Source organism: Dermacentor albipictus, chromosome 2 (assembly GCF_038994185.2).
Source record: "Dermacentor albipictus isolate Rhodes 1998 colony chromosome 2, USDA_Dalb.pri_finalv2, whole genome shotgun sequence".
NCBI lineage: Eukaryota > Metazoa > Arthropoda > Arachnida > Ixodida > Ixodidae > Dermacentor > Dermacentor albipictus.
The window spans coordinates 64,162,360-64,380,522 of record NC_091822.1 but is presented as its reverse complement, the minus strand read 5'-3'; the positions used below and the strand labels follow the sequence as shown (position 1 = coordinate 64,380,522).

General features: G+C 46.0%; 3 protein-coding genes and 2 long non-coding RNA genes across 5 annotated transcripts; 3 read left to right on the top strand and 2 right to left on the bottom strand.

Annotated features, from left to right (window-relative positions):
* Positions 1-476: 476 nt before the first annotated feature.
* Positions 477-3,920, bottom strand: LOC135903281 (uncharacterized). The gene is made up of 2 exons (XR_010564778.2): positions 3,015-3,920; positions 477-2,472 (listed from the first exon to the last, which is right to left on the bottom strand). It is a non-coding gene; the product is annotated as an uncharacterized lncRNA (long non-coding RNA).
* Positions 3,921-22,875: 18,955 nt separating this feature from the next.
* On the top strand, positions 22,876-77,089 carry Lis-1 (LisH and WD40 domain-containing Lis-1). Its single transcript, XM_065433658.1, has 12 exons — positions 22,876-23,031; positions 24,030-24,177; positions 37,468-37,546; positions 38,725-38,799; positions 40,475-40,681; positions 44,830-44,926; positions 47,897-47,968; positions 49,038-49,140; positions 54,294-54,390; positions 56,120-56,380; positions 67,664-67,820; positions 73,315-77,089. The coding sequence occupies exons 2-12, from the start codon at positions 24,140-24,142 to the stop codon at positions 73,386-73,388; spliced, it is 1,260 nt and encodes a 419-aa protein (XP_065289730.1). The 5' UTR covers positions 22,876-23,031; positions 24,030-24,139; the 3' UTR covers positions 73,389-77,089.
* Positions 77,090-79,833: 2,744 nt separating this feature from the next.
* LOC135903240 (RNA N(6)-adenosine-methyltransferase mettl16) lies at positions 79,834-123,206 on the bottom strand. The gene is made up of 10 exons (XM_070533651.1): positions 122,717-123,206; positions 119,390-119,530; positions 115,624-115,802; positions 114,446-114,525; positions 111,975-112,041; positions 109,371-109,460; positions 102,102-102,236; positions 94,471-94,684; positions 84,802-85,439; positions 79,834-80,365 (listed from the first exon to the last, which is right to left on the bottom strand). Exons 1-10 carry the CDS (start codon positions 123,039-123,041, stop codon positions 80,171-80,173), a joined length of 2,064 nt encoding a protein of 687 aa, XP_070389752.1. The 5' UTR covers positions 123,042-123,206; the 3' UTR covers positions 79,834-80,170.
* Positions 123,207-123,492: 286 nt separating this feature from the next.
* LOC139055953 (uncharacterized) lies at positions 123,493-133,180 on the top strand. The gene is made up of 3 exons (XR_011512035.1): positions 123,493-124,733; positions 124,865-125,160; positions 133,071-133,180. It is a non-coding gene; the product is annotated as an uncharacterized lncRNA (long non-coding RNA).
* Positions 133,181-146,099: 12,919 nt separating this feature from the next.
* Positions 146,100-158,871, top strand: LOC135908963 (corrinoid adenosyltransferase MMAB-like). Its single transcript, XM_065440819.2, has 8 exons — positions 146,100-146,311; positions 146,403-146,452; positions 146,939-147,084; positions 150,060-150,132; positions 151,088-151,185; positions 154,572-154,636; positions 156,473-156,532; positions 158,718-158,871. Exons 1-8 carry the CDS (start codon positions 146,244-146,246, stop codon positions 158,791-158,793), a joined length of 636 nt encoding a protein of 211 aa, XP_065296891.1. The 5' UTR covers positions 146,100-146,243; the 3' UTR covers positions 158,794-158,871.
* Positions 158,872-218,163: the final 59,292 nt, after the last annotated feature.

The following is a 218,163-nucleotide window of genomic DNA, read 5'->3' as shown; positions in this document are numbered from 1 at the left end:
GGAACTCGAAGTAATCGCAGGAAACACCCAATGGGCATTCGAACTCCTCTGGACGTCTACTGGACTACCACTTCTGGATATCTTGGTCATCCATAGGACGTCCGCAGATCGCCTAAGGGCGTACGGCGGACATCCACAGGACTAGCAGGCGCATACTAATTGGCAGTCCGAGGGGTGTCCCGTGGATGTCTAGAACGGATATACGGATGTTCCTCGGACGCAAGAATTTGTTTAGGTTTTCATTGCTAAACGTCCGTCAGACATCCGTACGACGAACTGTGGACCATTAAGGGATGTCTGCAGGATGTTCATTTTTATTTAAATGGGCTGAATAGCACAGTTAGCGTAAACATTGGCTTTGTGTAGAATCTGTGCTGCAAAGATGATGCAGTATACTGACATGCACCAATGAAAATACAACTTGCACCCATGGAACAAAGATTCCAAAGCAAGCTAAGTTTACATAAAATGGACAATCACTTTCACAGAAATTTTTATTCATTTCCATTACAAAAACTCGATTTAATACATGGAGAGCCGGTATAGTGATGCAAGTGTTACAAGTACTCAAACACAGAACTGGTCACGAGACAATTGATATACTGCAAACCTGTAACATTCAGAGAAAGAGTATGTGACAGTCCTGCATTATAATAAAAGCCAACAACTTATTAGCACAAACTAAGACAAAGTCTGCAGGTGACAGCTTTTACAGCAGTACATTAAAATTTCCAGCCCCCAAGGGCTACAAGAGTGAGATGTGATCACATAATATAAGAGTGTTTACTAAGCACCACTATCGGTAGTATATCTTTAGAAACATCAAGGTGGGCAGGGCCAGGTGTAGCACTCAGGGTACTTCAAAAGCATGGTACACTTCTTTCACTATAGTACGATTATTCTTCACCTTGACATCAGGGAGCATGAGAAAAAAGCTCAGAATGCCACATGGTATACGAGAAAGCAACAGAGCGCAGGCATTCACTGTTTCATTAGCGTGAATGAGTCTTGAGGTGAGGCTCCTATCCCCGAAAAAAAAGTTGGCGATCAGTACGCTATCGCGTTTCACTACATTCAGTAATGAGTCTACAAGGAACATAAAGGTACTAGCAATCCTCACACCTAAAATATCACACAGCTGAGACATAAATTATCTGGACTGCGCCTTTTTTTTCATATTCTAGCAATACCTTGGAAACGGCAAATGATCCCTCCTTGGTTTACACATGCATATGAACAAAACTATGCAAACAGTAGCTGAAATGTGACAAACTTGCAATGCACTACAAATAAAATACTGTTTCTTCTCGAAAAAGTAAGTCACAGTAAAACAAAATGCAAATAAGAACTGAAACAGTGATTCTCGCTATGTACTAGATAAAAACTCTGGGCTGACAGCAAGAAAACAAATACAACGCTACGCATAAAAGTAAAACGACTAGAAGAGAGCAGACTTTTTGCCGCCAGCAAAGACCAGCATAAATGATAAATACTTCACAGTGAAATAACTATCAAGGAAATTATTGTTTGTAACCAATAAACATAAATCTGGAAGTGACACAGAATGGTTAAATGTGAAATATGTGTAGCATTGACTTGCTACATGCTAGTAGCCCTGCCACGTAGAAGAGAGCAGACTTTTTGCCGCCAGCAAAGACCAGCATAAATGATAAATACTTCACAGTGAAATAACTATCAAGGAAATTATTGTTTGTAACAAATAAACATAAATATGGAAGTGACACAGAATGGTTAAATGTGAAATATGTGTAGCATTGACTTGCTATATACATGCTAGTAGCCCTGCCACCTCTTCCTGAGGAAAAGAAGTAAATAGCAATGAACGGAACGGTTGATATATACTGAAACTGGAGTCATCATGCAGTACTGCTCAATATAGTGCAGCCTTTCCGACTCACGGCCACATCGTAACACAAAAGAGGCATAATAAAATGTAATCAAACTGTTTCGTAGCCTCACCTTGCAACACACTAGAACTTAGCCATCACTTGAATTGAGATAGTAGTAAGCTTACACTTTAGCGTGGTTCCTACAATACCACGTAACATGACAATGGACAACAGGAAGTACACACAAGTGGTACTGTGCATTTATGCATGTTGTGCTGTATGCAAAAGTGTGAACATTTACCAGCTAGTTCAGCTTTCTTTAGTGGTAACACAAACTGCAACGGAAATAGCCGCATAAGACTGACAAAAATACTGCAATGGAATCGATTACAAAATAATAGAAATATAGTGAGAGGACTACAAGAAAGGAGACATGTCAACAGCAAATCTATTAAGATCGATACACACAAAAAAGGCCGTTCAGAAGCATGCAGCCATGACTTGCGAGAAAGAAAGACTGCAGTGGACTGGCTGCCCTTCACTCATTGAAGTACTCAGTGAAGACAAAATGCCCACTGATGCCTTGATGCCTTCTATTTCACACCCTTTTGTCACTCAGAATCTGAAAAGTGACATAAATATCAGCATTGTAAATCAGTCATTCAATGGAGAAGAAAACTGTGAAAACAATAAATTTAAGCACAAAATTGTGCACAAATAATGTTACAATATCAAATGATCAACTGCAGTCTATGAAGGCACTACTCCAGCCAATACACCAGAAAAGGAATTTTAAAGTCACAAGTATTCTAGCCCGCAGCAGTGGTTCAGTGGTATTGGCGCTCGGCTGCTCGGTCGAAGAACACTCCTGCCCGGTGCACGCAGAATGGAGAAGTTGAAGGGATTTTTTCGTCTCCCGTGCCGCTTTCTCTTCAGCAAATCTCTTGCGAGCTTTCTGCATACTTTACGCGCACTACACCGTATTAATAGTGAGTAGCAGCTCCCAGCAACATATGCGACCGCAAGCAATCGCGTACAGCAGCACCTCCTTGCATATATGCGACTAAAAGAAAGGCGCTCACGCGAACTACTGCGCATATGTGGCCTGTAGACCACACCGACAACACATGGTACAGTATAAAGTCCAGGCACGCTTCATCTTACCTTTACTGCGGGGCCAACCCGGCCAGGAGCTCAGGAGAAAGAAACAACAGTCTTGACCACCTTGCGCAGCCGTAGTGACAACTGAAAATGGCGCCTCCGCACTCACAATAAACGCGCGAAACGCTCGCCTTCGCGCCTTTTTCGCCGGCCAAGTTTCATCCTAGAGGCCAGCACTCGCATGGTGCTCGCTTCTCTCCCGGCGGAATGATTTCACCTCCCACAGGTGTACGTTTTCGCTGCTTCCCGTCAAGGTCGCGCCCGCGCTTAGCTCGCGCTGCGCGCGAAACGTCTCTTGTTTCCGACGGCGCCTCTTCGAATGACTGGAAATTATTGTGTTGTTAACTGTCACAACATCAATGTAAACACGAAAGGGTTAATGCCACCAGTGAAATTCTGCCGATGCACACTTCCAAAAATATTGCCGGAAAGAACCCGCGCGATAAAAAGAAATAGCCTCCCGCAAAAAAAAAAAAATGCAGGGTATGCGAAGCTTCAGAAAAGATTGCATTGGTAGTATTGGGTATGCTTGCGGCGCGTTTTCTGCATCTTTAGAGAAGATCGAAATATTTATGAAGTTTCCAAATGTGTGGCTGCTGTTAATTATTATTATTTGAAAAGCGTCGTGAATGGACGTCAACTATACAATGGCGCCGTTGATCTCTGGTCACATCGATGCCTGGCGAGCGTGATGGCTCACAAAGGATATGCGTGATAACGCGTGAGCACTGTAAGCACAGAAATCGTTCTGTGGCTCTGCAAGTAATAATAATGAGGCGGTCACATGTGCATGCACGTACCTTTTACGATCACGCTGTTCGTTATAATTAGAACCAGTCCACTAACCTGCCTCCGTGGGTACCTGTATGCTCTCCACCAGAAGAAGGAAATCCCATGGGCGGGTAGAATTAGATCGAATGTGGTTTATTTGATGCCGCATGTTTGAAGACTCGTTGATATTTCGCCGACAAACGTTGATGCCTCTATTGAACAAAGTTAGCTGTGGCTATAGCTTGAACGAACTCGAGGTCGGTTCTACGTTGGTATTTGCAAGCGCAGAAATGCTCAGCAAGGGAGCAGTTCGTCACTCAAATCCGAACAAAGTCATGCTCAGGATATTGGCGAAATGTCCAGCACGAATGACCTAAGGATGTCCGCAGGAGGATAAGAAGTGGATGTTAAAGTTAGTCCGATAATGATATCCACTGGATGTCCCCAGGACGACTGCTGTAGGACTTGGACGTCGGGATCTTATCCGGACGTCCGAGGGAGTTTCAATGCCCATTGGGCAGCTCCATATCTAACAGCTCGTCCTCGCCCCGGTTGTTCTGAATGGCCGGTGAACTCAATTCGCTGGCCATGAGGAACGCTGAAAGAAGCTGCAGGGTACTGGGGTCGAGCCTCGTTTGACAACCCTCGGGATCCTGGGCCCTGGAGAACATACGTCAAACAAACCAAACAACACAGCGCTGCACCACGCGTAAGCGCAGGCTCTTCACCCCTGACTCGCCAGGCTATTACTGAGTCAAAATCAACCCTGATCTTTTAGTTCCCCAATTTTGACAAAGCAGTTCCAACCACCCTTCCAAACAGCTATCCATTTCTCCTCGAATGCCGACAAGACCAGAGTATTATTGTTGTTGCAAAACAAAAGGGTCGTTGACGATGCAAACAACAAATGCAAACCGCCGAACATAACTTAAGTGGCCTAACTACACGAACAGCATGTTTCCAATCTATCGCAGTGGCGTACTTATCACACGTATTGGTGCCACTGAACAATCTGGTCAACCTCACAAGCACGTAATCACAAGCGCACTAGCCTTGTGGTCACTAAACAGAACGCGTACTTGCGTTGTAGGCAAACTTTTCATTTACGCTTACTCACGTTTCTTCCCTGAAAGTTCTACAGGACACGTGACGTAAACGAACAATTAAACTTGCGGGACTTACACACTCCGCAGAACTCTTAAAATAATGCGTCTTTTAATAATTCGTTCCACGCGTACTTAACAGAGAAGTCAGAATACGGCTGCCCTCCACACACACTAGCAACCCAGTCAAAGTCTGCTTCCTTCCGTCCACACAGGACACGCGCTAATGGAACTAAGAACGCTTCTCCGTGCAAATCATGCACTCACTGAAAATCTACGCGCTTAACCTTAGAAAATTCAACACTTAAAAAGAAAGAGGGTTAAATAACACACACGCGCGTTACGATAGGCCTCTCAACAATAACCTTGACCCTCAGGTTACTCACACACAAAAAAAAGCCTATCTACTTATTAATGAGCATCTCGCGAGACTAAATGTTTACCTAAAACGCATCTTTCAAATCTCGAGCTTCTCGAACGAAAACATAAACAAAGCTCAAACCTTACACCTTGAAAGAAATCCTAGTCTCAAATCGCGAAAACTTTCCGATGCTCAAAAATAAAAAACAACACACTTCATTTCTACGGAAGCGCTCTTCGCCTCCCTTTCCAAACGCTTATGTCTGACTCATACTCTGAGCCGTCCTCGCGGTGGTCGCGGCTTGAAAGCTACTCTGGCTGCCGAGAGACAACAAAAGGGCTGACTAACTATCAGCTCCCCCAAGACGTTACGGTCTCCTGCCAATTTGCGTCCTCGCGCCCCGCTTTCAACACGAACTCGATTGACCGCGTCGCTACTCCCCACCTGGTCTCGTCCTGCCACCTTGCGTTTCTTCAAACTGCACGCTGAGCTATGAAAAGAACTACGGAACGACGAGGAGTTTAACTGCCTCGTGCCCTTTGTCCGCGTCCGTGCAGAACATTCTTCGCGGTCCCCCTTTGACCTGTGGCTCGAACGTTTTCGATGCGTCAACATCGTCCGAGACGACCGCATCTTTTTCCTCGCGCCCTGCCCTTTTGGGTTTCTCGCCATCTTTGGCAGCGCTACATTAATTACCGTATTTCGGTCTTTACCGCGCTTCTTTTTTCGGCGCTTTCTCTTTGCAATTGCTTTCATGTCGCCTTCTCGTGCCTCGTGCTGGCCGGTACACATTTCGTCGGCCCGGATCGGTCTCTTACCCGCACAGTCTGAGTGATTCTCACTTAAATTAACACTCTCTCTGCCTCGACTGGCGGACAGCTCAACCGACTCTGGCACAATGCAGCAGGCTTTACTCGAGTTAGACAACTCGCACTCTTGCGAACTGCCCTCTACTACATTGCCCAGCTCACGCTGTGCATCGGCACACAGCCCGTCGGTATCGAACGCTGTCTCACGCGCACAGTCCGAATGATTATTAACTGAACCATCCCTCTCTAGGCTATCTAGACTGGCGGAGAGCCGCACCGATCCCTGAACAATGCAGTTGTTTTCTCGTGAGCTACGGAGCTCGCCACCCCGAGAACTATTCTCAACTGCATCGTCCAGCTCGCACTTCATTTCTGCACGCACATCTGGCTCTACATGGGTGCTCGCTTCTGTCTGGTCAGCAGTACCCTTTTCTTCGCTAGCAACCTCGCTAACATTACCAGCGACGCACACGCTCGGTAACTGTGCCAATTTGTTCGCAGCTGGCCTAGCTGTCTCTACAGTCATCTGTTGGCACAGCACCTCGTCGCTCTCCTTGCGGCCTTTAACGGCCTCTGTTGCCACTAAGGCATCGTTAGCAGCTAGCCCTTTCCCTTCACTTATGACTCTGCAGCTAATCTCACAGGCACTACTCTTTTCGTCGGCTTCTGGTGAAAATCTGCTAGATGCTTCCTCATTCTTTCGCTCTGTACTACCTACAGAATTATCAGACAGCCGTTGTCTCTGTGCCAATAACTGATCACAATGCTGTATCTCTTTGATCAGTGCTGCCTTCTCTCTCTCATACTTTTGCTCACGCTCAAGCTTACGTTCCTGATACTCCCGTTCGCGTTCATTCTCACGTACGTGACGCTCACACCTAAGAGTAAGTTCTTGAAGCTCCTGCTTCCGTTCATTCTCGCGTTTTTCACGCCTACTCTTACTCTTAAGTTCACGACGCTCCCGCAAACGTACACGACGCACACGCTCCCGTGGCTCCTGTATCACCTCCCAAGCAAGCTTAATGCTTTCATCATCATTGCCACTATCTTGAATCGCCTTTATGATAGCTGGCGTTTCCATCCGTTCGTCCGCCTCAACTCCCAAATCGTCGCACACCAACAACAAGTCTAACCTCGTCAACCTTCTAAGATCCATGGCAGCTGCCCCGACAGGTGGTTAGAACTGTTTTCCTTAATTAATTTGTGCAAACACACAATGCAACAAACTCCCGATTCCCAGAACTATCAAAATTGAACACACAACCTTTGAGTCTGGCGAATCATAAGGAAAAAAACCACGCGCTCACTTACGGTTGCAGCACCCTGCCATCCGGCTCATTTGTCCGCTGTTCCCGGTTCCTCCGGACTCCCTGGGTCGAAGGCTCGCTCCTTCTTCGCTACTCCCAGTTTCTTCGGACCTCTTTAGACGAAGGCTCACTCTTCTTCGCTCTTCCCGGTTCCTTACGATCTCTCTGGACGAAGGTTGATCTGTAGCGCTGCCACCAGCTGATGCATTCGGAGGCGATCCTACCGCTGCCAACCAGATGTAGGGGTTGGAGGACGGAGTTCGGGATGAAAACCCAAAACTTGGGAGGGATTTATTCTACATTATGTACAGGGAGGTGAGCGTCAATCAACATTTGTACAGACGTACTGTCATTACGGGCCGGCAGCAACTCGGACGCTGCGGCCCGCGGCAAGAAGTTCGAGAGAGGTGAATCAGGGAATGCCCCAGAATGCTCAGGTCTCTCTGGAAGGCTTCTTATAAACCCTTCGAGCACTGTAAGTCACGTCATGTTTGACCAATGGGAGAGTCCGCTCCGATGACGCCACTTTCAGCCAATGGTAGGCGCCCGTGTCGCGGTGTCACACCTGGCGGCTCTCTGTGGTCTTGCCTCGCAGACTGGCAATGCACTTCTAACGATGAGAAGGGGATGGCTGCTCATGCTCCATTGTCGGAGGCCCACCTGCTAATCCCGGCGGCGCACGAACTTGTTGGCACGTGAACTTGTTGCCTTAATCTTGTTTGCTCGGCCGCTCCTCTGGAATGTGCTTTCCTGCTTCGGCATTCCTCAATTAGCTGTGCTGCGATTCGAAGTGGTTTGGGGAACTCGAAGTAATAGCAGGAAACAGCTCCATATCTAACACTATGCATGTTTTCGGCGTTGATTTCCTTCCTGTAACCTTCTTTACTGCTCCCTTGTGGGCCCCTGTCAAACTGCCATTTGTTCGTGCAGCTTTTACCTGCAGCCTCCTCCATCTTTTTTTATGGGAAATACTTATTATTATTATTATTATTATTATTATTATTATTATTATTATTATTATTATTATTATTATTATTATTATTATTATTATTAACTGGAAACTGTAAAACAGAGCGTTCCCCCACGATCGGCTGCAGTCCGGCGGAGCGTGTGAACCTGTCATAATCGCTTGTTCTTCTTGTTAGGTAAGAACAGTTGCCTTTGATTCTCGGTTGTTTTCACCTTTCTCCGCCGGACTGACTCGTTGAGCTCGTGAAAGTACCTCGTTTTCTTTTATCATGGTATTTGAAGAGTGCATTGCTTGCCACAGTGCGTTACCCGATGATGGTCGTTTTATGTCGTGCGCTGAATGTAAACATGGCTACCATTTGGGTCAACCTTGTTCAGGCATAGCACCTAGTACTTTTGCGAACAAGAGCCAAACTAAGCGAGAAACGGAGGTCTGCAAAACCTGTCGGGCTGGCAGGCAGCGAGACGCTTCAGCATCGCAGATGGATTGTAGCCAGACAGGGAACAGCAGTTCTGTAGAGCCATCCTTGGCTTCTGAGCTCAGGGAAATAAAAGACAGTATTGCTTCTGTGTTAACTGTTCATGCAAAAGTGGATTCCCTGCTTCTGCTGAAAACTGAGTTTACTAAGCTTTCCATGACTGTTAATAACCTAGAGGAATCGGTCTCATTTGTGTCTAAACAGTATGGCTCAGTACTGAAGGAGATGAAAGCTAACAAAGAACGCGGAAAGGACCAGGAAGAGGAAATTTTTCGCTTGAATGAAACGGTCAAGGCCCAAGCGATACAGCTTGATCTTCTGCAGGATGTACAGAATGAGAACGAACAATACAATAGAAAGAATAACTTGGAAATTGAAGGCCTTCCACTGGAACAAAATGAAAACCTCAGGCATGTTTTATCAGAGGTAGCCATTAAGCTAGAGCTAACGAACTTTTCAAGCGCTGATATAGAAGCGGTGCACCGCTTGCCTAATAAACGTAAAACAATCCCGACAGTCCTGATACGATTCACTTCGATAGCAGCGAGAGAAGCTTGGTTTGATTCACGAGGAAAGCTGCGGCGATTACACCAGAACGGTTCTCTACCCAAATTGTTTTTCAACGATAACCTGACAAAGGCAAATCGCAGTCTGTTTTGGCGTGCAAGAACCGTATCTAGGGAGAACGGGTACAAGTTCGCCTGGGTAAAAGGTGGTAAGATTTTTGTAAAGAAGGACGAAGGTGCACCTTTGATCCGAGTAATCAGGCCAGCTGATATTGCTAGGATTGTTTAAGCAGCATGCCGTCTAGTTTCTGTGCGGTTCGTGATTTTAGAAGTTTCAAAAGTACGTTTGGCTTGAGGTCACAACATAATTTTGCTTTCGTCAGTGTAAACATAAGAAGCCTACGAAAGTACTGGAATGAATTTAAAGAGATAGCGGAAGCGGCTAGCAATTACGTTGACGCTATTGTTCTCACTGAGATAAATATACCACAAGTCGGGGCTGATATGTTTACGCTGTCTGGTTATCGTTCACATTTCGTGACCCGGCCACGAGGGCGTGGAGGTGGTTTAGCGATTTTTGTTCGTGACATGTATGTGACGTCTGGAATAGATATTACGTTCGTTCATGCGGAATGCCTGGCCATAAAAATAAATCTTTCAAATACAGATCTAGTCCTACTTTCGATATATCGTCCACCTTGTAACAGTGTGAGGCGATTCTTGGGAGAGCTCGATGAAATACTGGGCAAATGGGGTTCAGCTGTGCAGTTATGCTTAGCTGGTGATTTGAACATAAATACGCTATGCGTCACGTCAACCACTATTTCCGATTACTTATCCATTTTGTCTTCTTATGGTTTGGAATCCATCATAAATCATCCGACTAGAGAAGAGTGCTTAAATAACCGAGTCGTAGCGTCCTGCATAGACCACATTGTGGTGCGCGCATCTGACTATTCTGTGGCTGCTTGCGTCATAAATCAGAGATTAGCTGACCACTACTTTGTGGCATGTCGCCTTTCGAAGCCTTCTCTATCTACAGAACATCAATCGGTTGGGAACACAAAAAGAAATAACATAAAAATCCAAATCACTAATGCAAAAATGTTGGACCAACACATCACTAATTTTGCCTGGTCTTTGCTAATTGATGGCAGTGCACCCGATAAGGTATACGAAAAGTTCTCCACTCAATTTAAACACTTTGAGCGCCTAAGCACATACACTGTCATGAAAAAATGCAGAAATAATGTTAGCTGGCTTAATGCCGATATTATGCGTGCCATATCTTTTAGGGATCGGCTCTGGAAGCGCTGCAAACGCTCTCCTAAAGATGAGTGATTAAAAGCTGAATATAAAATTACAAGAAACAGGGTAGTCGGGCTCTTGCGAACAGCAAAGAGAATGTATTTTTTAAATAAATTCAACCAGTCGCGCAAAAGTCCCGCGAAAACGTGGTCTATAATAAATAATCTTAGGAGAGGAAGTGACGTGCCTTCTAATCCCATTGACACATTTCTAGATGACAAAATAGTGGTAGTTAACGCATTCAACCGCTTTTTTTTTTCGCGTGCTTCTGAAAACGCTTTATCCCAACAGGAAAATAATTGCACGTTGAAGGAATCCGTATCGGCATCCGCTTTCTTGCCTAGCTTATCAACACCTGACCTGAAAAGGATTCTTTTTAGTTTCCGGCAAAATAAACCACCAGGAATAGATGGCATATCTGTAGGCACTCTGCGAAGAAACTTCGATGTGCTTGCTAACATCTTGCTTTTTTTAATCAATGGCTTTTTAGAAACTGCAGTAATTCCCGAGACTCTGAAAACGGCTATAGTTAAGCCACTATATAAAGGAGGCAGGAAAGATAACATTGAAAACTATCGGCCAATCTCAATTTTGCCGGTACTTTCCCAAATACTAGAAAAATTCCTTTACGAATGCATGATGTCTTTGTTAATGAAGTTTTCGATTTTATCGCCCAGACAGTTTGGTTTTGTTGTGAATCGAGGTACCACAGTCCTACTGGAAGAATTCTCAGATGAAGTATATTCTGCATTAGAAAACAACTTATTCACCTTTGCGCTATTTCTAGACATAGCGAAAGCTTTTGACACAGTTAATCATAACATTTTACTAGAGAAATTAACTTTAATGGGATTCAGAGGACCATTCCACAGGGTACTGCGAAACTACATGTGTGGTAGGTCACAGATAGTTATGGGTGACAAGGAAACCCTCAGTAGCAAGCAATGGCTTACAGCCGGTGTTCCCCAGGGCTCAAGTTTATCACCTCTTTTATTTAACATATTCGTAAACGATCTTCCTCTAGTAATTTCTAAAGACACTATCTATCAATATGCTGACGATACGGTTATATTAACAAAGCCTATAAATTATGAAAAGGCTGTGGGCGCCCTGCAACATACAATACACAGTGTAATGCACTGGTTTGCGAAAAATTGTATTAATGTAAATATCAGGAAGACACAGTTAATATGTTTTAGAAATCCCTTAAAGACCACAGCAATAAACATTCCAGTATTCTTGCATGACCAGCACTGCATTTCATGTACATGTACCCCTGTTCAGTATGTAGACTCTGTGAAATATCTCGGTTTATTTATTGATAGCAGCATGTCGTGGCAGCATCATCTGGCATATCTGTGTGGCAAACTTAGGAGTGTCGCTTGGTTGCTTTTTAATATAAAAGGTTTCACGCCATTATTGGTAAAGAAAACCATAGTGCATGCACTCGCATACAGCATCTTGCGATACGGAATCACCGTTTTCGCTTTCTGCGCATTGAGATGGCAGACGAGAATTGACAGTTTACTAAAAAATATATTGAAAAGTGTTGCCTATGGCTGCGGCCAGATGTCAGGTGACAATTCATTTTCCTAGTGTTCCTGTATATGCTCCCGCAGGGAGCATATACAGGAACACTACATTTTCCGCGTTAGGTTTTCCTTCATTTCAGTCATTATTTAAGCAAACTGTTGTTCTTCGTCATTTCTGGAACGACCAATTTAGAGAAAAATATGTAGCTCCTCGACTTTTGAGGGACAACATTCGTTTCAATGTTCCTCGTTCGTCAACTCGGTATGGCGAGGCACGGAGATGCGTCTATGTGCCCAAAATCTTTAATGATCTACCTGACAAATTTTTCTCGGTTCAGTCTAAAAAGGTTTTAAATAAGCTGTCATCTTCCATTTAAGTTTTCTTTTATGTATTGGCATGTGTTTATTTGAAGTAATTTGGTTGTATTAACCTGTGTATCTTTATGAGCTTACAAAAATGTTCATTACGTTGCCATAACTTGTTTTTAATTTTTGTTTTTTGTTCTATGTAAGCATAAAAAAAATGTTCACTATGTTGGACTACCATGTATCAAATTTTCTGTTTTTCATCTATATAAGCGTGAAAATATGTTCACGCTACATTGTATTAACATGTATTTAATTTTCATTTTGTTTGCAAAATGTTTTGTCGACACTAAGGTTACGCATGTATGTACATACACTGACCTCATCGCTGTTGTCGGCACTGCCGGGCCTAGTCACACAAGCCATTTAGGCTTCGACAGGCCCGCTTACTATGTATTTTTTTCTTGTGGTGCATAAATAATAATAATTATTATTATTATTATTATTATAGATGAGGAGGGCAAGCACAGCATTGAAAGCGACCACTGCCGTCTCCGTATGGACTTCACCCGCATACAGCGATCGACACGGAGGGACAGACAAAAGTCCATCTGGGAAAGGTACCTTGCCACACCGAGCAATCACGACGGTGGCTGCGGAATTTGAGGCAAACGAACAACGGCGCAAGGCCACGACATACTTGGGTTTTGTGCCGACACTGGAACAAATAGTATACATGGACACATATGGTGCGCAGCACCGAATTGCGCCATCTTAGGAAATTGCGGGGGGGGGGGGACAAAGAAGTAGCGGAAGTATGGCAAGCGAGGAGACAGGCAAACAGAACATCGGCGTACGGTCAGAACAGCAAACTCGGAGGCCTGCGCAGCCACGTGGAAATGATACCTGGAGCTCAAGCATAGAGTGCAATCATTAGTGCAGACGAAACGTACAGAGGCGAACATGCAACAGCTCCAAAACTTACGAGCAGAAGGGGGATCTGCGACACAGAACTTCTGGCGCTACGTGCGTTCACTGGACATACCTAGGCGATCATGTGTTTCCCGCAGTTAAAGGATGGTGCAACAGGCCACGTCGTGACTGACGTCAAAGAGACGTTGACTAAGCACCTAGAGGCGCTCTACGGACTGTCGGACCAAATGACTAAAGTACACGTCGATTCCCCCGCATCAGGGCCACCTACCTACCAGAACAACCTGTGCGGACCAAAATGGGAGTTTTCTTGCATCCGGTCGCTTTCTTGCATCCCACCTCAGTCCGGATCCGGCCCCGACCAGTTTCCTGCGCAACTGCTGAAGAATCTTTACCCAGACTCGAGAGAACAACTGGCTAGCTTCTTGACAGAGATTATTGAAGGAGCGGAGATACCTGAGTACTGGCGACAGGGTAGTGTATCCTTGATACCCAAACGTGGAGGAAGCAAGGGTAACCTAAACGACTACACAGCCATAACGGTCACTGTTTAACCGCGCCTTCGCGCAAGGGGAATGGATTGGCGGATGAGCAGCGAATGAGCGTCTTCTCACGGAGATGCAAAATGGCTTCCGTCGAGACAGGCGCATAGAGGACATCTTTGTCGTTGCTCAGTGCACAGAGGTAGCACGAAAGGAAGACCACTCTCTAATCTGATGTGGGCTGGACATCGAAAAAGCGTATGATGGTGCACCCCACTCTGCCCTATTCGCACGATTAGCGGCCTTGGGCTTGCCAGTGGCTCTGCTGTCAACCGTGCAGCGAGTGTACCTGGGAAACACGGTCACGTAAGAAATTCGGCCCCATGGAAAAGAAATGCGTCAAAGTATGCAGAGGTCTGCGTCAGGGATGTCCTTTGTCGCCAGTCCTATATCTGTTGTACTTGTCAGGAGTAGAGAAAGCACTATTACACTCAGCTCGGGGCTTCGGCCTGAAGTACAGCACAAAGGGAATTGATGAAAACAGACGTGTATTCCAGGCTTGGCCTATGCAAATGACCTCATATTAATGGCGGAGGATCCACACTATTTGCAAGCACTTCTAGATATATGTGCTAACGAAATGTCGAAGTTCGGTATGTGCTTCAATTTGCGCAAAACCACAATTATCCAGGCTGCGGGCGATATGGAGCGTGGTGTGACGCCCTGCGATTGGGCGGAGAGGTAGTGCGCATGGGCCCATCCCTCAAATACCTAGGCGTACACTATTGCTCGGATAGCGAAAAGTATAGAGTAGACGAGGAGAAGACGGCTAAAACCGGCCTTCGATCGATCACAGAACGTACTACGACGCAGATGCCTGTGGAGCTAATGGTCCTGTGGAAAATTGTCCATGTCCCTGCATTAACCTTCGCGAATGCAGTTGTATGCATGCCAGCGAAATATTGGGATAATTTAGAATGCCGACAATGGGAAGTAGGCCGCATTAATGCTGTGGGTTGACATGGAGCTGTCGCCAAAGAAGCAGTACCGAGTGACTTAGGGCGGTCAAGCTTCGAAGCACGAGAAGCGGCCAGCAAGCTGTCATACCGTAATCACCTGCATCAAAACCGGGGACAGATGGGCAAGGCGCGTGTTTGAATACCTAGCTGTCAGCAACATGCCTCCGCACTAAGTGAGTCAGGCGCGTGCACTTCCTAGAGAGGAAGTACGGCCTCCTCGATCCGGAGCCCAATTCAGGCGGATTCGTCCCCGGGCACATGCAGAGGAGGTGCGCGGCTTAGTGCATGAGGCAGAAAACGACATGTAGCGACAGGCGCTCAACGAAAAGGGCACCCCGGTGATCTACCGCAACAACAAGAACTCAATCGGGCCGGTCCACCTCTACAACAGCGCCGGAAGTTCGCTGCTTTTCGAGGCGAGAGCGGGAGCTCTGCGCACACTGGTGCGACAAAAAGCGTTCGACGAAGGGGTGTGTGTAACGTGTTGTGCCGAGCGTCTGGGAACGCACAAGAAACGACTGAACACATAGTGCTACAATGTGATCACGTCCGCACGAACCTTCCTGGGACTTCCTTGCGGGAAGTACTCAGCTTCGATGGGGCCTTAGGACAGGTACAGTCAACAACAATCGCAGGGACGAAGCGACGCCTCGAACACTGGAAAGCGGAGGCAACGAGACGACAAGAAACAAGACACCATTCAGCAGACGCCACAGGAGTACGTCGGATTCTTTACTGTGACATGCTGTGGCAGACTGACAGTGGTCCATCTCTCAGGAAGGAACTGCTGCCGCGTAAGCGGCCGATTTCAAGGTGCCGTTTGATTGTTTGAAACTTTTATAAGGGATGGCCTGTGGCCTAAGATAGGGGTAAGGGATCAGGTGAAAGGAAGGATGCCTGCCTCCTTCGCAAAGGACAGCAAAGCGTTAATTCTTCTGGTGGCATCTGCTCGCGGTGCGACCCAGTCTTCGTACGATGCCACCTCTAGAGGTCGGGTGTGCTTGTCCCTGAGAGTGGCTGTGGCAGGACAGGGCCAGATCAGACGTTGGAGATCGACGTTGGTCGCAGGCCAGTTGGGGCATTCCACTTATGTTCCTCTCCACTTGCTCAGAACATCCGGTGTCAGGCACGTACCCAGGATTTTTTTTTGGGGGGGGGGGCCCACCACCACCTCCATCATCATCATCATCATCATCATCATCATCATCATCATCATCATCATCCTGTTTTATGTCAACTGCAAGACGGAGGCCTCTCCCTGCGATCTCCAATTACCCCTGTCCTGCGCCAACCGATTCCAACTAGCGCCCGCGAATTTCCTAATTTCATCGCTCCACCTAGTGTTTTGTCGTCCTCGATTGCGTTTCCCTTCTCTTGGTACCCATTCTGTAACCCTAATGGTCCAACGGTTATCTAACCGGCGCATTACATGACCTGCCCAGCTACATTTTTTCCTCTTGATGTCAATTAAAATATCGTCTATACCCGTTCGCTCTCTGATCCAAACCGCTCTCTTTCTCTCTTAACGTTATGCCTAGCAATCTTCGTTCGATCGCTCTTTGCGCTGTCCTTAACTTGCCCTCAAGTCTCTGCCCCATATTTCAGCACTGGCAAAATGAACTGATTGCACACCTTACTTTTCAATAATAATGGTAAGCTTCCAGTCAGCAGCTGGCAATGTCTGCCGTATGCGATCCGAACTATTTTTATTCTTCTGTGAATTGCCTTCTCATGATCAGGGTTCCCTGTGATTAATTGACGTAGGTAAACGTACTCCTTCACAGTCTCTAGTGGCCGACTGGCGATCCTGATCTCTTGTTCCTTTGTCCGGCTATTTATCATTATCTTCATCTTCTGCATATTAATATTCAACCCCACGCTTACACTCTCTCTGTTAAGATCTCCAATCACTTGTTGTAACTCGTCTGCATTGTTGTTGAATAGAACAATGTCATCGGCAAACCGAAGGTTGCTGAGATATTTGCCGTCGATCTTTTCTCCTAAGCCTTCCCAGTTTAATAGCTTGAATTCTTCTAAGCACGGAGTGAATAGCTTTGTAGAAATTGTGTCTCCCTGTCTGACCCCTTTCTCTATAGGTATCTCCCTGCTTTTCTTGCGTAGAATTATGGTAGCTGTAGAACCTCTGTAGATATTCTTACGCGAAGGACGAGTCAGTAAGACGAGAAACTATTTACAGATTATATTTTCAATAACGGTTGCAGCGCTGACCGGTTAGATTCACAGCGCGAGCCCAGTTCGTTCTTCCTCCTCTTTTCTGGAGTGATGGCGCCTACGCGCCTCGTTCAAACAAACAAATACCACACCTATGTACCAATATTTTCCAAGCTTTTTACGTAAGCGTTCTGTACTCCTTGATTACGTAGTGCCTCTACGATTGCTGGTATCTCTACTGAGTCAAATGTCTTTTCATAATCTATATAAGCCACATAGAGAGGCTTATTGTAATCTGTAGATTTCGCGATAACCTGATTGATGACATGGATGTGATCTATTGCAGAGTATCTCTTCCTGAAGCCAGCCTGTTCCCTTGGTTGACTAAAGTCCAGTGTTTGGAGATTATTTTGGTAAAGATTTTATATAATACTGGGAGTAAGCTAATGGTCCCATAATTGTTCAATTCTTTAACGCCTCCTTTTTTGTGGATTAGTATAATATCTGCAGTCTTCCAGTTTTCTGGGACCCTTGCAGTCGATAGACACTTCGTATAAAGAGCCGCCAGTTTTCCAAGCATTATGTCTCCTCCATCTTTGATTAAATCGACTGTTATTCCACCTTCTCCTCCCACTCTTCATCGTTTCATGTCTTGCAGGGCCCTTCTGACCTCATCGCTAGTTATAGGAGAGTTTCTGTATCCTGTTCATTACTGTTTCTAAGTGAGGTATCGTGACTCCTCTGGGTACTGTATACAGGTCAGCTTAGAATTTTTCCGCTGCTTTTACTATATCTTCGAGATTGCTAATGATATTATCCTTCTTATCTTTTAGTGCATACATCATGGTTTGTCCTACGCCAAGTTTCTTTTTCACTGATTTCAGGCTGCGTTCTTTTTTTACGGCTTCTTCAGTCTTTCTCATGTTATAGTTTCGAATATCAGTTATTTTCGCCTTGTTGATCAGTTTTGACAGTTCCGCGAATTGCGTAACGCTGTGTGGCCGCCATTCCCATACAACCGCGTAGAGCGCAGGACTCTGCGATTCTAGACGTACTGCGCTCACCGCGAAAGGTTAGAAAAACACCCACATAAGCACAGCAGAGAAGTGGCTACGTGAGGCGATTCGACCGATAACTGTAGAAGCGTCATTCAAAACAAGTAACTGTTCTCCACTTCCGGCGGCGTTTTCTCTACTTCCTTTTTAAATAAAAAGATGTTGATCAATAAATATTCTCATAAACAACGGTTAACTCTTTTATTATTCGCTTTTGCTTGCAGTTTGGTTGTTGCCTTGGCTCTCTACCTTAGTAGATCGCTTAATTTCTCAACTCCTTGCAATGTTTGCTTCCAGTTGCCAATTCTGCACGAAAATAGCTATACAATTAAGAAAAAACAAACGAGGTAACGGGCGACAGTCATCTTGCTTATGGGTTTCAGGGTTATTGCAGGGTTTCATGATGGACGCTCTTTCACATTATTTTATTTCCCACGTTATCTAACCCATATCACGTGTATATGGTTCCGGGCATCTGCCAGCGCCGCGGCGAGCCGTAACTCAAGGAAATAATGAAGCAAAGGGATGAGTTACACGCAATTGGCGTTTTCTCCCGCCGCAACTAGTTCCATGAGAGTACAGACCAGCTGAGTAACAGCCGCATCCCTCTCCTGGTCCCAGGATCAGCCTAAACAAAGAAGGTTGAACCAACAAATGCAATAGCTATGCGCGTGACGGTTGAATAGATGGTGACAACTGAACGCATCTCGAGTTAATCGCGCGGGTTCGGAATCTATGAGAAAACTGCCCTTCACAATACAAGAGATGCCGATAACTACCGCCATCTAAAAGGAGTGAAAAAGGCAGCATAATGCTGACCGATGAACAGCTGCCAAGTCTCAACATTGATCTGGCGGCGCTTTAGGAATGTGTTAGGAGTGGTGGCGTGGGTGGGGAGGGGGGGGGGGGTATGCCACTTGATTTCGGGGGGGGCCCGGGCCCCCCCGGGCCCCCCCTTGGGTACGTGCCTGTCCGGTGTAATAGATGCCTTAGCTCTTGCTTTGTGGATGAGAACCTGGGCTGTTCTGGGAAGGCGAGTGGGAATTGGAGGAAGTATGCTAGGAATGGACTCCCGTAGTAGAGCCTTTCTCTCGTGTTTCAGCTGGGCAATCTGGTGATTTGGTACAATGACGGATCACGGGGAGCTATAGGTGTGGTCCAGCAGGGACAGGCTCACTTCACGGCTGCGATAGCGGTCTTCTGTATTTTTCTCGCCTGCAGCTTCATGGGCCGCCCTGTTCCCCGCTCCCCTCATGTTGTGACCGGTGTCCAGTGTACGAAAATGCGTGCATGTCTATTGTCCTGCAGGTGGCGGCAGGCTTGCTTTATGCGGTGCGTCATGGTAGTCGTGCAGGATCGAGAGTTCAGTTGCTTGAGAGCCTCTTGACTGTCGGTGTCAAGAGGCAGAGTTGAAGAGGCAGAGCCTCGCAGAGTTGAATGGCTTCTTCGATGGCCAGTAGTTCAAGATCGGTGGCTGTCCAGTAAGCATAGCTGCTTTGGCTCACGGGATGCCCGTTTTCTCTGTAAAAAGCGGTAGCGACATACATTTTTCCTGAATGTTCATCCTATTGTGAGACAGCATTAGTATATATCTTTGTTCCTTCATGCTTTTGTTGCGCGTCTAGTACACTTTGTTGTCGATGTGCCCTGCCTTCACCTTTGGTGTTCGTAGGTAGAGGTCTGGGTTCCGTAACCCTTATTTCATCCCAGGGTGGAAGGAGGTGATCCAGCTCTTGCAGGTGCAGGTTGGTGCCATAGATGCCGTTTCGTCTGCTTAGCAGCTCCTTCCTGCTGCTGCCGGCAGGTGGCGACACACGTCGAAACCTATACGAAAAACGCCTGAGGAAATTGTACGATAACAGGTGGGCAGCTAAGGTATTTAAATACCTATACAGAAAGAGCGTTGACTCACAATGGCGGAAAAGAACTAGGAAGCTAACCAGTAAGTATGCCAGACACGAGGACGAAGAAAGACAGAGCATTAAACGACAGGTTAAAAACGCAGATAAAAAGGGATAAATTCAATGGAAAAGAAGATTAGTGGGGAACTATATCGATACTGGAAGCAGCAGATCAGGAAAGAAGCGTTTTATGATACCTCAAGAGGCATGCAGTGCCCGACTCTTTGAAGCTAGGTCAGGATGTCTTAGAACGCGGAGCTATAAAAAGAAATTTAACGAAGAAACATGTACTGCTGTGTGTGGTAAATATGTAGAAACAATGTAACACCTCATACTAAAATGTGATGTTATCAATCCCGATGTCGATGCAGTCACAGTCACGCTTCCTGAGGCCCTAGGGTTCAGAGCACACCGTGGTTCAGAGATAACAATAGTCATGTAAATAAATATGCGGGGGAAATTAGCAAAAGGCGATTGGAGGATTGGTGGCTCAAAAGCAGAGAGGTGACAAAAGGTTAAAAGGGTAGGAAGACGTATTTAAAGAAAATCGCGAGTTTTAATAACACACAACACAGGTAAAAAAAAAATAAAAAGCTGAGCATGGTGGCAACTGCGATCCCCGCGTTTCAAAGGGGACGCTCCTACCTTCCATCCATCCATCCATCCATCCAGAAAAAAAATATATATATCAGTGAAGGAGAAGAGAAATGCAGCCATAATGAAGCACAGAGCGCTATGGGGATACAATAGGTACGAGGTGCTCCGGGGTATGTGGGAAGGTGTAATGGTTCCAGTACTTACTTTTGGAAATGCAGTTTGCTTGAAATCAGGGGCAGAATCAGGACTCGATAGCAACCAAAGGTCAGTTGGACGCCTCGCATTGAGCGCTCACGAGAAGACTACAAATGGAGCTGTGCAGGGTGATATGGGCTGGACTAGTTTTGTAGTGAGGAAGCTCGCAGTGACATTGATTATGAAGGACGACTGAGGAATATGGAAGAAAGTAAATGGGCTGGGAGCAGTGGCGTAGCAACAGGGGGGGGGGGGGGGGGGGGGGCATGGGCCCCGGGTGCACGGGGCCAGTAGGGGGGAGGGGGGGGGGTGTCATATACGTCTGAAGACATTCGAAAATTGTCGATATCCTCGCCTTCCTCGACTACACCAGGGAGGGGGGGTGTGACAGAAGAGCTAATAATAATAATATTTGGTGTTTTACGTGCCAAAACCACTTTCTGATTATGAGGCACGCCGTAGTGGAGGACTCCGGAAATTTTGACCACCTGGGGTTCTTTAACGTGCACCTAAATCTAAGCACACGGGTGTTTTCGCATTTCGCCCCCATCGAAATGCGGCCGCCGTGGCCGGGATTCGATCCCGCGACCTCGTGCTCAGCAGCCCAACACCATAGCCACTGAGCAACCACGGCGGGTACAGAAGAGCTAAGGGCCCCGGGTGCCGGACGACCTATAGCTACGCCACTGGCTGGCAGAGTGTTGAGGTATCTGTACAGGAAAAACATTGATTCACAGTGGAGGAAAAGAACTAGGAAGCTTACCAGCAAGTATGCGGCCTGTAGGGTAGGCAACACAGCAACAAAGAACCTCAAGCGAAACGTCAGAGAGGCTGAAATAATGTCATGGGTGGCGGCAATGGAAGAGAAACCTGCCATGAGTAACTATACTTAAGAAAAAAAAACGAAATCAAGAACGAAACCATTTATGATAACTCAAAGAGAAGTTCATTACTTTTCCAAGCGAGATCAGGATGCCTTAACACGCACGTACAAAGCGAGATATAAGAAGGCAGAAGAAGCATGTGCTTGCTGCGGTAAAGCTAGGGAAACAATGGAGCATGTTTTATTAGAATGTGACAACTTCTGCCCAGCGGTCGATTTAGGCACCACTGGCCTCCTTGAAGCCCTGGGGTTCAGCGAGAGCCGTGGAAAAGTAAAAGTTTCCGCAATAGAGATTATATATAGTAAGAGGCGAAATTGGAATATTGGTGGAAGAAAAGTAGGGAAACGACAAAAAGCGGAGACGTACAAAAGCAAAGTTCGCAATAGGGGATCAGAAAATTTGGTTGTGGAAGTTCATAGCGTTTTTTTTCTTTTTTTTCTTGTTTAACCTAGGTAGGACATTACGCAGTATATATAGTAAGAGCTTGGTGGCGCACCCCACCGCCCTGTTCCAAAGGGGATGCTCATCTATCCATCCAGGGCCGACTTTTCAGACGCCATTTTTCCCATAGGGGAGAACAGTTTCTCATTTTTGTCTTTAAAAAAGCGACTAATCGTGCCAAGTATTATAATAAATGGAGTCGACGACAGAATGCGATCGTTCTGCAAAATTGGAGTACGAACAGTGCAGCGATGAGCGCAAAATCTTTTTTTGAACACGCGCAGCCAAAAATTCAGGACCATTTGCTGCGCGAGCGCGAACGGCAAAGTCGACGGTCGCAACGACCCATCGAGATAATTTTATCCAGCCGCAACAGAACGCTGGGATGTCTTCAGTAAAGGATTGCAGAGAGCCGCGTGGGCGTTTGAAATAGCTGTCGTGGACTTGCGCAAGACAGCTGAGCATGGCGTACTAAATAGAGCAAGTTTTGAAATAAGGAGCGCAGGCGCTGCTGTTCTATTTGCCGTCTTCCAGACGCAGACACATATAGGGCACAGAGAAAAAAAGAAGTGAAATTGCTTTTATTATTACCTTCAGTTCAACCGCCAATGTACATACGTATGCATCCTGCGCGCCCTACAGACGCTCGCTCGATCGGCTAAGCGGCGCGTCAGTTTTCGATTGATTTTCGAGTTTCGCTCCCCATCTCGACAGACGGGAACAGGCGAGAGTTCGCGCGCTTCTACTGCTGGCGCCGCTGGCTGGCGCCGCTGGCGCTGCTGCTGGCTGCGGAGCATGGGATTGTGGGAAGTGTGGTGGTGACAAACGAATGTGTCCGTCTTTGAAACTCGGGTGTTTTTGGGAATGAATGAATTACTAGGCACAGCCAGGTGAGTGAAATCCAGAGACGTTTGACCGCTGTTAGCGCTTTCTCGAGCCTCGTCGCTAGAACGCAGCGCGCCCGCGGAGCCGTTGTCTTCGTGACCGACCGGGCCCGTCCGCTTGATAGGGCTGCCTGCCTGCCGTCTCTGCCCCTAGGCCTAAAGACACAAGCGGGCACCCGAGCAACGGGCTCGCTGCTGACGAGCATCTCGGGGCCGTCTCGCGTCAGTTTCTGTGCGCGAAAGCGCGGCGTTGCCGCCCGAGACGGGCCGCTCAAGTTTAGGCGATGTCTGCTCGCCACGCCGCGCCTGTCAGCGAGTCGGAGGTTTCGTTGTCGGCGGGGAGTGCACGGATGCTCGCGAGAAAGGAGAGTTGCCGTGTAGCCAGCCTACGCAAACAGGGATTGTTTTCTTGCTGATTCTGGCCCGCGTGCGAACAATCGGTTTTTCTCGGCCAGTGAACGTCTCGCTGTGCTCGTTTTCTCAACACCGCCGCCGCTGACAGCGTACTACAGTGCGCGCGTGGTTGTCGACCGCGCAAAAGTTACGGAAGCAGCAGCTAGTAGTTGCGAGCGGGTGGGGTGGGGGAAAAGAAATTGAGGAGATCTACTGCTACGGGACGAAGCAGCGGCAACCTTCTCGGCCGGCGTTGGTTCGCTCTTGACGTCACCGGGATTCGTTAGAGCAGCTGTTGGCGATGGCGAGCCAGAAGCGAGCAATAACACTTGCGTAACTGAACGGCCGGTGGTCCCCGAGTCTGGGTCATCTTGTCGGGAAAATACACGCTGCGCTGTCGCGTTTGGGAGGTGGGGGTGCCGGCCCGATGCCGTGTAGTAAAGTACGGCGTGCTTCTACGCCTAATTGGCGACGGGCTCGGGGAGAGGCCGTGTGTGTGTGTGCGCGCGCGCGGTAAGCGTGCGCCAGACGTCGAGTCGAAGTTTCGCTTAGATCGGTGCGACGGCCGCCGGCTGACTGTGTGTCGTCCTCCCCTCCTTCTGGTGTCCAAGGTGGAGGCAACAGCCTTGAGCCGGACCGCCGACTCATCGACCCCCGTCAGGTTGAACGGAGAGGAAACCGAACCGCCCCGGATTACGCGGAATACACAACCTCCCGGACTATGAAAATGGTGTTGTCTCAAAGGCAGAGGGAAGAGCTGTGAGTATGCCTCTTGTGTTCGCTATAATAGCCCGTTCCCTGTTGTGCTGTTCGTGATGTCAGTAATGTTTGTTTTGCTGCTGCGGCCCCGGCGCTGCCCATCTGGCTGGCCTCCACCTAGAGCCCCTGTGGCGATCCGCTCGAGCGAAGAGACTTTAGCGCTCCCACAGGAGCGCGATGACTCTTGTGTGTGCTGCGGTCTCGCATGACTTGACGGCTCTCCGAGTTGGTGTGTGTGTGTGTGTGTTGATCACGCGGCTTTTTCTTATTTTCCTTTCCGCGCTGGGGGCAGGCGACCTTTCCAGTTACCGATGCATGCTTTCGCCGCGTTCGCCATTTGTTTTGCTTTACAACTCGACGTCTGCTGCATCGTACAGCCACAAGTGTTCTTGCACGCGAATGCACACCTCTCCGAGTATTGTAATCCCAAGCGACAAACCCGCCGGAGAGAGAGAAAAAAGTGCTATACCTTCGCTCTGAACCGGTTACCGAAGGATAAGGAAGGATTAACGGGCGGAATGGATTGTTTTTTCGGCGTTGTGGTGGAGACAACACTGCGGGACCGAATACTCCCTCCCCCTTCGAGACTGGACGGAGGCGCCTCGTTAAAAAAAAATTGTAGTCGCTCACGCGTGAACGACGTGCTTGTAAGGCATGCGGTAAACCTGCCCATGTGTGAGAGAGAGAGAAATACTTGCGGTTCCTACCGGGTGCACAGCCAACACCGACTGCCGTGTCAGTAGCCCTCCCTCAAGGTTATTTTTCCGTGCTTTCCGAGCGAGGGTCGATCCTCCGAGCGCCCATTATTGCTTCAGGAAAACGTGGAGAAAGCCTTACCCAGTTACCACAAGGCCGTTTTGACCGGGCGAAGCCGTCTGCTGTTGGACATCCGTGATATGATGAAAAAAAAGTAAAATTTCTGCAGTTGCATACGGCCTGACCTTTCATGTTGTTCAATGCAGTCCATGCTTCATGTGAAAGGAGTGCGCGCATGAATTTCCGAACTTGTCGAAACTCTGCCAGACGCTTCTCGTATATAAAAGGATGACACTTGGCTACACGGACATTGGGGAACATTTGCAAGAAATGTAAATTTGATACGAAAGTTTGTTTCTAGTGCATACTGAGAGGTGTTGCCCACATTATTGTGATACCATGACACAGAGCAAAGCCTGCTGATGTTGTGTTGCAGTAAGGCCAGGTATGGTGACACTGTTTACGAAAGAAAAAGCAAACGAGTGCTGTGTGTGTTTGTTCAGACTGCGCTCACACGTGGCAGCTGCAGTGATCGCAGGAATGGAGTGAGGCAGTGCGTCAACATGACATGAGATGTCTACCTCCTGCATACTGAAGCTGGTTCATAATACAAGTATCAGAGTAAATTATTTGGGGTACTTCGACGCTTGCCAATATTTTTGCTAGGGCTTAGATGGTTTGTGTGCATCTGCTAACTCTCCAATTTGTTGTAAAGTTTACGAAGTCGGGCTCAATTCACAGTTTTGTGAACGTTGTGACATGTTGTACAAAAAAATATTCTTTTCGCAAAAATATTTAAAAGGTGTTCAATCATAGGGCAAGCAAGATTGGAGACAGAAAAATGCACACAGGAAGGAAATTGCAATGCTATTTGCGCTGCCATTTTGTGCCAATGCAAGGTGCTGAGGAGACGGCTACTTGCTTTGAGCGAGTCTATTCAGACAACTTTTTGAAGCAGGCCAAATTAGCAAAAGCAATGTCGCTAAAAAAGTGACTAGGATAAAAACATTATTGCTTCTAAGTCAGGGCTGTGCCTAGCTTGTTGCTCCTTATGTTCTACGTGTAGATGTAAATAATCGTCAATTAAATTTGCGTGTATCCCACAAAAAGTGCACGCTCGGGGCTTGCAAACAAAAATGCATACTGCTAATTGTTCTTTTGGAAAGGAGTTGCACATGTGTAATGATATATACAAGGAGACTGCATTGATGTTTTTATTACCTGACCGTACAGGAAAAGTTAAAATTTGATGTTCCTAAACAACTTTTACGTATGACAGGGAAGCACTCTAGTCCACCTTAAGTGCTTCTTTATGAATTGCCATAATGCATGTTCATGCTTTAATGTGTGAGCCTGGCAAGTTTTTTTTTTACTGTGTGCTTGCATGCATGCCAACAATCTCATATAGGAGAGAGTCGTGCTGTAGTTAGTAGTGTTAAGAAAGAGGCATGTGCTCATAATTAGATACACGCAGTTCTTATGTTAGATCAATGCATAAGAACGAGTACCAGACAATAGTGACGGAAAATATTAACAAGGGCAGCTGGCCAATGAGAAACACTTGTGTTTGAAAAGCAGTGAATTCAGCTCCCGATCAGCTGGGCATGTTGACAAGTGCATTTTGCATCAAAGCGGGAGGCTCTTCAATATCCTTAAGGAATCATGAACTCAGTCTGTCACAGCAGTTCTTCATGACTTTTTAATCTGTTGGATAAATTCTTGTCTTGAAGTTCCTGATGTGACCGCCCCTTTCGTCAGTATGTCATTGTTGTTCAAAGCCATTCCTGAAAACTTAATGGACAAATAAAGGTGAAAGGATTATGAATTGTTTGCATTTTGTTTCATCTTGGGGGAAGCAGGAGGGGATTGTGAGCAGGAAGATAGCTGTGGACATTTCTGTCGGATGTTATGTTGTACAGAACTGGAGTAACCATGCATTGCACAGGGCAAATGAAATGATTGAACGAAGCGTTGAAACATTCAGCACAGCGAAATTGGCGCTTTGTCTGTTTGTTTCGCCTGTCCTGTGCTCTGTGCTGTTACTCCATATAGCTTTAACATGTGCCGACTAGCCCAACTTGGCAGTCTTTTGTTGTTCAGAGATATCATGCATTCTTTTTACTGTCTGGATTTGCAAAACCGGCAGGTCAGACGTCAACTTTCAGGGGCATTGACTGCCTTCGTAGCTCTGGAAGGCTTTAGGGACGTCAAATTTTGGTTTATTGATGGGTGAAGCATTGTTGCAAGAACTCTATTCCCATTTATTTGATGTTAATATGCCGGTTACTAGCAGAGAAAAGTCTCCCTTTTTTAATCTTGCACCCCGAGCCGTAACGCTATTACGTCAGTGTGACATCAAGGCTTTTAAAGGTCTCTGCATGTGGGCCGTTCTTGGGGAGAATGAAATGCTGAAAACTTTTTCACAATGCAAACTAATCCTTGTTCATCTGTAAGCTATTAACAACTCTCAAGCAAATGCCGTGAAAACGCGCGATGACGCGGTGAGATGGTGTAGAAGCTTCCAAAATGGCATTGCCACTTGCATTTTGCTTTCATTTCTTTTTTGGCTTACCAAGCTGTTGCACACGGTAAGGCTGACCATTTCAATGTTCCAGAAGTATAAGCTAACAATCAGACTTAACATTCTTTCGTGTCCCTTCAAGACATTTAAAATGCCTAGAGAGGAGCGTAGGCCACAGGCACGTACCCAAGGGGGGGCCCGGGGGGGCCCGGGCCCCCCCCGAAATCAAGTGGCATACCCCCCCCCCCCTCCCCACCCACGCCACCACTCCTAACACATTCCTAAAGCGCCGCCAGATCAATGTTGAGACTTGGCAGCTGTTCATCGGTCAGCATTATGCTGCCTTTTTCACTCCTTTTAGATGGTGGTAGTTATCGGCATTTCTTGTATTGTGAAGGGCAGTTTTCTCATCGATTCCGAACCCGCGCGATTAACTCGAGATGCGTTCAGTTGTCACCATCTATTCAACCGTCACGCGCATAGCTGTTGCATTTGTTGGTTCAACCTTCTTTGTTTAGGCTGATCCTGGGACCAGGAGAGGGATGCGGCTGTTACTCAGCTGGTCTGTACTCTCATGGAACTAGTTGCGGCGGGAGAAAACGCCAATTGCGTGTAACTCATCCCTTTGCTTCATTATTTCCTTGAGTTACGGCTCGCCGCGGCTCTGGCAGATGCCCGGAACCATATACACGTGATATGGGTTAGATAACGTGGGAAATAAAATAATGTGAAAGAGCGTCCATCATGAAACCCTGCAATAACCCTTAAACCCATAAGCAAGATGACTGTCGCCCGTTACCTCGTTTGTTTTTTCTTAATTGTATAGCTATTTTCGTGCAGAATTGGCAACTGGAAGCAAACATTGCAAGGAGTTGAGAAATTAAGCGATCTACTAAGGTAGAGAGCCAAGGCAACAACCAAACTGCAAGCAAAAGCGAATAATTAAAAAAGTTAACCGTTGTTTATGAGAATATTTATTGATCTACATCTTTTTATTTAAAAAGGAAGTAGAGAAAACGCCGCCGGAAGTGGAGAACAGTTACTTGTTTTGAATGACGCTTCTACAGTTATCGGTCGAATCGCCTCACGTAGCCACTTCTCTGCTGTGCTTATGTGGGTGTTTTTCTAACCTTTCGCGGTGAGCGCAGTACGTCTAGAATCGCAGAGTCCTGCGCTCTACGCGGTTGTATGGGACTGGCGGCCACACAGCATTACGCAATTCGCGGAACTGTCAAAATTGATCAACAAGGCGAAAATAACTGATATTCGAAACTATAACATGAGAAAGACTGAAGAAGCCGTAAAAAAAGAACGCAGCCTGAAATCAGTGAAAAAGAAACCTGGCGTAGGACAAACCATGATGTATGCACTAAAAGATAAGAAGGATAATATCATTAGCAATCTCGAAGATATAGTAAAAGCAGCGGAAAAATTCTAAGCTGACCTGTATACAGTACCCAGAGGAGTCACGATACCTCACTTAGAAACAGTAATGAACAGGATACAGAAACTCTCCTATAACTAGCGATGAGGTCAGAAGGGCCCTGCAAGACATGAAACGATGAAGAGTGGGAGGAGAAGGTGGAATAACAGTCGATTTAATCAAAGATGGAGGAGACATAATGCTTGGAAAACTGGCGGCTCTTTATACGAAGTGTCTATCGACTGCAAGGGTCCCAGAAAACTGGAAGAATGCAGATATTATACTAATCCACAAAAAAGGAGGCGTTAAAGAATTGAACAATTATGGGACCATTAGCTTACTCCCAGTATTATATAAAATCTTTACCAAAATAATCTCCAAACACTGGACTTTAGTCAACCAAGGGAACAGGCTGGCTTCAGGAAGAGATACTCTGCAATAGATCACATCCATGTCATCAATCAGGTTATCGCGAAATCTACAGAGTACAATAAGCCTCTCTATGTGGCTTATATAGATTATGAAAAGACATTTGACTCAGTAGAGATACCAGCAATCGTAGAGGCACTACGTAATCAAGGAGTACAGAACGCTTACGTAAAAAGCTTGGAAAATATTGGTACATAGGTGTGGTATTTGTTTGTTTGAACGAGGCGCGTAGGCGCCATCACTCCAGAAAAGAGGAGGAAGAACGAACTGGGCTCGCGCTGTGAATCTAACCGGTCAGCGCTGCAACCATTATTGCAAATATAATCTGTAAATAGTTTCTCGTCTTACTGACTCGTCCTTCGCGTAAGAATATCTACAGAGGTTCTACAGCTACCATAATTCTACGCAAGAAAAGCAGGGAGATACCTATAGAGAAAGGGGTCAGACAGGGAGACACAATTTCTACAAAGCTATTCACTCCGTGCTTAGAAGAATTCAAGCTATTAAACTGGGAAGGCTTAGGAGAAAAGATCGACGGCAAATATCTCAGCAACCTTCGATTTGCCGATGACATTGTTCTATTCAACAACAATGCAGACGAGTTACAACAAGTGATTGGAGATCTTAACAGAGAGAGTGTAAGCGTGGGGTTGAATATTAATATGCAGAAGATGAAGATAATGATAAATAGCCGGACAAAGGAACAAGAGATCAGGATCGCCAGTCGGCCACTAGAGACTGTGAAGGAGTACGTTTACCTACGTCAATTAATCACAGGGAACCCTGATCATGAGAAGGCAATTCACAGAAGAATAAAAATAGTTCGGATCGCATACGGCAGACATTGCCAGCTGCTGACTGGAAGCTTACCATTATTATTGAAAAGTAAGGTGTGCAATCAGTTCATTTTGCCAGTGCTGAAATATGGGGCAGAGACTTGAGGGCAAGTTAAGGACAGCGCAAAGAGCGATCGAACGAAGATTGCTAGGCATAACGTTAAGAGAGAAAGAGAGCGGTTTGGATCAGAGAGCGAATGGGTATAGACGATATTTTAATTGACATCAAGAGGAAAAAATGTAGCTGGGCAGGTCATGTAATGCGCCGGTTAGATAACCGTTGGACCATTAGGGTTACAGAATGGGTACCAAGAGAAGGGAAACGCAATCGAGGACGACAAAACACTAGGTGGAGCGATGAAATTAGGAAATTCGCGGGCGCTAGTTGGAATCGGTTGGCGCAGGACAGGGGTAATTGGAGATCGCAGGGCCTTCGTCTTGCAGTTGACATAAAACAGGATGATGATGATGATGATGATGATGGAGGTGGTGGTGGGCCCCCCCCGAAAAAAAATCCTGGGTACGTGCCTGGTAGGCCATCCTTTGTAGTTTCCATTCCTACTATGGTTAGCATAGGTTTTGCTTTCTGTACTGTCCGTATACTTACCTGTTGACTTGCAGGACAGGCTAGGTAATACATTTACTTTGAACCACTCGTATAAACTTGCTAGCTTGCTTCTTCATGCTTCCTGCAGGAAGGTGGTTCCATTTGTTTTTCTGTGTGCCTTGCTGTGTCCGTGCCTTAGAAACTGCAACCCATACCAGTATGCACTTCGAACTCACCTAAGAAACAGCACCCTTTAAGCTGTTTGGACAGGCCAACCTAGGTGCAGGCCAGTCTCTCATCTTGCAGAAGGTGATGGGAGCGGAGAGCGCAATTTACTTCTAATGGCCACAGGCCAGTCTCTGCTTAAAGTGCGTGGCTTCCAACAGAAGCATTTGATGCTTGCTCATTTTTCTCCCGCTGCCATTGTGTCTTGACACAATTTGGGCTCAGTGCAGTGTCGCTCGGGATCTCCTTTAATCTTTCCTGAGCATCTTTCTTGTGTGTGTGGGTATTTGCCACAGCTCTTCTCAGAGTGTGTGGAAAATTGTTCACAACCTCCCCCCCCTCTCCTTCTTGCTGGAGGACAATGGGAAGGCCATGGGAGGTGCTTAGGGCCAAACACCTCGGGTGTCCCCCCCTCCCTGGCTCCACCCCTAGTCTCCTCTCACACTTATCTTTCTCGTTCAGAAAGAAAGAAGGGAACGCTTCACAATAGGATGGGGGGAAGGGGGGACTGCTAGACACCTTTTTCTTTTTCTCCTTCTGGTTGTGGAGCTATCTGTTGAGGACTCCCTGGGCTGGCTACCTATAGACTAGTTCATGAATCGTTTTCGTGAACCTCTTGCTGGGTATCCCTGCAGTGTTAATCTGTTCAAAAGTAGCCCGTAATTTCATGCACATGTTATGAATGTGCATGGAACATGTGCACATGTTATGAACATATGTAATCATGAATGGGCAAAGCAAAGTTCAGTGCCACCTACCGGCTTGAACTTGTGCTGTGCGAGATAACCTGAAATGTGCATAGATAGGGCTGCATACCATGTATGACAAGTTTATCATGTACGTTTATCTAGTTCTGACAGCTAAATACAAAGCATACATCTCTGTTGTATGAATGACGATATCTTGCAATCTGTGCATTTAAAGCTGCTTTTATTATGTTTCCTTTTATAAACTGGCAAAATCTGAGACTCCCTGTGTTATGCAGCGCTAACATATTTCTTTTTTCATGAGTCTACCTTGGGTCTTTGTGAATTTACTGCCACATGCTGGACATGTTCTGTTTAGCTTTTTGTGATGCCTGGGCCAGGATGATGTAATATTGTATTCCAGTGTCACTCTTTTTTATGTTATGTCGGTGGCCAGCAAAGCACTCTGCCCGCATTACCGAAATCAGCTCATTGTAAATGGTAGATTACAGTGGCATAGGATCAAGCATAAGGAATTCTACGTTATACCAGCCATGTTCATTTTATGCTGAAGTTCATCACTTTTATTTCTGCATCAATAAACAAACAAGCATTCAAACTGACTAGTGCATATTTGTTAACTTTACTATTGAGATCCTTGCTTCTGAGCATAATTCATATTTCAACGAACTTGAATGAAAACTTTTCTGGTTAATTTGATGATGCTAGCGACGGAGAGCTTGAAGCCTTCAGAAATAGTTCTTCGGACATCTGCAGAATTCACTATATACAGCACAAAGCATTTCTTCTAATAAGGACAGTTACACTATAATTAAAAAAAAGTGGAATTATACTCAACATTTTGCTTCCAAAGGCACTCTTAATACAAAGCAGCTCATAAGATTTAAAGCTTTTGGCTGAACATTGGTCATTCTTAAAAAGAAGGCTGTATTTGCCATCGTTTTAGACCCACTTAGACTCAGCTAGTTTAGGTTTCAAACTGTAAGCAGCATAAGAAACATGCATAATTGAGATGACTAGAGTGTTCGCATTGTCCTTTCCAACCCTTTCAACCTTGCCCTATACTTTCCGTGTGGGGTAAGCTGATGTGATGTGGAATTACTGGATTAGAAGTTATTGGGAGTATTAGTTTTCTTCAATAAGGCTGCCTTTGGTAACCTTGCTGCCATGGAATATTTGCAGACTGTCATTATGTTGGTGGAATTGGAGTACCATGTTGCTAGTCTAGTTTGAGTACAGCATGAAAACAGACTTGCAGCGAAATTGGGATTTGTAGTGCTGTTCAAATATTTGAAGGAACCTTGTTGTAAAGTGTGTGCTGAATGGCCATAAATAGTTGATGCTTGTGTCAGATGATGTGTCTGGTGATGTGGCTTTGAAAAGTAGCTGCTGCTATTACAGTTTCTGGCATAGCCAGCTGGGGCTTTGCAAACAGTTCATTGCCTTGTTGCATGAGTCATCCCATATCCTGCATTCATGTGCACTTGTGACTGAGCTTTGGCTCTTGGGCAGCACTGATGTTAGCACGTAAGTGTGCTGTGGATGTTTCAAAGGAAATGCTTGCTTCTCATGGGCCATTAATAAAAGAAAAGTCAGACTTCCACCCGTTCGTAGCAATTGCTACAAAGGAAACAACTCTCGTGGGCCAGTACTTGCAAGCAGCAGTGCAGTTCTGGCTAGTCTGTAGCTTTCAATAGGCGCTTGAAGCTTTACAGCTCAGTGTTTATTTATTATATTTTCTCACTTCTCACAATATATAATTGCAGGCTGTCAACCCTCAGGCAAAACCTGGAATTTGTTGGTTCTGAAAAAATTCCACAGAAAAAAAATTGTTCACTGCCGTTCTGCCGTGCTGTTCACTGCAATCCACAATAGTGGCATATTTGACCCCCCCCCCCCCCAAATGCTAAATTATTGCAAAACACATGATTCATTCAAATGTGATCGTGTGTTCCACACCATTTACAGCTTACTATTATAATGATTGTTAAGTATTAAGGGCTGGCATGGTAACTTGGCAAGCCATGTGCCATAGCAGGCAGATCTGTGCATCCTAACCCACATATTGCGATGAGTTGTGGTCATGGCGGGTTCAGGCCAGTGGGCAGAGGGTTGAGTATTTAACTGAAGGTGTTTAGTCCCACTTTGGTTGTGTACAACAGGCAGAACACGAAAGTCGCAGTGGTGGAACGTTCCACACAGCTGGGGCGAAAACTGGAAAATTGGGAAAGAACACAATGAGATACTGTGATGCTTCAGCTCCCCTTCCATGGTTTTGTGCTCCCAGTCAGGGGGCGGTGAGTCACTCATAAAGGCCAGAGTGCTGCAGGGGGGTCTCCACGGCTGAGTTGAGGTGCAACAAATTGCATGCTCGTCAGCCGAAAAACAAGGTCGCATCGGGGAAGCACTTCACCCTAAGCTGTGAAGAGGGAACCTCCCCGTCCTAATAAATGGGGAGGAGGCCACTCTGGTCATTTTGGAATGCGCGTGCATAGCCATATCGTTTAAACATGATGGTTTGATTGTTGGACCAGACTTGATGTTTGGTTATAACAAGCAGACTTGCAATGTGACTATACAACTGGATTGCACTATATTTGTATATGTGTAGGTTATGGTGCTGTGAAAACTTCATCGCAGTTAATGCTCAAAGTGCTGAGTACCATTTTTGGCAATTGGGTGGTACTGCTACCAGAGCGAGCTATGGTATTGTGACACTCCCCAGCCATATTTTGGGAGGCCGTCCACCTAGCTGCAGCCTTAGTTGGCTATAGTGGGCAAAACAGTTTTCTCTTGTCAATACTGACTTACCTACATTCCAATAGCTTGGCAGACTGTGTAAATTAACCAGCTTGCTGTGTGTTACTGCAGTTTTGTCTGTGAAAAACTATTCATAATTGTATTGCGCTTAGTGTTACATTGACGGAACTAATGGGCAAACATAAGGAACAAAACTTGGACGTGCGGACATGTGTTCCGTACGGATGTATGTTCTTTGTGGTCATCCATTAGCTCCCTCAGTGTAACACTAAGTCCAATACAATCATGAAGGACCACCAAGTAGCCCCGCCCCATTCGTTGCTTTACTAACTGAGAAACTATTGTTTCTTAACCTAGATAAGAAACGGATATTTCATCATTGGATGTTATATTCTGGCAAGCAATATTAATATGGTTCAATTTTGGGAAGTGAATTCTCAAATGTTAATTGTTACATTATGCGCTTGTTAGTGTCACATAGTGTTGCAAAAACTGCATATTTGCTGCAAAGAAGGTCAATGAATTAATGTGCTTTGGTAACCATTACACCAAGGTCTGTGGTTTTAACAGAATAGTTGCATGTGAAATTTAAGACACACTCATGCTACACTTCTTCTCGAGACATGTTGAGGTGAACTTCACTGGTCATTTTGGAGGAGCCATTCTCATCCTTGAAGATGTGCTCAGATTGACTTAGGACTCCACAAATGTGAAGCTGCCTGAGCAAAGCATGATGCTTTGTGCCAGACCACAGCAGTAGTGGTTGAGTGCAGTTGCTATCTTAATTTTCATTGAGTTTGTTTCTGTGGTCACCAGGGCCTACTTTCGCAAACATTTTCTTCCGTAATAGGTTGTCTTTACTGGCCAGCATATTGGTGCCTGTCATACGTGACAAGGATTGGTGGAATGATGAGACATAGGCACCACTTGTGGATGCGAGAAAAAAAGTTTGACAACTGGCCTTGATCATCGGGTCTTAAAGTGTTGCCACAGTTGTCATGTTCTTACTTTAAAGGAGTGCTGCGACAATTTTACTTATCTTTTATTGCGTTAAATGAAAATCCAAATGCTCTGTATCCTACAAATAAAAAGAAAAGCAGGCATCAAGGTGCACGTTAAATACCCTCTGGTGGTCTAAATTACTCTGGAGTCTTCCATTGTGGTGTGGCACATAATCATATCATGGTTTTGGCACGTAAAACCTCAGAGTTTATTTTTTTATGGCGACCGTCTGAGTAACCCTAAATAATGGAATATTCGTTCATATGCACCACTTGTTTTGATGCTCGGGAGGCAAATGTGTCCTGATGTGACACGCTGGCTCATTCGTATTTCAATTTCTGCGGCTACCACACGCGAATGCAGCCAGTAGAAACACATGCATTGCTTGTTCATGTTTTTATGAGCATTGCCACTGTACCTAGCACTAGTGCTACATGATGTCGGCAAGTATTGTGTAGTGATGCTACAATGTTGGTGCCAAAGCCAGAATTTCAAGGTGAACATTAGCATCAAATTAAAACATTTTATAAGTGTTTGCCAACCTTCATACTTGCAAGTGTGGTCCTTTTATGTGCAAGAAGTGCATGATAGTTTCAGCTACGTTGACAATGTGTGTTAGTGCTCATGTAAGCCATGTTTCACCCCTCATCATCATCGTCAGCCTGGTTAGGCCCACTGCAGGGCAAAGGCCTCTCCCACACTTCTCTTCCAACTACTGTGGTCATGTGCTAATTGTGGCCATGTTGTCCCTGCAAACTTCTTAATCTCATCCGCCCAGCTAACTTTCTGCCACCCCCTGCTACGCTTCCCTTCCCTTGGAATCCAGTCCGTAACCCTTAATGACCATCTGTTATCTTCCCTCCTCATTACATGTCCTGCCCATGCCCATTTCTTTTGCTTGATTTCAACTAAGATGTCATTAACTCGCATTTGTTCCCTCACCCAATCTGCTCTTTTCTTATCCCTTAATGTTACACTCATCATTAAGGTATAAGAAAAGAGCAGATTGGGTAAGGGAGCAAGCGCGAGTTAATTTCACCCCTAGTTTTACATAAAGTGCTGAAGCCAGATGAAGTATGATGGCAGAGTGTATCCGGCCAATGTTTGTGCCAGTGGCATTGCAAGGGGAACAATCTGCTACTGGACAAGCTCATGTGAAACGACTATGAATGTTTAAATGATTTAATAAGAATATTTAATAAGCAGGGCATTGAATAACAGATTGAAATACCATTTTCTGCTTCTGAAAGTAATTCTGAATGTAAAAATAAAAGGGGAAGAGATAGCAGGACACAAAATAATTTAGGAGAACCGACCATACAATTTTGTTCCACCTCACATTTGCTTATGCTTCCTTGTTGGTGACAGCCTGAGAATACAGTGTCAAATGCACCATTGTCCAACTCTGAGGAGGACAAGTGTAGATCCACCTGCCAACTATGTACTATGTTTGCCTTTCATGCTGTCACATCACAAACTTCTCTCAGTCAGTACCCTCATAGTCAGAGATATTGCAGAGAGTGGGGCTATCCCTTTGTAGATATCTTTTATGTTCATAGCCCACATTACTAGCCATCATCACTATTTTAGTACTTACACATTTTAAGCACCTTACACTGATTTACTGTCTCATCGACTGCTTCATACTATTTCTTTGCACTCTTTGTTCATTCCTGGCCCTTTAGCCACAACCCCACCCAGTATCATCATCATCATCATCATCTTCAAGCGCTTGAGATTTTCTGGAATATCATGTACTATCGGAATAAAATGAAATGCTTAACATGGCGTGCGTAATGTGTAGGCGAAGCATAAACTGAACATACACAGTTTGCACTGTTGCCTAGTCATCACCATAGGCAGGTGTGCACATCCATTTGTGCATCAGGAATGGTTTTGGAGCACGGAGGCACTGCAGGCAGATGCAGTGCAGTTGTGTGGGAAGAGCTTGCTCTGCAATCTTGGTTTGTCGCCATGTATAGTACTGATTGCTGATGCTAGTTTGGAACTGCTGTGCCAAAAGTCTGTGTAAAACTGTTAGTACTGGTCGTCGTCTCTGAAACTGTTTCTTTCGTTGTGTGCAGCAACAAGGCGATTGCCGATTACATGGCATCGAACGGTTTCATGGAATCTCTTGAAGCATTCAAGAAGGAGACGGACATGGTGAGTCTCCTCTGTGGCACTGTCTCTTGCATTGCGAGGACCAGTGAGTCCCCAGGTGTCAGTCGTAATGCTGACTAAAACTAAATTTAACGAGGCCGGAGAAGAAATGCAGTGCTCTTTCCCAGTGGCTCACTTTTGTTTCCTGAACGTCAAGGGACCCTGCAAAACTTCTTGTGTATAGTAAACAAGCCTGTTCAGTGTGTTGACAGTGCTGTCAGCAACATTTAGTTAACAAATGCAGCCACCTCAAGTTGGGAGCATAGCTGCAGTGGGTACATACATTGTGCAACAGTAACGCAACCAACATGTCACAAGGAGTGGCTGCTTCTTTATAAAACATTCAGGCATTCCACTGTTAAGCACCTAGGTTGCTCCATGTTGCGGTGTGGAAAAATTAAGACATAAGAAAATATAATACCAGAAAGAATTTATATACAAAGCATCAGTTTTTTGTGTCCAATAGGCCAACTAACTTGCGTTTGTTGTAGGCCTGTCAACAGAAACAAGCATGCTCAGGGATCAGCTGATTATTATTCCTGCGCAATCTCATCTGAGGCTGCCAGCTCTCCAGTGTGCATGCTAATTGTGATGCGCTGATGGACATGATGGCTATTGATCTCTTCGAATTGTTATGTCAAAGCCATCTTTAAAAAGTACAGAGCACCATCTTTAGAAAGCAGCAGCTATTAGGAGTCTAAGTGCGGACACATTGTTACATTTTAACTGCATAGCAAGTAGTAGTTCTAGAATAACTTTTGGGGATACTGGGTCAAATTGTGTGGTCATATTTTATTTTTGTAAAAAAACTAGCTGCTACATTCTCCTGATGCAAAACATTTTGGAAAACAATGGTTAGAGGCTGTATGACATAGAGTGCTGTACCCCATACACCTTTCTCATAAACAAAACACTTCTTAAATTGAACACATTTCACTTTTTTCCTTAAGGCTCAGTGTAATGGCTCAAATCACTTGCTTTGTATATGAGGCCCGCCAGAGGGCTACCCCTTCCAGAAGGCTCCATCACTTATAGTTAGTTCCATGTGGAAAGTACAGAGTATTGTAATGTTTTTATCGAAGTTGGCCACGGGATGGATGTGTGCTGTCCCATTGCTGATGCTGTTTCCTCAGTCTTGACTGTTTCTTAATCCATCTTTTTTGCCCACCCTTGCTGTGCAGCCTGGTGACATAGACAAGAAGTATGCTGGCATTCTTGAGAAGAAATGGACATCAGTAATCAGGCTGCAAAAGAAGGTGGGCATTGTCCTTAACTCATTAGCGCTAATGTTCTTCAGTTAGTCGCTGCTGGACTACCTCAGATAGTTTGGTTAGGTTAACTTGAAGGTGGAGCACGTTTTGGTCTACTGTTGATTTTGGTGAAAGGGCATTTTGGTTCAGGGAAATGACTGCTAATGAAAACTGTGTCAGCCCATTAGCACCCAGTGGACCTTTGAAAGTACAGTAGCATGTTTATTTGTAAATAATTTAAGAAGCAATACATATTGTTTTTCTTGCTGCACCGTTTTTCTTAGAGTGGTATTGCCAAGATGACTACTTAATAGCTTTTTGTTAGCCGTAAGATGTCTTTGATCTATTCATTGCCAAACTTGAAGGGCCGAGCGTAGCGGGTACTTCTGTGCATGCAACTTATTTTTATGAGGCTTGCAATATGCTTCTCGTGGCTGATTTTTATGTGCAAGTTTTAAAAAAAGTACTGTAAACAATGAATGCATGACATTTCTTGACATGACATTACATGACATTACGTTACTAATGTGTCTTTATAGTGTTGCAAGTAAATGATTGCAGGTGTTCTTTATAAAGTACGCTGAGCATATTTGGATAGTAGAAGGGCATGCTCGTTCTCAAAGCACGTGCTATAGTTTTTTACCTGTATTTCGGCGAAATAGTCGTTCCTGGCTACAACGACATTTGCTGGTACAAAGAGAAAATAAGGATCGCAACAACATTGTTATTATTTTGCCCAGTTCCTGCTGCCATCAGAGATGACGGTGCTTTTGTTCCTACAGTCAATAAAGCAGCAAAAAAACATTGCAGGAAATTTAGGTAAATCAAAAACAGTAGAAATCTTTTGTTAAATTCTTCATAAAGAAGGATAGTTTCCTTGTGCGCGAATTTATTACAAATTGCAAAGTGGAAGGCAGCAGGAAAGGATGAAGACAGTGTGTATTCCTTTGCCAGATGAGGTGAGCTAGGCTATAAAAGTAAGGTAACTGCAAATTGGAAAACGGAGGTGGGAGCCATCTCATGATAGGTTAAAAAATGCTAACAAAAAGGTCACTAAGCAAAACATGCAACATGATGTTAATGCAAAATTGACCTTCACTGCAGAGGGGACCACCATTGAACCAAGCACTTAATATTTGTCTTGTATGCCTACATCCATAATGAATTGCCACGTCTTCATCTGTATCAATAAAATATGAGTACTGCAAGCATATCGCAACGCAACCCTCCTCGCCTCATGATTTGCCTCGTTGCCTGCTGTAGTCATATCAGACGCACTTGAATATTAAAAACCTCTCCCTAAGAACGATGAAATGTCAGCGAAGTGCTGCTTTTGTAGCTTCGCTTCACTTAGTTTTAATCAGGTGCATTGAATCTGTGTAACTTCTTTATTTTCTTCATTTGTAAGCTTCTTGAGAAGCACTTCAGGATTCCTGCAACAGTCACCAGCAGGCACCGGTGGTTATTGGGTTATTGACACAAATGAGGGATCAAGCCCACAACAGCTTCCACTGCGTAAGAGTGGGGTTTTACGAGCTTCAGGTTCCTTATTTATGCAGGTGTCGATGCACGCGATAATAAAGAAGCTTCCTTTTTTCCCCCCGCATTTCTCTTGCAGAAAAAGAGCTACTGCAATATTTCATTTTTTTCCTCTGCTGAGTGTCGTCACTGTGGTGTGCAGGTAATGGACCTGGAGAGTCGGCTTGTGGAGGCCGAGAAGGAGTACATATCTGGTGCTCCCACCCGTGAGAAGCGGTCCCCCACAGAGTGGATTCCCCGTCCCCCCGAGCGGCATGCACTCACAGGCCACCGGTCACCAGTCACCCGAGTGGCCTTCCACCCAGTGTACAGTGTTGTCGTCTCTGCCTCCGAAGACGCCTCCATCAAGGTCATTGTCCCTCCTCCCCTGCTTGTTCCCTTCTGCTTTCGGATGGGCGCTGCCTCTCTGTACTTTTTGTACATGTACTGGCAAACAAATTCCCACGACAATGATAGAAAATACAAAAGGGGCTAAGCTTCCGCACATCTGTTAATGCGCAGCAGCAGCGTTTTGCAGTGCTTATGGTTTTTTGGGACAGACACAATCTATATAGCATCCTTGTATGGCTGTTTTGCCTAATGTGGAAGAGAAGAGCAGAAAGTTATATAAAAAGACTCTCGGTCATATATTTTGTGTTATTTTGCTGTTGTAGATGAGATGCTTGTCTTTTCTACCCAGCTTAAGCTAACACGGACGAGAATGTGGGAGGTTAATTTTTCATTTTCTTTAATTTCTCTTACTTGTGAGCACTCTGCCTCCCCTCCCCCCTCCGTAGCTTTACCTTCAATGCCACGGAAAGCTGTCCGTGTGTGTAGCCAGCCATTACTGCCATGGGGACTTTTTCCACTGCTCTCATTTTCAACCGAAAGATTACGCATCACATAGCATGAACGGAAAACATAGGCACAAGTCATGTACTTCGACGTAAAGATTAAGTGTCATACTTCTATTTTGAAAAATGGGACATAATTACTAAGCAGAAGGGCGTGGCAGCACGTTTGAAGCACAAAGATGCATGAATAAAACCTAGTTTGATGTAACCTTATGTACACGCAAGTTTGGGCAGCGTGACTTCAAGGGTCGGCACACTACAGAACACGTGTGAACAAGGAAACTAGCCACACAAGGCATGTGTCTGGTTCCACCGTTTGTGCCTGTCCTGTTCTATGCTTCTTGAAGTGAATGCAATGCAGGAAACCTGTACTGGGCCAACCATTCTGGTGGCCATGCTTCTCACGGTGCTTTAGTTGCTTTCAAGCTCAGAGCGCAATGAATTCTCCTAAATGGTAAGCCCTCTGAATAAATGTAAAAAGGTAGTGACATTTCTCCTTGCCCGGCCTCTCTCCGTCTCCTAGTCTCCTCGTAGCCCGCACTTTCCCTCGTTCCTCACCCTCGCGATTTGCTCTTTCAATCCGTGGTGCGCTTAGTACCCACTGAACTCTGTGCCACGTTGGTGTCCTTTTACGCTATTAACACACTTTCCGCTAGCAGTTTGGTTATGTATTCGGCATTTATTGTGTGGAGAGTCCTTGATGCAGTATCCTAGGCTTTGCTAGGCGGGCCAGAGGAACAAGAACTATTCTCTTTTCTGTGGTAGGACTGCAGATGTGTTGAAGCAGGCGAAGGGAAAGCTGTAGTGTTTTTGGTCTAAACAATAATTTGAACCCGTCACATACACGGCTACTGTGGAAAGCAATTGCCAGCTATAGCTTGGCTGTCTGCTTCAGCAGGCCCTGTGTTAAGCAGTGTTTGTGGAATCCTGTGAATTGTTTTGGGCCTAGTTGGTGGTTTTAATCCTTACGTACATTTTGTCGTAATCTTGCCTCAAGCAAGAGGTGAAGGTCTTGATAGCAGGATTTGCTTGTAACCTATTTAAATTACGTTGTCCTTTATTGTGTGGTGCTAAATGTAGCGATACTAGGTAAGTAAAAATATGTTTGATTGTAAGCGTACTTCGGTATTCTCAATTAAACGGCTTGACAAAATGCAATTTATTGTGGTAGTGCACTTTTTGTAACAGGTTTGCAAGTGGTAGAACAAATATAAAGCTTATCACTACTTTGCTTGGCTACTTGGTTCGCAACCAGCAAATCTCTGAAACAATATAGAAACGACCGGACAGAAAAGAATGTGATTCGCAACTATGTTTGTTTAGAGAAGACAGTTGCAGTGTTTAAGGTGGGTGCCAGTTTCCCCAGGCACGCTTGCACCGAAACCAGATCCGATAACAATGCAAGCTAAATTACCCGATATACATGCATATCCTAGAATACGTACACTCGAACTGATATGCATTGCTGCTCAGGCTCACAGACGTATCACTGAAGTTCTTTCCTGTCCGGCCGTTTCTTCATAAGCTCAATGCTGTTCTATCAGGAGCTTGCACTGGAAATAAAAACATGCACCTTTAGCATGCAGCTGCGTTACTGTTGTGTCCACAAACATTCTAGAATGTCATTTGTTAGAGAAGTTGGGGAACAAATTTTGTACAAGATTGAAAAAAAAAAACAAACAGAAAAGAAATACGACTCCTTACATTTGGAGTGCGTTGCAATGAAACTAAAGCAGATTGGACTTTCTCGACGGGTACACAAGCCTAGGTCCATCCGTGCTGTGCAGCTTTCGTAGCTCACCCATATTTCACAGAATTCTCATCGGGTAACAGTCTTTTTTAATGCACTCTACAAAAAGTGATTTCGGTTCTTCAGAGTACCAATCACACAAAACAAAAGAAACACCCTATGCACGAATTTGCCGACCGCAGCACATGCACACAGCCATTCACGCTAGTCAAACAACTGCCCAAGGTCCTCCAAATCGCATTATGCAAAATTAAATGTAAGGCAACCTCATTCTTGCATTTTTGTATTCTTCAGACTTTGAAGCAGGGCACCACGCAAAAGAAACTTCGGCGGTAGTGCCAGTGTCAGTTGCGTGAAAGATGCCACACGCGTTGCTGTCTGCAGCAGAGTACGAGCAAGGGCCATGGTGCCGACACAACTCGAATCAAGAAAACAAAAGGCATGGCCGGCAGGGTGCGGGTGCTCGTGTGCTTGTATCCATGGGAACTGTGCGAGCGCAACCACGTGACTCCGCTCCATTGGCAAGAAGGCACGCACCTCCTCGCCCACCGTCGCTCGCCTGCTGGGGCAGCACGATAAAAGCATGAATAAAACCTCCAGTTTTATTCGAGGGGGAGTGGGGGGCTTAGTAAATGGCTACAATGAAGTAGTGGGAAGAGGCGGCATCAATGAGCCTTTTTCCAGGAAAATCAATGAAATCTCATCTTGTACCCTATGCAGATATGTGATTTCCTTAATCTGTTTTTTAAAAGGAACTAGGTACTCATGACAAATAGCTGTTATGATTAGTAACACCACCGAGAGCTGGTGTCACATTTGTTCAGGCACTGGTGCTATCCTTGGTCATTTTAGAATGGCAATCAGTCATTGTAGCCTGCCTATATTTTTGCCTTTATTGTCCTGCCCTCACAGGCACACCACAGCTTTTAAGCGCACTCTTAATTTGCGCTTTCAAGAATAATATGTAAAAAAATTATCCTCTATTTTATCTGGAAGTGCATAATTGCAAGCACAAAATGCTTCATATTACGCCATCAGTGCCTTTTTTCCCTTCGAAACAAGTTATCGATACTAAACTACTTTTGTCATGTTCTGTTTCTTGTGATGTGTGGTCCTAAGCATAGCTCAAACTTGGAGCAGCTGGCCTGTTGAAGGAAATTCTTTACTACCAATCATACCTGCCAACTCTCCCGAATATTTGGCAGTGTTTACCAAGTTGGGATCATTCTGCGATTTCAGTAATGTTATGATTTATACGAAAAATAAGCTGCGTTCGTGAAGATGTTGTAAAGCTGCTCAAAGGGGAGTGGTACAAGATTGCTTAAGTGCATGTGAAAATAAATTGTGATAGTGCGTGGTCTGCCTTCTTAATAGCCGCGCAAAATGCCAAACGAGTATACCAGAGTGGCACTTGCTTCGAGCAAGTTTATTTGCGTAAGTTCCTGAAGCAGGCAAAAACAGGTCTAAAAACAATGTTGTCTGTTTCAGCTGTTCCAAGCTTGGGGCTGCTTGCGTGCTGCATCTCGAGGTAAACGATTGTTTATAATGTGTGTACGTATCCGACAATGGGAGTGCCGAGATCAAGCTTTAGCAACGTGGCTGTTATCCTCACCTCTCCGACGTGGGATTTTACATCGGCAGAATTTTTATGAGTTGTAGGTTGGCAGGTGTGCTTGAACTACAGTATGCTATAAGCACACTGGTTGTATAAAGAGCACTGTCATATATTTTTTATTTTCTGGCTTTGACTATGGTTTGAAGGCAGGCTGCTATTGGTTTAGGAAGGATGCAAGCCGAGGCTTGTCAAGCATTTCTAAAGGTTTTCTAGAAATGTGCAGTCACACTGTTCTTTGAAAATTAAGACAAGCTGATAAAATGTGATTTGCCCTTTCCTCTCTCACCTGGATGCTCTAGGTTTGGGACTACGAGACGGGCGACTTCGAACGAACGCTAAAGGGTCACACGGACTCCGTGCAAGACATAGGGTTCGACCACACCGGGAAGTTTCTAGGTAGGCCTGGGAATTGCCTTCACTCTTTCCCTACGATGGAGAAAATAGGTGTTTCTTGTAGGTTCCACCATATATTTTTTTTTTCTGGAGGAACTACTGCACTCAATGTTTTGTGTAATACATAAACAAAAGCAGAATGAATGCACTTTTCATGCATAACATTTTTTTATTTACGAGATTTGTGTCATGAAGTAGACACAAATTGCCAGAATCAAGATAGTGGGATAAAATTGAACAAAGTTTGTAAAGACATGCTTGTATCTACTAAGAAAGAAATGCAACAAAAATGATGAGATATACAAAATGTGTTGCCATCTAATAGGCGCTGTCTCCCCCCAGAATTAATTTTTCATTGAACAGGTATTCCACTACAAAAATTTAACTGCAAGCACTGCAGTTGGGCTTACCGGGCCGTGGCCGCCGATGTTCCAGGCTGGTTTGCATCGTCGCTCTTGGAGTGAGGCAGCATCCTCACTCGTTGCTGCGTGATCCATTGATAAAATCGGCCGCAGATGCAGTGATCACGAGAACTGCGATTTTCGAAGTGCGTGCGCTGCTCTCGAAGGTGGCCATTTTTGCTTTCTACTTTGATGATTGCGAAACTTCGGAGTCCATTCAAAAATTACCGCATGGGGGAAAGAAAAGCAAACTGCTTAGAAATAAACATATAGTTCTTCACATCTCATGGTGCAGCATGCCTGTGAGCGGCGTGGAAGGTCTCAAAAGCGGCCTTTCAAACCTTTGATAGCATGCTAACGATGCCCAATGGGCAGGGTAGAGAAAGAGAGTGCATAGGTTGACACTTGCTGCCTTGCATATGACAGCCATGAGGCATTGAACTTGCGTGCCCCACTAGGAAAGTGTAGCACGGAAGGATGATGAGCTACGGAGATTTGAGTTGCTTCTGTCTTTTGTCTGTCGACACATTATTTTGCGTAATCCCGAGGCTGCGCCAACCTGGTTCGTGCGGTGGCTTCGCGGGGAGGCAAACAGTACCTGCCTGCAAACTGTAGAGCGTCAACATTTGGTTAATGACCCTTGCTTTTCTGACTGTGCATGCAACTCTGTTGCTGGGTTCCTAGCACATTTTGTGGCAGGTCTCGATTAAAGTGCGCAGCGCCACATTGCTTTCGCTTGTTGTAGTTGGACAAATTTGCTTGAACCCTGTCTGTACTTGCAGGAGATTATGAAAATTGGGCCAAATTTCCCAGAGATTTCCCAGAAGTATGGCTTCATGGTGCCTACGTTCATCATTGGCTCTGATGGTACAAATTCTGTTGTTGACTGTACACGAGCGCAGGTAGTAAAGAAAGGGTTAATACAGGGATGTCATTAGCAAGTTATAACTGCTTTCATGTAATGTAGGCAACATTCAAACGAAGAAAATAGACATTAGTGCTGTTTGTCCTTTTTGCCTGTGTGGTGCCTGTGGTGTAGAAAAGTGGTTGTCGCATAGAAAGAAAAACCTGGATAGAACTCTGCTTGAAGCTGATGATGTACGCTTTGCCTCAGTAATTGAATCTGAGGAGATGAGATGGCAAGTTGGTTCATTATGCTTGAGAAAAGCTAAATTGTGCTGCTAATTTGTGATTATGCCCTAGTTTGCTATTGAAATATTTATTACATACGCTGAAAATTATTTTGGTGCAATTTAACGTGTTTCTTACACTTTGTTTGAGAAATCTGAACCAAAATGGGAAAGTTGGTGAGTTGGTATGTATTTGTGGTAAAGGATATAGCGCGAAAAATGCATGGACAAAAGAAGAGCAGACATTGCAAGTGCCCTTCACCATTGCAGGGAGTGAGCTCTGCAGAGGGGCCGCATTCCAGAATTAGAAGCATGGGTTGAAGAGGGGGGCTTACCAGCTGTTTCTCATTTCCTGGCATGTGTTCGCCTGTCATTCCACTGTTTACACAGCTGGGAAAGGGGGTCTTTGGGCTGCCTTAGTCTTATCTGCCTTCCTTACTGTGCTGGGTAGATATGGTTGCGCCTTATGTTGACATGCATTTCAGTTGAGGTGCAACTGTTTGATCAGTACACATTATCTAAGGAAAGCATGTGGATGTTGTTGGTGTTTGCCATGTGCAGTAAAAAAAATTGAAAATGGCATTTGGAGTGTGCGTAAAAGGGGGGGGGGGGGCTGTGTACATGTATGTTTTTCCTTTAAGTGTGTGTATGTGACAAGTGTTGTGCTGTCTGCATCCTCATCTATGAGTGGTTTCCTGGCATCCAACGTTTTTGCTGCTTTGTATAAGAAAATGTTTTTTTTTTTACTACGATAGCTGATAGGTATTTCTGATCCTTTATGAAGAAAGGATTGCAAGTTGAGTGAATTGGACGGTATTCATAGTGATCAGCATGCTTGAAAAGAGATACCAGATCACTTTGCATATAAAAAGCCAACCTTTGTCTTAGCAGTAGTAGTCTAAAAGGCTTATGTGCGGACTATGCTGCATGTAAGCAGAAAGGGGATTAGCAGTTATCTTACTATCTATAGTACAGTCTAATCGACCGCCATGATTGCTTAATGGCTATGGTGTTGGGCTGCTAAGCACGAGGTCGCGGGATCGAATCTCGGCCACGGCGGCCACTTTTTGATGGGGGCGAAATATGAAAACGCTCGCGTACTTAGATTTAGGTGCACGTTAGATAACTGCAGGTGGTCTAAATTTTTGTAGTCACCCACTACGGCTTGCCTCATAATCAGGTCATGGTTTAGGTTTGTAAAACGCAATAATTTAATATTTTAGTACAGCCCAATTGCAGTAGGTTTCCTAGAATGTTTGTTCACTACAGTACAACAGGGCAAGCATAGCTGATGAAGAAGAATGAGCGTGTCACTTAACTATTTTCAGTTGACTTATGACTTTGAATTACTGAGAGATCACTTTGACAAATGCCTACGTTTACTTTGCGAGTTACTGATGTGCCATCGCAATGTTCCATCCTTCCCTTTGTGTTTTTTGCAGTGTCCTGTTCTGCAGACATGACCATAAAATTGTGGGATTTCCAGACGTATGAATGTATTCGCACCATGAGTGGTGAGTCTTTTTTTCTCTCATCGACATGAGTGTTAGGTGAAGGGCTACTTTGCACCCACAAAACGTCAAAGCTTTGCCTCTCTCAGCAGTTCGTTTTGCTACTTTTCCACCTTTGGGTCTGAGTAGTAGCTTTCATACTGAAAGGTTTTTTTTTTTTAATAAATTGTATTTTCTCTTCATTGATAGAAGCAACCCTGCTTCTAAAACTGGAGTCATTTCAATGCTCTTGCCTTGAAATATCATTATTAATAGACACGGCACTGTCCAAGCTAAAATTTAAAAAATTTCAGCTCATGCGTGGAAAAATTGTTAGCTTGCAGGGGAACTAAAGTCATTTAACAAATTTTATCAGCATGGTGTCTGTGCACCCAAGTGGTTCAGTGTTTTCTTTGTATTGCTGCCCTGTCAGTATGCTTTAGCATAGCAGCACAAAGTATAGTTCATTGCCTTGTTGCACCTATGCTGGCCTTGTCTTGATGGCCTTGGACAGGAATGCGTCCCAATGACCGACTGCACATCCCTCCATTAAATCTTGCTATTCTAAGTGTGCAGACATGATTGCATTACGGTTTCTTAGATAGCAAGAAGGAAATTCTTCTCTCCATGTCTAAATTTTTTTCAGAAAGCAGGAATGCTCATGTACCTTACTTTGGGTCCCTGTCAGAGTACCAAGTGGTGATAGCTAATATATATGGCCCCTGGTAGGGGGAGGGATATGACCCCTCCTCTCCCCCCACATACGCACACACTACAGCATCCCTATGCAGACTGTGCAGTTTCAGGACATTAAGCTCCATAATTTTTGTTTGTTTCTTTGTTGGAAGTAATTTAAAGCTCTGTCATTGTGGTATATTTGTGAGTGCTTTGTATTTGGGCTAAGGATGATAGTTCTGGTTGTTTCCTGTGTATTCCAAGCCACCAGTCTTTCAGTCACTGTGTGACGTGACTTCTGTGCATTGAAACCTTCTGTGCCGAACCAACTGTTAGTGGCAAGTGTTTGACACTGCCTGGTAGCTGTTTGTTGCGTTCCCCCCTCCACACCTCTTCCCCACTTCCCACTGTGGCCCAGGACACGACCACAACGTGTCGTCGGTGTCCTTCCTGCCGAGTGGTGACCACGTGGTGTCCTGCTCGAGGGACAAGACCATCAAGATGTGGGAGTTATCCACCGGGTGAGTGGCTGTTGTGTTGCTTGCTCCTGTATGGGCGGAGGCAATGTCTGGCATGACCCCGGTGTGAATTGTTTATCCGGACACATCACCGACTGCTGCTGTAGTGCAAAATCTACAGCTATAGACAAGTGCAGGTACAACGAAGTTGATAGTACTTGTACAGAAATTTTGCTGTTGTGGAAGTTCGTATATGGGAAATTTAGAAATGTGGTTTAGTGGCAAGAAAGGAAGCCTAAATTTCAACTTTAATTTCAGTTTGTGATGGGATGTAGCTTTTGCACTGTCGGGCATGCCAATTGGACTTCTCAGCGTGCACACTGATAAAACTCCGGGTTGTATAAAAGGGGCTCGTTACACATGGTGCTGCCAAAAATGAGCGTTTACTCTGTGGCAGCTTCTTCACTCTCCAATGAAGCCAAGTTATCATGTGCACTCCGGATGATTTAGTCATTGTTCACTTCTTTGTGAACAACTTGGGAGTTAGCCTTGAAGATCACGGAGGTGTTAGCACAGCAATCGCATGTCGACAGCAAATTCTGCTTGACTCAGCTAGAGAAATGCTAAAAGCACGGGACAAGGCTGTTTCCTTGAGCTTAGCGTGTAAAACAATGTCTTTCAGTCAAGCGTTAGTTGAAAAATGCACATTAGCTTTGCTGTCGTGCCCAACATGCAAAAGTATGTTCTGTCACCATCTCGTGATGACAGCGGCGATGACACTGTCTGTGATGGTGTTGGCTTGTGTTTTATTCAACCGTTGGCATTTGTCAGTGTCGGCACTTTCAGGAGTAGCTCTCAGATGTTCTTTTTTTCGATTCTGGCGTTGCCAGTACCAGGTTAGCTGCATGAAAAACTTAGTTGAAGCGAGTGTGCACCCGTCACAGACATTATTCGGGATTCTAATTCGTTGTAGCGTCAGTACAACGCATGAAACACGCCTTCTATGTCCATTTCTTTCTGCCTGTGCGACAGCAACTTGGATAACCATTCGACAAGTTGATGTGGCCGCTCTCATCAACTTGTTGTGATGGTAATCCTGGTGTACTCGAGGGGCACTGAAAAGATAAACTAAATCAGTGTAGTGTGATAAAGTGTTCAGTAAAAATGTATATTTTCAATATTTTCGCAGGAGTAAGTTGATTATTAGAAACGAAAATGAAGGTCAAAATTGTTTTTTAATTTCATGCCCTGCCGGAGTGCTGCTGGTACGTCAGGGTGATGTCATTGATGACAGGGCATTTTCTTGAATTGAGGCCATTGTGGCAGAGTGAAATTTCTTTAATTTTCCTATGTTCAATCTGTGGCTCTAATGGAAGACATGAGGTACGTTCGATTCGCTTGCATCGCCTGAACCAGTTCACGAGGCGCTGCGCATTGCTATTCATTTCAGCGGTGCAGCACTGGCGCCCTCTGAACGACACCGTTCGTTTCAAAAGGCGCAGGAAAAGCACAGTGCTGGTTCACGATTTTGCTGCACCCTCTAGACTGTCGGTGCCAACTTGGCGCAGACGTACCAGTGCGAAACAGCAGACGACGCAGCACACATGGGCAAGCGTCGTTGAAACCCCATGTGTGTGCGTCTTCTGTGTCTATGCAGGCACGGGTCAGTTTATGCCTCAGGAGCCGATGGTACGAGCAGTTCAGGGGTTCTCAAGTTTACGCACTCCGTGCACATTAGTCGGAAAAAACAAGGTGCCTGCACCTTGTCATTCGTTTTGAGCATTGCACTGTGCCTGCACTGAAAAAATCAAGTTGCACAATTTCTCAATTTCTCATGAACTGCCGTGAACTGGTTCACAGTGGTGCAGGTGAATCGAAGGGACCTATTTACTGATAACAAAAAAGATTGACTAGTCCGGAGCAGATGCTGTCAAAACTAATGTCATGGCGAGCTAGTCTGGAAACGACAAAACAGTGTTGCCATCTGTCGTTCATTTTAATGTTTCTCTCTGGTCTACTGTGCCTCCTCTCATAGGAAGAGTGTCATTTATTGCTGCTTTACTAAAGTAATTTACTAATGCAGCTTATTTCATTTTTATCTTTATTGTCCTTTTAATGTTTGTGACACTGACAGGGGAATGGAGAAGGCTTTGCTGTGCCAGAAATTTTGTTGAACCAGTGTTCATTGTGCAGGGATTGGACTGAATGGTTCAGCTCTGAATGTGAGATGACGAAAATGCTGAACATTAATAGTTTTTTTTTTATATTAGGCGGGAGCATGAACTACTACTCTATAACTTGCCCTAAAAACATGTATTGCAGTTCTGTAGTCTTTATCTTTTTGAATGTCTAAATTGAACCGATGTGATGTATTAGTTTTACTTGTGCGAAATTATTACGTTGCACTAACAACAACAGCTGCGACAACGGCGACAACAACAATGCAAACGGCCGAAGATACACCGACACCCCACCCAACCACAACGAGCCCGCCCACCTTGTCGCGAGGCAGCTTACCCGCCGCGATGCGGTCACTCAGAAGGCAGCAGCTGCCGTTCTGCGGGACTCCAGCGGAGGAGTGACGGCGGCGGCCACCCGTCCAGTGCCTCCGCTGTTGTTGCCAACACAATCCAAATTGCGGCAGACGGAGCTGGGGATCCTGACATCGCCGACCGCGATGTTGAGGAGTGTCTGGCGAAGTACTGAGAGGTGCTTGGTCACTACAGGACGGAACGAAGGAAATATCCACAACCCTACGGGCGGCAGGACAGGTCCCAGGCAGTCGACCTGACACAGTTGCAGACGGGCACTTTCACCGACCCCTACCACCTGCACCGCCTGTGGCCTGTGCTGCACCCGTCGGCTGGCTGCCCGTGGTGCGAGCACGAACGGGCTCACATGGCCCATGTGCTTTGGGAATGCCAACACCATGAGGAAGAAGGAAGGACTAGGAGGAAGGGGGAAGACAACAGCAGGACACTCTGAAGCGGGGCACCTCACTGAGAGATGGCAAGCCGCCCTCCTCATCAAGGCACCTGAAGGCCAGGAGTGGGCCGTCCAGCGGGCCAGGGCCGTTGTCGAGGATTTCTGAAGATTTTCCTCGGGCGACGGACCCCTGGTAGCCTAGCCCACAGCACCAACAGCAATAACCGTTGGAGAAATAAAGTTTATTCCTATCCTATCCTATTACGTTGCTTATGCAAGTTCTGCGTAAGTCCTACTCGGAAATGAGTAGAGTCGATCCCACTTATAATCATACCGGTTTAACGATATATCGGTTATTCCAATGAAAAGCTGCTGCACTGTCAACTTTTGTATGTTTTCTATGAAGAAATAACCCACTTACTGAAATGTCCCCGTGCCACATTATCGGTTATAACGATGAAATCTGGCTGCTGGGTGTCTGTGCCGAAAGCTAATAAAATGCGAAATCTTTGAAAAGAGAAAAGAAAGTGAAATGCGAGCCACTGCATGATCGCCCGCCACCCAAACTGCTGCCGCGCGCTTCTCTCCATGGGAGATGCATGCCAACCTCTTGTGCATCTCTGCCGTCGCCCTTCCACCCCTATGAGCATGAATGGGCTGCGCCCCTTGCTCTGAGCCGCACCATCCTCCGAAACACAAATGGACCGCCCCAGCTGCGCTGACAACGCTGCACCTTTGTGCATGCTGCTGGCGCTTGCTTCCAGATTGTTCGCTGGGCCCTCATTCTGCGCAGTTATGCTAACGGATTAAATTGCTCGCGTTCGTCTTTGTTGGTTGCGTCAAAGTTGTTCCTGGTCACGTAGCTTTAGTTCGACTCGCCGCTCAAACGGAACATGGCTGATCTGCCCACTTATTTTCGGCAATTCACGACATTGCCGGTGAGAAGGTGCATTGTATTTGGAAACGGAAGTGTTTCTAAGTGGTGAGGCGATCGTCCCGAATGTGCTTGCATCGGATAGCGACAGTGATGGCCATGACGGCAGTGCTGATGCCGTAGGGCAGGCTGCCTCAACATTGTCCCCGCGGTAGGTCCTTTAGATGATTCAGCCCCTCGTCGGCTTGTTTTCGCGAGGGACCTTCCCGTTCACTACCTGGAGCACCTGGATGCATTGTAGAAGGGTATCGGCAAGCTTTGCGTAAAGCAAGCAAGGCTGACAGACATGCGGTTTTCTCGTGCAAGCCAGTGGGAAGCACGTGGCGAGATGCTTGTGGTGATCTCGTCCCAGTGTTTCTTCTGAATTTCTTAAGCTGAGATGCTGCTGCGGCAACCTTCCCGCATTTTTTAAAAGGCGCCTTTTGGGGCCACCAATGCGATGCCTCGGCAGAGCCCAAATGTCACTTGCTGCCCGTGACCCCTGTTTGCAGTTGTTTCAGCAGTGCCATTCTTGAGCGCCAACAGCTGTGGCTTGTTAACACGTGATTGCAGCGTGATTGAAGTTTTCTCGAACCAACTATGCCATCCCCCAGTTTGATTTCCATTTTTCATGCAACCCGGTTATAACAATATTGCTTATAAGAATGAAATTTTCGTGGCACTTGAATGGGTTCGACTGTAGTATAATTTGAGAGTGGTGTATAATGCATCAATTTTGTGCAGTTTTTATGTTCCGGTAGATATAGTTTACATAATTGCAATATTCTCCACTATTGCCAAGGCGTATGGAATTAGAAGCTTGGTGCTTCTTTGTTTTGAAATTTTATATTTAAAAAATTGTTTGCCTAAAGAAAAACTGCTCATAACAATCGGTAGCTTGTAGCTTTCTTTTCTAAGTTCAGTAAACCTTGCCAAAAGTTTTCAGTGGGTGATGGGCCAAGAGAATGTTTTTTTCCCATGCATATTTAGGTTGGAACACCTGAAGTAAACCTTCCTCACGAACTTCAGGAAATGTACATCTCAACTAGGACACGGACAGAGAACACATACGACAGGACGGCGCCAACTTGCACTTGAGTTTATTCAGAAAAAGAATTCGTTTTTTTACGGACAGCCAAACCACATGACCATTGTGAACGTGCTACAAAAAACAAGTTGGCACCCATCCTGTCATACGTGTTCTCTGCCTGGATCTGCTTTCTGCTGTAGATTTTCCTAAGTATGACGCAACAATTATAGTTGCAAACCAAGATTCTACCTCTTGGAACATTTTGCAGTACAATCATAGTTGTAAACTGTCGATGCTTGTGCGCTGTCGTCTGCTAACCGATCTGTTTGCCTTGTCACGTGTGCGCAGCTATTGTGTCAAGACGTTCACGGGCCATCGAGAATGGGTCCGCATGGTTCGTGTCAACTCCGATGGCTCCCTTCTGGCCAGCTGCTCCAATGACCAGGTCTGTTGGGCATTTGCCAGCCTTCCTGTTGATGCTCTTCAGTGTACTGGTTTACTAGCTTACAGGTTTACAGATTGGATTAGGGGCTTTACCAATGTGGGATTTCTACCTTGCAGCCACCATTTTTTTTTTTTTTGCGAAGGTGATGAATTCTGGTCATATTGTGTGACAGCAGCGCTAAAAAAACTTCTGTTCAGTGAATAGTGGCTGCTAACTTCAGATGTGGTTGTTGAACTTTTTATCTGATGGCTGTGGCCAGTGATTGAAAATGGGGTTTAACTATCAAAGAGCAGTTTCATGAAAGTGTGCAATGTTTTTTGAGAGGTGGCAGGGAGCTGCTTGTCGGTAGTGGTGCTCTTGCAACTTTGCAGCTTCCCGAAAGAGTGGAGAGTGCCATAATTTTCTTAAAGTGTAGCTGCAGTGTGGTAAAGCATCAGAATAGTGGCATGCCGGGCTTGTTCGTATGAACACATTCTTTAGCAAGCAGCCCGTATGACGGGACACAGAAAAGCACATGACATAGGTGCTGACTACCAACAACTATGCTTATTGTGCGAGCAGAGAACATATAGGCAGAGAAGTAATAGTAAAAACATAAATGGCAGGAAAACACTAAAAGAATGACTTGCGATTGCAGGTGGGCAGAGATTTGCAGATACATGATTCCCTTGTCTCATAGCTGGATGGATGGTGAACTGATGTGTGAAGGACCACGTCGGGTGATGATGGCAAATGCTTCGATAATTTCATGTTTACGCTGGTCAGCGTGCGTTTGGATGACGGTGACTTTTCTAAAATAGGGGATACATTTACACGACTTGCAAAGCAGAGCAAGATTGCTGCTGTAATTCTGTTTTATGTTGTTGGCATGCTCTTGAAGGCGATCATTGAGGCAACATCCTATTTGTCCTGTGAAGCATTTGCCATCAGCCGACTTGGTTCTGCTTTATTTGGCTGCATTTACCTGATTATAACTCACACCTAGATCTAATGTGTAACCTGTTTTATGGGTTCAAAGTAGAATACAATGTTTGCCCATATATAATGCGCGCTCAATTTAACGAGAAAAATGCTGCATGCCTTTATATTCAGAAAAACAAAACCTGCAGAACTTAGCTTCACGGAATGGAAATTTACTTGCACCTAATGCACATTGTCCTCACTCTCAGGCTGCTTTGCAGCCAGTCCACTACATTTGATATTCCAGGTTTTTTGAACGACCCTGCGGGAATCATGAATGGGATCGTGGCGCAGTTCATCCTGCAATGCATGCAACTACCTAGAATGCGAAAAGCGCTTGACGTGCTCCTTTTGTTGCTGGCTTAGCATGTAAAATAACTTGTCCCTTGAATGAGCTGTTGTAATCAGTTATGCGTTTCCTTTGTTAGCCTGCATGATTTGATATGTTGCGATGTTGCGATAATTGTGGCGACAATGCGGAATCCGACGGTAGGCTGCTGCAACTTGTATATGTTTAGATTTCATGTGCGATTGACATGGGCAGGCAAATCGTGGATCCAGCTTCTTGGAGGCGGGGGTGGGGTGATGTAGTGCAAGTTAGAGCTGGGTAAATATGGTAACACGTCGACTTTACCTGGTAGCTGTGGAATGGTTCATGTGCCTGCAATGCAGGGAAGCAATCACGATGCCTGCAATGCCACCCTGTTTCTTACTCTCACCGTGGTGAACTCTTGTCGCGATCCGTCAACCTTTTGTTGTTTTGGTGCAGACGGTTCGTGTGTGGGTGGTGGGCACGAAGGAGTGCAAACTGGAGCTTCGGGAGCACGACCACGTGGTGGAGTGCATCGCGTGGGCGCCCGAGAGCGCCCACCCGCACCTGAGTGGCAACGGCAGTGGAGACAGCAACCGGCGGCCGGCTGGCAGCGGGGCGGGCAGGGCCCAGGGCACGGGACCCTTCCTGGCCTCGGGCTCACGGGACAAGACCATCAAGCTGTGGGACGTCAGCACGGGTCTGGCCGTCTTCACCCTGGTGGGTGTGGGGGGCTCTCGCCTTTGCACTGCACTCGTGTTCTCTCGATTTCCAGTACGGTTGAACTTTGACTTCACATTCATCAATAACGCATTACGGGGTGTAACGATCAAAGTTAATCCAGAGTTTGTCTTGCCATGCTTCATTTCAGTGCTTTAGTGTTATAATAACACAAACTACAAGAACCAATGCAATGTTGGTTGGAGTCGAGCAAGTATTGCTTGCATGCAGCTCAAAATGCGTATTCTGGTAGAAAAAAAGAAAGGACGAAAGAAAGAAAATCTTGCATGTAGTTTAGAACTTGTTGTTAGTTGAGTTGGTGTATATTAGCAAACATTTATTTAACTGCGTGAACAGCGACACAGAGAGAGCAGACAAGGTCTGCGCCTGTCCTTGTCTACTCTCTCTCTGATTGTTTGTTGGCGCAGTCAAGAAAATGTCACAGTTGAACCCACTTTGTTGACCTCGGATATAACAATCCTATTGGTTATAGTGACCATATTTCAATGCATTTGTAATTTTCTGACCCTGCCTTCTGTAACTGCAGCAGCTGGAACAGTGCATCGCGCGCCAGCATGGCTGACCAGCAGTATGCTGTTCAGGTTCACTGAAGCGAGTGTGTTGCGTTTGCGCTTTCGACAAGCAAAGAAACGCTCTCTTGCTTCGAACTTGTCCGCTAGCGCTGCAGCAACAACCGATTGTCGTGCTGCTGTGGGTCACCTTTAAAGCGCAGGGTAAAATTTTAGCGATCTTAGTGTCTCCGGCATAACGTATCCTACTTCACCGGTCGCTGCCTGGCATGCTAGAAGCGCCGGAGGCATCGACTGATCAGACCGATCAGACTACTACTGCCATCTGCAGTAAAAGATAAGGAGCTGAGGCTAGGCACGGCTGGGCTTGAGGGGCTCGGTGCCAGGTGCGCATAAACTCGCGGCCAGACAGGCCGGACTGCCGCCGTGATAAAACTTTGCTCATTTCGATCTGGAGGCATTACATTCCTGCATGGTTTGTCCCCGCATCTACATCATGGCTGCCGCGTCACGCTCTCCTTCATGACAAATGCAACATGCGGTTCCTGCTCGTTTCTGGCGCTGTGTCGGACAGGATTTCCTTCGTCTACTTCGACGCGTTCGATGTAGATATGCACGAAATATTTTGAAAATGATGCACTACCGGAATTGATCGCTCGAGAATATCGCCCTTGCAAACAACTTACCGTATTTACTCGCATAATACTCGCACTTTTTTTGTCAGAAAAATTGACGCAAATTCAGGGGTGCGATCATTACGCGGGTTAAATTTCCCGCGAAAAAAAAAAAATTTTTTTTTTCGTCCCGCGTTTGCTGCGAGATGCGAGATTGCGGGTGCGGGACACCAAAACAAAAATGGCGGCTGGCGGAGCAAGCTGAACGCGCCGAACGCAATGTTTTTTTCTTCTCGTGAGTACATTACGTGCATTGAAACAGTTTCTTCAGTATCAGTGATGAATAATATCGTTAATATTGGCAAGTTTGCGGCAATAACGTAGCCATGTCCACTTTGAGTGGACAGAAACAGATGGGCGCGCTTAGCTGCCAGTGACATATAAACACATGACGGGCATGCTGCGGAAACTGCGGCATCTGTCTTCACTACTATCCTAATACGGCACGTTTCCGCTAAGGGTGGGCGAATATCTTAGCTGTGTTACAAGCGTCGGCGTATGAATAGGGTACACTTTTAAGGGGGGACGCGGGTCTTGAAATCGCGAAAAATGGTCAAAAATGGCAATTTTCAAAAATTGCGTTTTTGAAGTCTTTAATGTCCCAACTATGCCTCTACAAAATATTATGGCTCAATTCCTACTCGAAGTATAAAAAAAACGGCAATTTAGAAACGTCGGTGAGCCGAAATTGAACGCCAAGCGCGAAGGTTTGCCTCATTTTCAAGCTGCCGTAGCTCCGCGCGACGCGAACCGATCGGCGCCATCTTGGTCTCGTTTGAAAGCTGGTTTCCCGCTCTCCATTCTGGCGCCCCTCGGCACGCTGTAGACCCTCGTGCAGCGGAGCGATCGGCACCCCAGACACCCGTTCTCAAGCGCGAAATCGTCGCGAGACAGCCGCTGATTGGGTGAAACGGGCGCCTCCCCGAGGCGCAGCCCTCTGATTGGCCGTGACGCCTGCCGCGGCCCCGTGGCCGCGTTGTTCCGACTCCGTCGCGTCGTCTGCTTTCGCAGGCGCGCACATCATTTTTCCTATTCCTCTTTGTTTCCTAGTATTTTTCGTTCTGCCATTTTCTTTATCGTTCTTGTAGATATTTTGGCTATTGAGTCGCTTCTTTAAACCACGAATTTCTTGCTTTTGCGTGCCTGGTGTCTTTGTTCCGCGTGTCACGATGGCGCGAGACGCGCGCTTGAAAACAAGCACTATGGCAAGCACGCGAAAAGCAGTCAGCAAAAAGAGGCGCGCATGAAATAGTAGTGCTACATCGTCGAGAACTACAGCTTCGGTGATGCCGCAAGCTGCTGTGCCCTTGGTGGATGCGGCTGGACTGAGCTCGCCAACAACAGCTTCGCCGGTGGACGCGGCTGGGCAGTGCCGATCGGTGTCAACTTCGGTGTTACCGCAAGTCTCTGCAGTGCCGGTGGATGCGCCTGGACTAAGCCCGTCGAAAATGCTAACTTTTGAGACGCTGCAAGTCGCTTCGGATTCCGTGTCGTCGGAAGCGGCCGAGCCGGCTGACCTAAGCCTAACGTCGACTTCGGCGTTTCCGCACGCCGCTACAGTGCCGACGGACGCGGCTGAACCGAGCTCGCGTGCTCAACGCTTCGACACGATGTTTTGCGCGGAGTGCGCGGGGCGTGAAAAGTATGCAGACTACATTAAAACTTCATTGGCGAAGAAGTCCGCGACTTCCCGCAAGTTCGAGCTAATGAACGTCGGCGCAGCAAGTGAAGACGACTTTCTGAGCTTTTTTTTTTTTGTCAAGTGCCAATGCAACACAGAGGTTTTCACAATCTTTACATGAACAGATTTCTGTGAGTTTGATGTTATTGTGTTCAGTAATGACTGGGCTGCATGCTAAAGCATTAAAGTTTTCCATGTGATCGGTAAACAAAAGTGGCAGAGTAAGCAAAACTTTGAATGCAATTTTCTCAGCTTTGCTTTTTTGATCAAATGCCTTTGCCTTACAGAACTTTTCATAATGTTTGCATCAACTGATTTTATTGAATTAGGTATCATTTTTTTCAGTAAAACCTCAACTACATCCTAAAGCTTTCCATTTTTTCATTAAACCCAATAGACTAGCAATTAGGTCAGATGTAAGCTAATTACTCCCACATTGTTTTTTTCTTCATACTTTGTTATTCATTCATGACCTATATGATCACTTTTTAAAAATTTCTTTAGCTTTAGGATGTACAGTGAGCCCTTGGAAATGACAGCTATTCTTTGAAACTAGTTTTATTAATTAAGAAATTATCATAATGGCCCGTAAGAAAAGACCTATGTGATATAAATTATTTTGCAATATCTTCATTTGTAGATGAGATATATAAAATCTGAATATATATTTGGGATCAGCATTCAAAGATATATCTGCATGCCAATTTTCAGGAAGATATGTTAAGAAATAAAAAAAAGTTTTCAAGACCCTCATCCCCCCTTAACGTATCAGATTAAACGTGGCTAATATCATTGCCGCGCGCGATTTGTTGTGTGCTCACGAGTGCAAAAGCAGATGAAAAGAATCGAAATGCGCCTTTATTGTTTTTGTTGACATCAGCCATTATAAAGCCAACCCGTAATAAAGGCAAGTTTGGTTGTACCTCATTTTGTCACAGAAGTGCGGAAAGTGATGAAAGTAATGAAATGAGGCATCCACTTAAGAATGTTTAGTGCGTGCAGGCCGCTTGGCTTGTCTTAGAGTCGTTCGCGTAGCATTCGACAGGTGGTAAGCGTGATCATTATTCGCTAGACTTAGCACACGACATATCGCTGCGGCAAGTTCGGGGTGCGATCATTACGCGGGAAATAATAAAAAATCGAATTTTGACGACAAAATTTAGGGGTGCGATCATTACGCGAGTGCGATCATTATGCGAGGAAATACGGTACCTTTGAATGTTACCTTTGGTTTTAGTGTGCCATTGCGGCATATAGTCAACTTGAGAAAGCGTTTGCCAAGCAGATCTTGATGGGTAAGTGACTGTGCTGTTGAAGTGCAGCTTCGTCTACTGCAGTTTACACGCTTTTGCGCATAGGCTGGTATGCGTTGCACTTGCCTGCCGTGTTGCAGTGCATGCTTGCGCTCGGAAAGCTGGGACAGGAAAGATGTGTTCGGCCTTCCTGTAGCGTAATCGTGTGTAGTGCACAGCCATTGCTCGTGTTCGAATATGTATTCGAGCAGCCGACTGCCATGCAATGCATCGGCATTCTTGCAACAGCTCAAATCGCAAGTGCACCGGGAGAATGCGTGCCGAGGGAAATGCCCATCAACTCGCAAATGATGAGCGAGCAATGCTCCTGGTTGCCTAGGCGCAAAACTGTGCAACTGAGAGATCGACAGTTGTGTGAGATTATTCAATATTCACCGTATCCACGTCGCTGCTGCTTTGCCGCCAGGAGCACGCGTCGTCTGCATAGGCGCTATTTAATAACTGCTGGTAACAGAATTAGGCAGTTAACAGCCCTGTGGCTTTGCCAAGATAACTGTGAGAGTATATGCTAGGTGTTTATAGTCAATTGAGCCCAAGTGAAATTTTGCTGCAGTTGGCCTTAAACAAAATTTTCTAGAACGACAGTCTGCAAATAATCTACTTACATAACACTGTGTCCAAAAACTGCTCAAATGCATCCATTGTGCCCTTAAATTGCATAACTACTGCTGCAGTGTACTTGCGTGGCTGCCGCCATTCTTAAAAAAACAAAAAGCAGTGAAGCTATTAGTGGAACAGTTGCGCCTCACAACAGGCGACAGCAATGGTAATGGCGGTGGTTTGCCCATCACAACAGGTGACTGCCTGTTGGACAGTGGTGTCCAGACCATGAATGATCAAGATCAAAGAACAAAGAATGTACTTTGCATCATTGTCGACGCAAAGGAGACAAAGACAGCCCTCCACATTAAGCTGGAGGAAGCTCTATTAACGAGGTGGGGGGACGTGGCTTTCAAATCAACTTCCTTCCTTCTTGGATTTTGATCAAAATTGACAGATGTAGGGCTAATATTTCTGTTGGGTTACCAGAAATTTCAACATTGGTTCTCCACAACTTCTTTATTTACAAATTTTTTTTCTTCTTTTGGGCTTGTCCCAAGCCTGAGCGACTTACGAAATGTGATAGAAGACTCATTTGAAGGACTGTGTGTTCCAAAATGAATGGTTGAGGGTAGAACCATTCTAATATTTTATTTACAATATCCTGTTTTTTTCTTAGTTCTGATTTTTCATGAGGCGACTGTACAACAGGCATCTAGACTGTGAGCAACCAGTTGAATCATTAATCCAGAAAAAGTCACACACTGGAAAAGCAAGAATGCCATGCCCTGAACTGCACTTCAAATACTATAATAATAAAAAAACAGAATTGAAATAGACTTGCAGTCATGAAGAAATCAGCGGGATAAGCTGAGCAGGCAGCAAGAGAAAAATTATTGAGGAAATGGCTTTCAAGTTGTACTTTAGATTTCAAGTTATCGAAAGGTACCAGGGCTGTAATCATTGATGTCCTATAATAGGCCTGTCATAGGCATAGGCTATCATAGGATCTCCTATAACGGGATGTCCTATCATTGGAGTGCTTTGCCTTTCGCCTGAAGGACCTTGCTTTCCTTTACAGTTAAACCTGGATATAACGAAGTTGACAAAAGCTCGCAATTTTTCGTTACATGCAGGTTTTCGTTACATGCAGGTTTCGCGTGAAGGCTCGTACGAATGATGCAGAAACGAAACCAAATAGCTCAATATATCCGCGAAGGTGAACTCACCCTTCAAGCATTTATTTTACACCAAAAAACTGCGTAATTTGCGCTTGCTTCTTCGGCACAAGTGACGGCACAACACGCCGCTCCAAAGAAGCTAAATCGTGTAGAGCTCCTTCATCGTCGAGCGAGCCGACGAAACGGCGCATAACGTCCATTGCGTTCATCACCTCCTTTGCAGAAGGCACGTCACACGGATCTGCCTCACAGGCACCATCATCACCGCCATCGGGATTTTGCACGCTTTCAGCTACTGCTGCATCAGACATTTCTTCTGTAGCCACGGCGGCGTTGTCGGCAAACAAAAAGTCAGTCAGTTCAACGTCGTCGGGTACACCACCGTTAGTGCATAGCTCGTTCCACGCTTCGGCCACATCGGACGGAGTAGAAAGGTCTTCCTCCTCCTCCTCGTCGGCACCAGCCCGTGCGTTTTTGGCTATTCCGGCCTTTAAAAAGCAATTCGCGATAACTTCTGCCCTGACCTCTTGCCAGGAGGCAGCAAGCATCTCGACTGCTTGATAAATGTCGATCTTCATCTCCCGTTCCAGACGGATGTCGAGAAGTATCTTCTGGATTAGTCGGCGCCGGTAACAGCATTTAAAACTGTTAATGACCCCTTTGTCCAGGGGCTGTATTAGAGACGTGCAGTTGGCCGGGAAGTAATGCAGTTCGATGTTCGACAGCTGCAGGCCCTCGACGTGGTGCGCTGAGCAATTGTCCAGCAGTAGGCAAACTTGACGGCCTTGCCGCTTGACGTCCTGGTTAAATTCCTTCAACCACTCAGAAAATATTGGCCGAGTCATCCAAGCTTTGGAATTCGCCACATACTTCACGGGCATATGCTTCGTCCCCTTAAAACACCTGGGACGGGCACTTTTGCCGACAACTAGCGGGACTCGCTTGTCTGTGCCGTCGAAGTTGGCACACAGCAGAATTGTTATGCGGAGCTTGCTCTGCTTTCCACTGCGGCAGTCATCGCCTTTTAACGCTAGCGTGCGGCCCGGAAGCATCTGATAAAATAGAGTCGTCTCGTCGGCATTGTAGACATCAGCCGCCTCGAAGCGACTCAGAGGATTCCAGGCAGCTCGTCAGCCACCCACGAAGCAGCAGCATTGCTGTCTGCGGAGGCAGATTCGCCGCTGATTACTCTTCCGACGACACCATGCCGGCTCTTAAATCCCTGCAGCCACCCGTTGCTTGCCTTGAAATCATCATGGCCCAAGATACACGCAAAATCCTTTGCCTTCTGTTGCAAGATCGCACCACTTATGGGTACATTTCTGGCTCTCGTGTCCAAAAACCATGTGAACACTGCCTTGTCCACATCAGTGTATGTGGACAGCTTCAGTCTTTTTTTCTTCGAGCTTGTTCCCGACTCCACTGCATTTCTGATGCTGTGTTCCGCACTCAAAATCGTTGATAATGTGCTCGCTGGAATGCTGAAACGGGCGGCAACGTCCTTCTTCTTCTCGCCCGCGGAGACAGCATTTAAAATTGCGAGTTTGTCTTCAAAAGACAGAACTTTTCGTTTTCTGGCAGCAGAACTCATCACGACCAACCGACGACGTAGTTAGAAGCGGAGACGCACGACTACACGCCGACAGGCAGGCCTAGCACCTCCAAAACAAGTCGGACAAACCAGTACCAGGGCACAGTTGACACACGCACACGTGCAGAACGCAGGACAACACTCAAAATGGCGAATGCAACGCATCCATAGAGAAAGAAAAAAAAGTGACGCATGCCGTTCGTCATGGAGTGTCGTTCGTCATCGTCCCGCGCCCTGGCAATGAAAGAACCGGCTATCAGCGTTGCTTTTCAAGTGAATTCTTACACATAAGTGCGTCTAAGCCGTTGAAACAAATAAAAATCACTAAATAAGAATGCTTGTCCTCAAATCTATACGAAACAAAATAAATCTGAAAGAGAAATCAGCTGCCGATACCAATGCCACCTGGCGTCACGCTAGACAAGCAAAGCCTGAAAAGACTGCTACGTTAGGCACGGAGCGGCGCTAGTTGCCGCCATCATCATCATCGCTAACTTTGCTCGGTCGCGGCAATCCCTGGCGTTCGCGTAGCTGCTGGCTCCTTACAATATTAATATTCAATAATCTAGAGCATTTCTTCGGCCGAATTTTCCTTAAAAGTGCAAAAAGTAATGACTGATCAGCTTTGGGAGTTCGTTACATCAAGGCTAACCGCCGCAACGCGTTCGTTACATCAAGGTCGAAAATACATGGGCTTCAATGGAGGCAGCGTTGGGGAATTCAAAAACTTCGTTAAATCCAGGAATTCGTTACATATAGGTTCGTTACATCCAGGTTTAACTGTATTTCCCCAAGGCATGCTTCTGCTCTTCCCTGTGAAGAGCAGGTTGGCCAGGTTGCTGACCGAACGTGGCACAATATCCCACAAAAGCACAGTGGGCCCCAGAACTGTACAGTGGAACCGCGTTGATACGCTCCTCACTGTTGCGTTTTCCTGTCTGCTGCGTCGTTTTTTTGTTGTCCCGACCTAAATCCTATTGACTCCCATGTATTTGTTTCCATTTGATACAGCGCCATTCTGCAGTGTCCCCGCATCTTCCGTTGCATTTGAAGGTGGCTGCCACGTAAATGTAACTGTGCAGGGAGAAATTGGCTCTCGCATGTTGCAGTGAGCAACCGATTCGTTGCAGCAAGTGACCGAAGTTTGCAATAAACGACCAGAGTTGCAAAAGCCAGGCACTGCACAAACATTGGGATAATGCATGCACAGAGCAGTCGGTGAAGCGTTCGAAAAAGTGTGCATCGATGAAAACCTACCGGCAACAAGTACAGGGCTACGTTTACTTTGGGGCCTCCGAGGGTCTTACTTGCAGGTCACAGTTCCCGGTCATCTTTAGTCAGCTTCGGTGCAATGGAACTAACTGCGTTATGCATTGACGCGTGCGAAAAATACTGCGGAAGGGCCACTGTCGCGGAACACCGTACGTGTCCCTTAAGTACAAACGTGTGCACGTGCCGTTCCTGGTCACAATATGAGTACCGAGACATCTAATAACCGCACTGGTAGTAACTGCACTGTGGTGATTTGCGTCCTTCCTCACGGTTACGTTTTCCCGGCTGGTACGTTTTCTGCCCACAGTCCCTTTAAGAACATATAAACGACGTCTTACTGTATTTGCATGTTGCCTTGTTGATGGCTGTCTCTAGTGGAGCAGGGAAGCTTACCTCTTAGCATCCCTCACATAGTGTCTCTTTCGCATAAACGGCACGTTTTTGTGTTTTTGTGGCAATGACCAGATGGCTAAACGAAGGCTTTCAGCAGCACTTTGAATTTTGTTTTCCTAGAGAATGCATACCAAAGTTCACGGGGCATCGACTGCTCATTGTTGTATTTGATATATTGTTAAACCCAGTATTGTTGCAAATGAGCTTGACAGTGTTCACAAAGTTCGCAAGCTTCTCTCAATACATTGCACATTACAAAGCATGGTTTATCAAAAACAAAAATGTCGCATAATGAACAAAATAAGCAGCTTGTTTTCATACTGAGGACTACCGTATTTACTCGCATAATGATCGCACACGCGTGATGATCGTACCCCTGGATTTCGTCTTCAAAATTACATTTCTTAAATTTCCGGTGTGGTGATCGCACCCCGAACTTGCCGCAGCGATATGTCGTGTGCCAAGTCTAGCTAATCATGATCGCGCATGCGATCATGATTAGCTAGACGAATGCTAGTGTCGAATGCTACGCTTAGACTAGACGATTAGTGTCGAATGCTACGCAAACGACTCTAGACAAACCAGGCGGTCTGCATGCACCAAACATTCTTAAGCAGATGCCCCATTCCATTCCTTTCGTCACTTTCCCCACGTCCATGGCACAAAAGAAAGCTACAACCAAACTTGCCTTTTTTATGCGTAGGCTTTATAATGGTTTTGGCCAATGACAACAAAAACGGCGCCTTTCGTTTCTTCTCGTCTGCACTTGTGAGCACGCAACAAATCGCGAGCGGCAATGATAGTAGCCACGTTTACACTGATATGTTAGAAGTGTACCCTATTCATACGCCGATGCTTGTAACACAGCTAAGGTATTCGCCCACCCTTAGTGGAAACGTGCTGTATTAGGATAGTAGTGAAGACAAATGCCACAGTTTCCGCAGCATACCGGCCACGTGTTTCTATGTCACTAGCAGCTAAGCGAGCCCTCTGTTTCTGTCCCCTCAAAGTTACGTTACGGCTATGGCTACATTATTGCCGCAAACTTGCCGATATTAATGATATTATTCATTACTGATACGGAAGAAACTGTTTCAATGCACGGAATGTACTCATGAGAAGAAAAAAAAATCGCGTTCGGCACTCTCGGCTTGCTCCACCGGCTGCCATCTTTGTTTTGGTGTACCGCACTACACACAATGGCAGCCGCTTATTTGTTGACCTGTTGTAATCCCGCAGCAGACTTGAAATGAAAAAAAAAAAAAAACTTTTTTTTTTAAAGTTTAACCCGCGTAATAATCGCACCCCTGAATTTGCATAAATATTTTTGACAAAAAAGTGCGATCATTATGCGAGTAAATACGGTATTAGGAGCATACGTGGCCATCCATTATCAGAATCATGTTTAGAAAGACGATATGAAGGGCCAGTTGGCACTCGAGTACTATGCATTCAGGACTGAATTGAAAATGGCTGTCTGCGGCTATGGCAAGAGTAAAAAAAATAAAAGAAAGTAACATGAGCCATTCTACTTTGTGAAGGTGGATGACCAGCTGTGCTGTTTAGCACACGACACAGAGGTGACAGAGAATTTTGAACAAAGGTGCAAACACATTTATTGTCCTTATCCGTGTTCATTGTGACGATAGGTACGCCGACACATTCTCGTATCACTTCTGTTATTAAATGTGTAAGCATTTCTATGGCTGCCAAACCAGAAATTTGTCCGTCACGTAAGACAATGAATGGCTTGTACTCCCGTAAATAATTTTTAATGCGGCCTCCCCATTACGACGACAGAAGAGAGAAATTCTATGTTGGAATGATGAGCGCCAGCGAGGCAGCTGTGGAAGAAGACTATGCTTGAGCCATTTCTGATGATGATAGTTTTTGTTCATGCAGATTTGTTGATGGACATGAAAAATGCACGGAACCCTATCCACAAATAGCTTCGCTGACATGATTGACGGTATCACTGCAATGTTAGGTAACATTGCAAAAAAATTTTGGGGGGGTTTAATTATGAGAAAGCACTCAACTGTGAGGGGGTGAACGCATTGCAAAGAAGGTCAGGACCAGCACGTTCATGCATGTCCTTTAAATTGCAGGTGGGCCACGACAACTGGGTGCGTGGTGTCAAGTTCCACCCTGGTGGCAAGTACCTGCTGAGCTGCTCGGATGACAAGACGTTGCGCGTCTGGGAGCTGGCGCACCAGCGTTGCTGCAAGACCCTCGAGGCACACTCGCACTTCTGCACCTCGCTCGGTGAGCAGCATTTCTTGCTTCCGCGTGAAGCATTGCCACGAAATTCCAGCCCGTATTTCGACCATCTCCCTGTTTTGAGATGTGAACCGCAATTTGCGGCGACGATGTCCACTCGTTCCTGTGCCACTCTTATCTGCTGTTCGTGGCCAGCAGATGCCAATTATAACGCGTGCGGAGTGTTGCAGCATCGTTGTGACCACTGACGAAGCGTGAAAAACGTTGAAAAAGGAATAGCACAGAAGGCATCGTTGGGAAATTGCGTCCGCAGAATGTTTAGGCCAAGGGCAAGCATATGTGCATGCAGCAAAACGCAATGACAAACTTGGGCCATTAAACACCATTAAACACCATGTCCATTAAACACCATGTGTCCATTAAACTTTTGTCCATTAAACACCATGTGTTTAGAACCTAGATATAATGAAGTGCGTTTGTGTACGATTTCAATATAAAGAAATTTCACTGCCAGTGAAAAGGAATCCCGAGGCAATAAATGAAAACTTCCGCAGACATAGATGGTCAAATGATTGAATTACAAGCGGTTGCTTGCAAACGCACCTCTTCACTCAGTCAAGAGTGAGACCACCGAAGGGGAGCCGTATCATGTTCTATGTAAAGTCCCGGTGCGATAGGATCGTATCCCACCCCGTACACTTTGTGGTTTAGGTGTGAATGAAAGTGTACGAGGGTGAAACAAGAAAGATGGTGGCTTCACAACTGCCACTTTCCCGCGCAAGCGAAGGGAAAGAAGGGGAGGGGAGCGAGCTCATGGTAATGCAATCAAGCGCGCGTCTCGGTTGTGGTGCGCCTGGCTGTAAGCGCGGCTGAGCGCCCAGCAGCCGCACATCCTGCTTTAGAGGTAATCTACCGCATGTGCAAAAAGTGGGTGTGCCAAGACGATGTGGCACCGTGTAAGCCGTCTTACCATGCATTTAGTATTGGAGATTACGTAATCTTGTTTCGGTGACTCATTGGAGCGAGAGGCGGATGAAGCATTCGCTCCCTGCTGCCGGCACTTTTTCTGATAGCATCGTCGCAGCGCAGGCGGCGCTGTCAGCTGAGGGGGCAAAGTGCACATGAAAGCGTGGCCGGCTTCACTTAATTCGTTGCGCCGAGAAGATATCGACGTACGTGGAATGAAACCGTATCATTCGTCGCGGAGTCCCAAATTTATCAAAATGAAATGTTTCTCATTCATACTTGCTTTTTTTGATTGCCCGATAATTCAATAATTCGGATTATTGATAATTCAATGTTGCAACTGAACGGAAGTTCAATTTGATGGACCAGCAAGCTCAAGAAGAAATTTTCGAAGCCCTGCAAACGAAGAGGCAAGGGTGCAAGAAAATGGCTGACAGCAATGATGCCAAATGTTACAGCGCTCATGCGTTCTAATATGTACTGCTTGCAAAACTTCGCAGCTTGTTTCCTCAAATGTGTGTTTTTTGTCGGTCACCTCGCTCGTGGAAAGCACAGCATAGCAATGGCAGGACCGATTTTGATCATGTTTGTTTTGCTGTGATCCATAAACTGTGCTGTACATCCAGACAGTCTTAAAATGCTTATTTCTTTCTAATATTTTATTATTTCATAATAACTGCAAGGCTCTGTACAGTGAAACAGTCACATTCATCTCATGTGGAACAAAAAAATTATTAGGGGGGACAGAAATACTGACTTTTTCTTTATGTAGATTAGACATTTGGGCAAACATACGAAGTATTCCCGGCTCCCCACCATGTTTCGTTATTGTGCCAGGCTTTCGACATGCAAGGAACTTATAAATTCTTCTAACTTTTCATAAAACAAAGAATAATGAAGATATCTTCATGAAATTTTATATTTCTCTTTATTGCAATGTGCAGTGTATGCCAAATTGCAGCCCTTTCTATCAAGAAACAAAAAAGTTAGTTCTGATCCCCTTATTCCCCTTTAAAGGGACCCTGAAACAATTTTTAGCAAAATGAAGTGCATGTTAAAGTTGAGTACTTCAGAAATACTTTGCCGCAAGAAGCACTTCAATGCGTTTGCCAGAAGTGGAGCTTAAATTAGAGAGTTTTTGCGGGTGTTAGCGTTGGGGCACGCAGGAGCGAAAAGCTTTATAATAGGACTTTGCGCATTCCTTTCTCTATGGCTTTGCGTTTGCGGATAGCTTCTTGCACTGACAGCGCCACTACGGCTTAAAAAAAAAGTTATTAGAAATAATAAAATAAAATACATCCTTTTATTATAGGACTAGTAATTTTGACTTGCGTGTATTCGCGTTTAATTACAATTTAGGGGTTATTCTGTAAACAGCAAACAATTAGTTGCGCTTAGTTTTGAGCAACAAAACCACTTTACGTGCCTTCACCAGCCAAGCTTAGCCGTGTTAGGCCTACGAGCCATAAATTCCACAATCGAATTCGAAATCAGTGGCGTCTAATCAATCAATCTTCATAACACACGTTAGTTGGGAGAAAGCGATAACAGCAGTCACATCTCCTAGTTTGTGAACTTCACACGTTACCACGAATCGAACCCAGTTTGGTGCTAGGTTAGAGCTGTCGCTTCCATGAGTGCCGCCATGTTTGCTGACGCAAAGCTTTTGGGGCCGCTATTTGGGCTCTCGCTAAATCGCTGAAATAGCATTCCCAACGCAAAACCCAAACACAGTTTGCGTCTCACGCATGTGCAGTGGCTTTGACGCTATTTCTTTGGGGCCCCAAAACGTTTGGGGCCCCTATTCTAAAACTCTCTATGGGCCATCAAAGATTGCCTGTGATCCCTTACACAGTGCTCCTGGTCCTCTTTCAGTGCCTTGCACTGTGACCTTTACGGTAGAGTGGTGTGGTGCCCACAAAGCCCTGCCTACTGAATGTCACCGTGGCATGCCATCCAAATTTGATTTTGGATGTTCGCGTAGACACCACTGTTTCCAATTGTGGTGCTTACGATGTGCCAAATGCCATAGAGTTAATGTAACAAACTCGAGAGGAAAAGCTCGCTGTAGGGCCATGTGTTGAAATTGGTAAATGCAAGGGTGCCTACATGTTGCTACTCTGTAGGTGCAGAGGCGCAGATGATGAGGGGCGATTCAGATGATATGCGCAATAAGTGCAATTCCGAGCCTCCCTCAGTGTGTTGGCAGCATCTAGTTGAGGTGCTGCCTGTAAATGTGTTCTTTCAGGCACCACAAATTCTACATCAAAGCTTTATACTTAGCATTTGCATGTTACTAGAAAATATACGAAAAAAACTTTATGCATTGTTCATGTGTTCATGCTACGTGCATCATATTTTGATTGTTTTAATATAGTGGAACCCGTTTACATCGAATTATCCTGTATATCGAACAATTTCTGAACATGGAACGGTTACAATGAGTATATATAGTAAAAATTAGGCTTACACTGAACAAAAATAGCAGAGACTCCCGATATATCGAACATCAAGCGGCACAAAAGTGCCCCCAGAGGTTTGCTTTCCCTCGTGGCGGTGGGGAAATCCGACAGCTCCATCTATCAGCTCTGCCTCGTGACCGCATTGCGTCATGCAAATCGTCGACACCCCCTTGTAGTAAAAATGGCCCGCCCGCACTGCTTGCTCAGACAGCCAATCGGAGGCTCCTGTGCCCTCGTCGTACAAGATAGCAGAAGTGCGAGTGGCCTTGCTGCTTTTCTGGTTCATTGTGTTTGCGCCTTGTGGGCCTTTTCCCGCAGTGCTGCAGTGCTACCGTGATGGCTAGCGCAAAGTGACAAAATTTGCTTTTCGCCGTGAAGCTTGAAATCGTGAATCGATTCGAATGCGGTGAAAAGTCGGATGTCGCCGCAGCGTGTGAGATTCCGGAAGCACTCTTGTCACGATCTTGAAGGAAGAATAAGGGGAAGATCAGGGCTAAAGTGGACAAACTCGCGACTCGATGCCCGTGGCACCCGACGCGCACATCGAGGCAGCTGTGTTCAAGTGGTTCATCCGAAATTGCTTCGGACGTGTCAACTTCCACGGGCCCGGTGGTGACTGAAAATTCTGATGAGTACGACGAAGCTGTTGCCGGTGTCGCCGAAGTTTGGAGCATGCTGTCAGAATTTCTGGAAGCAATTGACGGATCAATGGTCGATGAGTTTGTGAGTGCGGATGATAGTGTCGCCACCAAGGGAGAGCCCGAAAATGAAAACTACACTGCTGACATCGTACCGAGCACAAGTGATAGCGGGCACAATGAGGAAAGCAGCGACGATTCTTTGCCAGCATCATCCGAAGTGATTAGTGCACTCGCATTAGTCTGGCACGTCTGCGCGAATGTGGAAAGTTGCGGCCTCAGCCGCTTCGACTCTTTAGACAATGTGGAAAAGTGCGTGCATCGCAGGCAGCGAAATCGTCCAAGCAGAATAAAATACAGGACTATTTCATGTGCAATAAGCTAGTTTCATCAATAAGGTAATTTTTTAAATGGTATGTGGTTTTATGACATCCAATTTTTTAGCAGGCCTATAAAGTCAGCAATTAGCATCGTTTTTAAATTTGACCAGTTATGGAAGTAAGTACAGTCATCAATGGATTTTTCGTACATGAAAGGGGCCGCGAAATTTTTTTGAATTGTTGGGCATTTGAAGAAAGCAATTTGAACGAGAAGAAAATTGATTTTGCTGAATTTGAGGTTTGGCAACAGAAGACAGTTTCATGCCGTGTCGACGATACCGTCACATCTGCGGTACAAAGCGAAGCTCGCCACACTTTCGCATCCACTCCATCCCCATGGCTGACAGTGTCTGCCACAGTGGGACGACTGCATCGTGTAAAGTGCTGGCAGCTGGAAGCGCAAGCTTCCTCTGCCTCTCGCTTCAGTGCTCTCTGAAACTCGTGACTACGCTATGTCCAGTACTAAATGCGTGGGAAGACTGCGCACGTGACGCCAGGCCATCTCACTACGACCACTCTTTGCACATGTGGCAGATTACCTCTAAAACGGTGCGCAGATTGTGTATGTGCACAGCTGCGCTAACAGCCGTGCGCAGACACGGCCTCGCCAGAAAAGGAAATGCTTGCCAACTTGCCCCCAACCTGCCCCCATCACGCCCCTTCTCCAGAGGTGCTTTAAGTATCCCCATGCGGAGGAAAAAGAAACTAGGACAATGAGACTGAATTAATAGTTTCTGAATAGCCCAATAGATGCTTGCTGGCCATCTAAGAGAGCTCAGAAAATGGGAAAGTACACAGTTCGCAACCATCTGTAGCATGCTATCGATAAGAATTCGTGCATACAAGAAAGTGTAAACTTCAGGGCAGACTGCCTCGTTTCATCAGCTCCCTGTCATCTCTAGCTTTATTATTGTAATAGCGCGTCAATTTGACAATCGTTAACTATACATTCACCTACAGGCTGCAGACTGATTGTGCGGTTCGTTACCTCGTAGTCTCAATTGAAATGTTTCCGATGTAGCGCATTGAGGGAAAGTTTCTCACAGGCGACCGTGCCGACTGTCTGTGATGGCCCCTGTATGTCTGTGTGCAGATTTCCACCGCACGGCGCCGTACGTGGTGACCGGCAGCGTTGAACAGACGGTCAAGGTGTGGGAATGCCGCTAATGCCACACGCCGCCGTGAGCGTTGCGTGGCACACTGCGTGCCGAGGAGCCTCGACTGACCGCAGCAGCAGTCCCTCCTGCAGACGAGCCTTGGCAGTGACTCAGCTCATTCCTCCCGAGTCTCTTCCACTGCCCCACTGCACACCAACATTTTTTTTTTCTCCCCATGCTGGCAACAACAGCCTTGCTGCCACCGCCACCACCACCACAACCCCGCCCTCTTTTACCCTTCCTCCTCTGGCTTGTTGCACGCCAGCTGTTGACAACAACCACTCGAGATTGCTGCTGCTTCTTCTTCTGCTGCTGCTGTTGCAACACCGCATTGTTTATACATGCCACTGCCCGACGCACTAAGTGGCTCGTGAGCGCAGGATTTTCGCCTACGTTTCAAGTGGACGCCATGTTTGGTGTTGAGGGCACCGCCTGTCCAGAATTTTTTTTTTTACTTCATTGTCAGCCAGGGTGCACCTGTGCCATCTTCTGTTTTGTATTTTTAGTTTCAGGTAGCTTGGGCGCTGTTCGCCGGAGGCAGACAGTTCCATGTGCATTACGGATGTTACAGGAGTGTCTTTGGCAACTTGAAGGGTGGTTAGTGGGGATGGGGGTAGAAGGTAGCAACGCTACGGTGACACTGCACTGTGCAGTCTGCAGGGTTTCAAAATGTTGCCATGCTCTGCCAGCCTTGTCAGGACTTCCTGGAGAAACGAGTTTGTGGCGGTGAGAGAGAGACTGTTCGTTTAATGTTCGGTTGTGCGATTGCTGGCGACTGTGAGCAGCGAGATGACGCTCGTGGCTGTTGACTTGGCTTTCTTCTGTTGCGTATGCATGCTCGAACTTCTAGAACACCTGAAGTTCTGTGCGTCTTGTGTGAAAAATGTCTTGCAGCTGCCATGAAAGAGTGTTTCAGTGCATGTATCACAGGTGCATCTACGCCCCAGAATCTTGCGATGCCTGCAGCGATGTGTGCAATGCCGTGAGCCAGGAAACGGGTATGTGGTGTTAGCTGGGGAGGCCCGTTGAAGAGCTCGGTCGGAAAAAAGATGAACAGTCCCGGATGGAGAAGAAAGCAGTGAATCGAGGCTGTTGCACTCGTTGCAAATGAGAGAGAGAGAGTGAATAAAAAACAGAAAAAAAAGAGGTTGAGGGACATGATCCAGTGAAAAAGCGGCCTGTCCAATCCAATCTTATATACATGTTTTTTTTTAAAACTTGTCTGGAATTGGACACTACCGATGTGTTGCCCAGTGTTATTTTTGACATCCAATTTCATTTCTATGTTTTTTGCTAGGTGAACTTCTTGCGGAACGGGTTTTCTTCTGCTGCATGCAGAGGGTAGGCACTGTTTCTGGTTTCTGTTGTTTTTGTCTCTATACTGTGCCGTTCTTGGTAATGCCTCTAGGTTCTGTAATGACCATGATTGAACCCACAGTTCAATGCGCTGCTGTCTGTCCAGCTCAAATGCGTGCCTCACTCTTTTCTATAAATTGAGGGGGCGCTCCTTTTTGGCCGTCTTTTAACCCGAAGCTCGTGAGGAATTGTAAATATTAATCCCTGTTCCTTTTGTTTTCTTGTAGCCCCGGCAGAGAGGATAAAATAAAACATAAGCGCATTTGTTTATTTATGTGCATGCTTCTTGTGTCTTGCTTTCATCCTCCCTGCTGGTTGTCCTTGGGAGAGTTGTTTGTGCAAGCACTTCTACGAATACACATTTTTAATTATTTTACTTGGCTGCAGAGACTTTAGAAAGGTAGCAGGTCTAGCTGGTGACAACTGCAGCATGAAGTTGAGATAAAGTCGGTCGGTTTCTTCTTTTAAGTCTTTTATCTTTCTCCTGGTGCCATCTTCACAGTGTGTTCGATCGTAACAGAAGTGTGAGGGATGCTTACCATTATGTTTTCCTCCGATACTGTGTTGTAGTATAGTGAAGTTATAAAAGCAGTGATCTGCTTGCAATTGCCCTTTGTTGCTGTTTTCCGTTCTTGGAGGTGTGCTGTCTTTTGTTCTGATACATGTAAAGTTAAAAAAAAAAGAAAGCTTCATAAGCTACTTTTGGCAGCCACTGGTCATCTCATGTGCCTGCTTGGGCAGGAAAAAGGGGGGAATTTTCGGTAGGCAGCAGCATTGTGAAAATGTGGGTTTCGGTTTACTGACGCTGGTTTGACAGCACAAGTGAATCCTTGCTTGGAGGTGCTCTTTAGAGGTGAACTCTGCATGCACTGTTACGCACGCGGCTTCAACATTCACTGCTCACTCTGCTGGGCAGATCTGTGTATTATTCTGGCATTGTTTATAGAAGTGTGGGCAACATTAACTGGCGGTGGCGTCTAGGGCTTTTGTGGTGTAGTGACCGCTCCCATGAGCTGATAAGTCTCCCACAAAGTGGCAGGACTGGCTTAATATTGCTTCTAGTGGGTACAGAACAGTGCTTTTAAAACAAGATGAGGGGATGTCCTAAGCACTTTAACACTCTGGCACTTGTGCGGTAAACGCTGCTGCTCATAGGGAAGTGTGACGCTTAAGAAAATTTTCCCAGCTGTAGGGAGCGCAAAAGTCATTGAGAATTGGTTCCCCAGTGACGTTTTGGCGAGAAATTGCCGCAAAATGCATAAGCTTATCGTAAACTCGCGTTTGCACTAGACGCTGATGTTGAGTGACGCGCAAATTTGCCTAGTGGCACAGTCTTTTTGGGACCCTATATATTTAGAGCCAGTCATCTTCAGACATGAGGGCTTTTGAATTTTCGTTGAGACCACATTGCTGCACATGGAAGACTGGTTAAATTGGCCGCAGCATGGGCGAATGTTCAACCCTTCACATTAGTGACCTAGTAGGAGTGTGCGTGTGTGTGCGTGCTGCTGAGTCCTATGTGTATACAATGTACGCCTACAGATATATATTTATAGGGATGCTCGTGAGCGAAGGCAGGTGGGTTTTGTATAACTGTTTGTAAAGCCTCAGCAGTTTGTTTGCCAAAGCACTTGGGGGGGGGGGGGGGTTGATGCTGATGCCCTCTGAAGTCTGGTCATGTTACAATTTACAACATTACGGCCCCTGCCTTGTTCGAACATCCTTAGCTTTGCCATCAATCAAGTGCACCAAGATGTGCTAAGCTGAATATGTTACGCTGCAGCTCCTGTCAAAATTTTTCTTTGAATTTTTCTAATTGGTGTCGCTGCACTGAGCAGACTGGCAAGTGCTTATGCCAGCTATGCTTGGCATCCGAAAATGAAAACTCTCATTCTTTTTCAGGCAATTACAGACGGTTATACAATGCCCAGTATACATAGAAAGTGCTGCTTGCTATTGTTGGCTTGTTTGGGAGCCACTGGACACCTTTATATATATATTTTTTAAATCCTTTCTCGTGGTGCCTTTATTTTGCCAATCAGGTTTTTTTTATTGCTTGACTCTTTCTTGTACAGTACTTATTATATGTGTACATGTGGCAATGTTAGCAATTGTTTTTTTTTTTCCCTCTTTCTGGTTTCCTCATGTTGCCACCTCTGTTGTGTGAGATTTGTGATGCCCTCTTCATATTATGTGCAATTCGCCTCCTCTTCAACAAAGTGTGGCGGCAGGTGTCGTTCATTAGTTTCTCTGTTGCCCTGCCTGCCTTCCCCGTCTCCTACCATTGAATGCCGCTGCTGTACCGCTGGATGTAGGAAAGCCGAATAAAAAAAAAAATGTATTAAGATGCACCAATGCTGCCACTTTCTATTCTCCGAGTAGCCCCTTGGCCAGGTGTCTGGCTCTTCAGGGGTGTGCCAATCCGAAGGGATAGTACACAGCTTTTCTAAAACCAAAACAAACAGTGCAACGGGCCCCTCGCCAAGTTTGGCCATTTTAAGCAGATAGGCGTAGTGCATACAATGCACACTGACGATCACGTATCGCATCGCTGCGTGCTGGAACATCGGCTGAAATTTCAAACCAAACTCTGCGTGCCCTTCTCAAGGGAGCTGTGCTGCCAGCCAGAGAGACGAGATCAGACGCAAAAGTGTTTTTATAAAAATTGCATTGCTGGAACGTCACTCGCCGTGTCTTCGAGAATTATTCCATGCTACAGCAGTTGTTTGATCTCTTGTTTCACTGGACTATATAAAGCTGCAAGAAGCAAGACCAAGCCGAACGTCTACGAGTCTTTGTTTCACTCCGTGCCATAGCAAGAGGGACGTACTTTGTATTCTCTGGTTGTTGAAAGTGTCGTATCTAACAGGTTTCAACATGCGATCATGCCTTTTTTATCCACTTGTCTGCCTCGGTGCTCCTATGGCACTGACCTATGATATCGTGACTGGAAGTGTACCGTGCAGCAAAAATGCAAGGAAAATAGAAAGGAAGGTGGGGCCCGTGATGTATGCAACATGCGAACCTCTGGCTCTGGTATGGGAGAACGCAGCGAAGGAATTCCACTTGCAGAGGCTATACGGGGCAAAGCGGGGAGAGAGTACGTTGGTGATGAAGCTCGCCTCCTGAAATTAACGGTTTAATGAAATTTCTCGCATCTAAGACAGAAAGGTAAATTTTAGCAACCCTAGGATGCAAAATCTTAATTTAGGACCTTGAATGTTCTACAAAAATTCACAAAAACTTTCAAACTTAAAGAAAATGCAAGGTTAATGAATTTGCAACTACACTGCAAAAGAAAAAAAAAAATACCATTGCAATTCTGTAAACTGCATCTGTTGGAGCATCTCAAGCGGACAAATTTAATATACAAATGCAGTTCATCTGAAATCTCGCAATTTTTGTCTGCTTTATATGTGTCGTGTACATTTTCCAGAATTGTGATATTGTTTCTTATTGCCAATTGCACAGTTGCAAACTTGATAGTTTGTTCTTAAAATTTATGCAATTAAAGAAAACTTAAGGAATTCATGGCCTAATAAAAAATCTGCCTCCTATAGTCCTTACATTTCAACTTTTCTTTCAAAACTAACGCTCCTCATCAAAATCGGTGCTTGGTTGGCAAGAAAACTGTTTTCTCTGTTCCCATATAGTGTTTTAGATAGGAGCTTTCACGCTAAAGATTCCTCTTTAAGGAAATGGACTGAACTGAACGAGAACCACCCAAGAAACGGGTGTCTCATATTGCAATGCAGATATGCCCGATTTACTCTGTAGAAAGTCTCAATTCTTTCTAAGCAAGTTTTATACTATTCAGCCATTCTTTACGCATAATTAAGGCCATAATTCTGGACCAGCGGTCAAAACGATGAAGCCTTTGGTTCAATCTAATATCAAATCTTTACAAGTTTGCAGCAACAGCTGTACCCTGCACGACTTTATTTATGTGCGCACTTCTCGCAAAGCTTGCTTGCCAAGGTAGTAAATGAGCGCAAGCAACACCTAAGCCCAAATGAACAGGCCAAATTTTGACCGACAGAATGCAGACATCAAGACAAATGTGTTGCGAATTTGCATGAAGGATCTTGTCACTAAACCATGTAAATTGCATGAAACTACGGGCAACCAAGGAAAATTGCATTGGTCCTTATTGCTCTGTGTAGTTAAATGCTGGCATCATTGCAAAACAGTGCCAATTCGGAGAATTGATTCACAGCTAAAACTATGAGCCACACATTTATGCATGTGAAACCTGCCATTGGCAACCAACCAGAACAACTTGTTGCAGGCTGCTCTCCAGCTAGAAGCACTTCCTTTTCACAGGTGCCACAATAGTGACTAATCTTTATTTAAAACCCAGAAAAAGAGGGAGGAGGGGGTGAGAGGTAAACGGAGTACAGTGACTAAATGTCTACAGTTGCACACCCAGCTTCATTAAAATGACTCTGCACCTCTGAAAGTGTATTTTGTCGTGTAATGATAGTGGAAATCTTGCATGTACCAATGTGAGCAAAGCTAGCAAAAAAAAAAAAACACTTTTGGAAAGGTCATGCACCCCAACCACGTGTTCTCAAACAAGCCTTGATTCCACTGAGCCGAGCGCAGTGCTTTGCATCGTCTGAAAAAGACGTTGCACTTAAATGCTCCTTGGCCTACGATGAAGAGTTGCTAGAGAAACACACCTTCAGTACTGTACGTGAACGCCTAGCTGCAAAAAATTTCGCTGAAAATTGTCGAAGCATGGCGACCACTTCAGCCAAGACGCGACGTTGCCATTCCCTTTCTCGAGCCGAGGCGGAGTGTTGGATGGAGGAATGACATTCACTGCACTGGTTGAACATGCATGCTTTGTGCCACTGGATGTTGGGCTGCATGTGCAAGCCGTAACAGTAGCAATTTCTTTCTCGCACACCATTCACTGTTGCTTGCAGTTGCACTTTGCTGCTGTATTTCAACAGCTCTCCTTGCAGTGTATGCGAGAACTTGTTACTAAAGGAAAGCAGCCTCTGGCCATGACCAGCAATGAATAGAGTTCCAAGTTTAAAAGACCAAATAATGTTGCGAGACAAAAAAAGAAATAAATAAAAATAAATGCTTCATAGGGTGTAGAAGATTTTAAAGCACAACTGGACAAAAGAACGCTTTGAAAGGTGCAAATTCCTTTTGTTTATTATTATTTCCGCGGAATGTGCATGCATCCACAGGAGACATCTGTGCCAAACCATGCACACTCTTGCAGTGGTTCTTCACGCTAACACATTCACACAATGCAGATGAAATGACAAACATAATGAGACCCACAATGTGCATTGTCACACGTGCAATTCTGCTTCTCGGCTCTTTTGGAAAGTGGCTCGGAAAGCAGGACGACTTAAAAGAAGGCAACAAATAAGAGCATGCATCGAGGGTTGGGGAGTACACAATGAGTGTGGAGGGTTAGACGCCCCACAAGGAGTTCTTGATGTACTGCAGCAGTTGGTGCGCCACATCCGACTGGCCGCTTCGGATGGTCATGTGGATGACGATGTCGGTGTAGACGCGCCGTACCCGCACGTCGGTGCTCAGTAGCAGGGGCGAACTGTCTGGTTCGGGATCGGTGCCTCCAAAGCCTTCCTCAGCTGCCATGTCGTCCTGTGAGTGATGGCTGTACCGTTAGTTGTGAAAGCCAATCCTGGTATAATAAACAATTTTTTTTTCTTTCTAGACCACACTGACTAGCTTATTCCAAAGACACTGCAGTCTAAACTGCAATGCTGGGATAAAAATAATAAGCAGCGTAGAAAGGGTTACATTAAGAGGAGACTAAAAAGAAACACTAAATTAATTTAAGACTGATAAAGCATTCTTTTGAAATGCTCGTTTTTTTTTTTCAATTTTGTGATAATAGGGTGACTGCTAGAAAAGAAAATGAAGGCCAAATTACCAATGTTTGAATTTCGAGCCGAAACTCCAGGACTGGATAAGTCAGCGCGATGCCATGAATTGCAAAAATTTTTTTTTTTTTCATTTAGCTCATTGTGGCCCAGCAAGCGTTCTTGAAACTTGCTAAGTTCAGTCACTGGCTTCTTTAGAATACAGTGTAGTCCACCTTTACTGATAAACAATTGACTGGGTGCGGGAAGTTCAAGGCAGTGTTGCCACCCGCCTTGTTCTTTACTGCCATACCACTTATCCTCTCATGGTAGAAGCAGCTTTTTCGGTATTGTAGAAGCACAGTTTACTAATGTGGTTCAAATTATTTTCCTCTTTAGTGTCCCTCTAAATGCACTGTAACACTAACTTTGTAGTGGCCATCCATCCCAAACTGCAACAAATGCCTTTTAAGTGTCAGGTAATCTTTGCAACTCCACCGCAATTCAACATGGCCAGCTAGACTTCCCGCTGTTTTGGGACTCGTCTCCCTGTTTTAGAGGCTTCTGAGGTCCTCTCGTTGGTACTTCTTTTCAAAGCTTTCCCGAAACAGAGTACTGTATTTACTCCATTCTAACGCACCCTTGATTGTAACATGCATCCCAATTTCATACTTCAGAAAATTCAATACTTTTGTTTGTTCCCTCACTGGATTTTCATGGTAAGAGAGATAAACATGAATTTGTTCTCACATGGAAAAAGAAAATCTAGAACTCTGAAGACGTACGAGGAAGCTTCCGGAATGCCCAGTATGGCAAAGCACTACCTTTTGAGATTGTAAGGTGTTATTTGAGTTTGGGCAGCGAGATTTGGACACCACCTGTTGCATTTTTGGCTTTGTAGTCGACTTTAACGCACTGATTATATCTATGCATTTTTCTGGCAAAAAAAGAAAGCCATTAGAATGGAGTGAATATGGTGATGTTTCCTGCTTTCCTTTTTTTCCCTCACAAGCGTCCCTTTCTTTTGAGAATGAAATAGTCCGCGTTATATCGCCGAGCTGCAAAGACCTGTGTTTTTATCCTCCATCATATTCAACTTGAGGCACACTGAACATGGGGATGCATAACGTGTGTACAATAATGGGTACCATGGACCGTTAGAGACAGTTTTACTGAAGGATTAGCGCAGTGGATACTTAGTGTCTGCTGCTCTTAACAGGATAAACTGGGTGTCAAGGCATGTTTCTTATGAGACCATGTAAGGTCAACAACGACTGATATGATTTGTAGCATGGCTATAACAATGATGAGTTCACAAACTAAATATGCACAGAACAGGACTGCGCAGGGGTTAAGAAATCAAAATGTACAGACTCAGAAGTTGTGACTTGCAAGTTTGTTCATGCATGCTTTAAATCCTTTCTCCATGTAGGTTCTGTTTGTGTGCATAACTTTCTACGCACCATGAACCATAACAACAGTGTGCATTGTGAAGAGCTCGTGCTTGCTTCTACCAGACAAGCAGCGATTTGTATTCCAGCTGTACCAGATACATACGAAGCCAAAGGACTTGCAAGCAGCAAAATTGTGTTCTCATTGTTGGGCTCAATTTCTTGGGTTTAGGGATTTTCTTGGACATGGCTCTGGAGTACTGGGAGCCACCATAATATCTTGAAGTTTAAAGAAATTTCTCAAAGCAGGAACATGGACATCACAATCTGCTCCTTTCCACCTGTGTGGCAATGTCATTCAACAAAGCAGAACTCTGACACTTATGACACAAGTGTCATTCTGCTCAGCACTGAGTCAGAGAAATGAGCATAGATCAATGATACCTGATTATCTGTGTGCAACAGGGGATTCAACAGCGTTTTAGGTTGATCAGAGAAAGCATTAGTGATGCAAAATGTTAACGGTACAATCACTAGCTTAGTCATTATAGAGCTGTTGATAGTACAAAAATATCGGTAGTACCACTGATAGTGCACTATCAATAATTTAATATGATGTGAAGTACTGCATTTGAGTACTGCACTATCAAATTTGCAACATTTCCCTGTTCCCGTTTGAGTGCTGATGGTCAGTTATCATGAAATTTCAAGTAACATCCCTAGCCAGGAATCGCAAAATTATTGATAGTACTATCGACAGTGCTGCTATAAGCTTATTTCACAACATTCGTAGTTTCATAACAAAATACTGTAATCCTGTCGACAGCTTTAAAAAAAAAAAAAACTATAAATAATCAATTTACTGCTAATTTTGCCCCACTACTGGCAACAATGTACAGCATTCACGGAAGAAGGAAAGAGACTATGAAGGAGCACCATGTGACAGTTCTGAAGCCTAGTCATTAAAAAAAATAGAGAGAGAGAGAAAAGGCTGATGGAAAATAGGCTCTCACCATGTGAAAGTCAAGCGGTAATTTCTAGCTGCCGAATGCACGGATAGTACAGGGAAGAACAGAGTGGGTGGTGAGAACAAACTGTGATGAAGGCATCATTAAAGGCTACTACAAACCAAACAAGGCCTCGAAGAGCCTGCCAACCATGTAGAGAATATTTCCCACGAGTCAATGCAGTACATAGGCCCCGGAAGTGGAGTGTCGCAGGAGGTTGCTAGCCGCCCGACGTCATGGTCACTCTCAGTCTATTTTCTTCCTTTATGACAGCATTTCTAAGAATTCATTATCAGCATCAGCTAATCATAAGTCTGTTCCAAGATGAAGACTAGAGATCTCCAATTAGCCCTTGCCTTGCGTATGGTAACTCGATCCTCTGTCTGCAAATCTTGTGCTCTCACCACACCCTGCAGTTCCCTGCAGTCTTCGACTGTAGATCCATTCTCTCGGAAGCCTGTTCTGTTGCTCAAATAGAACACTGGTTATATGTTCTATGCACTGCATGACCTGCCCAACCCTGGTTCTCTCTCTTAACCCTTTTAAGTACTGTGAACGAGTTTGACTTGGCTATATATATATTTTTAAATTGGTGCCAAGGGCAACTCTGTCTATTCCTCATGTTTGGGCACTCTTTCCGAGTGCCGGTAATGGGCCGGTCTAGTTCTCTCTTAGGTCGATAGGGGGCCTACAGACTTAGTCCGGTAGAGATGAAAAAAAAAATGGTGGCTGCCAGTCACGTGTTGCTGTACCTGCTGCAAAAGCGTGGTTTTCATTTGGTCGAGTCATCAAGCTACGAAGATTATTTGCTTATGCATGAAAGCATTGACACTGTAGGCAGTGTGTTTTTGTGCCATAGACACATTTAGTGACTCTGACGTCGCCGACTACGATTACAGTTTTGATATCGTGTGGCAGTGAACAAAACTAGATGGATGGAACGCTTTGCAAAGTGCCTCCTTGTTTAAAATGTTTGTATTTTAAGACACAGGTTGTGAATTTGCTGCTTTCCTGTCAAATATATCTGGAATTTTCAAAAAATTTGCTACCCAGATATGCATTAAAACATTATTCTGAACACATTTTCGGATTTTTTTTGCTGACACTTTTGATTGCACTTATCTCAAGAAAAATATCATCCGACTGTATTTTATTTCTTAATCCAAACTCATCATGTCATAATATTTTTCCTTTCACCGATCTTCGCATGATACCTAGCTTCCTTTTAAATTTCTTTGTTAGAATATTCTAGAAGCTTTAGGTACATGGTTTAGTTCAGGTCTAACACAGTAATTGTAGCATATAGACCCTTTTATTCAGGCATACAACTGAGTTTCTGCTTGCTGGGAGTGCTTGGCAAATGCATTTATAGTTCCATTTTTACTTCTCTAATATCCTTCTTGTGATTAGTCCACCTGACTACATGGACTAGATAAACACACTCCAGCATCACTGCAAAAAAGCCGACTACCAATCAAAACTCTCAATTACATGACGTGCTATTGAATACTGATTTAGCTTTGTGCACAGTAACTTTCAGACCTATCCTTAAAATTCATATGTATGTAGATTACATTAACGGATATAAGTTTATAATGAATACTGGACATAGCGAAGGTAATTTTTGCGTGGAATTTGGTTTCGTTATAATGAGGTTTGAATGTACCGCGTGTATTGTAAGTTAACTACAGGAGGAGGAAGAGTTTGTTGTTGCTGTAGGCAGATATAAGCTGGAACTGCGGGCAACCGCTCTGTCCCAATACTGCAATTGGGCAAAGTATGAGAAACATGAAATCTATAGGTACTAAAGCACTCACTGCATTTTCCTCAAAAGACTTGTCACTGTCATCCTGGCGTGAAACCTTGCTCGGTGGCTCGTCCACGGCACTCTCGTCTGCCTGCTTCCTCTTCGCACCCTGTTCATGGCCGTCGCCGTCAGTGGCACTGTCGGCTTCCATGGCCTCATCCGCAGTCGATTGACTGGCTGACTGCTCAGACGACTGCGTGGGGTCTACGTCCGGCTGTGGTGGCACATGGTTTGAGGACGTGACAGCTGATGAAGGGTTCTCAACTCCTGATGAAACGGCGGACGACTCCTCCCGAGACGATTCTGGTGCTGCCTCCTGCTCCTCAGCCGGGCCACTGGAGCACTCGCCCAACTCGGCTTGCGAAGGCCCATTTGAGGAGACTTCCTGGGACGGGGCAGCCGGTTCGGCCTGCTGTTGATCTGCCTGCCCAGCCGGCTCTGCTGCCAACTCCTCTTTCTCGGCCGGTTCACTGGAAGATTCAGCTGGCTCCTGTTCTGAGACCTCCATTTCAGAGGACTCCTCCGAAGAACCAACAGGCTGAGCAGTGGTCTCGTCCACCGCTGACCCCTCCTCCATGGAATCGGAAGTTCCTGCACTTGTTTCGGCTTCAGATGTGTCATTTTTTGCAGCTGCCTCTGAAGATTGCTCTAAAATGAAGAAAAGGAAAAAAAAAGATGTACACAGAGGAGAACTAGAAGATAAGAAAGGGGTGGGAGGGAATTCTAGTTATATCGAAACTACGCTGAAGTTTTCGTTTTTTAACCCCACAAAAGCCAAACACTATTTCATATCAAATAAAATTTCTGGCTATGAAGAGCATATTAGTACAAAGAAAAGAGCGAAATAACAATGTAATGACAATTAATTACACTTAGTTAACTAAATTAAATGGTAATTATTTATTTAGTAATTGATTTGCTGAACTACACACAACTGAATGCTCCCGCCACCTTATCAAAAATGTTAGCATGGGCTCCACATTGGGCTTCCAGCGCCTAAGTCGGAGTTTTTAGCCATCAAATTCAGCCTACCAAAAATGATACGTTGGGCCTTTGTGGCTTGAGATACATCCAAATAAAGTGTGAAAGCTTAAGCTTCGGAGTGGTGGTTATAGTTAGCTGCAAGAGGAGCGGGTTAAACAGCAGTAAGAAAGTATCGAATGTGTCACGTGAACCTAATGCTCCTTAACCACCCAGGTTGTGAAACTACGTGGGAGATGTGACTGCCATAACTAAAATACATTCTCCTTTCCTTCAGGATACTCATTTTTATTTTTCCATGCACAAAAGTCGAGTGGAATGGCTTAACAATAGCATGGCAACATTAGCAGTTTTTTCTTCACATATAGATTTCAGTACAAATTTTATCACCTTATTTTGACTATTTTTTGCATGCATTATGCTATTAAAATGATTATCTTTGTTTGTTTTTATCCTTTAAAGTTTTGTTAGCATTTTTTTTTTCAGCGCTGTTATGTGATTCTTACGTCTTTTTTTCTTGCAAGCACAAGCCCCATTTATATGTCACATGTAGATAATGTACTTGCCATTGTCGAATACCTTGCTGTGTAACACCCTGCTAAAGTAACCGTTGGTGATCGCAGTATAAACAAAGACATAAATAAATAAACAAAATGCTTCAATCTCTGATATGCTGATTAACCTTGCATGAGGTTGTATTTTAGCATGATCAAAACAATAAGAAAGAAATTAACCCCACAAAAAGGCTACATGCAAAGCGCTGTCTCTACTACAAACATTCACTCATCAGTGTCACCTGGATGACTGCCAACAGAACTAATGAACTAAATGCCGTAATGATAAACCATACTGAGTATCTGTGAGCAAACAAACAAATAAAGCAAATAAATAAACAGAAGAAAACAATAAGTGCACTTTTTAGCATAATTTAGAAGCACACAGCCAGTGACACACAGAAGCGAGGGTTTGACTTTGATTGCTCGGTAAAAAACACATCTGTTTGCACCTTTTGAATTAACCAAGGTTGCACTCATCTTAAAACAGAGTTTTGCAGCTGGTCGGGTTGAGAAACTTAGAATGAAAGCCATATTTATCTGCGCCTTTCGGAAAGCAGTGGCTAAGCCAGCTGTTCTGACCATTCCTGGTGAGCTTCCTCTAGAGTTGCAATTGGCTGAGACAAGTCCATAGCTAGACATTTCTGTACACACTCTAGCACATACATGTATGGCTTTGCTCATGCATCTCGTGTAGTACACTGAAATTCCAAGATTGGGCACACATTTAACACGTACAGGGTGTCTGGCGGGTGCTTCTCTGAAATCTTGTTGCGGAAAGTCGGGGACCTGACCTATGCTTTGCTGCTGCATAGTACTTAACGTGAGTCTTGAAGGAAAAGTCATTTGTAACAAAAACACCAATCTTGAAGGATAAATTATTTGTAACATCAATGTCAAGGTAGTATTTGGGCTCATTTGTGGCAGACAGAAGTCCACTCTGCATAAATTAATTTGAATCAAAGGCAATTTTTTCCACATCATTCGATTTAACAGGCACTGCTAGAGGCACGCTGTCCAGGAATACGATAAGGTCGATATGACAGCAATTATAGAATCACACACGGTGCTGGGGGGACCCATTTCAGTGGTATTGTTTTGCTTCCAGATTGACCCTTTTCGCGGAGCAGTTTTCTTCTAGAGAAATGAGATGGCGGTTTCGGCGACACACCGCAAGTCGCCTCAGCAACAACGCATGAATATGAAACCATTACTGCTTCCACCTTGCTTCTGTGTGATCAGCTGTTGGAAATATAACTGAATTTTTGCTAACACACTGGGCTCCAATCATGCTGGATCGAATAATGTGGATTGAACACGTGTGCAGTAGTTGGCTGCAAAAATGGTGACTGGCATATTAAAGAATGAAATGAACCTGTGTGGCCAAGTTCATGGACCGTTTCTGCAACTGTCCGTACGTGTTACTGGCACATCAAGATGTACGGCTTTCCTCGAGGATGCAGATATTTGCTCATCTACCAGTGTTGTATTGCTAACCTTCAAAGAAAGTGCTTCAGCTCCGGAATGTTGGCAAAAGTGAGTCGCTCGTTAAACTATGACAAAGGGAGTAGCACCACTTCCTGTCATAGTACGTTTCGCGCACAGTATCAACACACATCTAACCCAAGTGGCCCGGAATCATGCGCCCACTCTACCGTCAACATGTCGTTAAGTGAATGGGCGCACACTTGCATATATGCGCACCATACATGCACAATAAAGGATGGTCTACACCGAGAGCACATGAATGGTCGAAGCCGAATGTTTCGTGACGGTCCACAAGAGTAAGCGAGTTACTAGCGATAATACATCTTGGCTACAAGGTATTACAATGTACAAAATGGCTACATTTCAAGCCTGACGTGCAGCAAGAACAAATATATCGGAACTGCGCACACCGGCGAGTGATTAGGCAGAAATAATCAAATAGCGATCGCGCCAAGGAAATACAGTAATACCTCGGTAACTTGACCTCTCATATCTCGAAAAATTGGCCAAGTCGAAATTCTCCGCAGCACCGAACCATTTCCTATACATCCAATGTATTTCTTGCCCTTTATCTCGAAGTATTTTTTGGCCAAACTGCGGATATCTCGAAATCTTGACTGAGAGTGGAATGAAAATTCTGCCGCCGGACCATTTCGCACAATGCTGCCGCGCCTACCACAAAGCCGATGCTTTCCCTGAACATGAAGTTGGAGCCTAGCGGCATATCAACATTGTCAAGCAACTCTGTGGCATGTCATGTGACAGTTGTGGGGATGCGCGACCCTCGCGCCTCCCCTGATGTTTTTCCCGCATAGCGCGTCTCCTGTGGCGGTCCGAGTGGTACAGGCGCAGTCCGAGAGATGGCGCTAGTGTTGCGCGGCTGCGAGGTTACCCTCGGCGGGAGAGACAAGGCGCGCTCTCTTTGGTTCGAGACAGCAAGCGTGCCGCACGTGCAGCAACCCTCTTTCCCGGCTAGTCGGCGCGCCGCGGGGACGTCTCCCGCGAGCGCGCGGCGACCCAGGCTTATGCGAGACCGCCTCGCGTGGCCGCCTTTGAACGCGCCACGATTCGCGTGACTGTACACGCGAACGACCAGGCGTTGGGATCCAGCATGGAGCGAACATATTCGCTCGCGAGGACGCGGTGAGTCGGACTTCTAGATTTATCGCGCGCCCATCGGCATGTTTTGTGGATAGCAACTCGGCTAGCAGGCATTGATGTATGAAAGGTGCAATAAATGCCCTTGTGATTGTTTGCACTCTGTGTTGTCGTTCCTTTGTCCCAAGAGTACGGTGTGAGGGAAATATCCCACATCAGACCCCACACAGTGCACGTGATTTTTTCTTAGAGGTGTGATTTCTGTTTAATCTGCGCAATGCATGCGGCACGGATTTTTCGTTGGCTATGAGGAGCGGCAACTAAGCGTGAGTGTGGCAAGCGTGGCACCAGTGCAAGTCGGTAACAGTGCAAGTCGGTAACGCTAGAAAGGAAGGTAGCCCTAATTAAGGAAGTGTACAAAGGAGGCTGAACAAAATCGAGCATCGCTAGGAATTCGCTAGGACAGTGCTCAAAAACAAGCAGAAGATGCTCGATGGATACCAACAGAGCTCCTCTAGCCAATGGAAGCATCAAGAAGCTAGAGGGCGCCCTGGTAGGCCTGAATGCGACTGCAAAGCAGACCACCATTACGAATTTTTTTTTTTTGCTAAATAAAATGGCAGTGCCGCAACACCCGGCTGGTTAATGTCTCATGTATGTTATTTCTTTCTTCTTTGAACTTTTATGAAAAGCAAGATTAGAAGCTGCTGTTGATTTTTCATGGCAATCTGTGCAACTCTGCTTATCACAAAAATCTGCGTATCTCGGAATTTTTCCCGGTTTTTACTATTTCGAATTACCAAGGTATTATTGCATACCGACTCAGAAATGTGACAGGCCGCTGCTTCAAAATATTTGCCAAATAACGAATGAAGAGCAAAACACTAATCCTGATTCAATTCATGAGTGGAAAGTTTGGATAGCTTGGAATCCATATTTAGCCTAGCTTTTAAACCAAGCATCATATACGTTGCTCCCGTTGTTTGGGCACAGCTTAATCAGCTTCCAAAGCGCTTTTGCATGTTCTCTGAAGCTGTGGCCAAAGCTTCGTGTCGTCCACAAAGTCACCGTCTACGATATCTCCCAAGAAAGAGGATTGCTAAGCCGCACTGGTGTCATATATAACCATTGTCAACGCAGAGGCAATGGAGGCATCTGAGGCAAGCAATGGATGTGTCACCACGTGATCAAACAAGGCAGCGCCTACGGGATCACCGCGAAAAGGGTCAATATGCAACAATGTGACATAGTGCATCTGTGCGCAGCGTATGAAATGCACTTGAAGCAGCAAGCAAGCAGTTTGGGTCTGGTCGAGCCTGGGTTCTGCGTCACTTCTGGAAAGCAGTAATGATGTCGCTTTTTCCATTACGGAAAGCACAAAATTTTGCAAGTCGTTTCTGACGCATCTATTTGCATTTCGTGTACAAAATTTAGCACTTAGTCTTCTCTGTAGCTGCACTAGAGCTACATACTAATATATTTTTATGCAATGTGAAATTTCACTGCTGCTGGCATTAAACATTGATATTCCACTTGCTGCACCACGATAACATAGCACTGAAGTCTTTCTGCAGACAGCCGTGCTTATGATGACAGTTAGTTTGCTGATATACACAACAGCATTCCTTTATTTATCTGCTGGCCAGTGCGATACTGTCCCCACATTTACCACAGATATAGTTGCCGAAATGAGAACTTGCTTGTCTCATTCTGACCCATAAAAGATAACTGCTAACTGATTTCTGGGTTTGTGGCAGTATGCAGTCATTCAGCCACTTGAGAAAATATGAACGTTGATGTCATGAAAACTGCCCAGGGCAACGCAAGTCTTCAAGCAACGATGACGACGCGCAGAATAAGGGTGCCTCGTCTGTGTGTGGGCCAGGCACCCAATGGGGATGCATGAAGTAAATCATCAAGCAGCAGCTTGCAAGGTGCGAGAATTACATCAGGCAAATTTTGAAAAAAAAGAAGAAGACAGAGGAAAGGAACAGCCTGCATAAATACCTAAAAATAACTGCTGCTCCTATGCCTGTGTTCACAATCTGCTATCATTCCGATCCTCTCTTCATGCAAGTAAATTTTTTTTGTGTGTCCACGACCCCTTCCTTCACACATCTGTCAAAGTTTTGGAACAATGTGTTGTCTTGTGACTTTCATAGTTCAAACCCACTTTTAACAAAACCGGTTTTAACAATATATTGGATATAACAATGAGCAGCCGCAGCACTGTGAGCTTCTGTGTGTTCTATGGTAAAATAAACTGCTTACTACAGTGTTCCCGTGCGGTGTTATTGGTGCAGGATTGCGGTGTTATTAATACGTAAATCTTGTTACTGGGTGTCTGTGTTGAAAGGGAAATTAATGCCAAAACCTGTAAAAGAAAGTTTTAAAAAATGCGAGCCACCACCTTTGCAGCATCACCAGCCTTGTGCGCGTCTCCCCTCCAGACGTTCGAAACGCGAGACGGAAAGGTGCAAGGGAGAGAGGCACGCAGGTGGTTGCAGTGACTTGCGCTTTTTTTTACCAACATTTTGAATTCTTTTTTTTTTCAATGCAGGCACCCAGTAGCCAGATTTATGGGAACATTGTAGTAAGTGGTTTATCATAGAACAAACACAAACGTTCACATTGCCGCTGCGTTTATTACTGGGTCTGACTGCATAAAAATTGGTCCGACATTAAAATATTTGATGTTAGTCCCCTCTGCTTAGTGTTTCTTTTTTCAACCCGGTTATAACAATTATCGGTTAAAGCAGTGGAATTTTCTTGGCACTTGAATATCATTTTAAGTGGGTCTGGCTCTACTTAACCCACAAACCCAAACACCATTCCACATTAAAGGGACAATAAAGTGAAAAATGATTTCTTCTGCATCATTAAATTAGAGTTCTACAACACCAAAAACACCACTCTTACAACGATAAGACGTTTGGTAAGCCAGAAAAAGCGCAAGAATGAAATATGGGTGGCGACGCCTACTTAAGTTCCCGCACCTGGGGGTTGTGACGTTATGGATTTTGATAACACCTTCTAGGCCCTACTAATTATACATAGTGGTACAGATTGACTACATTGTGTTCTAAAGGAACCAAATATTAAACATGGCAAGTTTTGGAAGCCTTTATTCAGCCAACGTGGCCCAAGTGCGAAAACATACTTTGGTATCCCTGACGTCACGCTGGGGTTTCGGAGCGAAATCCAAATACTGATGCTTGAACCTTCATTTTCTCATCTAATAATCAAACTATTCTTTTGAAATGACTGCCTGCAGGGTTCTCAAACAATGCTTCATTAGTCTAAACTGCTTTATTGTTTCACTTTAGTGTCCCTTTAAGGAAAATTAAAACAACTTGATCACTTTTATTTCTGGCCATGGACAGTACATTTGCACAAAAAATATGTTACCTGAGTAAAAAATTAATCATTATAATATTAGTAATTGGTTTGCTCTGCTATTGACAACTGAAAGTTCACTGTAGCGTGTCAGAAATGCTATTAGGGGTTTGTACTACAGTTTTCTGAGCTTAAATCGGCATTCTGAGGTGTAAAACTCAGTGCGTGAAAAAATGACACATTGGGCTAGGTGAGGTTACTGAAGTTATGGGAAACTGGCTGGGCTTAAGAGAGAACAGCTACGGCGTTTTTGGCGACACATAAATTTTTTTTTCTATGCAGGACACTCCTTTGAATGTTACACAGATGAAGGGGTAGAACCTTGTTTATTCAGACTCCAAGGGGACCAAGAAGTTATTTAAACAAAATCAAGTTTGAACTAGACAGCCACTTTGTATATTCTGCTGAATAACATGTGTGGTGTGGAGCGCAATCCAGTAGCTGATCGATAATTTGCACTCGGCAGGGACAACCTAAAGGTACAAATAGGTGGAAGTCCGAAATATCAAACTTTCCAGGAAATAAGTGTAATCCTCCAGTGGCCAGAAAAGCTGGTCAAAGCATTGCTGCACACACATATGCTTGCACGCAAACTAGTCAGTCCATATTTCGAGTACCATTGTCATGGTGTCACTACAGATAGACAGAAGTACAGTCAATGTATACACCGAATATTCGTCGCGTGAAACTTGAACAGAGGTTGACCGCACTCTGATAGCCATATGACCGTGTGTTTCGTTGCAATAGTCACTGTCCAGCACTCTGCTCACTTAATCACTGCCCCCTTCAATTGAGAGCGGAGTTGGCACCCTTCAAAGTTTCTTGATGAGGGACTGACAAAAATTTGTAATAGTATAACCTTGTTAATCTGGAAAATTGGATTTTTCCTTTGGTCCGACAGGCTTATGCGTTATTTAATGGAATGGAACTCTCCTTAATTCTATTTGGCATCGCACCGGTTAATTCGGATGACTCTTGGAGCTATAGTTTCTTTTTGACTCGGCGGAATGGATGGGCACGCAATGTCACTAATGTGGCGGAAGCTGTCGAGGATGAAAAGCACTGGCTACATTGCGATGGACGATCTGTTAGCTCACCAGCTCACTGGTGAAAAAGAATTGGAATGTGTGCATGATAGTGAAGAGTGTGTCTCGGATGAAAACATGCACTGTGGTCACGTTGCAAAGGAAACCGAAAGTCGCGAGGCCTTCGTCGCTGTGAGAATTGCTGCTTTCACACTGCTTTCGCACAAAATAGAAACAGCACTTGGCAATTCATTCAGTATATAAAGGCATGTTGATCTAGCAAGCACGCATTTATTGTTGTCTTGATGCCCTCAATAATTCGACATCCGGTTAATTCAGACATTATTTTTTTTGGTGCCCTGGAATCTGAATTAATGACGTTTTACTGTAGCTGTCAAATTAGTCATACGAGGAAAGCTCTGCAATGCGACTTGTATAAAGGAACAAATATAGGTGCACCGAACTTGCACAACAAATCATGCTTAGCAGCTTAACTTGGCTTGTATAGTGGCATGGTTGGAGTTTGCTACCACAGGATCCACTAGGTGATTATGCTTCCCTACTTTCGGTTGCGGGGAGGCACTGGTGATGTATAACAAACACATCACTTTTTCTGCTCGACTCGACCAGCTCTGTGGCCACTGGGCTAACCTTGGTACCACGAAAAGGCAGTGCACGCAGTGTGAGCCTAACTTACTGCAAATCAGCCAATTATAAACACTCAACTTCTGCTGTATGTGTCATCGCGGTGGCTAGCAGCGTATCGGAATTTGGCCTTTGGCATGGTTTTGTCTGAAAGGCAGTCCACGGGAGTGAGAAATAATGTTTGAAATAAACATTGTGGAGTTCCTGGAGTGTGAATTTGCGTGAGTTTTTCTCTATAAAACTACTACATGCGACTCTGCCAGGTCCAGCACAGCAGTTCGAGCAACCCGTCAATCTGAATGAACAGATTTCGAATTACCCATATTTCACTGCATGTTCGTGGGACAGAGATTTGTTTTATCTTAGCGACACACAAATGACGAAGTTCACAGCACACTGGTTCGACTAACAGTGGGTGCTCGCACCCCACAGCTCGATTCTCTCAAGAACCCTCGGCTAACTGGAAAGAGTTCTGATATCATCACAACCGACCTTGCTGCTGTGTGTCCTGCGTCTGCTGGTCACCCGAAGGCTCCTCTTCTTTCGGATTTTTGGCTTCTTCGGCCTTCTTGGCCTCCTCCTCCCGCAAGCGACGTTTGCGCTCGATCTCCCGGCGCCTGCGTCGCAGGTGTGTCCACGTGTTCTCCTTGGCCTTGACCCAAAGGTGGCACATGTTCTGACCCTCGTTGATGATCTCGTAGGGAACCTGCACGGATGCACATCTATCACAAATCGCCCCCTGAACACAAGCTGCCTGGTCTCGTGTATTTTGTGTCCAAGTCTTTCATTTGGAGAGATGTGACATGAAAACATTTGGAAAGACATGACGTTTGGAAAGGCCACCCTAAACATTAACACCAAGGATTTCTAATTGGATTGGTAGTTTTTTGTGCGATCGCTATAGGTCTGTCTTTGTGAATAATACTTTATCCCCATTATTAAAGATGAAACCAGGCATTCTGTGAGGCACTGTGCTGGGGCCAATCTTATTTCTAATTTATGTTAACAATATCAGTAACCACTTGTTATCGCCAATCAGACTATTCGCAGACGACTACGTTGTACATTGGTAGATTACTAAAAATGAGGATGTGGGTATGCTGCAATCTGACGTCAATCAAATAGTCCGCTGGTACCAACAACTGGAGATGGAAATAAATGCCTAAATGCATAAACGAAGTATATAAAGTTTACAAGCACTGCTAAACCCAAGTAGCATTCTCAAATAATTAACAATATGGTAGTCGATAACATATCTACACTAAAGACTTAGGTGTCCATCCCTCTTCTAACCTCTCATGGAATGTGCATGTTGGTGCAGTAACCAATAACACCAGTAACAAAAGCACTAGGATTTATTAGGTGCAACTTGCACTTTGCTAACCAGTCTACTAAACTTCTTGCACACATAACCTTAATTAGCTCGAAAATAGGATATGCCATGCTTATGTGGAACCCTACCCATGTATACCAAATTAACAAACTTTAGGCCACCCAAAATAAACCAGCCCGCTTCATCATGGGAAAGTATTCATGCTTCCATATGTGCTTCAACATGATTCCACATTTTTACATTTGCAATTCAAACCAGCCCATCTCATTTTTCCATGCTTGCATCGCACATATAAAATACAGCTCATGTTTGTGCATACTAACTTGCTTCGTAACTCATCACTGTTTCTTGCAATTTATCATTGGAACAAGCTATCAAGTGTTGCTGTAACTGTGCGTGATCAAGACTCATTTATTAATACATTGCAGTACAGTCGAACCCACTTATAACAATATTCAAGTGCGGCGAAAATTCCATTGTTATAATGGATAATTTTTATAACTGGGTTGCATGAAAACATCAAAATAGGGGGATGGCAAAGCTGATATGAGAAAACTATAATGGTGGAGAGGCCCAGTGCCCCTCCGCACCACCTTCCTCCATCCGGCTGCTGATTGTGTTCACTCTGCTGATTGTGTTTAACTATTCCTAGGCACTCCGATCGCGAGTAACAAGCAGCGGCTGTCGGCGTTAAATGGCACTGCTATAGCAAATGCAAAGAGGGGTCACGGCTGCGATGGACAGTATGGCATGCAGTAAGGAGCGCATTAACCACCTCGCAAAGGAAGACATGTCTTCTGTCACTGAGAAATTCTCGGGGCACAACATGGCGAAGTAGGAAGTGTTGCAAGAGGACGGATGCAACATCACAGGCTGTGGCGGTTGGTAGGGCAGCCGTTTCTGCACAATGCGTAAGATGATCTACAGCAACAACAATGCACCGATTCCCAACAGGTGTGTAGGGTAGAGGGCCGTGGAGGTCGATGCCGACATGTTCGAATGGTCGAGAGGGGCACAAGATTGGCTGCAAGGGACAACAAAGACACATAGGGCGAGTAGGAGACTTGCAGTGTTGGCATTCTGAAGATGAGCGGATATGCTTCTGCAGAAAACTGTACACCCCATGTCAACAAAAGTGCAAGCGGAACCTGGTGTACATTCTGAAGAGGCCAGCGTGGGCAAATAGTGTGTCTGCATGAAAAGCGGAGCACACACCTGCGCGGAGGTGGCGAGGGATGACAAACAACCACTTGTAACCGTTGGAAGCGTAGTTGCGGCGATAGAGCAGACCATCCTGTGCCATAAAGTGAGACGCCTGACAGCACAGAGCAGGGGAAGAGTGAGTCACCAGGGGGTCAGATAGGCAATCCAAAACAGCCACAATCCACGCATCTTTGCGCTGCTCTGCAGCCATATCGATGAGCACTGGTGAGGAAAACACCGAGTCGATGGCAGAAAGGCAAGTCATGTCACTTGACGTGGGGGAGAGAGAGAGAGCGTCTGCATTGGTGTGTTTGCGGCCAGACTGATAGACAACGCGCATGTCAAGTCTTGTAACCGGAGGGCCCAGCGGGCGGGGAGGCCTGATGGGTCTTTCAACGTTCACAGCCAACATAGGGCGTGATGGTCAGTAACAACATCGAAGGGACGGCTGTGCAGGTACGGTCAAAATTTTACAAGGGCCCAAATGATAGCTACGCACTCCTTTTCAGTTATGGAGTAATTAGATTCGGCCTTGGTTAGTGTCCTGCTCGTGTAGGCTACCACGTATTTGCCGTATCCACTTTTGCGCTGAGCGAAGACAGCACCAAGTCCTACACCGCTGCCGTCCGTGTGAACTTCTGTGGGAGTTATGGGGTCGAAATGGCGTAGTACGGGTGGCGATATGCGCAGAAGGCGCAATGTTGTAAATGGTTCGTCACAATCTGGGGACCAGGTAGAAAGGCCAGTGTCGCTTTGCAGAAGTAGGGTTAACGGAGCAATGATAGGAGCAAAATTCCTGCTAAAACGACGAAAGTATGAGCAGAGCCCGATGAAGCTTCGAAGTTCCTTCAGGGTCGTTGTTTTTGGAAAATCAGTGACAGCGTGAAGTTTAGAATATTGGGTAAAATGCTGTCTACGGAAACCATGTGTCCGAGTATTGTTAGTTGCTTGGCTCCAAAGCGACCTTTCGTCACCCACAGAGCACTGTGCTATTGAAGACCAAGTCAGCGATATGCTTCAGCACAAAGTTGTTCAACTTTCTAACAGCCTCTGGGCGTCCCCTGTAGTCTTCGTGAATGAAAAGGATGGGTCATCTGGTTTTGCGTGGACTATCGCTGTGTTAACTAGATAACATGCAGAGACGTGTATCCTTTGCCGCGCATTGACGACGCCCTTGATTCTTTGCAAGACGCGGAGTACTTTTCCTCACTCGACTTATGGGCCGACTATTGGCAAGTGCCCATGGCACCAGCCGATCGCCCAAAAGCAGCTTTTGTAACACCACACGGCCTGTATGAATTTAACGCTATGCCGTTTAGTCTTTGCAATGCTCCTGCTACTTTTGAACGGATTATGGCCAATTCGTGGTCTAAAATAGAAGACGTGCTTATGTTACCTTGATGACATGGTCACCTTTTCTCCTGCCTTCGCCTTTCATCTGTGCCATCTCGTGCAAGTCTTGCTGCGTGACCCAAAGTTGCCTGTTGACAATCGAATGTAGAGGAGTACTTGTGAAGCAGGTTGAGAAGCTGGGAACATTGTGCGGGGCTCAGGTTGCTATTAATAGAACTTTCGAAGACATCCGGCAGAGACAGGGGGACATGCAGGGCAACAAGTCAATGTATTGATCTCGGTGCAGGTGCCATCAAGAGGGGCATCGAAGATGGTTGTAGAGTCGATGTGCTCAAGACGTCCAAGGCACTCACCGTGACGCAAAGTGAGGGGTGAGGCATAATCGCTGGAGACAAGCATATGAGTGAAGTTCCCGTTGACAGTGAGGACAGCGAAGGGAAGAGAACATCGTCGATGAAACAAAAATAAGTGATGGCATAAAAAGAGCAGTGGTATCTGTAACACCACTGGAGCAGGTATTTGCAATCACAGATGAGTGCAGAGGTATCGTAGTGTCATCAGTAACGAGCAGCTTGGCGCTGGAATCATTAACATCATCAAGTTTGGCGTCAGGAAGCGGCTAAAATTTGACTTCGGCACTAGGACAGTCAATGACGGCCTTCTGATCGGAAACTAAGTCCCATCCCAAGATGATGTCGTATGAGCATGAAGACAGAATAACAAATTTGACTGTGTACGTGAGTCCTTGAATGATGATGCGGGTAGTGCCTCCAGCAACAGGGGCAATGTGCTGTGCGCTTGCTGTACGGAGCAACAGGGCAGACAAGGGTGTCAGTACTTTTCTGAGGGAGTGACAAAGTTTTTTGGTAATTACAGAAATGGCGGCTCCTGTATCAACTAATGCAAGTGCAGCAGTTCCAGCTACAGATACTTTAATAATGTTCGTCGGAGTGGGATGATAAAAATCAGTTGCGAGTGTGCTTCTGTCTGTCTTTTATTCTGTTTTCTGCGTCTTATTTTTTGTGCCTAAAACCATTTCTAAAAGCCATGTACCGACTAGCCCGGCAGCAGACGGTACTAAACTATTCTTACATGAAAATAGGAACAATTATGTCTTCATTGGTGGCAGGTATCGAAATGGTACCAGTGCTGTATCATGCTCGTCTTGCACTGTAGGTGTGTGCAGGGAGTAAACTGCAGTGACTACACACTGCAGAAGGTGCGAGCACTGCAGGTCAATGTCAACACCAACCTCCTCGGTCAACAGAGCGGTCACCCAAAGTTTTGCAAGGGAAGGCGCTTTCAGCAGTAACCGCAGGTAGTTCTGCATTTGTCAGAGAGCCAAGTATTGTACACAATTCGTCCAGGAAGATGTCAGGAATAGCAGGAAGAGCCGAGGTTTTAAAAAGGAAGCGCAGCGAAGAAAATTGAGCACGCTTTACAACACATCATAATGTCTGCCAGAAAGCCGCCATCTCGTAGTGGTACCATATTACACCTCCCACACAGAAAGTCTGGCTCTGATTCCTGATGGATGTACCATATTTGCACAATTTCAACGCACACCTTTTTTGAACAAAAGGTGCATTCAAATTTGCATGTGCGTTACAATCGTAACTAATTCTACTCAACATCAAAAACAAAACTGAAAAAGAAAGCTCAATTCAAGGTAGCAGGTAGCCACAGCTGCCATCGAACGGGTTGTGTGATGAAAGCGACCACAACACGCCAAGCTACGCTCGGAGACATTGAAAGGTGGGCTCAAGGCGTGTGGAATGCCCTGCCGAAGATAATGGTTGCATGAGCCTTCAAGAGGTGTGGCATTTCTAATGCATTAAATGGAACTGAAGATTGTTTTCTGTGGTCGGTAGACAGCAAAAAGGAGGTGTCGTCGAACTACCATAGTGACTAGCCACTAAGCTTCAGTTGTGTTTGTGTCTGTGTGACTTTGTATGTTCCATAAAATCGTTTCAACGTGGTACTCATCGCTTCAGCTTTCGTTACTTGATGTGTGCGGTAGAATCGGCACCAAGTTACTTTTTAAAATATTTGGGTGGTAATATAACTGCGCGTTATAATCTGTGGTGTGGTAGAATTGTGCAAATACAGTAGTTTTTTTTCTATGTACAGTTAAAAATTGATATAGTGAAGTAGGTAAAACCGGCAATTTGCTTAGCTATATCGCAATTTTGTTGGATTGAAATTCAATCTTTTATGTGAATAAGTACATTCGCCAATTAATTTTTCTCAGACGGAAAGAGGCCGCAGAATTTTCTGAATTATTGGGCAATCAAAAAAGCAAATTTGAATGAGAAAACAATTAATTTTTGGGAGTTGGCGATGGATGACACAGTTTCATGCCACATTGACGATAACTTCACATCGGCGGTACGAATTGAGTGAAGCCAGCCACGCTCTCGCGTGTACTCCACCCCAACAGCTGATAGTGTTATCCCAGCGCGGGCGATGCAATCATGTCTATAATGCTTCGTCTGCCTCTCGCTCCAACGGGTCACCGAAACTAGATATTATGCTTTGCTCATGCGGGAAGGTAGCTAGGATCTTATTGCACTTGAACTCTACACGGAACATGATTCGGTCTCAGTTCAGAGACTGCACACGATTTGTGAGGTGCGCTTGCAAGCAGAAGCTTGTAAATCAATCATTTGACCATCTGTGACTGCGGATGCTTCCATTTATTGTCTTGGAATTCCTTTGCGGCGGAAGCGAAATTTCATTATATTGAAATCGCATACAAACACACTTTGTTATACTAAGGTTCTAAATACATGGACAAGAGGTTATGAAAAGTTAAATGCTTTGTTATGTGAAGAATTTCGTTATAATGAGGTATGTTATAATGAGGCTATTACTTTTTAGATTCTAGAGTAGCGAAAACGTTATAAATAGCCCATTTCACCACATTCACAAGCTAGCAGCAGCACTTTCTTTTTCCGCTGACGGCTACAAAGATATCTTACGAGCATAATATAGAAACAATCACAAACATACGTATTAGATATTTTCATGTTATCAGACGATAATACAACTGAAATAATACCAGAAACAGCTACCTTGTAGTTTGTACACTGCATATACACACGCAGCGATGCAGCAGATGCCCATGGTGGCATGTGTCTCTTTTTTGCTTCATATAGCAATAAAAAAAAAGGTGAACATTCTGCGTAGTATGTACCGCTGCATCTGCATCCATGCTGTTTGTCTTTCAATTTTGCTCAACATAGCCTAAGCATAACAATAAAAAGTCTGCAAGAAAGAGACAGGAAAGCACACGCGGTTCAAATCAATCAGAAGTAGACATTTGCGTCACTGTTTGAATGAGAGAGGACATAGCGATGTCTACACAGTGTAAAAGTTAGGGGGAATGCCGCAGCTTGAGGAGAGGGTAATGTTTAACCGCTCGTACCTGTGCTACTATAGCGTGCTGACATGAAAATCTTGTGAGAAAGCATTCCTTAACAGATACCCTCTGTTTTAAGGTTCACAACAAAAACCGTTTCAGGGATGCTTTTAAAACACTCACAACATTCAAGAGCAATAAAGAGATGTAATGTTTGCCTGGATTAATTGTTCTGAACAAAAAAAGAAAAACTATTGCAGACTAATGTTTCCTTGGGAAGACCAAACACATTTCTACTTGACTGCAATAGAGCAACTGGTGTCTGTGGTAAGCCAATGCTAAGCTGCTGCAACATTTCATAAAATTTCATAAAAAGAAAGTGGCTTGCCTCAAATGGGCACGGTAATGAGTTTACTGTAGCCTTACTTTAATGAATTTTGAGGCATTTTAAACACAAAACATTGCCTTTGATGCCTCTCTTTGCCAATATTTTCTCCAATAAGCCTCATTCCATCGGGAGGGATGGTCCACTTTACTGCTTCAAGGTTTTCAACGCATTAGGTTCCATAAATATGTCAGTGAATAGAAAGCACCTAGCTAAACAGAAAATTCAGGTTTCATTAAACTGTGGCTTGACACTAATGCTATTATAATATTGTAAGGTTAGGACATGCCAAGTCGAACTTCGATATAACAAAGTAAATCTGAGATGTTTATCATCGCCATTAGCATGTAATGAAAAAGTATATGCTTATAACGAACATCGCATATAATGAAGGTAGACGTGACTTTGTCACAATGAGGTTCAACTGTACCACAGCACCATTTCTGGAGAGCAGCAGGCACAGGTGAGCATTGTGACGAGGCAATTACCTCAATGGAGTTGAGGGCACTGAGCAGCTCCCGCCAGACGTAGTGGACCCGCAGGGTGACCGGTACCTGTGAATGCGGCAGTACCAGCTCAATCTTGGTCTGCTGCTTCTGTTGTCGCACCTTGGAGTACGGAAGCTGCACAGACGCACACAATAGTGGAGGTCTGCTCTTCCCTCTGATTTGATGATTTATTGCCTTTTGTTGTTTCAAAGCAACTCAGCGGGCTATGAGAGGCGCCGCAGCAGAGAGCTATTACACAAGTGTTTTAAAGGGGCTCTGAAACACTTTTTGGAACTAATTATACAATGATGTCACTGTTAAATTATGTCGCCTTGTGAGTCTCCTGCTGTAATATTTTTCGAATGCTTCAAGCACAGGCGAAGTCAGACATAGTTCCTCCACCGATGGGCAACTTTCTCTCTCATTTCATTTCCCCCAGCACGCTGGAAACTACACAGGGCACACGGCAAGTGGGCGCAAGGGAGCAATGCCCTGCTGGCCCTGCCCAAACACTCAACGTCCCAGCGGCGAGACGGCTCATGATGGCACCCCGTGGCAGATGTTTTTCATCTCAGAGGCCATACGCAACAGACGCACCAATGCGAAAGTGTCGTGTGTAGACCTGCAACGCAAAGATATGAGATGGCTTTTTGTCATTTTGAGATTGCAAACATGCACATTTTTCATTTACTGAACTCAAATGAGCAATAATTGAATTACTGAACATTTGTTGCTTTCACAAAATTGGCCAAAAGATGTTGCGGGTCCAGCTCCTTGCAGTCACGCTGCATGATGACATTGCAGAAGCGAGAGCAAGTGATATTTCACTGCTTTTTATACGAGATTTTAAATTCTCTGCCGCATGCAGTATGACAATATTTGTTTCACATGTTCACAGAGTCTCGGTAACAGATAGGCAATGTTTCTTTACTATGTTCAAAAAAGTGTTTCAGGGCCCTTTTAATGCGATTAGCATTCTTCGGGAACTCTTTCTCTGTCTTGTAACTTCCATAATCATAATCATCAACAATAATCATCATGATCATCAAAATATATAAAACATATCCCATGATCAATTACACACTGATCATAATGTCACGTGGTAGTGACGGTGAAGAAAGAAGCAGTACGGTGGAATACAAAACTAGCTTTTATTGGGCGAACCTGTGGCCACAAAACAGGCTACACTTATAGCACAACGAAAGCGGCGAACACGCTCGGCGATCGTCGAAAATCTGATCAGCGGGTCAAGCGCGTCGGCTTTTATAGAGCAGTCGTCGAATGTTCCAGACTAATCGTTGGGACCCGCATGCCTTCTACAATGTTCTACACCATTCGCGTCAAGCGATGAAATCAGATAACACAAGGTTCGGCGACAACAGACAGCGGATAGAAGCATCGACAACTTTCCAGAAACTTCGGATAAATGCAGGCGCGTCCCGCGCTGTGCGATAACATTTGCTAGGCGGCAAAACGTGTCGCTCGATAAAGATAAGTACACGCGTCATTACCCCCCTCTTAAAAGCATCGACCCGATGCTGCAAACAAACAAAAGTAATAAACAAAAGCACTCGCAGCAAAGAAAAGAACAAAAATGACGAAGTTCGTCAGCGTCCATAAAACAGTTTAAAGCGCACCACGTGGACCACTTCAGATCGTGCGCGGCGCCACTGTGAATGCGAAATGCCGTCTGGCACGACCTCATAGTCCAGAGCGCCAATACGTCGGATGACCTTGTAGGGTCCGAAATAGCGTCGGAGTAGTTTCTCACTGAGTCCTCGTCGGCGTATCGGGGTCCATACCCAAACACGGTCGCCAGGCTGGTACTCGACGAAGCGTCGTCGGAGGTTGTAGTGTCGGCTGTCGGTCCTCTGCTGGCTCTTGATCTGCAGGCGGGCGAGCTGTCGGGCTTCTTCGGCGCGCTGGAGATAGCTAGCGACGTCAACGTTCTCTTCGTCAGTTACGTGCGGCAGCATGGCGTCAAGCGTCGTCGTCGGGTTCCTGCCATAAACCAGCTTAAACGGCGTGATCTGTGTTGTTTCTTGCACCGCCGTGTTGTACGCGAAGGTGACATACGGCAGGACCGCGTCCCACGTCTTGTGTTCGACGTCGACGTACATCGCTAGCATGTCGGCGAGGGTCTTGTTCAGCCGCTCCGTAAGACCATTCGTCTGCGGGTGGTAAGCCGTTGTCCTCCTGTGCCTTGTCTGACTGTATTTCAGAATGGCTTGGGTGAGCTCCGCTGTAAAGGCCGTTCCTCGGTCGGTGATGAGGGCTTCTGGGGCGCCATGTCACAGCAGGATGTTTTCGACAAAGAATTTCGCGACTTCGGCTGCGCTACATTTCGGCAGTGCTTTTGTTTCAGCGAAGCGGGTGAGGTAGTCCGTCGCCACGACGATCCACTTATTTCCGGTTATTGACGTCGGAAAGGGTCCCAGCAAGTCCATCCCTATCTGCTGGAATGGTCGGCGAGGAGGCTCGATTGGCTGTAGTAATCCGGCTGGCCTTGTCGGCGGTGTCTTGCGTCGCTGACAGTCTCGGCATGTTCTGACATAACGGGTGACGTCGGCGGTCAGGCGCGGCCAATAATACTTTTCTTGTATCCTCGATAGTGTCCGGGAAAATCCGAGGTGTCCAGCGATCGGATCGTCATGTAGGGCGTGCAATACTTCTGGACGAAGTCCTGACGGGACAAGAAGGTAATTGGCGCGGACTGGTGAGAAGTTCTTCTTCACGAGTAGACTGTCTTGAAGCGTGAAGGAAGATAATCCGCGCTTAAATGCCCTGGGGACAACGTCGGTGTGCCCTTCCAAATAATCGACGAGGCCTTTAAGTTCCGGGTCCGCTCGTTGTTGTTCGGCGAAGTCTTCCGCGCTTATACCAAGGAAGGCGTCGTCATCCTCGTCATCTTGCGGCGGCGGGTCAATGGGGGCGCGTGATAGGCAATCGGCGTCTGAGTGTTTTCGTCCGGACTTGTATGTTACAGTGATGTCGTATTCTTGTAGTGTGAGGCTCCACCGTGCTAGCCGTCCTGAGGGATCCTTTAAGTTCGCTAGCCAACACAAGGCGTGATGGTCGCTGACGACTTTGAATGGCCTGCCATATAGGTAAGGGCGAAATTTCGCTGTAGCCCAAACGATGGCGAGGCATTCCTTTTCGGTTGTAGAATAATTGCCTTCCGCTTTTGACAACGACCGGCTAGCGTAAGCTATCACGTGTTCATGTCCATCTTTTCTCTGGACCAGGACGGCGCCGAGGCCTAGGCTACTGGCGTCAGTGTGGATTTCGGTATCGGCGTTCTCGTCGAAGTGCGCAAGTACGGGCGGCGACTGCATGCGTCGTTTGAGTTCTTGAAATGCCTCGGCCTGCGGCGTTTCCCACTTGAACTCGACGTCACATTTAGTTAGCTGCGTCAGCGGCTCAGCGATGCCTGAAAAGTTCTTGACAAATCGCCTGTAGTAGGCGCACATGCCAAGAAATCTACGCACTGCCTTCTTGTCGATGGGCTGTGGGAACTTTGCTATGGCAGCTGTCTTCTGCGGGTCGGGGCGGACTCCAGATTTGCTGATGACGTGGCCTAAAAATAGAAGCTCCTCGTAAGCGAAGCGGCACTTTTCCGGCTTCAGAGTAAGTCCTGATGTCCTGATGGCCTCTAGTACTGTTGCCAGCCGCCTAAGGTGAACGTCGAAATTTTCGGCGAAGACGACGACATCATCCAAGTATACGAGACAGGTCTGCCACTTCAATCCTGCTAAAACCGTGTCCATCACGCGCTGGAATGTTGCAGGCGCCGAGCACAGTCCGAATGGCATAACCTTGAACTCGTAGAGGCCGTCTGGGGTGATGAAGGTGGTCTTTTCGCGATCTCTTTCGTCGACTTCTATTTGCCAATAGCCAGACTTGAGATCCATGGACGAGAAGTATTTAGCGTTGCAGAGCCGATCCAATGCGTCGTCTATCCGTGGGAGGGGGTATACGTCCTTCTTCGTGATCTTGTTCAGCCGCCGATAATCGACGCAGAAACGTAGGGTTCCGTCCTTTTTCTTTACCAGAACAACAGGGGATGCCCACGGGCTTTTCGATGGCTGGATGATGTCGTCGCGCAGCATTTCGTCGACTTGTTCTCTTATAGCTTCACGTTCTCGCGCCGAAACTCGGTAAGGGCTCTGACGGAGTGGTCGAGCGCATTCCTCGGTGATTATGCGATGCTTGGCGACTGGTGTTTGTCGAATCCTCGATGGCGTCGAAAAGCAGCCTTTGTATCGTCGGAGCAGACTTCTGAGCTGCTGTTGTTTAATCATAGGGAGATTTGGATTAATGTCGTAGTCTGGTTCGGGAACCATGGTCGTCGGGGTAGATGCGGCGGTATCCGAGAGGACAAACGCATTACTTGTTTCCAGAATTTCCTCGATGTACGCGATCGTCGTGCCCTTGTTGATGTGCTTGAACTCCTGGCTGAAGTTTGTCAGCAACACTTCAGTTTTCCCTCCATGCAGTCGAGCGATCCCTCTTGCGACGCAAATTTCACGGTCTAGCAGTAGACGTTGGTCGCCTTCGATGACGCCTTCTACGTCAGCGGGTGTTTCGGTGCTGACCGAAATAACAATGCTGCAGCGAGGCAGGATGCTCACTTGATCTTCAAGCACACTCAAGGCGTGGTGACTACGAGGGCTCTCCGGCGGCATTGCTTTATCTTCCGACAGCGTTACTGACTTCGACTTGAGGTTGATGATTGCGCCGTGTTGGTCCAGGAAGTCCATACCGAGAATGACGTCTCGTGAACATTGTTGGAGGATAACGAAGGTGGCAGGGTAAGTCCGGTCATGAATTGTTATTCTTGCCGTGCAGATTCCAGTCGGCGTGATGAGGTGTCCTCCAGCGGTGCGAATCTGAGGGCCTTCCCATGCGGTCTTCACTTTCTTCAACTGGGCGGCAATGTGTCCACTCATTACGGAGTAATCGGCCCCTGTGTCGACTAAGGCAGTGACTGCGTGGCCGTCGAGAAGCATGTCGAGGTCGGTTGTTCTTTGTCTGGCATTGCAGTTAGGTCTTGGCGTTGGATCACGGCTGCGTCGTGTTGAAATGAAGTTGGAACGTCGCGTCGTCAAGTCGTCTTTCGTCGGTGTAGTTTTGGCTTCCAGACTTCGTCGGGATGGCGGCGTGTCGTCATTAGGTCGTCGAGATGGTTTCTTCGTCGTCTTCGTCGGCGGCGGAGGATCTTCGTCAGTTCGACGAACAGCAACCGCACCTCCATCGGTTGCTGCTTTTAGTTTTCCGGGTATGGGCTCGCTGACCGGCCCCGGGCTGGGCCAGTGTATGGTCGGCGCTGCGGCGACAGGTAGCGGCCTGGTGATGGCGAACGGGACGGCCGTCGAGGGCTCCACTGAGTAGCGGCGAGGTAATCGGCGATGTCACGTGGGCGCTCGCCAAGCTGTGGACGCGGCGCGTTGACGGCGAAACCTCGCAGTCCCATCTTCCGGTATGGACATCGTCGGTAGACGTGACCTGCTTCTCCGCAGTGGTAGCAGAGCGGGCGGTGGTCAGGAGCACGCCAGATGTCCGTCTTCCTCGCGTAGGTGCGCTGGGCGACGGGTGGTCGTGCTGGCGGCGGCGGCGGCGGCGGACGACGAAACTGTGGCGTGACAGGGCCCTGGCGCGGTCGCGGAGGGGGTCCTTGACGGCGTGCGACGGCGGCGTAGGTCATCGCTTGCGGCTCACGCTGCGGCGATTCAGGGGCTACTCCAAGTTGTTGTTGGAGCTCCTCACGCACGGCGTCGGCAATCGAAGCCACTTGAGGCTGTGATGATGGGAACAGCTTTTGTAGCTCCTCCCGCACGACAGCTCGGATAGTCTCGCGTAAGTCGGTGGCGGCGAGTGACTGAACTCCGGCGTAGTGGGTAGAGCTTGTACGGCGGTTGAATTGCCGGTTCCGCATTTCGAGTGTCTTCTCGATGCTGGTGGCCTCGCGAAGGAACTCTTCTACGGTCTTCGGTGGGCTTCGTATCATTGCGCCGAAAAGTTCTTCCTTCACACCACGCATGAGAAGGCGGACTTTCTTCTCCTCAGGCATATCCGGGTCGGCATGGCGGAACAGACGTTTCATTTGTTCCGTGAAGATGGCGATGTTCTCGTTAGGTAGCTGCACTCGGGCGTCCAGCATGGCTTCGGCCCTTTCCTTGCGCACGATGCTCGTAAAGGTGCGCAGGAAGCTGGTACGGAAGAGGTCCCATGTCGTCAAGGTCGACTACCGGTTCTCAAACCACGTTCTGGCGGCATCTTCTAAGGCAAAGTATACATGCCGCAGCTTGTCGTCGGAGTCCCAGTTGTTAAAAGTCGCGGTTTGTTCGTAGGTCTCCAACCAGGATTCTGGGTCTTCAGTCGCTGCTCCATGGAAGGTCGGTGGGTCCCGAGGTTGTTGTAGGATAACGGGGGACGCTGGGGCAGCCATTGGGGTTGTTTTGACCACGATCTTCTTTGTAGACTCGGGTAAAAGTCCGTGCTCTGGGGGCAGTCCTTGCAGTCTGCGGCTAGCACGCTGGTCTTCCGCGATGTTAGTTTTGTCCTCGGGCTTTGGGCTTGGATCGCGGCTTTGCGGGGGCGTTCGGTACATGAACGCACCAGCACCTCCACCAGATGTCACGTGGTAGTGACGGTGAAGAAAGAAGCAGTACGGTGGAATACAAAACTAGCTTTTATTGGGCGAACCTGTGCCCACCAAACAGGCTACACTTATAGCACAACGAAAGCGGCGAACACGCTCGGCGATCGTCGCAAATCTGATCAGCGGGTCAAGCGCGTCGGCTTTTATAGAACAGTCGTCGAATGTTCCAGACTAATCGTTGGGACCCGCATGCCTTCTACAATGTTCTACACCATTCGCGTCAAGCGATGAAATCAGATAACACAAGGTTCGGCGACAACAGACAGCGGATAGAAGCATCGACAACTTTCCAGAAACTTCGGATAAATGCAGGCGCATCCCGCGCTGTGCGATAACATTTGCTAGGCGGCAAAACGTGTCGTTCGATAAAGATAAGTACACGCGTCAATAAGATAGATTGGCAATAGCATTAACATCGCCAATCATTTCCAAAAGAGGGATGCGGCACTAAACAAAGTTGCGACAACAAAGGTATGCTATAAAAACAAAGGCATGCTTTATGCTGTTGCACCTCTGCTGTGTTAAATAGCCCTAGTAAACGGGCCCATGTGGAAGTGACGTGGAGCATAAATTTACATAACAGAATGGAGGACAGTGAGTCCGCATACCTTTTGCAGGTTGACGTTGAGAAAGGTCCATGCAACGGCATAGCGAGTTGTCTTTCCTTGGTGAAACTCTGCAACTCGACACGACTTGACCTGCGTAGAGAAAGCGACGAAATGGCAAATGATTGGCACACTTCAGAAACTTTGGCAGCCCTGAACTCACTTAGAGCAATAGCAGAAGGCTCTTACAGTGGGTGCTGCCTTCATCTCAAGGACTACTACATTTAGTTGCGTGCAAAATTGCCTTCATATGCAACAGCACCTGCCTTTTGACCCCCAGCGACAGCGGTGATCCCCAGCGACAATGGTGGGCAGTTTTTATTATTATTTTTTCATATGTTGAGACGATGCATGTTCGACTCCTTCACTGTGCTCTAAGCGCCACCAAACAGACACTGCCATCATTGGAGTCGCCACTCGGATCTCACTTGTGGTCAGGCGCATGTGCTGGCCACTTGAATTCGAATTATCTGGTGAAGGCCAATTTCAGGATGGAAAAAGAGAAAACTTGGGCCCGCAGAAATGTGAGGGTGCCTGTGGGAACCCTGGTTGGGATTGAATTGACTGAAAAACTGAATTAACCGGCAACAAATTATCAGAAGTCTACTCCAGTTATATTCATAAATGTGATATCTTTGTATCCCTCTGTGTGGTCAATGTGAAATTAAGCCTTGTACTTTGTACAATAATTTAACGTTATAATAATGCATTGTAAGGGCAATGTAGGTTTCCTGTATAAGCAAGTAAATAAATTAATGAATTAATAACTGATTAACAAGCAATTGCATTATAACTGGTCGGTTCCATAGTTTCTGTACTTCCCATCAACTTACAGCTTTGGCTATTACACTAGAACCTCGTTGATACGTTTCCATTACGTACGTTTTCCCAGCACCAACTTTCGCAATTGAGAACAAAAAAAAATTAACCAATAGAGTCATGGTAATTTTTTACTGGTTCATATGTTCCAGGAAAACACAATTTTCTGGCACCAACGTTCAGTACACCACCATACTGCGATCATATGATACGTCTTCCAGCTGCTAGATCCCTTGTGAACAAGAAAATGCGCGAGGCACGCATGGTTGAGAACAGTAGCTGCCCACCGCGGCAGCTTCACTGCAACACTCACCCACCCATCTCGCATGAAAACACTGGTGCGCACTCAGTTTCTCATTTCAGTACCAGCAGATCTTCTCCGGCGTCATCGCATGTGGCATTCACAGCTATCACAGCCAATCCTATTGCGATAAGCATCTTCGCCTATATGTTTCACAGCGTGTGGTACTGCCAGAAGCGTAGCGCACGTTTTTAATAGGAGGCAACCAAAACGCACCACCATTCCCTTCTGCAGACTGCGATTGTGTATGATTTCCGGCCATTAGATCCCATGTGAACCAGAAAAGGCACGAGGCACGCACGACTGAGAACAGTATCAAGTTGGCAGTCTCGCATAAAAACAACGGCGCGCACAGTTTCCTATTCTGGTACCAGCAAGTCTTTGCCAGGGTCGTCGCATGCCGCATTCTCAGCTATCGTCGCTAAACCCATTGAAATAAGCATCTTCGCCTGTTTTATAGCGCCTGGTGCGTAGTGCCATTGGTAGTGTACTGCATGCTTTTAGTACGTGATAATCCAAACGCACCGCCGTTCCCTGCTACAAGAGGCACGACATGGGCATCACGTTTCGCTTCGGCGGCATCCGGCATCGGCCACCAGCTTGATTTCGCTTTGCTTCCACAACACGCAATAGGAACACAACAAAACGCGTCTCAGGCCACAACGATCTGCGCGACACTTCGTACTTTGTTGATGTCAACAATAGTTGAGTTTGTAAAATATTTTAGTTAGTTCGGATCGTACATTTTTCCAGTTAGTAAGTTTTTTCTCGCAGTTTTTCCCAGAACATATGAACGAGGTTCTACTGTATTATATGACTAGGAGACAGTCGTTAACTTGTTTCTTTTTTTATACCAATTTCTTTGTATCGATGGAATTGCTTCCATCCGTAGGCTTTGTCCAAGTAAATTTGTGCAGTGAAGCGAAAGTTATGAGCAGCGTTGGCCAATCAGGAATGTGAACCAGGTGCATGCTCGAGTAAGAGAAGGGCTCGCCCACGGTAAGCCACTAACTCTGCCGTGATTCTGCCAATCAGGCCGTGCTGCACACGAGTAACATTAGCGGAGGACAATGACGAGGCTCTTTTCCTGGTCTGCAATCCCAGTTCGCTGATGCAACTTATAGGTTTGGCCGCAGTACCCATAGTACACTCAATGAATGCACTATGGACTGATGGCCTTAGAGAGGTGTAGACGTGTACAATTTCATTTTTTTAAAACTGCACAGTGTTCCATGTGCATGCCTACATATCCTTGCTTGACAAGGTTGTTACTTCTAGCACCACAAAACATCACATCGTCACCAAAGTTGTTACTTCACATGCCGCCTGCGTTTCCTTACTTTGTCTGAGTCAAGCCACCACAAGAAACACCTACATTCTGACCAACGTCCCCTGCTTGCACGGTTCGTGCATTTGTTTGACTGATGTAACTCTTCTGCCCTATGCTGCTTTCCCACCAGTCTTCAGTGCCCTGCTGGAAAGCTCACCTTGTTTTGAAGGGCACTGAGGACCTCCTTGACGCTTCCATTCTTGCCCAGCATACAGGTGTACAGGCTGCACAAAGGGTTCAGAACAATTAAGTTCTTCAATTGATTGAAGGCAGAGGTGGGAATGCCCAAAATCATTTTGTAGCAGTTTTTGGTGCAGATGAAATTTAATCCTGGAGCAGAGAAATTCTTATTTTGCAGCAGTCTGTAGCACATACATTATTGGAGTAGTTTGAAGCATGCAAACTTAGTTTAAAGCATTATTATAATTAAGTGGGGGTAACAGTCGCAAAGCCTTGCATTCTGCAGCATTAAAGTGTTCATGAGCTGCCTAAAGATGTTCTTCATACCATTTTTGTATTAAGTACCGGAGAAGTGATTGGGGGCGTTCTCCAACAGAAGTTATGAAGAAGCTAGGTTTAGTGAACACCAACGTGGCTTATTCAAAGACTATTCTTATCCTAAGTAATGTGACAGGACTAACTAGCTCAAATCAAGATTCTGCACATGACTGACTTCACTTCACCACTCACTAGACTCGTGAGAAGCACCTAGACATCTGGAGCTGACATTGAGCAATTGGCCATAAGCCCCCCTCAATAAGCTAAAGGGAGTGACATTCCTCTCCTATTGGCCTCTCACTTTCCGAGCCCCTTCGTCTTCTTGCCTTCTTGCCACTCACCCTCACAGTTTTCACTTTTTGATCAGGGCGATCATGCTGTGCAGCAATGTGATTGTGGGGCTGTGCCGCTAGTGCTTGCTAGTAAAAAAAAAAATAATATTAAAAGAGGTGCAGTGAGCAATGGGCTGACGCTCGTGGGCGTTTCAGTGGAAACAGCGCCAGCACAGCAGTGAGATGTGGATAAGCTCCAAACCTCCTCGCCTGACCTTGGTTGCTGGCTTCGGTGGCAAGACAAAACAATGTTTCCATGTTTTAGCTTTATTTGAAGGACTGATTGGGTGTGGCTGTTCACGCCTATTGGCTGCGAGAATACGAAAGATTACTTTTACATGCGCTCCGAGACCAATGACACAACAACCAGCACTGCACCAGTGATCTTTTGCTCAATCATGTGCTGCGCAAAACGAGACAAACGCAACACCTTGTGCGCGACATCGTCAGCGGAAGTTGGCTGCGCAGCAAGAAAAGGGAGGGGCAAAAAAAGGAAGGCGAGGCCCGTGACGTATGTGTCACGCGATCCTCGAGCTCCGGTATGGGAGAATGCAGGGAAGGAATTTCGCTTGCAGAGGCTAGATCGAGCAAATGGAGAGTGTCTATGTTGGCAGTGAGGCACACCTCCTGAAATCATGGGCTGCGGCACTGAAATATTTCTATCTCGACTATTAATGAACCAATTCAAAAAACGTTTGCAGCAGAATGCTCCCTAAAGGGCACGTAACGACTTCCAGCATATAGCTGAAATTTCCTATGTGGCTTGGTGAGGGGCCCTTTAAAGGGGCCCTGAACCACTTTTTATCAAAGTGGAGAAAGGCATCTGAAGTGAAAATAGCCTATTTCAGAAATACTTTGTTGCCAAAAGGACTTTCAATGTGTTCAGCAGAAGCGGAGTTATTGAAAACCAAACACAGGCTCCGCTGTGCTCGCGTCAATTTTTCAATGCCTTGCACTGGGAAGCCTACGGCAGAGTGGGGCATGCCCACGACACTCAGCCTTCTAAATGTCACCGTGGCACGCAGGTCAAATTTCATGTTGGGTGTTAACGTAGATGCCAGAAATTCCAATTTCGGTGCCTACAACGTGCTACACGTAAGCCAAACGCAGTTGTCCTCAGCGAGCCGTAATGCGCTCAGCCAGTGGACTCGTGGTGGGTGCTCTGCGGCGGCTGTGGTACCTATGTGACAAAGCAAACTGCAGCTACCAACAGCAGTCGTGAATGGAAATCCACTTTATTACGAAATAAAGCACCCAGAAGAGAATGAGGAGCAGGTTTCCGTTGAAAAGAGAGCAACTGAGAGAAAGGTGACTTTGCGCTCCACTTGCGAGCTCCACACACCGTGTACGAAAGCAAAATTTGGTCGAGACATTCACAGCAGCATCTGCTACCCGCAGACAATGTTATTTCACCAAGCCAGAGGGGGTGGTTCGGGGGCCCTTAAAGGCTTTTCGAGAAGGTACTATGTGAACAACGAATCTAAGGCCCAGTGCTGTTTGGAAGGGTAGGACATAAGATTTAACATGCTGCATCACCTTAGCGCAGTGTTGGCAAAACATGTCCATTTGTTGTTCATGACAAACTATCTCACCACGTTATGCAAGGCATTCCATTGCAAGTGGGGTTATTGGAGTTTGCTGGGAGAGACATTATCCTGGCAGTGGACATGAAACAGGCTGAGGACGGTGGTGATGAAGGCTCGATCAGCTGCACTGACAAGTGCAGTGAAGATCACAAAAGAGTATTTCACATTTACACCACAATTACTGACAGAAAAGCCGATGTTTATGTTCTCACCCAATTTTGTCACGCAGCACCAGGCTGTCGCGCAGCAGCACGTCCTTGAAGAAGCCCACCTCTCCAGAGCTCGCCCACACCTGCAAAGAAGGGAGCATGCCTAAGAGTTGCTTAAAGCACGAGAGATGTGAGACCTATGCAAGAGCAGCACGTGTGCTCAATATTTCAGTGCTGGTAGTATCTACATTCACAAAATTGCTATAACCATAATATAGTGTTTCTACCGAGTCTTCGTTGAGTCGATATATGGTCTGTTGGAATGCAAATGAGTGCCACAAATAATTTTTGCAAGGAAAAGGCACGGCTTTGACAAGGTTTTATTGTGCTAAGCAGCTATGAGCTAGGTACAGCGGTATCCCTGTGGCATCACAGTTCCTTGTAAGACATGGATTTCTGTAACATCACGATATAAGCTTCAAAAACAAAAATGAAGCTTAGGATGAATCTTCTAACATGCAGGGGCACAAAGTGATGACAGTGTCCAAGTAAAAGCTACACAACGAAACCTATACAGTGAGCTTGCCTGTGTCATCACTGAGCCTTTCTTTCACCCACATCTCATTGCGTAGTCTTTATTTGAAGCTGATATGCATGCACTGGCCTGATACCGTGTTCCATGGCAGGCACTAGTTAACAGTAGAGTTCAAGTGAAAACCAACCTTGAGCATTCCTTGTGCAAACATGCGTTTGGTTGAACTACTTGGCTTGCTAGGTCATTTGAAGGAATGCATTGCAGTGGACTGTACTGCTGCGACGAGGCACGACAGATGGTGAGCTCACTGACGCCGAAATTACCTACATACACGCGTGATGTACGTATATGCAGAAGCTACAAACACAAATATAGGGAGCAAAAAAGTGAGGATGCGGTCTCTGTGGATATGTTGATTTGACTCCTCACTTGTTCGCGCATTCGCAATGCACTGTTGTGTTCAGTTAAACGTGTGCTTCGATCTGACAATAAACCAGTTAGTAGTTTGCGCTTTTTTGTGTCGGTTTTCCTTCCAAGTCGGCGTTCCTCTCGTCTCAGTTAGCGCACTGCCGCACACACAGTGCAAGAACACTTACTATCACCAGTTAACTCAATCACCTGCCCTCGTAACAGACTGCCTGCCCAGCCTCTTCCAACTGCCTGATCTGATCGCACAGCCAATTACTTCTCCGAGCGCCAGGATTACCTTCTCGGCCTCGACCCCCCCCATGTCCGAAGGCGGGGAGGCACGCCCCTGCTCTTTTGCCTTCGTCTTGGCATCCGCCTCCTCGGCCGAGGCGAAGAAGGGTGGGTTGCAGACGCACACGTCGAACTTGCGGGACTCCGACTTCTCCACGGCCTCGACGAGCGAGCCCACCTCCAGCACTGCATCCGCACAAACAGGCATTGCAGCAATGTACTTACATTACGAAGGTGTGTGAGGACGCAAAACAAAGCAAAATAACATCGGGACACTAGTTTTATCTCAGCTTTTCTTTTCTCACATTCTAACACACTATAAGAACAATTAACTAAATGTCCCAGCAACCCGTAGTGATAAGCAACATACATGCTTTCAATCAATCAAACATAAAATAAAGCACGCTGCATTAGTAATTTACATACTGCGGCTGACCTGCCAGCCTCGAAATTTAAATAATATACTACAATCGTGGTCCAAAAAATGCTAACTTTTGTTTGAAATCACTAAAAACTTTTGTTACTTGGAATGTTGTTGATTAACATAACAGTGTTTCTTATGTAGTGACAATGGGAACAGGCACTCTGCTTTACAGTAGCAGCTAGAATGATCTGCATCACAAACAGTAATGCATTCATGAGGTTTAGTCATAAAATATTAAAATAAAGGCAACATAAATTTTCAGTTGGTGCTATACTTAGGATCTGTGGGGTGGATGGCGGTAATGCAGGTAGGTTAGAAAAATCAAGCTCGGAAAAATTATTCACCAACTATATTTGTGTTCTTCAACAATTGAACTTTGCCTCAAACAGGGCATAAAAGAAAGATATCAGCAATTTTTCCATACTTACGACAACAGTAAACAAATTCTAAAGCTGACATTTTACGATAAAATCCTAAACCCCATTATGATCACTTCCTGCACAGTTAGTGCCTTGACCTATTTCTCTTTAGTTAAGAGGCATAGGTTAAGGCTATGCCATAATGTCAAAGTGGGTTCATTCACAATGTTTAATGCCTCAAAACAATGCAGGAACTTTGACCTTCTGAGCGTCAAGTGGCAGTTTCAATATGTATCGTGAAGGCGGGCGCTCATAATTTATGTCTGCAGTAATTGAGTTCGGTGGCTTACATATTCATTGGAGAATAGTCTTTCTTTCATTTTATTTTTTCCCCGCACCTACATTGGGAGCTGGTGTAAAGAACGCAGGATGAATTTCACAGTGAACCTTTTAAGGGGAGCTTCATAACGGCTTAATGCAGAGAAGGCCTGTGTATGATGGCATGGTCAATATCGAATGCAAACGCTACGGAATGTGTGCTGAGCCCTGAATTTACTTTGAAATGTGATGATCAATGATCTTAAAGTAATAGTTACCTTGCATATATTTCATTAGAATAGAAACTTGTATGTAGGTTTTGTTTTAACCTCAGTAACGTGTAATTTTTGTTTCTCACACTGAATTAAACCAGCTCAATGTTGGAGGTCAGCTAGGAGTTAGCTGATGTCGTGGGGCCGCAATGCCACCTGCATGGGGGCTATCACTAAGAACGGCCAGCCATGACTGCGCCCAAATGCAGCAGCTGTGTTTGAGCGAAGCTGCGACCCAGCGAAAAGACCCCTTGTACTTCCGAAGGGTGTGAGAACTCGCATACACAGCTTCGCTGTCTTAAGGTATCAGTTGCTCACATTGGCATGCGCCTGTGAAGACTTTTTTTACTTGTCATCCTTGTACCTTTCTTTTTTTTTAATGTTGAAAGTGCCAAACACACTGAGAAAGGGAAAGTTGGCTTGCTTGTGGTTTCTCTTTCTCTCTTTTTTTTGTTCATACTAACCATCCGAAATGTTGACATGTGCCACGCCTCCAGCCAATGCTATTATCACCATGAGATTATCATTTGATCAAAAGAAGTGACCGTACTGGTCTCAGTTGGGAACTGCCTTGGCTCCTGGTGCCGAAACTTGGGAACAATGAACCAAGAGGTGAGACAACAGAGCGGACATTTTCATTGTGTCAAGCGCATTTGATTTCCTCATGGACCACGAGCTAGGAGATGCAGTTTACCGAGACTAAGGAGCTTCGCCGACCTAAAGCACACTGCACCGATGGGAACGCTCTCGCAGACTGGAACCACCTACTTGGTGGAGCTTGATTTAACGCAGCCTTTCGCAACGAGCTGCTGACCGCCTTCTGCCACCAGTGAGCGACTTGGCGCCATTTACTGAAGACTTCAAGGACACCAGGTCGAGACATGGAGGCCTTCGTCGAAAGATGAAGCCTTCTCCGGAAACACATTACAGCACTTATAACAGAAATAAAGCGGCATATGCCTCAGGAAGCTGTCACTCGGTAACCTCACTGCATGCCAAAGGAGCTTGCTGCTCAAATCCAACATCTGAACGAAAATGGCCAGAGAAGTAGAGGACACAATTGAATTAGAAAGGTTTCAAGAAGGAATAGAGAGAATATTGCAATATGAGGAAACTGTTATCAATACGAAAGTGCAGCTGGATCTTGCAAAGTCAAAGTGAGCATGACTGAGTGAAGGAGAGAAATTAGGCAAGCACAAGAAACAGAAACTCAAAGTGAACAGTATTCTTTGAACAATCCTTACAAGGAGAATGTCGCATGCAAGAGAAAGCGCCTGATCGAAAACTTTTGCAAAAGATGCACAAGAGAGTAGTACCTACTCCAACTCCAGTCAGCACATGTTTCTGACCGACGAGGCAAACAACAAAGTTAACGCAGGCAATGCCATGCTTGTACATGTTGAAAACATGCCCCGTCACAAGAGGCAACTCACAAGAGTAACTGAAGTCTGCCGACAAGACGATGGACACGTTTGCTACTGCACAATCAAGCAACAAGGCTACCTTGTGATAACAGGGTCACCATTCAGACTTTTCCCACTCGAAATACAAGCGCAACTTCGCTTCTTGACCAGGTATGAGCTGTGTTTCGTGCATTCTTCCTTGAGAAAAGACGATGACGACGCTTTGTGCCACAAAGCGGGTGTGCACGTTTGACTCGATTTAGCAGCCATCACTGATTTCTGGACTCAGGCGGCCGCCAATAAACATCGCTTTGACTTTTGAGTCCTTGTCGGCTCTTCTGTTAGCCACATATTTAATACCTCTACCCTCTGCAGTGGCTCGGTGGCTGTGGCATACTGTTGCTCGGCACGAGGTTGTGGCTTTGATTCCCAGCAATGACAGCTACGTTTTGACAAGGGCGATACACAAAAAACTATAGTACATAGACTTTGGTGTAGATTAAAAGCCATGAGCAGTGAAAATTATTCCCGAGTACCCCAACACAGTGTCTCTCATAGCGTTAATGTTGCTTTGCAATTTTCCTTCAGTTCTATAGACCGCCCGATCAACCGACCGACTGTGAATCAGCTTTTGTTCTGCCAACTATCTGTCACTGCAACTCGTGGGGGTCTTCGTGGGGTCACCAACCTACTCGGAGTTGTAGCCATTTGTGGCTTCTCCTTCATTTCATCTGAAAGTAAAATAAAGAACTGGATTGCATCAACCGCCACACCCTTGCACCTTTATACACTCTTTCCTTTTTCTATGTCTTCACATGATCATTGGCTCAAACCGGATTTACTGGCTTGGGCGCCTTTTCTTTCTAATGCTATGACGTGCCGTGCCTGAACGAAACAATGGCAAACAAACACCGTCGGCTTACTCCCTGTATCGCAACTGCTGTTTACGGTAAAGTGTCAGGGCGTACAAAAGGAAGGAACGTCGGCTGGCACCCACCTTTGACGTGCTCCTCCAGGTTGTTGCGGCTCACATTTTCGGTGGCAGGAGTGGCGGCCGCAGGATCGGTCTCAGTGCCCACGAAGTCCCAGCCACACTGCCTGTGGCCCAGCAGTGCCAGGACGCACGATGCTCCCGTCCCTGTCCGCAAGGTGCACGGGTCAGGCAACGTTAGTGCACCGACCTTCGCTACATGGAGCCACAGATGGCTTGAACAATGGTGTGTGGCCTCACTACATCGTCTCTTGTTCGTCTAGAATGCGAAAGTGCTTCTCCGCTAATACACAATTAACTAGACCCCAAATAAGGTTGCCAAATCCATGATGCCATGGCAAGCTAGTGCCTGAATTTCAGGGCGTCGCAATCATCTGTCTTTCGTTATTGCTTATTTTCTGGTTTACCAGGCCTCTTCTCATGGTATGACTGGTCATTTTTGTATTGCAGAAGGGTAATTCGCTAAAGTCAAAATTAATATTCCCGTTTAATGTCACTTTAAGATGGCAAACTATAAAGGGGGTAAACAGTAATAATAATGATAATAATAACAACAATAGTAATAATAATAATATTACTAATAATAATAAAAGGGAAGAATAGAAGTGGGAAAACATTTTATCCTGACTTTGTATTGCATGGTTCCCTCACAGCAGTCAAATCAGTTTGGGAAATGCTCAGTTGTTGAGTACGTCCAAGGCTGAGCCTTGGCATTAATCAAGAATTCTTGTAGAAATAAGGGACAGTTTGTGCTAATTAGCAAGCAACTTTGGCTGCAACGTTTTCTCTAGATGTCATGTTGCGGCCCATGTTTTCCCATGACCAGGCCTGCCTGATACCGCAGAGACTTAGCAAGGGCTGGTTTGAGCTTGGGACATAGGGCAGTAGAGCTAGGCCCTATGCCTCCTCCTTCAAAGCAAACTGAAGCTCAGTGTTTTCTTTTTTCATCTGTTCAATACATTGGCTTGACTGACAAGCTCCAGCTTATTTACATCAGCATCACCTTTGTCTCACTGTAAATACCAATGATCATACATATTCTCTCTTTTTTTTTCCTTTCCCACCTTCCTCCTTCTAAGGCCTTTCTGTACCCGATACCATTATTTATGCAGAGTAGCATGTGGGCACCAACATATAAGCAACCAGAATTATCTGCATTTCATTAAACAGCTTTTCTCCCTCTCTGTGGACAAAATCAGTACACACCTGTGACCTAGACATCTATAAGCTGACACACTCCTCACACTCTGCTGAGGTTCAAAACACAGGCATCAGAACTGCCAAAGAGCCTGACAAAAGCTTGCTACAAATTCAGCAGCTTTAAAGCTTTTATCAACAGCCAGACCTTTATATACCTGGAGCTCAAACAACTCATCCATCAACACACATACATACTATAAATGGACTTGCTATCGTGGGCAGTGTCTACCGTGTAACACATCTTTTTATCCAAGAAAAAGCATCCACTGCCACCTTGCGTCACTGTCACAGTAGTGATTAACAGCTTCGACAAGTGCACCTCAGTGTCATTTTGGTGCCACTACACATGTAGTACAGTAGCTAGCTGGGCGAGTCAGTACATCGGCATTATTGCCATGAGTCGGCGTTCGTGTTTTGTTTCTCTTCTTTGTCCTTGTTTTTAGTATGCGCTGCAAGTAATAACTACAAGTGTACCACACTGTAATGTTCTATGACAATGAGGGTATTTTAAGCTGTCTAAAAGCATCTTACACACTGTGCACCTCTAATAACTGCGTTATAAGAAAAGTCTGCACCTTTTAGAGTGTATCTTGCCCCCAAACAATGATAGTCATCTACCAATATCTAACGCTGTGCACCTGCTACTTCAAGGCTATGAACGGAATCTGCGTTATCAGCGTGACATAGCATTACTGACAGGAAAGTAGTGAGCGCAGAGTTTTCAAGAAACTAAATGCAAGCGAGACAAATGACAATTATTGTTTGGAAACAAGATGCACCCCAAAGAGTTTAAACTTCTCCTTTAAAGTTACCAAAGGTTTAATCTGACCAAGGCTACCTGACTGATTGTGCCAATAGATAGCATCTTCTCGCTGCAGGCAGGCAGCACAGCAGATGTTGAATCAAACCCCTTCTTTTGTGTACAGCTCTAGCTTGTCAAGGCAGCGGTACTACTGCATTTGCTCTGATTTAACACCACATATTTTCAAATCAAGAGGAACACGTGCTCGGCGGAGCGCTGCTGGCCAGTCATTATCGCCTGTTAATTAGCAGTGGCACTGAAGGAGGCGTACATTGCCAACCATTGCAAAACAATTTGATTTTTAGCTCCTTCCTTATATGTTGCATACTGATGGAGAGATAGAAACTCAAGACTTTGAAAGTTGGAAGTAAATTGCTTAGAACTTGCAGCACCAAGTTCCCTGTGATGCTTGGCAACCCTGACGTCTTTATCAAACGTCCCGGAAAAGCCAGGCGGATGCCAGAATCTCCCACAATGAAATTCTTCCACCTCGTGGGTCTCTGTAGCACTACTTTGGCTGAAGCCCAGTGAATGTCTTTCTGGGAGGACCTGAATTCACTGCTAATGCGCTTTGCTTCGCCACTTTGTAACCTGTAGCATTAAAAGTACCACAGTTCGCACAGGACAACAGCTATTGCTCCTAGTTACGCTGTGTGCCTACCCTAGCACACCACTGTGTGGAAAACCGACTTAAGTGCAAGATACCGATCGCTCGTTCATGACATAACACCCAGCGACAATTTATTAAGTATTTCTTTTTCTTTAATGTATATCACTTCCGACAACTGCCTTCGGCTTGTCCGGCGGCAGAGAAAAATGAGTATTTTTTTTTTAGTAAGATGTCACACGCACTGCACTGTTCGCGTACAACGAAGCGAAAGGCGAGATATTTGATGTGCAGCAAGAACGCGGGGAAAGCTCGTGCTGTCAGTCGCTCCGTGCTGACTCGACATAGCAGCAAGAACGCTGTGCCGCTGGCACAGCGTTCGAAACCGGAACTGCGACAACAATCGCCCGTTCCTCTACGGTCAGAAGTGCGACACTGCGTCACGGATGCACAACTCCAGACGATCGCGTTGCGTAGATGTCGAGAGGCGCCCCACCCCGCTGCGTACGCTAGCATCATTTTAGAGTGGACAGAGTAAGTGAAACTGGCTTCAAGATGCGAAATCAGTATAAAAAAAGAACCCCAACTTTAGGATCGAAAGACGAGAGGGCAGTGTTTAATTGATGAAAGCGGATTTTTCCCGCACTGACGCATTCACGTCGCAGTGGAGGGGTAGGTGTCAACAGGTGGCCGCACCTGGGAGAGTCGCGTCAACCCTGCTCACCGACATCGAGAGCCACGACGTTATCGTTCCTGTTCAGGACTTTCTCCACCAGGTCCTGGACCCAGAGCAGGTAGTTAAGGCGCTGCGGCACGGCCGGCACCAGTCGACCCGGCGGCAACCGCACGTCCAGGTCGAAGAAGTGCTTCAGCAGCGTTTTGGAGAGGGCGCGCTGAGAATCTGCATCCTTGAAGTCGAGCTTGGCTTTGCCCAGGGTGTTGTAGGTGACGTGCTGCGAGAAATCGAAGTACTTCTCGGCCAGAACAGTAAAGTCCGGCGGCGTACGGAACACGCTCCGTTCGTGCATCAGCAGCACGTCTCTCTTCATGGCGCGGTAAGTACGCGAAGCAGCGAACCGCGATGCAGTGTGCGAGGTTTAGGTGCGTTATGCGGTCGCCTAGATCAGCTTTACAAAGCGTAGAAAGCCTTCTCTGGCGGTAAACGCGCTGCCGCTTTCTAAAAGCGCAAACACGTCGAATGTTCCGCCATGTCTGAAGTCTAGCAGACGAGGCGTACGCAATGGCGCTGGCCGGCGTCCGAATGATCTGGAGCACTACAAAAGCGCACAAAACCTTTTTTTCACAGCAAATTATGTATTAAAAATATAATTTAATTGCTTTTACGTGCATATTGGTGCCACATATTATGCGACTTTATTAATTTGTAAACATAACGATTTCAAAATGAAAGTGTCTGCGTTCACCCGGTGAACGTAGCGCAAGCGTTAGGTTCACCCAAACGTCACGTCCGGGACGCCACATCCGGTCTTTGTTTTTTCACGTTCGTGATGTCACATTCGGCCTTTTTGGCGGCATAATATGGCATATGGCAGGCTCGGAGTGCACGAAGCGGTGGATCGCTTATTTTTCGGGCTTTTGCTTCTCGTAAGTATACTTCGTCTTTGCGTTTGATGTGCATCTACTACGCGTAGCTAATCTTTCGACTGCATGATGCCATATATAGGTGTTCTGTGATGATACTTTATAGCCAGGTTCCTCACGAGCTTTTGTGATGCATTGCAGGGACCGCCACACCGGCCAGCCAGTGCTACAGTGTCCTAATGCAGAGAACGTATATTACACGTAACTGCGCTCCTTCAGAGTTATTTAGAGTCTTTGTCAGAAGCATGTAACAGTAACATTACTTGGTTACGGTGCTGCTACATGGCAGAATATTTGAATGGCAGATGTCCCGAGTGCGGCATGTAAGTACGTACGTACGCGCGCTTGTTTAGCCTAAATAAGAGTTTCTATTGTTCCCCAATGGAAATGCACATTCCTGATGCATGGTTCAGATCTGCCGGCTAAGGGCGGTAGTGAATAAAGTCACCAAATTGCGGCCTCGTTGCGGTCTCGCATTGCGGCCTCATTGCACGGTCGGGAAAAATTGCTTTAGAACCAAAATTTCGCTGCGCTGTCAGTAGCCATTCACTGATAAGCTTTCTCCGCAGCGTAATGCTCAGTGCAGATGTGATGGGGGTTGTGTGTGCGGTCGGTATGTGACCGATATTCCTGAACGCAGTGTCATTCAGCGATGTGCACAGCTGTGGCTGATTGTAGAATGTGGGCTGTGACAGGAGTGATGGGGACCATGCTCCTGCCTCGGCCAAGGTTGCAGCGATTTCAGAGCTGCAGGGATCGCCCAGGCAGAACCTAATCTCGGCCCTATGCTGCAGCTCCAGCTTCTTGAGACGGGCACGTGGTAGTGCCACGAGTGGGAGGACGTACCGCAGGCGTGAGGTGGCTACTGCATGGTACAGCCGCAGAGCCCACCTAGTGGTGCAGCTCTGTCCTCGGGCAACAAGCTGGGAGACTGCCTTGTGGACCCGGAGGACCTGGACATGCAGGGTCTTGACAGCAGGCAGCCAGGTCAGCCGGTGATGAACGTGTAGCCCCGGGTACGTCACTGCCGGGCTTCAAGGTCGCCTTCCAGTTGCAGCTGTGCAGCGGGCGGTTGCTCTTGGGTGGAGCAGCATGGCCTCCGTCTTCCTTGCCGAGATGGCAAGGCCAATGCAGCTCAGGTAAGCAGCGGCGGTGTCGAGGGCTCTTTGCAGAGCCGAGCGCGCACTGCTGTGGCTGTGTGGTGGATTTCGTACACATAGGGCGATGTGGTCCGCGTTGATGGAGGTATTCACGTGGTTGTGGGGGTCAGTCTGCAGGACAGCAGGCAGTTGGGCCAGGTTGAACAGGAAAGGGCTCACCACTGATCCTTGTGGGACGCCCTCTACCAAATAGGTCCAGGGCCTGCTGAACGACTGGATAGGGCAGGCCGTCAAAGGCCCCCTTCATGCCGATAAGCACCAGGAGCACAGCGTCACCGCAGGCCTTGGCCTCTTCCAGCGTGGAGACCACGTCCACGATGGAGTCCGCACTGCATCAGCTCCGCCGGAAGCCTATCTGCTCATCGGCCAGAAAGCAATGGCCTCCATCAGCTTGCAAGCAGCAGAGGTGAGTGAGACTGGCCGATAGGAGCTCACGTTTTTCAGCCGGCCTTCAGGATGGGGGCCACGTAGGCTGTGCGCCATGACTCCGGCACCTGCCCTGACTGCCAGATGTTTAAGCAGTCAAGCAGGTGCAGCTGCTCGCTGGCAGCCAGGTTGTGAAGCATTTGGGTTCCTGGTGCACTGGGCTCCTGGTGCACTGCGATGCTTGGAGCTCGTGCAGCGTCAGCGGGTCCTGGTAGATAGTCATAACCTGGCTCGATGGCCACCCTGGGTGGTGAGAGAGAAGGGAAGACGGAAAGGCAGGGAGGTTAACCAGGCTGAGTCCAGTTTGCTACCCTACACGTGGGAGGGGAATGGGGAGTGAAAGAGGAAGAGAGAGAACTTAAGTGTAGGATGTCTATAGTTGGGCACTCAAGTCTGTTGCCCTCAGGCAGCGAAAAAGCGCTCGGACTGCTTTCTGGGCCAATGAACTGTGAGGCCAGGCTCCCAAGACTGGATGACAGGCCATTTACAGAAGCGAAGACCCTGTGTGGTGGTTGTGCAGGCAGGTAGGCAGGCTGACGGAAGGCTGCCCTACCTTCAGGATGGCTGCACTGCGTGGTACAGCCAGCGCAAACTGGTTGGCGAGGAGCTCCGCAAGGGCCTCTTCGCTGATGCTCAGCGTGATGGCCACGGCGAGGACAGGTTGTAGGCTTCCTCTCCTGCTGGTGAGGGATTTGAGCAGTCTCCAAGCCAGGGGTCCCCTGGACCTGCCCTCGATGGCAGAGCAGAGGCTCCTCCTGCGCCGGGCTTGGCGTCTGCAGCGGGCATCTGCACGTCTGTACTCGGTCCAATGCTCTGCCTTGCCCGTCCGGATTGCTCCACGCTCCATACGGCGCCTGGAGGCACGAATGTTGAGCAGGTGGAGGTCCGGAGCGGGGGTATCTGGTTGGGTAGAGCACTGAACGGTGGCAGCCTGAGCACAATCCACGATGGCGCTCAGGAAGTCACGGCCATCGTCCAACTTGCTGCAGTGCTTCCGGAACAGGGACCAGTCTGTGACGTAAGTTCTTGACCTAGGCCTTCTCCCAGACCTGGGGCTGATCACAATAGGGAAGTGGTCAGACCCCCATTTGTCCGAAGTTGTGGCCCAGGAGTAGGAGCACTGCTCAGTGTTGAGGGAGAGGTCAATGGCCGTGCGAGCTCTGCGGTAGACGTAGGTGGGCTCCCTGGTGTTCCAAGGTCAGCAGGCCAGCTCAGCTGATGGCATCTGTGAGGCCTTTGCCTCAGCGGGTGCAGCTGCGGCTTCCCCAATCCGTATGGTGTGCGTTGAAGTCACTGCACAGGACTGCATGCCCACCAAGGCGAACAGCCAGCTGGATGAGGCTGGAGGGATCCCACGGCTTTCCTGGACGGATGCAGATGCTCGCCACAGCCGTGTCCTGGCTGCCAAGGCGTACCACAACGGCGCATGACTCCAAGGGGCCACCGGCGATGTCAGCAACAGGTAGAACAGCACGCGCCAGGGTGCTGCGGACATAGATTGCCGTGCGTGGCTTTCCTGGCTTATGGACTCCATCTAGGCAGGGTGCCGCAGTGCAACTGCGTGTGGCACAGGTGGTGGCACCCGAGTAGTCGGGAAGCCGTAGGTTCTCGGCCACGGCATATGTCTCCAGCAGTGCGAGTACCGTATAGTGCGGAATATAGGTTGAGGTTTTTTCCCAAAAATATTACTAAAAGTTCACCCCTTGACTTACATACCGGCTCTTGGCACAGCATGAATAGTCGTCTGGCAGCATGTAGGAGCGCAGACCTTTCGGCATCCACATTGTTATCGCCCCCTTGGTGACCGACGCGGCCCAACTCGCGGGCGCTGCGCGGTTCTTTATTCTGACGAAGTTCTTTATTTTATGGCGCAGTGCACCCGGAGCTCAAAGACAGGGTGGCGGATTTTGTCCGCGAGCATCGTGCCAGATCTTTGCCAGTCACAGCAGAACTCATCTGCATCAAAGCTATTGAGATCGCCCGAGAATCCGGACTGCCCAAGGAACAATTCAAGGGCTCCATTTATTGGGTTCGTCGCTTCATGCAACGCAAGGGATTCGCACTTCGACAGCGCAATTCAATCTGGCAGAAGCAGCCAGAGGCATACGAGGACAAGTTGGTCGAATTCCAGCGCTATGTTATCTGTCTCCGGCAGCAGCATGGCTACATGTTGGTACAGATCGGCAACGCTGATGAAATGCCGGTGTGGTTCGACATGCCGTCGCTCACCACAGTGTGCGAACGCGGCACAAAAGAAGTCGAGCTTCTTTCTACGGGGAACGAGCATTCACGGTGATGCTCGCGTGTACGTGTACTCGCGTGTAAGAGGAAGACGCTGCCGAAAGAGGCTTTCCCACGGGATGTCGTTCACGTGAATGAAAAGGGCTATATGGATGAGGCCCTCATGCTCAATTGGATTAAGACCGTCTGGAATCGGCAACCAGGGGCACTCTTGCGGTGTCCGAGCATGCTCGTCTTGGATGCCTTTCACGGGCACTTGACCGCAGGATTGAAGCTGGCACTCCGCGACGGGAGGACGGAACTCGCCGTCATTCCGGGAGGCATGACGTCAACACTTCAGCCACTGGACGTCGTGCTCAACAAGCCTGTTAAAGACCGTGTCCGTGAACAATATAATCAGTGGATGGCCGGCGACAACCTGATGACCCCAACCGGCCAGCTGCGCAGGCCGCCTCTCGTCACTGTGGCCACATGGGTGTCGCAGGTTGTGCTTGCTGCCCGACGATACGGTGGTGTGGGCATTCAAGAAGTGTTGCATAAGCAAGAAGTGTTGCAAAATTTTTTGCATAAGCCAGGAACGCACACAGGAGTCCAAAGAACTTTGTCACCAGGAGAAAAAGTTACAGCACAGTGGGTCGAGTCGTAACGAAACTTGCGAGCGTCCTGGGAGACGTCGGTGTTAAGCGGGGCGAGGCGTCTGCACTCTGCGAGGCGAGACACAAACTGTTCCAAGAAAGGAACTGATGGGGGTACAGGAGTCGAAAGGAATGATACATCAAGAATGAAACTTGGTGAACAGCCATAGATGAAGAAAAAATGTTAAAATCCAGTGGTACGTTGCGTAGCCATGTTATAGGCGAATGTCATGAACGACAGGATTGCATCCCCGTTTGTGTGGCCAGGGTAGATGTACAGTCGCATGCAATATGACTTGCAACACTCTTGTTCGTTGTTGAAGGGGCTCCACGGCTGCGCAGCAGCTCTGACATTCGAAATAGCAGTTTAATAGACACCACTAATTGAAGCTGTGTTTCGGTCTGGAACTTACCATGTGTCTGCACAGCCGTACAGCCTTGGAACCCCTTCGACCACGGGCACCGGTGTTGCAATTCATATTGCACGTGACTGTACATCGCAATCATCAAGCTGTTGGTCTGCGGATGGTAACTGGAAGTCGTATTGCGAATTGTGTTAGAGGCGCACAGAACTTCGGTAAGGATAGAAGAGAGGAAGACTGCTGCGGTCACTGAGGAGAACGTGCGGAGCGCTGCGGTGTAAGATAATGTTGTGTAGAAAGAAATCGGCGACTTCAGCAGCAGTCCAGGATGGTAGAGATGCTGTCTCCGCATAGCGTGTTGGATGGTCTATGGCCGTTGCAATCCAACGATTTCCGTGTGAGGTCATGGGAAGAGGACCGTACAAGTCTATTCCAACTACTTCAAAAGGCGAAGCGGGACAAGGCAGAGGTTGTAAAGAGCCAGAAGGAGCTGTTGGGTTTGCTTTGACAATGAACGCAGGGTGCAACATACTTCGCAACGGCTGAAGATGGGCCAGGCCAGGAGCAGCAACTTCATATTCTGTTGTAAGTCTTGTGGTAGCCTAGAGGACCAGTCGTCGCATGATCGTGAAAGGCTTCAAGCACCTCACATTGCAGAGAACATGGTATGACCGGGACCCATTTGTTGCCATCGATGTGATAAATGTTGCGATGTAAAACCCCATTGTGCAGCTTGAATTGATTAACCCTTTCGCTGTCGGACCTTTCTGGCCGTGACGCACCCCCAGTGTCGGCTTGGTTTCAGGGAACGAGCATAACAGGGAATGAACATAGCAATTTATTTTTGATTATGATTGGTATACAAATAACATAGTCAATGCAATATGCACATTTCAGTATTCTGCAGCTGTTGGTGAACATCATCATCATCAGCCTGACTATAAAATCCGTTCAACATCCGAATCTGACGATGCGGAACCCTCTTCCTCGCATGCGACTCTGTCCGAGTCCGAATCCGAGCTCGGCTCGTATTCTGAATCGGAATTGAGCCACCGCTCCAATGAGCAGACGAAGGTCCCGCGCGCTGAGCCATCCGAAAGTAACCGCGCGCAGGGAGGATGCGCTTTCAGTCGCCCGCACAACGGAGAGCAATGGGACGTTGCGTGATCAAGAAGACAGAGGGAGATGGAAAAAGGCTAACAAAGTTCAGGAGGCTTTACGTTTACTGCTGCAAGCCGGAAGCGAAGGTGCGGCGAGAGAGCGAAAGCATCAACGAGTCACTCTTTTCGGAGAGGCAACGGCACGTGCGCCTGAACTTGACGCGCCGTAGCAGGCACACCAACAGAAGAAAAATAAAAACCTTCAAACCAGTGAAAATGGCAGAACAACCCTTGAACCCATAACCACACGTGCGCGACGCATGATACAGCGAACACCGGAGCCACCGCGTCACTCAGCAAAGAGAAAGTGGGGAGTGGCAGTTGCGCCGTACTCTTCAATACATGGAGTAACACAGGTCGGGGCGAATGTACGAACTTGTAGAAAGAGTCAACAGATAGCGTGGCCAATCCAGGAGCGCCAGCTTTGCGCTGTGGCGCGAAATTTTGAACGCACGATAGAGAACGTACCGGTACGTCAGTGACACTGTGGGGGTGGAAGCGCGATGACGTACCGGTACGTCCGTGACAGCGAAAGGGTTAAGTTGTCGACGAAGTCAGGCGTTTGGAGGTGACGAAGAATCTTCCATGCGTTGGAGAATAGTTCAGCAGTATGGGTCGATGCGTTAGTGGGACACAAGGACAGATGGGCTGTTGTGTCTTAGCCATTCGAGGGCTACAATGGGTAAAGCCGATGAAGAGGACTCAGGACGTACACAATCGCGGAGAGGTTATGGTGAATCGTCATGATTCGGCAGAGGGTAGCAAGAGAGAGCATTGGTGTCTTGATGCTTCTTTGCAGCCCTGTAGGTGACATTGAAATCGTACTCCTGTAGGTGAAGCACACAGCAACTCAGGTGACCTGATAAATTCTTTAGCGATGAAAGCCAGCACAGTGTGTTATGGTCGGTAACAACTGTGAAATGGCGGCCATGAAGACATGGGTGAAATTTTTGCACGGCCCAACAGCAAAGCACTCCTGCTTGGTTACGGTGTAGTAATTTTCTGCACTGGTTAGTGCACGACTAGCCTAAGCAATTACTCGTTCGTGGAATGTGTTGTCGCATTGTAGTAGAATGGCACCGAGACTGACTGCTAGCGTCGGTGTGAAAGATGGTGGGCGCGGTTGGATCAAAGTGGCGCAGTACTGGGTCTGACGTCAGGGCATGTTGCAAAAGCAGGAAAGCATGTTCACATTCGTCGGACGAAACAAAGGGTGCATTACTGGGGAGGAGTTGATGGAGCGGGGACGTAAGTGTAGCGAAGTTGCATATGAAGTGCCGGAAGAAGCAAGTCCAAGAAAACTGTGCATGTCTTTTTGACGCAGTGGACACAAAATTCGAGGATGGCAGTAAGCTTCTCGGGGTCTGGATGAATACCTTCTTTGCAGACTATGTGCCCCAGAACTTTGATGGCCTTGCTGGCCAAACTGCATTTGTGTGTGTGTGTGTGTGTGTGTGTGTGCGCACGCGCACACACGCGTGTGCGTGTGTTGAGCTGCAAACCAGCATTTGCAAGACAGGCAAGGACTTTATCAAGATGTTGCAAATGTTGTGAGAACATGGTTGAAAACACAATGTCGTCGAGATAGCACAGACAGGTTTTCCATTTCAAGCCACACAAGACTTATCGATCATGCGTTCGAATGTGGCAGGCACATTGCAGAGTCCAAAAGGCATCGCACTGAACTCGTAGAGCCCATCAGGGGTAGCAAATGTCGTTTTTGCTTTGTCGGATTTGGACATCGGTATTTGCCAGTAGCCTGGTCTAAAGTCAAGGCTAGAAAAATACTCAGCACCGTGGAGTGAATCTAGTGCATCATCCATCCGTGACACGGGGTGAACATCTTTGTGCACGATTTTGTTCAGCGCACGGTAACAGACGCAAGAACACACTGAGCTGTCTTCGTGACAATTGCAACGACATGAGTGTCAACAGCTCAAGTGACAGTTGATCCACGAGGCAACAGTTGGGGTTCGATTTGGTTTATTGCAGTAAGCAATGCAGACCCCTCAGAGAAGCGAATAAGGCCAGGGGTAATCAGAATTGCTCGAGATAGGGTATGGTCATAGGGTACAATGAATACGCCGCCATCCACAATGTTACAGGAGTTGACACCTATAATCTTTTCTCTAGGTGGCCAAAGAACGTAATCGGAAGAGGTGACGAGACGAATGCATTCTTCGTGGTTAGGAAGAGAATTGCCAGTGGCATCATCCAGTTGTGTGAGGCGCTGACGACAAGAGATAGAAGCAAACGCCAAAGATAAGAAGTCCCACCCCAAGATGAGTTCATGGGTCACTCACGAAATACCGCAAAAACAATGTGGTGAAGAATTTAGTCTATGGACACACGAACAGGACACGGTGCGATTGGACGAATAATAACCTTGGCCGCTGCACAAAGAGAAAGGCCGGAGTAAGGCAATTCTTGTGTTTTATAGAGTCCCAAACAGTCACATGGCAATAATCGCCAAGCGTCTTGTAACATGGAGCCACCTCAGAATTGCGCCAAACAAAGATGATGGATGCAGCCAGTCTTGCCAGATAACTACATTTTGACTATTCTGTATTGTTTGCATTTTTTGTGTAAAAGGAATTGTCGCAGAGAGTTTTATCTTCAGTGGCCTTCAGTTGACGTCATCTGCTACAACTAGCACATAAGTTAACTCCATAGCACCACTAGGATGGAGACATTGTGTCGTGGGGTGCTTCCTTAAAAGTGGACAAGAAGATTCTAAAGGAAAAGTGTGAGATGGTCACAGTAATAACCAAGGCATTTGGCATGGGAATGACCCAGCTATGAAAGTATTATCAGATGTGGACAAGCATATAATACTAAATGGCGCCTTGCACGAGTCCCAAGTGTCAAATGTAATGAGTATTGTGCATTGAAAGGGCCAAAAATGTTTTGTACATGCAAGGGAACACTATGGGCATTTGATAACAGTTGCTTAGATGTACTACATTAACAGGAACCAAACGAACTCCCTTAGACATAAGCATGCAGCAAATTCAAGGACTAGATGAAGCTTCAAAGAAGTAACTGCATTTCATGTAGGATAGGTGTGAATGACCTTTGTGCACGAGATCAGTGACAAAAACACTAAATGAATGCAGTACAGTGTCTGTATCATATCTTGTGCAGACCAAACTAGCCTGGAGTTTCAGCGTTCCTTGTCAGTTCATTTAAATAGGCACTACATTGTTCAAAGTGCAATATTGTTCTACAAAACATAATATGCAAGATGTAGCATGCTAACCCTCGTGGCTCAACAACTACTGAACCGAAACCTCAATGAGCAGTGAAGCTTCCTTGTAATTTTCATCGTAACCATACTTTCGCTCTTGAAAGTGAACCTCTTTAGTGAATTTGCTTGTGTATTAATTTTTCTTTAGGCAAGTATTTTTTATACATGTTAATGTCTCAATCCTGCTTTTTCTTTCCGGAGCTAAAACAAAATGCCTCTTATTTCACTTTGATCTTTTGACCTAGGAAGCCATCATCTGGTGCTGTGTACAGCAAGCACATGCTTCGGGCAAGGAGGGAGCCAGCACCATATCTACATCAGCAAGAACCTCGGTGCTCAAAATAAACATTTTCTGTGCAAATACCTGTCTTTTTATACTTCCAGCATGAATTAATAAGTTTCTTTTGCCTTCACATGCAGGAAGGTTTATAGGAATAAATAGTGACTGTTGAATGCCCAGGAAAAGCCTTGAAGCCATTCTACTTGTACAGTGATAAAGTACATGTGTACTTGACCTTGATAGTACAGAAACGAAAGGCAAAGTAACAGGCAAAATGCTCGGGGCAGCAGTCGTATAAATGGTAGATGAACACAGCTAATTGTGCTGTCCAGTTTCATTCAGTTTGACCAAATGTTGCAAGAATTGCCTTCAATATGAATCATTCAGTTTAGCCAGCTAAAGTTGAACTCGTACAAACTTTGGAATGTCTGCTGGGAATTTTAGCATAAATGGTATGTGTGCATCCTTCAGCAGCACCACAAGCCCAGTAAGGTTTTTGCGTTACTGTCCCCCCTCCCTTGGGGTTATTGCAGTGTCTACTTCAAGTGCTTGAGGGTATAATGGAAAATGACTCCATTCTCCAATGAGAAGGCTATATAAATATGCAGGACAAGAGCTTGTAGGCCTGGTTATAAGCATGAATTAGATTTGTATAGACCAAAGGCAATATGAATACAATATGTTAAATTGCATCCATATTTGGGAACTGCCCACATCGAAGGAAAGAAAGTGCAATACTTGCAGCCTACCAACATAAACATCAGTCTAGGGAAGGATTCTGTAAGGATCCACTAAGTGGACTGTTTCAGCACACACTGATTAGGTAGAGCTATAAGCTGGTAGAGCAAGTGGCAATCATCACCATGGGCTCTCGTGCTCTATTCATTCAGCGTGTACTGGAATGGACAGTCCACTTAGTCAACACTTACAGACTAGCCCCCTAGGGCTGTGGAAGCACGCAGTATATTAAGCTTAAGTCTGGAGTGCTACCTTCTGCTTATGTGGCAAGTCCTGTTTACCTGTTCCTTTCAACTGAGAGCTGAGCACTGCCTAGGTTAAGTCAGAAAAAGCAACCAGCGTCCATAGAATTCAAACTATTACTATTTGCCCTATATAAGGGGACAGTGAAGCCTAAAATGACACTTGACTTGGGCCATATTTTTCGCGATATGCCCGAGAATATTGGGATTTCCCATCAATTTTACCCTTCCTACATCACATAGTGAACAACCTGAAAACTTAACATTGTTGCGCAGAGCGATGAAGGGTCAGGATTTGAGCGAGAAAACAACACATGACACCTGAGCGCAAACTATGAACTGGTTTATTTTTCTGCAAGTGAAGCGTACATAAAGCCTACACGCATGCACAGGAGTCCTCTTCCCGGTCTACCTACACCCTCTATTGTCAGTGATTATGCTAATCTCTTTATTGCTGAGTGAAATAGACGGCGGGCTGACACATGAGCCCTGTGGGTCCACCTTGAGGTTGTATGCTTCCACGACTTGTCTTTTCCTTTGGTTCCTACTTTTCAGCAGAATCATTGCCTTGTGATAATTACCAGTTGATAGTTTGTGCTCAGGTGTCTATTGTTTTCTCGCTCAAGTCCTGTCCCTTTGTCACTCCGCACAACAGTGTTAAGTATGTTGAACCAACTAGCACACTGCACAATTTTCCTGATCTTGAAAACAATTGTAAACTAAAGTCCGTGAGAAACAAAGTGTTCTGTCATGACATACAGATTTATGCATGATCACTTGGCTATATAAAAATACAATTTTAGCCAATGTTAACGAAGAGCTTCACTTCTGGAGTTCACTTAAATAATGTCTGTGATGCATTGTGACAGTACGAGGTCCTGGAGATCCTACTGTGGAGATATGTCAACATTGAGCCTATTCCTGTTTAATCTATGGATAGATGCCTTCACGAAGAGTTGGAGAAAGTGCACAATACAATGTTTTATATCACATGTAATAATTATGCTGTGATAAAGTGTACACGCTGAGCTTAATGTTTTAGAAAAGCTCAAGAAAAGGCTCCAGAATAGGTATGATGGATAGGCAACCTTTTATTTGGCTCTCTTCATAGTGAAATCTAGACGCATCACCTCAGCCACACTTAGTAAAATCTGTGGGCTCGTACTGCCCATGCCTTTACTGCACAAGTTGCCTTGGTGCTCCCAGTCTTGACAGGTAACACTTAAGCACACTCTCATGCACGTGTTTGTTCCAAAGCCACAGTTGCTAACTAAAGTAACTCCCACATGCGATTCTGTAACTCTAGACCTAACTGCAAAAACGCATGCAGTACTACGAGTTTGGCATGGAGTCCACATGACATGTGCACAACTTCAAATTTCGTATAGGCAACAGATAACTGGTAACCTGTTAGAGTAACAAAATGGATGCCAAGGAAAATTCACCCAAAGCCTTAGGCGGGAAAATGAGGTGTTGTGATGAGGTAAATAGCAATCACATTTGACCGACTGACTAAAAGCCGGCAGGCGTATTGCATTTGACATGATTGAAATGAGCTGCAGCACGGCATGGTAACTGTGGCAGCCTTTACAATGCCGCGCTCTCTGAATTACACTTATGTGCATCCATATGCTGCAGCGACCAACTGTTTTTATTCAAGAAAGCCAGGTTTGTGGTTCAGCACACATCATACGCTGGCAAACTCACTGATGAGTCAACTCCCTGAGATCATCCCATGAGTCTGAGTGAGCCCAGCTGAGCAGTATTTTGGCGAGTTTGAGCCCGAGTGTGCTCGGCTGAGTAGTATATTCTTATGAGTTCAAGTGAGCAGCTAATTATAATTTTGGCGAGTCTAAATAATGAGTTCCTATTATTTTGCCAACATATATATGGTCCGTGTACTTTCGAAATTCAGCTACGACACCTGCGCATAGGTTGGAAATTAAGCTTCTCGCCAAGTGACTACTGCATAAATGATCATAGAGCTAGAGAAGAACGATACGCCTTAATGATGCAGCGTGCCGCGCGGGATCCATGTGTGCAGCGTGCCAGTGGATGGGTGCGTGTTTGAGAAATTAGGGGGTTTCGACCCATCCACAGATAATTTACATAATACCTTTCTCCATAGTGTATTATTGCGATAGCAATTTTTGGACACCCTAAGCGAATTTTCGCCATCGCCCTGATGTTTGGTTTAAAGTCCAAGTGTGACAAAAATTATAGTGCTCCGTTGCATCCCACATGCTGGGGTTAATTGCGAATGAAAGGGTGCGATTGTGAGCCGAGAAGGATGGCAGCTTTATGCGCGCTGTCCACGTCCCGTGATCAAGTGCGCGCTAGGGTCAGAGAGCGCGCGACGTCTCTTGCCCGGCCGTGCCCATGCATATGGCTGTCCGTGCGCAGCAGAGTGCATATACACGGCCCGCGCGTGCCACATTTTTTAAAAGTAATTTGCGGCCGGTGTAAAGGCGGCAAGCCGACGTGGCTGCTGGTTTCACGAGTGTTGGAAGTAGCGATATCTAAGTTTCGGGCGAAACTTAGAGAACAGTGACTTCCTTAGAGGGGCCAAAATTTTGGGGCGCATGAGCGGCACGTACAGTAGAATGCAGTGTTCCATTGTAAAAAAAAAATTGATGTAACAAAATAGAGTGCTGAGTGTTACGTCTTTGTTACATCAAGGTTCAACAAAAATTAAGCGCTGGAAATCAGCGCTGGACGCACATGCAACTCCTTACTCCACACTGAAAACATTTGAGAAAACATTTTTTTTTAAATACTTTGTACATTTGTATAAATCCCTACCTGCGGATATTCCTCTGGTTTAGCCTAATTATGTGCTGCCTACTTAACTTACTGACGCAGCATACGTATCATTGCGAAATTTATAATTTTTTGCTTTTAGAAAAAGCATAGAGTTATTGAATTTTGCGAACAGAAAAGAAAATGCAACTTCCAATATAGCGCGCTTCCTAGGCTAAGGCTATTAAATAGCTACAATGTTCAAGGAACGTGCTGTTTCCATGAGTGGTTTACTCATGCAGTAAGATGTACTGCTCCTACACCTTGTAATAAAAAGCATATGCATCGACACATAGCAGCTGATATTCTTGCTTATTTTCTCATCACAGAGGTAGATGGGGCACATGAACCAATATGCTCACACAAATCAACGTGACCAACTACTGCGGAGACATGGCAACGAATTCTTTGTTTACCTTGTACACCACAAGTGCGAGGTTTGCGCATTAATTTGACTTCATGAAACCCTATTTATACTACAGGCTTTACGGCAATGCTTGCATGCAGTGCGGTGAAGTGCTCGACGAAGCTGCACATATTATATGATTTATTTGATATTAACTCGAGATGCAAACGTTTGTGCAGGCAGGCAAGCAATGTTTCCATTCACGCAGCGCACCAAAATAGCGAGGTATATGCATTGATTTGGTTTCATGACATCGTACTTTTGCCACTAGCTTTACGGCAGTGCTTGTGTATAGTGCTACGAAGCACGACGGAACTGCACGTTATTATACGGTGTGCTTGAAATCCACTCGAGATGCAAACGTTTGTGCAGGCAGGAAACGAATGATTTAATTCACGTAGCACAACACGAGAGCGCGCTCTATGCAGTCCTTTGATTTAATAAAACTCTATTTCTGCCACAGGCTTTACAGCAATGCTTGTGTAGAGGGCTGTGAAGCTCGACGCAGCTGTAACAACATCCCACAGTACACCCGATTTTTACCGAGTTTGTTTTAAAGGGCCCCTCACAGGCTACATAACAAATTTTGGTTATACACTGAAAGTCGTTACGTGCCCTCTAAGAAGTGTTCTACCGCAAGCATTTTTCAAATTGGTTCATTAACAGCAGATAGAGAATGATTGAAGTGCCGCGAACGCATGATTTCAGGAGGCGAGCGTCGCCGCCTATATAAACACTCTCTCGACATTCCCCGTTTCGCCTGTGTAAGCAAATTTCCTTCACTGCGTTCTCCCATACCGGAGCCGAGGGGTCGCGGCGGGTATACCCTGCCGTATTCTTTTTTTTCACCGTCACCGGCACACTTCCGGTGACGGTGTCGCGCGAGGTGTTGCGCTTGTCTCGTTTCCTGTAGCGGACGATAATGCGCGCTCTACACGAGAACACGTGATTAGCGGTATAAGTTAGTGCCCCAGCACTGAGGCAAACGCGAGAGGATAAAAGAGCATTCATGATCGCAATGTTACACAGTAGACAATGACGTATAGTTTCGTTCTCTGCGCGCGTGCAAACGTCGGGAAAAGGAGACGAAACGGAAATTCATCTCTCTTGCTACAGTGCGAAGTAAAACAAAAGCACCCAGACATTCGGGTTGTATTTTTCATTATTTCTCTAAACTTTAATTAGTTCACTGCAGCAACAGATTCAACAAATAACTGATGCTGCCTTGAATCTAAGTCACGTGTCACTCTCAGTGCCATCACAGCACAGCCTGTGCTCCTATGCAGCAGCAAAGTTACGGGCATTCATCTGCTTGCTGCTGCGATAACATTATGACACTTTAACTCAGAGGTACGATTTTTGTTGTGTGAGATTATAGATAGCCAGTAGACTACTTGTCTGATGTTAAATGCTATGACCCACTGGCAATCCACGATGCACTCAACGAAAACGTTTTTATGCTGTGTGTGGCGTGACTCGCCAGTGACCCACACGCAAGAATTCTCGCTCTTGTGTTGCCATCTGAGGTTTGAAATTGCAACTAATATATATTTTATGCGAAGCATATTACGAGGGCTCAACCCAGCTCCTCAGGCGCGGCGGTGACCATGAAATCACGTGACACCGTGACGTCACGACAGAGGAGAAGTGGCTTTGGCTCAACTCTTGCAAGACGGGCTGGGTGGGAATCGAACCAGGGTCTCCGGAGTGTGGGACGGAGACGCTACCACTGAGCCACGAGTACAACGCTTCAAAGCGGTACAAAAGCGCCTCTAGTGAATGCGGTGTTGCCTTAGAAACGCGCTGTTTCTAAGGCGTGCGTCTCTTGCTCAGGCGCACATTTCGTTGCCGCGCCGAACGCTGCTTTGCTCGACGCTCACCGCGTCCAATGCGGGGCGCGTAGTCGCTGCCCTGTAGCCCATTGTCTTACACCCCTTGGCGGGTCGACGGGAACGCTGTCGCGTTCCACTCTTGAAGGCGAAGAAGTAATGCATGAGTTGTTTCTTCGTCTAGCCGAACCAAATATAGCCAAGCAACAGCAGTTCACCAGGCTAAACAGTGGTTCAACAACTAAAATAAAGGCTAGTATGCTTCGCATCCTGGGCTTAACCTTACCTAAGCCACAGCCATTTTTTATTGCATTGGACATGGGGTGGCATGTTTGTTTCGGAGAGTGGAGTGGCGGCGCATTTCTCAGTTGGGTTTCTTGCAAACTTTCGCAGCAGTCTTTGAAATACGTGCCTTTGGAATAAGTACCTGCATTTTTCTTGCTACTCCCAAACTTTTCAGCGTGTCCAATAGATAGATCCTCATGCCCCTTACGGATGAAAAAAAAAATGTACAATGCAGAGGAAACAAATAAACTTAGTTTTGGGCCAGAAGAATGCACCAGCAACTTCGCGATCACCAGCGGATGAGTCAAGTGCTTCAGTGTCAGATGTTCAGCAGTGGACAGTGAAATCAGTGACAAAGATAGTGTTTACGAACCATCACAGACCTCAGCCAGCATGTCGAATGGAGAGTCAGACCTGACTGATGATTCTGAGGTGAATGATTCAGGATACAATGCTCTCATTTCTCTCAGCCCATCTCTAGAGAAATGGACACCGGCAACAACCACTTCGCCTAGTGTGACACCACACCTACTCTAGGCCGCCCACTATCATTCAGTTGCCATCTAGCCGTTATGCCCCATCTTTATGTTCACTGTTTATTACGGATGACATTTGGCAAATGATGGTCAATGAAACAAACAGGTTCACACAAGTGTTGAAGTCAACTACTCCTAAATCTAAATCACGCTTGAAAAATTGGACGGAAACCAATGCCAAAGAAATTAAAGCATTTATTCGAATACTGATTTGTATTGGTCTCCTCCGTCTTCCTACTCCCAAATCTAAATCAAAGTTGAAAAATTGGATGGAAACCAATCTCCAACAAACAAAAGCATTTGTTGGAATATCAATTTGTATTAATCTCGTCCATCTTCCTATCCGAGTCACTACTGGGCAAAAAGTAACCTGTATGGTGTTGAACTCATTCGTCAAAATATGAGCCGTGACTGCCTTTTCCCTACTTTTGAGGTTCCGGCATTTTGCGGACGATTAACTGGTTGCAGAGTTGCAGGATCATGTCTTTAAGATCCATCCTCTGGTAGAGAAATTGAACCAAAATTTTTGCTACTGTGCTTGAGCCAGGAAAGGAGGTTGTGATAGATGAAACAATAGTGCCATGGCGTGGCAGACTTTCGTTCTTACAGAGTCAGGCTGTTCAAGGCATGTACCAAAGACGGTTACAGGCTAAAGGTTGATGTATATGCCGGAAAGTGTGACTGAACAATTGGCATCGGACATGCCAAAGATGTATGCTTGAAACTCCTGCAAAATTACAAGGAAGTTGTGTGCCCGCTGTCCGTAGACAACTTCTACATGAGCTTGCTGCTCACTTTTCGCCTTCTAAAGGAAGACACTTTCATTCGTGGCACAGTTCGATCAGTGAGGAAAGGGCTGCCAAAAGATCTCACTGAAGTAAAGGTTGCAAATGGCAGTGTTACCGAACTTCAGTCCAAAAATGGAGTGAAGGCACTGAAGTGGATGGACAAGAGGCCTGTTCTGATACTCACATCTGTCGCCAAATATGAAGCAACTTTGGTGGACAGTGGGAAGAAAACAAGGGACGGTGCACCAATCATGAAACATCAGGCCGGTCTCGATTACAATGCAGCAAAAAAGGGCGTCGACTATAGTGACCAAATGACGTTATACCACAACTTCCTTAGAAAAGGACTCAAGTAGTACAGAAAGGTAGCTGTTGAGTTGCTTGTTGGATGTGTCATCATAAATGCGTGGAACATTCGTGGCATGCTTGAAGGAAACTCTATGCCAATTATAAAATTTCAAGATGAACTGGCTCATTCACTGTTCGGCCCTCGTCAAGACAACATCGAAGAAACTTGTGGGAGAAGTGTCCACATGCTAAGAAAAACTGGCACATCGGCACACGACACTCAGTGGCTCTGCACTGGCTGCTATGCGGCCAACAGTACCAGCAGTAGCCCAAACACTATGGTGAGAGTGAGAAAAGTGACCACTTTCTGTGAATAACGCCCCGGCAAGCCATTCATCTGTTTTTTGTGCTTTAATTCTAAGCACAAGTAACCTGAGAAGCAAGCTAGCTTCAACTGTAAACTGTGTAGGATGAAAACTTCAAGACATGGCTAATGTTCATACTAAATTTTAGCCTTTCTCTAACTAATAAATATTTCTAACACAGGAACTGACTTATTGTCTTTTTTAATGGCAAGCACTTTGTAGTTCAACATAGGTTTCTAGCATCTTGAATCCATTGAGGGGCTACAGAATGTATTAAAGAAAGCTAAAAATGCATAATGTTGTGCTGGATGTGATCAAGACACATGTACAAGAAACTATAGTCATTAGTTCGATGAGGACAGTAATGTGCATTAGCAAGTTAGAACTTTGTTACCAACTTGCCCACATTCACATCTTAACAGATTTAACAATGTTTCCACTACGTGGAGAACCTTGATCTACAGTGCTTTTATCATACTGAAGAAGGTTGGTGTTCCTATTATAACACGTGTACTTAAGAAGCTCAATCTCTCAGGATTTCATGTTGCTTTACTTGACATAAGCTTACGAGGCTTACAGATTACGTGCTCGTATCTCAACGTAAACACTTACCTCCTTTTCAATGATTTTCATTTCTGTAAAAGCACAGTAAATTTCGTCAGACGAGAAGTGCAAATGCGTTTTTTAATCTTTCATACTTGGTGCTTGCTATTATACAACTTACTTATATTACAACTTGCTTGTTTAGAAAACTCATAAAAAACACTCCCCTCACCTCTTTTTTTCTTCTTTTACTTTCCATTGACTCTGACTTTCATTATGCTAATAAACTTCAGAAGAGCTTGCTCTCAGGCTAGTTTGTACACACTGCTAAGAATGAAAAAATGGAGAGACAACGGGACAAGAAAGAAAGGCCTACAGAATGCTGATTTGCGCGCGGCAATCTATATCAAGGACGGGGTGCTGGACCAGGGGAGCTAAGAAGCCGCCACAACAAACTATGGGAGCTAGGTGAATGGCTTCGATGTCCACACAGAAACATAAATATAGGAATGTTATAGAATGCTGTGTCATTCAACAACCCCGTGAATGTTGAAAAGTGGGACAGTGATTAGCTGAAAAGAGTTTCAGAGAGCTCCAGGGAGTGGGGAGGATGATACGGTAAGGGGGCTACTAGGGTGGTGACGCGCATTAAGGGCATCAAGAATGAAGTGAAAAATTATGGAACACAGGGGGATTGTCTCATCACTGCTCGATCGCTCAACGCCAGATAGCCGTGGCCAGTTGCCTTAGCCGAGATTCACCTACCCCGTCATAGCATATGCTGTGCTTGCTGCTCTGCAGTCTTTAGAATAGGCAGGTGTCAGGGAAGCATGCCCATAATGCCTGCAATTAAGTAATAGGCGACTTGCAAAATAGTGCCCGCTCTCTTTTATACACAGCCATGGCTGAACCACTCACTAGCAAATCTGGTAAGAAAATAACGCTGACTTTCACTGTTACTTGGGCTGCAACAAGTCTGGGCTGCAAACAAGAAGACACAAGACAGAGCGCTGTCATGTTTTTAGCACGGTTCGCTTTCCTAAGTAATGTACCAACAAGGTCATAATATACATTATACAAATACATCAATTTGTAAACAAAATGTTATTTTTAATATAGTCATTTTTAAAAACAGCACAAGGATGATAGCATAATTTTAGGCGTAGTCTTAGCAATGAAAAACTTTTGTCAGAAGTTAAGCAAAGTTTTGGCAACGTAAAAATGTGCATCCTCATTGCTAAAGTATTCCTGTCCGGGGAGTGCTAGGAGTTTGTCTTGGTGTGATGTAAAACCCTCCACACATTTATATAGTGCTAGAGAGAGAGGTGATGGGGGAGTGGTAGTGGCCAGTGGAGAATCCTTCCCTGAAATGAATTTCTGGCTACGTCACTGAATGTCTGCAATGCCTTGTAATAGCAATAGGTCTTGGAGGGAAACACTATAGATGATACCAGTGAACCTATTGAGCCTATTCTTGTTTAGTGAGGTGATGGATGTTTTCCCAAAGAATTATAGAAACTGTACAATGGAATGTTTTGTACCACCTGTAATAACCATGCTGTAAGAAAACAGAAAGGCTGAGCTTAAATTTTGTAGGAAATCTCTTAAGAGGCTCGAGGATAGGTAAAGATGACTAACTCCTGTATTCTCCACTCAACCCTCCACGTGGATTCAAATGCACAGTAGCCCCACTCCTTGACACAGGCGGTTGCTTAGTTTTAATTAAACTTCATGTCAATTACTGTGAAACACAGCGTCGTCTTCAGTCAAGGGGTGGCACTGCGCTCATCTCAGTGGAATGAAGCTTCCAGTCATAGATGGTTTCAGAATACAGGGTAAGTGACCTCACATTTTACTCTCTTCGTCGTGAAATCTAGACACCAAAGCCTCGGTTTGAACAAGTAATGCTTTAAGCGCTCTCTCATGCATATGTTTGCTTTAAGGCAGAGTCAGCTTACTATTTCCTGCTTCTGCCACATGCAAATGACACAAAAATATCTCAATAAAATGATTGTGATTTAAGTGGTACACACTCTCTGCAATGTGATTATATGTTTGTAATAAAAGAAGCACTACTCATGTGCTGGTCAGCATCTGCAGCAATATGTTCACCGAGATAGCTTTTTTGTCTCAATATATTCGATATTGTTGCAAATTTAAGAGGTTTTGCAGCTAACATGTAGCTGTTAACTTGTGTCTCGAGAACATACAGCTTTAGGTGAGAGGAGCGCTATATTGCATGATACAAAGGAACATTTTCAGACTGCTTGTTTTATTTTTGTGCGAAAAACAATTGAGAAGGTTTTAATTGCAAAGTAATACAGTAGGTGTTGGCAACGCGAACAAGCCATGCAAAGTGTATGCATCAGAAATGAACTATCCAGATGAGGACCCCCCACCCCACTGATATATGTCAATGCTATAATATCAAATGCTGCGACATTTAACACATATGGTGACTAAAAAGAAAGGATAACTAAAGCAAGAGCAGCATTAATAAAACAACATCAACTGCAAAATTTATACAATCTTTCTCAAAACTTTTATCTTCGCATAAACTGTGGCCTCACACACTGTGGGCACTTTTGCTAACAACCTTCACATTTCACTAGTGCTAATTCTAGCTTCCCTCTAGCTTCCAGCTCAACTGCAATGTTTTGAACGTCAGGGCATGTGCAAGTGAAAATTAGTTTGTGATGGCCATGTGGATCTGTTTCTCTGCCTGAATAATAGGGAGAGGAGGGCAATATAATTGCCTTGAGAACTATTAAGCAGAAGCAGCAGGAGCAGTGGCCGGGATAAAACATTTCAGGAGTTCAATGTAGTAAGGATACAGGAGTAATATGATTAACTTCGCAAGAATATGAGGCCATTATAACACTAAGGGAAACAGACTGGCCCATCACAATGAATTTTCAAATATTGTAACTGATCTAGAACACCTTGCACAGCTGCTGTAATTAGGAAAAAAAAAAGTAGGATTGTCTTAAAAAGACAGCTTTCTTGTTTGTTTACTCTGCTATGCCACTGTACACATTATTACTATTACTTTTTTTTCTTTTGGAACAGGAAGTCACCATATGCCTGGAGGTTTTAGATCACCTTCTTGGTGTGCTCCCGATATATTAACAGTTCGAAAACATTAACATTGTTGCTTGGTTTATTGCCCAAGTAGACCGGCACGTAACGACTGACTAAGGAACCAGGCGTGTGAATATGCACACCCTGTATCCAATCAACCCCTATATCAATCAATTTTGTACAATTAGACCTCCATATATTGAACTTTAATGTAACAAACCGTTTTACTTTGCAGAACTTATTTGGTGTGCATATAGAAATCTTCAATTTATTGAATTCTGTTTATCTGCAATTTCAATTTACTGAAATTATAAATTCTTCTAAAATTTAAATGAGGATATGTGTTGCATTTGAACTGTAAATTCTATGGACGTACAAGTGCTTTTCGGGAGTAAAGCTTCACGATTTTCTTCCCAAGTTTATTCGACTTAAGGACAAAATTCTGCAGCAGTTATAAAACGACCACAGGTGACAAGCAGCTGAATGCGAGGTATCTGGTACAGACCAACGGGGGAAAACTTACAAATCAGAATAGCACACATTCAGGCGAGTATGTAAACAGGCGAACTAAGCAGGGAACAAAAACAACACAGCACTGCTTTCATAGGTCCCGAATGATCAGAGTTTCGTCAGAGTTGGTGCAAGCACGCATCCGCAGATAAAACGGGCTCCCACCGTGCATTGACCAATACTTCGAGAGCTGACGCCTACACAATAACCAGGGTAAGTTACAGCACTTGTTTCTGCTCTGATCGTAAAGTGTTCGAATGATGTCGCGACAACGCAAGTACTTGCAATAGGGGCGACGAACTTCCACAACTCCAGAACATCACAAAAGACCGTTTGTACATGTACTAACCAGCCAAACAAACTAACCACGGCAGCGAAGACCACTTAAATCGAACATACAGCGCAGAAACACCTCGTAAAGGTTTCACCATAGAGAAAGGTTACACCTTGTTTGACAGACGCTCACAAGAAATTCAAGAAATGTCCAAAGCGCACTACCGCCGCCTTTTAAAAATCCAACGGGAGCCAAGCCAAATCAGTAATAAGTTGGCTATTTGGGTGAACGCAACGTACCCGTTGCGTTCACCGGGTACGCCCAACGCCGGCCTTTCAAAATCAAAAGTCGAAGTCGTTACCAAATCAATCCAAGCCTACGCGCTCTTTTAGTCTGCTACTGTAAATCAACAAGTTGTTTCGTTCATCTAGGAATTAAACTTTTTTTGGGAGAAATGTCCACTTTGCGCTGCATCGCTCGATCTCTCGTAGCCTCAAGGGTTATCGGTACGCGTCTCATAAGGTGACATCTCAAACTTTTTAGTTTTGCGTTAGAACAAAGCGCTAATACGGCGTCGGTGATGTGCTGATAATATTTGTGTTTCTCCGTGCAGTTCTAGCGACTCCCGCTATACGAAGATTTACACTCGCACTGGTGACAAAGGTAAGTGTGCGGACCTGAAATCGTACCCCAACGCACTGCAACTCGCCTGTCACGCTCAATGTCATGCACAGCATGTGTGCAGTTGACGCTTTCATAAAGCGGTTAATTAATTAGTGCGGTACACATTTTCGTCCTAAGCAACGTGTAATCTCAATGTTTGTGCATGTCTGAGCTATGTCGTTCTATCGTTAAACAGATATATTGTAGCAATATATGCACAGTAGTATTCCCGATGACATGCCGGCTCTATCAACTGGATGAATTTTTCGTATATTCCGAAGCAGCGCATATATGTTGCACATATATTTCCTGGGCAGAGCATATATTGCCCTTTAAGACGTCGTGCTTGTCTGTGTTATGTGACTACCTGTCGAACACTGCTCCATTTGTAACTGTCACAGCTGAAGCTTGCGAATTGGAGTAGTTGAAATGCCTGGCGTTTGCAAACGTTGCATGCTTACACTGGTGGACTCTGTGCCGTGCCAGGCACGTCGGCGACGTACACGGGTCAGCGGCGACGCAAGGACGACGCCGTCTTCGAGGCCTTGGGCGCCACGGACGAGCTGAACTCGCACATCGGCTACGTCCGCTCGCTCCTGCACCACCCGGAGGTTAGCGAGCAGCTGAAATTGGTGAGGTGCTTGACCACTTCAACGGCCTCCTCACTTTCTGCGCCAGAGCGGTGCCGCAGTGACCCTTCGAGCTTTAGGTCCCCAGCTAGCTATAAACTGCGCCTTGCGAAGTTTTTACACAAAACGTCACAGGGACGCATAACTGTGCAGTGTAAAACAAGCTTCATTAACCGTGTTGCGAACACCACACCACCTTGTTGACAAGTCCCAGAATGGCCTACTGCAACAGTCACTTAAAAAAATGTTCAAAGGGAAATCAGCAATGGGATAATTTATTACAAAATGATATAGTTACCGCACGTCAACACACATTTTCAGTTCCATGATAGCGCTTAAGCGCAGGATTGCACGCACAACCTTTTTTCACCACCTGCAGCATACCGTCGTCTTCTTCCTAATGTTTCTTCCGCCGGCGTCCCTCTTTAGGTCGAAGTGCAGAGGTGTCCACCAAAAGTTCAAAGTGCTGCCTGTAACTAGGAAACTGCTGTATGAGCTCAGTTCACGAAAAGCCTTGCTTATAGCTCCGAAATGTGCCCAACAAAACAGGCTCATCAAAGGCTTTAAAAAAAAAAAAAATCTATGTTCATCGGAAAGAAACTGAGATCGCCCGATACTATATTATATATACTCTGTCAATGAAACGTTAAGCAGAGTTGCAAAGTGGATGGTCAGTAATTTGGTTGCTCACCACTGTTTATGAGCTATATATATTACATGTTGTGCACTCTGTCGAAGGTTTAGCACCAGTTTAAAAGTGTGTGCGCCCAAATTTTACTCTGAACATTCAACAGAGTTCACCACCTGTCATGCTGGATAAGCAGTGAAACAAAATGCTAAGACTGGAACTTGTTCACCATTGCATGGAGGTTCTTGATAATGTAGCAGGTGGTGTCACTGATCACCAAGTTGGAAGTGGTTAATAAGACAAATGCCAAATGTTGTGCACTTGGGATTTTTTTCACTAGTTAGAAATGTGTACCCACACCTTCATTGTACTGTATACACATTATCATCATCATTATTATTAATCATGTAAACTTATACAGGATTTCCCATGCAACTTGTGCCAAGGGTTACAAAGATTTACAACATAGCTGGGCAGAACTGAAGTAATGCTGTTTCTCTTTGATTGGAGGTAGTCAGACAATTTTTTTTTATCTTGCCTAATTACATAATGAGATAATGTTATTCGACCAACTTCTGAAGTATTGTATTCACAGCAAATGTTTAGAAAGTCGTAAAGAATAAAAAAAGAAAAAGCCACTCCAGCTGTCTGCTGTTTAATATGTTCGCATGAAAGACGTTTCTATGCTAAAAAAAAAAGCCCTAGACTAGGTGCTAGTGCACTGTGATGGTGGTGTTGTCGTGCGTGCAACACGTAAGTGAGGCCCTATTTTATCCAGACACTCTAACCATGCCAGAAATGACAGGACGCACACATTGATGACACTACCCATGATTTTGTGAACTCCGCTTGCACTTTTTGTTGCGCGGGTCTCTAGACATGTTGGTGGGTTGATAAAAAAAGAGTGCTTGATCACTTTTACTTAGTTGCCACCCACCACTTATTGACATCATGGATCTTCACGCGGTTCTTACACAGAACAAATGCGATGCCAGTGGCAGGCCCGAATAACGTGGTCGGGCATCATCGATGTGTGCAGCCTGATGCTTCTGGCACGGAAGTGCGCCTGGCTTGAATAGGGCCTTGCACATGCACTGTACGTTTTAGAGGGCCACTGTCATGGCATGTGAGCAGCTGTTGTGTGCACGAAAAAAAAAAAGAAAAAGCTTTTCTGTAACATGTATCAAGCAGCAGACAGACGGCCTACGGCCTCCTCCTGCACACTTTGGCTCTGAATATACTACTTGAGAATTTGGTTAATTAATATTCTCCAGTTATGTAATTAAGCAAAATGCAATAAATAGTTGGAAGTCGCTTAAGGTTCGCCTTTAAGAGTGCAACACGATAAATTTCAAAGATCCCTGGCTGCTTGTCACGCTTTCCGGCAACTGCAGCTCTCTTGCAGATGCTAGGAGGTGAGCACGATGGTGTTGTTGAAAGAAACCGAGCAGGCCGTGTTGCTTGAGAAAGGGGTTTGTGTTTGAATTTCCGGTAACAGAATTGTGTTTTCTGGAATATTCAAATTAAACTCTAATGCTACCATGTCTGTGGGTTGTGTTTAGGTTGTACTTTATGATTTTTCTGAAATATGTTACTTTAAGGAATTCAATTAGTTCAGTAACGCCACTGCGCCACGCGGAGGGCCTGCATGGTTGGGGTTCAAAATGATTTTTTGCCAAGAGACGTCCGACGCCGACATCTGATTTTTTTTGTGACACGGCGTCCTTAATGCTACTGTGTTGATAGCTTGACTTGCTCTAAGCATAGGGAAAGAGCATTACCTTGGTTCTGTCCAGGAGCGTGGTGATGGTATATTTTTAAACCTTGGTACAAGTTACACGCTACACCCTGTATAAACACCGTACAAAGAGGAAGATTCAAGAGGGCTATGAAAGGGACTAATTTTTAATCAAAAAACCAGAATTAATTTTATTGAAGGGGGCTAATTAGTGGCTCTGCATACTTGCTTATGCACTGGTACATTAATAAAAGCACAGACACGAAGCACTAGCCAACATTAGTGTTTCATGTCTTTGCATTTAGTAACGTGCTTTTGCATTAGCAAGTGTAAAGAGAAAGAGAAGCGGGATGTACCTATACTTCATCAGTTAATGTGCTGTGCACGTATATCAGTTGCTGATGCACAGCAGGTGACAGAAGCCTGCAGTCAGTACACTCTGGGAATTCAAACTATTTCCTCATCATCTGAATTGTCTGTACAATTAAAATGAAGCAGGCAGGAGTAGAAACAGGGTATCTTTGTGTTGCTGTGCCTGCCATAATGTCTTCTGTCTGCAGTTTCAGCTTTGGCAATGGAATAGCAATTCATAGTGCTCAATAATCACTGCAGGTTCAGTGCTTACTTCAAGACCTCCAGGCTTCTATCGCAACGCCGAAGTCATCAGCGTCGGAGGGACAGAAAGGTCAGTTTGTGTGTGTTGCCGGAGAATCGCGTTTAAGTTGAACATGCGCAAGAAGATTACAGTGTGCTGCAGCTTTTGGGTGTAGCTTGAACCAGAGACATTAGTCTACAAAGGCTATTTAGGCTACTTTATAATTTACTAGTGTGGTCATACCAATGCAGTTTTATAGAAAAGTTGGTGTTCGATTGCAAAAATCAGACGCAGAAATGGAAGTGTTAAAGATTTTCCTAAATTTTTCAAAGCCGGAGCTCTTATAGGGCAGCACTACTGTCTTCAGCACCACTGATGTCCTGGTACTGGCAGCGCAGCGCACATTAACGGCTTACTGACACATTAGTGTTTCTGGCTGAGTTCTCCTGTAATGTATGTCATAGAAGCGCACTGTTGTCTCACCGGTGTCTTTCAGTATGTAAAGGGCCTATTCACGAATGAACGGAGAGCAGTGACATTTGCTTGAAGGCGTGCCTGCTTGTGGCCAGAGAGCCACATTTCGTCATGGCTGCGACTCCATGGACAGTTTCGTTTTTCTAGATTTAAGTGTCAACTTATGGCACGCACATGGCAAACTTGCTTCAATTTTCCAGTTGCAATGAGGCAGCAATATTTAATAGCTACAGAGTTCACTAGGCAATTAGGCTCATTCTTCAACATCCGCTGGCATTGACACTGTGAGTATGAAGGAAGAATGGCGTTATTTAAAAAGAAGAAAAAGCCTCTTTCTGATAATGTATTAGTCAAAGACTTCATTGAAACATCCTGCGATAATAATAAAAAAAGTGTTTCAGGCAGAGGAATTCTTAATTTTTTTTTGCAACAATATTGCAGTAAGGTTAAGAAGGAAGGCTATAAGTAATGAGACAGTCCATTGAGAAAGTGTAAGTGCAAAAACTGGGAAGCACAACATTTTCCATTTGATTGGCCTGTTTTTACATGTTTTATGTTGCTCACATTACAGTCAAGACTGAGTTTCCGGCTGAGCACATTAAGGAGCTGGAGCAGTGGATTGATTCACATTCTGAGAACTTGCCACCACTCAAGAACTTCATCCTTCCCGTGAGATCGCTCTCTTCGCTCTCCCGATTCATGTCTGGCGTGACCCGCCGTGGTTGCTCAGTGGCTATGGTGTTAGGCTGCTGAGCACAAGGTCGCGGGATCGAATCCCGGCCACGGCGGTCGCATTTCGATGGGGGCGAAATGCGAAAACACCCATGTACTTAAATTTAGGTGCACGTTAAGAACCCCAGGTGGTCAAAATTTCCGGAGTCCTCCACTACGGCGTGCCTCATAATCAGAAAGTGGTTTTGGCACATAAAACCCCATAATTTAATTTTTTTTTTAATGTCTGGCGTGCTTTATGCATGAAATATGGTAGCCTGTTGTCAAGAAGCTCTGCAATGAATACCATAATGATGTGCAAAGGCTGATGGCAATCTTCTACTTCACATAAGTGATAAATGTCTTGCTGTATATCATGATCAGCAACACTAATCAGCATTATCTATTTCCCATTGGCTCTGCAGTAAATTAATGAGACCTTAGCAACGTTCAGTTACTTGGGTTTTGCAAAAAGAAACCATGGCTCTCCGCTGAATCTCTGACCACTGCTAAATCTGTCACCATTTTTAATGCCACTAATGACAAGACAGAGTTAACATCGTTGATGTAATGCTCAAACCACTCATTTAGCCAAATGGCAGTGTATTTAGGTACTCTTTGATTTTCTGTGAGCCACTGCTAATTAGAATTGTTTATTCCTATCATCAAATCCCATTGGTCAGTGATGATTGCTTTTGCACGTGTTTCACACTGTGTTTGCATGTTTTTGTGTGTGCCTTGTCCTTTAGATTTATGCTTTCTCTGCACGGACTTTGAGTCTGCTGTATTAATTATATAAGATATGTATATATTGTGTATTTTTATATATATATTTGAAAAATTTGCCATGATCTCCTGCGCGAATTGTTGGAAAAGGGCAACCGTTTTTGACAGAAATGGCAGGGGCATGACCAAGGCAGTTGATTAATAGGAATGGCCAGTAAAAGTCATTTGAAGTTCCTGCTTCACAACAGGAGTTTAAGTGGAAGGACAGAATACAGCCTTGAAGTGCAGTAAGAGTGACAGGATGCACGGTGAACATCAGTTTGCCGCCATTTTCTTTCTTTGCTTCACTGTTCTCGGGTGTGGCTAATACTCTTGCCGAAGTGCATCGTGCAAGAAAAAAAAAAGACCGTTAAAACTTTCTAGTTTAAACAACACTGCGGTGTCTTGGTAGTATCCAAATAGTGTGCAGCTCCTCGCTTCCTGGTATATTTTACGAGCACAAAATTTTACAAAATATAGCCGAAACCGCCCATAAGTCTGCCCATACTCATATGGACAGACTTATGGCGGTTCTGACTATTTCTTGTTTACAGCAAACATTTCGTGTGAGGTGGCCAAATGTCTCCGTAGAAAAGACTCAACCTTTGTTTTGCGAGACGCAGTGCAGATTTTGAGAAAAATAATTGTAAATCACTGAGGGTGAAGAGCATTTTTGCAACTTGCAGATTTTACAAGTTTAAACACCTATCATTGTAAAACTAAAACATTATACATGGCGAAAATTTTTAAATTAAGTTTAAACTATTAGAACTACTGGAACAAGAAAACTGAGGTTTCAGTTGCCCTCAGTATTTTTCTTTTTTTTTTAAACAGTGGCAAACTTTGCTTTTTGAGCATGCAGCTTCCACTGACCCTGAGATGAGTGGCTTTGTGGGGCCATTTTAGCTAAGGTGACGAAGCTCAAACATTTTCGGATGAATGTTCATATACATGCTTTCAAATTACAGCAAAGAAAAGTGCAGCTACGTTATGCATTTATTTCGTAATAAAATTCCCAAAACACCAAAATTGCAAAAGTAATGGAACTTGGCCAATTTGAAGGGCATTTAAAGAAAAAAAAAACCGATTTTCATTACAATTTTACAATATGCCCTAACAGGTCTGATAAGTCTGCTCCTGCAAAAACATGTCACATTATTTCATTTTAATCAGGAAAATTGAGCCTATTTTTGGAACTCTGTATCATCATACCTGTGATCTGTGTAGTTCTAATATTAAAATAGAAATTACATTCATATTGCATTCCGAGTTCGTTGTTCTAATGCTAGTAAAATAAAAGTGGCTCAGGTTGTGTCTTTCTTGCTTCTTCTGAGCCACGAAACGAGTTAAGCTTGGGACTTCAGGGCTCTTCTATCTGTATTTTCTTTCTACAATACCGTTAACGTAGCATGCACATGAGAGCGCGTGCGGCTAGCTGTTTAAGGCTGGCCTGGGGAAACTACTTCTGGCACTACTCTCTAATTACACCTGCTATCTAAAATGGTTCCTGTATATATGACCAATTCACCAGCCTAGTGGGAAAGCACGATTACGCCACTGCAGTGGAAGACTCAGCAGGGTGTGTTCAGATGTGGACAGTCGCGAAAGGGGCCCCGAATATTTTTTTATTTTAACTAACATTTTTATATTTGGCAGAAAACCCTTCGAAACAATGGAATCGAGACTAGTTTTTCCATATACGTTCTTGTTTCGCACAGAAAAAAATCTTAACTGAGACAAAATGCAAAAATCTTGTTGCTGAGCTGCAAAATATTGCAACTTAAAAAGTGCGGGCTATAGAGAATGCAGTTTTCTACATATTAAATGTTTTACTCGAAATCTAAACAATCTCCTTATATGTAAAGTAGATACATTTCACAGAAAGTGTCGCAGATAAACAACAAGCGTGCTGCAAAATGCAAGGAGCGAGACTTCTTTGGCTGCACCACTTTGATCGTTTCTACAGCATTGCCTTCTAAGCGTGAAACAAAGTATATGTTCTCATAGGTGTGGACACCTGAAGATTTTGATGAGCTCTCACGTTTTGCATGGCCTTTGAAATGCTTTCAAAACCACAAATCTCAGCTCCTTGGCGAGCCTCCGCACTTACTCAAAGCTGTCCTCTACATTGTATAGTAGATGCGCACTGCGAATCAGACCGGCAAGTGAGCACCATTAGGATGCTACTAAATGTCTTTAATGTACAGTGCGGGCAACTCTTAAAGGGAACACATAGTTGTAGTGCATATGTGAATTTTTTAACCTGGCAATATACATTGGACCAGTTTTGAATTGAATAATGTGATTGATGGTGCTGACGCTTTTCTACACAACTGGTGCAGTATATCAACAAAGCTTCAGCTGGCGCTTGCACTTACAGCTCCAACAAAGTTACAGATGCATGTTAATGTTTTCTTTAACAGCGTACCAGACTCTACACACACACAAATGCACAAGCAACTTTGTGTTTAGTGACAACCTAGACTAATGATGGCTGGATGAGTTGTGCTTGCATGAGCAGAGGGATACATAGATTGATGCACTGACTAGCCTGCCTTTGTTATTTATTCTCTTTTAAGTCTGGAAGTCCAGCTGGTGCTGCCCTCCACATAGCCCGCTCTGTCTGCCGGCGGGCTGAACGAAGGTACCATACCGTCTTTTGCTTCTTAACCAAGCATGTGTGATCATAGGGCACAGGTGTAAAAATATTTTAGTTTTGTCACCTGTAGTCACCTTTCTCTTCGTTGCAAGCAGTGATCTTAGGTCTTTGTCGCTTCCTTTTGCATTGCGCTGGCAGAGGTTGGCTAAATTACATCGTTATGATGAGGATTTATTTTAGATGGCATTTAGGCTTTTTATAAACTTATGTCAGTGCTTTATCTACATGTACATTCAAACCTTGATATATGGAACATGAATATAACAAATATTGATGTAAATATAAAATGTCAGTAACTAATGTATTGGAATCTGCACCATACATTTTGGAAAAACAAAGTGTGAAATAGACGTACTAACCAGAAGAATGTATCTACGTAACATGTACATAAGAACATCTACGTAATGCGGAGCGTTGCGTGAATCATTGCAGCACGAGACACACTGAGCTGGTGGAGGGTCCAAGCGGCTTGAGATATACGTTGTTGTTTTTGTGGCTTGGCAAGCTTAGGCTCACGGTCTTCAAATTGGGCCCAAGTCAGAAGCGTCTTTGAGCGGGGCATTTTGGTGGGAAATTTTGATGTGCCTACTTGGCGCAAATCATTACAGTATGAAATGCAGATGCATATCAAGTATGGAGTCCAAGTAACCTGAGATGGATGTTGTCGTTTTCCTATTGCATGATATTTTAAGACGAGGAAGGGAAACTGAAATGAACTGAAGCTTGTGGGCGATGTTGGAATACATACGATGCCACCAGAGTGAAACATGATGCTCACATTGCGTTGCCTGCAGCAAGGAAAGGTGACATGGTTTGGTTATTGCCTATTAAATACGTGCAGTGCTCTTTCAGTGGCACTATATACTCTCCACGGTCTGTGAAACAGATAGGCCAAGATGCTTATCACAATAGGGTAGGTGGCAATAGCTGTGAATGCGGTGTGCAATGACCCAACAGAAGAGTTGCTGGTGCTGGAATAGGGAACTGAATGCAGGCCAGCATTTTCACGTGAGATGGGCAGGTGATTATTGCGGGGAAGCTGCTGTAGCGGGCGGCTATACTGTTCTCGATCGCGCGCGCTTTCCACCTTTCCTTGTTTACACTGGATCTGAGAGCCGTAAAACACATCAACTAATCGCTGTGTGGCGATGTACTGAAAATTGGTGTCGAGAGATTGTGTTCCCTGGGCACGTATGAACCGGTAAAAAGCACACCTTAGTTTGGGCACCACGGCTTAGGAAAGGTTACGTTAATTATTAGTGGTGTAGTTGTTGTGGCCACCTACGTCTTGTGAAGAAATCGGCGAAAAAAATCTAGCAGGGTGGCATTTATTGAGTGCCTGACACTCGAGCTGTGTCATTTGGCGCAGTATTGCTTTCTAAGGACTATTGTTATTGACTAGCTTGGGGTGACAGATTTAGCGCACTGAAAATGTGTTGGAGCACGCATGAGCTAGTCACAGTTCAGTTCATGGTTCACAAGGTCAAGTTCAATTCAGACCCACCATCATGGCTCAGTGGCTGTGGCATTCTGCAGCTGAGCACGAGGTCGAGGGTTCGATTCTCGTCACTGTGGCTGAATTATAACGTGCGCTTGTTCGCTTAGATATTTAAGTGAATATTTAGAAACCCCATGTCGTCAAAATTAAATTGGAACCCCCCCCTGCTGTGGCTTCCACTCATAACCCACTGCCCTGCTTTGGGGTTAGCTATAGCTATTAAGCTATTGCACCTCCAATAGCTTAATTTTATTTTGGACAGCTTAACATTAATGTGAAAGCTATCATGCATTCATCATGACTGGATGTCTCTTTTTTTCCAGGGTGACTACACTTTTCTTGGAAAATGAGGTGGATGAAGTTGTGATGAAATATATAAACAGGTGAGTGGCACGGCATGCTAGTTTTTTTTTTATTAATTCGAAATGAAATTACATTTAAGGAGTGAAGTAGCACATAATACACCTCATTGTATGATACGAAGCTAGAAACTGGGATAGGATAGAAAAAGGCACTAAGCTTTTATGTTGTTTTCTAAGTGGTTTATCTGTAATGTAGAACAATGCTTAAATAGCAATGCTTGACTTATTGCATCCTATGGTGTTGTGTTAAACAATAACACAAAGAGATTATATAACCCCAAAAATTATGAAACAATGCTCTTAATGCAGTTAGTGTTTCAGATAAAATATGTGTTGTTGACAATAATCTACTGCTAATGAAAATAATTTTCTGTTTGGATGAATGCATGATAGAAGGGTCACTCATGCAAATTTCTCTTAGATGATTCAGCTTTGTGGCTTGCATTTTTTCTGTTGTAATTTTATTTGATGTTTTGCTATTGTGACAATATTCAAAAATGGCCCATATATAGATGCAAAGTGAAATTGATTGAAATCGCATACTCGCGTGTGCCCACACATTACTGAAGCACATAGAAATGTGCTAAACAGATTTTAATAACTGTCCGACAGCAGTAATGTAGAGCAATGTACATGAAAAGCTGCTAATTTGTAAACGTTCTGGGACGTGGCAGTACATTGTGATTCCAGATAATTTGCATTTACACAGTGCTAGTTTTTGTAATATGTGAAGTTTTGTGACCACAGATTATTTGAAAACAAAAAGCTTGCCTGGCTTAAAAAGTGGCATACTGAGCTTTCCAAGAAAGATTTGTTCATAGTATACAAGAAACAGGGCTCCACAGCTGTGTGTAGTGGTGAGAGCAATCCAGTTTTTCTGTTGACAAGATGCTATGACAGAGACTTTGTACAGCTTGTGCCCCTTTAACTGTACTTCAGTTGACTCATGTTAATTGAAAGTCATAATCACTACAGATGCTTTGTTTGAACTGTCAGAAAGTCTGAATTATCTACAGTCAAATAAAATGTGGTCTGGGACAGATTTCTAGATTATTGCATGAATACCTACACACCTTGTTATGTTTGTACAGATATACAAACAGAGCGACTATTCAACCCCGATAGTTGTGTGCTACCTGAATGCCCAATGCAGGCACATCTGACTACCCATGGTGTTCAGTCTTCTTTAATTAGCCATTTTATAACCACATTTCTCTGTTCTGGAAAACTAAAAGAGCTTGAACCAACTGTGTACCTTTTTAATTTGCTTGTATCAAATGGCTCTAACATGCTGTGGTAATATAATGGGCCAACCAAAAACCTGAGATTTGTCTGATTTCTACAAAATTCAAATTCGGCCTTGAATTATTGCAAGCCTGCTGAGTACTCTATTGTGACTGACACTGCCTCAAAGGAGCCCCGGAACACCTTCTTGTCAAAACTGTGAGCACACTGGAGTGAGTACAGTGTCTTCCAGCAAATGTATTCTATGAGATGCTTTTGAAGAGTACCTGATAATAGAGATACTGAAAAAGACTGGAATGCTTACCTCCCCCTTTCTTTCTCAACACAATCTTTCTTCTCAGCTGAGACGGTGCCAATAGCAAGGCCCTGTTCTTTATGTTTTATTCTTTAAACGGTGCACTTGTAGTAACCCTTTAATGTTGGCACCTGACAAAGGTGCTGGATAGTGACAAAGGAACGATGACAGGATGGGCAAGGCACGTAAACTGTGCTGCTACACCATTTGCTAGATGACTGGGGAGAGGTGCATATGTGTACGAGCATTTCCTTGGGAGTAATTGACAAGCATGAGCAATCGCTCAATAGCTGGTGTCTGTGTGCTCCCATGCAGGTCTCTGATGTCATAGGCATGGCGTAAAAGAGGGGGGCCTGGAAAGCCACAGGAGAGAGGGAGCAATCCTTTATGTGAGATTCTGGGCTCCCTGCTGCAAATAATAGTTGGCTTACATGATCATGGCAGCATTGTCTACAGATCACATGCATTTTTTTTAACCCTGTTCAAAAACGGTTGCAGTGCCTCTGTAACTTTGCCTTTTTCAAACAAAATTTACTGCCTCGTAGCAGTGCTTGTCACCCCCCCCCTCCCCCCCGGTCTATTGTTTTGTGCCATCTTGTGCCATAAAACTGCTGGGCGTCAATCCACAAGCATTTTACATTTACTTTGTCTCTAAATGACTTGCAGGTTGAGTGACTACCTGTTCGTTGCGGCGAGGATTTGCTCGCATCATGAAAATGCAGAGGAGACAATCTACAAGTGACACCATACCAAGGATGCTAGCTGCTGGCTTTCATGTTATAGGGCTTTCCATCAATAAAAGGTTGCATCGATTACTGTATGATGCATTGATCTACTTTTGTTTTGTGTGCTTAGTCTGTGCACTGTTCTTTGAGTACTGTAGGGTACAAATGAAATAACATTTTCAACCATACATTTTTTGCCTTAATTGAAGGTTCTAGACCTCTAAACGCTAGAAACAATAATGACAAGCCTCAGAGTGGTGCGAGCGATTCAGTATAATAGCTTTTCTACAGCCAGTTTTGGTCTCAATTCCCAGGACAGTGCTGTATTGTGTTGTCATGATGCAGTATTTGGTCATGTGGGAGCAAGACATTTTGATGTTTTGACACTCTCTCTGGCTCGCTCAGTGGCCTCTTATGCTTCTACTCGTTCTGAAGGCTGATGCAAGAGCATAGCGGACGACCGGGCGAGTGTAGAAATGTCCTGCTTTGACGTGATCGTATACTGTGTCATGATGTCATGACATAATAGAAGCGAAACTGAAACACTCTGTATGAAAGTTATTATTTATTTATTTATTTATTTATTTATTTCACATACTGTCAATCCCTCACGGGATTATAACAGGAAGGGGAAGTACATATGCTAGCATTTGCGAATAAAGAATATAAATACATTATATAATCACGAGCGTGTTATTGCAAAGGTTTTGGCTTCGCTAAACAAAAGAATTAAGTACTTCATCACAAATGCGATATTTGGATACAATATACTATAGATTATATTAGAATGAAGTTAAATTATTGAGTCCAAGCTTTTGCAAATATTCGATCGAATATTATACCATTCGATATTCGCTTGGACTGAAATTTCAGTATTCGAAGTGTTCGAAAGGAACCGCTTACAGCACCCCAGAAAGGAGGGAAAAAAAAAGGTTTTTTCCACATGTATAACTCGTAGAAATAACTTCACATAATGCTCAAACCTTTACAAAAATCACTGCCCCTTCCAGTCAGTGAAGATGGTTGAACAGCGCGGCTGTGTTATGTGTTAGTTACACTATGCAAGTCAAACTTCGCAAGCAGTATATTGTAAATCTTTTGTTTCACCATTCTTTCACCTCATTTTCGCTTTTGCGGTAGGCAGAATCTTTCTCAAAAGTACGCACTACTCCTCGTCTTCCCATAGTTGTAGCTGGGATGGAATGTGTGGAACCACTAATCCAAATCTCCGTAAATTAGGCGCAATGCCCACCACTGGAGGTGCTGGCGCTGCAATTGTTTTGACGATTGGTTGGATTGGTTTGACGAGTGATGTGGCTGCCGGCATTTCTTGTGCCAGCAAGAAGTGCCAGTAGCCATGCACTCCCAGTATCGCGTTTCTGTCGCTGGGCACTGTTCGTTGGCGGCCAACCACCAGCATGACATTTGTTTCTTTCGCGGCAGGGTGGTATCAATCGTCGATAAATTCGATGCCGATCTGGCTCGATTGCCGACGATGCATCATGTGACAACCGTATGAGATTCGCGTATAAGATAGCGTTCTCTCAGGGGGAAAGGGGACACACTAACCCCTTTCCCCCTGTTGAGCTCTTCCTCTCCCGCTAGGTCACGTGGCCCCGTTTTAGCGAAGTCCAGCAACGACGGCACAGGGTCCGCATAAACAGCTTCGCTGTAAACAGTCTACATTCCCGGATACGCGAATCGTCCACGCCATAGCTTCGGCCAGCGGCTGTTTCTCACCTCATCGGCGACACTTGTGGCGGAGAACTCTGCCTCAAAGGTAGTTTCTCAGCATCGCGACACGCGCTGCCGTGAAGCCACACGTACGTTTAGTCGAAATTTGCATATAACTTTGCTATAACTCGCTTTCCGATGTTGCGGTTCAATTTTTTGCATTTTAGACACAACAGTAACGTTGATGACCAACGCCTTTCAAAGCAGCGCTGGTTAGGCCTAACAGACAATGCAGGCGCGGCGTCAAAACTGTCGCGGGAAATTTGCCACCCTTCGGGGATCGGGACCGACATATGATGCGTGTTGGCTAGACTATGGACCGCAAAAGTTGCGAACGGGCCTGCCCAGTTCGTTTGTGCGATTGCGGAATAGAATCTGTTAAGCTCGCGTCTCGGCGAAAAGCGTCGAGCTGCGCGACACGTGCAGCTCGTCGGCGTCGTGCGCCGTCAAGATCGCATTTCGCAGCATCGCGACGACGCCGTACCCTCCTCCGCTTTCCTCCTCGCGCTCTCTTCGCTATCGCAGTCTTTCATCCCCCGCTGCGCTGCGCGTTCGCTCTTTCATCCTTCGCTGTGCTCGTTCACATCACATGCACATCAAATATTTGGACATCCCGCGAGGAAAATACTGACTGATGCCTCGCACTAGAACTGAAATATTTAAGACGTAAGGTATACTCTAAATGAATGAAACTCCTAATTTCTATTTTCGTTAAATAATTTGATTATTTTTAGTGCTCTAATAGATTATGCTTAAATGGTAGCGTAAGTTCTTTCTCAACTTGATATTGGGAATTCGATTCTATACGAGAGCGCCACAAAGTACAATTAGTCTTTCTCCGTAAGTATTTTGGTGCTAAGGTAAGTTAAACTTATTAGCTGTTGCAGCTTTTGTTCTCCTTTTTAGTGTTATACAGACAGTATTCAAAATCGAGCAATTAAACTCCTGTAATGGTGAATTGTACGAGGTACTTGTAGTGTACAGACATATTTTATGGGTAAAATGTGGGAAGACATCGCCATCGATGGGTCCGTGTATTTCAATTGCGTATTAATTCTAACAGCTCGTTTCTCTAATCGTCCTGTTGGTTGCAAATGTGTCAGATACGTGCTGCCCCACGAATCAATACAACGATCACCGACATTCTTCAAAAGAATTTAGCGGCACTGTCTTAAAGGTTCATCATATGTGATTGACAATGGGATCTGTCAGTACCAAAGATAACTCTCACTGACGCATTTTCAGCCTCTTCTAATTAAAGAGACACCAAAGAAACAAGGTTTCACCACAGGTATTAGTAAAAAACCCTTTACAGCACAAAAATTCATCGACGTTTACGACACCCCCTGATGCGAAATTTGACCGCAGCTCTATACGTGTTTTCATTACGCGTGTCAATGTTTTTTTGCCATGGCTATATAGGCACACATTTTGTATTATGAAAATAACGCTGTGAGTATAGCCTGACTGGCGCGGACAATCTGTCTCGCGCGGCACATTGCAAACGGAGCGAAGCGTGGCGCGACTGCCTCGCGATCGCGAGAGGCAGCGCGTGGGTGACGCGTGGCCTCGATTCACAGCATGCAGCCGCTGACAGGCCTCCGCTCATGCAGCGCTTTGTTTTCATATAGGGTATCGCCGCAGGCCTTACCGATGGCGTCACCGGTGAACAGACGATGGCACGCTACTCCGGCGCCATGTCGTAGCGGTCGTCGCCGTATTGCGCGGCACTACGCTTCTCACGCTTTCGCCATACTCTCCTCCTCCGCTTTCCGCCTCATGGTTCCGTTGCACCTTCGCCCTCTGCTTGAAAGAGAGTGAAGAAGCACGCGAATACGCACAAAGTGCCTCGAGTGGCCAGTCGCGTGGCATTATTGCGCGCATTTACGGGCTTCTTTCAAGCTCGAAAAAACCATTTTAACGTGATAGCGTTAAGGGCCCCCGTGTCGCAGAAACTGCGGCGTCGGACGTCGTTTCGGCAAAAACATTTTAGGACCACCCATACCCAGGCTCTGCATGTGGCGCAAGGGAGTTTGTGAACTAATTGAATTTTTCAAGCTAAAATACGTAGAAGAATCGTAAAGTATGACTTACACAGAACGTACAGACATGATAGCGTCGGATTGTAAGTTGGCTATACGAGAAAAAATAATTCTGTTACACCAAAACTCAACCCTCTTTTCCAGCGTTTCTACCATCCGTAGGCCGGCCACGGCGTCCGCCATTTGCGCGCGCCGTCGCGCCAGTATCTTGAGGGCCACGGAGCGGTGAGCCCGGTTCCTTGCAATACTTCCAGCTGGCGCTCGCCTCCACCGCATCGGAGCCCGCGCAACAATCCGCGTTTCTACCAGAAAACCCGCCTTTGTGCATAGCGTTGGCGGCCAGCGTTTCCCGGTAGACATTACGGTTACACACGCTCCAGTTGCCGGGAAGCGTGAGAAGCAGTCAGGGATCTTTGAATGCTATCGCGCTCCACTCTTGAGCTTAAAGGGACACTAACGGTTAATACTAAGTCAACATGGACTGTTGAAATACCTTCGCAGAAACCTCGAAACGCTTGTTTCATGCGAAGAAGAGATTTACTTTAAGAGAAAATGCGTTCTGAAGCGTCCGCGTACCTCAAGCGCAGTTCAAATCGCCCGCCCTCCGATCGAGGAGTGGTGACGTCATGGTCTCATAGTGACGTTGCGCCGTCGGTGTGTAAAACGGCGCCCGCAGACGGCGCTACGGCTTTTCTGCGCAAAACGCAAACGTGCGGCCACAAACAGAGCCAAGACAGAGCCGACAGCAACGCGAAAGCGGAAGTATGGTGGCTAGCGGAAGGGAAAGCGCGCGACGATAAGCTGGTTCTTTATTTTATGACGCCAACTTTAATGTTCGTTGCAATGAACGATCCTGACAACGACACATTCGCTCGCGATGCTGGGCTCGACTTCCGCGATTTAAGCACTGATGAACGTGACCTGCTGCTGAGGGCTCGCGCTGTCGGCGTGGTTGCGTACTACTACGACGGCAACTGTATGTCATGGCTGTACATATTCGCACATTTGTAGCTTTTCCTTCGTGAAAACCAATACCGCACTCCTGCAGTTGTTCTTGCGCTTCGGAGAATGAAGGCAAGACCGACGGAACAGCGCTGCGGGAAATCATTGCTTTGAAAGACACTCTACGCGACTTCAGTAAGTCGGCGTTGAACGCGTAATCCTCTGGATTAAAGTGCAGCGCGCACACTATGCGATTTTTCGGCTCTTTGCCAACGCGCTGTGGCAGAGGTACGGTACTTAACCACTTCGAACGGAGAGGTTCACTCGTTGGCACACAGCGATAAGTAACGTTGGATTCGCCGCTGCAACTGCCCTTGGCCAAGTTCCGCGGACCGTTCGCGTAACCCCCATCACATGGACGTGGCGTTCTCGCTGCTTGTTCCAAATGCAAGTTTCGTGAGCCAGCAAAACCAGCGCAGCACGACGCGATAACAAAACTGAAACTCCAAAGCGCGCGGCGCAGAGTCGAGCGCGCAAAGTAGAGCGAAAACGAAATCTTTCGACCACCCTGGAGGGCGTCAAAATGTCATTTTCTTTAAAAGAATCCAACAGAAGTAGACAAGTAGCATTTTCTTCCGTCTTATAACCTAATGAAATGATCTTTTTAGTACGAGTAGTTGAGTACTAGGGACACAAATTATGATGAGGAGTGCCTTCGTTCGTCATCGGGCTAGTACGTATCGGAATGTCGCTGGGAGCTCTCAAATCGTGTCATGCATTTACCTCAATTTCTCGGTTACTAAAGCTCTGTTCTCGATTATATTGACGCCTTCGATGTTCTAGAGCATTGCTTTATCACGTTAACTTGACTTCATAGTAACCTTTAGTGTCCCTTTAAGCGTCCTCCAAATTTTATGTAGCGAGTATTGATCAACAGAGAGCTGTATCGGGAGTTCTTGATGTCGCTGTACAATATTTCTCATGGACACTTTCATGTAATCATAATATTCGAGAAGTTGGTTAATGAATTAAGACAAATTATCTAATTACGCGGAATGAAAAAAAAATAATTTGAGCATCCTCAAGCGACGGCAAACAACATTACGTTGGTTCTGTCCAGTTACGTGGCATTCGCATATTTTAAAACTCTATACGCGAGGGCGGCGGACATGGCATGCGCACCCGAAAAATCGGAATTCATTCGGGTGTGTGCGAAATACTCAAGAAAGAAGGACTGGGTGCCGCTCACTCTGACTCTCGACGGGGCGCCAATTCGTGAAGTGGAGACACTCAGAATATTGGGGATGTGGATACAGCAGAACGCTGGAACATCCCACACCCTTCAAAAACTGAAGGCGGTCACAGGAAACGTGGCCAGAATGATACGGAGAGTGGCAAGAAGCAGAGACGGCCTAAGTGAGGGAGAGATCATCAGCCTGGTTCACGCATTTGTAATTAGCCGCATCACATACGCCCTTCTGTATCAGGCCTTGACAAATCAAGAGAATATACAGGCAAACACAATAATAAGAAAAGCCTTCAACGCCGCCCTTGGTCTTCCCGAATGCGCTAGCACAGAGAGATTCGAGGGAGTGGGCCTGCACAATACTGTAGCGAAGTGACGCAGCCGTCAGATATCAGACGCACCAGCTCACCAGGGAGACAAGATGAATGGGGATGAGCTCTGGCAGGGGCAAGTCCAAATCCGCAGGTACGACGACGAGAGTAGCATTTGAACAACTAGTTTTATTCACTTGGCATCGGCCGTAAGTTTAAACTGTGCAAAAATCTACAAACAGAACGATGTCGTACCCGTCGTCGTCGGCCTGCCTGACCGGCCTGGTCTCCCGTGGTGAAGTTGCGCCGTCCGCTGCTGTCTACTTGCTCACTCTTCAAAAACTACTCGAACTATTCCTTAAATAAGTTTACACAGCATCCAAGATACACTTTTCTCCACCAATGGGGTATTTCGTTACTCCGACCAATCAGGCAAGCCGACATCATCCAATAAGCGTCAGAGTTCAAGGGGCCAAGAAATGGTCGCGTCAACACTCTGTAACCAAAAGCACTTTGACCATAACTAATCGGCTTTTGACAGCCGAGCGTGGGAAGAGGGCGCGTCAGGTGCACGTGTGACGTCACGCGCGGCGGCCGGGCGGCAGTACATGCCCGCGGCGCCGTGGCGGTTATTTGTGTACAAAGGTTTGCCCCGCGTCAAGGAGCCCACAAAATTCGCGGAAAGAACGCAAAGAGGCCCGCGCTATACTCTTTTCGCGGCAATACTTTTGACAAGTACGCAGTCGCGACGTTATATGCCCAGAAAGAACGACTTTGTTCTTCAATTCAGGGCAGGGAAGTATTGGCGAGGTTAGGCTTTCCCCTGAGACCCCAGTATTGCGGAGAGGAAACGGCACAGATAGACCGCAGTGTTCGATCGCACATCGCGGTGGCCCAAATTCCCAAAAACATGCACCCCAAGTACCATCCCGCACGACGCAGAGCAAGGGCAAAGACCCTTCACAAACGTTTCGGCATGGGACCGGGGGTGTATTATACGGATGCCAGTCGAGCCAGCTCAGGCACTTTCACCATAGTCTCTACATGCAACAACATAACAACGGCATCCTTCAAAACCGCCTCGGCATGCGTAGCAGAGGCTGCAGCCATCGCCTTGGCCATTCAGGACGCCGAGCGCCAAACCAATTCGGCTGTCATATTATCCGACTCACAAGCGGCTTGCCGCCTGTTTTTACAAGGAACGGCACCCAAATCAATAATCAAAATTTTAGGCACTCAACTAGAGGGGCACCACACTATCGTCTGGTGTCCGGCACACGAGCGACTGGCAGGAAACGCTAGGGCAGACCGTATTGCTCGAGGTTTGAACGTCCGAGCAACGGCACGGCCTAGCGAAGACCTTCCACCGAATTCTCGTGACATCCTCCTACAGCAAAGGCAGGAGCGGAGACGTTTTGGACTTTCTCACTCCGATTTCAACAGCTAACAGGAGAGGGTCTGGCGTCGTATTCACACGAACACATACCCAAACCTGCACCACCTACACAGAATACACCCCACGAGGTTCACTGACGAGTGCCCGTGGTGCACAGACACAGCCACACTAAAACACATCACATGGGAGTGCCCCAGGAGGCCTTTACACATAGACAGCCCCATATTACACCAACATCCACTAATGAGGAATAGGCAGTGGGAGGCATGGCTTGCGGACGAGGGTCGGGAGAGCCAGTTGGCTCTTCTGGACCAAGCCCAGCGAGCCGCTCGTGCCAGTGGGGCCCTGGAATAGGGGCTCCAACCATCGTGCCTTATTTTATTTACATTCAATAAAGTTTTACTCTCTCTCTGGCTAAAGTTAGCGGGCACTCTCTCTCTCTCTCTCTCTCTCTCTCTCTCTCTATATATATATATATATATATATATATATATATATATCTTGTGAGACGAGGTTTAGGCAGCCAGTCTCTTATTTATTCTCCCGAGACAGAGCCCCACCACCAGGCCCCAAAACGGTGATGATGAGTATGTACAGGTGAGAATATGAAGCGTATGAATAATGCTTACAATATATATATATATATATATATATATATATATATATATATATATATATATATATATATATACAGGCCGCCATTGGAATATGAACCTGGCAACTTTTAACGCTGGAACGTTATCTAGCGAGGAGAGTCTAGCAGTGCTATTGGAGGAATTAGAGGGCAGTAAATGGGATATACTAGGGCTCAGTGAAGTTAGGAGGCCAAAAGAAGCATATACAGTGCTAAGAAACGGGCACGTCCTGTGCTACCGGGGCTTAGCGGAGAGACGAGAACTAGGAGTCGGATTCCTGATTAATAAGAATATAGCTGGTAGCATACAGGAATTCTATAGCATTAACGAAAGGGTGGCATGTCTTGTTGTGAAACTTAATAAGAGGTGCAAAATGAAGGTTGTACAGGTATACGCCCCTACATCCAGTCATGATAACCAGGAAGTCGAAAGCTTCTATGAAGATGTGGAATCGGCGATGGGTAGAATGAAAACAAAATACACCACACTGATGGGCGACTTCAATGCCAAGGTAGGCAAGAAGCAGGCTGGAGACAAGGCAGTGGGGGAATATGGCATAGGCACTATAGGAATAGTGAGGGAGAGTTATTAGTAGAGTTTGCGGAACAGGATAATATGCGAATAATGAATACCTTCTTTCGCAAGCGGGATAGCCGAAAGTGGACGTGGAGGAGCCCGAACGGCGAGACTAGAAAAGAAATAGACTTCATACTCTGCGCTAACCCTGGCATCATACAAGATGTGGACGTGCTCGGAAAGGTGCGCTGCAGTGGCCACAGAATGGTAAGAACTCGAATTAGCCTAGACCTGAGGAGGGAGCGGAAGAAACTGGTACATAAGAAGCCGATAAATGAGTTAGCGGTAAGAGGGAAAATAGAGGAATTCCAGATCAAGCTACAGAACAGGTATTCGGCTTTAACTCAGGAAGAGGACCTTAGTGTTGAAGCAATGAACGACAATCTTGTGGGCATCATTAAGGAGTGTACTATGGAAGTCGGTGGTAACTCCGTTAGGCAGGATACCAGTAAACTATAGCAGGAGACGAAAGATTTGATCAAGAAACGCCAATGTATGAAAGCCTCTAACCCTACAGCTAGAATAGAACTGGCAGAACTTTCGAAGTTAAACAAAAAGCGTAAGACAACTGACATAAGGAAGTATAATATGCATAGAATTGAACAAGCTCTCAGGAACGGAGGAGGCCTAAAAGCAGTGAAGAAGAAACTAGGAATTGGCAAGAATCAGATGTATGCATTAAGAGACAAAGCCGGCAATATCATTACTAATATGGATGAGATAGTTCAAGTGGCTGAGGAGTTCTATAGAGATTTATACAGTACCAGTGGCACCCACGACGATAATGGAAGAGAAAATAGTCTAGAGGAATTCGAAATCCCAAAGGTAATGCCGGAAGAAGTAAAGAAAGCCTTGGGAGATATGCAAAGGGAGAAGGCAGCTGGGGAGGATCAGGTAAGAGCCGATTTGTTGAAGGATGGTGGGCAGATTGTTCTAGAGAAACTGGTCACCCTGTATACGAAATGCCTCATGACCTCGAGCGTACCAGAATCTTGGAACAACGCTAACATAATCCTATTCCATAAGAAAGGGGACGCCAAAGACTTGAAAAATTATAGACCGATCAGCTTACTGTCCGTTGCCTACAAAGTATTTAATTGCAAATGGAATCAGGAACACCTTAGACTTCCGTCAAACAAAGGACCAGGCAGGATCCCGTAAAGGCTACTCAACAATAGACCGTATTCACACTATCGATCAGGTGATAGAGAAATGTGCGGAATATAACCGACCCTTATATATAGCTTTCATTGATTACGAAAAAGCGTTTGATTCAGTCGAAACTTCAGCAGTCATGGAGGTATTACGGAATCAGGGTGTAGACGAGCCGTATGTAAAAATACTGAAAGATATCTATAGCGGCTCCACAGCCACTGTAGTCCTCCATAAACAAAGCAACAAAATCCCAATAATGAAAGGCGTCAGGCAGGGAGATACGATCTCCTCATTGCTATTCACAGCGTGTTTACAGGAGGTATTCGGAGAGCTGGATAGGGAAGGATTGGGGATAAGAGTAAATGGAGAATACCTTAGTAACTTGCGCTTCGCTGATGATATTGCCTTGCTTAGTAACTCAGGGGACCTATACTGCAATGCATGCTCACTGACCTGGAGAGGCAGAGCAGAAGGGTTTACAAGAAAATGAATTCCTCTTTACTTACTATGTATGTATGTATGTACATATATATATATATATATATATATATATATATATATATATATATATATATATATATATATATATATATATATATATATATATATATATATATATATATATATATATATATATATATATATATATATATATATATATATATATATATACACTCCCAGGGTTCTACTAGGACACATGCATACCCAAGAAAGTGGATGGGGAAACAGCCCCGCGGTAGCTCAATTGGTAGAGCATCGCACGCGACATGCGAAGGTTGTGGGTTCGGTTCCCACTTGCGGCAAGTTGTTTTTTCATCCACTTTAATTTCCATTAATTTATCGTTTCTTTATTTCATTTATTAAGCACAAGTAATTTCCCCTATGTTGTCCTTGGTGTCAGTGTTTGTTGGCTTCTTATGTAATGACTATATATATATATATATATATATATATATATATATATATATATATATATGTGTGTGTGTGTGTGTGTGTGTGTGTGTGTGTGTGTGTGTGTGTGTGTGTATGCCTGTGTGTGTGTACGTAGAGAGGGAGAGAGAAGGGGGCCTGCCCTCCCGCTCAAAAAATTGTTGGTACGCCACTGGCCGGTTCGCACTGCGTTGCAAGACTAGGAGGCCAGGCTGGATAGCTGCGCAGCGTAAGTACCGCGGCGTGCCGCGATGTGTCGCGACGAGCCCGTTCGCCGTCGCTGCGTAGGAAGGGTATCGCCACTCGACACCGACGTTCGTCCGCTCCTTCGGAACGGAGGGCATTAAAGGCGAATGGCAAAGATAAATACCACACCCAAAGTACCTACGTTCGTACTTGATCTTCTTGACAAATTATTTCGGTTATATATTCCTGAAAGGTACCATACTCGTTCAAAGGCGTTTTGAAGGCTTTTGGAGGATACATGCTACATGCTATTAGAGAAATCAAAGTGGTTTCCGATGGATCCCATACAAGGTAGGCATACTCTAACAACGCTCCTAAATAAATGAATGAATAAAGAAATAAATAAATAAACAAATAAACAAATAAATAAATAAATAAATAAATAAATAAATAAATAAATTAATTGAACAGTCGATCGAACAATCGATCAATTAATCAGGTTACTCTGAAAGGGACGCTAAACAGAATGAATGATTTGAGCTGTGTTAGTACATTATCCTCTCATGATACCAGACAAATTGTTCTTGCTGCGGGAAGAGGTTTGGTAAGCCATAAAAGAGGCAAAAATGAAAGACTGGTGGCGCCACCACCTTGAAATTTCTGCACCAGCTCGCAAAGACGTCATAAATTTTGATGCTGTCTGATCGGGCCTGGATAAATTTTTACCGATAAAAATGGTACTGCATTGCATTCTGAAAGAGCCATAAACTGAAGTTAAGAAGTTTCGAGAACTCTTGCTTTACCACAGCGGCCGAAATGCTAATAAATAAATAAAGTGCTGTGGAGTTCGTGACGTCACACTGACGTACCAACCCTGGAGTTTGGGCGCAAGATTAAAAAAGAAATAATGAGACGTTGATCGTAAGTTTCTTTTCTAATAATCAGCCCCTCAACGTGAAATGAACAAAGTAGGGTTCTCCAAGAATAATTTATCGATGATGTACACTTGTTTAGCGTTTTACTGCAGTGCCCATTTAAGGTTTTTACTTGTGAGTTGACCTAGTGACGCCATAGTGTTATTATACTTACATGGGGCAGAGAACTCCCAGAGGAAGTGACATATTGTCACGGGTGGTTGCGATCTGTGACAAGGCTGACAATTCGGTAGTCGATGCTCGGACGACGACTACCGTGTGGCTAGCTCAGGTGCTCACGCTTTATTTCTACCAGTGGTACAAAAAAAGCTGTGCAACCTGAAATTGCCTTGTAAATACGTCCTCTGTATATATGGTTTCTCCCCATGACATGTTTGACGGAGGGACGACGTAAAAATGGTCTCATCGGTGCCGGAAATTTCTTGATGAAGTAGCGCCGCTCGCGTCTTGTTTGAAGGTCTTTGATGCTCGTTCCTTATTGTTTCTCTTTACTCTGAATTATGCGCTGTATGTAAGCAAAGAGATCAACTTTACCTCGAATAATCTTTGTCCGAGCTGTCGGAGCTAGTCCCACGTTGTCATGTGGTGTTTTATTCTCGGCAAACTCTCGGGATGAGGTCAATTCGGTGCTGAAAGAGCCTCCTTATTAACCTGTACTCTATACGCGCAGACGCGGCCAGGATACATAGTACAGTGACTGTAGGTAGTGGGTTAAAAAGTCTGCCAATTGATGTATGTGTCTAAATCAACCGAGTAAGTCCTGTTTTACCCACATGAATATATCTTAGACTTAAATTTTAATGCTCTCTTTTATGTAAAGACAAGCTATCTGGCGAACTGTTACATGTTAATTATTGTTCATTAGTGTAGAGTTGATTTCTGTGCAGTAGTATACGGTTCGGTTTCAAACTTACGTCGCAAAACTTGAACAGGCTCTCGTGGCCCGCTTGCAAACGCTAATGCTTCCGCGGGCTGGACCTATGAGCACGTGCAGTAAACAAAATTTTGAATAAATGACGATTACAACTGGGTCTTACAAGAATAAAGGTTCTCATTTACGAACTCGACCTTGGGCCGGAGTTGTTAATCACACTGCCGCAGAGCAAGCGAGTCTCCCATGCATGTATAGCAGACCGAGTTTTTTAGGAATCGGGGACCCGAGGAGACGCTTTCTGTCATACATACAATGGAACACAAAGTGAGCATACGAAAGAACGCAAGCGGTTTTTTTTTAGGGTACGCTGCAAGGGCCCCCTGGATACGCTTAAATATAGCATACCTGACTAGAGCACTGCATGGCCCGTTTTTTTTCTGGCACGCGCCCGGCCCGAGCTCGAGAGTGCCATGCGCTGACCCACTCGTGCCCAGCACGGTGGTTTCAAAACTGGCCCGCACCCAGCCCGGGTCCGAAAGATTGAGGCCCGGCCCCGTCCGCCCTCAATCTTTCAGACCCGTAACGTGTGGCTTTCAGAATTCCGCAATACACTTGTGTATAAACAGCTGACGCTCGAAGGCAACGCTCATGCTCCACTATAAATTCACATGGAGCAAGGAATTTTGATTGATTTGTTCGGCTTCTTACAAAGCAACAAAAGAGCCACTCACACCATTGCGACTCTAAAGTCAAGCACGAGGAGCATCGCTAGACTAATAAGCAGAATTACACAGAAAGGTAAAAAGGCTCCACGAAAAGGAAACCATAATACTAGTCCAGGCTTTCATTGTTAGCAAAATGACATACGGACTGCCATATGAAAAGCTGACCCCGTCGGAAATCAAAGAAATTGACCTACTAATACGTGGCGCGTATAAGGCAGCGCTTGGGCTTCCTAAGAATGCGGCAAACGAGAGGGTGCAAGCTCTAGGCATATACAACACATTTGAAGAGTTAAAAGCAGTCGTTCTTATGACACAAAGAGAACGACTATGCCTCACAAGCACAGGTAAAAACGTTCTGTCGCGTTTAGGCTACCCATTGCGACCGCAGTACTCCAAGGAACAAACGACCACAATGCCGGATCCAATACGCGAGCGCATAGTGGTCTCCCCAATCCCACGCAACATGAACAAAACTTATCACACAGCGAGAAGACAAGCGAGAGCTAAACATCTTCAGAAGACCTTAGGCAGTAATCAAGACGTAATGTATACTGATGCAGCTAGATTTAGCAAAGGACATGTAATAGTGGCAGTTCAACCCACACGCCACGGAACGCTTCGCACATCAGCCTCGATACGTACTGTGTGCACTGCTACGTACAGCGGAAGCAGCGGCGATTGCTCTCGCTATCGCATACAAGGAAAAGCAAAACAGCTCAGCTTTAATAATGTCCGACTCACACGTCGCATGCAGAATGTATCCACAAGGCAACATGCCACAAATCGCCATTAAGATCATAGGCGACACATTGAAAGAAGATCATGCAATTTTATGGTGTCCTGGCCACGAGGGAATCTCGGGAAACGAACAGGCACACACTCTAGCTTGATGCTTTACTAACCGAGCTGGAGATACGCACAACGACGAAAAAGACGATCGCCTACTGGTCCGCGATTTACTGGAGCACCAGCGAAAAACCCGGCAACACTACGCCCCACCACAGAAACTACTCAATCTAGAGGAGGCGCAGAAATATAGAATACAGACGCATACCTACCCACATTTGGCTAGATACCATAAAACAAAGCCAACCTTGTACACTAACCCTTGCCCGTGGTGCGGGTGATGGCCTTCATTGCCTCACGTAACATGGGAGTGCGTCAAAAGACCTCATGCCATTAATTCACCTTTGGTACTCACCTTACTAAGGGAGCCCTGGGAGGCCATCCTCGCTCTGGCTGACCTCTAGGCCCAGAAGGGCCTCCTGGAGCAAGCTGGGTGGGTCGCGATGGCCACTGGAGTCTTGGAATAGGGACCCACCCTGCACCGCTCCCTTCCGACATTTTTTTCCCTCATCAATAAATGTTTATTCCTCCTCCTCCTCCTCCATTTTTAATGTCAGTTGTTCTTTCAATCAGCTATGGAAGTATGCGTGTTTCGTAATATGCATGAATTTCGTTCCTGTCCGCTTTTGTTTTTAACATGTGAAGTGTTAAGCACACTGCACAGGTACAGCTTAAACGACGCATCTTTAAAAAATTTGCTCAACGTTTCATGCGCTATGTGCACAATTGTGTGCGCCGAGATAGCGCATCAAAGTCAAATGCACCGAGGAAAACAATTATTTTTAAAACGTGTCGCAGGCATCTAAGAACACTTCTGATTGGAACAGCGCCGCAAAATTTATTAGTGTGTGTGCAGTGTTTTAGTAAAACCAGATCGAAGTCAGTAGGTCATCATGTGCAGCGTGTTCACTTATTTTCTCAATATTTTACATCTACCGTACATTTCGAGTGACTGGATGAGTGCTTTCCAAGTATGGTAGACATGAAATAGTTAATGTTCTCATGTGTTACGATCCCACTAGTAGAAACTTCTCGCATGGAGTTCACATTCTTCAAACTTCACAAAACTAAATGAAGAATTGAAAATTATTATTTTCTACAGCAATACGCTTCTGATGATTCTGAAGATACAAAAAATGTCGCGAAACTAAGTTTTCACTGGACAAAATTAATCGGCGTTAAGAGGGTTAAGGTGAGATATCGTATTTGTTCATGTCAGTTCCCAACGAAAACGCGTAGTGCCAGGATGAACGAACACAAGGTGACAGGTTAAAAGAATGCGCTGAGGAATAAACATTTTCTCCGTTCTGATTTATTTTCCACGTTGAATCTTCCCCAATGGCATAAGTCCTTGCAGAATTCTCAATGATTTGATGTATTTATCTAAGAACACTAGAAAGTCTGATTCAGTCATGTTGGACTAATTACGCGCGATAAACTGCGGTACGTTATTGAACTTGCTTGAACAAATAAATTCAAGTGGAAACCAGTAGAGAGTCGTAATATGCCTTATCATGCGACATAACTTGTCAACGTACGTACATTCCAGAAGTTATTTGAGGCTGTGGTAATTATTTCGATACTATAAGAAAGAGTATAACATTTGTTTACTACTTGCCCTTGCAGTAAAATGAGGCATTGCAAAGCCGCACACAAAGACGCAAAAAAGCCTAAAAATATTTGTGCAGGATCAGAAGATTGTCCAACGACTGCTTCTTATATAGGCAGGTCTTCTACTCTTGAAAAATGTAAAACAGCTGCATCGAAATATAATTTACAGCTAGCGCTTGCGGCTGCTATACGAAAAGTACGAAGTATTATTGGTATAACCCGGAGATATCCCAGGAAATTTCCTTTTCTGTGACGCTTCCGCTATTCCAGCAGTTGTCTCGTCTCTTCAACTCCATTGCGATGCAAATACCTGCCTGGGGCCCTTGTCCGTCCACCTTACCGGTGTGTTCTGTTTGATGCTCGTCACAGTGCTATAGAAGTCTAATGACTAGTCATGTAGTTCCTACTCCGTGCCGCCTCGCCACTATTGAAAGCTTGTCTTTCGTCACCACTCCCCACACGGCCATTGCGCTTCTCATTGTTGTGCGGTGGGGCCGCTGTTACTCATATCGTCACCTTTATTCGAACGTCGAGTCGCCCGTCTCTCACCTGAGCGCAAAGTTAACCTCAAGGAATCGGAGAAAGAGAGAGAGAGAGAGAGAGAGAGAGAGAGAGAGAGAGAGAGAGAGAGCGCAACGATGAGGAAAGGTACGCACGTTGCAAGAGGACTTTGCCGGTTGGCTACATTAAACTCGGAGACAGAAAAAGTGGGAAGGATACGAAGGAAACATATTTAAAGAAAACCGATAAAGAGGCAGTAATTTCGAACACACTCTCAGAGGAACGTTCGCTAGCCGTCACAAGCGTTCGTACTGTCCAGTAGAGGTTTTTGTGGCCTTGTGCAAGGTAATCATAGTCTCAAGAATTTACCATATTGGGAGGCACGTTGGCCAGAGTTTTCAAACGTCGCGAAGACGGAATAAGTGGTGCGTAAGTGGGTGCAGGTACGTGGCCACTGCTGTATACGTTTTGCTGAGGACCGAGGTGTGCACTATTCGGCGAAGTGCGCCGCTGCTGTGCTCTGGCATTCCCGCTTCCTCTTCCCCACGTGGGTCGACAAGCGCCAGTGACTCACAGTTCCGTAAGAACGGCAATTTTCGCACTCGACCGTCTCGCGAAGCTACACACACGCCATAACCGGGCCTACTATACTGGCCGGCCTGAAGCACGTGCCCGAGCCGAGCCCCAAGCTCATTTATAGGTCCGAGACCAGCCCGGGCCGGCCCGGCGTCAAAACTTGCTTGCCCGGCTCGAGCATGGCCCGCTGGCCGGGCCCGCGCTTTCGGGTAAAGCCCGCGCAGTGCTCTAACCCAAGCGGCTGTTACGTTTCGCCTACGACGCGCGGTATAGCCGGCGCGCATGCAACGGACACCGGGGCTTCGTTCAAAGCGGCGGACATTTTGGCCCGTTCGGAGCTGCCGCAAAGCCTCTCCGCCAAGCGCGTCCAGGCATGTTTCAGTGCCACGTGTCTTCGTGTGTGCATGTGTGTGTGTGTGCCCACGCTTGTCAAAGCGCGGCAGCCGGGGAGAGGAGCTCCCCAAGTGTGAAGCGAGGAGGTCTGACCGGCGCCGGCCCGGCTGATGCGTCACTACACTCGTCTCAACATGTCTCTCAGCTCGTCCGCGCCTCGCTGTCACGTGGCCTCGTCCCGTGACGTTCCCTCTTGCCCTCAACTCCGAGAGTATAAGAGCAGCTGCCCCCGGACGCCAGGAGAGAGGCTCCGAATTCTTCCGTCGAGAAGCGTGCTCTCCCGTCTCTCCACTTCGGTCGACCTGACTGGCCGCTCTTTTGCGATGCTAGAATAAACAAGTTGTTCTGTTAGCAGTCGACTCATGCTTTGCCAGGACCTTCGGATGCTTCCAGTTGTGCGCCAGGCCGCCAGGCCAACGCTACCTTTGGGGCTTGCGACCCAGTTGCAACAACGGGTGTCAGCACCGAGATTACAATACGGCTAAGCGGACTTAGTAAACCGAGCTCCGCTTGGCCTCTTTTGTACTTCCTTTCGCGTTATTTCGATTCACGGTTAACTGCGACCTTTGGACGCCTATACAACAAAAACTATTATTTCCCTGCCGAACGCAGCGAACTGTTCCAAAAGTATCGTTCCTCACGTGTGTCTGGCCACACTCTCAATGGTGGGGAAAGAAGCGTCGGTCGAGATTTGGCGCCATCCTGGCGCATAAGGAAATCCGATTACCAAACCACGTGTTATCGTTCTTTTTTTTTTTGGCGGCGTTCGGTAGCGCGTGCGTCCTCCAGGCCGGACGTACCTGTAGAATGGTTTCGCCTCGTGTCTTGCATTCTCGTTTCTCTCGCGGGAGAGATTAATCGCGACGTTGGTTCCGTCGGACTATCCATCACCCCTCCTCTCCCTTTCATAGGCGCCCAGGTATAGCTCTTCGAGGCCAAGATCCGCGACCACAGCATCGTAGCATCTAACTAAAACAAGGGCACTGAAGTTACTACGTCTTCATTATATCCTCGCGAGAAGCTTGATATGCTCAAAATAATTTCGCGATCCTATGTTTGGACACCTAAGAAGACGTAGTTTAATGATTCATTCGACACCCAAGTTGCACACTTTGAGGTAGACAGCTAAACGGTCATATTTTCACAGCGAAGCTGTTAAGGCCTTGTTCCCCCAGGATCTTGTCCGTGTGTAAACATAAATTCCCGAAGATAGCGCAATGCCGGGCCGACCCGCAGCGAAGGTGCTCGTCGCCATTAAGAGGTCCACATACACAGCTTCGCTGGTCATCCTTCACAGAGTGGAAGGGCAGTTAGTTTTTTTTTGTTCATTTCAAGAATAAGAGCACATTTAAGAAAGTGAATGACGTGTGCTCTTTCTTGAAGTGGGGGGGGGGAGGAGAGGGGGGCCGTATAAGAGGGCCTTCTTAGTATGTCGTCCGAATACCCATGACAGCATTTAAGGAAAAGAAAGATGTGAATCGGACGAATATATTTTCTTGTTTCAACGCTCCATATTCGCTGTTTATAAGTTTTTCACTGACTGATTGACTAAAAGACTGCTTTTCGAAAGCTGTTATTTTTATTTCCACGTCTTCCTTTCGTCGCAGAAGAAATCGTTACCTCAAAGTATCTTTGGAAAATAGATTTCTTTTTTTTGCCTGTGTACTCTGTTTCTTTTTTTTCTGGGGTGGGAGCTGCGCAGTATATATAGAGAGCTGCGTCCTGACGTCATCGCAGCTGCCATAACGTTATGCACCTATAGCACTGGCGAGAAGCAGCACGTTGGCCCCGATCCGCATTGCCAATTTCACGAATGAAAAAAAAAAAACGCTTCGGAACGCGCTCTTTGGTGCTTATATACGGCGTAGTCTGCAGGGCTGAGGCATCAAATAGATATTCATCATGCTCTGGCACTGTGGCAGGCACCGGTGACAAACGAAGTTAGTGGCAAACAGCGAGTGAACGATCAAGCTATGCCAACTAGGCCCTTTTCAAGCTTTGCTCTCTTTAATCAATCATATGGCTCTCACTTATGATGATGAATACCAACATATCCCAATCGTAAACGTTACGCGTCATTGGTTTCGTAAGCGCATCCGGCAGACGTGGCTACCCGCATGCTTACCCGGGGCTTTAAGTGGTTAGCAGTGGTAAAACTTGACATGTAACTGAAGCCAACATTTAGACAATGGAACTTGTATTCGTCAGGGCAGCAAGAAAATAAGTCCCCGCGTTGAAACAGTGGCTTGAACAACATTCTACCACTGTTAACCACTTCGAGCTTCCATCTTCCTGTGAGCGTATTTCTTGCTTTGTGTCCCTAGGATATGTGTTTTTCGGTTTCTATTTGGATTTGACAACTTAGCTTCAACTTCGAGAGATGTGCTGGGTAATCAGCCGTGGTTAATGCGGAGGAGGGCTGAGCTGGGCGCATCTGTGAAACCACTGGTACGAGCAGTGCGGCAGCTGCATAGAGAGACAGAACTAAACTTTTATTTTCCGAAACGGTAAACCGAGTCAGAACCCGGTTCACCCTATGTGGGAGGATTCCTTATTCCAAGAACCCTCTGGCTTGGGCTGCCTCTTTGGCCCGAGCGACGAGACTGCGTTGGTCGTCCAGGTCCTCGGAGGAAACCTTGGCCTCCCACGTTTCGGTTATCGTATAGATCTGCGGTGAGTTGGGGCGCCCTTTTATTGCTTCTATGGGGCGCCTTTCCTTGTAGTCGTCTTGCGGAGCTTGTGAGTTAGGGTCTGCGGCTTTGTCACGCATAAAAAAAAAACAGCTTGTTGTGACGTTTTCACGCACCTCGCTGTATACACTCCACGCTCATCTGTTTTCTATCAAAACCCATGTTCTTTTAAGTTGAATTGGTTCCAAGCTTGCTATACCTCGGTGCTGCGGGCATTCCCTTCCCTTTATTTTCCCTTCTTTTTTGTAAATCACTGAGAGAAACCACAATTATCGCTTCTACCCGAATACTATACAGTCAGAAAAAATGAAATTGGAGTTTGATTTTTGGTACCCCCCCACCCCCCCCCCCCAAAAAAAAGAAGAAAGAAAAACTGCGCTCCTAGAGTCATCGCACTCGTTATGACGTACGACTTCAGTGTGCGTCAACAACCGAGTCCAACGAGTTCCCAACGCGTTCCATAAGAGTCGAAACCGTATAGCGATTCCATTTCAGACGCATCTCGCACCTAGTATCGGAGGTCACCTCCTATGCCCCCCGCACGTATTCTCGTTTTCCTCCAGAAGCTCGATCGAAACTTGGCCCGACATAAGAAAGGAAAGAAAAAAAAACAAGAAGAAAAGAGAATGAAGTAACCAATTGATCGAGCTCGGCAGGTCAGGCGTGATCAGAGAAACCGGTCCCACTGGACGTACCGCGCGAGTTTCCTTAGCGCTTCCAAGTCATAAGCGCCGCGCACGCCAGCAGAGTTTCCAAAGTTAACACGCAGGATCGATAGAAGGCTGGACACGTCCCGCTTTCTACAACGACCCGGACAGGAATGTACCGCAATTAGTGCTAGCCGAAGTTTAAGCACAGCCCTGGTATTAACAGCGCAAAACGTAGACAGGACACGAGACGAGAAGACGATCACCACGAGACACCTTGTGGCGTGACAGCGCTTGTGGTGTAGTGTTCTCGTCTCGTGTCTCGTCTACGTTTTGCGCTGTTAATACCAGGATGGAAAACCAACAAGCCCAAGCTGCTGTTTTAGTGAGAAGCATAGCCGTAGGAACCGATGAAACCGAATGCTGCAGTGAAGCAGGCGATATCGTGGACTGCTGAGCTTTCGACAGCGCAGATGCGTATACCAGAAGGTTTCCTTCAAACTGTTTATAGAGCGTCGAGAAAGCTTCGCGAGTTGGAAACTGAACCGAACCTCGCCGTCGTTCTGCACTGTGGCAGCAGTGTATTTGTGATCCCATCACAACTCTAGACGCACGCTCTTAGCCCACTACTTTGCCAAGAAAAAGTACTTTTTTGTCCCGCGATCAAATATAGGTAAAATGTTTTCGATATGTTCAAATAGAAGAAACACGCGCCACATATTCACCTCGTGCGTTTAGCTTTCTGGCGCACGTTTCGATGCAATATAATCGATATTCAAGCAGCGTTTCAATTGTGTGGCAAAATTGGTCCCGTCTGGAGGGTCCTACTTGTTTACGAGCTATTGCGACGCGTCTATTTGCCAAGTTACGCATGGTATACCCGTTATAGTTACGGGCATATTCTAGAGTTTTTTGGTGTGTTTAGCGTAAAACCTCGAGACAGGACCAGAAGGCAACGTATGCGCATACACCCGGGTGCGCGCTCATACTGTACCTTGTGTAAGTACGGTTTGAAGGATCAAAATAAGTTTATCAGAGGAGGAGGAGGAATAAGAGAGGAAAAGACAGGGAGGTTAGATTGATCTAAAAACGGTTGTCTGCAAGAGTTGCCTAGTGGGGTCCTGCACTTCAATCCGTAGAGTGGTTAACCCTGTAATTCCATCACCTTGTAATAAAACTTCTCAGAATGGTGAGAGTTGGACCATTCCTGCGTCTGAGTCGCTCGGCTTATCTATTCGCCTCCTCCGGTTCCAGTAAATGAAGCGCTTTCTCACGTGATTGTTTACTGCACCTGCGCTCGGGTGCGTATAAATCAAAAACATGTCTCGAACTATTAGGAACGTTGTGGATATCGACTATTTTTCGTGTATGCGCAATAGTATGCTATCACTTTGATTATTATAACCTGAAAGCAAATCACATCGATACGTTTTGTAGGAGGATCTTTTTTTGTTTAACATTTACTGGCACATTGGGTAGCTTTAGGTATTTCGCATTTAAAATTAAGGAATGCGAACCGACGGGCGTGTACAAAATAACGCAAGCAGGGCGTGGGGATTCGGTTTACGCTTGGGTACTCTTTTATGAAACTCCCTATTAACGACAACCCCCCTTTTCTTTCTTCTTTTCTAGCACACCTTCCTGAGCTCCTGCTATCGTACCTTCTGCAGTGGATAGGCTCTACAATGTGCGAGGAAGCGTGACGCATGTTTTCCAAATCACCGATATGATTAAGAGACGTTTAGTGTATACTGGTGGAAAAAAAAATTAGGGAAGACACTGATAGAACCGGAGTCTTTGCAAAGGCACGTAAGGTACAATATAGAGACATAGATTTTAAAGGGCCCCTGAAACGGTTCGGACAAATTTTGTAGGCGCATAGGGTACAGCTTAAGTAGAACATTCGCACCACAATTTAAGTGAAGCGTTACGTATTAATGGAGTTACAAGCGATTAGAAGTTACCCTCCTCCCTAGCCATGCCTTTCCTCCTCAACTCGCTCGCCGAGCGAGCGGCGCTAAGCTCCGCCTTCACTGGTCCTGCGTCACGATGCGACGTCACATCATCCACTTCCGGTTGTTGGAGCACGCCTCCTCCCGCGCGAGACCTCTCCGCTGGCCGCTTGGCCGTCGACGGAGAGCCATCGAAGCAGCGTGCGTTGCGAGCATTCTGTCGTAGCGCCGAAGGTGGCCGGTATTCCGGTAACCACAGGCAAGCTGGTCATTTCGGCAAATGACTGGAGGCATAAACTCAAGCTGATGAAGGAACTTCAGAGTAGACGTACGTGAGCAGCCTGATAGGTCTGCACTGTCCAGACACTTGTTGGTGCAGCGCTTAACCAGTCAAACGAAGCGCTAATATTGCTCTAACCAAGTGTAAAACATTTTAAACATTTATAAGAACCACGTGTTGATGATTACACTCCTGCGAAAAATACACACCAGCAGCAAAGAAGAATGCACTTTGTTGCTGCTACTGTGTATGGTTGAGCTCTGTGCCACCAGGTGGCTGCACCGTGCAGACCATTCACATTTACCTTTCTGCTTATCTCATGGCTCATCCCGGCGCAGTCAAGCGGCCAGACCCTGTCCCCTTGCGCTTGTGTTTGCCCTAATACCGGACTTGCGAAACGCTATTGCGTTAGTAATCTTCCGCTGTAAAGTGACGGCCACAAACGCGCAAATCCTGGCGCCTATCGGATAGCCGCAGTCCGATGCGCAGCAGCCAGTTCGCTCGTATGCTGCCTTGCAGAGAGACACGATTTCGCAACTTCACATTTTTCCAGTCGCTACGTCTGCAGCCCACAACGCAACAAGGGTGATTCATCGTGCTCACGAAAAGACTGATCGACACTGACGGCGGAGCTCTCGTCAAAGACTGCGCACGTTGTAACACAAGCAGACGACACTTGCTGTGTGCCGGAAGTGCTCAAGTGTACTAAAAAACTATTCTTGTGTATTCTCTTTAAGTTGTTTTCTTTTTACGAAAACAAAGTAACTAACATTCCAACTATTACGAGCATCATTTGTTCACCATAAAGTTGGAAAAATTATCGACCACGCGCCCTGGTCAGCCAATCAGATAGATGATGATGATGATAGCAACTTTATTGTACCGCCGGATAAGGAGGCCCCTACTCCCCGTCCCCGGCACACAGGCCTTGGGGACGGGGGCCGGAACCTCCGCGATTAGAAGCAAGCAAAGAGGTCTTGACTCTTCGCGGCTTCTTCCGCCAGGCGGATGGCGTGTTGCTGTGGAGTAGGGTCCTCGCTCCGCAGCAGGGCTTCCCAGGCCTCTCTACAATTTATGTTTGCTTTAGCCCCTGGTGAGCTAGCGCATTCCCAGATTATGTGATCGAGGGTCCCTCTCGCCCCACAGTGTTTGCACTTATCGGTTTCTCTGTCATGCATAACATGGTATGCCCAGACCGGGTTTACGAAGTTCCCAGCTTGCAGGCGCCGCCATGCGACTGCCTCTCTATTGTTTAGACTTTTATCCGGTGGTGGCACCAGTCTCCTGCGTAGCCGATAATTTTCGACAATCTCCGTATAATTTTGCACACGCTCGTCCATGTTCCGGCAGTCGGGCGGTTCCACAGCCACCCGGAAGTAGAGAGCTCGGGCTAACTCGTGGGCCGCCTCGTTGCCAGGAACGGACGTGTGTGCAGGGGTCCAAATTAGGCTAATTTTTCTGTTCAGCCGTCTACTGGCCAGAACCCTTGCCGCTTCGGGCGAAATCCTGCCCTTTCCAAAATTCCAGATGGCCGTTTTGCTATCGCTAATTATGAAATTTGCTTCCGTTCCCACGCAAGCGAGCGCTATCGCAACTTCTTCAGCCGTTTCCGAGTTGCGGCTTCTAATGGTGGCGGCCGATACGGGGGCACCTCGGCCGTCGACCACCGAGGCGACCGCCGCACCCGACATGCCACTTGCCGCGTCCACGTACGCAACTGACTTGCTGTTCATTGAATCAAAGCGTTTGATTAGTGCTTCTGCTCTTTTTTCCCTCCTCTCCGTGTGGAATATGGGATGCATGTTACGAGGGAGGGGAGGAATGATTATATTTTCTCGGCAGTCCAGCGGGATGTTTGTCTTGCCTCGTAGTCCCCTGTCTGTTTGCAGGCCTACCATATCGAGAATAGCTCTGCCCGTGGTCGTTCGGCTTAATCTTTCAAGCTGCGAAATTCTGACAGCCTCCGCTATTTCGTCCCAGGTATTGTGCACTCCCATAGAGAGGAGCTTTTCTGTGGAGGTGGTAATTGGTAAGCCTAAGGCCCTCTTTATGCACCGTCGAATGAGCGAGTCGAGTTTCCTCCTCTCCTCTGACCTGATGTTTAAGAAAGGCGTGGCATAGCACACGCGGCTTATTACGTATGCTTGGGTTAGTTTAAGCAAGCTTCTTTCCTTCAGGCCTCGTCCTTTCAGCGCGACCCTTCTAAATATGCCAAGTGCTTGCGTGGCAAAGCCCTCTAGATTTTTGATTGTCCCATCATTATATCCGTTTTCCTGTATGAAAAGTCCTAGGATTCTGATTTGGTTAACCTTTGGGACTGGTTTCCCCTCTATTTTAATGTCAAATTCCCAGCTACGCTTGCACCGGAGCGACTTTGGGTTGTAGACGAATAACTCCGATTTTTGCGGTGAGCACGACAGACCCCTACTGGCAGCATAGTGCACGACAGTATCCGCCGCCGCCTGCAGGCGCTCCTCGATGCTAGCATCGCTCCCCTGATTGGTCCAGAGGGTGATGTCATCCGCATAAATACTGAAATTTAGTCCCTGTATGTTTCTCAGAGCTTCGGGGAGGCCCCTCATCGCCACATTGAAGAGGAACGGGGAAAGAACTGAGCCTTGCGGCGTGCCCCTGCTTCCTAATTTCAGTGTTGGAGATTCAATATCTTGGAACTTCATGCAGGCAGTTCTGTCTGACAGAAAGTCCAATCAGATAGCTCGCCCATGTGACGTCATATGGGTTATTTGCATCATATGGGTAGGGGCGGCTTAAAATTCCGCCGAGCAGTGCGCTGCGATCGACAGCGATGTGCATTTTTAAAACCTTATAATAAATTACACGCTTTACGCAGAGCACTTAGATGTGTCAATTAATGATCAGAAGGACCTACTCTAACGACTCAGTACGTTTCTAGAAAATCGCCAAAATCGTTTCAGGGTCCCTTTAATGACGAATATAAGGATCGTGATCAGATAGGCGGAAGATGCTAAACGGCGATTAGTACAACATGATTACAAAAGGCATGCTAGGTGACTATTTGTCACCGCCCCGTTTCAAAAGCGATGCCAGTGAACATCATCATCATCATCATCATCATCATCGCGGACTCGTGCAAGGTGCAACCGTTTGCAACGTCGTTTGTGCACCCCCGTCCTTGTGTCGTAGGTCAAGCACGCCCTTGATAAATTGAATCATTATTGCCAACTGAATGTTTGTCTTGAAATGCATTTGGACCCAACGTAAAAGAAAGAAAAAGAAAAAGATAAGCTTCCAGGCCTTCAAAAGTGTAAACTATGCACAACACCGTGTTTTAATTACCGCTGCAGAGGTAATCGCTGCAGGTAAATACTACAAGAGCTGATGTTGAGTAAAAATTGACAAATGAAATGAATTTGCCAAGTCTAGTATAACTGGCAAATATACCGGTTTCGTAGTCTCGTTTAATTAAAATCAACATTTCCAACGCCGTTTCAACTCAATTTCAAAATCTCGGGGCACAATACTCCTTGCCCGACTAGGGCTATTATGCCGTTTCCATTCCATTGCGAGCGTTTAAAGAATGTGGAATGATTCCAGATCCATAAATCTGAAGAATTTCCACTCCGCAACTCTGCTGTCTGCCCTGTCCTTTGGTAAGTGGTATCCACGGGCAGCTAGATATGGTTGATAGAGGGGCGATATAAAATAGAATAAGAAATTCAGAGGAGGAAAGAAAACTGCAAGTAAACGTGACGAAGCGCTCAAGTCGGTCACTCAGTTCGCACTTCCTTAAGAAGCGGAGCAACGCGTTCAAAGCGTTCGGTGTTGGAGTCGGTCTGGACCAGTGTCCGAGTATCCTTTCTTTAGGCGCATTGAAGCGAGGGCGATGACAAAGAAGCTGCCTGATTGTCTCCGTGCAGCCACACCTGTCGCACGCAGGGCTGTCGGTCATTGTGACGCCGAATGAATAGCCGTTAGTGAATGCTATTTTGAGCCACAGGTGGCACAGGAGGGTCGCTTCAGCTCGTGGTATCCCAGGTGGAAGACGATATTACAGGCACAGCTATGGGTACCACCAAATTACCACCCGGTTCGTGGCCTATCTCCCATAACGAGTTTGTGTCATTAAACGTGCAATCATCATCATCATCATCATCATCATCATCATCATCATAAAATTTCGTGGAATCTCATTGTGCCAGTCTAAGCTCGCGTGCTAGCGATCAAAGGCTTGTAGATGCATCGGTTCTCGGCAGTGGTATTTTCTATACGCTGGATACCATCGCGGGTAGATTGGGTGGCCTCATCAGTACGTCGCTACCGTGGGTGCCCTACACATGGTCCGATATCCACTGATATATGCGATGTTGCGTCCTTGGTAGATTGCGTGATGTTGAAGTAGTGAACTGTCACGACTAGTTGTTCGCTGGGTCGGTGGTGAAAAGGCGACATCACGTACTAGAGATCTAAGGCAACAACTCTCCGGTGAGTCTTTATCAGAACACACCCTGAATGAGCCTGCGCTAACAACACAACCATCCGTTAGGTGTCCCGTAAGTGTGAAAATCGCACCTTTCACTAAGTGAGTATGCGAAAACAAAAAAAAAACAAAAACAAATATCGACTATACACGCTGTAGCCTGTATCAGGAACGTAGCACGCAGCCGCGGTGGTATAAATGGCTTGTGAGTGTTGCAGAAGGTGCATGGACGCTAGGGTTCAGAAATGACATGACCGAACACACAAACCCGGCGTGGTGGCTTAAAGACTATATGGCGTTGCGCTGCTAAGCACGAGGTCGCGGGATCAAATGCCGGCCGTGGCGGCCGCATTTTTCGATGGGGACAAATTGCGAGAGGAACAAGAAAAAAAAAAAGGAAAATGCCGGTTTTACGTGTACCGTGCATTCTGCGCACGTGAAAAACCACAGGTGGTCAAAATTAACCCCAATTCCCCACTACGGCGTGCCGCGTGATCAAATCGAGGTTCTTTTTTCACGTAAAAGCCTAGCATTATATTTGTACATGCCCAAGTTGCATTTATTCACGAATTCAAAAATTCACACGTCTAACTAACGTTACGTCTAGTGGGGGTCTTACGGTCTAATTTTACGATCGTGCTCGCTCCCTATTCGCAGATAGACCTGTTTATTTTCCAGAGGGTGCCTGGACACTAAGATCAAGAAATGAGCCCGTGTGGTACATACCTAGTTACCCAAGTCAGGTCACAGAGGTTCAGTGAAGAGCGGAACACACCCACTGGTACATACCCCAAAACTCAAATTGGTTTCGAAGAGTTCGTTAACGAGTAGCACAGACCCAGTGTGGCACATACCCGAGTCGGCGTCGAAGAGGTTCATTGAAGAGCGGTACATTCCCAGTGCCGCATCCGCAGAGGCCGATGTCGGCGTCAAAGAGGTTCGTTGAAAAAGCGGCCCATACATACACATTGCCACGTACGCTGTGACCAGGGACGATGACGACGAAGTGATTCCTGTAGAGACCACTGTTCCCTCGCGCTGCAGTATTCTCGTTTTTCTTCCCGCGTGTCACTGGGAGACGTCGCTCCCATTGCCACGGCAGTGGAACTGGAGTCGGCAGAACGCCGACGCGACGTGAGTATACTTCGGCAGGAACCGGCTCGAGGAAGAGAAACTACTCTCCAAGTCAAGCTGACAGCGAGGACACTGATGTACTTATGTGTATGTGTTGTACTTATGCTCACGCGATGACGCCTCGGATGTCAAAGGAGGCTTCCAAAGAGTGGTACACCGGAAGGCCAAGAGAAGAGACATCAGCGGACGGTCTCCGTCACGTAAGTCTACCGTCATGCCACAGCGAAGGCCATCGGCGCACACAATTCTTTTTGTGTCGGACGCACCTGCCGACTACCTCAACCGCCTTAATCGACAAGCGAGTTCCGTTTCTCTAGAGGCTCTTGTCCCAGGAGAAATGAGATATCAGAATTAATAATCGAAAGAACGTCCTGGCTGTTGATGCCCCCAACCGAAGCGCAATCAATGCTTTGATGTCAGTAACGCTCCTGGGTAACATCAATACCCACTACCTCATTCTGCAGGACAATGGAACCACGGCTGGTGTTGTTTATGATGTTGGCGCATCGATTAGCGACAGCGACCTGCCAATTTTAATCAAACCTGCGACAGATGGTGTTGCCTTACTGCAAGCTTGGCGTCTTGGCAATTCGACCTGTGTAAAGCTTGTCTTTAAAGGTGACTGCCTACTATCACATGTCAAGGTCGGCCACTTTGGGCATGTGGTACGGCCTTTCGTACCCAAACCACTTCAGTGCAGTAGATGTCAAGCAAGTGGACACGTTAGTGTTGTTTGCCGAAATTCAACTATATGCTCACGATGTTCCGAACAACACGACACTGACACTTGCCGTGCAATGGAGCTCAAGTGCCCAAATTGTCATGGCTCGCACGCTGCATCCTCAAAAGACTGTCCACGCCTAAAGAAAGAGCAGAAAATCTTGAGAAAAATGGCCAGAGACGGATCATCACACAAAGCTGCTTCTGTTGCGGTAAGGTGACATCGCTGGCGGAGTCGAAAGTCTACGAAATCTTCTTCTGGTTCAAGGAAGATGTCTCGTCCGGCAACGCGGTCTCCTGTTCCATCTGTCTCCAATAAAAGCACGAATGTCAGTGAAAAAAGTGGCTATGCTATTCATACTTCATCCCGTGAGGTGTGGCCAGCACGGCCGAAAACATGTCACACACCAGAGCCACAGCACATGACTCGCCACCTAAAGTCCAATGTCGCTGCGGTTGACCACATGCGAGGCAAGGATTCACAAGTGATCGCTATAAAGTCACTCACGAATGTCATGCGTCTACTACTGACAAACATGGAGAGAGAGAGAGAAAGAGAGAGAGAAAACATTTATTTATCATGAGTGTGGGCGACTTCCTCGCAGGGTGGAGCCCTTAGTTCATGGCCCCATTGGCTCGCGCCACTCCGCGTGCCCGCCGGATCAGCCATCGCTGCTCTTGCGGGTCTGAGCTGGTCAGCGCAGTCTCCCAGGAGGAAGGGGAAGGTGAAGGAATAGGGGAGTAGCCCGGAGGGTGTGGGCACTCCCAGGTGCAATGATATACTGTGGGCTTTGCTCCACAATAGGGACAATATGAGGGATAGTGTGTGGGGTGGAAGAGGTGAAGATAAAAGAGGCAGGGAAATGAATTAGTTTGAAGCTGTCGCCACGCTACGGCGTCTTCTCGATTAAGGGAATTATGTGGTGGAGGAAAGTGTCTCCTGGTAATTCTGTAATATTGTAGAGTTTCAGTGTAGTTCAGTGGTTCTGTCGGTGCGCCGTCTGGGTTGGACAGCTCTTGCAATGGCGCCCGGTTAGCGAGCTCTCGGGCTACCGCATTAGCGCGTTCATTACCATGGAGAGAGGCGTGTCCAGGTGTCCAGACGATATGCACCCTGTGTAACGTTGTGGGGTGTAATGATGTAAGGATGCGGTGTGTGTAGGGTGTCACCCTCCCTTGTGCCAAAGTCCAGCAGGCGGTCTGAGAATCAGTGACCACTGTGATAGGTCCATCCGGCGCCGGCAGGGTTGAAGCGTGTGCGATGGCTAGGGCAATAGCAGCCTCTTCCGCCGTGCCACTGTCCACAGTGTTGAGCGTGGCCGAAGCTCTCATAATGTCTGCACTATCTAGTACGACTAGACATAGGGCACGTTTCTGTGGGTAGCGGGCCACGTCGATGTATAGGACTGTAGTGTTTGATTTGTCATCGCCAAATAGGCGAGCCAGGGCTTGTGCTGTTGCCTTTCGTCGACCTTTATGACGGTCAGGGTGCATATTCCGGGGAATTGGGGCCACGTGAATTTTGTTACGAATGCTAAGCGGAAGAAGTGTGCGGTTTTCCTGTTGTGGTTTTATTGGTATTTGGTTTCCTAGCCGGGATAGAATGTGACACCCTTGCATTGTTCGTTGCAGACGTTGCAATTGGCTGTTAAGATGACCTTCACCTAGTTCGCGGATGGTGTTGTGCACCCCCAGTCGTAGTAGGAGCTGCGTAGACGCATGGTGGGGTAGTGCCAGCGCTGCCTTTAGTGCCGTACGGAGGAGGGTGTCCATCTGGTGCATCTCAGTCTGAGTCAGATTATGATAGGGGAGGTGGTAGGTTAATCGGCTAATTATGAGGGCTTGCACGATTCGGAGTACGTCTTTTTTTTTCAGTCCTTGTCGGCGGTTTGTAATGCGCTTTATCATGTGCGTTATTTGGGTAAGTTATTGGCGGAGCACGTGTAGGGTATGTGTGGCCTTCCCGTTGTGTTGTATGCGAAGTCCTAGTACACGTAGTCTGTCTACCCTTGGAATAACGTTGCCATTGAGATGCAATGTGATGGCTGGTGGAATATCGACCTTGTTCCGTTTTTTGAATACAAGCAGGAGCTCCGACTTCTCAGCTGCGCATGTGAGTCCTCCGGCTGTTGTATACTCTTGAACTATATTTACGGCTTACAGTAGTGCGTCTTGAATGGCGCCGTCTGACCCTGTGGTCACCCAGATTGTAACATCATCGGCGTACAGGGCGTTCTGCACGTTCGGAAGTTTGTCGAGGAGCGGTGGTATCTTTGCCATCGCCACGTTGAACAGGGTGAGTGAGAGAACCGAACCCTGGGGAGTCCCTCCGCCGGAAAGCTTTATGATATCCGACCGAATATCACCTAGGCTGATGGTGGCTGTTCGGTCAGATAAAAAAGGCTCGGACATTAATCATAGAAGCGCTTTCCGCATCGGGAGAATGCAAGGTTGTTTAGAATGAAGTCATGTGAGACGTTATGGAAGGCTCCTTTGAGGTCCAACGCCAGAATGGCTCTTGTTTGAGCTTTACTTGGACCATCCACAACATCCTCCTTAAGTTGTAGGAGTATGTTTTGCGCAGACAGACCTGGTCGATAGCCGAATAAGGTATTGGGAAGGAATTGGTTCGTTTCGAGGTGAGGCTGCATGGAGGCGATTCAAAACTACGTGCTCGAAGAGTTTGCCAATGCACGAAGTCAAGGAAATGGGTCTGAGATTTTTGAGGGACAGCGGTTTCCCGGGTTTCGGAATTAAGGTGATATCGGCGTGTCGCCATTCCTGTGGAAGCGTTCCATTTTGCCAATTGTCGTTGTAGTATGCAGTGAGTTGCCGTATGGCCTTGTCGATGTTGCGTAGCAGTGCATAGTGAATGCAGTTTGCTCCGGGCGCCGTGTTTCGTCTTATGCCGTGTACGGCTGCCCTCACTTCTGTCTCTGTAATATCGCCGTCCAATTGGGTTTCTTCCTCGTGTGGATAGTCTTTGAACTCCGGTCGGTGGCCTGTAGCAATGTATCTTTGTTGCAGTGTTTGGAGGAGCGCGTCATCATTCATTTGTTCTTTGGGTATGATAGTGCGGACTGTGTTCGTTGTGTGCGTTTTTGTGTGCGTTGGGTCGAGTAGTGCTCTGAGGAGGGACCACGTTTTGGAACTACTTAGTGTGTCATTAAGGCGGTCGCAGAGGTTGTGCCAATTACTATTAGTGAGGCTGGTGGCGTATTCTTCAGCTTCTGCTGTGATCCGGGCGATTCTTTGTTTCAGCCTACGGTTGTGCCTGTCCATGTTTGTCAGGTCAGGCCTCTTCGAGCATCCATCTCTGGGATGTTCGAAGAGGCCTGACCTGACTAACATGGACACTCCGGCTGCTCGTAGCAAGTTAGATTGCGATGAGATTGTCAGAGTGGCTGTCTCACGCGAAATGGTTGCGGTTATCCCATATGCGCACCAGGTCGCGCATAATCTCAAAAAGGTTGTCAGCAGGGCAGGCGTTAGGTTGTTCACTGTCAGAAATATTAGGTACCCTGTGTCACCAAGTCAATCGGCGGACCGAGAACAAAGTTGATAAAAGCAGCACAGGCAGAGGTTTATTGTGGACTGTGGTTAATGTGTGGTTTATAAAATTCCTCTTTCATGCAAGCGTTTCTATATCGGTCAAATGGGGTGGCACATGAATGACCGCATGCGCGAACACTGAAACTAGGTGCAAGAACAAGCTAGAGGCAGTCAATTGTTACTGCACTGCATTGCAATGAATGTGGTTGGAAGCCGTCTTTTAAAGATGTGACATATTTGTCAAGATGCCGCGATGAAAGCGCACGTCGTATTTCCGAAGCCTTTCACATTCATAATAGCGGCGAAGCATGTGTAAGCCTCCCCTCCATTTCTCTCCGTCCGAAGGAGATTGCCTTCCTATCTCATGGATTGCGATTCATTCGCCCTGCGCATGCTGAATTTTCAGTTGCTTTTGTGCTTTGAGATTGCGGTAGAGCATATATATATATGCTGTCTTAAAGAATATAGACACTTGGTCGTTAGTCAGCGCTGTGGTCTGTGTCCCTCTCTTCGTCTTGTTGTTTAACGCTGTTTACTACTCCAACTGTACTTCAAATTTTTTTTTGTGATGACACTGTGCTCAGGTTTGTCATCAGCTGTATGAAAAGAAAGATAAAAATAGTTTTACCGATTTGTCTGAGAAGTGAGAGTAGGCCGGTTGTGTGAACTTCAATTTTCTAGCTACCTCTTAGGGTGCGGGGCTAGCCTAGTTGTCGATTTCATGCAAACTGTACATGAGTGATCTGTAATTAACAAATGTAAAATAATACGCGTATCTAGATCTAATTACAATCCTAGCACTTACCATCCTTAGATTTCCTTAGACTTCGTCATGTCATATAAATATCTTGGTGTACTCATTACAAATAACTGAAATTGGGCCATTAATACAGAGTACATAATTAAAAAATGCAAATTACATGCTCCGATACTTACGCAACTTTTACAAAGCACCGTCTATTCTTTAAAACTACAGCATTACAAACTCTAATACGTTTGAAACTTGAATATGCATCTGCACTATGGGATCCTAGTAGCGTTAGTCTTATTACTTCACTCTACTGGTTTCATCCTTTCTCATTATAACCGTACCACGAGTACCTCAATGAAAACTTTCTTGCAAACTTTCTTGCAAAACCTCAGCTAACATTGTATACTCAGGAGAATCATTACGTTACCAGACCTCACTGCACTTTTTTGTTTGTTTGCTTTACTCAACTACTTTGTAACCACTCCCCTCTTCAATGCCATATGGCTCTGAGGGTATCTAAATAAAATAATAAAATGAGGAGTGACTGCCAGAGTTTCAGTCAACATGAAGTATAATTTCTTCAAAATTGCACTGAGCGTTTTTGAAGGCTTTAAAATTGTTAGCATTTTCATGTGACAAATTAACGTCGTGAGAGAGCATGCGATACTTATTAGTAACAATGCCCATCAAGTTGATTTGCAAAGAGCGCATGACATAGTTTCTGAATTAGCAGGTAGGAGCTTGTTACATTGTTTCTCTTCTGGCCGCCATGGCTATAGCGATTTGAACAGAAACAAGCTGGCACTCAACATGTTACTTCTCCGGTTGTCATAAAACGGCTTTAAATGCAAGTAATATTGTACGTAAAATTTTGGTATTCCCGCTTGGTACGATGCGAAACTGTAGACTGCTGCGAAACTGTAGACTGCTGACACCCCTCTATCTGATAAACTTGGAAACATTTCATGGTGAGGCACATAGTTCAAGAGGACCTGTTGTCACTATGGTGACTGTTGAGCGTGTTATGGCTTGGTGTGGACAGCTTGCAGACCAATAATCGTTCCTTTGTCCGTCGTCCTGAAGAGATAAATGATGAAATCATGACAAACATGCAAGGAAAGAATGGTGAAACAAAATTTATTTCAATAAACGAATAAATCATGGTTCTAGTTGAAGTGCTCAGGAACACATCTTGTGAGGATTCTGGCCTTTGACGTTACTTCCAGAGGTGGCATATTCAATGTGCAGTTGTAAGTCCACAGACAATATTGTCCAAAAGGGTGAACAAATATTGGCAGTGTCTTGGAGGCTGGAGTCGAAAGAAAAAAGAGCCTCAGTCACTATGGTGGAGGTGTGGGTGAGCATGCGATTCATGAATAAGAACAGTGCTCAAAACCGTCCATGACAGGAAAGCACACACAGACGCACAGACAAACACACACGTGCGCGCACACACACGCACTCACACACAGCACTGTTTTGCGCGTGAATTTCTTTCAGTGGTGCTTTGAATGGACTGTGCTCAGTGAAGCCTCGATTAGATGACAATTTTTACTGCCAGATACTAGGTAATAAACGCAGTCATCCTATTATGTCTCAAATGCAATAACTAGCTAACCGTACCACAAGAAGTACGTCTGCCACTAGTGTGCAGTGAACTTACCAGAGTGTATCATTAATGCAGAAACAGACAATACTATTTATTATTTATGCGGTGCTTTTTAGCAACGTGGCAAAAAAAAGAATAAGAGCCTCGTTTGATTACAATTGTAAGATCAATAACTTTATAATTGGTACTATTTTGCACTTTTAAGAAAGAACCACAGGAATGTGTTTTACCCGCCTCGCTCACAAAGAAATTCAATGTTGAGAATGGGAAGCCGTGCCTTTTTATTCACCGGCGCACACACCCAGAGGCTGCAAGGCTATTCCGCTGTCGGGTGTAATCTCCCAACAGACTCTGATCGGCAACATCGATGAATTTCCGAGCTAGCTAGCATATTTTTTTTCCAAGCAACATGTCATTACGCGGCCATACGCTGCGGATCGCTAACGATAGAAGCTGTGCAACCTTTATGCCAGCGAAATGCCGCAGCTGATCAAATTCATCGTCGGCTATCGAATGTTGGACGCATGAACTGGCTGAGATATTGTTATCTAATTAAAACGAGCCTGCGTGATGCTGCTCAAACGAAACGGCCGCCCGGTTCTCAAATAATACCGCCGTACAACTTGAATCGAGAGAAGGCATGGGCTGCTATCGTTACCAGCGCGTATGTAGCTCCACTTACGCGCTTCATCTTGGAACGTGCCGTGGTTGATTTTTCGCCCTCTGTGGCGACTGCTGTAACTTGAGAGTGTGCGGGACCTGGCTCAAACCCCAATTTAGATGTCTATCGTCTCTGCAAAAATAGTGACAGGAGGTTTTTCTTATAACCTTTTCTACTTATTCTACTTATCCTAACTGCTAAGGTTTTACAATGGTTATAAGATATGCGAGAACCTTATAAAATAAGCAGTGAACCTTATATTAAAATCTGAAATACAGGCAAGCAAGATTCAGTTAAGGCGGAACTACCCCTCTTGTATATCGACAAGCAATTTTTCACATTTTCACCTTAACGTCGTCGACGCTGCGCAATGGCACAGTTTACGGATGCTCTCTAGCGCAGGGGCCATGTCTGCGCGACGGGCTCTGAACTGTGCGTTGCCGTATGGCCAACAGCTCAATCTCTAGTTGCAGGCAAACATTCGTGTTTTTAAATGCGCAAGCATTTTCTACGCCTATCCAACGAAGAAACCCGTCTGTACGACCGTCGGTCACGTAAGACGAATCACCCTAAAGAAATCTTTGTGCCAAAAAATTTGTAGGACGCTAAGCTTCACTTTTAAAGGGCCCCTCACCAGGTCTGGCCATGTTGAGCTGAGAAGCGCAAAGCATACATTGCGCGATAACAATCGTGTCTGCAAAGTATTGCATCGCTACGCGCCGCGGAAAGATATGAAATTTCAATCCGAACGCCGCTTCCCTCTTCACTCGCGGCCGCCGCGCTCCAAGCCGGACGGTGACGTAATCGTGCCCCTGCGCCTACGCAATCGTGTCCGCAGGGTGACGTCGCTCGTGGTGACACGTGGCTTTGAGAATTATTCAAGACGACTGTTATCTGTGCGATCTGTTGCTTGAATTGACCAATTGAAGTTTAGAGAAATAATAAAACACACAAACGGAATGTCTGCGTGTTTTTTGTTTTACTTCGCACCGAAGGAAGAGAGGTTTACTTCCGCTTCGTCTGCTTGTTCCCACAATCGTGCGGTGACGTGCGCAGGTACCGAAACTATGCCATTTTCTACCGTATTGCAGCGCGTGATCATGCTCTGCGATTCACTTGTTCTGCCTCAGCATTCGCGTAGCACTGAAATATACCGCTAGTCATGTTTCTTTGTGCGCAGCGCGCTACGCCGTCGGCGGAAATGTGTAGCGCCGAAAAAAAAGCGAGGAGATAAAAAGAAAAAATTAAGGCGGGGCCTGTGAGGTATGCGTCACGTGATCCTCGAGGTCCGATATGGGAGAACGCAGGGAAGGAATTTCGCTTGCGTAGGCTAAACGGGGCGAGCGGAGAGAGCGCCTTGCTTGGCAGCGGAGCCCGCCTGCAGAAATCATGGGTTCGAGGCACTTAAATATTTCTATTTCGACTATTAATGAGCCGATTTGAAAAAAAAAAAATTGGGGCAAAACGCTCCCCAGAGGACACGTAATAACTTCCAGCGTATAACCAACATTTGCTATGGGGCCTGGTGAGGTGCCCTTCAAAGGGCCCCTGAAACGGTTCGGACAAATTTTGTAGACGCGTAGGGTACAGCTTAAGTAGAACATTTGCACCATAATTTAAGTGAAGCGTTACGTATTAATGGAGGTACAAGTGATTACAAGTTACCCTCCTCTCTAGCCATGCTTTTCCTCCTCAACTCGTTCGCCGAGTGATCGGGGCTAAGCTCCGCCTTCACTGGTTCTGCGTCACGATGCGACGTCCCATCGTCCACTTTCGGTTGTTTTGGAGCCCGCCCCCGCCCGCCCGAAACGTCTGCGCTAGCCACTTGGCCATCAACCCCACGCGAGAGCTATCTAAGCAGCGTGCGTTGCGAGCATTCTGTCGTAGCGCCGAACGTGTCTGGTATTCCGGTAACCACACACTAGCACAAAGTTCCGACGGAAGGGTGGAGGCATAAACTCAAGCTCATGAAGGAACTTTAGCGTAGACGTACGTGAACTGCCTGATCGGTCTCCACGGTCCAGCCACCCGTTGGCGCAGAGCTTAACCAGCCAAAGAAAGAGCTAATATTGCTCTAACCAAGTGTAAAACATTTTAAACATTTACAAAAACAACGTGGTAACGATTACACTCCTGCGAAAAATTTACACCAGCAGCAAAGAATACATTTGTTACTGCTACTGTGTGTGGTTGAGCTCTATGCCACCAGGTGGCTGCACCGTGCACACCATTCACATTTACGCTCCTATTCATCCCCTGAAACGACACGCAAGGGGACACGGCTAGGCCCTGTCCCCTTGCGCTTGCGTTTACCGAAACGCTATTGCGTTAGTAATCTTCCGGTGCAAAGTGACGGCCGCAATCGAGAAAATCCTGGCGCCGATCGGATAGCGACAGTGCGATGCGCTGCAGCCAGTCCGCTCGTCTAGTGGCTTGCAGATGGACACGATGTCGCAGCTTGACATATTGCCAGTTGCTACGTTTGCAGTCCACAACGCAACAAAGTCGAATCATAGCGCTCGCGAAAAGACAGACCGACACTGACGGCGGAGCTCTCGTCAAAAACGGAGCACGTTCTAACACAAGCAGGCGACACTTGCTGTGTGCTGGAAGTGCTTAAGTGTACTGAAAAATTGTTCTTGTGCATTCTCTTTATGCTACTTTCTTTTGATAAAACAAATTAACTAACATTCCAACTATTACGAACGTCATTTGTTTACCATAAAGTTGGAAAAATTATCGATCACGCGCCCTGGTTAGCCAATCGGATAGCTCGCCCCACTGGCGTCATATGGGTGATTTCCGTCATATGGGTAGGGGCGGCTTAAAATTCCACCGAGCAGTGTGCCGCAATCGGCAGCGATGTGCATTTTTAATACCTTTTAATAAATTACACGCTTTACGCGGAGTACTTAGATGTGTTAATTAATGATCAGAAGGACCTACTCTAACGAATCAGTACGTTTGTAGAAAATCGTCAAGATCGTTTCAGGGTTTCAACTTATGAACGTAATGCCATTCAAAGATCCCTGCTGCTGCTCGTACTTCCCGGCAACTGCAGCTTATGTAACGGTAATATTTTCCTGGATGCGCTGGCGGCGAACGCTATGCGCGAAGGCGAGCTTAGTGGTTCTTTTTTCGATGGTGTTGCAAGAAAGCCAGCAGGCCGCGCCGGTCCTACGAAGACAGACTTCTAACAGTAGCTGGAAAACGCTATCGCGGTAAAAGGGGAATTTGTTTGAGTTTCCGCGTAACAGAATTATGTTTTCTCGTATATTCAAATTACAAACCGACGCTATCATGTCTGTAGGTTGTGGGTAAGCCATACTTTCCAAATTTCCTGACGCATTTTACTTTCAGAAAGCCAATTAGTTCAGAAACACTTTAGCGCCCAGCGGAGGGCCTGCATGGATCGGGATGCGCGGTTCGAGATTATTTTCTTGGTCGGAGACGCCGACACCGACACCGTATTTTGTGCGACGCGGGGCCCTTGACGCTATGACGTTAAAAATAGAATAAGTTCGTAAGGAAAGCCGTAGGCGGCGGTGAGTTTCAAACACCTACGACTGCGCGCTCGGAAGCTGAGTGTCTTACCCACTGGGCTAAACAGGCCAAATCCCCAGGCTTGCGGAAGGTGAATATATCTGAACCACATGGATGCGTTGCACGGTTGGTCAAAGAAGAATAGTTTCTGTGAAGGCTTCGTTGAAAGATTTGATGATCTTAGAATTAATACCACATGTACAGCCGACATGGAGCATTGCAGACATCAGGAAAATTCCGATTTTGCGGAAATCTAATGCCAAACATGTTACAGCCCCGATGCGTTTCGGTAGCCGCCGGATGCGCCTTCCGTTGGCGCGTTTCCTTACCGACCGAAATGCCACCGACCTCTGAGGGCTCACGTGCTTCACACCGCGCAGCAGAGACAGATAAGCAATCAATTATTTAACAAGGATGGCAAAGAGTGATGCGGGGTTATATGGGTTTGATCATGGTTGATAATGGTTCGACGCGGATGGATAAAGTGCTAAAATGTGTAGATGGCTTATAATGGTCACATAAATTCTGATGAGGTCGACAAAAGTCGGATTAACTCAGATAACGTTGATAAGAACCGATAACGGTCAGATAATGTCCGATAAGGTTTATAAGGGTCGGATTAACTCGGATAACATTGATTAGAACCGTTAACCGTCGGATAATGTTCGGAAAGGTCGATAAGGACAGATAAAGGTTAATAATAATTGTTAATCGTATCAAATGCGATAAGGTTGATAACGGCCTATAAGTGTTTACACTGGTCGGATCAACTTTGATCAAATAATGACAGAGGGTTGCATGGAGATGAGAAAGTGGCACAATGCTTACACATACTAGAGAACTCCTGTGGAGTTCTTGACATAATATTTTTGCTTTAAGGTGATTATAAAGCTGAATTTGAGGATAATGCTAGAGGATAAGAAGGATCGACATTTGGGCGAGTTGGTACTGGTTGAACATCTTGAAGGGGCAGCGCAATAAGACGATGACAGAAGGCAGGAAACGCACAGGACAGCGCTGAACTCACAACTAACTTTATTCGAAGGCATAAGCACACTTAAGTACACAACCCATCGCCACGTGCTCTCCCGTCCATGGCGTCATTATCAGTGCGCAGGCAAAAAAAAAAAAAACACGAAACACCATTTAATCTAATGCTACGTTATGAAGCGGCTTAAAAATTCAAATTCACTATCATGCAAGTTTATCGATGGCATGCTTACACAACGCGACCCTTTTTTTCTGATATAGAAGGCCTCAATAATCTCCCTCGTAGTCTGATTTTTGTGCGTGGAAAGTACTGTGGTGTTTTTATATATTGGAGTGCACCCATGTTCAGAGCAATGCCACGCGACATGCGAGTAGGCATTACCCTTTAGTGAGCGCCTATGTTCAGATAATCTAATATCGAGGCAGCGACCTGTTTGACCTATGTATACGTGACCGCAGGAAAATGGAAGTTGGTAAACGACTCCCATTCTACAGTGCACAAACGGGGAAGTATGCTTAATAGTGCAGCCTTTCCCAGCATGAGAGGAGGCAGCCTGGGCCAATTTCCTATCGATCTTACCACAAATTTTGATCAACTTGTTAGGGGCGGAAAAAACATCCTACTGTACTCTGTACATGACAGTACATCTGTACTGTCATGCTATCCGCATGACAGTACAGAAGCTTGTCAAACGTATAAAACTAGCAGCACCCACAAGAATGAATAATCCTGAGCATGCCGACAAGAAGAAAAAACTGGTTGTAATTCCATATGTACATAAACTATCACATAATCTCAGGAATATAGCAGGCAGATTTGATATAAAGGTTGTTTTTTCCGCCCCTAACAAGTTGATCAAAATTTGTGGTAAGATCGATAGGAAATTGGCCCAGGCTGCCTCCTCTCATGCTGGGAAAGGCTGCACTATTAAGCATACTTCCCCGTTTGTGCACTGTAGAATGGGAGTCGTTTACCAACTTCCATTTTCCTGCGGTCACGTATACATAGGTCAAACAGGTCGCTGCCTCAATATTAGATTATCTGAACATAGGCGCTCACTAACGGGTAATGCCTACTCGCATGTCGCGCGGCATTGCTCTGAACATGGGTGCACTCCAATATATAAAAACACCACAGTACTTTCCACGCACAAAAATCAGACTACGAGGGAGATTATTGAGGCCTTCTATATCAGAAAAAAAGGGTCGCGTTGTGTAAGCATGCCATCGATAAACTTGCATGATAGTGAATTTGAATTTTTAAGCCGCTTCATAACGTAGCATTAGATTAAATGGTGTTTCGTGTTTTTTTTTTGCCTGCGCACTGATAATGACGCCATGGACGGGAGAGCACGTGGCGATGGGTTGTGTACTTAAGTGTGCTTATGCCTTCGAATAAAGTTAGTTGTGAGTTCAGCGCTGTCCTATGCGTTTCCTGCCTTCTGTCATCGTCTTATTGCGCTGCCCCTTCAAGATGTTCTAGAGGATAATGATCAACAAAGATGAACAGATAATTCTAAGGGGAATAAGCGTAGAAAAGCGTTAGTTAGAAAAATTCACACAGAAACTCCTCTAGGAGTTGCCGAAGTATGCGAAAGCGTTGTGCCACTTGCTCATCTCCACATAGCCTGGTGTCGTCATCAATGTTATTAAACTTCATCCGACCAGTATAAACCCTTATCTGTCATTATCAACCTTATGGGAGTAGATCTGACCCTTATCGGGTGTTATCAACCTTATTGAGCTCGATCCGAGCCTTATCAACCCTTAATGGTCGGTAGCAACCTTATAGCAATCGATCTGATCCTTATCAACTCTTATCAATCTTTATCAACCTTGCCGGACTTGATCCCGCCCTAATCAACCCTTATCGGTGCTTCTTAAGCTCCTCAGAATTGCTCCAACCAATCTAAGCTCTTATCGCTCATTAGGACATCATGCATCCGCGTCGAACCATTGTCAACCATGAGACCCATGTCTCCTCTCATCATTGCTTACTGATTCATTGATTGCTTATCTGATGGTGTTGCTGACAAGGAAATGTATTCACCCGTAGGCACGCTTACAACTGTGGTATGAACGAAAAGCACAATATAAGGTACATCACATGTAATACATCATACCTGATGTAAACAAAACAGATTGCGCGACGTGAAGCTCATGTACCTTCAAAGATTAGTGGCATTCGATCGGTGAAGGAACGCGTCAAGGGAAGGCGCACCCCGTGACCACCGAAATGCATCGGGAATGTGACGTGTTTGGCAACAGATCTTCGCAAAATTGGGATTTTCCTGATGTCTACAATGCTCCATGTCGGCTCTACATGTGGTCCTAAAGATGGCTTTTATTCCACCATCACCAAATCATTCAACAAAGCCCTCGTAGAAACTGTTCTCCTCTGAGTTTGGTTTTGTACCGTTGTTGCAACGCATTCATATGGTTCAGATATATTCACTTTCTGCAAGCGTGGGTATTTACCCCAGTGGCTAAGACACTCGGCTTCTGAGCGAGCGGTCGTAGGTGTTCGAAACTGACCACCGTCAACGGCTTTCCTTCCGAACTTATTCTATATAGGACACATTAATTTCTTTATAGTGATTCGTCTTACGTGACAGACCGTCGGACGGTCGGGTTTCTTCAGTGGTTTGGCATAGAAAATGTTTGCGCATTTAAAAACACGAATGTTCGCCTACCATTGGCGATTGAAATGATGAAACAAGATAAGAGCCCGTCGCGCCAACATTGCGACTGTGCTATGGCGACTGTGCTATGGCGCAGCGATGGCGTTAATATTGTGGGATTCTCACACCTGTGCTCTTGGGACAAAGGAACGACAACACAGTAGTGAAAACAATCACAAGGGCATTTATTGCACCTTTCATAGATCAATGCCTGCTAGCCGAGTTGCTACAAAAAAAAAAAAAACATGCCGATGGGCGCACGACAAATCTAGAAGTCCGACTCACCACGACCGGATAACGAGGAAATATGTTCGCCCCATGCTGGATTCCAACGCCTGGTCGTTCGCGCGTACGGTCGCGCGAACCGTGGCGCGTTCGAAGGCGGCCACGCGAGATGGTCTCGCAGAAGCATGGATCGGCGCACGCGCGGGACGTCCGCCGCGTTCGCCGGTCCGCAACCCAGGAGAGTGAGCTTTATCCTTTCCGCGCCCAAGTAACCCTACCGGACGAGGCGTTAGCAGCGCAACACTCACGCCATCTCTCGTACTGCGCCTCAACCAGACCAACTGCCGCGGACATCACGCAGTCCACCCGGCGAAGCCGGATTGCAGGGAAAGGGAGCTATGCGAGAAAAACATCTCAGGGGACGCGCGAGAGTCGCGCGTCCCCACAATATGAAAATGTGAAAAAATGGTTGTCGATACTGCAAGGAAATTCTGCTTTAACCCAATCTTACTTACCTGTATGTCACAGTTTAATATAAGGTTCACTGTTCTCTTTAAAAAGTAGTCGCATTTCTTTTATACATTGTAAATGTTTAGCAGATTGGATGAGTAGAATCTAAAATATTAACAAGACACCTTGTGTCATTGTTGTTGCTGAAACGATATACGTCTAAATTGGGTGTTTCAGCTGAGGCAGCGAGCTCGTTATCCGTGCCCTCTCCTGGAAGAACAGCGCGGCGGCGGCGGTGTCCCGGCGCAGCATAGAGAGGCGCAGTGTCAAACTGTGCGCTCATTGCAGGTTCTTTCCTTGGTCTGATCACTACAATAGGTATTGGTGTAATTCAAGACTCGCTAGCATGTTGACTATATTAAGCTCCATCGCTTTAGTATTGCAATATTTTTTTTACTTTCCGCCAATGCCATTGAAGATAGTATATACCTTGCACATCCCACTATTATGTTGCAAGTATGCCGGAAATCAATCCACGGGTGCGGCACTGATTTGGGCCTATGGTTCAGCTTCTTTTTGGACGCAGTTAAACCAATGTAGGTAGCAAGCGCGAAAGAACGAAGCGGAGCCTTCCTGCACAGTATTACGCCGTCATTAACAAACATGGCGTCCACCGAAGCAGTCGCGTCTTGTGCACGCGGTTCTTCTAAAGTGCAATATTTCCCGACAGAGGCGAAGGCGGTAACGTTGAACGTTTTAGAATCGCTTCGCAATGAGTGCGGCGAAAGGGCCAGCATGATTTTTCTGGTCAAGAGGACAGCACAGCTCGCGAAGGTGAGCGAGCGAATGCTGTACGAGTCGGTGGAGGAGAACGAAAAGGTTGGCAGAGTGTCGACACCGAAGAAGTATTCTGGCGGAAGGGGCCGTGAGCGCAAAAAAGGAGCTGGACGACTTCGGTCTGGGGCTGTTGCGAAGATTCGCGCACAACTTTTTCTGGAGAAACCAGATGCCCGCTGTGGGCGAGCTGACGCGCTACATTGAAGGGGACAACGAGCTGTCATTCATATGGACGGTAACTACGCACAGTATTTCGAAGAAGCTTGGCTTCCGATACAAGGAGCGGTCTCGGAGCGCATTGCTCATCGAAGCGACACAGATTGTGCGCTCCCGTCACCGCTACCTGCGCCAGTTTGCGGAATTGCAACACCAAGTTAGACAGATTTTTTACATCGACGAACGGGGTCAACGCTGGCCACACGAGTAGTCAAGTGTAGGCTGACGAAACCTTGGACAAAACCGTAGATACCCTGCATAAAGAGCGTCAATCCGGTTTGTCGACGGGCCTCCAAAACCTCAGTGGCAAAGGCGGCAAGCTCACTGTGACCCGCTGCGGCAATGGAAATAGCTTTGTTGAAGGTGCAGGGGAAGTGTTTCGCGCAAAGAAAAGCTGACGCGATTGTCAGAAGGAGATGAATGGAGAGCACTACGAAAAGTGGTTTACTGACAAACTGCACTCTTTCATGCCACCTGGAAGTGTTATGGTCATGGAAAATGCACCTTATCACTCCGTGAAGCAGGAAAAGGAGCCGCGAATGAGAAGCCCGACAAAGAAAATACTGGACTGGCTTTCTGCAAAGGATGTTGCGTATGGCCAGGACATGGTGAAGGCTGAGCTCATGAAGCTAGTCGAAAACACTAGCACGGGTGGAGACCAATACCGAGTGGACTGTATCGCTCCAGCATCGGGCCGCCTCGTTGTGCACTTGCCACCCTATCACTGGCAACTGAATCCGATAAAGCTCGCATGGGGTGACGTCAAAAGCTTCGTGCCCTGGGAAAACAAGGCATTCAAGATACAAGGCGTGGAGCCGCTGGCATGGAAGGGGATGCAACAAGTGAGTGCAGAGAAGTGGAAGAGGTACGTAAAGCCCGTTCTAGACGAAGACGACTCGATGACCAGTGTGGATCGCATCTTTGATGATGTTGTTGACAGTCTGGACCTAATGGTGGTGAACCTCGGAGAGGACACAATGAGTAGTGATGGCACAATCTCTGCTGGTGAAGACGACCTTCGGTGCGAGCCCCTGTTATGGCCTTCAACAAGACAGACTGTGCATTCTGTGGGTATTGCTGTATTTTACGAGTGTCTTTTTTAAGTGTGCCTAACGTGCGAAACTATACTTGTCCGGTAAGGCTTTCCGTTCTGAAGGGCTATGCAATAGGTTATAGAGCTGTATTTCATATTTTTTTTTTTTTTTGCTGTGGCTTGACAGTTGTCGAACAGACTTGCTCGTTAACTCAACCAGGGGCGACGATAGGAGGTTGTATGAGCACGACATTAGGTATGAGCCCATATTATGAGCTTCGTCAAACGTTTACGTGAAAATTGGTTACGTTCGGGGCCATCATGTGAAGTAGCGAAAATACCTTGAATGTGCATTTTTACTTTTGGGGGTGGTTTTTTCGTTTACATACCAGGGCGAATAGGAGAGTCTTTGCCCCTATTTTCTTAGCCAAAATATGGCTGTACATGCCAAGTCAACATATCCATTCCCAGCGGTGCACCTTTCATGGACCAGTCCAGCTTTACCTGCCGGTAGGTTCGCGGCTCGGCGCTGCTGTCAGTTGTTAACGATGGTTGTTGTGCTTCACACGTCCGCGGCGTACGAGCAAGGAAGTGTGTTTCGCTTTCTATGGAGCAAGGGACGAACGCCTATCTAAATCCACAGGGAAATGCAACCCACGTATGGAGAAATGTGCCTCGCTTTGAGAAGTGCGACGTGGCGGTGTTGTGAGTTCGCAAAAGGCCGCGAAGACTAGCATGACAATGAGTGTTCCGGGAGGCAGCGTGCGTCGCTGACTGACGACAACAACTGGGAGAGAGTGGACTATCCACCATACAGTCCGGATCTCACCCCTAGTGATTTCCACGTTTTCGGTCCACTGAAGACGTTCTTGGCAGGACAGCGATTCACGTGCAACGATGGAGCCAATACAGCAGTCCGACGGTGGTTCCACAGTCAGCCGGACGAATTATGCCACAGGGGCATCTGAAGTTTAGAGCTACGATGGGAGAAATGTCTGAACTGGTGTGGGGACTATGTGGAAAAAAAGTGTAAGGTACGCAGAATATACGTATATTTGTAATTACCAGTATGTAACTTATTTTGGCTAGTAAAATGTAGGGCCGTTTCTGTGCAGATGTAAATTGTGTTTATTACCGAAAGGACTGCAAATGTGCAATCTGCAATGACCGAAGTTGACGGTTCTCAAACTGCTTTTTGTGCATAAGTGGGCCACCCTGCAGCTCATAAGTACCATAATACAGACAAATTTCTCAAAGGATCCTGTGTATTTTATGTGTATCTTTCTGAAGTATACAAATTAAACCCTGTCCGGTCAGGCGTTCTACATATCTGCGTATGTTATACCACTGTCATATTTTGCTTTGTCTCTTTCTTTTCTTTTGCGCCATGAAATGGCAATGGTTGCTGAATAAACGTACTTGTGCAATAAAGAGGCATCCCGAAAGCATGGGCATGTCTGTTTCATAGTGGCTTTGTGATGCTGCTAGAACGGCGCAGGGGTGGCATCATGTTATTTGTATCAAAACTGCAACTGATAATTGTAGCGTTCCTAGTTAAAGAAGTGATTCAGAAGTGAACAGTCTCAGTTGTGGTCATCGGGTCGGACTGATCACCCTTGTTTATCAGTTTTTTGTCGGCGGAGCCTCTTCAGCGTCCGAAAGTAGGGGGACAGGGTCGCTGTCGACGTTATTCACCCGACCTCTGGGAGCGCGCCAACCCAAGTTCTCTGTGCCGCCTGCAAGGCGGCACGGTTCTCGCTGATTACGGCTTGACCAATCCTCGCCGGACCATGTGAAGTGACTGCTTGAGCGAGCGCTTATATTTTCTTCTGAAGTAAATGGTATGTCGTGAAGGCACTCCAGGAGCCCGTCCATAGTTTTAGGTGACCGTATTTGCACTTGCTTCAGGACTTGCGCGTGCAGTCCGTGCATTATTAGTGCTATAGACTACGGCAGAAGGAGGAAGCATAGGCTCGGCCAGCTTTAAAAGGCGGCGTTTGTCAAAGAAATATTCGACGAGGGAGCCTTGCTTGAATTTTAAATTAAACGCGGCATCCCACCTTTGCACTGGGTTGCTTCGGAATGTCGTCAAAAATTTTTCTTTCCACTGATTCCAAGAGTTGCCAGCTTCTTCAATAATGTGCAAATCATACCACTTCCGTGCAACACCGCTTAACTAACTACGCATGTTAGTAATCGTGTCCTCATTAGAGTGCCAGTTGTTCTTCCCAGTGGCATATTCATAGAATTCAAGCCAACCTTCTGGACTTGAAGACATGCCGTCGAACGCATCGGGTTCTACAAACTTAGTCACCGGCTTCTCAGCGTTTAAAGAGCTTATAAGCGATGCCACCAGCTGGTTCGGTTGCGAAATCTGTTCTTGTTGTAGCCGAAGAGGTTTGAAAACGAGGCTCACCTCTTCCGTCGACGACTGTGATCCAGAGTCCTTTCGACGCATCGGTTGAAGAACTAATTCGTCGAAGATCGCCAGACGCAAGTTCACTTTCACAACACCCTTCCGACGTAGTTCATCAGTGTCCATGGAAGCCTTCTCTAAAACCAGGTTCACGAGTTCTGCCGAGTTGAGTTCGCGAGGTAGTTCCACCGCTGGTTCATCTTCAGTTTGGTATCTCGAAAAGATGATCTTCTCTGCGGAGGTCTCCTCAAGGAAAAATGTCACCCACATGTTGGAGTCCGCTGTCGGCTGCGCCAAAATAATGTAGCGTTCCTAGTTAAAGGATACAATAGACGGAAAGTATTGCTATGGAACTGGCGTCTATCTTGTCTACCCTTTTATTCTCACTTCCTTCTTCTCTTCTCCTGAACCCAGACTCCTGCGCTTCTTCATCTTCTATTCCAAGGCTCATACCGCTTCAATAATTACCCATGATACCGGCTTGGATGCCACATCCCCACGATTATGTAGTCGTCTGAGCAGGCAAACGTCACAACATTTGTTTTGGAATAATTTCGGTGAAGCACGAGTTACATCCGTTATTTGTAACCTTGTTCCTCCCGCAAAATCCCAGGCATTGATGGAGGACGGGAATTCCGAAACGTTTATAACTCCACTGTAAACTAAATAAGTATGACGAGTAAATGAAACTCGGTGTAATGTTAGAGTCGTCTTAGCGGGCTCCTGCACAATTCTCTTTTTTTGAAAGATTATGAGCTACAATGCCCTCGCGAGAAAGTTGTTTTTTCTGCATAGCGTATTCTGCTGACAGACGACGCCACGGAGAAATCCAGAGGTGTGATACATAAACAGTTTCGCTGTAAAACGACATAATAGCCTTATAAACACAACCAACCTTACAAGAAAGGGGCTACCTGTCAATGTTTTTTATCGCCTTCCGTGAGGAGCAATCGTAGGTCGCGGACAGAACGCAAACGAACAAAAGTATTACTCAAACAGTGCGGTATTTGGCGTTATGCAGAGACAACACATTAACGTAAAAACCGTAGAAAAAAGTTTGAGCTAGACCTATCCGGATTAGAACTTGTGTCCGCTAAGACTAGCACGATCTTGGGCTACGAATGTTCAACCGATTAGGCCACTGCTGAAGGAGAGCACAGACTAAGTCAACACGTAGGAGCTCGCCTTCCTGATTGGTTGAAATCCGGCACGCTTTCGCGGTGCTGCAACCAACTTGTGATATGGACTGTACATGCACTGCCCTAAGTCGGGTCTACGTTTGGTCCTAGAGATGAATGGTATTCTACCAGCACCAAATCTTCCAACAAAACCTTAATAGAAACTGTTCTCCTTTGATATGTTTTGTAGTGGCGGTACAACGTATTCATATGGCTCAGATATATTCTCCTTCTGAAAGCGTGGGTGCTTAGCCCATCAGAAAACACAGGTGTTCGAAACAGCGTCTTCTCCACCAAAACCGCTCTCCACCGAAAAGGATCACTCGGCCTTGGGCCGAGGTACTATTGACGCGTTGTTCAGTAGTAATGGCTACCGGACCATGCTAACCCCTCTACCTACGGGCAAGCTTGTACTTAATTCCATCTTTCTTCATGCCCACCTCGCTGGACGTCCATACCGTGTCCAAGATTTCAGAGATACTCTACGCAACACGATTGACCACAACGAGATCAGCTCTATCGGAAAGTTTCAGATGTCACATGTTTGGATGGTGAGCTGCAAAACCACTGCGGCAAAAACAAAACTTGTGAACTATGAATTAGTTGAAATCCGGCGCTACCTGATGACAGACCCCGAGCGAGAAGTCATGTAAATGAAGCTCCTGTGGCTTTCTCCTGTGGCTTTCATTTACAAGATGGCTATGTAAGAGAAGTGCACTTCTCTTACATAGAGTTGCATCCATCAAGATTGAAAATTGGAATGTCGCAGACATGGAAGACAGGCGGACTTTGAACCGGGACGTCGCGCTATCATTGAATGATGGTGGGATGATGGACGGATAAAACTTTATTGTATCTACTAAAATGTGGTTGGGCCCCTAGACGTCCGGGAGCCCCCTGGCCGACATCTCTAGGCAAGCACGGTCTACCAGCCATAGCTGGTCATCCGAGCAAGTGGCCCGAAGAGCGGTATTTGCCTTCCCTTTCCTCCCACTAGGAAAGGGAAGGGTTGGGAATAGGCTCTACCGCCATGGGCTTGAGGCAGTTCCTCAAACAGTAGTCTCTGTCAGCGATGTCCCACACCTTTTTACAATATGAGGTATACGGTGTGTCGCTTCATTACCCGGAAAACCAGCACTGTCTTCGCTGTAATAAAGTGGGACGCAAACGCCGTCAGAGTCGTACGTCTCGTTGCAGTAATTGACGCCGATTTGGGCACTCAGCTGATGAATGTGCTTTGAGGTATGCTGACAAGCTCCAGCATGGCAGACGTCCTCCTGATGCGGTGGTCCAAGAAGATCTCATGGACGCGACAGAAGTCATCGACGCAGCAAGAGGCTATTCAACTGCAGGAGCCATCGGATCAACAACATCAGACGTGGCTCAAGGCAGATCACCGTTGTCTAAGCAGCAACTAAGCGGAGTTACACCAGCTGCGCTTCAATAGGATACACCACCGCAAGAGGAACCTTCTGAGGCTGTGCAGACCATGGATGACCTTCCACCGTTCTAAGAAAAATGCAGTGGATGCTTTTACAGTGTTTTACTGTCCCGCTATAAAGCTGTGATAAAGTTGCCTTTACCGCGTAATCGCTTGCGGTACAAGAAAGTTGTGTGCGCCTTTACCGTTCCAGCGCTTGGTCTACAGGGCATTGGTCTACAGCCTAACGAGCATTCTATTGTAGATACGCCTGATGGTGGTGCGGTGGCAAATCGCCGTGCGTTGTATCACACAAGGTCAGGGGAGAAGACGGAAGGCAACGATTTTTCCTTGCAAGGACGTTGTCGTAAAGCATCTAAGAAGATGGGAGGCTCTCGGCGATCAAGGTCAAGAAGCCTAGGTGTCACCCTTCGAGAGGCGTCAACAACCTCGATGCAACATGCCTAAAAGAATGATCAGTCACCATCGCGCTGCCAAAGCAACTTAGCTTTGCAACTTTGAATGTACGAGAGGTGAGATCTCGGAAGAAGCAGGTACAGCTGCGCCGTTTACTATGTCATGGCCGCTTGGACTTTGTCGCCATTCAGGAGACAAAGTTAGAGGGCTATGAGGTGACGGGCACTGCCCTGCAGCCTTTCCTCCCAGATTACTTAGCGTATCGCACTCCATAGCCTTTCCGCGAGTTGCTTTTTTAAAAAGAGAAATCTTCCTTTTTCTGATCTTATAACATCGACAGCTAAGGCCGCTTCATTAGTTGCGATTTTCAGTTGCATGGTGTACTGTGGCGTGTAGTTAATGTTTATGCTTTCAATGATGAAGGCAATCGAATTAAGCCTGTAGAAGCTATGGCTAACGTGTTAGAATGCGATCGCTATGTCGTTCTCATGGGAGACTCCACATGTGTGTGGAATCCATCGGACCATGCTGCAGCCAGTTAGTTGGGGAGATAGAAGTGCTAAAGTACTAAGTAGCATCACTGATAAAGCTGGCCTTATTGATAGCTGGTCTTGTGCTAGGAGTTTGTACTCCTACGCACATTTGCAAGGGCATTACCGTGCTTGTCTGGATCGCAAATGCTTTCCTTCAGCGCACTTGGCGGATTTTATGTGAAGTGGAGCCTATTTGATTCTCTGATCTCTGCATGGCGGCTGCCCTGTTTGGTGGTAATGGCCACACTAATTTCAAGCCGAACTGGACATTATGCATGGAAGCTTAATATAAGCCTAATTAGCGAAAAAGACTTTGTATCCCGAGTACGCTAATTGCTAATATCTAGCTTTTCTATGAGTTTACACTCATTTGCAACTTGGGAAATCTTTGAACTGCAAATTGGAGACATAGCGAAAATCAAAATTAGCTCCATCAGGTCGTATTTCAAAAAGTATCAAGCAAGAAATGTTGCGGAAAAGTTTTTATAACCTTTATGAGCTGGAATAAGAAATTTCGGGGGCATATATGAACGACATCACCCTTGTTAAACGCCATGTTCATGGGCACGATGCTGAACGCTACAGAGGTGCTCGTATTCGCTCACGCACAGCCCGTGCCTTGGACTCTGAAGTACGAACGCACCCGGCGCTGCTTGATGAGCACTGACATACCAATTCCAAGCATATCACAGATATGTATGCTAATGGCGCGCTTGTCACATACACGAAAGATATCATCAAGGAATTTCAAAGATATTATATACAGCACTGTGTTCAGCTCTGCGCAGCTGAGAGCGCGGCTGTAAGCCCCGCATTGCTTCTTCAACCTTCTTGTTATTTTTTTCCGCCTTCTTTTCCTTCTCTCCCTGATCTTTTTCTCCCTACTCCCCTTTTCCTGTGCAGTGCTGTTGAGGTGTCCTCCTCTGAGAGACAATTACGGCACTGCACTTCTCTCTTCCTCTCCTTCAAAAGTCACTACACACACACACACACACACACACACACACACACACACACACACACACACACACACACACACACACACACACACACACACACACACACACACACACACACACACACACACACACACACACACACACACACACACACACACACACACACCCTCTACTCACACGCCAGATCCTTATGTTCTGGCTAGTGAACTCCCTAGATGAACATTTTCTCAGAGGATGAGGACAAGAAATGGAAGTTGCCGTTAATAAGTTACCGCTTTCCAAAACACCAGGTCCTGATAGAATCTCTGGATAATATTATGAAGCCTTTAAGTTTACATTAAGGCATGTTCTACTTGAATTATTTGCCGGTAGTTTTGATGAATACTTGCCTACAACGATCACTTACCAAAAATAATGTTATCTTAATCCCTAAAAGGAGTCACAAAAGAAAAATTATGGTCTGTAGAATGCTATAGACCTATTACACTGGCGAATGTAGACTACAAAATTTATGCAAAGTCTTATCTAATCGACTTCAGTATGCAATGTCATTGTTTATTTGACCTCACCAGGCTTGCGGATTAAAAGGCCGTTCCATACATGTAGTCCGAACGAGCTCTTCAGCATTGCTCATCCCACTGTGACCACTTTGCACAGCTTCAGGTTGATTGCAAAAGTTTGCAATCAATCAAGGATCAATTCTTTGCAATCAAAGAAGATTGCAAAAGCATTTGACCGAGTCAACCACGCCTACCTTTTGAAAGTTTTAGAACACGTCATTTGTTAGCTGCGTCGTTTACAAAGGTTTTCGCATGTGCTGCAATAACTGTTCTGCCAGCATGATTGTTAATGGTAATCTATCTGAGCCGGTGTTATTCTTTTCTCGGTAAAACAGGGTTGTCCGTTATCGCCACTTCTACTTGCCCTTTATTAAGAGTCATTGTGTATAAGCATTCTAAAGTGCAGTGATGTTCGTGGTTTTAACATTTCGAACAATGAACTCGAAGTATTGGCTCACGCAGATGGTCTTACCTTTTTCTGCTCCGGTAAACCGAGCATTGACAAAGTTCTATCATTGAAAAAAATTCGTATGGCCTCTAGTGCCCAGATAAATTGGTCAAAAATCTCAGGTCCTTGGTTTGGTTTGCGGCAATTTACGATGACTCAATATGCTCGTACAGTATGGAAAACTCTGCCACCCAGATACCTTGGTGCTCCTTTTGATGCGTAAAAGCTCAGTGCACATTTCTGGCGAGAACATGTGCCGGTACATCAACGCCATGCGGATACTCTTACATCACAGCGCCTTTCTATATTTCTTAGGGCGGCGGCTTCTAACTTTTTCCTGGCTACAAAAATGTTTTATATACTGCGGATACGTCATTGTGCGATGGCGCTTACATTGAACGTTTCCATAGAATATGCCCCTTTTTTGTGGGTTCTTCTACCTATGAGCCTGAGGCGAGATAATATCTTTAAACGCGTATGCGCTGCTGGACTTGGTCTGATGCATATATTTGTGCTACAGATTATTTGTCATTTCTTCTTTTTTAGAGATATTCCCCGCCCAATTTCAGTTGTCAGTCAGAAACAGAGACACTCAAGTAATCATGGCGTGTGTCTTCGTCGTCGTCTTCAGCGTGCCACGGAAAAGCACAGGAGCGCGTCTGCTTCACTGAAACAGTTACAGAAGTTTCATAGGCTCTGTTCTGAGGCGCGTCGCCAGCACAAACTCGGTGAGTCGTAGCAATGCAAGGTCGAAGCTTCCGCCTATCTGCTCCGGCGAGCTGATCGGAGCAGCAAAGGGAGATGGCACACCAACATGGCTGCATTTCCGGCTTCAAAAACGTGACGTCAGGGCCTGTCCAATTTTGTTTCCTTCCTCCATACCCGCCGTGGTGGCTTAGAGGTTATATATGGTGATGCGCTGCTAAGCATGAGGTCGCGAGATTAAATTCCGGCCGCGGCGGCCGGCGCATTTCGATGGGAGCAAAATTCAAAATTGCTGTGTTCCGTGCGTGGGCACGTTAGAGATCCCCTGATGCTCAAAGTTATTCGGAGTCCTCCACTATGGCGAGCCTCATAATGAAATCGTGGTTATGGCACGTAAAAGCCTCAGGATTCAATTCAATTCACAAATGTTTATTGACGTCAGCAATGACGCACATCGGCCTTGCTCCGCCTTAACCGGTGAATTGAGCACTGGAACTACTAGTAATGTCACCGGTTAAGACACGCTCGAAGGGAAACTGACTGAGCCGATGGATATCGAGTAATTATGCCAAGCGATGCAGATCCGTGTAATTGTACACACTCTTCTAACCAGGTCCAATTGTGCGTAATGATCATCCCTAACAATCTAGTGGCAGGTAAACATTTCAGATATCGTAATCATCACCTAGCACCTCGAGTAGCATGTCAGGCAAACAGCTAGGCTAACATCTCCAGCATATCAATAAATATTGTTTCTCTCTCTAAACATTTCATCTTCACAACCTGCGGTGTACACTTCGCTTCAGATAATTACTACAGTTCATCAGTACCATTCTGCTGCCAAAAGACCACGCTTCGCATTACATAGTACTCAATCGGATTGAAAGCGTATGCGTACAGTATGGGCGGAGAGGGAAATATATAAAGGAAGAAGCAGGCTGGCAACTGACCCATACGGGGATGGGGGCACTTGGAATGCCTAATATTTAAGAAAGCGGGTATGAAAGCATAATACAAGAAGTAAATTGAAGATAGGAAAACAGAGAGGAAATATAGAAGAAGATGACAGTTCCCATAGACTAAAGTAAAACAATGAATGAGAATAGATGCGGTAGTAGGGACTGGAAAAAAGAAAGCATGCAGGTCGCACTATTCGAAATACAGCTGCATGACAGCGCCGGTCAGTCATCTCTCCTTTGATACGGTACGAAGGCTCTTCACGAAGCACCGGTACTCTTGTCGATGGTTATAGCTCAGTGGCTAAGCGCTATCTCGAGTACTTCTTTCTTGCGTGATTGATTTCGTTGCGCTGATATCCTACACCGAAATTACTTTATTTCGTTTACTCAAGTTTCTGGGAAAAAAACATTGCTCGTAGGCAGCTTGGGTCTGTGTGGATCCAGCTACGGATGTCAGTCGGTATCAATCATTTGGGGCCCTGTTGCTGATGGTAAGTGAAGCCAAGCGTGGATAGAATAAAGCGTCCCGTTTCAGTAAGGGTGAGCCGTTCAAGCTGAGAGAGTTGTTTTTTTTATTTTTTTATTTGTGATACCCTCAAGGTACATAATTGTACATTGCAGAGGGGAGGGGCGAGAATACATTCGAAGAGTAAAAAATGCAGGATTAGTTCAAGGAATTTCCAACGAACAAAAACAATATGAAAAAAGTAGTAATACATTCATAACAAATATCAGAGGCTTACATAACATGAAAATACACAAAAATACACTTTAGCAAGCAGAAAATGTTCACGAATAATACATAATCAAGCCATTTGCTACGATACATTATTTTATGTTGATTAGTGCATTCTTAATGCTTAGTCCTTCAATGAGTTCGGAAAGGGTGTTGTGAACTCAGACCCTAGAAACATGCACCCTGAATATAGCAGGGCCCGGCGCCAATCTCTGGCCGGAGCTATCATAAAAGCGCTTGTTCACGTACCTGGCGTCACGTTGTTGATGCAGCCCAATATTCCCACGGCACACGATTTGTGGCCGTCACCACACGCGATGGAGTGCTACACCACGCCTCCAGCGTCACTACCACCACTGCCGAGACGGCTGAAGAAGTGGCCATCGCCCTCGCCACTCTAGGTCCCACCTGTCACACCATCGTGTTTCACTCTCGCTCAGCCGTCACTAACTTCAGCAAAGGCCGCATTTTTCCTCAAGCTCTTCACATCCTCTGCCAGGCACCGCACTCTAAAGACAGCACGATCTCGCTGACATGGATCCCGCCCCATGCGGGCCCTGTCCACCCACACCTCCTCAACCTCGACGAGGTCACCCACTCCATTGCGCGAGGTCTAGTCAACTGCGCCGGAGTCACTGGATACGAATTGGACACCAGGGACAATCTGACCACTTATAACGATCTCGTTAAGGCCTTTTACCTCACTCGCAGAACCTTCCCCCCACCTCACCCGAAGTTCAGCCGGGTACAGGCTACCACCCTACGTATGCTACAAACAAACACGTACCCTTCACCCGCCCGCCTCCACCTTATATTCCCAGACGTTTACGCTACCCCCAACAGCCGGTGCTGTGGCACTCACCCGGCTATGCTTCCGCATATGCTGTGGGAGTGCCCAGCACAGTGCACACGCATTAACACCACGACCCTCTCGTCGAGGTTGCGTGAGGCTCTGCGGAGCTCGGCCCTCGACGACCAAACCTGGGCGACCTAGCACGCCCGTGAGGCGGCGGCGAGGCAAGCCCTTGACGCGTCCCCTCATGGGAGGCTTAGGCCCGGCCATCATAAAGTGCTGGTTCTATAATAAAAGTTTATTCCTCCTCCCAGGCAGCTTGGCTGGCCCAAAGTCTCGCATGGAGCAGGAAACGTGTATCCTACATCTGGCGTTTCGCGCTCAAACTGCCGCGCCCTGTCGTCGACGTGACGTCACGAATTTCAAGCTATATTCCCGCACTTGGGCTCTTTTCGCGCAGAAGAAAGAAAACGCAGATCCAACGCAACGATGGAATATAAATGAAGAGGAGCTCGTTCGATTTATACCCAATACGCCACAGTGGTACACACACTATCTGAGGAACTGGGCAAGGATAGGCAGATTTCTCGATCGGTCGTTTTCTCTTCGTCTGCCTGACTTCGTACACATCTTTCTGAAAGAATTCTTTTGTAGCTGTAATTCAAGCCCCATATCTATAGACTAAACACATCAACGACTTCCGCTGCGACCGTGGCGTATTCTCTGATTTTGTACTCCTTTTTTCCCCTGACTGTCTCGGGTGACGCGCAGGTGTTTCGAGCTTTCAAATCATTACTGACCCCTCATTTAACTTTCATCTGATTGGTTCGAGTACCTGGGCGTTAGCGAATGGTACGGTTATTCGTATCATGCCGCGGCTCCATGCTTTTATCATGCGGCCCAAATTTCAGAGACAAATGATACCGCTTGAATTGTGTGCCGCTTCTTTAGCAAACTCCTCAGATTTTAAACACTTGTCCCATCCTTGGAACTGTAAGCTCTGTCAAACGCCAATACTTGAAGTCGCGATCACTGCACCAATGCGTTGTCTCATACCTAATAGAGGCCGCTTATTCGCTTCGTACACACGTTCGTGCTTTTGGGACAGTTAAACACTGTCGATAAATATTATTTACGCAAACAAATTTACGGAACGCGACAACTGCCACAGCTGTTTTCTTTGTTTTCCTGTTTTCACAACCGCGGTAACAACGTCGCAAACGTTGTCGGGAGAGCAAAACATTGCTGTGCTCGCCTTCAGCTTGGTGCGTTAATTCTCCTCACGCCTTCCAAGACAGCAGTTTCAGCGCTCGCTCGCGCGTACGTGGTCCATGTTAATAGTACCGCGACCTTCGCAGTTCCACTTTGCGGCGCGAATGAGTCTTAGCTGCTTCATAATTTTATATCCCTCTTTCCGCGTCCCTTTTGTTTCCGCGAAGGAAAACGAGGCTGTCCGTTTGCTCAAAACATGGACAGCGGGGTGCACGGTGGACGCCGACCCGGCTGAAGGGCCTTGGGCACGTTTCATTCGCAACGCGTCCGCGCGCGCACTCCGAATCGCTCGAGCGCGCCCCCGTGTGGCGCAACGCGCAACAACCACTGGTCCACATAGCACGTCGACACAACAGTACGCTGCCGGTGCCTTTATTTATTTTTGTGCGCGAGCATCGGGAAACTCTGACTCACCGTATCGACCTCGGTTCCAGGGACGTCTCATCGATTGAACGTCGGAGGAACAACGTGTACACAACTCTGGCAATCTTTTCGTTGAGCGTGTAGCTGCGTTTTCGTCACGCCGAAATTGCCAGTCGAAACCCGGTGTCGAGACCCTACAGATTCCTTTTGGGGTCGACTTCCAACCGGCAGCGCCGAAAAAAGAGAGGCGCAAGAGATACGGTAAATACGGCTGCGGTGACGTCAAGCACCAGACGACTGTCCACATGCGCAGCAGATCGTAGCCCTGCGAAACACTAGTTGAGGAGCCATCTCCCGGCCTGTATTTTAAGAAAGCGGGATCAATAACGAGAGAAAATAAGCAGTGCCGCGCTACACATTCAGACGAATGATAGACATAGCATGTGATATCGTAATAAACTAATTTACGGAGCCGCAATGTGCCCAAAGCTGACCACTAAGTCGGCTAATTTCCTGCTACTTCCATAAAGCAGACTGAATTCCGTGACCTCGGATGACCTTGTTCCACGAAATCACAGTAAATG

Coding starts and splice junctions, on each gene's coding strand:
- LOC135908963 (XM_065440819.2), top strand. CDS start 146,244: ATGTCCACTTTGCGCTGCATCGCTCGATCTCTCGTAGCCTCAAGGGTT. Junction 146,312..146,402: donor ATCGGTACGCGTCTCATAAG/GTGACATCTCAA, acceptor TTCTCCGTGCAG/TTCTAGCGACTCCCGCTATA. Junction 151,186..154,571: donor TCAAGAACTTCATCCTTCCC/GTGAGATCGCTC, acceptor TTCTCTTTTAAG/TCTGGAAGTCCAGCTGGTGC.
- Lis-1 (XM_065433658.1), top strand. CDS start 24,140: ATGAAAATGGTGTTGTCTCAAAGGCAGAGGGAAGAGCT. Junction 24,178..37,467: donor CAAAGGCAGAGGGAAGAGCT/GTGAGTATGCCT, acceptor CGTTGTGTGCAG/CAACAAGGCGATTGCCGATT. Junction 38,800..40,474: donor TAATCAGGCTGCAAAAGAAG/GTGGGCATTGTC, acceptor TGTGGTGTGCAG/GTAATGGACCTGGAGAGTCG.
- LOC135903240 (XM_070533651.1), bottom strand. CDS start 123,041: ATGAAGAGAGACGTGCTGCTGATGCACGAACGGAGCGTGTTCCGTACG. Junction 109,461..111,974: donor TCAGTGCCCTTCAAAACAAG/GTGAGCTTTCCA, acceptor TTCTCTACGCAG/GTCAAGTCGTGTCGAGTTGC. Junction 102,237..109,370: donor TCAACGTCAACCTGCAAAAG/GTATGCGGACTC, acceptor GCGTCTGTGCAG/CTTCCGTACTCCAAGGTGCG.